At 39.1% G+C, this 260,666-nt stretch overlaps 12 protein-coding genes, 2 long non-coding RNA genes and 1 pseudogene across 21 annotated transcripts; 12 read left to right on the top strand and 3 right to left on the bottom strand.

Moving 5' to 3' along the window:
- The first annotated feature begins 20,530 nt into the window (after nt 1-20,530).
- Nucleotides 20,531-26,692, top strand: LOC145774599 (uncharacterized). 2 transcript variants are annotated; one of them, XR_014290021.1, is made up of 3 exons: nt 20,531-20,692; nt 22,948-23,042; nt 23,502-26,692. It is a non-coding gene; the product is annotated as an uncharacterized LOC145774599 (long non-coding RNA). The 2 variants fall into 2 exon arrangements; XR_014290022.1 differs by having other exon boundaries at nt 22,948-23,073.
- A 2,014-nt stretch (nt 26,693-28,706) lies between these two features.
- On the top strand, nt 28,707-37,250 carry LOC145774807 (zinc finger SWIM domain-containing protein 3-like). The gene is made up of 8 exons (XM_082586120.1): nt 28,707-29,041; nt 29,770-29,884; nt 30,450-30,678; nt 31,937-33,304; nt 33,571-33,741; nt 34,246-34,416; nt 34,571-34,723; nt 34,882-37,250. Exons 3-8 carry the CDS (start codon nt 30,465-30,467, stop codon nt 35,256-35,258), a joined length of 2,454 nt encoding a protein of 817 aa, XP_082442246.1. The 5' UTR covers nt 28,707-29,041; nt 29,770-29,884; nt 30,450-30,464; the 3' UTR covers nt 35,259-37,250.
- A 5,365-nt stretch (nt 37,251-42,615) lies between these two features.
- On the top strand, nt 42,616-43,942 carry LOC145774594 (M-phase phosphoprotein 6-like). Its single transcript, XM_082585866.1, has one exon. It carries the CDS (start codon nt 42,687-42,689, stop codon nt 43,197-43,199), a length of 513 nt encoding a protein of 170 aa, XP_082441992.1. The 5' UTR covers nt 42,616-42,686; the 3' UTR covers nt 43,200-43,942.
- An 8,817-nt stretch (nt 43,943-52,759) lies between these two features.
- LOC145774837 (uncharacterized) lies at nt 52,760-54,481 on the bottom strand. Its single transcript, XR_014290063.1, has 3 exons — nt 54,133-54,481; nt 53,373-53,487; nt 52,760-52,928 (listed from the first exon to the last, which is right to left on the bottom strand). It is a non-coding gene; the product is annotated as an uncharacterized LOC145774837 (long non-coding RNA).
- A 6,889-nt stretch (nt 54,482-61,370) lies between these two features.
- Nucleotides 61,371-68,781, top strand: LOC145773956 (uncharacterized). Its single transcript, XM_082585080.1, has 6 exons — nt 61,371-61,508; nt 62,052-62,200; nt 66,592-66,677; nt 66,782-66,933; nt 67,094-67,285; nt 68,771-68,781. Exons 1-6 carry the CDS (start codon nt 61,475-61,477, stop codon nt 68,779-68,781), a joined length of 624 nt encoding a protein of 207 aa, XP_082441206.1. The 5' UTR covers nt 61,371-61,474.
- A 30-nt stretch (nt 68,782-68,811) lies between these two features.
- LOC145773955 (uncharacterized) lies at nt 68,812-74,309 on the top strand (annotated as a pseudogene). Its single transcript, XR_014289983.1, has 4 exons — nt 68,812-69,007; nt 69,395-70,342; nt 71,481-71,623; nt 74,208-74,309. The product of XR_014289983.1 is annotated as an uncharacterized LOC145773955 (transcript).
- LOC145773954 (uncharacterized) lies at nt 73,800-89,545 on the top strand. Its single transcript, XM_082585079.1, has 10 exons — nt 73,800-73,874; nt 74,208-74,340; nt 76,349-76,465; nt 76,728-76,807; nt 77,241-77,352; nt 77,784-77,876; nt 84,325-84,404; nt 84,779-84,992; nt 86,273-86,522; nt 86,633-89,545. The coding sequence occupies exons 1-9, from the start codon at nt 73,800-73,802 to the stop codon at nt 86,359-86,361; spliced, it is 993 nt and encodes a 330-aa protein (XP_082441205.1). The 3' UTR covers nt 86,362-86,522; nt 86,633-89,545.
- Nucleotides 89,546-93,850: 4,305 nt separating this feature from the next.
- Nucleotides 93,851-109,026, top strand: LOC145774053 (AP-1 complex subunit sigma-2-like). The gene is made up of 2 exons (XM_082585191.1): nt 93,851-94,078; nt 108,588-109,026. The coding sequence occupies exons 1-2, from the start codon at nt 93,911-93,913 to the stop codon at nt 108,903-108,905; spliced, it is 486 nt and encodes a 161-aa protein (XP_082441317.1). The 5' UTR covers nt 93,851-93,910; the 3' UTR covers nt 108,906-109,026.
- A 205-nt stretch (nt 109,027-109,231) lies between these two features.
- LOC145774052 (ubiquinone biosynthesis protein COQ9-B, mitochondrial-like) lies at nt 109,232-112,543 on the bottom strand. The gene is made up of 3 exons (XM_082585190.1): nt 112,105-112,543; nt 111,603-111,990; nt 109,232-111,352 (listed from the first exon to the last, which is right to left on the bottom strand). The coding sequence occupies exons 1-3, from the start codon at nt 112,523-112,525 to the stop codon at nt 111,220-111,222; spliced, it is 942 nt and encodes a 313-aa protein (XP_082441316.1). The 5' UTR covers nt 112,526-112,543; the 3' UTR covers nt 109,232-111,219.
- A 41,420-nt stretch (nt 112,544-153,963) lies between these two features.
- On the top strand, nt 153,964-164,017 carry LOC145774308 (iron-sulfur cluster co-chaperone protein HscB-like). 3 transcript variants are annotated; one of them, XM_082585519.1, is made up of 6 exons: nt 153,964-154,051; nt 158,202-158,400; nt 159,564-159,717; nt 159,956-160,097; nt 160,653-160,726; nt 162,331-164,017. In XM_082585519.1, exons 1-6 carry the CDS (start codon nt 154,027-154,029, stop codon nt 162,523-162,525), a joined length of 789 nt encoding a protein of 262 aa, XP_082441645.1. In that variant the 5' UTR covers nt 153,964-154,026; the 3' UTR covers nt 162,526-164,017. The 3 variants fall into 3 exon arrangements, with proteins under 3 accessions (XP_082441645.1, XP_082441646.1, XP_082441647.1); XM_082585520.1 differs by having other exon boundaries at nt 160,653-160,781; nt 162,331-162,467; XM_082585521.1 differs by having other exon boundaries at nt 153,980-154,047.
- Nucleotides 164,018-169,118: 5,101 nt separating this feature from the next.
- LOC145773953 (uncharacterized) lies at nt 169,119-187,804 on the top strand. Its single transcript, XM_082585078.1, has 13 exons — nt 169,119-169,274; nt 171,505-171,636; nt 174,073-174,105; nt 174,505-174,580; nt 176,844-176,944; nt 177,065-177,127; nt 177,298-177,519; nt 183,195-183,497; nt 183,705-183,743; nt 185,162-185,369; nt 185,601-185,739; nt 186,303-186,372; nt 186,612-187,804. The coding sequence occupies exons 1-13, from the start codon at nt 169,166-169,168 to the stop codon at nt 186,758-186,760; spliced, it is 1,644 nt and encodes a 547-aa protein (XP_082441204.1). The 5' UTR covers nt 169,119-169,165; the 3' UTR covers nt 186,761-187,804.
- Nucleotides 187,805-191,217: 3,413 nt separating this feature from the next.
- On the top strand, nt 191,218-202,855 carry LOC145774554 (actin maturation protease-like). 2 transcript variants are annotated; one of them, XM_082585822.1, is made up of 6 exons: nt 191,218-191,355; nt 194,803-194,966; nt 195,591-195,671; nt 196,840-196,976; nt 199,593-199,790; nt 200,178-202,855. In XM_082585822.1, exons 1-6 carry the CDS (start codon nt 191,332-191,334, stop codon nt 200,519-200,521), a joined length of 948 nt encoding a protein of 315 aa, XP_082441948.1. In that variant the 5' UTR covers nt 191,218-191,331; the 3' UTR covers nt 200,522-202,855. The 2 variants fall into 2 exon arrangements, with proteins under 2 accessions (XP_082441948.1, XP_082441949.1); XM_082585823.1 differs by having other exon boundaries at nt 191,228-191,355; nt 194,760-194,966.
- A 76-nt stretch (nt 202,856-202,931) lies between these two features.
- On the top strand, nt 202,932-216,226 carry LOC145774553 (uncharacterized). 2 transcript variants are annotated; one of them, XM_082585821.1, is made up of 16 exons: nt 202,932-203,133; nt 205,001-205,114; nt 206,031-206,093; nt 206,904-207,073; nt 207,397-207,512; nt 208,025-208,219; nt 208,926-209,102; nt 209,919-210,053; nt 211,260-211,359; nt 212,103-212,254; nt 212,388-212,951; nt 213,563-213,719; nt 214,047-214,121; nt 214,257-214,441; nt 215,312-215,461; nt 216,101-216,226. In XM_082585821.1, the coding sequence occupies exons 1-16, from the start codon at nt 203,053-203,055 to the stop codon at nt 216,163-216,165; spliced, it is 2,499 nt and encodes an 832-aa protein (XP_082441947.1). In that variant the 5' UTR covers nt 202,932-203,052; the 3' UTR covers nt 216,166-216,226. The 2 variants fall into 2 exon arrangements, with proteins under 2 accessions (XP_082441947.1, XP_082441946.1); XM_082585820.1 differs by having other exon boundaries at nt 202,932-203,139.
- A 6,893-nt stretch (nt 216,227-223,119) lies between these two features.
- On the top strand, nt 223,120-224,740 carry LOC145774876 (uncharacterized). The gene is made up of 2 exons (XM_082586205.1): nt 223,120-223,185; nt 223,515-224,740. Exons 1-2 carry the CDS (start codon nt 223,161-223,163, stop codon nt 223,892-223,894), a joined length of 405 nt encoding a protein of 134 aa, XP_082442331.1. The 5' UTR covers nt 223,120-223,160; the 3' UTR covers nt 223,895-224,740.
- A 10,190-nt stretch (nt 224,741-234,930) lies between these two features.
- Nucleotides 234,931-259,184, bottom strand: LOC145774534 (protein NLRC5-like). 2 transcript variants are annotated; one of them, XM_082585796.1, is made up of 9 exons: nt 257,679-259,184; nt 257,338-257,442; nt 255,574-255,741; nt 255,236-255,298; nt 252,684-252,770; nt 252,246-252,311; nt 235,529-235,794; nt 235,120-235,302; nt 234,931-235,031 (listed from the first exon to the last, which is right to left on the bottom strand). In XM_082585796.1, exons 1-9 carry the CDS (start codon nt 258,874-258,876, stop codon nt 234,981-234,983), a joined length of 2,187 nt encoding a protein of 728 aa, XP_082441922.1. In that variant the 5' UTR covers nt 258,877-259,184; the 3' UTR covers nt 234,931-234,980. The 2 variants fall into 2 exon arrangements, with proteins under 2 accessions (XP_082441922.1, XP_082441923.1); XM_082585797.1 differs by lacking the exons at nt 255,236-255,298; nt 255,574-255,741.
- Nucleotides 259,185-260,666: the final 1,482 nt, after the last annotated feature.

Raw genomic sequence — 260,666 nt, 5'->3', positions numbered from 1 at the left:
CTCTTTTTCTTCTGTAATTACCAAATAAAGTTCAAAACAAGCATTAACTCTCTGGATGAGTGCTAGAAGGGTCACAATTGGACGGTAGCCTCTTAATCTTATAACACGTTCTGATTGGTTGGCGGTTGCATTGTAGCAACCGTTTGGTTTATTTTTTTTCGATTAGGTTTACAGTTTATTTTTAAAGTTTATACTTGTTTTTTTTTAACATACTTTACGTCAGGTATTCGGTTCGTTGCAGTGATTATTTCATTCGAACAAAACGTTTTGTTTCAGCAGTTCTGCCTTGCTGGATTTGTTGGTTTATATTGTAGTTTATTTCTGCTTCAATTTGGCTTATTCTGGTCTTTTTTTGTTTAGCTTCATGTGTCGTAATGCGATTTGTCATCAGTATTGTATGCTGGTTTATTTTTTAGTTTATTTTTGCTTCAATTTGGTTATGTTTATCTTTACCCTGCATTGCGGGAAAGTGGACTTGAGCGCTATGCATCGGTGTAGCCTACGCCTTCCGACGCACACCTGACCCACGCTGCAGCCGACGGCAATGTCTGTTTCCGGTTGTCTAGGGGAGGATGAGGTAAGTTGAGCCACTTTTTACTTAAACGCTTCTACTAAGAAAACCGCTAGATTTACAATAAAAGTGAAAGTGGCAGCATAATGGTTGATGCTTTGGCCTTAGCTTAACAAAAAATTTTTTTTTATAATTCATAAAAATATTGAAAAAAAACATGTTTTAAATATTACGTCATTTTGGCTCAACTTACCTACCCCACGTGGTAAGTTGAGCCGGGGTGTGAGGAAAGTTGAGCCACTCGTTTACGTTCAATAACAAAAGCTGTAGCGATGGTAGCCAACATATAAAATGCTATGCAATAGGCCTACATGTGTTCACGAAATTATTGCCCAGCTATTTGTCCCGAATTGTAACATAGACTGTGACGCAATGGTGACGTCATCATTGCGATGCACTGTCATGCTTGAGCGACAATCTCTCATTATTTTTTCTCTATTCACTAACTCGTGTTTTCGCTGCTTAACGAAAACGTGGCTCGGCCTTTTACGATGTGATCTTCTTCTTCGTTTGAACCTTCTTCGCCACTCCAGGGGTCGAGGGGCTCTGCCTTTTACCACCCTTGGGCAGTGGCGGCGATCTAGATGTTTGCAGGGCCGGATTTAGCTGATGGGCGGCCCGGGGCACTTTTAGATCGGGGGGGCCTCCTGCAAAAAAATTTTCAAGCCTACGGCGCGAAAAATCACCTCTGCGGCTACAGTAGCATCAATCCAGCACTGCACAGCATTTTGCAGAAGCTTCAAAGGCTAAAAGGAAGAAAAAATCACACAAAATCACATGTTTTCCACGTAGGGGGGCCCTTCAAAAATCGGGGGGCCCGGGGCACCTGCCCCCTCTGCCCCCCCCTAAATCCGGGCCTGGATGTTTGGGCAGGTGTCGAGCAGCCATTGAATTGATTCGTCATCCAATTCGCGCAGATCACGCACACCATTTGGCGCATGGTAGATGGCGCAGTTACAGCTGGTGTGGTCTACGGTTTGTTCCTCCATGCCACACTCGTGCAGTGACTATTCCACTTCACAATTGATCCAGTCTCTTGCTGACAATATGTAATCTTCACTCAACACATGTGGAACTTGAGTGGAAAGTTAGAAAGAAGACAGGTTGGGTAGCAGTTAATACATAGCTGCTACCAGGAAGAAAGAACAACATGTGAAAGGATAAATCTATTTTGTTGTGACTGTTCGACTGTGAAATTGCGCACTTCCCAGCCGACAAATCTGCCACTTTTTCGTTGATTAAACGTCAACAGACGTTGAATCAATGTAGTACTAGCAGATCGTGTTAACTGAGCTAAAGAACAGAAAATAAAACGATGAATCAATACAGCACAATCCTGATTAAATAAACCTCCAAAATGTGAATTTTTTAAATCAATTTCCGTTGTCTGTCTGATCTAAACTTATTCCATATGCCACTGATCAAGAGAGCATGGAAACCGGAATTTCTGCTGACGGCAGAAAGTTTCTCCAAGTGGTCGTGTGAGGAAGCTTTAACGATATCCTCTTTAAGAAAAGAACACTCATCGTCTGCTTTAAAGACAAAGGACAACTTTCATAGGCGTAGCCAGGGGGGCGAAAGGGGCCATGCCCCCCCCCCAATTTTCAAAGTTTGGATTCCGAAGTTGAGCCCTTTGTTGAAAATATAATAAAACTTGTAGAAATTTATAACGTTTTCCAAGAGATCTGGCTATTAACACCCCCAAGGACTTGTTTTAGACACACAGAAAGACAAAGAATCGCGCAAAATTTACGCAATTTACGTTTCTTTTACCAAATTTGTGGAAGCAATTTCAGAATGGCTTACTCTGTTGGGTTTTGTGTCGCTGAGTTTTTGGTGTTCTCTAATTTTAGCCGCAGATTTTGTCCGTTCGTGTGTAAGAGCTACCTTTAATAAGTTAATAGCTGTTTATCTGCTAATAAATTTTATACAAATATTACCCTAAAAGTGTTTCCAGAAAGCGCTATAATCCATTATTTAAGTGTAATTTGCAAAAATTTTCCGGGGGAGCATGCCTCTGGACCCCCTAGAATACGAGTGCCTTCGGCAGGCTATAACCCCCAGTTTCATTGCTTCCCTTGCTCAAGCCACCAGGATACGTCACTGCACATCAGGTGGCGATGGCTTAAATCAAACACTTTGTCGTTCTCTTTAATTCATCAAATATTTCCCCCCCCCAACAATTTTTTTTCTGGCCACGCCAATGACAACTTTTCCTCGGACTTTCCAGGCACTTTTCTGAAAAAGTTGGCCTCAATTTATCCATCTTCATTGAAGAATTCGATTTTACCAATGTAATGCACAGGTCGGGTTTTCCCTTGCATGTTGTTTGTAGGCTGCAGTTTACACTAAGCTACAAATAAATTTAAACTTCAATAGACCAATGGACAAATTATTTTTCCAGAGATTTAGACTATTAAAGAGTAAAATACACTTTGTTATCTATTTAATGACTACATGTATCATCACTTAACACTGGCAGCTGAAGTGAGGTAAGTTGAGCCACCGGCTCAACTTACCTGTACATCACTGGCTCAACTTACCTCAAGGCCGCCATTAAAAGTTAAACGGGAATTTCTCCAGTCATATATGAGCTAGCAACCTCACTTTCATAGTTTCTGAATAAGCTAACATTAGTGATTACTGTTAGACATATCAACACTGGTGAATGCCACAGACATTTTGTAAAACACAAAAAATCTTTTTTTTCAAAAAGTTCAAAAAACTTCCCAAAATCACTAAAAACAGTTTTTCTGTCTTTCTACAAGACAAAGACCTATAATCTTTACAGAATAGCTCCATATAAGATAAACGGTCAGGTAGGTGGCAGTAGAAAGTTGATGCGATTTTTATTTTTCGAGTTACGGGGGGTGGCTCAACTTACCCACTGGCCCAACTTACCTCACCTTCCCCTACTTATGACTTAAATTTGGTACTACCCATCACTCGAAATCGATCACTGGGTAGAGACAATTATCGTAAAGTTTCTTGCCCAGAGAAACAACAGCAAGTGCGGGTGGCTGGAGTCGAATATGCAGGCTCTCGACTGCGAGCCCAACGCGCTATAACCACTCGGCCACTACTGCCGACAGTTTGTTTTTATTTCTGACCATCACAACGAAAACAATATATAACAAATATAGCAAAGGTCCAGAAAAGGGTAGAAGCGACAAAACGCGGAGGTTATAGCGTGCATGACACCAAAGCAGGACAATCAGTTTAAAATATGGCATGGTCGCAACACCTTAATATGACGTTGATCTGAGGAGGTGGTTATTTGACCTGGCAGCACTGCGGCTTTAAAACAATAACTTTTGATCAGACACCAAATCTTTTTTTCATCATTTGAATACAAAAGAAAAACAAACAATGACGTCATAAAAATAAAGAAAATTTTATTATTATTTATTTTGAAACATAGACAAGCAAAACAAAGTAGGCCTACGGTAACGTTAGCGGGTTTAACATAATGCATTATAGTCTACGTAAAACAAAATATATAGCCTACCGGTAACATAATAACTCAAACGTTTTCGACACGTAGGCTACGTGTGTCCTCATCAAGAATTAAATCTGCAATATACATAAAATGAGAATTCGTAAGATATATTTGGCTTTGCACTAGCCTAGCCTATAGCCTAACTATAACGACACTATATGGACTGAAAAGCACAAACTGAACAAATAATACAAGAATGATTAGCCTACGACTACGAGTAAATTGTACGGTGGGAAACAGATCACATAAGTTATTTGCATCAGACAAAGCTGTCCACATCCAAAACAACGAAATAACACAAACAACAAACTGCAATTGCACAAAGAATATAAATAACATGATGTCGTCAGTTTTAGAACACACTACACAAGGCTACACAACAAGTAAGATCAAAGCTGAGGAGCAGCTTGCCCATACCAACCGGCCACTCGTCATCTTCCTCCAAGATACCCACTGCACCTCTGCAGATAGGCTAGCTATTCCCAACTACACGCTAGCCGGTCTATCCTAAGCAGGAAGCACGGCATTGCCACGGTTGTGCATGAGGGCCTGAAGTGGACCTTTGTCGACTAGGGCTACCATATGTCCTCTTTTAAGAGAATTTGTTCTCTTTTTTGACGAAAAATAAATTATCCTCCGAGGACACTCAAAAATGCTCAAATGTCCTCTTTTTTGACAGTTTCAGTTTTCTTGCTCATATTTTCAACAGAATTTCATTGTATGTGACGTTTTCGCAATTTCCAACCATTTCTGTACCAATGCAACATGCTGATTTAAAGATTTTCAAAAAAACATTGATGTAGCCTAGACTACTATTTGATCTGTAGTTCTAAACAATCTTAGACGTTCATTGAAACGTACCACATTACTTTGCGATCGTCGCAAGTAGCTGAATGGTGGTCAGCGATAAGTGTGAGCGGAGCTGCGAATCCACTTGTGAGGAAATTTCCTCATTTGAGGAGATCTGATAAACAAATTTATGAAAACGAAAAATTGGGACAAACTAAAAGAAATGAGAAAATCAAAAAATGAGTCGTCGTCGTCTGAGCTTCTGGGGCCGAGGGTCTATCCTTTTACCACCCCAGATTCACGATGTTCCCGGACTACACTGGAAGGCTGCTAGAGAGCAGCCAGTCTTTAGTTTCATCATCCATGACGCGCAGACCTTCCACTCCGTTAGGTGGCTTGAAGATGGTACAGTCATTGATGATGTGGTCTGCGGTCTGTTCCTCGGCACCACATTCACAGGAGGGATGGACGGGATGGAAATCTGGAATGGACGACAAATGGCTCCTCGTGCCCATCCTGTGAGTACCATCTGCTTTCAACCAGATGAGAAACGAAATTTGTCAACAAAGAGCCTCCACCCGGACGGCACAGCTGCAAGGGGCAATTGATAGCAAGTTCAGACGCCCCACCATTCTGCAGCTCAACATAGAAAAAATGAGTAAATCACAAAGAAATAAAATATTAAAAAACGCAAAACTTGCAAAAGAATTTGACATGTTTACATTTTGAGGTTTTTACACTTTTACAACAAATTATTGTTTTACCCAGATCTATTTTGTATTGATTCAGCGCTTGTAGACGTTGCTGATTACCAACTTAATAGTTTGGCTAATTTGTCAAGTAAAGCAAATCGAAGAAAGTATTCAGCGTGCACTATACATATTACATAACATATAGCCTATTGCAAAATAAATCGTGGCATGAATACTTAGGCAACATGTGACTAGGTACAAATGTAGAACGAATTTAATTTATGATGCAGTCACAATAGTACAAGGAAGTAAACAGCCTTTTAGTTGAGTCCGTAGCATCTCATTAACGGCCGTGTACAGCTGCAATCATATTTCGTCCAAGTAATTTTATGATTTCGAGCTGATCCTTTCTTCCTGAAAAAAGTTAAGGCATGGCTACCTGCAGATATTGCTTGATTTGTCACATTTTTATGACATTATCACATCACGTTTTTATTTTGTCGCACTAATCTAACAAATCGGCTTTCGAGAAACAAACAAACTTGTATGTTTTTTTGCTGTAACTTTTGCTGCATAGGCTACATCAATAATTATCCAAAAGGATGTAAAAAATTTTCATACGTAATATGCTACTTGTAGGCTATTTTACCCGCTGGGGAAACTTGTCCTTCTTTTAGGTGATAAAATTAGCCTATGGTAGGCCTATTCGCCGACCAATCTCCAACTGATGCCGAGCTTGAGTGGGTGTGCATTTGTACCTCAGACTACAACATCGTTAACATCCACAAGCCCCCACCCTCGCGAATGTTGCCACCATATCTTCCAACGTTCCCCTCCCCCAGTTTCTACGCTGGCGATTTCAACTGCTAGCACATCGACTTGGGCTACAGCAACACAAGCAGCGATGGAGAACTTCTGCCTGACTGGGCCTCTACAAATGATGTTTCCCTCCTATACAATCCAAAGGAACCAACCAGTTTCCACTACGGTAGCTGGGGAACAGGAACAATCCCTGACTTGGCCTTCGCAAGTGTCGACAGCTCTTTTCCAGACAGACGTGTGCTTGAGAACGGTTCCGACACGGCCATCCCTCGTGGCTTCTGTCCCGAGTTTACCGGTGAAGCAATGGAACTTCAAAAAAGCCGATTGGAATCAATACAGCCTCCTGACCAATGAGTCCACTGCAAAGTTACCATCCCCTGAAACATGCAACGCAGACGAGGCATAACAGTATAGGCCTACCATAATTTTATCACCTAAAAAGAGGACAAGTTTCGCCAGCGGGTAATATAAGTTACAAGTAGATTATTACGTATGAAAATTTTTTTACATCCTTTTGGATAATTATAGACGTAGCCTATGCAGCAAAAGTTACAGCAAAACAGACACAAAAAAAACAGACAAGTTTGTTTGTTTCTCGCAAACCGATTTGTTAGGTTTTATAGACTCTCACAAAAAAGATGAAAAACCAACTCATTACTTTTTTAGAGGAAAGACTGTTCATGAATTACGACAGAACCGTTTTTTCGTTGATTTCCACAAGCGTTTGTTTTATGGTGCCTGGTTTCTTTCTCCCTGTTATTGGAGCATATTTTTCGCTGATATGTTTGCAAGTCACCATTGTTGCCTGTATTGCGATGTGTAAAACATTTCCTTGTTTACTGAAACTGTTAATTGCAAGATATCTTTTGTGAAGCGAATTGACGACACCACTCTTGCTTGGCGATGATTATTCTGATGAAACCGCTCGCCACGCTATAGGTGCGCAAAGTAAGTGCCCTCGTTTATTAGGCATTGTTAAAAAAGTCAAAAGTGTTGTTAAAGGAGCTTGGCCTGGCACTCTGGCAGTAGCGTTGTTCGATTAATTTTGCTGCTGTGGGATTCTAACATAAATATAAACAACATGTAACGCTGGATACTGGGTACGAAATGCGTTCTTTTCTAGCATAAGAGTCAACCTATACCTAACGTTTTATTAGTGCGGCCCGCCACAGCTCTCCTTAGTGCCAAAATGGCCCGCATGCAAAAAAGGTTGGTGGCCCCTGGTCTAGAGAGTCGTTATAGTTAGGCTATAGGCTAGGCTAGTGCAAAGTCAAATTTATCTTACGATTTTTTATTTTATGTATATTGCAGATTTAATTCCCGATGAGGACACACGTAAGTGTCGAAAACGTTTGAGTTATTATGTTACTGAATATATTTTGTTTTACGTAGGCTATAATACATTATGTTAAACCCGCTAAAGTTACTTTGTTTGGCTTGTCTATATTTCAAAATAAATAATAATAAAATTTTCTTTATTTTTATGACGTCATTGTTTGTTTTTCTTTTGTATTCAAATGATGAAAAAAAGATTTGGTGTCTGATCAAAAGTTATTGTTTTAAAGCCGCAGTGCTGCCAGGTCAAATAATCACCTCCTCAGATCAACGTCATATTAAGGTGTTGCGACCATGCCATATTTTAAACTGATTGTCCTGCTTTGGTATCATGCTTGTAGGTGGGGGCTTGTAGAATGTAGATGTCGACGATGTTGTAGTCTGAGGTACAAATGCACACCCACTCAAGCTCGGCATTAGTTGGAGATTGGTCGGCGAATAGGCCTACCATAATTTTATCACCTAAAAGAAGGACAAGTTTCGCCAGCGGGTAAAATACAAGTAGCATATTACGTATGAAAATTTTTTTACATCCTTTTGAATAATTATTGATGTAGCCTATGCAGCAAAAGTTACAGCAAAAAAACATACAAGTTTGTTTGTTTCTCGAAAGTCGATTTGTTAGATTAGTGCGACAAAATAAAAACGTGATGTGATAATGTCATAAAAATGTGACAAATCAAGCAATATCTGCAGGTAGCCATGCCTTAACTTTTTTCAGGAAGAAAGGATCAGCTCGAAATCATAAAATTATTTGGACGAAATATGATTGTAGCTGTACACGGCCGTTAATGAGATGCTACTGACTCAACTAAAAGGCTGTTTACTTCCTTGTACTATTGTGACTGCATCATAAATTAAATTCGTTCTACATTTGTATCTATAGTCACATGTTGCCTAAGTATTCATGCCACGATTTATTTTGCAATAGGCTATATGTTATGTATAGTGCACACTGAATACTTTCTTCGATTTGCTTTACTTGACAAATTAGCCAAACTATTAAGTTGGTAATCAGCAACGTCTACAAGCGCTGAATCAATACAAAATAGGTCTGGGTAAAATAATAATTTATTGTAAAACTATGAGAACCTTAAAATGTAAACATGTCAAATTCTTTTGCAAGTTTTTGCGTTTTTTAATATTTTATTTCTTTGTGATTTAGCCTAGCCTACTCATTTTTTGATTTCTCATTTTTTTTTAGTATGTCCCAATTTTTCTTTTGCATAAATTTGTTGATCAGATCTACTCAAATGAGAAAATTTCCTCACAAGTGGATTCGCAACTCCGCTCACACTTATCGCTGACCACCATTCAGCTACTTACGACGATCGCAAAGTAATGTGGTACCGTAGTCTACGTTTCAATCAGGGACCAATGAACGTCTAAGATTGTTTAGAACTACAGATCAAATAGTAGTCTAGGCTACATCAATGTTTTTTTTGAAAATCTATAAATCAGCATGTTGTATTGGTACAGAAATGGTTGGAAATCTCGAAAAAGTCACATAACAATGAAATCCTGTTGAAAATGTGAGCAAGAAAACTGAAAATGTCAAAAAAGATGACATTTGAGAATTTTTGGGTGTCCTCGGAGGATAATTTATTTTTTGTCAAAAAAGAGGACAAATTCTCTTAAAAGAGGACATATGGTAGCCCTACATAACAGGACTTCTGCAATGCCATAATAACTGCGACAAAGGCTACAATATCACGTGGCCGTCGAATCAGCTATACACCATGTTGGGACTCTGAGTGTGACGTCCTCTATCGTTCCTACCTAAAAGATCTCACAGCAACCTATTACACTGTATGGCATTGCGGCCTTAATTGCAAGCTGCTTCGCCTGCTTCCTGACCGACATATGGTTCATATGATTATGGAATTTATGAGGAATCGAAGCTTTACCCTCACCACTGGAAGTTCACGGCGAAGCAGAATGAAACACCAGAAAAACGGCGTCCCACAGGGATCGGTCCTGGCTCCACTTCTTTTTAACATCTACACCCACGACCTGCCAACTACGGTCTCCGCAAAATACGCTTATGCGGACGATCTGGCAATTCTCCACTCCACAAAGTCGTGGGAAAATCTAGAAGACGCCTTCAGCCAGGACATGAAAACCTTTTTAGCTTATCTCCAGAACTGGCCACAGAGACTCAGCGAAACCAAAACTGTGGCAGCAGCTTTCCACCCGCACAATCGAGAAGCTGATCGTGAGCTACATGTTCAGAACAATGGAAAAGTGCTGCCCCGAACCAAAGTATCTTGGGGTGACACTAGACAGGTCGGTCACATACCGCCACCATTTGGTGTCACTGCGCAAGAAACTGGCATTCCGCGCTGCGCTGCTCAAGCTCCTTTCCCAGTGAAAGTTGCGATTCGACGCAACCTGACGATTGAGTGCTTAGAGAAGACAATTGCGAGTTTTCCAACATAGAACAATCCATTCAGCTTGGTGGGGGTATGCGAGCAGACAATTCAAACAAAATCATCTCAGTGAAAATCGGGTGTAATATCAGGCAACCCGCACCACTAGACGATCTTACAGATATGTTATGGATGGAAATCCACTTGTCAGGTTTACAGGCAATTATTATTAATGTTCAGTTGGAAATTTGAGAAAATATCATGCTTATTTTCTTTCTGCGTATTATGTATATTTTTGTTACAATTGCTTTGCATTTTAATTTTTAAATGACAAAATCATCATTACTGTAGTGTGGTGTAGATTCGCTTCACTGGCAACGCGTCAGAATCCTGGAATCCCCTTAAATAAAACTGCATTAAAAGAGCGAGTTTTGCCAATACCAAACATTCAAATATCTCAGCCAAGAATTAGCAACAAGAAAACATAGAGACTTAGCTTTATTTCCAAAAAATGTCGAAGAAAATATGATCTTATCCTTTTGCTATGCCACCGGACAGCATCATTTTACAGGAATATTCATACCCACATTTTTGTTGAAAATGCTCTCAGAATGCACCAAATTCAAAGCAATTTTTCAACATTTTCTGGGAGAGGCCCCCCAGACCCCCCGCCGCTGGGTGTCGTCTTAGGCGAACACGCCAGCGGGTTTCTCCCGCCGGCCGTCAAATCCCCCCTTTTAAAATTCGTGGCTACGCCACTTTCATCAGGTGCCCCTATTACCTGGATTATGTCGTTCAGTGTCAAGCTTATTACGTTGGAATGAATCAATAAACTAATTAAAAGCGAAGATCATCGTATCCTGGTCACTTCTCGCCATAACCATGCCCAGAAGTGTTGTCGTCTCATCGACGACTGTATATGAGCGATCATGCTAACAAGCAAGGTACCGCTACAGTGGTATAATTGACCAGGAGACCGTTGGTCATTTCGTGTCTCTATGCGGACTTTTTTTCAAGGATCTCTAAAAATCGTATTTGTTAACTTGAACAGGTAGCCCACGGCACTTCTTTTTATTACAAAGATATTCTCATACTTTGAAGCATGTAGTAATGTGGTGGTTGCGTGAAATAAAATCACAACAATCTACTTTGTGATTGCTGTTTTGACGTCCTGTTCCGTCAAAATGGTTGAACTCAGACCGCAAAAATGCAACGGAATTATTGTCCGATTTCAGCTTTTCACTTGTCAAAAACCAAGAAGTTTCGTCTTTTGAATAAATTTTTATGCTACATGAAAGTCAGGAAGCCTTTTTCAGGCTACCGGTAGCCTATATAAAACGTAGTTTTTCTTAAAAAGTGATTTTAAAACAAAAAACAAGTGACATAGGCCTAGTTATTGCAAAAAGAGAAAATTCGCACAAGTTGCGATAACATCATTGACAAATAAATCTTTAATAGTTTTTCTGTTAAATTCTGACAAGTAGACATATAATCAGGGTAGGCACTTTAACATAGGACAGTTTTCCGTGCGAATTAGCTACACCATTGCGCCGCGGCGCATTGGTTAAGAAATGTGGGACAATTTTCCTTATAACCTCAATTGATTACAGTCATTAAAATCCTTCTTGCACTCAGTTCAGTTGCAGAAGAAAAAAAGAACATTAGCAGAGGGTGGGAATCGAACCCACGCAATCGAAATGACTATTCCCTTGCCCATGGCCACCTAAAGATATGGCCTGATTTGTCACATTTTGCAGAAATTTCCAGGTTTTTCTAACTTTGGGCGAACGTTTAAATAAATTTTTCTAAAAATTACATTTTTACGCTTTCTTTATTCTTGTGTCCAGATGACACAATAGGTTTTAACATCCTCACATGTTGAAAAACAAAGAAAATTTGATTTCGAAGATTTTAGTCAGACTGTTAATTTTCAATAACAGTCTGATTTTGCGTTTTTCAACTTACTTTTTCGCATTTACTATTGCTTCCCCAAGGCAACAAAAAAGTTTTATGTCATTAGGACACCGCAAAAAGTAAAAACATCTCAAAAAATGTCAGTCAAGCACTAGCAGTAGCTGTAATCAAAATCTGCAAAATGTGACAAATCAGGCCTCATCTCCAGGTGGCCATGCCTTGCCCTAACCTTAACCCATTAAGCCATGCTGCTTGTGGCGAGACATTCACTTAATTTTCGTTGTATCAAAAATCTTTCGAGTTGATCAGTCAGAATATCACGTGCTGAGTCGCATGGCTGAAGTCAGTTGATTCGCATAGAAAACTGTTCTATGTCAAAGTGCCTACCTATTAACACAGTGTGTACACCAAAATGTCACTGGGGAGAGAAGCACAGTTTCTAGCTAATTTGGGGTCGCTGATCACGAATATGGCCATTAAAAGATGCTCCTGTGTACAGTTTTTTCGAAAAATTGAATTTTCGTTTGCACTGCACTGCAAATGCGGAAAAGTTTAGGGGGTAGCCTACCTAAAACTTTAAAGCATCATATTTCAGAAACTATAATATATATTGAGCTAAAATTTGTAATGCATGCCTATATCATGCTAAATAACATATTGACCTAGTTTGAGCAAAATCGAAGTGGGTCAAACAGAGAACTTTATGATTTTCAGGACGTTTGGCATGGAATGACCCAAATACCCCAAAAAATGCATTTTTTGAATTATCTCAAAAACTAATGCATTTAGACAAAAGGTTCCTTTTATGACATATAGAAACATAGATATTCTGCATCTTTTGACACCAAAATTGACTTTCTATTAGTAGTTAGAGAGTTAGAGGATTTTAACAAATTTGACCTTTCGTGGCCTTTATTGGGGGGTAGGTGGCTGGGTTTTGGGGCCTACCAAAAAAAAGTTGTGTAAATGTTATTTTTTAACGGTTTGCAGAACACCCCATGTTGAAATAGCAAAAAAATATTTTTTAAACCGCCCTATTGTATTGGACATGTACCGGTACCTAAATACATATGTGTATTGTGTATGTCTACTAGGCCTACATCATATTACAAATTTACCATGAAACCCTCTACATCTGACTCTCGAAAGTGATCCTGTGTTAACCATCCAGATAAATTTTGTTACATATGCGCCTATGCGGCTTATAGCCTACATTGTAGTGGGCAATAGACGACCAGTGACGCCACACATTTCCGAATAGTATGCGAAACATTTTGAGACCAAGACAGAAGCTAGGCTCCTCACATCGTTTGTGCAGATTGTTTATCAAAGCTAGCTGCGTGGAAAGCAGGACAGAAGAGAAGCTTGTTTGCCGTCCCCATGGTGTGGCGTGAACCCTTTAATCATGCATCTGACTGATACATTTTTGCCTCACGAAACTGCCCCAAGTATTGCATAACGTAAATCGGGCTGCCATTGAGTATCCGCATTCCTCATGTTCCCACTGCAATACGACTTGTGCAGCATTATGCTGATGACCCTGACTTATCCATTCCTGTATATCCAATGACTGAACAAAGTGATAGTGACTCAAGCACTGTATCAGATTCTCATGCTTCCTCATCTGACTGCTATGAACCCAGACCACGATGCAACCACCACAAAATATTATTACCAGAGTTCAACGATTTGGTCAGAGCACTGGAGTTGTCAATGAGACATACAGAGTTACTTGCTTCACGGTTGCAACAGTGGAAACTTACAGATAAAGCTGTCACTGTTCGGGGTGTTCGTGAACGAGGAAAGGAGTTCATTGACTTTTTTCTAACAAGGTGATTGATGATGGGTCCAGCTGACATTTTGCAATGATGTTGTGGAACTGATGGGTGATCTGGAAGGTCATCATGATCCAGAGGACTGGAGACTCTTCATCAACTCTTCTAAGGAAAGTCTCAAAGCAGTACCACTGCATAATGGGAATAGAAAGCCATCAGTCCCTGTTGCATATTCTACAACAATGAATGAGTCAAGAGAAAGTATGAAAGCTATCTTGGAAGCCATCAAATAGGAAACATTCCAATGGTACCAGTGTGGAGACTGCTGATGGGAATGCAATTGGGGTATCGTACACAAAGTACTGTTGTTTCTCATGTCTATGGGACAGTCGGTCCGGACAATATCACTACATTCAACAAGAATGGCCGGCTAGGACATCATACAGCCCTGGAGAGCACAATGTGGCCAACAATATAGAGAGGAGATACAAGGGCCAGGATAGCCGGATTCTGCTGGTCGAGGAAGAGAGACTTTACTGGTGAATATAAGCGCAAACCTTCAGAACAACACTTCGGAGTCTTGCCTCAACTGGATTTAGTCACAGGCACTATTAGCTCTGACTTTACCACGTTTATTCAACACAGTGCACCCTAACTCTGGTTATATATTATTTAGAATAATACAACTTATCAAATATTTTAAAATCTCTTTTTCTCAAAAATGGTAGCCTACACAGGAGCTCATTTTAATGGTGAAATTCGCGTCCAGCATTGTTGATTTGACCATAAAACATGTATCTATTGCCAGTGACAAATTTTTTAGTCAAAATGTGCACACTGTGTAATCAGTGACGTACTCGTATCCAAAAAATCTTGACGCGGTCAGCGTAAACGCAAACGTTCGAAAATCCATACGCCATATGCGTCTACGTAACTTGTAAAAAAAGTTGGCGGCGTCAGCGCATACACTAGTTTAGCATAAACTCATTTTGTTTGCAAGGTGCCAAAGATTCACACGGTAGGCTATAAACCATTCCAAACAAACACAATTTTTATTTTGAATTTCCATGAAGAAACTCAAACATCTGAAAGTGTTCATCTGACATTTTGCTGCGTTTTGGTTTCAATATTGGTCACAGCGGTAAACCATAATCTCTTCGTGGGAAAATTGTAACATAAGATTCCAGAATCCGTTCGTCTGTATGTAATGACCGAAAGAGAAACACTCTTCTGAAACGTCTATTCAAAATTGTATTTCTGTAAAATTAGCCCGCGGCTATCGAAAATGGGACGCAACACCGTACGCCACTAAAACCTGTCACTACAGAACAAACTACTTAGATAAAGACGGAATTTTTGTCCAGCTAGCAAGCACTAAGCAAACAGTTAAATGTGCGACTAACTCTCAAGCAACCATTTCACGAATGACCAGAATAGATATCAATATCTCAAACTCACGTACGCAGTACTGTGACGTAATAGTGAAAGACATTGTCACGCAATTCAAACAGGTGTTCAAAGGTGGTGATGCCATGTTTCATGTTTAAACAGGTTTGACACAAGTCTTACGAACGATGGTGCAATTTTGGCTCATTTTTAGGAAAAAGTCCATGACGTAATACGCTAAGATTCAGTAGACCTGAACGGTTTTTATATGACGTTTGATTAGGTGAACCATTGTCGGGAACAAATATGTCTTTGCCCATTGAAAACATTCTTTCAACTGCAGCGCTGGAAGGTATTGGCGTGTTGTAGCGAAAAAAAGACATTAAAAAGTATGCGTTGACGCTATGCGCTAAAAAAATGCGAAAACTTTACGGCGTAGCATCAAGCGACAACTATCCAAAAAAATGTGGATGTGAGCGTTAGCGTAAACAAAAAGTCTACGCCGCAAGTCTACGGCGTAGAATTTGCGGCGTATACGAACATCTCTGCATATAATTAATAGCAAGTTGACTGTATTGAGTCGCATCATTCAAAAACAAAACATAAAATAAAAAGATAACTACATCAATTAGAAGCTTTTCGGCAAAACTTTCTGCCCTCGTCAGGAAAATAACTTAATATTCACCTAAACAAAACATCTCATCATCTAAAATTTAAACAAAACAACAGGTGTTAACATTCTGTTATAAACTATGCGGATGTGTGATCACAAAACAAGATAGTAAGCAGTAACAACATTAATTAAGAAAATTAAGGAAAACATAAAACAAACGTAATTTAGTATAAATTCAAAATAATTTGAAATTGTCAATCTTATTGGACAATATTTTTACTTACGGTTAGGGTTATAATTGGGAGTCAAGGTTAAATAAACTTTAAACTTTTTTTCTCACTAAAGGTTACCTTTTAATACGCCTATCATATTTTCATCGCCTAAAAAGAGGACACGTTTCGCCAGCAAGTAGAATTTTACGCTTGAAAAATATTTTAGGCTCTACATCTTTTTAAATCATTACAGTAGGCCTACGCAGCAAAAGTTACCTAAAAAAAAAACAAGAAAACAGATTGACTGAACGTTCAACTTATTTTTTCTCATGTTTAGTGCTTCCTTAAGACAACAAATGATTTTATATTATTAAGAGTCAGCAAAAAAGTGAAAAGAAGACCTAATTTTTAAACAGTTTCAGTCACAGGAATGATCGCAAAATGCTGCAAAATGTGACAAATCCAGACACGATCTCCAGGTAGCCAAGTCTTAACTTTTTTCAACAAGGAAGGGTAAGCCTTGACGAAATTGTTAAATTATTTGCAAGAAATATGATTAAAACAGTAGGCTGCACATAACCGTTAAGATGCTAAAAACGGCGTGAATTAAAAGCTGTTCTTTCCTTGCAAAGCTGTACCCTATCCATGCCACGATTTTATTTGCTGTAGGTTAAGTGTTACACAAATCGCACGTTTAGACATTCGTTTCGATTTGTTCAAGTAACAAACGAACCAAACTGAGTTGGTGATCAACAACGTCTACAAGCGTTGTATCAATATAAAACGTGATGTAGGTAAAAGAATAATTTTTGTGAAAGTGTGAGCATGGCCTTTAAAATGTCGTTTAATACCTTACAGTGAACCAGGCATTGAACGTTCAACAACAGTTCCATAAAATGCGCCAATTTCTTGTAGAATTTATAAATCAACATGCTACACTGGGTAGACCTATAATACAAAATGTTTAGAAAACAAATAGCCTACAAAGCCGTCGCGGAAACGTCATCAAGCAATATAATCTCGTTGAAAATATAAGCATGAAAACCCAAACTGTCAAAAAAGAGGACAATTGAGCATTTTTTAGTGTCCTCGGAGGACAATTCATTTTTCTTGAAAAAAGAGGACAAATCCTCTTAAAAGAGGACGTATGGTAGCCCTACCTTTTAATGTAAGCAAAAATGCATAAAAATCACCAAAAACTTATTTCATTTTTGATGTTTGTAAATGTATTGAAAAATTAAACTGAAACTGAATAATCAAAATGTATCTGAGGAAAAACAGAGTAGTAGGCTATTTATGTTTTTTTACTTTTTATTTAATCGTAGGCCTATCCTTGCTTTTGATTACTTTTTTTTCTAAATTCGTGCGGTCACACTGAGCCGGTTTTCTGTAATTTTTGAATTATTGGTCTTTTATGACATCACATTTCATTTTGAGATGCCTTTGAAGACTCTCGAAGCAAAAGTCCAAGAAACTTGTTAACCTACTTGTTAAAACTAACTTGTTAAACTTGTTAGCCTACCTTTTGAATTTATTTTTTGTGTAGCCTAATTAAGTTTAAACCATTAACCATTACCTCCCCATTATCGCTGGCATCCAACCTGCTGAGCTTCGTCGCGAAGAAGCCACTCTGTCCCTCGGTCGACGGGCACTGGAGCCTAATCATCTTCTCCACCACAAGATCTCTGCCTTCCCAAACGGGCACCCCCGCCGACTGAAATCAAGACACCCATTCGTGCCAGCCGCTCGGCTTCTGATCAACGAAGCTGACGAACAAGACATCTCTGCGGCTACTTGAGCGGACCATAAATGGCATTCTGAATGGAGGTCAAGCACCACCAGACTCCATTCATTCATCCCCGACGCCGACACACGCCCCATCGGCCTGACACTACAGAGACAGGCATGGGTGCGCCTCAACCGTCTCCGTACGGGCGTCGGGCTTTTCCGCTCAACCATGCATCAATGGGGAATGGCTTCTTCCTCCTCCTGTGAATGTGGTGCCGAGGAACAGACCGCAGACCACATCATCAATGACTGTACCATCTTCAAGCCACCTAACGGAGTGGAAGGTCTGCGCGTCATGGATGATGAAACTAAAGACTGGCTGCTCTCTAGCAGCCTTCCAGTGTAGTCCGGGAACATCGTGAATCTGGGGTGGTAAAAGGATAGACCCTCGGCCCCAGAAGCTCAGACGACGACGACGACGAAGTTTAAATCGCCCTTGCACTTGCAAGTGTTAATTGTAATTGTAGGACTATTATCACAAAAAAAAACATTTTATTTTTTCTATCTCTCTTCTAGGTTTGGTGGGTGTACATGTACAATTTTATGATAGTGGTAGTTTAGCTAGTAGGCTACTATTTTTTCCATGTATATTTTAAACTTTTAGGTTTTGCCATCTTTCCCTTTTGGTGGTGTCAAATTCGTATGTTTACTTTGTCGTTCTGTAGGCTACATATTTGCGCCAGCAGCAAAAAATAAAATTGAAATGAAATGTCTGCCAATCCTGAAAACACCGACAATGGCTGTGTATACCAATCCAGTATCATGCCAAACATGTTTTCGTTTCAAACAAGTGGACCATTTTAACCCATAGCCTACGTCATTTTCTTAAGATTTCGTGTTTTTCCATCTAAGCTCAGTCCAGTTTGTTTTTATTTCTAACCATTACAACAACAAAAAAATAATATATGCCAAGTATAGCAGAGGTCTAAAAAAAGGTAGAAGCGACAAAATGCGGATGATATGACGTGCATGACACCAAAGCATGATATTGTAGATTGGAATTCGAGTTAAAATTATAATTCGAGTAACAATTGCGTGGAAATAGTTTAATGGAGTTGGATAGTCAAATTAGTTGGAATGTCCATCAGGTAGACGGACTTTCATTAGACAGCCTACATTTAAAATCTCAATAATACGTAAGTTAAATATTACCACACCCGGGATGCGAAATATTTTCCTACGAGCTTTCTGTTTCATTGATTCTAGTCACTCTAAAAGTAAGATTTTCCGAAAGTGTTTTGAGAGATTGTTTGATTCAGATTGCGAAATACCTATTTACCAAAGAAATTCTGCAATGATAATAAAATATAAGCTTTTCCTAACCCTACTTTTTTTGAAAAGCTCTTGTGCACCGCAAAAATTAATTAAAAAAAAAAAAAGTTTGACTTCGACGGGCGTCGAACCCTCGTTCTCACGAACACTAGGCAGAGGAAGAAACCACTGAACCAACCGTGCCAAAAAGAAATGTTGCATTCACACGGTTTTAATAGGCTACAAACTTTTACCAAATATGCAAATGAGTCAGAAATCTCGTGGGAAAAAAATTTCGCACCTGGGATAGCCAGGGAGTCGAACCGTTTGATTTTTCCGGTTCGGGTCCGGTTCTGGTTCAAAGATTGTTTCAAAATTTGGTTCAGTTCCGGTTCAGGTTCGAAGAAACTTAAAACCGGTTTTATAAGTTCCGGTTCGGGTCCGATAAAATTAGGCCTAGGCCTACTATTGCCCAACTAGGCCTACTAACTAGCCCAATTGGGCGTGAAAACCGCAAGGTTGGCAACACTGATCTCAACACTGCTTTGCTCAATTAACTCACCTTTGTTGTTTGTTGCACAAGTTATGCGGGGTTCACACTGACAAGCATAAGCGCAAATCATAAAGCGTGTCAAAAAAACGAGTGTTCACACTGAAAAAAAAGTGTTCACACTGAGAGCGTGAAGCGTGACCGAATCGCGCCACCGGCTTGGAGATCTCGATTTCAAGCGTGAAAACAGAAGTTGAATTATTTCAACTTTTCCCTTTCGCGCTTGACATGAGAGCTCGATCGGTTCGAGTCGAGGTTCGGAAGAGGTCGGCTGATTGTAGCCTACTCGCTTAGGCTGTAGTTTGTCAGCAGTTTTGGCTCTGTAGATATTTTGATTTTGTAACACATTATGAGCAGTCAGTTCAAATTCTAGCCAGCAGCAAGATGTAGCCTAATTGATTTAACATACTGGTAGTGAAAGATCAAAGCCTAGGAAAAAATACTAGGCCTATTGCTGTAACATTAACCAGGGTCAGATCATCAGATGTCACTAGAAAATTTAAGTGAGGCCTAAATAGTTGACAAATAATTCCAAATTTACAGAAAAACCAGATGTTTTTTGTTTTAAAACTAATCAAAGATAAGTTAACCTTTTATTTTCAAACAACCTTATTGCAAAAAGATCAACATATAATTGGCAAATAAATGAAAGCGTACGTAGTTCAGGTTTAGATGTATTATACTGAATTGAAATATGTAGGCTACAGTATCATAGGCTATGCTGTTTTATTAGCCCTGGATCTATAGAGGCTGAGTGGGTATATTTTACTTGGCCTGCTACAATACAGGGCAGTACCGGTATAACACAATGTTCCTGTATTTGGTATCTATAGGCTAGATCTGTGATTTAAAAGTAAAATTTAGCACGGTACTTTATAAAGCAAACAGACAAACAAACTGAAGTCATGACATAGAGTAGACTATATCAATCAAGTGGTATTATTTTTTTTTATATTGCAGTTAACATTGCTTCAATTAGAAAATAAAATATCCATTAAATAAAAAACTAAGTAAGTTATGACTTAAAATGTTCCTGCTCTGTACGATAAAAAGCATAATGGGTACAAAGACAGGAAGTTAAAGAAAAAGTTACGAAAAGAAATGAAAAAAGATTTAGGCCATCCGGGTAATTATTAATTTATATTCTGACTTAAAAATATTAAATAGGCTAATGATTGATAACAAAACAACTTAGTTGGAAAACGTTGCTGAAACGGTAAAAAAAACATTACTGCTGTTGCTGATGTCAGTGAGCTGAAAAGAAATCTAGTTCGAGTGTGACAACATTTGTTGTTCATATTTTTGTAAACTCTACTGTTTTGGTTTTTCACTGCGTGTTTTACTGCTTTTGTGTCACCATACTAATCTTAAGTGTATGACTGTACGTAATGCTTATTTGCAAGGTAGCAACTGAGCTATCTAAACAAACTTTATCTACGTATTTGATGAACAGGGATGTTGATGATGAATAAACACATGGATTAAATTAGCAATACGAAGTAAAGGCGTGGCTATATTTACAGCACTAGTGTTACCAGATAAGAAATTTTTCCATAATTTGAGTAAAGTTTAAAGTAGTTGAGACAAAACCTTGTGATTTAGGAGGTTTTGAAATCATAGGCAAAACTCTTAGTTTAACCCTATCCTTGGCAACACTTGTTACATAACAATGCTTTTTGATTGCATCCATGGTTAACATAACCACTTCTTAGGCGTATTGCACGCCATACAACATTTTACTGCAGAATTGAACATTTGTGCGCAATAATAGTATCAACCTGCAATAAAACTATTCTTTAATTTTAATAAGCTATGCACAATAATACTGAATATGAAAGAGGATAAATGTGTCGTTTCCCTCTTATGATATAGGCCTACCCCGTAGCCGGTCATTTGGTCGACAGGACATTTGGGTTAGGGTAAAGGTTTGTTAACTAACCCTAAAATGAGTCGTTCTGTCGACCTAACATCCTGTCGACCAAATGACCGGGTACCGGCCTACCCTGCACTGCTGCCAGATAAGACTGAGCATCATCAAATGCAAGTTTGTAACAACAGAGAATGGCATTGGCTTACCCTAGATTAAATTCTATCCCATGCATCTGAATAATGACATAATGTAAGGTTTAATTCGCCCCGATAGCTCAGTTGGTTAGCGTGTGACTTCGTGAACGAAGAAGCTTCAAGATCAAGCGGTGCTGGTTCGACTTTCGGGGCGTGCCCTTGAGCAACGCATTCTAAGGACTGCTCTCCATTCAGTGGCACTTAATGGATGTAATAATTCCCAGGTAACAAGACTTCAACAATCGGAAATTTCACTCTGCCAATCTGCGTAACCGGCCTTGCGTCAAGAGCCTCTACAAGTATGCGAAACAACCAGGAATAGCCTATCAAGGCTTTGTCAGTACGAGGATAAAGATTCAAAACCAAGTTTGCCTCCTTTTTCAAATAGTTTTTAAAAAACACAAAAAAGCCCAAAAACACCCGGGCATTAAAAAAAACTAGCAGTGTGGAATTTTTAAAAAAATCCCGGGTTTTTCTCAACCCTGCTTTTGCTACACTATGCCCCTCCCCCCCGGGACAAGAGAATAACCGACTTTTGTGATTTAATTTAGGGTGCTTTTAGTTTTAACAGAACATGTTTGCACGTAAGGCATTAAGTCACCACTTTAGACACCTAATTTCTTTCTAAGCCCTTTTGCTACATTACGGGCCCCCCAAGGACTAACGAATAACAACATATTATGCTTGAATTTAGTCGTTTAGGATGGTTTTAACCAAACATTTTTTCGCGTAAACTATAAAATCACAATTTTGGGCCCCCCAACAACCACAGGCCTGGGCCTTCAAGGGTACGCCGTACCCTCCGTACCCCCCTCTCGTAGGCCCTGCGAATAAGTACTGTTACTGTAAGCTGACAAATACTACTACTATGTTGTGAGTGAGGATTTTAGTTTCTAAAATGATGATATGGGAGAAAATAATTAATACCACACCTAAAATTACAGATATCGAAAAGTTGTTTGTGTAAGTCCTGTGCAGATAAGTCTTTTAAATGGATATTTTCCACAAAACTTGCATAAGAAAAATAACGTAATAGCTTTAAATGTTGGAAATGCTTTCAATTTCTTGCTTTTAGTGGTAGAATCTTTACAAAGTATAAAGAAGAGACAGAGAGTGTGGTTATAGTGAGTGACTTAATGGTATTGTCTCAACAATGTCACTGTGAATCTGAATAAATGTATTGCAATGACAATTACTCTTAAGCGTATTATACATGTTACCAAATATAAATTATTGTGGAGATTCATCTGCTAAAATTATGAAATTTCATTCTTAAAATTAGTAAAAGTTAATTGCAAATGCTTATTTTATGTGCAGCTGTAGAACTGAAAGACCCGGATGACAACAGTGAGAGAATTTGTAATGACTTTCTGTTTCAAAGCACGAATTCCTTTGAAGACTTCACTGACTGGGTAATTACTACCTAGAATCACAAAATGCAAGGTGATGATGTGACAGTCCTGTTGGGAGTATTTTAGAAAGACTAAAAAGTTTACACGAAAATAAAATACAATTATGAAAAAGAAAACTTTTGTCTTGTCTGATGATATGCGGATAGTGCAAGTAACATCAGGACATGAAAAAGCATTGCATTGTATGAACTATAGCAGACGTCGAGCTAATTGTGTCCCCTGTCCTTGATATTGAAAATATTAACTATGGTATGTAAGATGTATGCTTGCTTTTCATTATATATTGTAGGCCTACAAACTTTTACATCCACCTCTTACATCCAAGGTCGACCAAGCATGTTATTTAAATATTGTTACTTAGGTGTTGAAGGTTTTTTTTTTGACATAAATCAAGGAACTTTAGTACGTTTTGTAGTTCTTTTTTATACGGCCTGCATCATAACTTAAATATTTTTTCAGGAATGTTTGCTCTCCATGTTAAAAGAAAACTCGTCAGCAATACAGACAGCACTGTCTACTGCTACATACAGTACAGATGAAGAAGCATTGTTTAGTCAATTGATTAACCGCGCCAAACTTTGAAGCATAGACATTAGACAAACACACCTCTGATATGTGCATGCCGCACAGTGTTTAGTATGTATGTACCATTCAACAGAAAAGCACATAAACTTTTTCTTGATCACCTGCTTGCCATCAGTTTGTTGCAAATTGCAATGTGACTGGTTTGAAAAGTGATAAAGGATTGGAGGGGAGTTTGGCACTAAAATTGTATGTAGGCCTATTGTAGTGATTTGAAGTTTGCCTCAGACAATGTGGTTTGCACTGGCGTTATTCCATTCATTTGAGTTTATTTGAACACCGTAAATATGCAACCCAGACAGCCACTCTATCTGGTCAACACCGTACCCGATCTGGTAAAGATTTGGACCAGATAAAGTGGCTGTCTGGGAGGGCTGTGGAGTCTTGCGAAAAATATGCGACTCCTCGTTTTACAACTAGCCGACTCCGGCTTCAGGATTTCCGTTTTTTTTAATAATTTTTATCGTTTTCCATTTTTGTAAAATTCAATTTCATCGAAGTTATGATCGAAATTGATACAGCGACTTTTACAAAATTAACAAAAACAAGCACTTCTATTTTCAGGTGAAGTTTTAGACCCAAATACGGCGAACAAGAAATTATATTCTTTTGAAAAGAGTCTAAACAAAAATTTTGTTTTTCATTATTTTGTATCAATCCGGAGTAAGCCTTTTAAATGACTCCATTCCGGACACGCCAAAATTCCTCCGACTCCACAGCCCTGGTTACAGTATACAGTATATGTTGTTCTGTATCATCATCATCATAATCCATCGTTGGCATATATGTATATTGTTATTGTTGTATATGTATATTGTATATTATTGTGGGCAATTATTTGAATTTGTATATTGTTGGCAATTATTTGAATTTGTAACTTATATCTAGTTTACTTTAATATGTGTGGCTGATAAAAGTGCTTATTGTCTGCTAATATGTGGGCTGTGCAATGTGCATTCACAATGATCTGTGGACTTATATACGTATATGCACTGTACCGTCATTTTCACGCTTATGCCAGATTAGCTTATTACTGGCTATTAGTAATCATTCGTTGTGTTACTTGGTTCAATCAGTGTTTAGAGCGTTTACTACTGGTATGATTGATATCACTTATCATATGAATCTTTCTGGTCGTTAGAGTAGACTGAGTTTAAGTGATGATTGGTGTAGGTTCTTTTTCGAAGGATTCAATATTGCAGTGTATGTTCAGGTCTTGGTTTCATCATGTGCAGTGATGTGCGCGCATACAAAAAATATTGACGCCGTCAGCGCAAACGCAAACGTTTGAAAAACTATACGCCGCATGCGTCAACGCAACTTGTAAAAAAAGTTGGCGGCGTCAGCGTTAGCGCATACTCTAGCGCATACTCATTTTGTTTGCTAGGTGCCAAACATTCACACGGTATAAACCACTCGAAACAACACACTTTTCAAGCCACTTCGCGATTTCTCGTTACAAGAAATTATCTTTTTGGCCGGAAGGCACATCTGGCATTGAAAATATAAGTTTTTGCCTTTCGAAGAAGAGCTTAAAATACTTTTCCATGTAGGGCCATGGATTTGTATTATCATGCTCCATTTCACTTGGAGATTAGTATTACCGTAAGTTATTCCCTGAATACAATAGTGTAGTGTAAGAAACTGTAGCATATGCCTATCAAGAAAATTCTAGTATTATACTAACTGTCGCTCCTAGTAATATACTAACTGTCGCTCCCTAAAAATCCATTATAAAAAACAATCTTTTTAAAATAATTCCGTTTGAATAAGACTAATATTGCTTTTAATGCCATAATTCTCTCAGTAAGCTCTATGCTTTTTTCTGATAAGATTTTTAAAAAGTGGGTTAATGGAAGACAAAACTGCCAGACACAAGCAAGTTTAGATTCTGAACTGCACAACTCTTTGTTATTAGCATTCAGGGATAGTTAGCATTACTAGTGTTATTAGCAGTAGGCTATTCAAAAGCCTCTCACAATTGGCCCCTGGATGCATGTTTTGCTAAACTGCTCATCAAGTTACAAAACATATATAATTACATACTTACGCAACAGAATGTATAAATTGTCAAGTAAAAATTACCTTAGCTTGATAGCCTACTGTATGTAGGCCTACTGTATGTAGGCCTACGCAGTCTACGCTACATAGCCTAGCCTACAACAAGAATAATCGGCAAAGTAATGTACTACATATAACATACAGAGTACAACATCATGCAAGCAATCACGGTCGGAGACCAAATATTTGAGTTTGTTTAGATACATAGGCTGCACTGCTCATTGCCTGAGAAGTTTCTGATTTGCCCCAAAATGCAAGACTTAACTAATAGCCTATAAATTAAAGTGCTCACAATTGCTTACAAACACCTTCAACACTGCTTGACTAAAAAAACTTCACACTACGAAGCCAAGTCATTGTTTACATTTTACATGGAGCGGCATTACCAACCTACCTACTTGCTTGCTTACATTACATTCCTGTTTTGACCCGTAATTTACTAAGTAATTTCTCAGTAGGCCTAAGTTGTTTTAACTAATTCTTTCTTTTTTTCTGCAAGACTTCAATCTCCACGTGGGACTCTAGCGTCAAAGGCAGTAGTGCGATATACAAACAAACTCCAGCTGACTGAACAATAGATGACACTGTGACACAACACTAGAACAATGGGCAATTGCAAGACGTTAACATTTTGCAGTTTGACAAAAAAAATTGCAAACAACAACTAAGACATTAAAAAGTATGCGTTGACGCTATGCGCTAAAAAACCGCGAAAACTTTACGGCGCATCCTCAAGCGCAAACTATCCAAAAAAATGTGGCAGCAAGCGTTAGCGCAAACAAAAAGTCTACGCCGCATGTATGCGGCGTAGAATTTGCGGCGCATACGTACATCTCTGATCATGTGCCTAAGCCTTATGCTAGGCCTATTTGCCCAGTGTAGATACGAATGTAGCTACACTATCTGCGGCTTGACTCATACTACATATTTTTTCGTTTGTTACGTTGTAGTTATCGTCAATTTTCGTTTTCCTCAACTTCGAAGCCTTACAATATAAGTTACTGGTACCCCGTAGTTGCTTGCTTCGGTACATCCGTGCTTGGTTTGGTAGTTTTTAGAGCAAAGAAGAGCCCGACGCGTGTAGCTGTAGCCTATATTGCCAGTCTTATATGATGACTGTTGATGTTTGCAGAGCATCTGATGTCAGCCACAGCCAATACTTTTTGGACAGTTGTGATGCGGAGATATGTTAAGGCAAGACCGTCTTGGTTAAGGGCAAACCATAAAACTTGTAAGAGAAGCGGAGAAGTTAACACAAGATTCCAAATGAAATTTCACAAATGGGCCACTTAAATTCATGACCAATTGTATTTCCCAACATCGCTGAAATAAAAGTAACCTGCGCTTGCAGTTTGTTTTTATTCTGACCATCACAACGAAAAATAATATATGGCAAACATAGCAGAGGTCTAAAAAGGGGTAGAAGCGACAAAGCGGATCTGTCACGTTTTGTCAAGAAAACAGATCATCTAAGGTAGACCTACTAGCCTACTACTCATTCTAAACTAACGATGGAAGCATTCCTCAATTATGTCACAAGATTTTGTTCTCCCAGGTCATCCCTTCTTTGAAATCTGGTCTGTAGCCTACCAACCATATAAATGTTTTGTGAAAAAATTATTAAAAATACCGTAGGCTACCGTCTTCAGTTTGTTTTGTTGGTTAATCAGCCACGAAGTGGAGTAGGCTTAGACTAGGCCTACTCGTAAAGAACAATAAACAAACTTTTTTTAAAGTAGCCTAGGTCTATGCCAGAAGAAAAACTTCATTGTTATTTGCAAGTAATCTTCTTGCATAGGCTACTTTAAAAAAAATATACTAAGTTTTCTTGTTGACGAAGCATCAGAATGGATATAAATGCAATGTCGGGTTTTGTTATAACTTTGAAAGTTTGTCAACGGATATATGAACAAGCTTACTCAGTCAATGGCTTCCACACGCTTAACGTCTTGTTTCTATGGAAACCAGTGTGAACATGTCAGCGCAAATCATAAAGCCGAAACACGCCAGACATGAAAACACGCCCACCCGCTATATGCTAAATGCTAGGCAAGCTCAGTGTGAACCCCGCATTACAATCAAACTATATTGTCTATGATGTCACAGAACAGAAGTTGTTTACCTCAAAAAATTCCTCTCCAAAGCATCGATGTTAGTGGATCGTGTGTTACGGAATAGGCTATAATTCATCCGTACAATGTGGCCTCCAAAATAACAACATGCTACGTGCAACTTCACTTACCACAATGCGAACAATAACGTAATGCTGGAGTGAACCGCTTTTTTCAACCGGTTCGGGTTCGGTTAGGGTTTAAGCTAATTCAAATTTTCGGTTCAGTTCCGGTTAAGGTTCAGACAAAATCGCACCAAAACCGGTTTACAAAAATCCGGTTCGGGTTCGGTTCGACTCCCTGGGGATAGCTCGACAATTTTTAAGGGTTGCCAGATCCGCAAGCTTTGTCTGCAAAACCTGGGCTAGTTTTGCTTCCCAGTCGCGGAAAAATTTTAGCAGTTACCGAGTGTTGTATAGTTGAATTGTTTGATTTTCTGTTAATTCTAATTTGCTTCAATAGAAATATTATTTTTAGTTAAAAAAATGTGGCAACACTAACAATGCCTGACAAGTGACAAGGGAAGGCTGACAATGGGCAATTTAGAGTTTTAGAGGTATCCCCATTGAAATTGCCTCTAAAGTCGGAATTTCATGGATGGACTAGAACTAGTCTACTAGACTACTGTATATAATATTTACTGTTTCTGGTGAGTAAACCATTGCTTGATTGATCATGTTACGAACACCATAACTTCTTGAGCTATTCAGATAATAATATGGCTGCACTTTTGTAGCAAAGATTTATCGAAGTGGCTATTCTTACAACATATTGTAAAACTAGCCTCTGAAGCTATTCTTACAAGCACCACTCAAGCAAGACGTTGTTTACTCGAGCAAGACCTTAATGCGCTCAGGCGTTTCATCCGACGACGCTCATACGTAATTTCGCGCGCATGCGTATTGGCTTGTGCTGCACACTTGATCGTAGAGTGAACCGCGGTAGTTGCTGATTTTGCTGATCGAAACTACACGTCAATGAATCCATCGTCATCATGATTACGAAGGGAGCATTATATTACAGTTTTGAGACACTTTCTTCGGCTATTAAGCAATGGGAAAAAGAAAACTTTGTCAATGTTTATGTGAGAAATTCCATAACAATTGAACGCGCAAAACGACGTCTAGCACTTACATCCACAAAAACCTGGAATGAACAGTTGAAGTATCGTACAATACAGTATGCTTGTGTGCATGGAGGAAGAACACCCAAATCATGTAGTCAAGGAAAATAACCAAATCAAAGGTAAGTAATGATGGTTTTGTCCTTGGTGCCCATAGGTTGAGCTACTCATGTAGCCTATATGCATAAGTTTTGCTAATAGATTGAGTTTTGCATAAGTGCAAATTGCCTACATTCCTTATGAATGCTAAGAACTTAGCAAAATGCATATATTCTGCTGAACCATTCCCGCATGCTGTCTATTGTAATAAGTTTTGCTAATAGATTGAGTTTTGCATAAGTGCAAATTGCCTACATTCCTTATGAATGCTTAGAACTTAGCAAAATGCATATATTCTGCTGAACCATTCCCGCATGCTGTCTATTGTAATTTCCATTGAATTGTCATGCCCAGAATTATTCCTAAGTTGCATTGAATTACCCATTAGTTTTGTCAATTTACCCATATGTTACGTCGAATTGCTCATCAGCACAATTCGTCGAATTACCCGTAAGTCTCATGAAATTATCCATAAAGACATGCCTTATGGGTACTTCAACGCAGCTTTTTGGCAATTTGACGTCACTTATGGGTAAATCGACTAGATTTATGAGAATGCTCGGCTGAACTTGTGGTAATTCAACGTGACTTTATGGGTAATTCAGGTGGGCTTATAGGTAATTGGATGCAACTTATGGGCAATTTGACATGACTTGCAGGTAGGCTACTTTAACGTGAGTTATGGCTAATTTAGGTGTACTTATGGGTGATTCAACACGGCCTATGTCACCTCATCTTTGTTGTTTTTCAGTACTTTTATCAAAGGTTGTCCATTTGGAATCAAAGTAAATGCAACGTCAGATGGAAAAGCGCTATGCATCACTGAGATTAGTAATGTCAATGATCATAATCATGATTTCAATGAAGTAAGTGGAAATAACCCTTTGTAGTAGTCATAGCCTTTGAGCTATGGTCACACTAGCCCTGTATATGATAAGGAGGCTTTCATCAGAAATTATGTGAAGGATAAAAAAGAGCAATAACATTAGGGGGGGGGGTTAATCGGCTTTTTTTTCAAATTCAATTTTAACCCAGGTTTTAGGATACAACAGTACATTCTAAGACCACTAGTAAAAAAAATTGAAATTTCCGTCCAAAACCCCCTTTATCCAAAAAATTACTTTTCGTGTATAATTGCATTTTGATTATGACACTTGAAGTTCAAATATTGTTTGCTACTGTACTAAAACACGTTAAGAATGTTGCAAGACAGTTTTTCTGATCTTGACTTCATCGTAAGACACGGTAAAGTGGTCATTTCACTTTGCGCGCATGACTACGCACATGCTGAATATGACCAGTTTGTGCGAAACTGGTCATATTCAAGCCGCCGATTCACCAAACCTGGTGATCTTGCCCATCTCTGTGGGTTGGACACCTGTCAAAAGATATGTCATTTTCTTGACTATGTGCATATAAATTATTTTTCAGAATGCATTTAATTTGATGCCTAAACAACGAAGATTAAATGAAACAGAAAGCAGTGTGATCGGAGAAATGCTTGCCACCAAAGCAAATAAAAAGTTGGTACAAAAGCACATTGCAGCTTCTACAGGAAAAACAGTTATTCTTAAAGATCTGCATAATATTGCCGCAAAACAGAGACCTTTGTATGAAAACACCTATGATGAACTTATTAATGAAATGAACAAAGAAAAAGGTTAGTCGACAGACAAAACTTTTTTGTCTGTTATACAGTACAAGATATGTTCATGCTAAATAGTAGAGATGACTTTCTAATTTCTATGTGCAGTATGATAAGTAGAGATAGAATGAGCTCCGGTTCCGGTCAAATTCTGGCTCCGTACTGGAGGTGATGTGACTCCGGCCTAGAGCCGGATGTGTGTGTGCAAGCTGTGGTCAGGGTCATGACCTTGGAAAAATCTAATTTTTTGCATCATTGTAGTACTGCAGCAATGCAAGAATAGGCTACCAGGTTGCCTGTAACATTGGTCAACACCGTAGGCGTATTTGCAATCTACAGGTCGCTGCTGCAGATTGAGTGTCACATGATATTGTGAGCATTCTTCTTGAACCATTTCAGATATAATGTCAATTAAGCAATTCGCGATTGACCTCTTGCCGTAATGGTTTAGACTGCAGATGAATTATTTCGATGACGTGGGTTCAATCTCACCATTGCCAGTTCAATTTAAAGTGTTGACCGCCTGGTTTACCGGTCAATAGACTCTGTCTACTGCAGCAAACTGCGGATTACCAGTACGCACATCATAGTAGGCTACACAAGAAAAATATCTAATTTTCAGACGTTTTTCTATTCAGAAAACGTTTGTCTAGTATAACCAACACAGAATATTAGCAGTACCCTACAACGTGTGGAAAATTTGCAACATTGAGCTATAAAGGGTCAATTGAGAGTATTTTTTGCTTCATTTTCTTCATAAGAATTCATTCTACTTTCCCAAACTCATGCTCCAAAGATTTTTGTTGCAACATAAGGCGCTATGGGGATTGTAAGATTGAAAGCGGGATCAAGGAATTCAATCAAAGGTCTTCAATATCTTGAAACAATTCTACTTTGAGTGGATAGAAATAGAAAACATTGCTAAATTTGAAATCTACGTAAAAGTTTACTCCTAATGGATCCTTTTAACGGACCCTAAGCATTGCAATGTGGCATCTTTTAGAGAATGGGGTGAGAGTGGTATACAACCGCTCAGTTGGAACATTGATTATATGATGTAAATATTACCAAAGGCCTAAACATCCTTCCTCTGGCCAATAATTAAAATAACATAGAATAGAAAACAAATTTCACTAAAAGTTGATGTTTTTGCTTTTAAATCTGATGGAGTGCCTAATAGGCCTAATTGTTTTGCGCTATTTTAGTCTGGCCCAGGATTGTCAAGATTCTTGCTTTGTAGGGTATACTAATCCTCAGTTTATTTTCATTTTAGGTGCTGCAGTAGATGTGTTTGCAGATGATGACAAACAATTGCAGGCGATATACTTTCAAACGAAAGACATGCGGGAAACCTTTGCGGCATATCCCGAAATGCTGCTGATTGATGCAACCTACAAACTTAATGACTTGAGAATGCCATTATATGTGATGCTGAATGTTGATGGCTTAGGTCAGAGTGAAATTGTGTGTCTGTGGCTTGTAGCCACTGAAGACAAACTGACCATCAGCAAGCTGTTAACTCAGTTTAAACTCCACAATCCAGCTTGGGATAAAGTGGAGGTTGTAATGGCTGACAAAGACATGACAGAGCGGGATGCCATGATGAAAATGCTGCCTACTGCAGAAATTTTAATTTGCTATTTTCATACCCTTCGCACTTTTCGTAGAGAAGTTTCCATGGAAAAATTAGGCATTTCTTCAGCCCAAAGGCAGGTATCACTGGAAATTTTAGGAAAACTGGCAAATGCCAAAAATGAGTCAGCTTATAATTTACTGTATAACCAATTCGTTGACACAGTCCCAATTGCTGTCACAACATATTATAACGATAACTGGCATGCTATTCGACATCAATGGGTGGATGGACTGAGCAACTTGAAAGCTAATTTTTTGAACAGAACTAATAATCGACTGGAATCCATCAATGGAAAGTTGAAAAGTGTCATAACAAGATACTCAGGAATGACCATGTTTTTTAAAGATCTGATGGCATGTATCCAATCTCTTTCCACCGAACGTGACCACAAAGCGTCAAATGCTTTCCTTAAGGTTCCAATTGATGCGATTTCAAGTGTGGCGGAGAGACAATACCAACAGCTACTGACACCATTTGCATATATTCATGTGCAACAACAATTCAAGTTAGCGGAAAAGGTTGTCATGTCAGAGATTTTGAATGATTCTGCCATAGTAAAATCTCGTGTCCATGGGGAATTGGCAGTCACAACAACAGCATGTCCTTGTGGATTCACATCATCAATGCTGCTACCTTGTAGGCATGTCTTAGCAGTTAGAAGGCAGCTCCATATGTCAGAGTACAATCCCAATCTTTGTTCAGAACGGTGGACAATGCAATATTTTCTTAAATCCCATCGCCTGACAAGAAACTCACTGGACAACGGTCCTGCATCCACATTACCAGCTGTTGAGATTCTTAACAAGCCTCAAAGAAGATGTGTTTTATCAGAACAGCAAAAGTATCGCCGTGTTCAAGATATTTCCCAGAAGATTGCGTTAATGATATCTGAACAAGGAATGGATGAATTCCAATACAACCTGGATAATTTACGACAAATTGCAGAGTTCTTGCAGGAAGGAAAGAAATTCCAAGTTGTGAACTTTTTGGGTCAAACTCAGAAAGGTAGGCCTATATGCTAGCACTATTTACTAAATCAGAAAAACTAGCCTACTTTTTCAAATATCTGAAGAGATATGGGTTAGTTACTGCAACTTGCGTCGTGATTTTGCAGTCAATTTTTTTTTGAGCAATGATTTTTATGGCGTTGAGCTATCCAATATGTGGGCTAATATGTACTGCATGCGCAGTTGCGCACTAATTTACGATTATACAAGGTTGCAGATGCTCAGTAATTCTGCTTTTGTGAACAACTGCATGATCCTTTTCAGGCACTAATACTGGAAGTGCTGCTGCAACATCTTCCAGCAATGATCCTGGAATTGTATTTCCTACGGTCTCAAACAGTACTTTACAGCACACACCCTGTGACGTCTTGTCGACCGTTGATACCAGTGCGATTATGATGCAGACTCCGTCCAGTTCTGTTCAGTCTTTTAGAAGTATGCTGTTTCTGAAAGCTTCATTTCTGATTAGTTGTTTTTTTTTTCTTGCATTGCATGCTGCGCTTACACTACGTTTCATGTTTCTTAAGATTATAGCACGGTCTGCATTATTTGATAAGTAATGAGTTTATTGGCAGGTGATGCAGCATTGTGCAAATAATCATCGAGAAACACCTAGCAGATTTTGATAGATACTGGATTGGTTGGCATTCGGTAACCACGCCAGAAGCATGTTTTGGCTGCAACAAAATCTTGTTTTCAAAAGGTTAATGTAGATTTGTTGACACCTCAAGTGCTCGCTTCCAACTCAAAATACGGTATATCACAATATCTACTGCCAGTGCACGTATTTACGATTATACGACATTATGTTCCGCCCAGGACCGTAACCTCGTCAGTTTGGCCCCCATTGCAACAGTGCAACACATCCAATAATTGTCCAGTAAAGACTCGTGCGACGCTTCTATTGTTTCTTCATTGCTCAGAGGTGATCCTTTTCAGGCACTGATACTGGAAGTGCTGCTGCAACATCTTCCAGCAATGATCCTGGAATTGCACTTCCTACAGTCTCAAGTAGTAGTTCACAGCACACACCCGGTGACGTCTTGTCGACCGTTGATACCAGTGCGATTATGATGCAGACACCGTCCAGTTCTATTCAGTCTTTTACAAGTATGTGCTGTTTCTGAAACATTCATTTCTGATTAGTTGTTTTTTCTTGCATTGCATAATGCATTATGTTTATTAATTTTTTAATAAAAACGTTGAAATAGTGATGTTTTCTACGTTGTAGCCTATATTCGATTCTCGTTGTGTTTATTAACAGATGATGCAGGATCAATTAAATTTCCACCGAAGATGATGAAACGTGGCAGGCCAAAAGGAGCTGGATTGACAGTCATTGGGTTACCACGCAAGAGACAAAAAAAGAGCGGACCAATTCCATTCAGACTGAAGTCGTCTTTTCAGAAAGAAGCAGGTTTGTTGCATTTATGTTTGTGTGACTTCATTTTTGTTATAGCCTACGTTAGTTTAAAAAACTACACTTTGACTTCTGTGGGTCTGCCTAGCCGATAGGCTACGTCAAAGCGTACGTAGGCTACATCAAACAAAGTCACTCATGGTCATATTTTTCAGCAATACTCAGTTGGTTTGTCGATTCTGAGGTAGTAGAAGAGGTCTTGCGTCCATTCAGCGATCGACTGATCGAAGAAAATGAAATTGAAACGTTGCCCGAAAGAATTCCAATGAAGTGTTTAGATGAAAACATTGCCATTGCTTCTGTGCGAAGACATTTTTCTTTTGACGGTTGGACGTTGATGGAGAACCTACTGACCACTTTGCGAAATAAAGGCCGCTGGTTGTGCATCTCCTGTTATTTAGATCTTGATGCAGGCGACAGCATCATGTGCGACTCGTGTCTGGATTGGCACCATCTGAGATGTCTTGGTAGAACAATGCCGCCAAAAACGAAGTCTTGGTTCTGCAGGAAATGCAACCTTATGGAGAAGTGACATTGAATGTTCAGGTGATACTGCAATCTCGCTTTGTCAATTAAACCAAGGTTATGTAAACCGTGAACTACGAAAAGACTTATTGGCCTTGACGCGTTATGCTTGAAACTTGTAACATTTGATAAAAATCGTTTCTTCAATGGTCCTCACATAAAACGCTAACGATGTGTTCTTGAATGACTAATGAGTCCAATCCTGGCATTAAAAGTTCTGATGCATTTAGGACATTTAACATTCTTTGGGAGAGCTGGCTGAAAGTCATGGACTAGTACAGGTTTGTAATGTAGTTGCTGCAATATACTACGGTCCAACAAGACCTTCAACAGTTCATTAATATTCAACTATTTTACTGTTTCCAACTTAACACAATTAGTATACGTATGTTGAACTCTTTCATAGCAAATGGTGGTACAGAACTTGAAAATAGCAAGTAAAAGGTAGCTCGAAGCTGCAGTTTTTTTTTTGACTGACTCATCAGGAGCTGTCATCAGAATAAAACAAACCTAAATGTGGTGAAGTACTTATAGTAGAAGGAAAGAAGAAAAACTGGAGCTTCAAACTATCAGCTACCTTATACTCGCTAAATCCAGATTTGTTGCATGTGTGTAGTATTTACATTTCTTCACTGTAATCTTAGGCTATGGCATAAATGCTTTGATTTCTTATGGCAAAAAATGGGTGATGAAGATCCATAAGTTTATAACAGTAAAAAATCAATTGTTTATTGTTGAAAGTGGTTGGCTTCAGTTGAAGATGCCATGAGATCCATTGAAGAGTACGAAGCAAAAGCAGGAACGAAGCTTGTTGTTGTTCAGAAACGAGCATACGGTGCCATGTTAATGTTGATTTTTAACATCCTGTCATTGTAATTCACTAGTGTACTAAGTGTTGATATTCATACTACAATAATAAGCCTTTTCTTTGTTGACAAAGATTCTGAAAAGGTTTCTGCAAAGCACAGTGTTTTCACCAAAGTGGAGGTTAGGCATCATAAAAGAGGAAACGGTTTACTAACTGCAAAAAATGCTATAAACATATGTAAATGTGTTCTGTTTCATCAACTTTTCATCTCGTTTCTTAAAGACACTCAGTTTTCAGGTGTAAAAGCTTTGTTGATTCAAAGTAGCCTAGCCTACTTCACTGACCTCTTTTGTATTTTTTCCATCTAGTGTGCCAAATCCATACGCCTATGTGGTGTTATTGATTGGACCAAGTGACATGTCCAGCGGTAACTAAAGGCAGGGTTTGGGTCACAACCAATCTTTTTGAGACAATTTATTTTTTACCATATTCACGTAGTAGGCTTGGTGGTTTTCAATGTTACGTACAGTACCGTATATTATTTCTGTAGGCTACTATCATAAGATGAAAATTTAGTTGATTGTAACTCATCGTAGATGAAGATAATACGATTGTTGCATCGTTGCGGCCAAGGCATTTGCCTCTTGGATGCAACTTACAAGACGTCCAAGTATTCCCTTCCTCTATTTTTTCTTTGCGTCAGAACGAATGTTGGTTACCAGGTTGTTGCTACGTTTATTATCCAAAATGAACAAGCTTCGGACATAGCAGAAGCACTTTCTGTTGTAAAAGGGTGGTCAGAAAACTGGAACCCTTCGTTTTTCATGACCGATAAATGTGAGGCGGAAATCAAGGCCATCGAAAGCGTTTTTTCAAGTTAGTGAATTGCATTAACATTTTCGTTGCTTGTGTGCTGTCTCCATTGCTCATGCATTTGTGTCGTCACTGTTAAGTTGCTACTGTACTTTACCACTCAGTGCCCACGACTTCTTGTTCCGCAGATTGCTACGTGTTACTCTGTGCCTTTCATCGCGAACAAGCCTGGGAAAGGTGGATGAGGAAAAGTGACAATGGCGTTCGCGATGATAAAGCAATTGTGCTGACATACTAGACGCAATGAGGAAAGCAACTACATAGAACAGACTTGTTTGCAATCAAACCAGGCGACAATGAGCGAATGGCAAACGCGATACCCCCCTATTCAGGGATAATATGCGTGTCTGTGACCGCAGGGGACCTGGAGCCGAGTTGTTTTGCACGTTGATAGCACCATGCAGTTGCAAGCACAGTAATAGGCTACTGAGCTCACATTTTGAACAATTCAGTGATCTTCACACCAAGGCTTTTTTTCAGTTGCTAACACGGCCACAAATCGCAGCGCATATGCGTGCTTAGTGTTAAGTAACAGCCTAGTGGAAAGTGTTGTGGATTGAATTTGCTAGTTCAAATAAGTATATTAATTCCGGTACCCAAAGCCTCAAATGAATTCACGAATATCGCAATTGTTAACAATGGCATATAAATTAGGATGTTAGTGCACACAAAGTAGGGAAAGTATTGCTTGAAGAGTTGATTCCTGGGACAAAAATTGAACACTGTAGGCTATGTCGAGCAGAAACTGGTTTAGTGTTTTAAGGTGGTCAAAAATGTAAGCATGCGTCTATTTGCATCCAACAAATAACGAAACTCTAAACTTCTCAGTTTGGTCGGGAAACAAAAAGGGTTGCGAGGACAAATGGCAGGTCTCATCTAGGCAAGGAGAGGAGGGACACATGGGTGATGATCTGGCCTAACAGTTACTGTGCTGTGCTCAAAATATGTACAGTTTTTGTTTAACATGTGCGGTATTCACTTTTTGTAAATAGCCTAGCTTTTCGGAAATGCAACGAGTCATCTGGCGCTATTTGCTTGTGTTTGAAGCCCGGTTGCTCGCTTTGTGAAAAAGCTATCAACCTCAACTTTTGCTTGTCAATAGACAGAGATATGTTGTTTAGATTAGCGTTTATTAAATGCTGTTATCTTTAAAAATATTTGTGGGATAAATGGTTAAAGTCGGTCAAGTTCAACTCTTTACCTAAGAAATATTTTTAACTTTTAGAGTCTGGCTGACCTTAATTTGGATAGACGATAGCTTGTGCTTTCCAGCAATGGTTCAATTGTTAAAATCGAAGCAGAAACAAGCAACTTACAACTAATTTAATAAAGACATATAATGATCGCAGACCGGGGAGACTTGTATACTTGCTTCGATTCGGAAATGCAACGAGTCATCGGGCGCTATTTGCTTGTGTTTGAAGCCCGGTTGCTCGCTTTGTGAAAAAGCTATCAACCTCAACTTTTGCTTGTCAATAGACAGAGATATGTTCTTTAGATTAGCGTTTATTAAATGCTGGTATCTTTACAAGTATTTTTGGGATAAATGGTTAAAGTCGGTCAAGTTCAACTCTTTACCTAAGAAATATTTTTAACTTTTAGAGTCTGGCTGACCTTCATTTGGATAAACGATAGCTTGCGCTTTCCAGCAATGGTTCAATTGTAAAAATCGAAGCAGAAACGACAAAGATATATTATTGATTAAATGCTGGTATCTTTAGAAGTAGGCTATTCTTCGGATAAATAGTTAAACTTGGTCAAGTTTAATTCTTTTCTAAGGAGATATGTGGTGTTTTTCGGGCTTGTGTTACATAGCTATTAGGTAAAAGCGGACACTTGCACGCTTTTTTTTGTCATGGTTGACTAATTTCACCCCACTTTTCCACCATTTTATGGTGGATTCCTCCTGTGTGACGTCATCTCCTTTTTAACCAGGGTCGCTACTTGTATACCAGTTCCAGATCACGCATGAGCGCATATTGATGTCAAACGTAATGCTTGAGTGGTGCTTGTAAGAATAGCCTCTGAGGCTATTTTTACAATATGTTGTAAGAATAGCCACAGCCAAGATTTATTATGCTTTATATATAACTTTTTCAACAAGAATCGCTTTTGTGATCTAAATCAAACTGCAACATAATTGGAAAGGGCTGTGGATCTACGACTGGGAAAGCTTTTTGAAGAGCTTAATCCTGGCAGTTTCGCATACTTGTAAAGGCTTTGAATCACTGACCCAGGCCCGGTCACCGAGATTGACAGAGTGAAGTTTCCGATTGTTGAAGTCTTGTTACAGGGGAATTATTCCATCTATTAGGTGCCACTGAATGGAGATTGGAGAGCAGTCCTTAACGTGCATTGCTCAAGCGCACACCCTAAGAGTCGAACCAGCGCCGCTTGATCTTGAAGCTTCTTCATTCCAGAAGTCACGCGCTAACCAACTGAGCTATGAATTATGATGATCATCATCATAGCACATGACCAGGGAACTGTGTTTCAAAAGGTACGTAGTGCAATTTAGTATTACCACAGCGATCTTGAAGCATCAGGCTGAAGCAGGTCGTTGATATCTACATTGTAAAGTTCAAGCAACAATGATGCTGCTAAAAGCGAAACTCAATCTAATATATTAGTTCTATCAGTTTAAATTGACACTATGAGGAAGAGAGTACAGGCTAAACAATGTAAAATAGCGTCATTTTAATTATTATATGCTACAGTAAAACTCGGTTAATCCGGATTCGGTTAATCCGGATCTTTGCCTAATCCGGATAAAACTGGAAGTACAAATGAACAAGTCTTGATAGAACCGTCATCGGTTAATCCGGATCTTCGCCTAATCCGGATGGAATCGCCGGTCAAATCGAATCCGGATTAACCAAGTTCTACTGTATGTTCAAATAAAAACCCATTTTTGCAACAAATAAGCCACCTAACAAAGATATCAATAGTTTAGATCAGGGATCACCAAATGGCGGCCGCATGCGGCCCGCCACACTGTTATGTGCTGCCCGCGGAAGGTATCAGCGTGCCGTGCAAGTATAACCAGAAATACTTTTCTTGAAGAGTTAAAGAGCATGGAGGCAAAAAATACTTTGTGGAAAGCATATTTTCACTTTGCATACGATTCCATCGACCAACCAATCAGATTGTAGTTCTAATTGGGGTCTCTTAAAGTTATTCCAATGCGATATCCAGCCACACTGTCCCAGTGGTTGATTAAAACGACTGTTTTCGACATTGTCTGTGAGCATTAGGTTGCTTATTTATGTTTGTATATGTCATGTAAACACTAGTGTGCGTTTCACCGTTATTGTGTTTCATGAGCAGTGTTCCCTTTTATATTATACAAATTATTGTTGGCAAAATAGGTTATTGTGCGAACTCAATTTATAATAAATTGGCAAAATATTATAATATATACTTTTTCTGGTTGTAATACGAAATATTTAGTTAAGTACTGCAAAATGTTGTTAATCAACAATTCTTGCCATGCTGCTAAGCATCGCAAGTGACAGTTGTCTAATAATCAAAGAAAGATCAAATAATCAAAGGTTTTGGAGACGCTCACAAAAAGGATGAAAAATGAATTCATTGCTTTTTTAGAGGAAACACTGTTCATGAGTTACGATAGAAACGTTTTTTCGGTGATTTCCACAAGCGTTTGTTTTACGGTGCCTGGTTTCTTCTTGTTATTGGAGCCTATTTTTCATTGATATGCTTGCAGGTCACTAATGTTGCCTGTATTGCGATGTGTCAAACATTTCCTTGTTTACTGAAACTGTTAATTGCAAGATGTCTTTTGTGAAGCAAAGTGACGACACCAATCTTGCTTGGCGATGAATATTCTGATGAAACCGCTCACCTCGCTACAAGTGCGCAAAATAAGTGGCCTCGTTTATTAGGCACTGTTAAAAAAGTCAAAAGTGTTGTTAAAGGAGTTTGGCCTGGCAGTAGCGTTGTTCGACTAATTTTGTTGCTGTGGTATTCTAAGACAAATATTAACAACATGTAATACTGGGTACGAAATGCATTCTTTTCTAGCATAAGAGTCAACCTACCTAAAATTTTATTAGTGCGGCCGCCACAGCTCTCCTTAAGTAGTGCTAAAGTGGCCCGCATGCAAAAAAGGTTGGTGACCCCTGGTTTAGATTCAAATTAGTAAAAAAAAACATTAACAAAAAAAAGTTATGCTAGTTACCATTTTCACCAAAAACTTGTTTAAATAATAGCCTAAGCTGAGCTTATAACCAAAAAAGTTTCTTGTCAAACTAAGTCATTTTGTCAGTTGCAAATTGTAATTGACAATGAGTTAATTTTGTATCTACACCAGCTTCCAATTACAAATAAACCACTAAAATATTTACTAACAGTCAAAATTTATAGTCACTTTGTGATGTCACAATAAAAAAATATAAGGGTGCTCAATAGAATAATCATGTTTTACCTGTGCCCTTCTGCTCCTGCCATCAGTTTAAACTGACGGTAGTAAAATAGTTACAAAACCTTTGTAAGTCTTTTTTTTTTTCACCTAGAATAGTTTCAATAGGATATTTTTCAGTTGGGTGGAGGAATTTTTCAATTTTACTCTTGTTTGTAGCCATTTGATTGTGGTTAATTTTTAGAACAATGCAAAAAACACATTTTAAGCTGTTGTACTTATCACGATAGCCGTTAACTCAGCATTTTAAGGAATCAAACAATTAGCTGGGCTCTCCATTATCAGATTAACCCAAAAACTGAATTCCTATCAGCATCAGTACGCTTGCAACTCTTTTTTTACGCAATAAAGATTGCCATCAAGTATTACTGTCAGTAACATATTATGCTTAAATATTGATTACATACAATCAGGGTTGTTTGATTTACATCAAACAATAGAATTAAACAAATCAATCAAAAAAATCATTGAGATTTTTTAAGATTTTTTGTTTTTTTAAGATTTTTTAAGATTTTTTGTTTTGGATATGGACAGCTTTGTCTGATGCAAATAAATTATTATTATTATTATTATTAAGCATATGAAAGTGAAAGTTTATCTTTAAATGAGCTTGATGCAGCAATGGAATTTGCTGGAGATATGAAGCCTAATATTTTGTCAGAAAACTATCCTGGTAAAACTGGGCCTTTTATATTGCATTTATTTCTCCAAGATATGCTCGAAGTGATAACTCCTTTTGACATGATGAAAATCTAGTTTGACAGAATCAACAATGGCATGTCAAAGATGACTGAAGTTTCAGGAAAAAAGCTTCCAGTACAGATGTTGAACGTGATGGTTGAAGTTCAAAGCCGGCTGGGTATTGCAAAAGCTGGCTGGCTTGTATTTATTTAGAGATTTTTCAAATGCATAGTAAACTGCATTTGAACTTTTGTTGTTTTTGTAGGAACCATATCACACTCAGTGAACTATTAAACTTCATTTCAAAAGTTCTGGTGTATGTATTTAATCAAAAAAACAAGGTGATAATGCTAATTGCTGAAGGGTAAGGAGAGGTCTAAGATTAGCCGTATATAATTGAAAGCAAAACGTTACAATTAAAAAATATAGTCTAAGTAATTAATAGGTCAAAAGCAGATCATAGACATAGAAATTCTGCTTGTCTAAAAAAAATTATACTTTGCTCCAACCCTGTGTTCAAGACTCTGTACGATGATGATTGATGAATCTGCCATTTCCAGGTGTTGCAGCTATGTAGTAGTTCTGTTTTGGTTGGATATTATAATCTATTGAGTTAGCAACAACTGAATAAGATAATGATGCAAGAGAAACCAACAAAGCTTTCACTTAATGTTCGCAAGATGAAATTCATGCAGCGATGTTTGAGTGAAGATGCACGACGACTCTTGGATGATGGAGATCGAAGAATTATCACAAATGAACACTGGGAGCTCGATTTCCCATCTGTAGGAGAATTGAACCAAACATTTACATATTTAGAAAGTGTTCTGCATTGTCAGCCTTGCCACTATGGCCGAATGTCTTTCGGTGGGTTCAATAAAAACATTGAGAAACTAATGATTGAGATGAACACTTTCCAGCAAGATAATGATGTTTGTGATGATAGCGATGCTTCTATATCAGACGACGAAATGGCAAAAAGATTCACTTCATTGGTCAACACTGTCAGCAATAAATACAAGAAAAGGGTTAATACAAAGAAAGGAAGAAAGATAGACAAACAAGGAGCAGACGCTCCCATTCTCAGTAAAGTAAGACGGAAACACTCAGATGTTGACCATAAAGGATTTATGAAACCATCAAATTAAAAGTTTTAATGAAATTTATTTGCAAAAGTTAAGATATTGTGCTTCCATTGAGTGGTCGCCATTCAAGGGTTGGTTAAAAGAGCCACAACAGCACATTAAGTAAATTCATTTCAATTGAATTCTTGCTTAATTTAAGATCAAGGCATGATGAGATGTTTGTTCGATACGAATCACTGGTTTTTGTTCAGTATGGTATTGGTATATATATTCCAGTAGAGGTTCTATTAAGCTGTAACCGACGAGATGAAATCCAATGATTGCTGTTGAAATATCAATACATTGTGCAAGTGCAAGATATTAAAGCTAACATGACCGAGACCGAACATGCTAAGTGGGCATTCCCAGTTTCCACATCACTTGTTTGCTACTTGTGGAATACTCTTCAATATGCACGGTGCATTATATGTTCTGGGTCAATTTCAAAATTTTTTAAATTCTGTCTTGATTAGTTAAATAATTTGTGCGATCTTCTGCACACTATAGAGTAGACCATAACAAGTTGATGTTTATTTTTGCCTGTACTTTTATTCATCTTGTGGTAACACCAGACAATTAGCGTAGATAGTCGGTGTACAATGTCGTTCCGCACGGGGATTATTGGTGGCCACTAGTTTGCATATGTTTTGCTCTAATACTGTAGCTAAAAATTTAAATTCATCAAATTGTTTACAGAACAAAACCGTAAAATCATCAAGCTCTTGATCGAATTAATAAACTTCAACACATTGAAAAATGTTGTGACATGTTTTGATTGATTGCACGAATATTTATTCTCGGACTGAAAAAGCTTTGAGAGCTAAATCCTGACAGTTTTGGAAGCTTTGAACTGACGACGCAGCGTCGGTCACCGAGATTGACAGAGTGAAGTTTCCGATTGTCTGAATTATTCCATCCACTAGGTGCCGCCGAATGGAAAGTTGTCCTTTGAAATGCGTATTTTATTGCTAAAACACGTCGTTTCAATGATTCTTTAAATACTGACGCAGGAAAATGAATTTTTGTGGCGCATTGTTGAAAGGGCTCTTCGGGTTCCACTTATGTGGGCTTCATTGCAAGCAAGGCCTGTAAAGGTTTTTAGGTATTTTGTTCCTAGCTTGAAACACATTTCCTTGCTGTGGAGGAAAGGCCTCACCATCGTGATTTTCGCTTTAAATTAACGGTTTTAATCGAAGTATTTTTTTCGATCTTTTTCACGTGACGTCAAGGCTCTGTGAACCGAATCTTAGTTTTCCATTCTCTTGCAAACATTTCTGCAATCTCTCTTGCACTCTGATTCCTACTGATCTCTGTTTTCAAGTCTTTAGGGTGAAAGTGACCACTTTTTCAGTCTGACAAAGGTCAGCATTCTCTCAGCCGAAGTATTGAAATGTCATTTCAATAACACGTAAAGCTTTACAGAGTTTTTTGGTCGTTTCATTTTGAGAAAGCACTAAAGTTCGCCCAAGCCATCACCTCTTTCCTCGCGCTGCTCATAGAAACAGCAAAGCATCTTGGAGAAACTTTTCCGCTGTAGGCTATCTTGCAATGTCGGAGCCGTCTTTTCTCCCAAGGAGCCAAGATTCTGAGGTAAATTATTATCAACATTGCGCATCGAGGAGCAGTTTCACTGCTCTGCAGACTTTTGCAACGATTCTCAGGTGCTTATGTTGCCTAAACCAGAGCTTCTTAAACTGGGAGTCGCAGAGAATATATCAATTTTACTCCAAAGTAGCTTACTGCATCCCATGGTACTTTTCAAACATTTGATTCAAAACGCAGTTGTTAAAACTGATGTAGGCTAACTCTTCAAAACTTAACTGAGATTCTATGTAAATAGGCCTAGTCCTGGTAGTGGCCTAGTTTTAGTTGTGGGACTTCGCTAATTGACAGCGGACAAAACGTTTTCTTGTTCGTAACACAGCTGGATGGGTAACTTTTTTTCTGTTTCTGACGTCATATAACTCTGCGATGAAGGGTCCAGTTACTGAAAATAGAATTTAAGTTTGAGGACTGCATGCTAGCAGCAAACAATGAAAAACTAATTGAATTGAATCAATGGATAGGCCTAGCTGGTCAAAAATCGAACTATAATTGTAATTTGACGATTTTTTTTACGAAAGCGGGACTTTTTTGAATGGACTGTGTTTAGCCTACTGAGAGAGCTGCAATGGCAGGACATAGGCTACACTTTCACGGAAAAGTAGCCTACTAGCCTATATGCGAGTGATAGCCTACACATATTGCATTTACACACTATAGGCTATGATTCATTGAGAGACTCAAAGAGCTAAAAATAAAAAATTTTCATCTAAATGCTGTGAAATAATTAATTTTAGAGTCGCACACTCAACAGGCCACCCGTATTTTTGCAAGTTTATATGGTGAAATATAATTAGAGTTCAGAGTTTAAATCTCTTTTACTGCATTGTGAAGTAAGCTGGCTCACAAAACTAAAGCTTCAAAAAGGCTATTAACGTTGAAAAGTGAAGTCGTGGTTTTTTCAACAGAAAAAAACTCAGACTTGGTCCATCATCTTTGCAATCACATCTGACATTCATTTGAAATGTTCTCATTTCATCTGCCCCGATAGCTCAGTTGGTTTGCACGTCACTTCTGAAACGAAGAAGCTTCAAGATCAAGCGGCTCTCGGGGTGTGCGCTTCAGCAACGCACGTTAAGGATTGCTCTCCATTCAGCGGCACCTAATGGATGGAATAAATCCCCGGCAACAAGACTTCAACATCATCAATCGGAAACTTCACTCTGTCGATCTGTGTGACTGGGCCTGCGTCAGTGATTCAAAGCCTCTAAGTATGCGAAACTGCCAGGATTAAGCTCTGCAAGAAGCTTTCCCAGTCCGAGGATAAAGATCCAATCAATCATATTTACCATACCGTACTGAAAAGTTTTTAGCTAACAATGATATGATGGAATCAAACGTTATTCTTGTTATCAACCATTTGTCAAATATGTTGAAACAGTTTCTAAGGTATTTTTTCTAGATAGACAGCACCAAATTAGATTGGATCTAAAAAACTAAACCCATTTCCAATACTAAAACCAATTAGGCGTATTGAGCACCTCTCTCCCAAATGTCAGAAAGAACTTGCTGATATAGGCTATCTTCCTACTCTACAGTAAGTTGAAGGCCGGGTTGAAGTTTGAATTTTCTGGAAAAAGTTTCTGGCCAAAGCAATATTGAAACCTGCCTAAACGCAGCCCTACTTTTTCAACACTTGAAAATTTAAGTCGGAAAATTGGTCCAACGTGATTCTGCATTGCGGTGGCAGCAGGAGACAATGTTGTAGCTATGATGCTGCATGGCGAACTGCATACAAAACAGAGATTGAACAGTAGGCTATAGGCCGTCGTATATGTTGTGTTGAGGTCTTGTTGAGTCTCTCGCATCCCTGTAGGTATGGCGGTAAATTGGCTGATAAAGTGTTTGAAGCGATGACAGTACAAGAGCATACGAGATAAAAATCAGCAGGTTAACAAGCGACTTACCATCACTTTAGGAAAAACAGAATGTTGTTGGACAAGCAATATCGTTAAAAAACAAAGAGTAGCTGTAGCCTGCAAAGGGCATGCAGATTGAAGTGGCACGGATAGCACAACAAGTTGCAACGAAAGTGATGACATGTATAGTAGGGTGGGCCGTTTTTGACTTTTTTTCGAAATTCAAAAACGGCTAGTCATAAAAAGTGGCACATGCATGAAAAAATTACGTGTGCAAAATTTCATCAGTTTGGGGGTGCATCTTCTGCCCCCGCAGGGGGGTCAAACTTTCAATTTTTTGAAAAAAAAAAGGGGAAATTTCACTTTCCGTTTTAACATAATTTTTTTTATAATTTTTCTCCTGGCTAGTTATAAATTGTAAGTGGGATGTACCCAGAACGTTCCTATGTAAAGGCATGTTCGAAGCTTAAGGTTTACTGCCCCCGCATCGACGACAAAAAAGGTGAATTTTCACCAATTTGAGATGCTATTTTGTCATTGCTCAATAAACAAACTTGTCGCAAAAGGGCGAGATGGTGTTAACGCTGTACGCTCATTTATGTTCTGTCCATTAACTTTGCAGGATGATGCGAATGAGGTACGAACATCAGTACATATTTATGATAAAGAGTTACAAAAAAAATGAATAATTTTTTGAAGTCAAATTCTAAAGGTGGGCCTAAATTTCAGTAAAATTTGGACCAAATGAAAGAATCTGCAAAGTAAAAATATTTGAAATCTGTTGTTGTAGCCTAAGTGTTCCAATTTTCTGCAATGTACTTGCCCGCAGGAAAATCGTGTCCCTGTTACAGAACAACAGTTCCTTCTTGATCAAAGAACAACTTGCATAATGGTGATTGATAAACATGACAAATCGGCCACAAAATCTAATTTTAAACGTTTTCCGAGGAGAGTCGCAAGATCAGAACTATTCCGTTCTTTAGCTTTACGTGAAGACCCAGGAGCAAGCACAAGCAGCGCTTTGGTTAAAACACCTTTAACTTATTCAAGCTCAGAAACTTTGTCATCCAATGAAGAACGCTGCGAAGATTTTGATTATCAACCCAGTTTTGCCTCGGAAAACCCCAGAAAAAGCAAGGTTACTTCCAGTTTAGTCGTATTTGCTGAATCATGCGATCGTACTGGTATTTCAGATAGGTCTGCAGCACTTATTGCTTTATCATTTCTACAAGATGCGGGAGTTGTAACGGATAGCGAATCTCAATCAGTCATAGATAAAAGCAAAGTGAGAAGAGCGAAAAAAAAATGAGGTTTACGCTACAACTCAAATGGAAAGTAGGCCTATCATGTGCATAAATTTGCAAAGCATATATTTTGATGGCCGAAAAGATTAAACCATCAAACAGAATGAAATTGCTGGGCGACTTCGAAAACATTTCGCAGTTGAAGAACACGTTACTTTACTTGAGGAGCCAAGTTATCATTTCAATGGTCATTTTACTGCAGCCAACTGATCTAATGTGTCAATAGCTACCGGGATTCTTGAATATCTTGGATCCAATAAAATTAGCTACGATACGATAATGTAATGGCAATTGGATGCGATGGAACCGCAATAAACACAGGTCAAAAAGGCGTCGTGATAAAGCTCCTGGAAGATCATTTCCAAAAGCCACTTTAATGGTTAATATGCCTACTCCATAGTAACGAATTGCCTCTTAGGCATCTTATAAAAGATATTGCAATACTAGCAGACCTGATAGCTTCACTGGGCCCATTATAAAGCAGCTAGTCACTGTCACACAACTAGATGTTGTAAAATATAAAGCATTTCCGGCACCAGAGATTGAAATTGATGAAAATTACCTCAGCACTGACCAAAAATATCTTCTACACATGCACAGAGCAGTGAAAATTGGAGATATATCAATTCATTTCGCATATAGGAGTCCAGGTATGATGAACCACTCAAGATGGTTGAACACAGTCAATAGAGTTCTACGTTTATATGTTGCATCTAACGCGTCAGCTGTATTGGTGGAACGTGTGGACTATATTATGAATGTTTATATTCCAGTATGGTTTGCCATTATAAAGGAAAGCAATTTCACTAATGGCCAAAAACATTTCTTTAAAATTCTACACTCTGCTCAGAAGCTATCGAATAAACCCCCAATATCCTCAACAAAGTAATATAGAGGAATGCGTTTTATGCCCATCTAGAAAACATTTGTAAATGTTTGTAAATGACAAATTTGTGTAAACAAAATCATGATAACAATTCACGTGGAACTGTACAGTACATTCCATTTACGGAACCTGCAGATCGTATTGCTTTTATTCTGAAGTGAATTATAGATTGCGTTTTATAGCTGCAACTGATCAAACGTAGGCTACTATTGCTTTTAGTTGCAAGACTACGTCTTATAGTTTGTCAATTCGTATCATCCTGCAAAGTTAGTGGACAGAACATAAATGAGCGTACAACGTTAACACCATCTCGCAATGACAAAATAGCATTTCAAATTAGTGAAAATTCAGCATTTTGGTCGTCGATGCGGGGACAGTAAACCTTAAGCTTCGAACATGGCTTTACATAGAAAAGTTCTGGGTACATCCCACTTACAATTTATAACTAGCCAGTAGAAAAATTATAAAAAAAATTATGTTAAAACGGAAAGTGAAATTTCCCCTTTTTTTTCAAACAATTGAAAGTTTGACCCCCCTGCGGGGGCAGAAGATGCACCCCCAAACTGATGAAATTTTGCACAGGTAATTTTTTCATGCATGTGCCACTTTTTATGACTAGCCGTTTTTGAATTTCGAAAAAAAGTCAAAAACGGCCCACCCTAATGTATAGCCTACTGTAATGTCTGTAAATAGTTATTTTAGTTATAAGCCACCGTACCGTATGTAATAATCTGCGCCGAAAAATGAGACATTTTTGTGATGACCCGAAGTAGCCTACAGGATAAAGTGGGAGAGACTGGGATAAAGTGTGCAATGGGGAATGATGAGCAACCCCTGTTTTTGGATAAGCGAGTCGGTGAAATATTTTTTTGTGCTGAATATATCACCCATACAGACCGTAGTGCCACTTTAGTGAATATTGTTGTATATTCGTTTATTTATTATGTTTGTTAAGCATAATTAAAGGCCATATCACCAAAGTAGGCTGTGTTATCATGAGAAAAGGTCATAACGTTGTAAATATATGATTTATGGGACTCCAACTTGTTGAAGTGCTGTTGTCTGTGAATATGATATCACCAGGGATGTCACCCACTGAGCAGAGCTGTGGAGTCTGACGGAAAATATGCAACTCCGTGATTTATCATTGGCCGACTTCGAATTGTTGAGCGGAGTGTGATGTTAGAGATTGAAAAATTAATCTCATTTTACACCAAATCGACTCTGAAAAATTTCTTCTTTTTAGACTCCGAGTCCACAACAATCAAATTCTGAGTTGACGTGATGGGGTAAACTGGGGCGTGTTGTCACAATTTTTACGAATCAACCTTTGGTTTCGACAACCGCGTCTGCATCTCAGATAGCCTACATGTTTTATACGCTAGGTGGGCTATATGATGTAGCCTACAGAGCAAGCTTAAAGTGCCTCTGACAGGTAAATAAATTCGCTTAACTTACCTAAGATACCAAAAAGATGACACTAACAAACTTCCCTGACCAGCAAATTGTAAAAAATATCAACAGGCTACTAAGTTACACGCTTGCAAACTTTCGTTGACATCGGCGAATCTGGCACTCATTCAATTGCGAAAATAAAAACGGCAACACCGCTGTGACGTCACAGTAAGCGGGAAGGATACATTCTTTCTCTGTGATGACTTGGTAAAGTATGGTGCGGCTACTGCAAAACGTGAATGTGTGGGGCTCTGTTGGTCTAAAAAAGCATGTGCAAATTAAGAATTACCGAAATGAAAAAGTGAACTTATTATTACTATCAGGTTTCGATCAAATAGGTTGAGTTTACTTTTATCAAACAGCATCTCAATTCAATTGAAATTGCAGTTTCATAAAGCTACAATTTTCACACTTTTTTATTTGTCCTAATCTGGCTATGGCCATTTGCAGTGTAACAACAGTATTTAGAACTTTTATTTATTTTTGAATAGTGATGATGAATTAAATATGAATGATGATTCGTACGATTTCTTCATTTTTCACTTCAAGTATATTTTAGGTTTTGTAGGAACGTATCCAGTACAGTTTTATTAAACTGCAAAAGACAATAAATCTTCTAAAAAAGCAACCGCTTGTACCAACTCCGACCAAACTGTGATCCACCAATTACATCTAGGAAGCGTTTGTTTCATCCGTTGCTAACGACGTCCACTTAGGATGGCGTAATACCACCAAAGTCGTCCCAGAGCAGTGAAATATGGAGTTTCACCTGTGGTGGCGCTGCGGAGCAGTCGTTTGATTAAATTACGCCCTAACCAGTCGAGCTACGAGGTTAAGATTAAAAAGTTCGCTAAGTGTAATTCTGCGCTAGGAAATGCTATAAAAAGTTACTATACTTGGATCCAACCTGTCAGGGGCACTGCTAACGAATGGTTGCCAGACCATTTTTTAGTTCAGCTAGAAAACTTGATTTTGGCTAAAAAAAATCAACGATAGGTCTACTCAGGGGCGCCGGAAGCGGGGGGGGGGGGGAGCGATTTCCCCCTGCCCTTGAATTTTCTGTGGATGGGGGGCAGGGGGACAATGGTGCCCTTTTAAGGTCATGTAAGCTACTGCACATTTTGCAATACGATATAACGATTTCAGCTATTAGCTTTTAGCCTGATTATAATCTTTCATTTCTGCCTCAAAATAATATTCACGACACAAAATTCTGTATAACAGTAGGTAATTAGCCTACATCATCATAACATAGTATGATTCCCTCCCGTGCCATTGTTCTTTGCCCGCACAACAACGTGTCGTTGGTCCGACGTTAGACCATCGGAAACGTCCCGTGGGCCCTCCGTTGGTTTCCGACGTTGGCGCGTAACAAATTTGGCCAGCGGGCCACCTTGGGCGAATCGTCAGTCACAAAAATCGGTTGGTTAAACGTCGATCCCCCGGTGGCACACTGTTGGCCAACCCTTTCCCGACCATTTGCCACCTGCGACCAACCTGCGACCAAACTCTTTCGTTGGTTCGACGTGGGATCCACGACGCAATTTACAACTATCCTCACTGTGGCGAAAAAAGGCTTGGCTAATCGTAGACCCAACGTTGATGCACTGTTGGCCAACCCTTTCCCGACCATTTGCCACCTGCAACCAACCTGACGACCAAACGCTTTCGTCGGTTCGACGTGGAATCCACGACGCAATTTACAACTATCCTCACTGTGGCGAAAAAATGCTTGGCTAATCGTAGACCCAACATTGATGCACTGTTGGCCAACCCTTTCCCGACCATTTGCCACCTACGATCAAACGCTTTCGTCGGTTCGACGTGGAATCCACGACGCAATTTACAACTATCCTCAATGTGGCAAAAAAAATGCTTGGCTAATCGTAGACCCAACTTTGGTGCACTGTTGGCCAACCTGACGACCAAACGCTTTCGTTGGTTCGACGTGGGATCCACGACGCAATTTAGCCTACAACTATCCTCACTGTGGCAAAAAAGAGTTGTTTAATCGTAGAACCAACGTTAGTGCACTGTTGGCCAACCTACGACCAAACGCTTTCGTTGGGTCGACGTGGAAGACACAATTTACTATCATCCCTCTGGCGAAAACGATTTGGTTACTCGTGGGCCTAGCGTTGGCCATCATTTGCTAATCTACGACCAAACGCTCACGTTTTGCTCTGACAAGGGTTAGACATTACGACCTCACCAAACCGAAAACGTTTCTTAACTTTGACCACATGGTGGCGTGTTGTTAACTCACTTTTTTCGAGTTAATCTGTGCTGAAAATGATGACCACGAAGACGTGGGATCGAGGCCTCAATTCGCAGTAAACCTTATCACCTACCATATTAGCATTCCACTCGGTACAACATTGCTAGAAAAGGCACTCATACAAGCAAAAAGTAGGACAGATGGCAGTTAAGTTTGTTTTTATTTCTAACCATCACAGCAAAAACAAAGAACGTGCTAAATATAACAGCGGTCTAGAAAAGGGCATGAGGCAAATTAAATCAAATTTCCTGTCTTCCTCTTCTCAAACTTCTCAGTCCTCATCTCTTGCGTATTTCAGCCAGTCTGAAATAGCGGCATGGATATTTGAATTTGTTGCTGTGGACAAGTTATGGGTTCTTCGTACTCCATCTAAAAATAATAATGTCATTGGGATAAATTGCCAATAGCTGGTCCAAACCAATATGTCTAGTGGAAAAGGTTGGTTGCTGAAGCCACGTAACTAACTCTAACAAGCAACTTTTTCCCATAAAGCAATGAACTAATCACACTGAAAAAGTTCTGAAAGTATCTCCAATGGATAAACTCAGAATTACATTAATTACAACTGTCTGGAAAAGAAAATGAGAATTATCCTGCTACAAATAAACTTTGAAATCATTTCTTCAAAGATTTTGCGAATTACTTCTATTACAAATACAAAATTATGATTTTTCGTCACTGTAATAAACACCTTTTTCATGCAACCTTGCATTAAATTAACTACAGAAGCTTTGTCTGTAGTTATTATTCATTAAAAACTGAGAGTTTGTTGAAAAAGAAACATAAGGTAAAGGGGTAAATGCTTAAGCTGACCATGCTTGTGCTTGTAGTGAAAAAGGATTATCGAAATCTGATGTAGCCTCATCATCATCCGTCATCACCATCATCATCAGCCTATTCCTCACAAATAGAGCAAGTTTTCATCGACCTGAATATTCAAAACAATTTACTTTAAAATGTGAAAATGACCTTAATGACCTAACAAAAACTTGACCCAATAATTTAGTGTTTTTTTAAATTTTATGTTAAAACTAATTGCTTTTAATCAATTAGATCGTACCAAAATTGCAAAATTGCGATACAAGACAGTAGTCTGAGCCACAAAACTGGCGACATAAAAATAAACAAATTATTGAGGGTGAGCTTTTTTTATCAATGTAGGAGGAAACATTTTGCTTACCAGTGTCCATTTAAAACAAACTGACTTAAAATAAGTAATGGTATTGAATTGACTTTTCATTGATCTATTAAACAAGCATCTGGAACCTTTTCGTTACTTTCAGAATCCTTCCAAAAAACGCACCGCGCAAGCTTGCTACAAAAAGTTGACTTCATCGAAAAAACAGGAGATAAGCTATTTAGTATTATCGAAACTAACACAAAAATCAATGCACTGCACAGTACACACCCAGGTGTGTCCTAAAATCTAAATTTATAAATAATTATGTATCGGTATTGCATTATAATTAATTATAGTAGGCTACTACATTGAACTAATCGAACCATCTCATGCTTTATCAAAAATGCTAACAACAATAAAAACAGCGATATGCAGTACCTAGTATACACTCACCAATGCTTTTCCAGGCGACTAATGATAGTATTCGAGGCTGGAGCTTGTAGGCTTAAAATCTTTCGCAATTTCATTGGTTGGACCTTGCTGACATACCAAAGCACCGCAATATTATCTTTGTAATTCGTACAAGCCCTCAAGCCGTCACAACTCACTGTGAATAAATTTGAAAGCAGGGCAGCATGGGAAAAAAATGACAAAAGAAGAGGATGACCTGATTAACACCAATGCATGACCTAATTAACAAAGAGCTGTTTATTGCCAGCCAGCAAAGCATGCTTTTGTATCAACATCTGTGGACGTTGAATCAATGAAAATCAATTTCTGCTCTGTTGTCCGGGTGAATCTAGTAGTTAAACTTAATTCAATTCAATCAAACTTTGGATTTAATTAAACCACAATTCTATTTGGGTTAAATCACTGGCGAACAAAATCAAGCATTTTACATTGATTCAACATCTTCAAACATTGGATGAATGTGAAAAAATTGGACTTTGCTTTTCAATAGAAACTTTTAGGTCGAAACGAAATACTTCGAAAATTCGAAGCAAACGAGATGAGAACAACAAGTTTTGTGGCTAAAGGAAGTAATTTGTATTGAACACTCGAAAGTCTGAATGGTTGAGAAATAGTTTTGCCCACCACAAACATTCATATGATCATTTGTAGGCTACTTTATGGGGGATATTTGCGGTTACTGTAAAAACATGATGAAATCATTTTTTTGGTCCAAATTAAATTATTTTATTTTGATGTAGTTAATTCTAGTCAAACGTTAAATACGGCAGATGTAGGCTAACGAAAATCCTTATCCTCAAACAAGACAAAATTTTTGCATTTTGAGTTTTCTTGGTTGTATTTTCAACAAAATATTATTTTTATATGAATTTTTGGCGACGGCTTATATTTCATTTTCAAAAATTTCCGATATCCAACCGATTTACTGACTTATAAACTATTGAAAAGCTGTAAAAACGTTTATCAAAAGATGAATTTCTTTAATCAAATTTATGCAGCATTTGGTCATGCAACATTTTAATATAGGCTATTTGTATGAGTGATTGTAACACTTTGTTTCGTGAGACTTGTGTTTTCTCTAATTGAAAACTATTTGATTCAATTGCGTAGGCTAAGCATTTTGAATTCTATGGACTTTGAGTCTGATTGCAAATAAATAAATAAAATAAAATTAAGATTTTTGGCAAAAGGTTTGCTCACAACCGAATGCCCACGGCGACGAACGCGCTGTGGGGCCCACCATTGGCTCAACGCCGCGTCAACAAAATATTTTTATATAGCGTTTTTGTTAGAATAAACCTTTGTTCACTTTAATTTCGTCAAATTGTAGCATATACTGGCCAATGCTTCGAATTATTTTGTTGTGAATACGAAAAATGATATTTGTCGTAGAAAGGTTGATTCACAACCGAATGCCCACGGCGACGAACGTGCTGTGGGGCCCATCATTGGCCCAACGTCACTTCAACAAAATATTTTTTATATAACGTTTTTGTTAGAATAAACCTTTGTCCACTTTAATTTCGTCAAATTGTAGCATATACTGGCCAATACTTCGAATTATTTTGTTGTAAATACGAAAAATGATATTTGTTGTAGAAAGGTTGATTCACAACCGAATGCCCACGGCGACGAACGCGCCGTGGGGCCCACCATTGGCTCAACGTCGCGTCAACAAACTATTTTTTACATAGCGTTTTTGTTAGAATAAACCTTTGTTCACTTTAATTTCGTCAAATTGTAGCATATACTGGCCAATACTTCGAATTATTTTGTTGTGAATACGAAAAATGATATTTGTTGTAGAAAGGTTGATTCACAACCGAATGCCCACGGCGACGAACGCGCTGTGGGGCCCACCATTGGCTCAACGTCGCGTCAACAAACTATTTTTTACATAGCGTTTTTGTTAGAATAAACCTTTGTTCACTTTAATTTCGTCAAATTGTAGCATATACTGGCCAATACTTCGAATTATTTTGTTGTGAATACGAAAAATGATATTTGTTGTAGAAAGGTTGATTCACAACCGAATGCCCACGGCGACGAACGCGCTGTGGGGCCCACCATTGGCTCAACGTCGCGTCAACAAACTATTTTTTACATAGCGTTTTTGTTAGAATAAACCTTTGTTCACTTTAATTTTGTCAAATTGTAGCATATACTGGCCAATACTTCGAATTATTTTGTTGTGAATACGAAAAATGATATTTGTTGTAGAAAGGTTGATTCACAACCGAATGCCCACGGCGACGAACGCGCTGTGGGGCCCACCATTGGCTCAACGTCGCTTCAACAAAATATTTTTTACATAGCGTTTTTGTTAGAATAAACCTTTGTTCACTTTAATTTCGTCAAATTGTAGCATATACTGGCCAATGCTTCGAATTATTTTGTTGTGAATACGAAAAATGATATTTGTTGTAGAAAGGTTGGTTCACAACCGAATGCCCACGGCGACGAACGCGCTGTGGGGTCCACCATTGGCACAACGTCGCGTCAACAACTATATTAGTCATATTAAATTTTTGTTGAAATGAACTTTAAAAATTCTTCATTTCACAGAATTATAATACATACTTGCCATATCTCTTAATTCGTTTGCCAGAAACACCAAAATTGTGATTTATTCTCAAAAGGTTGGCTGACAACCGAATGCCCACGGTGACGTACGTGACGTTGGTTCTTCGTTGGTTCAACGTTGTGTTAACAACCTATTTATGATATTGACGTTTGTTGAAATAAAAATTTATAAAAGCTTCAATTCACAGAATTGTAATGGGTACTTTTCATTATGTAAGATTATTTCACCCGGAATATCAAAATAAACAATCGGTGGCTGGAGGTTGGTTTTCAACTGAATGCCCACGACGACAAATGCGACGTTGGCCCACCATTGTCTTAGCATTGTGTCCACAACCAAGTTTTACACAATATATATTTGGTAAAAAAAATGTTTTATGTGGTTTATATCACCAAATTATAACATGTTGTACCCTTTTTTACTGATTCTTTGTCCAGTTAAAGAAATAATGTTAGTTGGCAAATGGTTGTTTTGCGGCGAAAAGCCGACCGCGACGTTCGCGACCGTTGGCCAACGATCAGCCGACATTGTTTGCTGTGCGGGTGTATACCGGACCCTTGTATCATTACACGATGATGAGCTGATGAATGAGCATTATTGCTATATCTTATCTTAAAACTTAAAAAAAATAGCCTTTCATCAACAAAAGTGCCCTTTTTTCATAGTCCTACCCCCCCAGTCAAAAACCGTTCCGGCGCCCCTGGGCCTACTTCTCATAATTTCTGCTGTGGTGACAAATTTATTAACTATTATTGCTTGTATGAAAAAGATCCGAAAACTATGCCTTCCACTCAGGGGCAGATTAAGCTGACGGGTAGCCTGGGGCACTTTATTTTAGATCGGGGTTGGGGGTGCCGTGCAAAAACCACCTCTACGTCTACTGTAGCATTAATCCAGCACTGCACTGCACAGCATTTTGCACAAACTTCAAAGGCGGAAAGAAAAAAATAATAATAACACAATATCTCATTTTTTCCACGTTGGGGGCCTTTGAAAAGGGGGGGCCTAGGGCACCTGCACCCTCTGTCCCCCCTCAATCCGGGCTTGTATACGCTTGGGTTATTACATGAAAGTCGTGCTGTGACAACACGCCCCGGTTTTCCCTACTAGATAGCTCAAGGGTGCAACAACTTTGTCATATTTTAGAGAAAGGAAATGTTTTTTGTGGCGCACACTTAACTTATTGCTAGGCGGAAATTAATGGGGACGTCTTTTTTTTTTTTTTTCTACAAACAGAACCAGGTCTATAATCTACGCGACATATTTGATACAATTAAAGTGCAAAGTTGCTGAACCAAACCCCGAATCCATTCCACTCCGAAACTTTTGTGAAAATGAAACTTCAAATCAGGGCCGTGTAAGCATTTGTTTTGTTTGTTTATCTTTATCCTGCATTGCGGAAAGCGGACTTGAGCGCTATGCATCGGTGTACGCCTTCCGACATACACCTGACCCACGCTGCAGCCAACGGCAATGTCTGTTTCCGGTTGTCTACTCTACTTATTACTGAAATTTGGTACTACCTATTACTCGAAATCGATCACTAGGTAGAGGCAATTATCGTAAAGTTTCTTGCCGAGAGAAACAACAGCAAGTGCGGGTGGCTGGAGTCGAACATGCAGGCTCTCGACTGCGAGCCCAACGCGCTAACCACTCGGCCACCGCTGCCGACTTCGGCCACCGCTGCCGACTGGAACAAGCATCATCTTGCGCTCCTCTCCAAAAAAGATTCACTGATGGACCTCTATGTTTAGTGATCGCACTTTAAAATAGAACCAGAAAGAAATTAGTGCTTTTAAAATCTTTTAATGTGGGAAAAAGTGTACATTCATCATTGTAGCAAAGAGTAAGATTTTCTAAAAAAAACGTTAAAAGGCGGATCTAGAAAAAAGTTATGAAGGACCAGAATTTTAACAAAGCGACATTTATAACATAAGTGAACAATGCAAAACTTAATGTCCAAAGTTAAATTTAAAATTGAAGTTAGCGATTGTGATCGATATTGAAACGGTGACTTTTCCAACAACTGACTACAGCAAAAATTTCTATTTTCCGGTAAAGTTTAAGCTCAATACAGAAAACAAGAAAAAATATTTAGAAAAAAGTTTGCAAACAAAATTGTGGGTCTATTGTCAAGGGCGCGGAAAATAGGGGTGCTCAAGGGGCTGCAGCCACCCCTAGAGCAACTTCAGCCCCCCCTGGAATTTTTTATAATGGCTTCAGCCCCCCTTAGAAAATTCTGACAATTTAAGGTAGACCTACATAACATATTTTCAGACATGTTTTAGAACAATAATTGCTACGATGAATCGAATTCCTAATACATGTGGTCGCGCTCATCATTCCCAATAAAGAGTCGTCAATCACAGGGAGCTATGCCTCGCAGTAGCGGTACTAGCCACCCTCCCTACTAACACGGCGGTCCATCGTTTATTGGACATCATTCTGCGATATTTACATTTCATGCGTACTTCTGACCATTACAATAATACATGATATTGCTTTGTCATGTCTGACCGACAGAAGATAGTGCGATGAGAGGAGACGCACGTGCAAACATATTCGGCTTGACAGAAAACATGACAAGACAAGACATGACAAGACTGACCGACATGACAGAAGATAGTGCAATGAGAGGAGACCAACATGCAAAGACATTCAACTTGGTAAAACAAGCACGCACGATGCGACTTTATTTTGCGATTACCTGCAGCGGTGAAGTTTTTCAGCCAGCAGAAGCTGTCGCAAGACAGCTCCAAAACAAGAAGATCTTTGCTTCTTCAGCTTTGGAATCAATCACCATTCTCCGCGAACGGATAAAAAAATCTCAGAAAAGATTAATCCGTTTCCAAGCTTATGGAAGCAGCGAACGTCTTTGCGTCTGCCAATAACCTAAAGACGCCAAAGGATCCCCGAGTGAGTAAAACTCCAGAAGTATTTCGGAGAGGAAAGATCGGATACTGAGATCAGCTTACCCGATGCCATCAGAAAAGATCGCCTAAAAACGGAACTTACTTTGCTCAGCGATGTTATGAGTGGAAAAACCGCAAACTCCGTTCAAAAGGTTGCTGAGATACTATCGCAACTAAACCCTCAAACATTAGATCTTTTCAAAGAAACGCGAAAATTCGTGGAGCTCTGCCTTTGCTTCTCGGTTTCAGCTGCATCATCACAACGTTTTTTCTGCTCTAGGACGCCTGAAAACGTGGTTGAAAAGCTCAATGACAAAAAAAAGACTCAGTACTCATGTTGCGTTGATGCATGTCCACCAAAACATTTTGGACACTGTCGTTGTCAAAGAACTCATGACACAGTTCATATAGAAAACACCTGAGCGAAAATCAATCTTTGGGAGCGTGTGAGAGCTCATTTCCACAAACTTTTGTTTTCATATCACTTTCTAATTTGTTCGTTTTCATTTTAATTTCCTGAACAGCTTTTTTGTTGTTGCCGTTCTTCATTTGTTACAATTTACAATGTGTGTGCTGTTTTTTTTTTTACACAGGAAGTGCCGGATGCCCACTATCAGTTTTAAATGTTGTCACATAAGGGCGGTCTGGGGGGCGTAGCCCCCCAGAAGCTGATAACACTACAGCAGCTTCAGCCCCCCCTAGAGAAAAATAGTTTCCGCGCCACTGTCTATTGTCCATCGGTTTGGATCAAGCCGGAGTCAATTGTTTTTTTAACTTCTTCGACTACGGACACGCCAAATTCCCTTCGACTCCACGACATCGACATGTGCCGTTGCGATTGGATATCTGTCCAGATGAGTTCTATTCTAGCGCTCATTCTGAGAGTCGAACCAGCGCGGCTTGATGTTGAATCGGGCGTTTAACTATTGAACTAACGGGGCGGGTATCAAACTAGAGATGCTCGATCTTCCTGTTTCTTCATGTACAAAGTCTGGCGCTTGTCAATCGAATGGTCACCAACTTTCCATAAACGTTCAACAGACATGAGTTCATGAAGGGAATGCATTACTGACACATTCGTGAAATGTCATCTTCCCAGCAACTGTGACATCATCAAACAACAAACACAATCAGACATTTTGTCACGTGATCATTTATCAGAGATTGTCGTGATTCTATGTTTGTCTAACAATAAAATTGTTTATGTCACAATTGCCAAACTGTGACGATTACAACTGTCAGCGCTTTCACAAGTCCAGCAACTTTGATCAGCCTGACCCTTAGTGCTTCAAAACTTTTTTCTGGGCAAACATCGCTGGTTCAAATTGTGTAACTGAACTTAGTTGTTAGCCCTAGACCAACTTTCTGTTTTCAGAAGTTGTCGCTTAACAGTGATGACTGCACCAGATTTATTTATAGACATGTCGATAAATATTTCCGCAGCAGTCTGTTTGACTGTGGACAACAGTTTATCAGAATTTGTTAAAGTGTTTCTTGTTACGCTTATTTTCGTTCTAGCTAGATCACCAAGTGACGTACACTGCGTGATATTAGTGGACACTGCATGGCACGTTTGTTACGCACGTTGGACTGGTGAGAGAGCTACAATAAAAGTTCTTTCCGGAAGTTAGAGTCACTCAGAACTGTTGGCCTTACGGTTTGTTGTCGAACAAATTTCATGCCAGATTATCAGTTGAACCAAACAGGTCGCCAGGTCAGGGAAAGGGAGATTAGGTTTCATGTTTGTTTATTTTTTAGAAAGGGCGCTTCTGTTTAAATCACAATTTCAGTCGGTTATTTAAAGAAGAATTTATCTAACTTCTTCACCATGGTTTCTGCCTCTATGTTTAGCCTGCTGATAGGTGAGTAGGTTACTGTTTTTAGACAAAGGTGTTGCGACCGTGCCACATTTTTAGCCGTTTATCCTGCTTCGATATCAAGCAGGTTATAACGTTCGTGTTTGGTGGCTTCTATCTTTTTATGGACCTGTGTTGTTTGGTACACATTGTTTTTCGCTGTGATGGTCAGAAATAAAAACAAACTGACCTGAACAAACTAACCATAAAACCAGTGAAAAAACAGCCTCCAGAATTGTAATAAATGAAATTGTTCAGTGGTTTGGAATTAGATGCAGTTTTCTAGGCAGACTGCCATGCGACTTTTCAGGCTAAAATTCATTTTTAAAACATTAATCAATTTTCTTAAAACAATAAAAATTAAACCTATTACATATAAAACCGAAAGGTTACTTTGTCTTTAGCTGTTTACTTTAGTACAAAAGCAACCAGTCAAGTGCAACTGGCCGTCATTGATTGCTGTGTCTAGTCAGAGCTAAAATTACGAAGGCAGGAGAACAAACTCGTAGTTTGCCTGGGGCGCCAACCATTTGTAATTTCATATTCCAGCACTGTGGACTACAATGTTGCCATTCGCTGATGCCCAAACACCGACATTAACCCTCATTCCAGCCCAGCAGACCCCAAACTCCACCGTGGTGGCTACACTCTCTACCCAACTTGTTCCCAATTCCTTCGTCTTGTGGTCCTTCAATCAGGTATTTACAGGTTATGGCTAAACAATTTTGAAATCACGTAAATGGGACAACTGGGCATTCCCATTGTTATGAAAGTTTTTGCGTCTTTCTAGTCACTCGAAGTTGCAACAATTAGCTTTGTTTCCAAAATTTCGCCAGGCAACACTGTTGCCCTTACCAAGGGTCTGGAACAGCAAGTGCCTAGTCTCCCAGTCTAGCAACAAAACCATAAACTACACAAACATATCCTGAAGCAACAAACAAATTAGCAGAGTACAAAGTTTAAAACGCGTGAACCTGCTGTAGGCTACGTATTTGATTGACAGAACCTGTATCTCCACAAATGATATTTATGATGTCATAAGTCAACAAACTGAAAGAGTTGACAGCGTTACGGCAATAAAAGTAAGATAAGAAATTATTTTCTTTATTTGAGCTATTACAGTTTGTAGGGTTGAAATTTTAAACGCCTGTAAGCTAAGATCTAAAGTGATTTTCAAAATATTTGTTCCTTCAAAATGGAAGGAAAGTTAGATTACCATCCCAACTCAATCCATTGTACTTTTTTTGGGTTCCGCACTTTTTGAGAATGTTCTTTTTATGACGTTGTGTTTCAAGAATTACGTCGACGAGAATTAAGACGTCAATTTAACAAACTGTATTGTCCTTCCCAACAAGAGGGTTTGCTTCCATCTTGCAATTGTTTCATATGTTTCTTGCATTGGGATTGAAGATCAGGTCCAGCGTAAACAAGGTCACAATCATGTCAAAGAATTGGATAATCAAAGCAAGCAAAAATACCTTTTGGACAGTATTTTTCTGGAAAGTGTATTTCCCTATTGTTTCATAGCGACGTTATTTCAACGTCGTTTCCAAGGACTGTACCGCTGGAAGCTTCATTTTAATGTAGGCATGCCACTTTCTAATTGTTCTCTTGATTGTTTAACCTAAGTTTTCATTCTTTGAAGTAAGAGGCTAGATGTATTTTGGGTATGCTCACCCTGGGTAGGCCCATCAATAAGTATGCTCACCCCTGGGTAGGCCCATCAATAGGTATGCTCAACCCTGGGTAGGCCCATCAATAGGTATGCTCACCCCTGGGTAGGCCCATCAATAGGTATGCTCACCCCTGGGTAGTAGGGTGGAGTGAAACATAGGTTAAAAATGAAAGTTGATAGAATCAATCTGTAATAGTTACTAAAAGTTGTGATGTGGTAAATGTATTCACATGCTGAAATATTTTTGATTTTGATCAACGTTTACGTCTGCCGCAAGTCCATTGAAGTTTTCACTGGTATTTTGGAGCTATGACGTCATCACAATTAGCAGATCGTCACTTTTATCTAACTTCTACCTTCGGTACTTCTATCTAACAATATCAGAGTTGTAAATTACACATAAATCGTTGCAATGCAGTGGAAAATACGTCTTTTAGAACGCTTGTTGCATGTATATGATCAACTGATAAGAAAAAACACGGATTTTAAGCTATTTTCTTCAAATTTCTGTTCCTTTCACAAGTTCATCACCACAGTTTAAGCAAGTATGTGCAATGAAGGTAAAGCAAACTACAGTAGAAAAGTGTTTTTCTTAATATGACAATATTGAGATTTCGGTTGCCTGTTTACTTTTGATCCCATATAAATATTGTAAACGCTTTTTAAATCATCAGCTTATACAGTACATGGGCGTTGGCAGAAATATTGCAGGGGGAGGGGGCAAACATCTTTTAAGCCAAATTTCATCTTGTGAGCTACAACGAGTGCAACGTAGCTAAGTGTATTGATGAAATGTAACGTAAATTTGGACGGCACGAGCGAAAACGTTACAATTAAAGATATTTCCAAGGCATACTTAGCGATAGTTTCCGAAAGCGCGAAAAAATAGTCCTGGAAAAATGTTGGTTTACTTCGAAGAAAATTGGATGAAAAAGATATTATCGCCCAAAGGTAAGAAACATTTTTGAAAGTATCGTTTTCATAAGGAAAGAAACGTTTATAAAACCCAAATCCAGGGGGACAAGTGCCCCTCTCTGCCGACTCCCATGAGTTTAAATCTCATTAAGCACTCCATTTGCCAAAAACTCTCGTTTTGTATTGAATACAGGCATTTCTAATTTTGACTGCAGTCTACTTCGAATAAATCCCTCCCGTTGTTTTTGCCCACACACCGCAGATGCTGCTTCAGTAACGAGGCGCACGGCCCCTTCCATGGCTTGCGTGTGACACGGATAGCTAGGAAATTCAAGCTCTGGAGCTGCAGCATCTTGAATGAAGGACATTAACTGACTGTCCGGTATGTCTCGAGTTAGTGGTGGTTCATATCTCTCTGTATGCTGCCAATCAATCAGTTCAAAGTATTCGTTTGCTTCAAAGATCAAGAGTGGAACTTTAAAGAGACGAATGGAATCTCCATGACCTTGTTTTCTGGAAAGTATCCTTCTCAGTGCTAATTTTCTGTTGTACAGACGTTCATCTACCAACATCCACAGCAATAGGTTCTCTTGGTGAGCAAAAAAGGCATTTCGGTTGATACCAGGTCCAGGGACAACTATTGCTTTTAGTTCAGCGCTAAGACAGCGCGACTTTTTAACTACGTGAAACAAAGTGTTTAGCTCCTTTACAGTAAGTAGTACAGGAAGGTTGCGTTTTCACTGCAAACCACGTTGGAGCGTATAACTTGGCAATGTAGGCTACTCCACCAAAAGTTTTCTTGCTTCAGTTGTCCCATTAGGTCATGACGATGTCGCCGCCAATGTGCGGGTTCAACTATGGCAGGAGAGACTGGCAGCCGGACCGACATTGGCCAATATGGAGCTCACACCCATGGAGAGCCTTCCTCCCAGAAAACGTGAACCGTGGAAGTATTGGCGATGCCTCAACCGCTTAAGAACTGGTATTGGCAGGTGTAAAACCTTGATGAGACACTGGGAGTATTCCATGGGGAGCACAAGTTGCAAATGCGGACAGGAGCAAACGATGCAACATCTACTCGAATGCCCTGACCTAAAAGCAAGGTGCTCTGCACAGGATTTGGCCGAGTTCAACGATAGAGCAAGGGCCTGCGTGATGCTCTGGGCTACGGCCGTGTGATACACGATAAAGAAGACCAACGCTCTCAGATTTTACAGGGATTGTTTCGTGAAACATAAAGCTTCAAAATGCGATTGGTTGTTGTCAGCCATCTGGAGTGATTCATCTTTCTTGGATTACAATAGGCAAGCTTGGCATCACAACGCCCTGAGCTAATTGCTTTACAGATGCCATACAAGTACAGTAGGCTACTGCTGGTCTGTGCTTAAGCTCACGTCAATTGAAGGCAGTTGAATATCAACAGCCTCAAACTCTGTGACTGGTAAACTGTCACAGTCTTCAAGTTTTTTACCAATGGAGCCAGAAAAACTTAGTGGACCAGATGTAACTCCATCAAGATAATGCATCAAGTGTCTCAGTGGTAATTCATTAAAATGCAACAGACATACAAACCGCTGCAATGGCTTTTTCAGGCCCTTTTTAAGAATTGCATATTTCCGATTATGTTGCTTAAATGGACTAATTGAATCGTAAGAAATATCCTCTATGACGTCACATGCGATGGTTTTGTTGCGGAAAAAAATCTGAAGCAAATTGTGATATTTAATCAGCACATCCCTTGTAATCTTGAACTTGCTTGCGGCAGACGAAAACTTTATTTTAAAACGCTGAAATTTTCAAAGCTTAATAGTCAAGCCACACTACAACTTTTAATCGCTATTACAGAGCAAAAATCAAAATTTTCTTTTTTCACTCCACCCTACTGGGTAGGCCCATCAATAGGTATGCTCATTGCTCACCCCTGGGTAGGCCCATCAATAGGTATGCTCAACCCTGGGTAGGCCCCAGGGCCGGATTTAGCTGATGGGGGGCCCGGAGCACTTTTAGATTGGGGGGCTCCGTGCAAAAAAATTTTTTGCGCCTACGGCGCGAAAACCCATCTCTACGTCTACAGTAGCATCAGTCCAGTACTGCACAGCATTTTGCAGAAACTTTAAAGGCCAAAAGGAAAAAAATAACACAAAATCACATTTTTTTCACATAGGGGGGCCCTTCAAAAGTCGGGGGGCCCGGGGCAACTGCCCCCTCTGCCCCCCCTTAAATCCGGGCCTGGTAGGCCCATCAATGGATAGGTATGTCTGCGCGTGACAGTTTTTACATAGAACTTGAAGTTATGTTTTTAGCAACCTGTCGCTTTCAGAGTTCGATTACTATCATTATAGGAACTTCAGTTAGGTTGGCAGGCATGCATGATGATGGCTAAGTTGAATATATCAACAACCTGTTAAAATGTCATCAATAGCTGTTATGATGTCATCAATAGCTGTATGATGTCATCAATAGCTGTTATGATGTCATCACTAACCTAATGCTTTACAGGTGCTTCTCGGTTCAGCGCATGTTGACTTGATCAGTGTGAGTGTCCTCATGCTGCCTACAATATACCTGGACAGGATTTCCATCAGGTGAGCAACTGGCGATGATCATTCATTTTATTTGAATAATCATTTGAAAACCCCCCAGGGGGGAGTTGAATGAGCAGCTTGAATGAAACTTATTTATTTTTCAGCGCCTCTCCCGAGCAGTTTCTCCCTGGAACTAGTGGCAACCTTGTCACCTCCCTGACGATCACGGGCTTGCTTGAAAGTGAAGAGGGAAGGTTGATCTCCGCCAGCAACTTTATTACCTTCAATGTGACGAAGACTTTGGAATTCATTGATGGTGAGCTCATCTGGTTGAGACTATTCAAACTTGTGTTTCATAGCACGCAACGCCTTCTGCTATTGTCCATTAAAAGCGTGACGCCACTTGAAGCCTGAAATGACGTTACGAATTTTCGCGACAGGTTACGTCATAATGACGTTACAATTTGTTGCTTCAGATTGCGTCACAGGCCTCCCTAACTTCGTCATCGTACAAGCAGAGTCTTCCCACGTGGGGGCGCAAGGTGAATTCTTCTGCTCTAACGGAGGAGTTCTCTTCTACGCGAATGGAACGCGTCTCTCCTCCAACAAAACCACGTGCAAAATGACGTCACAGTGGAGCGGACAGAATGACTTGCAGTGCTGGACAGGTCAGTGATGCGATGCCGCTGTTGGTTTGTTGGCGTTTAATGTAGAAATTACAATGGCATGAATCTGTGGTGCGATACTGATGAGCCTCATTGGCGAAACACGGTGTCTATCGCTGTCAATTCGGGTTACAATCGGCTGCCGAGAAACATAGAGTTGATTGGATGGTCCGTGGCCTACGATATAACACGGCCGGATATCGTGCCGCGAAGAGAAAAAATTAGAGGGGTAACGCTTTGCGTCTGGCAACACTGTCAGTTCAATTTTCACCATTTAATTTCATTCTCTGAAGTTACTAAATTGTAGCCTAAACGTAAAGTGTTGCTGTTGCAGCACAGCTCCTATAAAACCAAAGCTTTTAGAATGGTATCTGTTGCAAGAGTAGGCACTAGGTAGCACCAGTAATCATACACCATTTTAACATCTTTGGTCTTGTTAAAAACTTTGCTGTAGCAAGCAGTATCAATTTTGCTGACGAAACAGCAAATGTAATTCGGAGTGGCTATTTTTACCCACATATTGCCATGGTCACAATCAGGTTTTGCCAGAGTTAGGATTAAAGTTAGGATGGGTTAAGCTAAGGATCTTTTCCCAGGACTAAAAAAATTTTCAAAATACAAGTTTTGTTTTCAACAGCTTTGAACTTTTCTCAAATTAGGGCAGAATTCCTTATCTGGCAATGCTATTGAGCCATATCTAATCTAGTTTGAATTGCTGATTGGAGCAGCTTGTTAATGCTTGAAGATAAACAATAACAATAATATAGCGATAAGTTTTTGCACAGAAAATATTACTTAGCAATAGTGACTAACAGGTTAAGGTTTTAGTGCAGTGATGACACCACAGGGTAGACGTATATTGTGCTGCAGTACTAAGTTATGCTCTATGTTATAATCTGCAATAATGGGTAGGCATTACATTATTAGTCATTAGATTATTCAGTTTTGTGGTGATCTAGGCCGTAGTCAGGATCGAGAGCAGCAATTAAATAGTTTGCATTTTTTCCAAAAATCCTTTTATTAACATTTAGTAATTTATTGTCGAATTTTTGAAAAATGTCCTTGTACAAAGCCCAGAAGCAACCAAACTAGAGGAAATTTTGGCTGATATTCCAAAAACCACTTGGTTATAACCAGTATATATATATTTGTCAAATGTCACAAGGTTGAACAGACATATGATAATCATGCACATTGAAATTTTTCTGTGGAAGTCAAGTGCCTCATTTTTGTCAATATAGCTACAGCCTTGGTTTAGATAGTTTATGTGCTTATACCTTAATTGTATATGCATATTAATTATAAAATATGTTTGTAGCTTAAGCAATATTTGGAATACCGTTAATCGGGGTGACTTTGACAGTCAGTGTGACTTTGACATTGGTTATCAAAGTCACACTGAACGTCAAAAATTGAACAATGGTGTCCAAAATTCTGTATAGTTGTGTTTTTATGATAGTAAATTTGTATTTTGTGTTGTCTTTGTAGATACTGATTAAGTTTGATAGTATAGGCCTACTGTAACAATTATGCCACGAGTGTACAAACGGAAAGCTGGGTCGAGGGGGTATCAAACTGCATATACTCAAGTAGACCTAGAAAATGCTGTACGGCAGGTGCAGAATGGACAATTGACCATTCATGCTGCATCGAAGCAGTTCAAAATATCATATGGAACGGTTTGGAACAAGACACGTCCAACAGTGAAACATGCAGGAAAACCAGGTGGACAATCAGTGTTATTGGCTGCTGAAGAGACAGCACTCGTAAAAGTCATCAACCACCTAACTGATTGGAAATTTCCATTATCGTCTTCTGACATTCGTTACCTACCTTGTACAAGATTATGTTAATCGACAAGGTAAAACCATAAAAATCTTCCGGGAAAACCTGCCTGGTTGGGACTGGCTAAAAAAATTTAAAGAACGTCAACAATCTCAACATCTTTCTCAACGACTTGCTGACAATGTGAAGCCAAGCCGTGCTGAAATTAGTTCAACTATCGTGAAAGAATATTTCAAAAACATTTATGAGGAACTGAATGGGGTAGAGCCCCAGAACGTGTACAATTATGATGAAACCAATGTAACAGACAATCCAGGGGCTAAACAGTGCATTGTGAGGACTTCGAAGAGTGGAAAGACATCACACTCCAAGCAAGCCGTGAGCATGATGTTTTCTGCGGAAATGCAGTGGGAGAGTATCTCCCTCCGATGGTCGTGTATAAATCAAGGAATCTCTATGCTGGTTGGACGGAAGGTGGCCCTCCTGGTGCATTATACAATCACTCAGTTAGTGGTTGGTTTGATTCCACTACGTTTGAGGAGTGGTTCAAGTTGTTTCTGGACCATGTAAAGGAGAAGCCTTGGAAGAAAGTGCTTATTGGGGATAATTTGGCATCACATTTCAGTACACAGGTGATAGCTGATTGTGAAGAAAATGATATCAAGTTTATCAGTTTAGTACCCAATGCAACCCATCTACTTCAACCAATTGATGTTGCCGTATTTGGGCCAGTAAAGAAGATGTGGAGAAGGATACTGGAGGACTGGAGAAAGGAGAGCAGAGTGAGGGGCAGCATACCAAAGACCTTGTTTCCATCGCTTTTGAAACGACTGTGTAACCAGATGGAGGAGAAAAAGGAAAACCTTGCAGCTGGATTCAAGGCTTGCGGTCTAGTACCTCAGGATGAGCAGCAGGTGCTTAAGCGTCTCCCTGAAGCAAACAGCAATCCAACTGAGACAGTCCAAGAGGCCCTGGGAGAAGTTGTGGCAAACATGTTGAAGGAGCACCTGTCTTCAGCAACAACACGTCAAAAACGTGGCTCCAAAGTAGCAGCAGGGAAGGCTTATACCGTACGTCTGAAGACATAGCTGCACAGAAAGAAATGTCGAAGATGCCATCTGGAACAGGATCTGGAAGTACCAGTAGTCAGAGAGGCAAGAAACGCAAGGTCATTGAAGTACCATCGAGTTCTGAAGAAGAAGATGAAAGCGAAAGTGACAATGACGGTAGCTGTGATACTTTGCCACATCGAATTTTTAAGTTTTGGCTGACCAGGTTAGCAATTGAACCAAGCATATCAGCGTATGAGTACAATTTTATGTTGAATGCTTTTTAACGCATCATTATGTCCATAAATTGTTCAGTAATGTAAAATATTTTGTCTGTTAACCATTGTAAAGCCATTGTAAAGTAAATTACTTTAACTTCAACTTCACCTTTTCCATTCTCAGTGCGTCTTCTCTATCATTGTTATTGCCAATTCCCTTGGTTTCTGTCTTGTCTGATGACTTTTCAATGTTTCTTGACGGTGGCCCAATAGATAGATAAATTTACGCTGTTGGAAAGCAGCCTACTGGTTTTAGGCATTCACTGCATTCAGTTTAACCTCTAGGTGTCTTGTTGCGTGTTTTAATTCTGATTCTTGCTGCTTACTTTATTCATTTTATCAGTACGTTTTTGTGTTGTGCCATCGTTGCTGAACAGGTTGTGTTAACCTGTTTTAGCCACCTTGATAAAGTCAGTCGTGCTGACTGACGAAACGTCGGAAATACAAAAGCTAGTTATCATCTTTAACATCAGGAGGTAACCTAGTAAATAGTCACCAGAAGAACGCAAATTACTTTTATTATAAAATGCCTGGTGAACAGTCTCTCTCTGTTTTTACTACCATTGTAAAGCTGTTAGTATATGCAACTTTGTGCAGAAAAGTTACCCCTCTAATTTTTTCTCTTCGCGGCACGATATCCGGCCGTGTTATATCGTAGGCCACGGATGGTCTAAATGGCTAGCGTGGAGGCGTAATGATCAGCAAATCGCAATTACTCGTTTTTCTAGTGAGTGCTCAGCCTTGTACTGACAGCCAGTAAGCACATCCCTTTCATACATTAACAGATTTTATTGCTCCTCACAAAATGTTGAGCCTTAATCTTCCTATCTTGGCATTGGAGGTTGTAGTTTGGAAGGCTTCGTCAACATTGATCAGAATAAATTAAATTTAACATTTCTGCATTTGCAAACGCTGGACTTTACCAGGAAACAACTCCGGGATTGGCAGAAGTTCTGGGCTGTCGTAGGAGGGGCTAACTGTACTGCTTCTTAGTCTGTAACAAATTGTATTTTTACAGCTTTTGCTATTAAAATTTCTAACTTACAGTATCTTTCTTACAAAAATACGCCTGCTTTTCACTTTCAGCACCAACCGATGTCAGTATAAGGCTTCTGTACGATCAGACTCAACGAGAAGTCTTCGTGGTTTGTGATATTGGCGACTGGGGATTTCCCTCAGGCAACACCACTTTTATTTACGTTGGTGACGAGGTCAATGAGGTGGGATTGGTGAGTGCTGCCAAATGAAATCATCAGTTTTCTGTGTTTGAAAGTTTGAAAAAATAAGATTTAAACTTTCAAAATTGAAAAGTATGTTTTTCTCTTTAAAATGTTTAGCGTCACAGACATTTTGTTACGTCATACTTTGCCAATAGTAACAATTGTCTTGTGACGTTCAACTTGTGCTTTTAAGTTTTAAGTCACTTTTGAAACGTATTTTCTCTTTCAAATCACTTCAGTTTTATTTTTGGTGCTGGCGCAAACATGCACAGAACGACAAAGTAAACGCACAAACTTGATAACAACCAAAGGAAAATATCGCAAAAGTTAAAGGTTTAAAATATACATCGACAGTGTTGTTATAAACCAGGGGTGACGAACCTTTTTGCGGTCGCGGGCCACTTTGTCAATTACACATGAGTTATCGGGCCACACAACTTTTTAATCGTAACCTACTATGAAATCTTTTAGAAGCGACTCAAGATATTATTTATGAAAAGTAACAAACGGCAAATGAAAGTAATAAAACCCACACAGTTGAAATTATTTTACGCAGAATCGAAACATACAGCAGTAAAAATAAAAACAAATCAACTTGAGCAAAAAGGATAGAGCAACAGTATTTGCACTGAAGACAGTTTAATTTTCTAAGTTTAATTTTCCAGTTTAAGCGTTTGCTTTCATATGAGTATGATTTCTGCTTTTTTTGGCTCTATCCTTTTTTCTCAAGTTGACTAAATGTTTCAACCATTATACTTCGAAACAACAAATCAGTTAATGAAATTTCTTTTTCAAACAACAAACAAAAGCCCATGCGAATCATACGGCATCCAGGCCGGATAGCGACTGTCAAAACAGCGACTGTCATAATGGCGACTTCATAATAGCGACGTAATGAAGTGAGCGACTGTCAAAACAGCGACTGTCATAATGGCGACTGCATTAAAACAGCGACCGTTATGATAGCGACTTAACACTTTAAACCGAACCAAACCGAACCCAGCTACTACAAGGCAGAGACCTGACTCAGCGAATGAAAAGATACGTGACAATGAACACACGAATCACTGTTGTACAGCAAAATCGAGGCCAGTATGATCTGCGGCAGTTCCTTCGAGCCCTTGCTCACAATTTAGAAATAAACGTGGCTTGATTTTTATTGCAAGACTTTTGGTTGTTTTAAAGTCCCTTTTGGTTTCAATCTTTTTCTAGACCCTGAATTTTATTGCAAGGCTTGACGACTTTCTGTTGTTTGGCTTGACTAGCCTATTTCTTTTTAAATCATGTGACTTCTATGGATAGTCCAAATAAAATGTTGTTTTAAAGTCCCTTTTGGTTTCAATCTTTCACTACGCAGTGTTTGCCTATTTGTGCGTGCATACGTGTGTAGAGAGGTGTGGGGGATGGAAGGTATGTGTGGAGGGGGTGAAAGAGTGCGTGTGCGCGTAAGCCTTGGATTTAATAAAAGAAGTGAGGTCGCTGTTGTGGCAGTCGCTGTTTTTGATGAATCGCTGTCGTGTAGTCGCTCTATTGACAGTCGCTGTTTTAAATGAATCGCTGTCGTGTAGTCGCTCTATTGACAGTCGCTGTTTTAAATGAATCGCTGTCGTGTAGTCGCTCTATTGACAGTCGCTGTTCTGACAGTCGCTATTTGGAACCCGAGCCGAATCATACAGCTGAATCTATCTAATGCAGCATTGAAGCATAAAATATTAAAAAATAACTTTGGAGCATTGAATTATTTTGCTTAGTGGGATTTTTGGAAAGTTATTTGCTTGACTAAGCGTTCAATATTAGGTCGAACAGACGATGTGGCAACTCTCAACTGCACACAAAGATTTTCATCTGTCAGCCTCGACCTGAAACGACCTGTAGCAAAGGAAAGGTGTACCGGTGAAGGCATAAAACAGCTTTGAAATATCTTTTGTCTTTAATGCATGAGCGATTGTCAAATTGTTTTGCGGGCCGCACAAAATTCTTTGACGGGCCGCAAGTTCGTCACCTCTGTAATATAAACACCAACTTAAAATTGCACAACTACCAAACCTATAGAAGAGAGATGGAAAAAAAAAACTTTTTTTTGAAAACAGTCCTATACATTTACTATTAACACTTGCAAGTGCAACAACCACAAGGACTCTTTGGATGTTTCTGCTGAAATCAACAAGCAAAAACTTTTTATTTCATGATAAAAACAGCAGGTTCACCTCACTATGAATTCTCCCACACCATCAATCTAGTCAACAGTAGGGGGAGTGGGGTATTACTTTCAACTTTAGCCCTGATTTGAGTATACAGCAGGAGATTATGAGACCTGTGATATAATTTCTTTTTGTTGTTATTCAACAAAGACAATTTTATACCATCTGCTCGGGCAACTTGCACCAGTAAAAATAAAAATGCTTAAAAGTAATTTTTAGAGTAGGTAGGGAGTTTTTTGAATGGAAGTTTCGAAAAATTATACCAGAGGTTTTGGAATTTCCTGCTGTGTGCAAAACAAGGTCTAAAGTTGAATTTGAAAATTTTTGCCAAATAAGCCTCCCCTCCCCATTAACAACCACCATTGTTGCTTAACATTTGAGTGCTCTCTCAGATCCCGCCGTTTGCGCTGAGGGCCATCGAGCCTCGTCATGATGGGAAGTATCTCTACTGCCAACCAGCGACGCCCTTCACAAGAATCTTCAACGACACTGGAAGGTCCCGGATGATTCCTCTCGTTTCAACAGGTGAGTACCTTGCAGATTTTTTTTGTTTTTTGATTATTAATGTTGATGCGAGGTTATATAACGTTGATACTGCGTTGATGCTGCGCTGTCAAGTTGTGACGTGGCATATCTGAGCGGCCTGGTGATATTCCTGTCTCGGTTGAGTTCCCACCGATCTTTCAACTCAAGGGTGCTCACTCTTGGTGTTATCAGAACCCTTCCAAATGAAAAGAACCCTTCCAAGTTGAAAAACACACCAGACTAGCAGTGACACCAGATTACCAGTGACACCAGATTACCAGTGACACCATATCAGCAGTGATACCAGATTACCAGTGACACCAGATTACCAGTGACACCAGATCAGCAGTGACACCAGACTAGCAGTGACACCAGATCAGCAGTGACACCAGATTAGCAGTGACACCAGACTAGCAGTGACACCAGACTAGCAGTGACACCAGACTAGCAGTGACACCAGATCAACAGTGACACCAAACTAGCAGTGACACCAGATCAGCAGTGACACCAGATCAGCCTACCATTGATGGGCCTACCTTTTTGTAAATTTTTATGCGAATATATATTTTAACATAGTTTTTCCAACCCCTTGATTATTGTTTTCAGTTATACGATGGATCAGTTCAGTTCAATTGTTTTCTATTTTTGACCATCACAGCGAAAACAATACACGTCATCATAGCAAAGGTCTAGAAAAAGATAGAAGCGAGCAAGCGACCAAACGTAAACATTATATCGTGCTTGAGACCGAAATACGTAATTAAGTTAAAAGAAAATTGGCACGTCGCATCATCTTCAGAAAAACTTACGATAAAAATAAATAAAAATAACAACGTGTATCCAGGTTATAGCTTTATCAGCCAGTGATATCTAGAGAAGGGGATACGAAGGCTTTTATTACGTCTGACAATAGAAGGGCTTCTATTTATCTTAAATAATCTCTGTTTATGGTAAAATAACAATTGGCACCAGCAGTAATTTAATAAACTTTGTTATGACAACCTGCATTACACTATTACCACCAGGTATGGATATTCAATGAATGCTCATAATTACTTGTTAATTCAACTACCCGTATACTTGCTTTACACCTAGCCAACTGCAAAGGTTTTTTTAAAAAAACAGCTAACTGGTAACCTTTCAACTGTCTTTTCAAACAAGTATTCTTTAAATATGTTCTACATAACACTTGCTGACTGTCTTGTGTAGCTGAGTGTACCAGCTGCACTACAAAACTTTCTGCAATTTTAAAAAGAACCGCATGTTTAACGCGGTACCAACTACCGCCCTTCTAGTGTCATGAGAATCAGCAATCGCTCTGAGCCTTCGTATCCCCTTCTTTAGATATCCCTGTTATCAGCCTATATAGCTTTGGGCTGAATTTTCAAGATTTGTATGGACAGTTGCTATGAAGATCGGGCATGGTGCGTTATCAAGAGTGCTGATGGTCGTGAGGGGAACACGTCTTAATGCGTGTAGCTAATAGCAAAGAAGAGCAAGGCAGGCAAAGAAAACCACACAAAGAAATCCCACCACGGGCAAAGCCATTTCAAGCTCAACGCACCAGGCATTGCACGACTCACAAAATAGTTACAACTTGATGGCACGAAACAATGACAAAAACAAATAAAACAAACAAGCAAAAACAACATCATCTTCTTGCGAAATTTCAATTTTACGTAGGGAAGTTATCGTGCTTTGACGTGAAGTTGCGTCGATTGAGCAATACGTTTAAGATGTAGTAGCCTAACAACATGTCACAGAAATGTTGGGTGATGTTTTACGCGTTAGACCAAAACAGAAAAGTAATCCAATTGGGCAGATTATGTTGAAAATGTAGTTGCTTGACTTTTAACAATCGATCTTCCGCTTTTCACTTTGTTGTTCTTGCTATTTACATCAATTGCTCCTCCTGTTTTGTTCTAAGTTGCAATCTAAAATTGCTTTGTGTGGAGCACCATTTTGTATTAAAGAATCAACAATAACTTATGTATTCCTTCCATTCCAGTGGCGCCATTCCAAGAAAGTCCGTCATCTTGCGTCTGGTACGTTAACCAAACTGGAATCTGTGACGTCATATTTCGCTCTAAGCCGGAAGCGGAATTCAACGACTTAATCAAAAACGGTATGTGACGTCATAAAACGAGGCGGCGTTCAAAACAATGTTGTACATCCATGGTCGCATTTGGTGGCGACGCGTTCGTTGTGGTCACGGTCAGTCGTCATCGGCGGTTTGACTACAGTTGGGAATGTTGTCGATTGAGTTGTGATTGTGACGTGGTCAATGTTGAACCCCTCAGCTGTTAAACTTCAAAAATTATTTTCAGACAAATTTGTTAACGAGATCCTTGACTTCTTTCTGACGTCATCCATGCCTTTCGTTGCAGGTACTAAGGCGTCCAACGATGAATCCAACGTCATACTGATCAATGGGACGACGCATCGATATCGTTTCCATAGTGACAAGGTGAGGGGCTTGATAATCTATGATGAAACTAGGCTTGACCTCTGGGACCAAGGATCTACCAATGGACCGCCTTAAGTTGTCTATGCACGGGGCGTTGAGGAGGCGAGTATATGACTAAAGGTCAGTTAGAAGCAGGTGACAGCTCGAAAAAAGTTTGAAGACCTTCAAAAGTGGAATGAATTGTCACTGCAACACACAAAGATAACATGAACACGAATACTGCTCTTACCATCCGCTTCTCGCGCGTAGGTGCAAGTAAGGTCGGGACGCCATACAGTGTTTTGGCCCAAAGCAATCCTTGATGTCTTGGGTCAACAATGTGGCTTGACGTCTTGCCACGCGGTGGATCTTCACTGTCGGGCGAGGTAGAAGCGAATTCATCTGGCGTGAAATCTCTAGAGACGCGTTGATAATAATACATCTCGATGTTTAGGTGACCGAGGACGATGCAGGGGAGTACCGACTCATTGTTAACTACGCCCCACTCCCAGGCCTCATGTATGCCCTTTTCTTCCGCGTCATAGTTCGTCAGCTGCCACCGCCAGGTAGGTTACATTCTGTGCCAGAAAAATTACAAAGAACCATAAAGAAGTCGCAACAACAAAAGTGGCCAAACACTTTTGACCGATCCAGCAACAATTAAAAAATAAGGCTGGTAAACTATTTGATGTGTTGAACAACAAAGCAACTAATGATAAGAGACAGTCAACCGCTTCAAGTGGACAGTTTGCTGGGTTGGTTCACAAAACAGAAAAGTTTTATTTGACTGATCCATGCTAGTTGCCATCAATCGATCTAATCAGGGACGTCCACACTACACTAGATACGATGGGAACATAAAATATCCCGCACAGATGATTGTTGCTTGAAATGACGAATCATCTACGTAAAATCAATCATGCGTGAATGCCTTCTGATAGGTTGAAAATAAGCTTTATGACGTAATCACAGTTTGACTGACTTCCTTGTCTTATAGTGTTCTGCACCTTGTTTCTTGGAGAAAACAAGTATTGTGACCTCACCATACCTTTCGAAGCAGGAACGAAGTTGATTTCAGTGACACGGAATGGTAAGCTGCCTACGTCATAGGGATGGGCTGTGTCATACTGTAATTACTGTTCGAGAAAAAAAGTAAAAATAACACAGTTGAAATTGCTTTCTTGCGCCACCAGCCGACGTAGCGATTGAGATTGTCATCAGTGAGTTCTGTTCAATCAGTGCTTGGACAACTATATTGTATTAAGTTGTTGAAATTACGTTAGATTACAATAAAATTACCAAGTCTGGGATCATTCCATGAAACCAAATTACACAGAATCATTTTGAAAGAACTTTTTAATTTGAAAGCTTTATTTTCTCTTCAGAGTTTTTGAGAATTGGTCATGCGTGATTATTTCAATATCGTTGGCCACTCAGGGTCAGTAGAAACAAACAATTGAGGGGCAACCTCCAAGAGTTTCAAACAAGCAAAAATTCTAAGAAATATAAGCAATCTGAAAGTTAAGGTTCAAAACAGTAGATAGTTTGGTCAAAAAAAAAAAAAAAGTTTGGTCTAAGGAGCTTGTCCGACAGAATCTTACTGTGATCACTTTTTGTGATTTGCGACCCGATGGTATTTTTTGTGTAATAAATTTATTTTTGACGAAATTTGGAATAGTCTTTGGCTTGCAACTTATCGCCTTTGAATGAAACTTCAAAACTTGGTGTGAGATGTTTCCACCCTTTCCTTCAGTATTCAAAACACATTTTTCTCATACCTACGGCCGTTGAGAGGACAATGTAGGCCCGGTACCAATTATATTTTCGGGCCCAAAATCAAGACATTTCTATAAAACTAGCGATGTTTTTTCAAGTTATCGGGCCCCTTGGAAATGCTAAGGGTCTAAAATCATCCTGGGTGGGATCCAAAGTGCCCCTTAGACCCCCTGGAAACGCTACTGTTTCTTTCCTTCCCTTTGACCCCTCTGGAACGCTACTGTTTGTATCCCTCCCTTAGACCCCCCTGGAAACGCTACTGTTTTTATCCTTTCCTTAGACCCCTCTGAAAACGCTACTGTTTGCATCCTCCCCTTAGACCCCCTGGAAACGCTACTGTTTGTATTCTTCCCTTAGACCCCCTTGGAAACGCTACTGTTTGTATCCCTCCCTTAGACCCCCCTGGAAACGCTACTGTTTGTATCCCTTCCTTTAGACCCCCCTGGAAACGCCACTGTTTGTATCCTTCCCTTAGACCCCCCTGGAAACGCTACTGTTTGTATCCCTCCCTTAGACCACCCTGGAAACGCTACTGTTTGTATCCCTCCCTTAGACCCCCCTGGAAACGCTACTGTTTGTATCCCTCCCTTTGACCCCTTTGGAAACGCTACTGTTTGTATCCTTGCCTTTGACCCCTTTGGAAACGCTACTGTTTGTATCCTTCCTTTAGACTCCTGGAAACGCTACTGTTTGTATCCCTCCCTTAGACCCCCCTGGAAACGCTAATGTTTGTATCCCTACCTTGGACCCCCCTGGAAACGCTACTGTTTGTATCCTTCCCTTTGACCCCTCTGAAAACGCTACTGTTTGTATCCCTCCCTTAGACCCCCCTGGAAACGCTACTGTTTGTATCCTTCCCTTAGACCCCCCTGGAAACGCTACTGTTTGTATCCCTCCCTTAGACCCCCCTGGAAACGCTACTGTTTGTATCCCTCCCTTAGACCCCCTGGAAACGCTACTGTTTGTATCCTTCTCTTAGACCCCCTGGAAACGCTACTGTTTGTATCCTTCCCTTAGACCCCCCTGGAAACGCTACTGTTTGTATCCTTCCTTTAGACTCCCCTGGAAACGCTACTGTTTGTATCCTTCTCTTAGACCCCCTGGAAACGCTACTGTTTGTATCCTTCCCTTAGACCCCCCTGGAAACGCTACTGTTTGTATCCTTCCCTTAGACCCCCCTGGAAACGCTACTGTTTGTATCCTTCTCTTAGACCCCCCTGGAAACGCTACTGTTTGTATCCTTCCCTTAGACCCCCCTGGAAACGCTACTGTTTGTATCCCTACCTTGGACCCCCTGGAGAAGCAACTGTTTGTATCCTTCTCTTAGACCCCCTGGAAACGCTACTGTTTGTATCCCTCCCTTAGACCCCCCTGGAAACGCTACTGTTTGTATCCTTCCCTTAGACCCCCCTGGAAACGCTACTGTTTGTATCCCTCCCTTAGACCCCCCTGGAAACGCTACTGTTTGTATCCCTCCCTTAGACCCCCTGGAAACGCTACTGTTTGTATCCTTCTCTTAGACCCCCTGGAAACGCTACTGTTTGTATCCTTCCCTTAGACCCCCCTGGAAACGCTACTGTTTGTATCCTTCCTTTAGACTCCCCTGGAAACGCTACTGTTTGTATCCTTCTCTTAGACCCCCTGGAAACGCTACTGTTTGTATCCTTCCCTTAGACCCCCCTGGAAACGCTACTGTTTGTATCCTTCCCTTAGACCCCCCTGGAAACGCTACTGTTTGTATCCTTCTCTTAGACCCCCCTGGAAACGCTACTGTTTGTATCCTTCCCTTAGACCCCCCTGGAAACGCTACTGTTTGTATCCCTACCTTGGACCCCTGGAGAAGCAACTGTTTGTATCCTTCTCTTAGACCCCCTGGAAACGCTACTGTTTGTATCCTTCTCTTAGACCCCCTGGAAACGCTACTGTTTGTATCCTTCCCTTAGACCCCCCTGGAAACGCTACTGTTTGTATCCTTCCCTTAGACCCCCCTGGAAACGCTACTGTTTGTATCCTTCTCTTAGACCCCCTGGAAACGCTACTGTTTGTATCCTTCCCTTAGACCCCCCTGGAAACGCTACTGTTTGTATCCTTCCTTTAGACTCCCCTGGAAACGCTACTGTTTGTATCCTTCTCTTAGACCCCCTGGAAACGCTACTGTTTGTATCCCTACCTTGGACCCCCTGGAGAAGCAACTGTTTGTATCCTTCCTTTAGACTCCCCTGGAAACGCTACTGTTTGTATCCTTCTCTTAGACCCCCTGGAAACGCTACTGTTTGTATCCTTCCCTTAGACCCCCCTGGAAACGCTACTGTTTGTATCCTTCCCTTAGACCCCCCTGGAAACGCTACTGTTTGTATCCTTCTCTTAGACCCCCCTGGAAACGCTACTGTTTGTATCCTTCCCTTTGACCCCTCTGGAAACGCTACTGTTTGTATCCTTCCCTTAGACCCCCCTGGAAACGCTACTGTTTGTATCCTTCTCTTAGACCCCCTGGAAACGCTACTGTTTGTATCCTTCCCTTAGACTCCTCTGGAAACGCTACTGTTTGTATCCCTCCCTAAGACCCCCTGGAAACGCTACTGTTTGTATCCCTACCTTAGACCCCCCTGGAAACGGTACTGTTTGTATCCCTCCCTTACACCTCCCTGGAAACGCTACTGTTTGTATCCTTCCCTTAGACCCCCCTGGAAACGCTACTATTTGTATCCCTCCCTTAGACCCCCTGGAAACGCTACTGTTTGTATCCTTCCCTTAGACCTCCCCTGGAAACGCTACTGTTTGCATCCCTCTCTTAGACCCCCCTGGAAACGCTACTGTTTGTATCCCTACCTTGTACCCCCCTGGAAACGCTACTGTTTGTATCTTTCCCTTAGACTCCCCTGGAAACGCTACTGTTTGTATCCTTCCCTTAGACCCCCTGGAAACGCTACTGTTTGTATCCTTGTCTTAGACCCCCCTGGAAACGCTACTGTTTATATCCTTCCCTTAGACTCCCCTGGAAACGCTACTGTTTGTATCTTTCCCTTAGACCCCTTGGAAACGCTACTGTTTGTATCCTTCTCTTAGACCCCCCTGGAAACGGTACTGTTTGTATCCCTCTCTTAGACCCCCCTGGAAACGCTACTGTTTGTATCCTTCCCTTTGACCCCCCTGGAAACGCTACTATTTGTATCCTTCCCTTAGACCTCCCATGGAAACGCTACTGTTTGCATCCCTCTCTTAGACCCCCCTGGAAACGCTACTGTTTGTATCGCTACCTTGTACCCCCCTGGAAACGCTACTGTTTGTATCTTTCCCTTAGCCCCCTGGAAACGCTACTGTTTGTATCTTTCCCTTAGACTCCCCTGGAAACGCTACTGTTTGTATCCTTCCCTTAGACCCCCTGGAAACGCTACTGTTTGTATCCTTCTCTTAGACCCCCCTGGAAACGCTACTGTTTGTATCCTTCCCTTAGACCCCCTGGAAACGCTACTGTTTGTATCCTTCTCTTAGACCCCCCTGGAAACGCTACTGTTTATATCCTTCCCTTAGACTCCCCTGGAAACGCTACTGTTTGTATCCTTCCCTTAGACTCCCTGGAAACGCTACTGTTTGTATTCTTCCCTTAGACCTCCCTGGAAACGCTACTGTTTATATTCTTCCCTTAGACTCCCCTGGAAACGCTACTGTTTGTATCCTTCCCTTTGACCCCTCTGGAAACGCTACTGTTTGTATCCTTCCCTTTGACCCCTCTGGAAACGCTACTGTTTGTATTCTTCCCTTAGACCTCCCTGGAAACGCTACTGTTTATATTCTTCCCTTAGACTCCCCTGGAAACGCTACTGTTTGTATCCTTCTCTTAGACCCCCCTGGAAACGCTACTGTTTGTATCCTTCTCTTAGACCTCCCTGGAAACGCTACTGTTTGTATCCTTCCCTTTGACCCCTCTGGAAACGCTACTGTTTGTATCCTTCTCTTAGACCCCCCTGGAAACGCTACTGTTTGTATCCTTCTCTTAGACCCCCCTGGAAACGCTACTGTTTGTATCCTTCTCTTAGACCTCCCTGGAAACGCTACTGTTTGTATCCTTCTCTTAGACCCCCCTGGAAACGCTACTGTTTGTATCCCTCCCTTTGACCCCTCTGGAAACGCTACTGTTTGTATCTTTCTCTTAGACCTCCCTGGAAACGCTACTGTTTGTATCCTTCTCTTAGACCTCCCTGGAAACGCTACTGTTTGTATCCTTCCCTTTGACCCCTCTGGAAACGCTACTGTTTGTATCCTTCTCTTAGACCCCCCTGGAAACGCTACTGTTTGTATCCCTCCCTTTGACCCCCTGGAAACGCTACTGTTTGTATCCTTCCCTTAGACCCCCCTGGAAACGCTACTGTTTGTATTCTTCCCTTAGACCTCCCTGGAAACGCTACTGTTTATATTCTTCCCTTAGACCTCCCTGGAAACGCTACTGTTTGTATCCCTCCCTTTGACCCCCTGGAAACGCTACTGTTTGTATCCTTCCCTTAGACCCCCCTGGAAACGCTACTGTTTGTATCCTTCCCTTAGACCCCCCTGGAAACGCTACTGTTTGTATTCTTCCCTTAGACCTCCCTGGAAACGCTACTGTTTATATTCTTCCCTTAGACTCCCCTGGAAACGCTACTGTTTGTATCCTTCCCTTAGACTCCCCTGGAAACGCTACTGTTTGTATCCTTCCCTTAGACTCCCCTGGAAACGCTACTGTTTGTATCCTTCCCTTTGACCTCTCTGGAAACGCTACTGTTTGTATTCTTCCCTTAGACTCGCCTGGAAACGCTACTGTTTGTATCCCTCCCTTTGACCCCCCTGGAAACGCTACTGTTTGTATCCCTCCCTTTGACCCCCCTGGAAACGCTACTGTTTGTATCCTTCCCTTTGACCCCTCTGGATACGCTACTGTTTGTATCCTTCCCTTAGACCTCCCCTGGAAACGCTACTGTTTGTATCCCTCCCTTTGACCCCCCTGGAAACGCTACTGTTTGTATCCCTCCCTTTGACCCCCCTGGAAACGCTACTGTTTGTATCCCTCCTTTTGACCCCCCTGGAAACGCTACTGTTTGTATCCTTCCCTTTGACCCCCCTGGAAACGCTATTGTTTGTATCCCTCCCTTTGACCCCCCTGTAAACGCTACTGTTTGTATCCCTCCCTTTGACCCCCCTGGAAACGCTATTGTTTGTATCCCTCCCTTTGACCCCCCTGTAAACGCTACTGTTTGTATCCCTCCCTTTGACCCCCCTGGAAACGCTACTGTTTGTATCCTTCCCTTAGACTCCCTGGAAACGCTACTGTTTGTATCTTTCTCTTAGACCTCCCTGGAAACGCTACTGTTTGTATCTTTCCCTTAGACCTCCCTGGAAACGCTACTGTTTGTATCTTTCCCTTAGACCCCCTGGAAATGCTACTGTTTGTATCCTTCTCTTAGACCCCCCTGGAAACGCTACTGTTGATATTCTTCCCTTAGACTCCCTTGGAAACGCTACTGTTTTTATCCTTTCCCTAGACCTCTCTGGAAACGCTACTGTTTGTATCCTTCCCTTAGACCCCTCTGGAAACGCTACTGTTTGTATCCTTCTCTTAGACCCCCCTGGAAACGCTACTGTTTATATTCTTCCCTTAGACCCCCCTGGAAACGCTACTGTTTGTATCCCTACTGACACTGAAATCTTTCAATGTAATTAACATGATTTCGATTGCTTCCTCTGGAACGCTGGCGGCCATTGCTAATGAAATCGTTACGTACACTCAGGAATCCCGCTCAATGGGAACACAGCAAGGCTTGTGGAACCTGGCGACAATTCCATGATTGTGAGGATTGGAAGCGACCAGGTACGTCACACCTACGTCATTCCGGCTTTGGTTGGCCTAAACTTGGAGTTTGTATTGTGATTGTGACAAACAAGTTAAAGCAACGATAGCGCTTATGACGTGTTAAACTTGACAATGACCCAGCAAAATGTAAACGATGAGTTTGAAAATATTTGATGAAAGTTTTGTATCGTTGTTTACGTAGTTGCAATTATTAAGGCACCGAGTCAAACTTCTGGTGATGTTCAAGTTGGCTGCATCTGTTCGATTTGCTTTCATGCTGCCCGAAGATGATGTTCTTGTAGAAAGTTGAACCGTCGCGTGTCGAGATGCCTGCGTCATCACTCATCACAGGCTTACCGCCAATAGGATCATTCACAAACTATGTTTCGCAGGTGATTGCATCCGACCAAGGCACTTACATCATCGTCTACAGCCAGCCTTCTCGCGTCAGTTATGGCGTAATAACGGCAACAACTTTCATCCTGGAGTACCCCTTCAACCCCGGTTTGGTGATCGGAGTCACGATAGTCGCCTTTCTGGGAGCAGTCATCTTCATTGCTTTCCTTGTCCATGTTTTGCAAACGCGAAAATTCAAAAGAAAAGAAGGTACATAAGGAAATAAGTTATTGAGTTAAATAAAATCAAGATGGCGGCACCTGCAGAAAAATTTAAAATGAAAAAGAAACAAAAAAGAATTACAGTATAAAAAAGCACAACACATATAAGCTACCACTCTATACAGGTCATAGCGATCTATATACAGGCCTTGACAACGCGCGAACTGGAGGCATGACTGAAGATCGATGTCAAAATCGATCTTCAGTCATGCCTCTAAATCTCAAATCTTTGCAAATCTCTTAATTAGATTAAAACAATGACAAATCTTTTCTTGTTACCAGTGTTGCCAGATATTTTTTGAATTTCCGACGCAAATGGCAAGATCTTGTCAATTACTTATATGATAATTCTCCAAGACTGTAGAGTCAGGTGAAAAATATACGATTCCAACTCCTCGGTCTATAAATGTTTGACTCCGATTCCGGACACGCCAAAATCCTTCCAACTCCAAGACTCCGACTCCACAGCCCTGGTAACAATAGCACAAAAGTAGCTCAAAAGCATACACAACATTCACACAGGCTATACTGTGTTTATTAACTACTGATCAAACAGTCAACTAATACTTGTGATTTCGGCTACCAACAGATCGACCTCCAGTCAAATTTGATGCTTGCACGTTGTCATGGCCTGTGGATATAAGTCGCCATGATAGGTTACGGGCTATTTAGCCTACATATCGGAAACGGATATTTTCAAGTTTTGTATAAACAAATACTTTCTATAAAAACCGTTTCCAAAAAGCAATTGTTTATGATGTAATTGTAAGCACTTGCTTTACACAGGATCGATAAACTACGGTGCAACTGGATTGACGAAATAACGATATTAGACCCCTATCAACCCCAATCCAGTTGTTGTTGCTTGAGTTATTTACCTATTTTTGTAAAAGAAGCTGAAAATTTAAATGAATTCAAAACATTTTGTTTTACTGCATTATGACTGAGAGTAGCCTACCGTACCATCGTCATGTACAGCGCCCAGGAGCATTGTTTGTACTGTAGATGTGGCCCCAAAGAAATGTTGTTATTGTTTTAATAATAGGAAAGTTATAAACAATAAATCTGCTCAATTCAGTTTGAATTTATTTCCAACCATCACAACGAAAAAAACAATATAGGCTACGCCAAACATAGCAGAGGTTTAGAAAAGTTTAGACGCCACACAATGCGGACGTTATTATAATGTATGATGTGCAACATTGTCTGTGTTTATTTATGCGGTTGAAGTCGAAGTTGGCCAACGACTAAAATATTTTATTTTTGCAGCAGAGATCCAGATGTTAGAGGCAACTCCAAAAAACGCTCGAACTCCTTCTCGAGCGACCTCACAACCGACTCAATATCGTACCAGCTAGCCCTGTCAACCATCCACTTTGCAATCAATTACACTTATTTGATGTCCTGCGCCACGTGGGTCCTGTATCGAGAGATGAAGTGGCTGAGACGAATTCCCAGTCGCGTTCCGAAGCAGAAAGTCGTTTCCCTGACACCTTATTCAATGGGTGCAGTTAGCAAGGTTTGGAATGATGACAAAGTAGCCTATAGGCCTATTGACAAACTCTTCTCATCAAATTACCTCGATTGAGATCATAAATGAAACTCTACAAAGTTTTTGTTTGACTTTAGTTTCATCTGCCGAGACTGGATCTATTGCAATGAAGGCTACCTGTCAACTCCGTATCTTCGCACTGTTTGTCAACTGTTATTCTCATTTTTAAATTGACAAATATAAATCTTGTTGTGTTTGTTTTCGAAAACTTGAGAAATTTCTGCATTTCACATTAGAACTTGGTGAAGTTATTTGAATGTTATCCCTGCATCAAACAATCAGCACAACAGTAAATATCCAAAGGACTTTTATTATATCAGGGTCAGGGTAAGAACATAGCTCCACATGTTCTGTTCGGTTGTTTCTATTTCTGAAAATCACAGCGAGAACACTACACGTCAACATAGCAATCCACCAGTCAGGTTCACACGCGATTAGGTTAAGTTTAGAGAAACCTCTGCTAATTTTTTAGAGCTTTATGTTGAAGTTTTCTAAACATGTTTATTTTCTTTTTTCGTGTGTATTAAATGTGTGTTATTTACATTTATTTGATATTTTATATGACAATATTATCATTACTGCAATGTGGCAATTGACTTGTATACCGTATGGTCGTCTCGTTGCCTTCCCGTCAGTACAGAATTTTGTACAACCTTTGCAGTGTAGCCTGTGTACTGTAGGTCTATAATGTGCATATTTTAAACATATGCAGTTCCTGTTTCTGGCAAATAATCTATTGTTTGATTGATTAATAGCAAGGGTCTAGACCAGGGATGGCCAAATAATTTTGGCCATGATCCACTACCGCCAAATCTGACAACTTAAAGATCCACAATGAGCTGAAGATGTGCACTTTTCCTTTTGTATCATACAAAAAACATGCAATTATTTGTGTACATCTAAAACAAGCGTGTGCTGTAATAAACAGGCCTGGTATTAGTGAGAAAAATGATGAGTGGGCTTTGATTTCACAATACTATCGAAACGTGGTTTCCTGCTACTTACAGCGATTCTTACAGGTTACCCTGATAAAAGCCTTGAAAATAGGTCTTTAGACTAAAAAAAAAAAAATTAAGCAAATTTTAAAATAAATAGGCTACTTTGAATTTTTTTTTCAGAGACAACTTGACAGATCTACAAAAAAAGTTGAAAAGATCCAGAACCGGATCGCGATCCGCCATTTGGCCATGCCTGGTCTAGACTCTAGAGCAGTGGTTCCCAACCAGGGTGCCGCGGCACCCTGGGGTGCCAATTGCAATGCTCAAGGGTGCCGCGAGATATTGCAATACTGCGGCCCATTCTTTATTTTAACTTTAACCCGTTAAGTGTGGAATTTATTTATTTATTTTAACTCTAATCCACGGTAAGCCTTTGTTTTCTCGCCCAGGAAAAACAGCGCGAAAGAGATTTTGACTCGTTGCTGTTTTTTCCATAAAAACGTTTGAAACGCATCATTATTGCCAGGTTTCATGATTTTATTTTGCTTTTCAAGGAGCACATAGTCAAATTGCAGTGATGGATTATCGGATTGTGTGACCCAGCACGATTATAAAATTGCACGATTGTTTGCGAACCATTATAAAATAGAAACTTTTCCATGAGGGATACCTGCGCATACAAACACGATACATAGCTAATCGAGAAAAGGCTAAGTTATATTAAATTGATTTGTTCTTTATAGCCTAGGGGAAGGTGGGGTAAAGTGGAATACCTAAGGGTTAATTCAGTACCGTTCACTGATTTTGCCAAAAAATTTAACTTTTTTTATTTGAGCGTTAACTCTAACATATTTCAACAATTTTTAAAGTGCACTATTGATGACAGCCAGCTTTTTTATATACATTTTTTTAATTTTAAAATTACCTCCAATAGTCCACTTTACCCCACATATGTGGGGTAAACTGGACCGTTGTAAGTTTTGAGCAAATTCCGTAATTTTTTTCCACACAATCAAATTATTTACAACTAGCATCATTAGCGAAAAAATTATGAAACTTCACAACTGCAGTTCATAAGTCCATTACGAACTAAACTTTGAAGAAAGAGTTCACAGATAAATTTGTCATCTTCTTCATTGCAACCAGCGCAGGCTTCATGCGCCCACCGCAAACATTTGGAACACTGGATCCACCCATCATTCTCTGAATTCAGCATCAGTGTTAGTTCCACTTTCATTGATAGTGTCTTGCTTCTGATGCGTTGGTGATCTGGAAGCTGGAAAGCTGATCTGGAAGCTGCTCTGCCATCACTGGTCCACTTTACCCCAGCTCTACATTACTACTAATTTAACTGTTGGCCAAATTTAGGCTAGTCAACAACAAGATTGAATCTACGTAATGCGTACGTGATATAGTGAGGCTCATTTTTATCATTCAAAAAAACTTCTACCTTATGTACATAAGATACAATTTAGGTTACCATACTACATATCTTTCAATAGATCAGATGGTGCAAAAACTAATTTCCGTGCTTTTTTTGGTCTTCTCAACCATGAAACCTTGAATAATGGCGTGTGTAGCTACTTATCGTCATGCTTCACTAAACTTAATGGTATCCGCACATTGGTGAAACTTTAATAGAAAAAAAAGGCAGGGTTCCACTTTGCCCCGTTGGTCCGCTTTACCCCACCTTCCCCCTACTTATGAATATATTTTGTGAATTGCTTTGCGATTACAATTGGGTCTCCAAATTAGTGGATTTTCCGTACAAACGAACATTAAAACTAAAAAACGAGAACGCCTGCTTGTAGTCGAGGAAGAAATGTGGGTGGCATTGTCGAATGTGCCCCCAGATATTAAGGAACTTTGTGCAAGAAGTCAAGCCCAAGTTTCACACTAACTTTTGAATAAATACATTTATTTACGCGCGTTATACTGTACAACTCATTCTGTGTTATTTCATACAGTTATTTGAAATACAGAAGTCTCATAAAATTGACCCAGTTTTGCCAGGGTGCCGCAAACTATTTATCTCTTTGATAGGGTGCCGCAAGGTCAAAAAGGTTGGGAACCACTGCTCTAGAGAAAGGCAGAAGCGACAAAACGCGAACGTTAAAACTTGTTTGATACCGATATAAGTAGGACCCATGATCATGATGGGAGCCATCTTCCACCCCCCTTTTTTTAATATAAAGTATTCTTTTTGCATTTTTTGAGGTCAATATATGTTTTATGCTTGGGTAACTTTCCCACAATCCTTTGGTCAAAATTGTACGGAAAAATGAAGGTGCAATGAGGATTTATAGGTTTTGTGTTAAAAAAGTAAATTTTTTTGACTGAATGTGTTTTAAAATAACTCATTTGTTATGCAAGAAATATTCATGAACTTTTTTGTAATGGTAGGTGATGTATTTAAGATGAGATTAAGCTGAAAGTCTTTCTGATAGCAATGTTAGTTTTTTTTTCTGCTGTTGTTTCATTTCTGAAACGTCAGATAGGGAGCCTTGAGTCACCTGTGTTGGGACCTGCAAGCCATGACAAGTGCCTATGATAGTAGATGTTAAAGTGTCATATGACAACATTTTTTGCTTTTCACACCTTTCCATTAGAATATATCACAATTCTGACTTTTGTTTCGTTTGCAACTATTGTAGTTATATTTTATTTATGCGTAACTTATAAAAATGTGGTTATCTTTTATTTAGGTTATTTAAGTATGAGTTTAAGTATGAGAATGGTTTGTTTATAAGCTGAATTAAGATGAAGGCTGTCTAAGTACCTGATGAAATTTCTATCTATCTAATTTATCTATCTGACTCCATTATCTAATTTGGCTATCTGACTCCATGAAATAGTTTCCACACAATTATTGTTATTCGAATTATAATTTTAAGTTATCAGAAGGTGTTCGTATAATATTGTAGGTCTATAACACAAATTGAATTTAAACATTACAGAATAGTGAAATTGCAAAACAGTAAAACATTATCGCGAATTATTACATTTTAAGTAAACAAACAATTTAATGTTTTCTGAGAGCTGAACTGGTCTAACTGGGCTCTGCTTGAGCTGGTCCAATTTAATAGAGCTAGAGCTCTCGTCAAAGGACGAACAAACCATTTTATAATCATCAGTTCCCTTTTTCTTATTGACTTCGGGAGCAGATTAAATAGAAAATTACAATTCTTTAGGAAATTACGCATGGTTTGAAATGGTTCATTTTAGTTAAAGAAAGGGAATTTATATGATGAAATAATGGATCACTACACTATTAATTATGCTATTTCACATGAAAATTCTGACAACGCATCCCAAGGAATCAGTTGAAAATTCTCCATCGCTTATTTCAAAATTTAAAGCTTGAAAGCTGGCTTGAAGATTGATTTGGCACATAAATAATACAACTATGTTTTAGAATTGTATTTTTGATATGGTGAAGTGATTTCTTTGCAAAAATACTACATTTTTTCGTAACGCAATTGTGACTTATCCCCACAGGTGGGGTGCGCTAAGACGCTTGGCGTGTGTTTATGTTTTTGAGCGTTAATTAAACATTTGCTGAAATAATAACTTGTGCTTTTGCTGTAGAGTAGGTAGCACTACAAGGCATTGCAAAACCAATTTTTAGAGAAAAATATTGAGAAACGTAGAAGATATGCATCTAAAAGTAAAAAGTGGCTCGCAGGTGCCGACCTTCCCCTAATTAAGTTGAAAGTAAGTTGGCACGGTCGCAACACTATTGGAAAAACTGAAGATAAAAGAGAAATAAAAAACAGATTGGTTTGGTTTTTGAATCTTTATCCTCGGACTGACAAAGCCTTGATAGGTTGTTCCTGGTAGTTTCGCATACTTGCAGAGGCTCTTGACGCAGGGCTGGTTACCGAGATTGACAGAGTGAAGTTTCCGATTGTTGAAGTGTTGTTGCGGAGAATTATTCTACCACTAGCCTAAGTGCCGCAGAATGGAGAGCAGTCCTGAAATGCGTTGCTCAAGCGCACACCCCGAGAGTCGAACCAGCGCCGCTTGATCTTGAAGAGTCGAGCGCTTAATCACTGGACTATCGGGGTAGACCAAAGTTACAATGTTACAAACAATAATAAAAACAACAACATATATTTATATAGGCCTACTGTAGCTTTAGATGAGATGATATTTTCAAGATTTGCATAAATAGGCACTTGCTATGGAAATTGACTTTGGTGCGTTATCAAGAGTGGTGATGATCGTGAGAAGGACACGATGCGTTTAGCTCATAGCAAATAAGAGCTAGGCATGCAAAGAAAACCATACAACGAAATCCTACGACGGGTGAAGTCATTTCGATCTCAAGGCCTCGCACGACTTACAAAAGCTACAATTTGACGATAGGAAACAATATCAAAAAAACAAATAAAAACAAACAAACAAAAAAAACAACATCACCTTCTTGCGAAATTTCAATTTTACCCAGGAAAGTTACATTTTACACATAGGCTATCAAGCGTTCTTTGTTACCGGTACGTGGATTGAGCGATAATTTTAAGACGTAGGCTAGTAACAGCAAGTTAGGGAAGGGAAGGTAATTTGATACACTTTTAACATTTTTGCCTGTTAACTGAAAATTACGTGACACAAACTATTGATTTTAAGCTGAAATGAAAGTCTGATCCCTTACACACTTTTTAAAAACATTTCATTTTTCTATTTTTGTTACTTTTTTTTAATTGAAATTTTAAAAACGTTACTCAAATGTATCAATTTACCTTCCACGAAAGATAAATTGATACACCCGGAAGGTAATTTGATACAGTAAAACTAATACAGAAATCCCCTTTGACAGCAAAGCAATAAATGAAAATTTAATATGTGTTTGGCATGCTTGGGTGCAAGGATGACTGTTGAGACCTATGCGTGCAGCGAAGCTCCTGCAGCGGGATGGACATGGGAAGGATGATTGGCTGGAGTTCTTATTCAAGGGAGTGCTTTGCGCTTTTCTCATTTTTTGACAGCAGATAGCGTGTAGGCCGACGAAAGCCTATATAATAGTTGTTTCCCAAAGTAGCAGGTCTTGTTAATAAAGAATAACTTATTTAAATCAACTAAATCAATGACAACATTTATTACATTCACAAAAAAGAATTTAATATACTGTATCAATTTACCTTCTCCACATGTATCAATTTACCTTTTTCAAAAAAAGTTATAAAATTCTGATTTTTGTATGCTTGGATGCACATTGCAGAAAAAACGTGACATGCCCTTGAAGCCTTATCAATCAACTGTCAAATGAGTTTGGTTTCATCTTTCAGGAACTTTTCGTTAATTTTCCAGACGAAAATAAACATGAGTTAAAATTTTTATGAAAATACTCAAAAAACACACTTTTACAATTTTATGCCATAAAAGCACGAGTTAGCTGCATGGCGAAATGTTTGTAGGCATTATTCTCACAGATCTTCCACCTAATGACAATATTTTTGACTAATATTTTTTGTACATTTCTGTAGAAGGGGTGTATCAAATTAACTTCCGTATCAAATTACCTTCCCTTCCCCTACAGTATAGGATAAATTAATTTGATTTATATTTTCGTGTTGGGACAAAAGCAAACCCTACATCAATCAGCTTACGTCAAAGATTAATCAATAACCTACCTAAAACAGAATTTAAAACTTAGACTCGCTCAGATCTTCAGAAGATTTGAGTTAATGTGTCTTGAAAGAATAACGGTGGACGCTTAAACCATCACTCTTGTAGGTAAGAATTGATTTATCATTGTCTGTTAATGAGGTTTCAATACGATTCTGTAATATACAAAATTTGAGAATTTACCAGTAGGCTAAAGTCCCAGCCCAGTACCAAAGATAACAAAGTTGTAAGTTAGGCCTATCTATCTAATTCTTGCTCGTAGCATAATCATTGGAATTTTCCATATAGTTTATTGCTCAGAAATTTATCAAAAGTTCAACCCCTCCTCCCTACTTTATATGGTATTTGGCTTTCTGCATGCATTAGCTTAACATTGCAAACTTTCTACCCGACTTTCGACAATGTTTTAGTCCGATTTCAGTAGGGACGATTTCAGTTTTGATTTTATTCCTGACCATCACAACGAAAAACAACATAGCAGCCCTGAAAACTCATTATATATTTCAAAAACGATTGTTTCTGTGTGATTTCAGTAGCGCTACTTAAAAATTTATCTAATTTACATTTGAATTTAATACAATTATGTGATGCTGCAATGTTTTCAACCCTAAAGCAGATAGGCCTTCCTGACCTTTCGTGTAAGCCTAAGCATAAAAAACTTTTCCGTTTTGTTTTGGGCTTCTTTGTCCGCTTTTTCAATTTCCTTGATTTCCTCTATCCAATGAATTAGTTTCGCGATAAAGTTTCAAGTTTTTGTTGTTTTTGTGAAACTTAGTAAAAACTTTCAAAATGATGAAATTTATGCTGCTATTTAGTCGCCAAGGAAAAGTCAGGCTGCAGAAATGGTTTTATGCAATAGGTGACAAAGAGAGAAAGAAGATAATTCGAGAACTTGTAGGACTTGTGCTAACTAGAAGACCAAAGATGTGCAACTTTTTAGATTGGAAAGATTTTAAGGTACAGTAGAATTTGCCTTCATGGAAGCGTTATTGGGATGAAAAATAAGTGCATATGTATTCGGAAATGTCAATATTTTCTGAATTCCAATTTCATTTGAATCTTAAAGTCTGGTACAGTAAGGTTTCGTTAGTTATTCTGTCCGACCATGAAAGCAATCTTGAACAATACATGTCAACATAGCAGAGGTCTAAAGAAAAGTAAAAAGTGCAAAATACAAACGTTTAGATGCACTTGAAACTAAAATAAGTTAAATCAGCAACATTTTGAGAAAAATGTAAAAAATACCATATCAATATAGTTATCGGTGTCGGCAATAGAATATTTTCAAAACTTCCATAATTAGAAAGTTTTTATGAAGATCAGCCATGGCATGCTGTCAAGAAGTGTTGATAGTTATGAAGCAAGGCATCTTGATGTGTTTAAGTTATCACTGAGAAGAGCAAGGTGCTATGGGCAAAAATGTGCAGGTTTATTTTTATTTTATTTATTTATTTGCATCAGGCACTAAAGAGACAGGCCCATATTCATAAACACAACACAAGTCACAAAACACACACGGTTACATATACAAGCAAAACCTATGCGTAAATAGTCACGTTATAGTGAGACGCATAGTCAGAAGAAGCATAACACTCTGAGGCAGTGGCGCCGCCAGACCTTCAACAATGGGGGGGCAAAATATTGACAGTGCAAGACAGTAGCGTAGTCAAAATTTTTGAAAGGGGGGTGTTGACAGCCGGCGGGCGAAGCCCGATGGTGTGTTCGCCGAAGGCGACACTTAGCGGCGGGGAGTCTGGGGGGCCTCTCCCAGAAAATTTTGAAAAATTACTTTCAGTTTGGTGCATTCTGAGGGCATTTTCAACAAAATTGTGGGTATGAATATTTCTGTAAAATGGTGTTGTCCGGTGGCATAGCAAAAGGATAAGATCATGTTTTCTTCGGCATTTTTCGGAAATAAAGCTAAGTCTCTATGTTTTCTTGTTGCTAATTCCAGACTGAGATATTTGAATGTTTGGTATTGGCAAAACTCGCTCTTTTAATGCAGTTTCGTTTAAAATTAGGCAAACTTTGTTTTAAAGACATAGGTTGATTGCTTTTTTTTGCGAGATTATTACAGTTTTATTATTTATCAATTTTCTACTTGGTTGATTCAAAAAGAGATCTTATTCCGGTAACTCACTAACTTTTATGCTCTGAAGTCAACCCAAAGTTTAGAAAATGTAACGTCATAGAGGTCATACATCTTGATGAGTATCAAACAAAAAGCTTTGAGACAATGAAGTTACTTTAGGCTATTTCTGATATGTTCAAGTTTTGTATAACGAATAGCTGTTTAGATGTTAATCTAGATCGAACAAGCGATCTCAGCAGTTGCAGATGGCTTGCATCCTTGCACAGTTTGACGAGAAATTACAATGCGGCTTACAATCACGATAATGAGAACCTTATATTTTACTGATCTCCGGAGCTGACGTAAACCTTAAACGTCATGTCGACATATTCTTGATGCCCCCCTTATCGAAAATTGTTTATTGTAATACCGCTTTGAAGGAGGATTACGACTATGAACAAAAGAATAAATTTTAAACTTCATTTTGAATTGAAAAGACATGACGTAATGTCTTCCAACCTTAGTTATATATTTTTTCATTACGTAACGTCTTGTAGGAACAAATTGAAAATCAGTATGATCACTCAAAATGAAGGCAATGGGACTACGAATCCTCACTAAACCAATCAATCAATGGTCTTGTTGCACCGAAGATGACAGCCTTATATTTTACTGATCTCCGGAGCTAACTTTAAGGCATAGATCTGTTGACTCAATGCAAACCCTTTGAAGGTTGGGGGGGAGCCTGTCAATTTAACTTTTTTGTATCAACAGTTGTATCTCTAAAACCACCGAGGCTGCGATTACGAGATTTCTTGACTTTTCCTAACTTTTATTCACCTCTATTGAGCTGAATTTTTGAGCGAATAAAGGTTATAGATTGAGAGATATAAAACATTTCTCAGCACATCCTCTGAAATATTTCATATTCTATTGTTCAAAATTTTCCCACCAGCTGGATGAAAGTAATTAATTTGGCGCATGTCTCGTTAATCCTAACTGTTTCACAGCGTGAAGGGAATTGGCTGTATGTAAAATAATGTAAAAAAATTTGATCACAGCATTACAATGCACGTTCTTCATTACTCTACCAAAAAATAATGTGTAAACTCACGCTACAAATTACACTCATAAGTGACCTCAACATTTCAACGTATATGAGCAGTTCTAAAATTCACATAGTTTTAATTTTCGGATATGCTCAACGTGCATAATTTTACAAAGTAAATCCCAAATTTTGAAACCGTGCCAAAATAACAAAGATATCACTCCTAAAGCAAAAGAAGAATCGGCAGCCCCCCCCCCCCCCCAAACTGAGCAAGACTCCAGGAGCCCAACCTTCTAAGGGTTAAAAGTCATGTCGACTTATTCTTGATGCCCCCCTTATCGAAAATTGTTCTTTGTTTTTGTAGTACCGCTTTGAAGGTGGATTACCACTATGAACAAAAGAATAAATTTTAAACTTCAATTTGTATTGAAAATACATGACGTAATGTCTTCCAACTTTATCACATTTTTTTTCATTACGTAATATTTACTACCACCAAACCACTTTTGACGATCGAATTTTTTAATTTATTACTCGGTAAAATGTTTAGATGATGTCACGTCATTACGCCGATTTGAAATATAATTTCATTCATGACGTCGTATGGATGAAAAACTTTTACAAGTTTTATACTCTTCTGAGATTAAAGAAGAAACATAAATGATAAATAACGGAGAAATTGAGTCTCCTTTACAACTTAAGAATCGAACAACTCAAAACTGCTGAAACGAAACGTTTTGTTTAAGTGAAAGAATCACTGCAAGCAACCAATGCCAAAATGCGCGCGGAAGAAGTCATGGGAGTGTGAAGTATCAAAAATTTAACAGGTTGTTATTTGTCTACATCAATGTGACGTTAGTTAAAACTTTAAAAAGTCTATATCTTTGCTTCTGTAAAAAATCTTTTTATCTACTGTACAATTTAGTCATCAAGGTTTTCCATACTTTTTTTAAATTTTTTTAAAGAGAGAGCTTTTACCCCCCCCCCCCCCCCCCCCCCCCCCCTTGCAGCTTCAGTTGACTTACTTGAAGTTGGGATCCAAATGTTAAAAAAAAAATATTAATATGTATTAATAAAAAAAAAATTAAAAAGATGTTGCCCAAAACATTGGGGGGGCAGCTGCCCCGCCTGCCCCCCCCCTGCCGGCGCCACTGCTCTGAGGTAAAAACTGCAACTAACCACTTGTTAGATGAGACCTGACAGCGGTTGACAAAATTAAATATACGATTTCGGAATAGGGCATGAAACGTAGGAATATGATGGTACGTCTGAATACTGCTAATGCTAACACGCCTCGGTAATTTGTGCAATGTTTGAAATGCATTATTGTAAGCCACACGCAATTTATTCATACTTGAGGATAAGTATCTGGCCCACAGTTGACTGGAGTACATAGGTAAACAATACGTGCGAAATAGTACATTCATTACAGCGGAAGAGTAGACCTCCCCTATCCCCGGACTTTTTTTTGTTTTCATCTATATTGTGACTTTTCTGCATGGGTTTTCAATGCTGATTTCAAAAATATGCATAAAAATTTTTTTCGATCAACGTCTGGGAAATTATTTGCTGTTGCTTAGCAACAACTTTTCATAAAAATTTCAAAAATCTCCTTTAAAACCCCTTTACTTTTAACCTGGTATCCTGATATCTAGATTATCTGAAAGCATTTCTTCTGCTGAAGAATTAAAAAAAAAAATTATTAAAATTGGACAATCGGTACCAGAGTTATGACCGTTTAAGTACCCAGATTATGCAGTCACGCATGACTGATTTTTGTTAATTTATTGCCAAATGATACTAGAAAAATGGTGAAAGTTGCTATCAAGGGGTTTTTGGGGGTGAGGAGTTCATAAAATATATTAAAAAGTGTTTCAGAGCAACAGAAAAAAAGTTATTAAAAAATTGATACGAACAGTCATGCATGAATGATTTTGTCGCAGTCGCTTCATTCCTACAATGAGATGTATTCCTTAGGCACCAGCACCACAAACGTTAAATGCCTGGAGTCATATACAGTATAACGTGGAACCGATCATCTCAATGTAGCTAATATCTGGGTACCCATTGCACTTGATGTTAGAATACACGCTTCATTGCTCGGAAAGAGCTCTGATCAAGTGCAAGATGGTCACAGTCCGCCACAATTTCAATAGCATCTCCAACCCAGCAAAATGAAGTCTATGTATCTAAATCATGTGGCAAAAAATGGATTAAGTCAGCTGAACTTAACGATAACCTTCTGTAATGCATTTCAGGTTTCACTATTGATCAGTTAGCATTTTCTACTTGTATCTTGTATGATTAATATAACGAATTGTATACACTTCTACTGTCTAATATTCCGTGTGTATTCATGTATCCATCATGGAGCTGAGGAAGAGTAAAATAAACAATGGTGGTTTGGGGTCCACGTCTTTTAGGCGCTGACAGTTAGGCGCTGGTCTAATAGGCGCGCACACTGTGGCGTCTGGATATTTAGGTGCGGAGCACTAGGGCGCCCGTTCATTTAGGTGCTATTCCTAGTAAAGTCTGTAAATTGTATCAGCTTGGCAGGTAGGTAGGGGCGTAGGGCAATGCTTTTCACACAAAATATATTGTTTTGTTAATGCGTGTGCGTTGTTGGTCATGGCTTCAGTGAGTGAAGTTGCTTAAACCGGCAATGCTTTTTCACACAAAATGTTATATTAAACAGAAAAATATATGGGTGAAGCTGCTTGAACCGAAAATGCTTTTCACACAAAATGTTATATTGAACAGAAAAATATGTTATGGCTTCCGTGAGTGAAGCTGCTTAAACCGGCAATGATTTTCACATAAAATGTTATATTGAACAGAAAAATATGTTGTATTTTTAATGCGCGTGTTCAGCATTTATTTGTTGTTAGTCCAGGTTTGCGCCGGCAAAAGCTTTATCAATAAATTGTTCAAGTTTCCGAACATGTATGAGTTCACTTTTAGTTAGGTCAAATAATAACTAAACATCAGTAAAAAATGTACCGTAGGCTGTACTCAAGCGGGCGGTAGGCTTGAGTGAAGAGTAACTTAGTTTTCCGTCAAAACCCGGACTAGGTTTAATAACGAGCGAAGTCTCACCATTATGCTTGCAACTTGTAGCCAAGGTGTAGCCTATATGCCCTGTAGAAATGTATTCATGTGAACAGTAGTACATGTGAACGTTCCCGTCACATGGCCAATCCATCCCGAACAGAAGTAATTTATATTTCATCCAAATTACCAGACATTTTTCACACAAATCTGTTGTATTTACGCGGTAAAAACATGTCATGTGATCGACGTAGACGCACAATCTTGACATAAAATGAAAGCATACACCTTCAGCTATCCGAAGATGCAAACCCTTGCAATAAAATTTAAAACATTGTATGTACAACTAGCAACTTTCTTAACGGTATTTTTCTAATTTCTAAAAAAATTAAAAATTGGCAGAAAAGTGTACTTCATTATAATCTTTACTACCCAAGCATGATAAAATAATTTGAAAATATATGTAGTATAATCGAATGCCAAAACAATTCTGCACATGAGAAAAAATTTACTTCGTTTCTGCGCGCAATGCTTTAGGAGGTACAGCAGAATGATTATGGAGAAATTTGGAAAATTTTAAGCAAAAAGTTTACGTAATTTAGCCTACAGTCTTTTTGATCGAGAAATTCCAAAGTAAGGGGTTGCCTAGCCAGTTTTGACTGCCAATTCCAATAAGTGAAAGAAAAAAAATCCACTATCTTTAAGAAGTCCTCATCCGATAACTGCACCGCCAAAATTTTTTTTTAATTAGTTAAAAAAAAGGACAGGCAAAGACTATGGATCTGCCATCATTTACATTATTTTTTTGCTTGAAATAGGCTACCTTTTAACCTTGGACGTAGGGATACTTCCTTGGTCATCATGGCAAAAATCCCAAGATGTGTGTATACGTCCGTGGTCGCGAAAGAGTTAACTAAAAAGTGAACTCAATAATGTTCGGAAGCTTGAATAATTTATTGATAAAGCTTTAACCAACGCAAACTTGGACTAACAACAAATAAAACAATAATAAATCAATAAAACAACAATATATTTTTCTGCTCAATATAACATTTTGTGTGAAAAGCATTGCCGGTTTTAGCAGCTTCACTCACTGAAGCCATGATATAATTTTCTGGCAAGCTACTAAGCTGATACAATCTACAGACTTTATTAGGAATAGCATCTAAATGACCGGGCGCCACAGTGCTCCGCACCTAAATATCCAGACGCCACAGTGTGCGCGCCTATTAGACCAGCGCCTAACTGTCAGCGCCTAAAAGACTTGCTCCCGTGGTTTGCTTGGTAATTTGCAGCCTTTAAAACATTTTAAGGAAGGACAATTTAGACCAACTACTGGAGATGTTCTTCAGAAATACATATATCATCTTCAATTAAATCCTTGTAACCACCAGAGTGGGAAGCTCGCAGCTTGAGATCCAGCAGTATGTCCAGCAAAAGTATGGCAGCCTGCTTGCATTCCACTGATGACAAAACAAAATATCCAAAACAAAATTATTCGTTTGGTTGATGAATACAAGAAATACAAACATATCAAAAAGGAATCTGCTGCCTTAATTAAATTTCGAGAAACACTGACAACACGATTTAGGATATCTGCTAAGAATGCCGAAAATCTTATTAACAAAAACAAAACATTGCTACCAGAAGATAAGGCAGAAGGTATACAGTTTCTGAAATTACTTGAAACAAACCAACCAGCATCTCTTGGACCCCTTGATAGAAAGAGGTTGAAACGCTTCAAGAATTATGCATTGAAGAATCGAATAAAGGTAATAAAGTATGATGTATGTTTATTCCCAGTATGCTTAACAGCCTAATGATTTTTAAAGTAACATACCTATTAATTTTTGATACGGATGCATAAACAAGACATTTTTTACAGATAAATGCAGATTCTCAGTGCAGATTCGACTTAATTTATTGGGAAGATGACGAGGAGAGGAAATTAAGTCCTGAGGTAGATGGCTGAGAATCTGCATTTATCTGTAAAAAACGTCTTGTTTATGCATCCGTATCAAAAATTAATAGGTATGTTACTTTAAAAATCATTGGGTTGTTAAGCATACTGGGAATAAACATACATCATACTTTATTACCTTTATTCGATTCTTCAATGCATAATTTGTGAAGCGTTTCAACCTCTTTCTATCAAGGGGTCCAAGAGATGCTGGTTGGTTTGTTTCAAGTAATTTCAGAAACTGTATACCTTCTGCCTTATCTTCTGGTAGCAATATTTTGTTTTTGTTAATAAGATTTTCGGCATTCTTAGCAGATATCATAAATCGTGTTGTCAGTGTTTCTCGAAATTTAATTAAGGCAGCAGATTCCTTTTTGTCATGTTTGTATTTCTTGTATTCATCAACCAAACAAATAATTTTGTTTTGGATATTTTGTTTTGTCATCAGTGGAATGCAAGCAGGCTGCCATACTTTTGCTGGACATACTGCTGGATCTCAAGCTGCGAGCTTCCCACTCTGGTGGTTACAAGGATTTAATTGAAGATGATATATGTATTTCTGAAGAACATCTCCAGTAGTTGGTCTAAATTGTCCTTCCTTAAAATGTTTTAAAGGCTGCAAATTACCAAGCAAACCACCATTGTTTATTTTACTCTTCCTCAGCTCCATGATGGATACATGAATACACACGGAATATCAGACAGTAGATTTCAGGGCAGTAGATCCCATGGCAGAACTCATGATGATGAGTTCTGCCATGGCATCGAAACGGTGACAGACTTCTGTTATCTGGGTGATCGGATAAATGGAAGTGGTGGATATGAAGCAGCGGTGACAACAAGGGCAAGATTGGGCTGGGCAAAGTTCAGGGAATGTGGGGAAATGTTGTATGGCAGAAAATTTTCACTAAGGATAAAAGGAAAAGTATATCGGAGCTGTGTGCGGCCTGCAATGCTATATGGTAGCGAGACATGGATATTGAGAGAGAGTGAACTGGCAATCCTGAGAAGAACGGAAAGGTCAATGGTGAGAGCAATGTGTGGGGTGAAAACGAGAAGGGAAAAATAGACTGAAGAATTGTTGGATATGCTAGAGATGGGAGAGACCATAGACCAACTGGCAAGGGCAAATGGAGTAAGATGGTATGGACATGTATTAAGGAGGGAGGAAGGAAGTTTTCTTAGAAAGGCACTAGATCTAAAGGTGGATGGGAAGAGGAAACGCGGTCGTCCAAGAAGAACGTGGAAACAACAAGTGAAGGATGAGTTTAAAAAAGTCGGACTGAAGGAGGAAGATGCAAGGGACAGGGTGAAATGGAGAAAAGGGATTAAGACAATTGCTGCGCGGAAACAATCGGCCACCCCCACTAGTGGGGAACAAACCGACGATGGATTATGATGATGAGAAGTGTATACAATACGTTATATAATCATACAAGATACAAGTAGAAAATGCTAACTGATCAATAGTGAAACCTGAAATGCATTACAGAAGGTTATCGTTAAGTTCAGCTGACTTAATCCATTTTTTGCCACATGATTTAGATACATAGACTACATTATGCTGGGTGAGAGATGCTATTGAAATTGTGGCGGACTGTGACCATCTTGCACTTGATCAGAGCTCTTTCCGAGCAATGTAGCGTGTATTCTAACATCAAGTGCAATGGGTACCCAGATATTAGCTACATTGAGATGATCGATTCCACGTTATACTGTATATGACTCCAGGCATTTAACGTTTGTGGTGCCTAAGGAATACATCTCATTGTAGGAATGAAGCGACTGCGACAAAATCATTCATGCATGACTGTTTGTATCAATTTTTTAATAACTTTTTTTCTGTTGCTCTGAGACACTTTTTAATATATTTTTTGAACTCCTCACCCCCAAAAACCCCTTGACAGCAACTTTCACCATTTTTCTAGTATCATTTGGCAATAAATTAACAAAAATCAGTCATGCGTGACTGCATAATCTGGGTACTTAAACGGTCATAACTCTGTGACCGATTGTCCAATTTTAATAATTTTTTTTTTTAAATTCTTCAGCAGAAGAAATGCTTTCAGATAATCTAGATATCAGGATACTAGGTTAAAAGTAAAGGGGTTTTAAAGGAGATTTTTGTAATTTTTATGAAAAGTTGTTGCTAAGCAACAGTGAATAACTTCCCAGACGTTGATCGAAAAAAATTTTATGCATATTTTTGAAATCAGCATTGAAAACCCATGCAGAAAAGTCACAATATAGATGAAAACAAAAAAAAAGTCCGGGGATTGGGGAGGTCTACGGAAGAGCAGTTAGAAAAGCGTGAACGTAGCATGTTCGCTGTACAATATATAGCTCTAACTTGGCGCTTAATGTCATCGTCATCAGACAAAAACTTGTTTACAACAATGCCTAGATAATTGACAGTGTCAACAAATTTGGTATAAGAGGTTCCCAATTTGACTTTGAGCTGCAGGTTTAGCTTTAGGTAAGTAGTATCAAACATCATGCCAACAGTTTTATCAGAATTAAATAAAATATCATGTGAATCTGCATCTAAAGTACAATCTGGTGTAGAAATAGTTTTGACTAGCAATAAGCATCTTGCAATGCATCAGCTTTATTGTTTCGTCTTAGATGCCTTCTATTTCTGCAAATTTTTTCCCTTAGCTACCAGCAAACCTCCAATTAGGGGTGTTCAATTTCGATTTTCGATTCGATTTCGATTATGGTGATATTCGAAATTCGTTATTCGTGTCGGACATATTCGAAATTATAACCGCCCTTTCGGCTGAACGCGGTTGAAAGTAACGCGAGTGGCGCGAAATCTGTCTTGTCTCATTTTGCAAGCGAAAAAAGACTTCGACGCATGCGCATCGTCGATCACGTGACTATCACACGCTCTCGCGGGTCCAACGGCCAGTCCTGCACCAGGGATGCCAGGTTGGCATTTTTATTGCCAAATTTCTCAAAAATAAAGATAGCTAGGTTGTGCAATAGCAGAAAGTGTAGGCTGAGCTTTGTCGCAGTTTTATCCATTTTTTACCGAATCCATAGGCGCCTAAGCCGTGGGGGCAGAGCCGTAGCCAGACCGCAGAGCAAGGGGTAGCCAGACCGCAGAGCAAGGGGGACAACTTTTTTAGAGGGGGGCCGAACAAATTTAAATATGCAAAATCATTATAATTGTAGCTTTTGCCCGAGAATATTGAGATTATGCCAAGGGAGGAGAAATTTTTTTCAGGTGGGCGAGGCCCCCCTGAAAAAAAGTTGCCCCCCTGCTCTGCGGTCTGGCTACCCCGGCTGGCTACGGGCCTGCGCATATTTCTGTGTGTGGGCAACTTTTTATGCTGTATTGATACATAAAACAATAGATGAACTAGCGATCGGCAGCAGGAAAACATTTTTTGAATGCAAACCGCAACAGCTTCGCTATAAATAATCACTAGAACGAGTTGCGATGCTACAATTCAACACCAGACAACAAAATCTGTCATTTTTACATTGGTTTAATGTCTGCAGACGTTGAATCAATGTAAAAATGACTAATTTTGCTTCCTGGGACATAGCAAAAATCTACCATTTTGCGTCGATTCAATGTCATCAGATGTCGAATGCACCCCAAAACAACATAATTTGCTTACGTAGACGGAGCGTGCGTTTAGCTTGATGCGCTTGCAAACATACTCGATGTCGCTTTCGAGTCGAAATCTCTGCATTTAGTGGCTTCAACACTTAAAACATGAAGCTCTTTATTCCTGAGGTGTATTTTAATTTTCTCAATTTTTTTTGTTCTTAACTGGTTTGTAATAATTTTTTTTACACCTGCAAGTTTTATTTAAGTTTGGTACATAAATTTAGAACATTCTTATTGCAAAGTTACACAACTACAAACTACTTTAACTCAATCTTGTGCAACTTTAAACTTCAGGTTAGTTTTAAACGGACAAGCTTTGGGCGACCACTACTCTTTAAAAATGCCAAAATAATATTTTGTTCTAAAAATATAAAACATATCTGGCAACACTTTTACACTCCGATTGTCGGGTTTTCAGCCGAGTTGGCGATCCCTATACTATGAATCCCTGACCCAACCACTTCAAGTTCATTTTCACAGCGAGCGATTCACTGCCGCGACATTTCACTGCAGAGTGCAGAGGTTTCGACTCGAAAGCGATATCGAGTATGTTTTCAAGCGCATAAAGCTAAACGCACGCTCCGTCTACGTAGCAAATTATGTTGTTTTTGGGTTCATTCAACATCTGATGACATTGAATCGACACAAAATGGTAGATTTTTGCTATGTCCTAGGCAGCAAAATCAGTTATTTTTACATTGATTCAACATCTGCAGACATTAAATCAATGTAAAAATGACAGATTTTGTTGTCTGGTGTTGGATTGTAGCATCGCAACTCGTTCTAGTGATTATTCATCGTGAAGCTGTTGCGGTTTGCATTCAAAAAATGTTTTCCTGCTGCCGATCGCTAGTTCATCTATTGTTTTATGTATCAATGCAGCATAAAAAGTTGCCCCCACGCAGGCCCGTAGCCAGCCGGGGGCCAGGAGGGTCTCGCCCCCCCTGAAAAAAATTTCGCTTCCCCTTGGCAAAATTTCAACATTCTCGAGCAACAGCTACAATTATAATGATTTTGCCCATTTAAATTTCTTCGCCCCCCCCCCTAAAAAAAGTTGCCCCCCTTGCTCTGCGGTCTGGCTACGGGCCCTGCCCCCACGGCTTAGGCGCGTATAAATTCGGTAAAAAATGGATAAAAATGCGACAAAGCTCAGCCTACACTTTCTGCTATTGCACAACCTAGCTATCTTCATTCTTGAGAAATTTGGCATTAAAAATGCCAACCTGGCATCCCTGGTGCAGGACCGGCCGTTGGACCCGCGAGAGCGTGTGATAGTCACGTGATCGACGATGCGCATGCGTCGAAGTCTTTTTTCGCTTGCAAAATGCGACAAGACAGATTTCTCGCCACTCGCGTTGCTTTCAACCGCGTTCAGCCGAAAGGGCGGCTATAATTTCGAATATGTCCGATACGAAAAACGAATATCACCTTAATCGAAATTGAACACCCCTATTCATTGGTCTGAAAAGCTGTCCATGAAATAGAATTCTTCTATAAAACCGCATCTCTGCATCTTTTCTGCCATAAGTGTCCAAGTTTCACATCCAAGCAAAACATTTTAACAAACAAATTTTTAATGTTTTGGAGAGTTTGATCTTTTAAGATATTTGCCATAGTTGAAACTAAATGAGCGAACCCTAATATATGCATGTAAAATACAAATTTTGCCAGGACCAACCAAAAAGTGCCAATATAGGCAAATTCTACTACATTTGCAACATCTGTTTGTTGCAGATATTGTTCAGACTCAAATGTGAATATGCTTATCGTAGATAATTTTATTAAAGTTGCAAACAAACATTTTACTTAACTTCAAAACTACCATTGAAATGAAACATTTCATGAAATGCAATGGGACTCGGGTTGTTTACTTATGGATGATTCTTTTAAGCATAAAGTTACAAAGGTATAGTAACGCCTTTTTTAACTAAACTTGTGCCATTTTTACCAGTTTAAGTGCAGAAGATTATTGGACACCGATTAAAGTTGTCATGGCAGCATATTTTTTTTGTTTATGGCTAGAGTGAAGAACTTAGCTCAAACCATAAGTTGCCAAACTCTTCATTTTTAAATCACCAGCTGTCCAGTTGCAATATTAAAAAAAAACAAGTTTAAAGACATGCTGACTTGAGACTGGGGTAAAATGAGAAGTTTGTATACAAGAACACCGGGAGACAATTTTGGGCGAAGTTCCCTCATTTTGTGTCTATCCACCTATGAATTAAGTCGGTGGCTCTTGTGAGGTTACTAAGGTTTCATCTGTCACAAAACATGCCCCCAGGCAGTGGCGTACGCAAGGGAAGAAGGCCATTGTTAATTCAAAACCTTTGTAGGAGTGAATCTTGCATGGAAGAAAACTCCACGTCGCAAAATGTTTTCTGACTACCCTGTTAGTGTTAAGTGGGCTGTTTTGCATTCAACTCAGCGTCGTTTTTTTATTAAGAGGAACAATGCATTATTTTTTCCCCTCGTGTTTAGCTTTTTTACTTTAACAGTGATGTAACTACATGTTTTAGAGACGGCCTTTTTCATTGCCAAATTATCCTCTAAAGAAGGCCCTGTAAAATCATTTGGTTAAACTCAATGACCACTTGCATTGTTATGTAGTCAAAGATGGAGTCCCAACAGATTGTGGACTGGAGTCAGTTTGTTTATCTTTATCCTGCATTGCGGGAAAGCGGACTTGAGCGCTATGCATCGGTGTACGCCTTCCGACGTAGGCCTACACCTGACCCACGCTGCAGCCGACGGCAATGTTTGTTTCCGGTTGTCTACTTTACTTATGACTTAAATTTGGTACTACCCATTACTCGAAATCGATCACTAGGTAGAGGCAATTATCGTTAAGTTTCTTGCCCAGAGAAACAACAGCAAGTGCGGGTGGCTGGAGTCGAACATGCAGGCTTTCGACTGCGAGCCCAACGCGCTAACCACTCGGCCACAGCTGCCGATCAGTCTAATGTTTTTAATTCGAATTCACAACTTACAGTTTGAAAAACACTTTAGGCACCTTTACTAAAAAGCAGTGGCCCACTTATGAATTTTGGAGTGAGGGAGCAAGATGGTGCTCACTCCGCCCTGTATGGTAGGCTTCTTTTTCGTTATATAGCCTATGTTTAGAGTGTGATAATTTTTGTTATTTTATTAGTATGGTACCGTAATAAATTGCATTCGATATTTAAATTTTCAATGAGCGTTTTTTTCAATTCGAAAAAATTTTCAAATGCCTCTTAAGAAAATCCTGCGTATGCCACTGCCCCAGGTAAAGGCACTTTACCACATGTGAGATATATAAAAGGACTCTTGACATGGTCATACTGAGGATGCTGTGATAACGAAATCGATTTATGATTAGTAAATGAGGCTGGCACACAGTTTGTTGCGTTGAGTAACAAGACTTAATCATGTATCAGGATTGGGACTTCACTCTTCACACACCCCGCTATTATGTTATTGCTGGCAGGTTTTGTGTAACAGAAGCAACCCCTGTCCAAACTTGAAACAAATATTTTTGCGTAAGGCGGCTCAATACCTTACATAGACCGGGTTGCAGTCAAAAAAGGTAAAAACTCAAAATTTGCATAAAAGTGCTACATTCTGTTGAAGACAGTTTAACAATCTGTGTTCAGTGATGCGGTGCTTTGTAGTAAATTCATGATTCCGTATGTTGCACTACTTTTGTTCAATATTCACATTTTCTCATCATTTTATATCCAGATCGTTTACAAACGCTACGCGTCGTTGTTCTTCTGCTGCGCGATCGAGGACACAGACAATGAGCTTCTCACTTTGGAGGTGATCCATCGCTACGTCGAGATCCTGGACAAATACTTCGGGAGCGTGTGTGAGCTTGACATCATCTTCAACTTCGAGAAGGCTTACTTCATCCTGGATGAGTTCCTCCTGGCCGGGGAGATCCAGGAGTCATCAAAGAGCAAAGTCCTACGAGCGGTGGAGCATGCTGATGCTCTACAAGAGGAGAACCAAGAGGCGGAAGCAACCCGGAGTATATTGGAAGAGTTTGGACTGACTTAAACCCCCCCCCACTCTTCCAATTCCATGGACGACACGCACTTCCAGACTTGCGGGCGGTTTCTCCGCTGCTTTCACTTTCAAATCGCTATATTGACGTCATCATTATTAAAGTACAATCGAGACAAAATGCGGGTTTATTTATTTTCTCACAGTAACACCGAGGTGACGTCACGACAGGTGACCCTCCCTCGAGCTTGCAGCCCGCGCAGGTTTGTCCGTTGTTGAGGTTTCACAGTTCAGAGGGAAAGCGGCCAAGACCAAAATTATCTTTATTATATTTAACCTTTTGATCAATTATTGTCATGAGAGGAAACAAAGTAACTTCAACGGATTTAAAATAATGTATTACATACACAAATATAACATAATTAAAATAAACTGTAACGTTTTCGACACGTACGTGTGTCCTCATCAAGAATTACATATCAGTAATATACATAAAATGAAAATTGTAAGGTAAATCTGACTACCGGTAAATAATTTTCAAGCATGTTTCAAGCATTTAATTTTTAACAACTTTCATTCTGTACAGAAGGTAAGACGAGCCGTGGGCAAATAATTGCCTGACAAGAGCTTATTACGTTTGATTCTTTAAGGTTTAATCTGGTACATATTCAGATCTACCCCGAGAGATGATTTTGAATTGGTCAATCGATACATTGTCAGTGCAGTTACACAAGAGGCGATGTGCTCTTTTGGTTGTTAGGTTTGCGTTTAAGTGCTCCTCGGCCCTTTTTAACAAATGTCTGGTTGCCATACCAATGTAGGCTATGTCTGGTTTGCGTCACGCAAACAACTAAATTTATGCACAGCATTCGAAGAAAGAGGGTAGGCGGCTTCAGTTGAAAATATTGGTGCATTTTAAATGTTTCATATGCAGGATGAATGTCACAAAAATTTCTTTTAAGTGCGAGTTCATTTTAATTATGTTATATAGTTTTTAAGTGTGATACATTATGTTAAAACCGTTAAAGTTACTTTGTTTTGTCTGTTTATGGCTCAACAAAGCAAACTCTCTACCAAAGCATCACAAGTTACGCAACAAACAAAGCAGGATCAAAATAAATTCGATGACGTCTCCGAACAGCGCAACTTCAACGTGGGACACAAGAAATAATGAAAATTAGAGTAAATATCATTCGCACCGCGCAATGAAGACTTGTTCTATCCAGGAAATACAATAATTTACAAGCATAACAAATTTGCATTTTCTGCCAGTACAAATAGGCGTCGCGAAACATCATTCACTTCGCGTTAAAACAATTCTCGCGATCACATAATTGTTGTGTTGTTGCAATATTGGCCACATCTGAGGAATTACGAAAGTGATGACCTATGCAAACTGACTACAACAGTAAGTTTTTTATAAATTGGTGAAATTATCTAATTTCGTTCACCCAATTGCTGCAGTCCCAGCAACAAGCTGCTTATGTCATTCATTCAATGTCAACCAGACGATAAGATTTTCAGGGTTGAGAGATGGTGACGTATCAAATGACTGAGGCCGGCGCCAAAATTGCGGTTAGTTGCAACGCATCTGTACACTGACGAAAGTGACACCCTTCTCACGGATCCCAACGATTCATTGCCATAAATATGACGAGTCTTTAACAAATATCAGTGGTTCCCAACTGGTGGGTCGCGAAGCATTTCTAAATGTTACTGAATGTTAAAATGTTCTAATAAATACCGACATTACTATGGATCTCACAAGCCGCAGTTTGGTCTTGAACAGTACTGCGTCTTCGCCATCACTACTCTTATCTTCACTTCATTTGTTGACTTTCCATTTTGATGAATTGTGCACCCTGTTTTCTATTAGATCGGGACATTATTGCATTATCATTACGTAACAATTATGCAACAATATAACAAATACGTAACAATTAGATGTGTTAATCGCATTAACTATTTCAGTGCGTACGCCAGTAGTAAAGATGCCATAATAAAGATGTCATATCTCATTGTGGGTTACACAATAAAACTTGCATTAAAAGTGGGTCGCGAACTGAAAAGGTTGGGAAGCACTGGTTTAGACAGGCCGAGTTGTGATTGAGAAGAATAATTGCAACCAGCGTGATGCAGCTGGGTCGGCGTTCTTCTAGAACCATCTAGCAACATCTTGTCCGCCAAGGCTCACGCTGTGTCCCCGTTGCGCAAATGGCAGTTTTCAGCGACAATAACTTCACGGTTGAATGAATCAAACAACACTAAGGAAAACACATTGCAAGCTGGGACGTTAAAACGAGAAGGGCTCAATGTGAGGGAATCAACGCGGCAGTTGTTGGCGTCCGCTTTTCGCAACAATCCATCTTCATCGATTCCTACTCGACAAGTCGGAAACGTTCCGCGCCAACGTCACGATCGTGTCCATGACGTCATAAAGCATATTCCCGGATTGTTGAAGGGAGCGAGATACCTTCCCAAACATCTCCACATCGCGCATCCTGTCGGACATGGTGAGATGAAACCAGTGTTGTGATTGATACGGGTAGGCATAATCGCCAACCGAATGTTTGATGCGTTTATGTCGGAAATATAAAACTTAAGATACGAAAACATAGTTATTGCTTCTGCAGCGCAATTTGAGAAGGAATCAAAACAGAGCCGCAGGGAAGACTACAAGTGGTCATCACTACGGAGGCTGCACATTACACTGAGATAAAACAAACGTCAAACAAACAAGAAAGCGCCCACCTTCTGTCTAGGAAGTTCCACGTATCTTCAAAGTCGGAGGATTGGTCTTGGAGCATGTAGAGCTCGGTGCTGCCGTACAACTTCACCAACAAGCCTCGCTTTGTGTACCAGTTGATGTCGGTAGCGGTGTCCCCGGCGTAGTGCCACACGTCATCCGCCATCTTGCACAGCTCATAGCTGCTCGAGCCGAGCATCCTGGGACTAAGGAGGAGACTAATCCCTTCTGGCATTCTTCTGATGTAAGGGATCATCAGCCTTAGACGAAACTCTACCGCGTTCCGAATGAAATCTCCTGTCCTCAGTTTCTCTTCGTTCTTCACGTGTTCTTGAAGGTAGTGCACGAGGCGTTCGTTTGATCTCCTAACCAGGTGCAACGCAAGATCGCCACCTAGTGACAACAATGTCATCTTACGGATTTTACTCGAAACCAGAAAAATCGGTGAAGTCGAATTTTCGACTCTGCTTAGTAGATAAACCAGGAACGAGAATCATGAAATCTTACCTCCGTTCTCGAACATTCCTTCGGCCACTGCTGCGTAGCCAGCATCCTCAGCTCCACAGGATAACGCCTCTCTGGACCATCCCAGATCATCAACATGATCGAGAGCTTGATCTAAGATTGCTAACTTGATACTTTTCATATCCTCATCACAATCTCTTTGGTCTTCATCCTCACATTTTTCAGAAGTATCACTTTGATTAGAACTGCTAGAAAATTGTTGCGATCTAGCGATGGAAACACTGGAGTTCAATTTTATCCGACGTTGCGTTACCAGGCAACGGGAGCAGGAGAGGTGAGAGGAGAAAGAGGTTGATATTATTGGAGGTTTATTGATTCTGACAATTCTTAAGCATGATCTTGTCAGGAATGTGTTGAGCTGTATCACACCATTCATTGTTTTGAGCTGTATCACACCATTCATTGTTGCAATTCTTAAACAAGCTCTGTGAAAGTAACAAAAGAAAGCAATAAAACAATATGCAGAAAGTCAATTAAAAAATAGCGCATTTTCATCACAAACTAAATTATTTGGCTGTGAAAACATTAAAATAAATGAAATCAACGGAAGAGAAGTGGAGCAAGATTATTATTAATCATAACATTGATTGTTGATCAATCTATATTCAAAGGCCTGGTCATCGTGCAAACCTCTTTCAATGACAGTAATTTAGGTTTGAACTCTAGGCTAAGTTTACTTTGAAATGATACTGTATTTATGAAAAACGAAAGTTTCGAAGTGCAATCAGTGAATCAAATTCTAACTCACTGCAAAGTTCCTGGTTTCACTCTGAAATATGAAAAATATTTTCCTGAAACTAGTGTTGCCAGATATTCAGCACAAGCGCTCCAGTTCAATATTTGCATGGTAACAGTTGCAGTCAAAAATCACATAAAATATATGTTCACAAAGACACTGGCGCCGACTTACGGGGTGGCCACGCCACCCCGTAACCGCTGTGGCGGGGTGGCAGCCACACCGTTTAGGTTACATTACTTACTGCAAATAAATGTAATTTGAACGGACGTTTCAATCTTTTTTTGATCATTGGTTTTCGCTTCAAGTCAACGTAAAGCAAGAGGTAAACCAATACAGTATTGCGAAGAAAATGATTGTTTTTGTCACAAGCATGATACTCGCGTAACATCAAGCAAGCTACATGAAGATTACGCAACACGTGGCTACGAGTTTTTTCCTTGTTGTTGCGATCGTTTTATTTGTTACTTGTCATAAGTCATTGTTACATTTGTCAGGTTTACAATGGGATTTATTAATCAATAAAATACGATCTTTCCATTGCCTCCCTCAAAAATTTTTTTTGAAATTTTTTACACTGCTTGTAATATTGCTATAAATTACGACAGAGCTATCAAATACTTGGAATTAAAATTATCTCGATGATTGATAGCTCCACCCCCTAAATGAATAAATAAATATCTATTTTCAAATTTCATTAAAAAAATGCAACTTTCGAAACTTTTTGAGTTTCATTTAAAAAGCGCACTTAGTAAAGTAGCAGTTTTAACGTTCTGAAAATTTCCACGTTTACATGATTCTATTCGAGGAAAGCTACACCCCCTGCCAATTCCCAATAATAAAAGCAACCTTTTTCAATTACTCAAGATTTTGCATTTTGAATTATTTTCCGATTTCAATTGGAGTGTATTGTCATCTACTTGATGCTTTAATTTCTACTTTGTTATCTACTTCATGCAGTAATATGGCGTGACAAACTGTGAGGCGGGAATTTATTGGTCTGACATAGGAGTTGCTTGTTACATCATAGAAAAAATTACGAAAAGTCCAGTAAAAGTTTTCGCCGACATTCCAGTTTTGTTCAGCTTAAAGATACCACCGAAAAAGCGTTCAAAATTGCAGCCCTCCATTGAGTCATTTTTTGTTGCGTCTAGTCAGGATTTCAGCCAGCATGAAAGTGACCAAACGCCTGAACGAAACGAAAGTGTGCCACCGCCAAAAGGCGTTAGCATAATCAAGGAGGTGGAAGAACCGAGCACGATAATCGCTGTTGAAGGGAGAAGCTATCAAAAATCGTAGGAAAGCGAATTCCCTTTGCTTAAGTATTTAGGTTGCCATATTGTGCTTTTCGCCACCCCGTGCAAAAATAAAAGTCGGCGCCTATGCACAAAGACTTTGCCGCATCTATCAAGTATTACTCAAACTTTCAAGTTCTACTAACAATTTTAAATGCTGTCATGTGTAGCAGATTGGCACAATAGGTGCTCAGAGACATCGTATTGCAACTGTATGCTTGGGATGGCTAAAACACAACAATCCAAAATTGACATTATGGCACAGACTACATTCTCTTTAAAAGTTATTTCAATGACCAGGAGTATGCATAATTGCATATGTGGATCAAAATCAATGACATATAGGCTATACCAGATAGCGTTATATTTTAATTTTCTAATAAAATACAGCAGCTACTTATTGCACAAAAGGGAAATGACATGAAGCCAATAACAATGTTAAACAGTCAATTTTGATAAAATCTTCATTTCGAAATACTAGTTTTGTTTGAGAAAAACTGAGAATATTCTTGAATGCAAAAATCTAATCCAAACATAGGCAAAACAACACTGAGCCATGTTGCGATGTAATTGACAGAATGACCTGATGCTTCCTTAATTGGCTTCATAAACTGACTGGTGTGGCATGGGTGAAGCATAAAAAATGGACACAACAGAATTGGGTGTTCAGATTGTGTGAGGAATGACCACTTTGAGTCTGCCGATACATTGTGCTTGTAACTTAAATGAACATTTTTCCAACAGTCTTCAAGCTTTACCATTCTACCATCGGATTCACAACAGGTAAAATAAAAAACTGGGGTCATATAGCTTTCACTATAAAGAACATGACATTCAAAAAAAATAACATCATTGACCAAAGTTTCTATCTCGCTCAAACCTGTATCATCAAATGAGTTTACCACTTTTATAAACTTTTTTGCAAGAAATGGAAACTTTGCTGATTCTGCGCTTTTGAGCTCCCATCCATCTCGAATTTTGGTTGATACTTCAGAAAACGACTCACAATCATGAACATACTCCATACCACTTATCGTTCCCATATCAACTGTGTGGTCAATAGCTACCCAGCTAACAAAGCATACGGCTTCTTGGACAAGAATATACTTTTTAAGCACATATTTAGGAATCTGTAAATTGTTTTCCTAGTAGCCTTCTAGGAGAATACAAAAAAACAAGCACTCATTTTATGAAATGCTTTCTAAAGAGTTAAAAACATTTGATTAGGCTGAAGATGCTATTAGCATAGCCTAAGGACAGTGGAATAGTGAAATCAACTCTTTAATAAACCATGTTAGAGAGATTAGATTGTCGTGCGAACGCCAGCATTTGATGAATGCAAATTGGCAAAAAACATTAACAGTGTGGCATATTAGTATGTATAATATATTCTAAAATTACAACAATCAAGAACAATTAATTAAACATTGTATTTTGTCTCTTGAACTGCTTTATGGCTATGCCATGACAATTATTGTTTCTAGTTTGATCAGGGACTAGTTGTCTGCATAGACTCCACTCAAATCCTTGACATAGATAGAATTTATCAACTAAAAATGACTAAGACTATCAAAAATAAGAGTCGGTATATTTATCTTCACACCAGATAACCTTCTCGAGTAGCTACAGACTAGCAGTACGGTTGAGCTGATTTGCAGGAAAACATTGGCCAAACGTTTTGATGATTTAACAGTGAACATTGTTGTTTGTTGCTTCTCTTTGGTTAAAAATCTTCTGTAGTACATAATTGTTCAAATAACAATACATTTTACGCTAGACATCACTATATACGTACAAGTAACAAAAAATATACAGATACAGACTTAAACGTTATTTAAATTTTAAGTTTAATACCGTACTAACTGTTTGAAATTTTGACTTTGAGTGTTGTTCACCTCACAGAATTGAATTTTATTTGGCAACACTGATAAATAATAAAAATCTTTCTTTTTCTTGTTTAGGTCAAATTTCTAAGCAAGGCTTAATCCTATCTGTAGCGACACGGAGGTTTTATGAGGACGCTCCACTCTAGTCGAGTTCTCATGTCAAGTTATAGCCTATCTATTTTGTGAGTCGTGCAAAGCCTGGTGCGTTGCGCTTGAAATGGCTTTGCCGTGGTAAGATTTCTTTGTGGGGTTTTCTTTGATTTTTCGTCTGTTGTTGAATATATTTGTACCGGTTTATATTTGTACCGTATACTATTTTCGCAGCAGACAAAATAAAAGGTTTCTCACTCTCTCTTTGCCTGCCTTGCTCTTCTTTGCTATGAGCTAAACGCATCAAGACGTTTTCCCCTCACGACCATCAGCACTCTTGATAGCGCACCATGGCCGATTTTCATGGCAACTGTCCATACAAAATTACAAATCTTAAATATATCAGCTAAAGCTATGTGTGCTAATAAAGCTATAGCCTAAATTTATGTTTTTTATTTTATTTTTGTAACATTTCATTTTTTTATTTTCCCATTACATCTTAAATTTTTCTGAAGGTGTTGCGACGGTGCCAAATTTTTTTCAACTCAATAACTTACTTTGGTCACAAGCAGTGGCGTACGCAGGGGGGGACATTGGGCCATGCCCCCCCCCCCTTAAAATGTTTTAGTAGTTAACGACGTAGATTAAGGCATTTAATATGTTTTGCATTACATTCAAACATCTCAGCCAGGAATTAACAACAAGAAAACATAGAGACTTGGCTTTGTTTCCGAAAAATGCCGAAGAAAACATGATCTTATCCTTTTGCTATGCCACCTGACAGCACCGTTTTACAAGAACATTCATACCCACATTTTTGTTGAAACTGCTCTCAGAATGCACCAAGTTCAAAGTAATTTTTCAAAATTTTTTGGGGGTGGTCACAGCGGTAAACCATAATCTCTTCGTGGGAAAATTGTAACATAAGATTCTCGAATCCGTTCGTCTGAATGTAATGACCGAAAGAAACACTCCTTTGAAACGTCTATTCAAAATTGTATTTCTGTAAAATTAGCCCGCGGCTATCGAAAATGGGACGCAACACGGTACGCCACTAAAACCTGTCACTACAGAACAAACTATTTAGATAAAAGACGGAAATTTTCGTCCAGCTGACAAGCACTAAGCAAACCAGTTAAACATGCGACCAACCTCTTCAAGCAACAATTTTAAAATGAATGACCAGAATAGATATCAATATCTCAAACTCACGTACGCAGTACTGTGACGTAATAGTGAAAGACATTGTCACGCAATTCAAACAGGTGTTCAAAGGTGATGATGCAATATTTCATGTTTAAACAGGTTTGACACAAGTCTTACGAACGATGGTGCAATTTTGGCTCATTTTTAGGAAAAATTCCATGACGTAAGATTCAGTAGACCTGAACGGTTTTTATATGACGTTTGATTTGTATAGAGATTGGCCGTAACATAGCGAACCCTAGTTATGACAGTCTAACATGGCATAACTAAAAAGGAATTTAAGGACAATCGTGAGCCAATGAATAAAACACACGATACACAAATTGTTTGAATCACTCACTTTAAGTTAATACGCAAATACAAAGGGCATGCAAAGAATGAACAACAATAAGAATAAACACGACGATACATGAAATTGGTACCATAGGTACACGCTAAAATAACGCTATATACATACAATAGTTGCGATAATAACCGACTGTTCTGGGCTCAGACAAGTGTCGGCCACCGCAGACAAAACCAGGCTCAAACCTTAACACTTAGGTGTTCTTTACGGGGGCGAGTTAAATATCCCTAAGAGTTTAAACATCCCTCAACACGTAGTCTACTTTCACTTTCCCCGTACTCTCATCATAGTTGCAGACGGCAACTTTAGCTCTACGAACCACAGGCTTCCCTTTCCTAATTTGTGGGACCACCTCATGCACCCTCCCAAGTTGATACTTCCCACGTTTACCAATGTCTTGAAGAGAACCCACCACTACAAGTTGACCAGGCTCCAAATTGTCGGCCATTTTTAACCATTTTTTCCGGCCCTGAAGCCCTGGCAAGTAAAAATCGATCCATTTACTCCAAAACTGCTGAGAAAGTGACAAATTGAACCGATAATCCCTTCTTAGTTGGTCACGATCATGTGGTTGCCCAACAGCACAGTATGGGTCTAAGTATGGGGTCAAAAGTGAGGCAGGGGTGATGACAGTAAAATCCCTAAGGTCGTCACTCAAAGGTACCAAAGGGCGTTCGTTCACGATCCGAACGGCACTGCTGGTGTACGTAAGCAGTTCAATGAAATTGGGCTTACGTATAGAAGAGTTCAAAATGTGAAAAAAGTACTTAGTCATATCGGCCACGAAACCAAATCTACTAAGCCGAAATCTAGCCAAGAGATCTGCCAGAGAGTTTAACAAATCAGGACGCGAAAACATTACATCATTAACACAAGTTCCTCGAAATTCAGACTTGCCATCGTAAACAATACGCTTTTTTTGTATGGTAAATACTATTCAAATCCCTTGACATTTCCTGCTTCACCAGCACGCTCAATATAGCCATTAGATTTAAGATCTTTCATGGTGTCAGTAAGGAAATCACGAAGTTCGGGTTGTTTTAAAGCTTTCTTCCTTAAAGCAGCAGCTCTATCTGACGCCAACACAAAATTGTTAGGTAGATCAATATCTTCCTTCAACGGTACAGGTATCTCAAATCGACCATCTTTCAACTCAATATTCTGTTCGACAAGTTCTCTAGCCAAAATATCATTGCGAGACAATTCACAGGTTTCATTTTGCAAGGTCAAATCCTGAATGACTTTATTCAGGTCTGCTATTTCCATATCACGAGACTCAATTTTACGCTGAAAGCCAGAGATGACATCCGACTCTGAAGACGTCTGCACTCTGCACACATTTGCAACGCTTTCATCTAAGGGTGACTTACCACCACAAGCCAACCAACCGAGAGGAGTCAGTAAAGCATGCGGTTCACTACGATTTTCACCAACACGTTCTTTTTTTGCCCACATCAAATAAGCGTTGTCGTTGCCAATTAGTACATCTACAGTACTAGAATCATTCAAATGAAACATATTCACGTCATGAAAATGACGGAAACCACTTAAATCCTGTTTATGCGGTAAAGTTTTAACATCGTCAGCCCAAGCTGGGTTAACCACCGAAGTTATATCACAAAACAGTTCATCTGTCTCTAACGACTGGATGTTAAGTTTAACAAGGTCAGCACAAGTAGGTTTCTGACCAGCCAGAGTATCCATTTTAAACGACGCTTTATCATACGGTTTAAGGCCAAGTTTGCACACCAAATCACTCAAAACAAACGTCAACTGCGAACCAGGATCATGCTGACAATACACCAACTTCGATTTGCCAGTCATTGGATTCAAAACACGAGCAGCAGTAACGCGATTAAAGGCTGCTTTAACATTTCCAATCTTAACATTACGCACAGGAACTCTGGCACCAGCATCACCTTTGCCGATCGAATCCAGAGAATCACGTGACGTCACATAAAAATCATGCAGAAGAAAATAGTGTTTCCTATCGTTGTTAGGGCCACACTTACGACAGTTATTTGCATGAACGCAATCCCTAACCATATTTAGGCGCAAACAATTCAAGCATTTGCCAGCTTTCACAATAACATCTCTCCGATCTTTAGATGTCAAGCGCAAAAATTCTTTACAATTAGACAAAAAATGATATTCAACTTGACCACGTGACGAACAACAAATGCATGCCGGCATGTCTCTACGTCTTGCCACACCACCGCGCGGTGCGCCAACAGCAGGCGAGTACTGCGAACTCCCTGACATCACATTATCATGGGGTTTTACCGACGTCTGCCTAACCGGACATGAAGGCAATTTTCCTTTGCCAAACTTTTTAAAATGCTGCGACTCACCAGAATCGCCCATTAGCATAATGCTAAAATCAGTCGACTTACGCGTTTCCTCTCGTACAACAAAATCGAACAAACTCTGAAAAGTAGGCTCATTAGTGCCACCATACTGATCACCTAAAAAGTCAAGATAACGCTGCTTAGCGTCAAACGGGAGTCGCTTAGCTAAATCCAAAACAAAACGTCCTTCCAATTTGTCACGCTGACCATAAGCTTGCGCGTAAAGCAGACACTGCGACAATTCATCTTTAAACTCTTTCAAATCACTGGAAAAGATCGAAGTCAATTTGCTACCATAGCGATACTTTCTAAATTCCGGTTCGGCGAAAAGACCTCCACGAACCCCAAAACGCTGGGACAAGCGAGCTAACGACATTTCTATCCTGTCTTCTTCTGACAAGCCAGGAGTGTCGGAAACCAAATTAGCAATCGTTTGCGCAGCTGTTCTAACACAAGCTGCTTGTAACAAAGTCAAACGAGTTCCTTTAAAGGGCGAAGCTGCCATTAAGGCCGTAACACGATTTTTAAAGAAGACAAATGGCATATTATTACCATCGTAACCAATCAAGGCCGCCTTATCGAAAAACGTCCTACTATTTTGGTATTCAAAAAAGCTATCCTGTTGTTGAGAACTCGATTTAGCGGGAGAAGACAAGCTATATCCCTTAAGGGGCTGAGGGGGCTCAGTCACATGCACAGCCCGATCACGATCCTCACAAACGTTAAAATCAGGAGACGCGATACGCCTCTCACAACCACCCAAATTACGTGTAGCTGGGCGATCAAAAACTTGCGGCGCAGAAAACTGTGAAGGGAGCAAAGCATTACTGCTATCAGCGGCCCCGTGACCTGTACGCTCTGGGGGAAGAGTTCGGCTAAAATTCGCAGGCTTTGGCTTTAGATCCTTCGGAAGATCCTGAGCTGCGGCCCCGAGACCTCCTGAAACAGTTTGAAAACATGTGGATTGTACTGGTACACTTACAGATTGAACAGGCGTCTGGAAAAGGTTATGTAAATTAAACTGCGATTGATGTTCATTTCTGGAATGGCTAGAAGAGCCCTTCTTAGAACTACGCCGGGAGCCCAACTCTGATCAATATTCAGCTAAAACTACCTCTTTACGTTGTTCAGCCCTCAACTGAGCGTCTTTGAGTGCGAACTCAGCAGCTCTCGCTTCGGCTTTCGCGGCGCCTCAGCAGCTCTCGCTTCGGCCTCAGCTCTCGCGGCGGCCTCTGCTCGTACAGCCTCAGCAGCTCTCGCGGCAGCCTCTGCTCGTGCCGTGCACGGACATTTTGCCGAAAGACATTTTGCCGAAAGATATTTTGCCGAAACCCATTTTGCAGAAAGGACATTATGCCGAAGGACATTTTGCCGAATGGACAAATTGCCGAAAGGACTAATTGCCGAATGGACTAATTGACGAAAGGACTAATTGCCGAATGGACAAATTGCCGAAACAATTTGGAAAAAAATTACTTTGAAGTGACACAAGTCTCGTTACGTTGCAAGCAGTGCCTTTGAACTGGTAGCCTAATTATTTCGAAGTGACACCAAGTCGCAAGTCTCGTTACCATGCAAGCAGTGCCTTTGAACTGGTAGCCTAATTATTTCGAAGTGACACCAAGTCGCAAGTCTCGTTACCATGCAAGCAGTGCCTTTGAACTGGTAGCTTAATTATTTCGAAGTGACACCAAGTCGCAAGTCTCGTTACCATGCAAGCAGTGCCTTTGCACTGGTATTTATTACTTTGAAGTGACACCAAGTCTCGTTACTATTCAAGCAGTGGCTTTGAAATAGTAATTACTTTGCTACTGTTGTTTGCTCAAAAATTATTTTATATATAGTCTCCACAGTTTTTGGAAATCAGTAGCCTATTAGTTTGAAGTGACATCAAGTCACATCTATGAGTATTGAGTATATATGCAGTATCCACAGTTTTTGGACATCAGTATTAGACGTTAGATTATACCACTGCTTATTTCACCTGTTTTTTGAAATTCAATTGAAGCTTTTTATCAGTTTGTTTTGTGCTCAGTTTATGCCAATTATGGAATTTATTCAGAATATTAAAGGCAACCGCAGAATTCTTCATGAAGGTTTCGTATACGTTCTTGATAAACGCATAGATGACAAGTCGTACTGGAGATGTGAAAAACGCAAAGAGTGTTCAAGTAGGATGAAAACAGTTTGCGACGTTCTTCAAGGTCATTGTTCACCTCATTCTCACGCTCCTGATCTATCACGTACGGTTGTTGTGAAGACTATTTCAGCAATTCAACACCGCGCCGTTAATTCCGAAGAATCTACCAGCAACGTTATCCAGAACTGCACACAAGATTTTCCCCTGGCAGCATCTGGTAGTCTACCCAACGTCGATACATTAGCGAAAATGGTCAGAAGAAAACGCAAAGCCCCCGATGGTGACGACATTCCCGACGAGCTGCGCCGCACAACACGTGGAGAGGAGTTTCTGGCCCTTTTTGACGAGGAATTAGATTTGTACATTTTCGCAACCGAACGAAACCTGGAACGTTTAGCTGCCGAACACCACTGGTTTTGTGACGGAACATTTGACAGTGCTCCTAATGGCTATCAGCTTTACACCATCCACATGATCGCAGCCGGCACAAGAACAATACCGGTTGTGTACTGTCTCGCAAAGAACAAGAACAGAACTACGTACGACCGTATTTTTACCTACTTGAAGGATTGTCGAAATGACCTGGCTCCTGTTTCGGTGATGGTGGATTTTGAAATGGCCGCAATCCAATCGCTAAGGGCCGCTTTTCCGGCTGCTGAAGTTAAGGGTTGTCTGTTTCACTTCGGCCAATGCCTGTGGAGGAAGGTACAGGAACTTGGTCTTCAGCAGTGGTACAGAGAATCCCCAGACAACGCGCTTCTCATCAAAACGTTCCAATCGCTAGCATTCATTCCAACTGACCGTGTAACGGAGGCGTTCGACGAGCTACTGGCATCGCTTGACGACGACATTGATGACGTACTTCATGACTTTGTTGTATATTTTGAAACTACTTGGATTGGTATCTTGCAGCGTGGTCGTCGACGTCGTCCTGCCTTCGTTCCATTGGAATATACACAATCGAGTTGTTGATGATCTTCCTCGTACTAACAATTCCATCGAAGGATGGCACCATGCTTTCGACCAACGAGTCTCCATCACACACCCCACGATACGTCGACTGACAGTAAAGTTGATAAAGGAACAATTGCACAACGAACTAATCCTGGAGCAGTCATCAGCTGGCGTTCAATTGGCACCACCAAATAAAAAATATAAGGTTGTGAACGATAGACTAAAACACATTATGGAGAATATCGATACACATAACACTTCTGTCGGATACTTACGCGCTGTCGCACATAATTTGTGAGTGAAATCTGTTTGTGAATGACATTTATGTGTTATTAGGTTATGATAATACATATAATACATTTGTATGATTTCGGCAATTTGTCCAGTCGGCATTTAGTCCTTTCGGCAATTAGTCCTTTCGGCAAAACGAGTTTCGGAAAAATGTCCATTCGGCAAAATGTCTTTCGGCAAAATGGGTTTCGGCAAAATGGGTTTCGGCAAAATGTCTTTCGGCAAAATGTCCGGGTACCGCTCGTGCGGCCTCAGCTCTGACGGCAGCCTCAGCTCGTATGGCCTCAGCTTTCGCGATGGCCTCAGCAGCTCTTGCTTCGGCTTCAGCTTGGATCTGGAGCTCCTCTCGTCTTAGCTGTAGGTTAATTTGTGCCACTATCCGAGACGAACTCCTAGACATCCTAATGCTTATATTTGAGGCGCTATCCTCAGGATGTATGTCAGCATCCAACATATATGAGAACTCACTTTTTGTTCAAAGTTATTTTTCAACGAGTTAAATTCGGGATCTACCCTATCACGAAGTTCTGCCAAGATTGCAGAGTTAAAAATTTTAGTCAAAAGAGCATGGAAATGCCGTAAATCCTCTTCCAAAGTAGAGAACTTAGATCTAAAAATTAACAGTTCCTGCTTATCACTCAAAGAACCTAGAGCTACAGAAAGTTCCCCAATTTGAGTTAAAATATCCCTTCTAAGATGCCGGGCCTCTCGAACTGACTTAGCCTCATCGTTACTGGGTCCCTCCCCAGAATGGCCTGCCCGACCGCAAAGAACATCATCAGGCTTAAACTCAGTCGAATCGACGGCGGCCGAGTCCCTGTCGCCACCGAGTGTAGACATATTAAATGTTGAGGCCAAATTTAACAATTAAAAAATTAAGTTACACAAACACACAAAATTATTACAGTAGTTATAAAAAACTTAACTGCAAAGACCATAAAAATACAAAAAAGAATTTAAATGCACAATACCGTAGTTGTACGGGTATATGAAGTCCTAAAGTTCCACAAAACTTGCTTGGATTCTTCGACTTAAATCTTCAAGCACAGATCGATTGTCTTTAATCTTTTATCTTGCCAATGAATGTCAATGTAGTTTTTTCTTCAGAACCGACAAAGAAACGCCTTTAATTTTTAGCTTGAAGTTCTTCAGTACCAACTGAGAAGAAATGTCTTTAATTTTCTATTGTTTCTGCACCAAACACTAGACAGAGTAACGTCTTTTATTCTGTATGTGCTTCTAGTGCTTCTTGGCCTACCAGCTAACAAGTCAGGTCTTTATTTTTTTTGGTCACTGCGGTAAACCATAATCTCTTCGTGGGAAAATTGTAACATAAGATTCCCGAATCCGTTCGTCTGAATGTAATGACCGAAAGAAACACTCCTTTGAAACGTCTATTCAAAATTGTATTTCTGTAAAATTAGCCCGCGGCTATCAAAAATGGGACGCAACACGGTACGCCACTAAAACCTGTCACTACAGAACAAACTACTTAGATAAAAGACGGAAATTTTCGTCCAGCTGACAAGCACTAAGCAAACCAGTTAAACATGCGACCAACCTCTTCAAGCAACAATTTTAAAATGAATGACCAGAATAGATATCAATATCTCAAACTCACGTACGCAGTACTGTGACGTAATAGTGAAAGACATTGTCACGCAATTCAAACAGGTGTTCAAAGGTGATGATGCAATATTTCATGTTTAAACAGGTTTGACACAAGTCTTACGAACGATGGTGCAATTTTGGCTCATTTTTAGGAAAAATTCCATGACGTAAGATTCAGTAGACCTGAACGGTTTTATATGACGTTTGATTTGTATAGAGATTGGCCGTAACAGGGGGAGGCCCCCCAGACCCCCCGCCGCTGGGAGTCGTCTTAAGCGAAAACGCCGTCGGGCTTCGCCGCCGGTCGTCAAAGCCCCTCCTTTCAAAATTCCTGGCTACGCTTCTCTCAATGGCCCCCCCCCCCTTGAGAAAATCCTGCGTACGCCACTGGTCACAAGCACGTTTTAACGTTTGCGTTTTGTCGCTTCTACCTTTTTCTCGACCTTTGCTATATTGACGTGTATTGTTTTTGATATGATGGTCAGAAATAAAAACAACTGAACTGATGATAGCCTATGTGAAATTTCTTGACTTTTAGTTTCTGTTCTTTGCGAATTTTCTAAACCTAAACTGGTATTTTTTCTACCTTTCTACCCTTCACAATAAGCATTTTGTTCCAGGTGGCTAGACATTTTCGTGCAATGCTAGATATTTAACGTAATATAGTTAGCCGATTACTATCTGAATCCTTAAAGGCATACTAAATGAAAATTTCAAACGGGAATTAAGCATTAAAATGAGTAAACTGAACATTCAAGAATACATTTCAAAAAAATTACCGAAAAAAAATTGTTCTAATGGCGCTGGTAAGGCCCAAAGTCCAATGTTTCATTTATTTTCATTTTTTTCAAAATGACCAAAAAGTGCAAACACTGCTCGAGAATACGTCACTAAAGACAGCAATAACAAAAGCCACGTTACCACATCTGATGTTTTGAGCAAACTGTCTGATGTTTTGATGTTGAAATGTGTTGTTTTGATGTACATACATACATAGCCTACAGTCAAATCGCCCGCAGTAACAATTATTGCGAGATTAGCTGATTGCTATAGTCTTTAGTGACGTAACTGTACAGTCGCACGCTTTGCTGCTCAGGCCAATTTCGTTTTGAAAGCTCTGACAAAAGCACGCGCGCAATGGTGGTCAGACCGCAATGGGGCAAAATTTTATTGAAAATCGTTTTATGGTAGCATGTTAAACACAAAGAACGTGGAAAATCGCAAAGTCAGGTTTTTCTTTTAGTATCCCTCAGCCTGTTTCACTTTTAACGGATCATCAGAAGGGTCTTATTCAAACAGAATTTATTTGAATAAGATCCTTCTGATGATCCGTTAAAGGTGAAACAGGCTGTTAAGGATTCAGATAGTAATAACTATAAGTTATTTGATTTAATTCGCTCTGCTTTGCTTTTTTGCTTAGCATTTTTTGTGGTATTAATAGTTTCTATTGTTTTTATAATTTAACATAGGCCTAAGTGCAATTTAAATGTTAGTGCAATTACTTTGAAATGTAAAAACGCCCAAAAATGCCTTATATTTATGAGCAAAAGTAATTTTTTGTTTAGTTTAACATTACTTTATGATAATTCAAAAATTTCAATTTTGAAGCTATTTTTGGGAAAGTAGCATAAAAACTGACTTTCTGACGACTTTTCATCTCAAACACTTTATTTCAATAAATTTGTTGGGTAAAAATTGGGTGTAAAATATTTTAGCTCTGTGATTTTCATAGCTTCCGTTATTAGCGATTAATTAGCACGGGGCTAAGAAAGCCCTTGACGTGCTTTCCGCGTACGAAAACAGCTCGTACCGGTACGGTACCGACACCGTAGCCTACTAAGATCGCCTAAGAATAAGGATTAATCGCCTATTCTAGTGCTAATCAAACTGTGGTACCCGTGCCGGTACCGGTATGCAAGCAGTTGACTGCCAGTACATAAAAGCATGATTATGATTATTATTAATTTATTAGTAGCTTACGCGATTAGTTTGAAAATAGTTAATTGGGAATATTTTGTGTTTATCAGAACGTGCTTCTTACCATGCTCAGGTTGTTTTTTTCTCGGCATAATTTATTTCTCAAGGTGATTTTTTTCGGTGTAAGCTTAATTTAATAGTTCAGTTGAACTATAGGCTAGTTCAGTTCAGTAATTTTTATTTCTGACCATCATCACAGCGAAAACAATACACGTCAACATAGCAAAAGTGAAGAAAGAGGTAGAAGCGACAAAACGTTTTTATGCTTGAGACAGAAATAAGTAATTAAGTGAATAGAAAATTGGCAGGGTTGCATCACCTTCAGAAAAATTTGGGATAAAAATAAATAAAATTACAAATAAAAATAACAGCATTGATCCAGGTTATAGCTTTATCGGCCTATATAGCCTAGATTTTGGCTGATATTTTCAAGATTTTTAACTTATAAATAGACACTTGCTATGAAGATCGGTCATATTGGTTACCAAGAGTGCTGTTAAAGTGCTAATTTGTCAAATGTTCGCGTTTGTCTTTCTGCAATTCTTGTCCGAATATCAACTTTGTCTCATCCAAACAGACCCAAATATCGCACTGAGAATAAATGAAAATGAATAAATTGTTGATGCGTTGTTTATTTTTTGCATCATAAACAGTCACCTTCACACGGTCCCCCTGTGACATCATAAACAGTCACCTTCACACGGTCTCCCCTGTAAGTGACAACATAAAAATGCGAGACGAAGACTGTCGAAACCCAACTTCGACCCGGATTAAAAAAAATTCGTTTGGTCTTCTGCAAGATATTTTTTAATGCAATAAAGTGTTTCGTGGCTCAAAAAAGTTTGAAAAATACTGACCTATATAAATTAGAGGCAATCACTTTCAAACTCAATTGATTCGGACAAAAGTGATACCGTATCGAAAGTATCAAAGTGCTGGAGTAAAAAATATCGTTCAAGTTTTTTACTGCACGACACAGATGATGCTAGTGTGTCGAAACTGCAATGTGTTTGTGGAGTTGTGCTTAGCAATGACTCAATAAAACCTTCAGATATAGGCCTAAACCGAATGAATTTTTGAAAGGGACGAAACGTAGTGGAATTGGGCATAAATGTCCAGAAATTTGGGCAAATCAATCTTACTTCGATGTTTCGACGTCTTACCAGTTTACAAACTTTACATAGTTGTAATAATTTATGAGATAGCCTACATTGATAGTTTCCAATGAATGTAAAATGTATTATCATCGATTTTGAAAACTATTGCATGTGGTATTGCAATTTGGGTAGAATGATAAGTTTCGAATCAACATTTGCAAAAAGTAAATGTAAAAGAGCGCAATTGGCTAGCAGAGGTAAGCTTATTCATTAGCATGTAGGCTACATTTTTTCATGGGTAAGATTCAAAAGCCTGCTGGTTGCCGCGGTAACCTTAAGGATTCTTTTTCTTTTTTCTCAATATCCTACTAATGCGGTTATCAATAAAACCATTTGGGCAAAATGTCTGGTTATTTGGACCAATCAATTTTTACCATGAGTTTTCAATATTTTACCAGTTTAGGAAGTTTGTATAGTGTTGTATTTTGAAGTATCGTACATTAACATTTTTCTTAGAATGTAAAATGTAGCATCATTAATCTTGGAGGCTTTTGTGTTTTTGGTATTGCAATTTGGGCTGAATGTTAAGCTTCGATTCGGTATCTGCAGAAATTAAATGTAAAACAGGGCAATTGGTAAGCAGATGTAAACTTATTAACTTACAGATAGCCTATTCATTAGGATACTAGCCCACTTTTATTCATCAGTACAATTTTGAAAGCCTGCTGGGTAGCCTACTGATAACCTTTATAAGGCTTCTGTTTTAGCATCGGAAACATGTTTGAGTTTTTTGATTTGTTGTCCATCATATCCTTCTAATGCAGTTATTTGTAAAAGTATTTGGGCAAAAATATCCAGTTATTAACGTAACGATGGTACTGGAAGAACATTAACTATTAAATAGCCTACTAAAAGTAGTTTTGTTCAAAGATGCAAGTTTAATACAAATGATTCAATGTGATGGTTCATGGTAACTGGCCCTCATACAGGTCTATGGATGTAGATTAAAGTTAAGTCAGTTTGTTTACCTAAGTTGAACGTTTTGTTGCCTGTGTTTTCGTACACCTCCAAGCTGATGACTGTGGAGTTATTAGACCAGGGGTCGGGAGCCCATGCCTCGTGAGCCCATGTCTCTTGGTGACGGCATCTGGCTCAGAAAAAGTTTGATCTCAACTTTTCATTACAATTTAAAGCTAAAAATGCGCTCAGAACGCACCAAATTGAATGCATTTTTTCAAAATTTTCTGGGGCAAGTCTCCCAGACGCCCGCTGTTGTTCTCATTTTCAGTAAACAGTAAACACATTGCCCCACTTTTACAATTCATCACCTGCCACTACATTTTAGTTGTATTTAGTGTTGAAGTATTAGCTTGTTCTTACGGAAAGATATTTCCAAAAATGTAGCTTCATGGCTCTTTTAAGTCTTACTCACCTAAAAAGGTTCCCGACGCTTGTATTAGACTGCCGTATAGGCTATATGCTACTCCACCTAAGAGATTGGTTTGGTTTTGAATCTTTATTCTCGGACTGAAAAAGCCTTGATAGGTAGTTTATTGTAGTTATTCCTGGTAGTTTCGCATGCTTGTAGAGGCTCTTGAGACACAGGGCCGGTTACCGAGATTGACAGAGTGAAGTTTCCGATTGTTGAAGTGTTGTTGCCAGGGAATTATTCCATTCACTAAGTGCCACTGAATGGAGAGCAGTCCTGAAATGCGTTGCTCAAGCGCACACCCCGAAAGCCGAACTAGCGCTGCTTGACCTTGAGCCGGGTGCGTAACCACTGAGCTAACAAGGCGGACCAATTGTTAATAAAATTGCGTTTTTGAAATTATATTTGCAAAGACAAACTTTGAGAAAGTTTTGTTTGCCCCCCCAAAATGTTTTACTCTCTTATGGCTATAAGTGGAAGATTTGCGCGTCATGGATGATGAAACCAAAGACTGGCTGCTCTCTAATCACCTTCCAGTGTAGTCCGGGAACATCGTGGATCTTGGGTGCTCAAAGCATAGACCTCGGTGCCAGAGGCTCACACGACGACGAATAGTTATCCAATATCTTTGGGCAAAATTATTTACAAGGTTACATCGACAGATCGAGAATAAAGACAAAAAATGATTTTATTTTCATTCTTAGTGACATCAAACATACAGATTGGTGTGACTTCCAGGCTCTTGGAAGCAACCAACCCATGTTGAGGCGCAATCTAACGAAGATGGCGACTGATGTTGACAGGCTGGTTCAACCCGATTGTGATACGCTTAATAGTGACGACACAATAGTTTAATTATGAGAAACAAACCTGTTGTTCACAGGCCCGGATTTAAGGGGAGGCAGAGGGTGCAGGACAGGTGCTCCGGGCCCCCCGACGTTTTGCGGGCACCCTACGTGGATAAAATGTGATTTTTGTGTTATATTTTCTTCTAGCCTTTAAAGTTTCTGCAAAATGCTGTGCAGTGTTGGATTAATGCTCCTGTAAACGTAGAGGTGGTGTTTCGCGCCGTAGGCGCGAAAAAAATTTTTGCACGAGGCCCCCCGATCTAAAAGTACCCCGGGCCCCCCGTCAGCTAAATTCGGCCCTGGTTGTTCATACAAACGGACTTGCTTTGCCGGCCTTTTCAAAAAAGGAACTTTGAAGTTTGAAATCGGAAGGTTTACTGCTCTCTACCATCACTTTGTAAGTAACTTTCACAAAACATTTGATCACCAGGTGGCAACATGGATTATATATTTTCTTTCACAAGTCACGACACAACAAAATAACGACACAACAGTAACAATGACTTAGATAACAATGAACACAGAAATAGCTTTGTTGGCCATTATTCGCAAATTATTGGATTGTCGAGCAAAACAAAAAGTGAAAGCGTCACGTGATTCAACGTTTGACTTTGCGTAAACAAGCAGCAACTTCTGAAAATATTCCGAAAAAACATTATTTTTGGGTTTTGAAACATTTCCTGGTCGCAAAGTAAGGTCCTCGCTTTCATACTCTGGGATTCCATACTCAACATTGCAACACAAGACCCAGAATATTTAAACAATCTTGTTTATGGCATGACAACTGACAGATGACCAGTGGCGTAGCTAGGGGGGGGGGGCGGACTGCCTCGGGCGGCAAGTCTGGGGGCGGCACTTTCAGACTACGATTTTTTATTTTGATTATAGGCTAATCTGATAAAAAACGCATTTTATTTTTACATGCTTTTTTTGAAGGGGCGGCAAAATCTGAATCTGCCCCACATTCCCTAGCTACGCCACTGCAGATGACCCATGGAAAAGCTTTTACTTTGCAACCAAAATAAGAAACTTTCCACCGATGACAGCGAAGCTCATCACAAGGTAGTGGGTTCAGTCCCTGTGCAAGGTACAGGGCAAAAAACTCAACTCACTGCCAAATCATGGCATCCGAGATACTGCGGACCGTCCGGTTGCCTCGTAATGGTTAGACGTCGAACAAATGTTTCCATTGTCATTTAGTGACGTTTACGGAACTGCATCTTAATGTTTTGTGAGTTGTGGTTGCTTGTACCCTGAGTGACGGCAGAATGATGGTTAAAAGCTCTATTTCATCATAAGAGCCATTAAACATCAATCATAGCCGTCCAACGGTAGATTTGACGCTTTATGACGACACAACGTTTTTTATGTTGTCATAAACAAACGATTTGCTGACGACAATGTGCTGTTTCTCTTAATTATGCGACTGAGAAGATGACGTAGGAAGCCGTGTAGCAGCCAACTTAGACCCTGTTTGATTACAGGGCGCTAACTTGCGATCACTGCCATGCAGCAACCTACTTACTGCACCTGCCATTCCAAGCGCTTGCAAAGTAATGAACTTGCTTTCCGGCCAGTGCTGATGTTGCCCGTCGCGATGTGGCAGGCAATATAGACCCTGTTACATCACAGGGCGCTAACTTGCAATCACTGCCAGACCGTGGACCGGCGGTGATGTCACTGTGACGTAACCATTATGTGTTTCTGCATGGTTGAAACAATAAACTCAACAATTTATGAACTAATCTGCCATTGTTTCCGTACAACTGCCCCCTAAACAGTGTTGCCCACGCTAGCTGAGGGTTGAAGTTAGAGCGCCTTCATATATGGCAGGCAGGGTAAACCCTTTATCAATAAAAGGGCCTAACTTGCACGTACTGCCAAATGTACAGACACGTTATGTGCAACCCTAACCGACACTAACTAGCTCATTTTCTTTGGCAACCCTAAACGTTTTGTTACCTTGCTGCTCTCATTGTGACGTCACTGTGACAACTCGACGGTTGGTTGCGAGTCAACAGCGAAGGTCCAGAGTTCGTGATGCGGTGAAGGAATTTCTTTTCGCATCGAATGGACGTTCGCAGACGTTAGAATGATGCAATGCTTGCACAAAGTGCAACAAAAACCTCTGAAGGATAAAAGTTGAAGGTGAAACTCATTGATTGTTACGTTGCAAACTTCTTTCCTGGTTTCATTGAAAAATATAAACAAGATGATTATGAATCGCGATGTTCAAGGCGGTGAATATCTTCTCAGCTGAACCAGTCAAGCGTGACCGAACGTCACGTGAATAATGTTGCAATGTTGTAATTGCTCTTTGTTCTGTGACGTCAGACCGATTATCACGTGCTGCCAAGAAACCTAAGAGCTGCAAAAATATTTAAGATTCCAACGTTGAAAGACGTCAAAGTTACAACATTCGTCCTTTCTCTGAAATCGAAAACAGAAGTTGAACATTAACTGAAAGCAATGGGACTTTAAAAGTTAAATCGACAAAGTTGGTGTTTGACGACGAGCGCGCGGTGCGGCGCGGTTGAATATTGACTTTTATAGATGAGAACAAAAGACGAAATAATCCCCTTTATGACGACATAGTTGCCTGTTAATGATCTAATAAACTATGTAGAAGACAAACAATTAACATCAATCACTAAATAACAATCAGGGTATCTGCGCTGGCACCAATGTCCTGGTACAGCCTCGTTAGTTAAAGATTGCCAATGTTTCACTGATAAGCGGATTGCCAATCTATTGCATCTCAAGTTCTCCCAGCTGATCTTAAGTCGGTCAAACTTACTTGTGGTGAGAATTGTTGCGTTTCGAATCCAGAAAGTTTGAAAGATCAGACGCGATCTTTAACTGGTGACGCAGGCGATGACGTGAATTTGAGGTAAAACTGTTGTCCATGATAACACTTTAACTTTACCCACTGCAGTGCACACACATGAAAATTGTTTGAATGCAGAACTGAATTTCTATGTGGTCTTCATTGCAGGGCAAAGATCGATGTAAATGACAACTAAGCAATTCTCGAGCTGCTCGCTCCTTTGTTTCAATCCGTCATAGTCGCGCTGCCGAGGGATTGTTGTCCACTCCATTGTGTTGCTGGGCCACAGCGTGGAAGGGGAGTGAGGCAGCAGCTGTTGATGCGAACAGCCTGCTACAATAACTCACTGCCAGTCCATACTGAGGTGCTGGTTATGCATAACCTACTTGCTTCCTTTGTGATGTAACAATACGACCTTTGATCTCTCACCTAGGCGTGTGAACCCAGTAATCATAACTTCCGTAGTTGCAGTTCACCAAAAGATGGCTTCCACGACTCCAAGGCTATCAATGTCCTCGAGTGACATCTCTGTGATGTCACTCGTCAGTGTCGCGTCGAAACCCAACAATGCTGAGGCAGCGATGCGACGATCACATTTATCTTCTAATAACAAATTTACACCTTTCATCACCACGCCTTGTTCCTTAGCAACCACTTAGAAGCCTCCCCCATAGTGTCATCGCGCCAGGTCAGCTACGTCGATGCTAGGCGACATGAGTAAACACAGGCAGACCATGATCGGGCGGGCCTTGGCTGGTCAACAATGCATCCGGGCATGTCTGGTCTGCGATTGTTCAACTTCAGTGTCGCTTTGTTCGCTCGACTACTACGCCGTAACCCTATCCCGATGACAAAGCAGGCCAAGACAGAGATCCAACCTGCCCAGCTCGGTCCTGCTACGCACCGTCGTCATGGAAACGATGCCATCAGGTAAAAACAACCAAGTTGATTTCATGTCGTCAAATACCCGTTATGACGTCATATAAAAAACTGATTACAGACGTCACGGTTCAATTTCAAAAGCTGCTGGATGGAATGAAGTCGCAGTCAAACCAATAAATATAGAATGCGGCTGACGATTTGCCACTTCAATCGCGACACCAGCTCTGTCAGCTTCTATTTGTTGTCGAGCTGATACTCGACCAAGCCCGGGCCTGCAGCCTGAACAAGATGTCGCATCGAATTTCGCGACTTTCGAATCATCAGAATGGATTGTGTTTCACCATTGAGATTTCTTTAGACAAGACTGTGGGAAACGATCCCAGCAATACATTGTTTCTTATTGTTCAAACTCGGAAGTAGGCTAGCTTCTGCTCAGGCGACTGTGAATCTTTAACGTTGAATAGATGCAAACCGAACCCCATGTCGTCGATAGCTCAAGCGATTTCTGTGGTAGTGTAGAGGGCAGTTGTTCATTATGACGTCACAACAACTAGCTAACTACACTGCCTCCGAATCGCACGCAGTGAACAACCAATCAGACGCTGAGTGAGTTGACTGACAGCTGAGACTCCGCTCTCCACAAATGACACTGACTACAACTTACTGTTGGAATATGTTGTGGATTCCTTCGCGAAACTGCGCGGTGGGAAGGAACGGTGTAGCGTCGCGCCACATCACAATAGCTCATACGTGTAGTGTTGTCGATCACGCTGTGCTGTGAATTAGCGGAAACGCGGAATCGCGTAATAAAGCGATGGAGATAATATTCGTGTATTCTTCGTTGTCGTTTCATGAAGCTCAAGCACCGACTGTCGACCAGAATTTTATCGCCTTCCGCAATACTTGAAGGAATTATGCAACAAAGCAAAACACTTTTAAGGTAAACACTTGTGAGTCGAGTTCACATCGAAATAGCTTTTTCTTCAAACAAAATCAAGGAGAATAATTTTGTTTTGAGCATTTTTACCACGCCCTCGTTGTAAACTAAGATGGTTTACGAGCGCGGCTTCAGCACGCATTCATTGTAAGTACGAACTTGCGAGCTGAGAGGTGCTCGGGCGTTCTACAAACTGGCCTCCAGTCACGATAATGACGTCACACCCACTAATTATTGCCAAACCATGGTGTATTGACCAATTGAACTTTGTTCGCCGAATCTGCTTCTTGACGAAACTCTACGTCGATTAACAATAAAGCAACGAGGAGACCTTGACGAACAGCTAAGTGCGAAAGATCAGACCAACATCATTAATGACCTCATAGACACCGGTGAAACTATCGACCACGCCTGCCTTCATCTCGCCAATGACAAAGTCGCTACGATCGCTGGCGCTTTTTATACTTTGCTAGAAAAAAGCAATAGCCGTTGTGACGTCACAGGCAAAGGGCTGAGCTGATAACAGAGTGCCACCGTTGATGGGGAAGGTTTCAAAAAATTAGGTAACTCGTTGATCAATTTGCTCATAGGACCGCGTACATTTCTCACGTCTCCATTTCGAGAAAACGAAATCGCTTGAATTTTGAAATTACTTTTTAAGAAATTTAATTTAAAACAACACTTTCCTTCATTTAAAGGAAGGTTTGCTTCTATTGGTCGTAGAGGGGTGCTTCCACCACGAGGTGGAGGGCGTAGTTTGTACACAACCAGTTGATGACGCTTAGTCGCACACGCCCTTCAACTTAATTCCAAATGGAGCATCAGACCCAGCACCAAGCGAGGAGAAATCCTCTTAGCGAGGCACGAGACAAAAAGGGCGTTTAATTAAAACAAAACGGATTTAAAACTTCATTTCATTATTACGTATTAACACAGTGACGTAGCACAATAGCAGAGGCACAACTCGGTTTTGTTTCAACGTCGTTTCAACAATGGAAGCGGTGAATCTGAATGGAAACACTGCGTTTTTAGAGAGCGATACTGCCGTTGCAGCAACGCAATCCGTCGAGTAAAGGAGTATATCGCATCTTTTTATTCTTATCCAGACTTACACCTGGTAGTTAAAGATTTAGATTAAGCAGACACGAATGCAAGGAAGGCGGAAGCCAATCTTTCTATCTGCCTTCAAGCATACCTTAAGTGTCCTGCCAAAGTCGCAGTCGCATGCTTTTGAGCGGTGTCGAACCGGCGCCTTTTCAACGTCGAGCCAATGCTCTCTCCACTCGGCTATGCAGCTTGAACCAAAGCAAGAGATTGGGAAGAGCTGTCGGATCTTGTTTACAAACTCCGCAATAAGACAAGCTGATCTAAGCGTGATGTGGTAACTTCTTCAAAACAAAACGACAAAATCGGGCGAGATCAGATTTCGCAACCACAGCAACAAAGTAGTTCGTCGAATTATTGGTGTAAGTTACATCAAAATATGTCTATGTGACGTAATCTGGGAAATATTAGATCAACTGAATCTTACGCACGTTAGTGCAACGTCTCAGGACGTCACGACAACGTAGACAACAAATCGCTACGAGACAAAAAGTTATCGCAAGTTCAGACACGCCTGCCCAGTCAGCTGACACTCGCCCTGCCAATCAATCCACCTCTGTGACGTCACAGAGCATAGCAGAATCTCGGTAGCTGTGGAAGCCGAATGAATGGAAGAGAATTTTGAATGTGATGTGACGATGTCAACCGCTGAAAAGTCGCATTTTGATAAAGCTTAAGTTTGATAAGCAAACACAAATTGTGCTTGTGACGGAATAAGGAAGAATTATTAATAAAGTGATGATTCAGAGAAAAGCAGAGCACCCGCACGAAACCAGGTGAACTGGTACGAAAGTCAACAAATGCGTCGCTGTTCGCTCAAGGGGCGGACTTTGTCACGTCTATTGAAACGTCACAACAGAATGGAACAGGCACTGTTCCATATGACTGGACGTGCTTCATATACATCTTCCAACAGCTGATCATGCGAATATTCAGCGTCAATTATTCTATCGCTTCAGTAGCGTCCTTTCAAAGTCAGCCATCTATGAATTAACATCAACTAACACATCAAGAAATTATATCAAGTTCCATAACAAAGACGAAGTTTTTTATGCATAAAAGATAAGAAAAGAATCCAATTAACTTTTGCTAACTAGTTTATTCAGGCGACGTAATTGTTTCGTAATGAATCGCGATTAACTTTTAGCTGTTTCAAGAAAAAGTCGTTGTCGCTCATCTACCAACTAATGTTGTTCAAGCAAGCATCTTGATAAAACATAAATGAATCATCGTTTACATCTTTGAGATTATTTAGGCGCTATCTTGGCTTTAGGGTTAACTCTCCACAACTAGAGCTACATTTATCACACCAACAAAGCTTAAAGTTTTATGACATCATAACCAGATAGAACAAGCTTCTGAGACTCAACTAGTTACTTACCCCTAGGGCGTTGTCTGCAAACTGTGGGGACTTGTCCGACAATCCGAGCTTTTGTAGGCTCGCTAGTGGCTAATCCAAACGTTCATGATCTAACCAACCCTTTATGGGCCGGCATTGTTGGTCCCCGCTGCAACCGCCGTTCTTTTATGACGTACAATGCGGCAGGCAAAGACTTGTTCTTCCGTTAAAAACGGTTAAAATTCGAGAGAGGAAAAGAAAAAAGAGGCTGGTTCCCACGCGCAGTCCCAGTTCATCACCTGCTGAAGAATCACGTTGATTTAACGTTATTTTGCGTGGCGCTGACAAAACATGGAAAGAATTTGTGAATCGACTTTCCAACCTGGACCAGACTCAATGACAAATTTGTTTTAAAAACATTTCAAACATTTAACGCGTTTATTACCGTTAAATTTGCTCTTGTATTCTTATAATGACATCACAATGCTCATACACTACCTTTCTTGACCCATGGACGAAAACATTCTTTTGGTTCCCTTGCAGTTACACTAAACTAACGTCTATCCAACGTAGGCTGTGATTACGTTGACCTCAGCCGTGGTTGCTGGTATGATGCTTTGCGAGGACACCTGGTGACTTTACACAAGGGTGAGTGAGCTTACAGTACATCCGAATCGATCGGTATCTTCAGCACTGTAGTTTGTGGTTCGATTCCAGGTTGGGTCATATCACGAAAATGAAACGTGTTACCCAGACAGCAAAACACGTTGTTTTTACATTGACTCAACGTCTAGAGAGGTTGTTTGTGTGGGTACCAATCGCGTCGTTTCTTGCGCAAATCAGTGAAGTCGTAGCTTCTTGAAAGATCCTCAGAAGTTGAAATGTGTTTTTGATCAAAGAGTGGTTTGTAGTTCAGCTTTGCTTCAAACGCAGATCAGTGCATTGGTGTCGTTCGGTACTCTCATTGGCAAGGAGCATTGCACGGAATTCAATGTTTAAGACTTGTTTTGGAGTATGACAAATGCAAAGAAGGAGATGGTGGGGCTTGCTTGTTAGAATGCTGTTCTGTTGGTGTCAGTGTTGCGATGACAACCACAACAAAAAGGTTATCCTCCGTTTTCTTTGGCGTTATTCAGTCGCGACTTTGGTAAAGTGAATTATTTCAAGAATGTCAAAATCAGAATAGGAAACTCTTCCAGCTGAGAGTAGACTTGTCATACAAAGACCAGCACAGACGAGTACCGGTTCATGTCTTTGTATCGAGCCGATCAAAGCGAAACCCGACCCGACTTTCCCACCGGTCGGAAGCGCTCTTATTGTGACGTCCTGTGAGATTAACAAGAGATCATTGTTTTAGGGTTACCAACGTCACCGAGAGCCAGCGGAAGGCACCTGATCTTCCCATCGGGCGAGCAGCTCTCAACTCCTTTGTGACTGAACGTTGGAAGCGCTTGGATTCAACTTCGATGAACAAGCGCTTTCCGACTCGTCATCATGGCAACCCATCCCCTCGTTGCTGGCCAGGGGCTCAGTAAGCAAATGGGCAATCAAAGTATGGGCGACCAACCTTGGATTTGTGGAAATCATGGTCTCGGTTGGTCATGGTCTGGTGCCGATTGGAAAGATGGAATCCAACGGAAAGTATATTGGGAATAAAAGAAGGGAGGAAAACGTTAATATCACGTAAACAACAGGCAACACTTTTCATCAGGTTGTTGTGATATGCTTCCTACACGGATGTGACATCGCAAAGCGGACGTGACGTCGCCTCAAAACAGCGAGGCGAATTGTCCACTGTCAGGTTACCATGGAAACGCACAGCTTAATTGTTGACTAAGCAAATTAAGATGACTACGTCACTGAGTATTCGCTGCATGTATCCACGAAAAGGTACTGGGTCAGTTTCCTTGTAATTAGTGTCAGGACTGTGGCTGGAGGTCGCCTTTGCACTTGCCACAAACCTCAAGTGATCGGTGACAGGTGAATAGAGTTCATTGATCTTTGCCAATCTTCAGCCGAGCTCTCAAACATGAAGCAGCTTTTACGTCCACTGATGTTTACAGCGGATCATTCATGATTGTCGAACAACTCGGCATGCGAACAACTCGGCAATCGAACAACTCGGCAGGTGCTTTACCTCAGCAATTACATTTCAGCAACTGCCAAGTCAGCAAATGAGATTTACGTGCTCACATCGGACTTGCTTGGTCATTGCTTGTTAAACTCATTTTGTTCACTTTTGACATGTCAAGCTTCAACTTGCTCAGTTGTTACTTGCTCAGTTTCATCATTCACCAACTTCAGCACTTGCTCGAATGTTGCTAGTACAGTTTTCACTTGTTCAGTTCTCAACTGCTGACTTGTAGGAGACTCATCATCCATTGCCACATGACGAATATGTGACATCATAATTTCTTAGACACAGCAATAAACGGCTATAAAGCGGTTTACGATGTTGCTGATCAAAATTATTACGTAACAATCAGTGAGCCTCTGGCGTGTCGACGCGTGCCTGGACCGATGGGAATTCTGCTGATTTATAAAGCAAAGCTGGTCTGGACAGAGCTTGTCCGCTACTACGCCCTCACTGTCGTCAGTTACGTCGCAAAGACATAGCTCGACGTTGACTGGACAACACACAATGGAGCGTCGCGATCGGACAAGAACGAACCAGTTTGTTTGTATTCAACGGCCCGATCACTCTTTGTTTGTATTTGAGCCTTCGACAAACTTCGGGTCAAAACTTCATTCTTTCTGCGACGATTTCCATCACGTTGTTGCTTCACAATGGACGCTTTTGTGTCGGTGACTTTAGCTGATGTTAAAGCTCGTTCCATGAAGGACGCCATCAGTAAATGTTGCACCAAACTTCATATATTGAAGTGTCCATGAAAATCGGGATGCTTTCATCAGCAGCAAGCAACCACAAAGTTTGACTTGAACGTTTTCAAGCTGTACGCACTGCACAACGCGAGAAGCTTCAGGTTGTAAGAGAAGCTTCATCTTGTTCAAAACTATTGAACTGCGACTTCGTTAAGCTGACATTTGATTTAGTTTTGAATCTTTATCCTCGGACCGACAAAGCCTCTAATAGATTATTCCTGGTAGTTTCGCATTCTTGTAGACAGGGGCGGATCCAGAGGGGGCGATTGGGGCGATCGCCTCCCCCCCTAAAACCTAAGAAAGTAGCTTTATTCTTCATTTATATGTATACGATTTGGAAAACAACATATCGAAAGCAAAGCTGAATAAGTCTTTTGCCATGTTCAAAGATTAGGGTAGGCTATAATAATTCATGCATCCATGTGCCTCTGCTTCAACCATGCACTTAATTTGTCTGTGTCCAAGACGTCATCAGTTTCCAGTGTCCGTAATACAATTGGAACAATTAAAGAAGTCCTGTCCTTCTTTAACGCTTCTGCAAAGCGAAATCATGTTCTTTTAAACGTGATTAAAGCTCAATTGCGGAGCATGTGCGAAACCAGGTGGGTTGAAAGAACAGAATCATTGGCGCAATTTCTTGACCAGTTGCGGAAGATAATTGAAGCCCTTGAATCACAAGAAAACAATATTTCTTGTCAAGCATAATCTGCTATTATTAACGTTGATTTAACGTCAGTAACGCAAATACAAAAAGGGCAAACAAGCCTGGAAAAGTGTGTTTAGCAAGTTATAGACATGAGTTTTTGTTCGCCTCCAGCTCGCACGATGGCAAGGCCTGTATTAAGTAAGCCATGCCTTGAATACATTTCGAACTGGAATGAAACAAAAAGTGCTTTTCAAGCTAAAAGTATGATTTCATCCATAAGAAATGTGGAGTTCATCATCACAATCTTTTGTCAACAATCTGTGCTTATGTTGTGTCTACCACTTAGCAGGTTGTTTCAGAAGAAGAGTCTGCATTTATCTGCAGCTACAACACTTGTCAGAGATAAGCATTCTCAAAGCCCGGCGTGAAAATTGTGATGATGAATTATGTAGTTTATTCCAAAAAGCATCCCAAGTTTTGTCAAATTTGGACATTACCCTTTCCTTACCTTACCTCGAATTAATCAACGACAAGTTCACAGGACAAACGTTCCATCTTCATTACCAGAGCAATACTACTAAAGGTCGATCTATATTCCAATGTTGGATTCCTTCATATAGCCTACTTGACTCGGAAACAAGATTTTCAGCTGAGACTTTAGCATCTTGTCACCTAACATCATTGCTACCACGAAATTGCTCAAGTATCGACCCGATAGCATTGACAAAAGTAATTTGCAACGCCTACAACGGCTTGTTACGTCATATATAGGCTACATATAGTATGGAATCAGTGGAATCTGCTCTATGTTCAGAGATCCAACTATGGAAGGAGAAGTGGGCAAATATAACTGTTCCGGCGACTGCTGCAGTCTTACCGATGACAGCGCAAGAAGCTTTACAACAGTGTGATGAAGATGTGTACACAATCGTACACTCTCTTCTAAAAATACTATTAACCTTGCCAGTTAGCGTAGCATCAGCCGAAAGAAGCTTTTCATCTCTTCGGTCGTTCAAAATCTGGCTGAGGAACAATATCGGCAAGGGAAGATTGAATAGATTGGCCTTACTATACCTGCATCGGGACATTTTAATTGACACAGACTCCGTGATAAATCGATTTGCCAACAGTAGAAACCGCAAACTTGACTATGTCCTTTGGTCGTCATTTCACTATGTTTAACTGCCATTCTATAGTTTAATGTACAAATTGTAGTGTTTCGCTGGTCCAAAATAAAAATTTGCAATCGATACCTAGCCTATAGTGGCGATTCTACGGGAGGTGGAGCATGACCCAGTGTTTTGACCTGGCCCCCACTTTTGTTGCTCATTATCATGTTGAATGTATGCATAACCTTTCCTCGTTGCTCTTTATAACAATTCAAACTTGTCAGAGGAATAAAATCTCGAAGTTATACAGTAAGTCTACAACAACCTCAATATTATGCTGTGACATTGCAAAGACAGAATTACCTGTTATTATCTTTCCGTGGTCAATTTTTAAATTTCCGTGAAACAATCAAGAGTGAAACCTTCAGTCTCAACTATAAATGCGGCTAGGTTGTTCAGGCTTCAACTTGACATGGCAAGGGCACATCAGCTCTTCATCCCTCCCTTTGTTAAACAACAGCATTGTTGAGGGTTTTTTAAGTTATAGAATTTCTCATAATTTGTGTTCGAAATGCTCTCAGAACGCATCAAATTCAACCTAAATTTTTTAGGGGAGACCCCCGTAGTTGTTTGTGCCGCGCTGATCACTTGCTTGAATGTCCATGACATCGCCCCCCTAACGTTAACACCTGGATCCGCCCCTGCTTGTAGAAGCTTTTGACACAGAGCCCGTTACCTAGATTGACAGAGTAAAGTTTCCAATTGTTGAAGTGTTGTTGCAGGGAAATTATCCCATGCATTGGGAGGCGCTGAATGGAGAGCAGTCCTTAGAATGTGTTGTTTAAGTGCACACTCTGAGAATCGAACCAGCGCCACTTGATCTTGAAGCTTCATTGTTCACGTAGTCACGCGCTAACCAACTGAGCTATCGGGGCGGACAAGAAGGTATCAGCATCATCATTTGCAGAAGCATCTCTTAAATTGGAATCAACTAAATGTGTCGATTACGTGGCTCATTGGTGACAGAGCTTGCACAAACTCGATAGAATGTCGGGTCGAATTGTGTCTTGGCTTGGCACACAACTGTGTCAGGGAAAGACACATGATGACACGCTTGAACGCGTAAGAAAGACTGACCATGACCTTGCCACCTAGTCCAGTTAATCTAACTATATTTAACCATTGAGTGTATTCCTGACAAACCAACTCAATCAGACAATCAGTACAACATCCCTGACCATTTGACCACCCCTGACCACTTCCCTTGACCAGTTGACCACCCATCTACCACATGGAAAAGTTAACAGCGTAATAAGTTTATCTAATCACCCAGTTTTTCTATAAAGTTTTCAAGTTTATTTTATTTAAATTTCTGCAGCCGTTTGGCAACACTAACAAAGTTAAGTAAAGGTGCCGTATGGCAACTCTGGTGATATAAACTAGGTGCGATATGGCAACATTAGTATCAATTATGAAACGTACATTCAGAACGACCACAAGTTTTGCTTAAATAGATGTTTTGTTGCATTGTTTCAACATTTTTAAACGCAAATCTGACGCAGAAATACGCAACAACTCTCAGCATCTGCAGCTGTTGCGTCACTATATTCAGCTGGTCTATTGCTTTTGCAGCTCCGTCACTAGCAGTTGAGCAAACGCTGGAACAAACACTGACAATTCTTTTTTTGATTCTAGCGATGAGACTGCTGTCAACTACAATTCCTAATTGTAAGCAATATTTTTGAACTGAAAAAGTTAAAAAGTTTCCAACACAAGCTTGAAAGCATCAAACAGTTAAACATTGAACCAAGGCTGCTGTCATCGTCCAATTGTCAGCAACTTCTTGCCCGACACGGCGCAAACTTCACCAATTATTGTCCAGAATTATTTTCACGGCCCGTTTACAATACAGTTTTCTTCTCCTTTCTCAGCTGCTGCTATTGAAGACAAATGGCTGCTGAGCTGCACTATGAAAGCTTCTGCTACCATGCCTATTCCAGGCTTAGGCGTTCATGCATAGTTCCCTCCAGTGGCGTAGCCAAGGGGGGGGTTTTGGGGGTTACAACCCCCCCCTTTGGCACGCGTGTGACGTCACGATATTGAGAATGATGCTTTCAGTCTAAAAAAAAATTGCCTAATTTTAAACAAAATTGCATTAAAAGAGCGAGTTTTGCCAATACCAAACATTCAAACATCTCTGCCAGGAATTAGCAACAAGAAAACACAGAGACTTAGCTTTTTTTTCCGAAAAATGCCGAAGAAAACATGATCTTATCTTTTTGCTATGCTACCGGACAGCACCATTTTACAGAAATATTTGTACCCACATTTTTGTTGAAAATGCTTTCAGAATGCACCAAATTCAAAGTAATTTTTCAAAATTTTCTGGGGGAGGCCCCCCAGACCCTCCGCCGTTGGGTGGTCAAAACCCCCCCCTTTCAAAATTCCTGGCTACGCTATTGGTTCCCTCTATTTATCCCGGTACTGTATTTGACTGCAATAAAAAAAAATTCTGGTTGTAACATGAAGATGATCCTCGAGGTTATTGAGGAAAGTGGGATGCTGTTTTCCACGAGCTCGTTTTCCTTTGACGTTTAAAAGTTTCATTCAACGGAGAATTGCAATTATATTTCTGAAAATGATTATCCTCGGACTGGGAAGCTTCTTGCAGAGCTTAATTCTGGCAGTTTCGTTTATTTGTAGAGGCTTTGAACCACTGACGCAAGTTCGATCACCAAGATTAGATTAGTACCAAGAATCACAAGAAGAAGAAGAAACTGAGCGAAGTTTCCACTACTTGTAATTGAAGTGTCGTTGTCTGTGAATTGTTCCATCTCTGGACGGTGCTGCGCTGTCTTTTAAAACATTTTGAATTAAATTTGATGATCCAAGGTGTGTGTGCTGTGCAGGTTCATAAAGTTAGTGAAAAATAATAGGAAAAGTTTGTAGAGGAAGATGGATAATGGGTAGAAATGGAAAGTTGCACTTTACTCTGGAAAGCAAAAAAGAAGCAAGGAAAGAACATATAAAAAACGTTATGAATGGAATCATATTAAAGGCTTAGGCTTATTCAGCAAATGTGCCAGTGGAAAAGCGATGGAATCAATGGAGAAAATAAAACAGCATCAAATGAGGAAGACTATTTTCAACCAGGGAAAAATGGTGAAAGATGGAATGGTATGGGCAGGTAATGAAGAGGAAGTTTTTTCTTTGAAAATGATTGGATGATGGATTTGAAGCTGGATAAGAGGAGGAAACGAGAACGTTTAAATAAACATGGAAAAAAGAGATGAAGGATGAGGCAGACAACGTGGGATTGGGAGGAGAAGATACAAACAAAAGATCAAAAATGTACGCCAATGTTTTTTTGAGAATCTATAAATCAGTAAGTTACATTAATACAAATATTTTGGAAATCAACTACAAGCCTTTGCCAAAAAGTCATATAACAATGAAATCCTGTTGAAAATATAAGCAAGAAAACTGAAAATGTAAAAAAGGACATTTGAATATTTTTAAGTGTCCTCGGAACACAATCTATTTTTCTTCAAAAAAGAGGACAAATCCTCTTTAAAAGAAGATATATGGTAGCTCTACCTTCATTGCAGGCAAACGAGTGGAGACTCCATATTCATTTTTTCTGTGGATGATAGTTAGAGAAACGTCGTTCTCACGGCATCATCCTTAAGTTGCCTTTTTGAGCAAGCCATCTGGGACAATGTTGAGCGGAGTGTGGTTTTTGAGACTCCACTTAGACTACTCCATGAAAGTACTTATCTCAAATCCAACTCAGAAAAATTTCATCATTTCAGACTCCGAATCCACTCCAAAATCTATTTCTGAGTGAACGTGATGCTAGCCAATGTGTAATGTATAGCACGAAATAACATTGGGGTGCAAAAATTATTCCTACATATATATTCAATCGCCATCTCCGCTTGAAGCAGATGCGCGTCAACATGGGTTATCTGTTTCCACGAGTCGTCAAATTGAGTTCGGTTCATGCCTGTTAACTTTAGTAGTAGGCTACGGTACGGCAATGCTTTCAGTGGCCCACTTCTATAAGCATAATTGCTGGCCAAACATTGCGGAGACAGTTTTTATTTATTTTTTCTTCTACAAACAGAATTGTGGCCCACAGTACCGGACTTATTTGAATTAACTAAAATACAAAGTCGCTGAATCAAACTACGAACCGACTTCATTTTCTCAAAATCGAGAAAACTCCAGCTCCACTCTACTCCACACTCAATTCTACAAGGCGGTTCGGTTCCCTCACATGTCTTGTAGAGCAGCGCCATCGTGCGTACAAAAATAAAATTGATTTCACCGCCACGAGGTCAGTTCATTTCAGTTGTTTTTATTTCTGACCATCATATCAAAACAATACACGTCAACATAGCAAAGGTCAAGAAAAGGGTAGAAGCGACAAAACGCGAACGTTAAAACGTACTTGAAACCGAAGTAAGTTATTGATTTGAAAGAAATTTGGCACGGTCGCAACACCTTCAGAAAAATTTAAGATATAAAGGGAAAATAAAAAAAGAAAATGTTACAAAAAAACAATTAAACAACATATATTTAGGCTATAGCTTTATTAGCCCACATAGCTTTAGCTGATATATTTAAGATTTGTATGGACAGTTGCTATGAAGATCGGCCATGGTGCGTTATCAAGAGTGCTGATGGTCGTAAGGGGAACACGTCTTGATGCGTTTAGCTCATAGCAAAGAAGAGCAAGGCAGGCAAAGAAAACCCCACAAAGAAATCCTACCACGGGCAAAGCCATTTCAAGCGCAACGCACCATAGGCCTTGCACGACTCACAAAATAGATAGGCTATAACTTGACGACAGGAAAACAATGACAATGAAAGGAAAACAATGGTCGATTCATAACAGCTTCTTGTATCAAGAAATGAAAACCGGGCATGCAGTGTAAAGAATCAACATTTTTTAGCTTGGCCAAGCAATTAAGGAAACTTGACACAGAAAGCAGTGCCGTGTAGGCTAGTCATATAGTTCAACTTTAATAAAAGATGACAAAAATGTCATTTGATAAAATATCTTTCTCAATATGAAATTCAGTTTGGTTACCGGTATAGTTGATGATGATCAAGCAAAACACGCTTTCAGTAATAGTGAGAAAAAATAAAAAATAAATGCGACACAAACGTAAAAGGCATTCTCAAAACAGAAGGAAGAATTTTTTATCTCTATCTTCTTGAAGAATAGCCTAGCTTTTCAGCAAAACATTATTGTCTGTAAAAGTGGAATCAAGATAAAAAAGGGCTTGGTGGCTGGGTGTTCGTCCATCTATAGCTCTTCATTCAAGGTAGCAGCTACTCCTCAAACCATAGGCTATGATGTCTTCCTTCTTTTATTTTTGGATTATTCACAACTCTAAGATATAAAATATAAATTTTGATTTTTTTCTGCTTTTAAACTTTTTCTACATTTGATTCTACAAGGCACAAGTTGCAGTTGTTTCTGATGAAACATCACAGTCCAACGCCCGCTCTTGCATAGGCTGAGTTTGTAAGTTATAAAATAAACTGGGTCAGAACTAGAGATATTTTCCCCACGCCAGAAAAGCGTAGGCTAAGTTAAGATTGCCGTGGAATAGACTTGGTTTGGTTGGTTGGTTTTGAATCTTTATCCTCGGACTGACAAAGCCTTTGATAGGTTATTTCTGGTAGTTTCGCATACTTGTAGAGGCTCTTGACGTAGGGCCGGTTACAGAGATTGGCAGTTCAAACCGAGAGATCCTCGTTACGTGCTATCTTTCACTCCACGGTGGAGTCAGGACCCTTGCAGCGTTCCATCGGAATTGTAATTAGCCTAAGTAATACGCCATGGCAGCCGAATCTTCCTGGTACGCTACCACGTCTACCTTGACATGGTAGCCTACAATTTGGAGGCGCCATATGGACCAAATAAAACCTCGTTACGCATCTTCGTAGGACCAGGAGAAGCTTCGACACCAACCGTCGACTCCTCCACAGTTTCCTTAGCTCGGACCGACGCCGACTAGACACCTGTGCCAGAATACGGGCCACACAATCTACGAAGGCCGAGGCGCTGGCGCAGACCTTCGGTTTGTTCTGACTTTGATATGTTATTGTTTAATAGGCTACGGTGTCTTCATTTTATTGTGTACAAAAATTATCCGGGAGGTGTTCTGGTCTTTTGTTAGTTAAGCGTAGGCTACCGGAACATTTTTGTCTACAGGGTAGGCTACAAACGCAGTAGAAATTGCATGGCGTTTAACTTCAGTTTTGGTGAATCTACTACAGTAGCACAAATGCACAATCGACTACAATATTTCACTTCGACTTATTCTGCCTGTTTTTGTCTTGTTCTGTCTTTTGCTGCAGTTAAATAGTGAAGTTTCTACTTGTTGAAATGTTATTGTCTTTGAATTATTCCATCAACAAAGTGCCAGTGAATGGAGATCTTTCCTTAAAATGTATTTCTCAAACGCACACCCTGAGAACCGGCGCTGCTTGATCTGCGATTTTTTTGTGTACAAACTCGATCAACCGAGCTGTCAGACCAGGGACAAACTATGGCAATATTTGCCTAATATAATTGATAAAGCTTTAGTAGAGAGTTTGCTTCGTTGAACCATACAGAAATAAAACAGAGTACCGTAACTTAGCGGGTTTAACATACTTTTTCACACACAAAAAAATAGAACATAATTTAAATAAACTCAAACGCTCAAACGTTAAATTATATAGTTAACTATTAAATTATATATTTATTTTGTGTGTGAAAAAGTATGTTAAACCCGCTAAGGTTACTCTGTTTTATTTCTCTAATATAATTGAATCTGGTATTTCACTGTAGCCTTCATCATACGCCTACCGCTTCACAGTTAGATTTCTTCTAGTTTTCGCTGCATGCCGCTGGGAAGCAACGTCGCTTCTACCCTTTTCTCGACCTTTGCTATGCTGACGTGTATTGTTTTGATATGATGGTTAGAAATAAAAACAACTGAACTGAACTAAAACTGTCTTAAATTTTACAAATTTGCAAACTTCAACTTGGCAACTCTCGTGCAGTGTTGCCGATTGGTACTCTGGAGTACCAAAAAGTAAAAAAATTGGTACTATTTTGGTTGCATTGGTACCCTAAAAAATGATTTGGTACTCTGCATAACATTTGTTACTATTTGGTACTATTTTTAATTTTTGGTTTTTATCATTCGTATTGTACTTTTTTTTCTATCGGAAAAGTTTGACAACCTGACAATGACAGTGTCATTTCATCAAATTTGTTTTGCTGTATGGTGTACGGCAAAAGTTAAAGCAACCAAATGCTATCATAAAAATCGTAGGCATTTGAAACATGGGAAGTTGAATTCACTTGGTCGTGCAGCCCAACTGAATCTAGCCTGGTAAATGACAAAGACAAAAAAGATTTCAACTTTTGTAAAGTTTGTAACCTTCCTGTCAATCCACATTGATTTGACTTGGCTCGATACGATAAGAGCGAATTGCACAGAAAAAGTTAAATTTTGTCTGAAAGAAAAAAAATCGATGGAAAGAATTATGGTCATAATTTTGTTCTGCGCTAATGAAGTGGATAAAAATTTGTTATTTTTAAAGGTGAAAAAAATTTGGTAGCCTACTCTGTTTATCAATGGACCTTTTGCACATTCAAAATCACCAGAGCGTGACGTTTGAGTTACGCGGAGTCTGAGGGTTAAGAATCGCTTGTTTTCTACGGTTTATGAAGACGTTTCTTGTTATTGCACGCAAGCGTGAGGTCGCTGGCAGGTGAAAGTAAATTTTTTGTGTTTATGAATTGTTGTAGGTTATCGGTACACTTCAGTTCTTGTTCATTTTAATCATAATGTTGGCTAACAGACTAGGAAAGGCAATTTAGGACGGCCATTGTGGAGCGTGTGCATTTTGACTGGGAATTATGGATCACGTTAGTGGTAGCCTACCTTGTCTTGCAACATTTTCTTTTCATTCTGCATAACATATGCAACAAACCAACCACACTTCATTGGTGATGCCAAGCATAGTCACTGGTATTTTCCTGTCGAAGATGTGAAATTGACGAATTTTTTTTATGGCCCACTCTCTACAATACATGAATGCGATGGCGTGCAATACTTCGTGTAGCTTATTCAACACATCGTCTTCACTCATTTGAGGCCTACCTAGGAAAGGAGAGATATTCAAATGTAGACCAATACCATGTAGGCTAAATCTTTTTCTATAAGAAACCCTTTTTTGGCCATAACAGCATCATTGAAGTGCAGTGCATTAGCAGCTATTTTCTGCTTCAAAAGGTGAAACATCCACTCCTCTGACATATTTCTTTGTCACTCATATTACCAGTGTAGCCTACAACTGAGATACAAACATAATAGCCCCATTTCTTAGATCGACTCCCACTAATCTAATGCCTTTGCAGTGTTCGTACTTTTATAGTTCGAGTACGTTTGCGACTGACGGTGAAGTGAGGATGGTGTTTCGAGACGTACTTCAGTGCAGTCGATGGCGATCATGGTGCTTGAGTAGGCTAGTCCTTTTTGAAGTCTAGCTTCATGGCTGCTATGATAACATCACGATGACGAAATATGTTCAAACTAATCAACCTTGAATACATGAGATGAGATGCATTCATGAATAAAAAATACGGTGTACAGTACGAATGCAGAAGTAATACCAAACCTTCATCAACACCAAGAAAAATTCATCTTCCACCGCTAGTCTATGTAGCCTAGATGCAGTGCTCCTGTATCATTTTGAGGTATTTCGAAAGTAGCATCGTCATTAAGTTCTGCATCAAAATTTTAATTTGCATGCTTAGCTTTTGAAGCTGTGTAGCCTAATACAGGAAATTCTTCCTATCTTTGCCGGGCAAGATCGCTTCCAATACAGTAAAGAACGGGTCGAAGGTTAACACTTCTGTAGCCTAAGTTTACAACTTAAAAGAGTTTTATTTTCTTGAAAATTGAATTTACTGGGTTTACTTTTTTGCACTCTTGTTATTTCCACTGCTTAGTGTGATATGCCAGTCTTGTACTGCTTGGGCAGGTGGCACTAATTGGAGCGACGGGATCAGTTTAATGTATAGTTGTAGGTTTGACAATAAACTGAACACATGGCGAAAATAACCAATTGTGACTTTACAATTAGAAAGTCCTTGACATTATTAACTACAGGTAGAGGTCTACTGAAGTTGGTTAGTATTTTCCGATTTTGCCCAATAAAGTCATCAGCTGGAAAACCTGTTATTCATTTTTACTTTTGGTTGTGGCAATCCATTTGAACGATATATTTTTCTGTTTTCCTTCTGTACTACTCTGATGCATGTTATCGGCGCAACAAATTGCCGTTATCGGTGCAACAAATGTTATCGGCGCAACAAATGTGAAACAGCATTCAACCAAGAAAAAGCTGTTTATGTCTTTGCCATTTCCTTCACTGTTTTTTAACCTCCAGGGCTAGGTTAGGGTTCGGTTGGGGTTAGAGAATGGTAAAGCAAAGATACTAGTAGTCAAGACTAGGAACTGGTGTACAAGTCTCCTTCCTTCCTGGTTTAAAATGCCATGATGTCATAGATTGGAATTGACTAAAAATATAGGGTGAAGTAGTTGCTTTGTGTCTTGACTGCTTTACTATTTGGCAGTGGCTATTTGACCGGCGCCGGTCTTTGAATCTGAAACACTATTTGACCGGTCATGACGTCACTATACAGTCACTTTTTTCTTTTTCTCTTTCAAAGCAAAAGACGGGAAGCGCATATAACTTCTAAATCCAATCATCTCACTCAACTCGTAACGTGGCGCATGCGATACGTCGCCGCCTCCGACTCCAGAGGGACTGAGTTCGATACTACCCGGAAGCGTTCTTTTTTTTTATTTGTTTTTTTTAACTAAATTTTGACACGAAGTGCATTTTTTAGTCAGTTTTTAATTATTTTTTATGTCTTTTCAAATGTGAGTAATAAAGTTAGAGTTTTTTTAATTTGCTGGAATTTGAGAATTTCTCTGGGTAATTTTCCGATTGTGGCCGTGCTAACTACTGATACGGTATATACTTAGCCTACATAATTTTTCAATTCAGGCACGATTTAAACTTTTCAAGGTTTTGCCACGTCTTCCTGTTCATTAACGTGCTGGGAGGTCTGTATGTATCGATTTTTGTAGTTAGTATCTTTTTCGTCCCGGACGCGTTAATGACGAAAAATAAAATGATTGATTGATGTGACCGTGTTTGCCGAACGAAGCAATACATTTTTGCTCTCAACAAAATGCACTTTGGGTTAAAATTTAGTTAAAAAAAAGAACGCTTCTGGGTAATATCGAACTCAGTCCCTCTAGAATAGGAAGCGGCGACGTATCGCATGCGCCACATAACGAGTTGAATAAAATGGTTGGATTCAGAACTTATATGCGCGCTTCTCATCTTTTGCTTTGAAAGAGATAAAGAAAAAAAGTGACTGGGCAATGACGTAATGACGGTCAAATAGTGTTTCAGATTCAAAGACCGGCGCCGGTCAAATAGCCACTGCCTTACTATTTTGTGTCCCTAACCTAACCAAGAAGGTTAAGGTTATAAAATAGTGAAGGAAATGGCAAAGACATAAACAGCCTTTTCTTGGTTAAATGCTGTTTATTACCGGTACTGTTCACACGCTTCACCATATATTATAGGCAGTGGCTATTTGACCGGCTCCGGTCTTTGAATCTGAAACAATATTTGACGGTCATGACGTCACTATATAGGCACTTTTTTCTTTTTTGCTTTCAAAGCAAAAGACAAGAAGCGCCTATATAAGTTCTAAATTCGACAGTTTTTATTCAGTACGCGCCACGCGTACTATGTTTCTCCGGTTGCTATTCCAAAGGCAATGAGTTCGATACTACCCGGAAGCATTTTTTTTTAAATTTAATTTTGATCCAAAGTGCATTTTTATGGTCAATTGTTAATTTAAGTAGCCTACAGCCCAATTTTTTATGTCTTATCAAATGTGAGTAATAAAGTTAGAGTTTTTTAATTTGCTGGAATTTGAGAATTTCTCCGGGTAATTTTCCGTTCGTCATAAGAGGATGTGACTGTGTTTGCCGAACGACCCATTACATTTTTGCTCTCAAGTTAGTTATATACAATACTTCTGTAAAAAAATGGTTTTACCATTAGGCTACCAGCCTACCATTTAAAAGAAGCATTGTAGGCTATATAACTAACTTGTTGAGAGCAAAAATGTATACTGGCATACTGATAAGCATTCATGTTGTTAATACAGATGTTTTTGTTTAATATTAATAAAGACCTGAAAACGGAAAAAGTGTGCATGAAAAATCAAGTCTTAAAAACAAACGTGAATAAAAAACACTTATGGTATAACAAATTCAAGAATGTGATGAAATTTTGGGAAATATTCTAAAGTTTAAAAACATGAGGAGTACAAAACACATGATTATTTCCATCGGTACACATTCCATAATCTACACAGCATCAATTCGTTACATGCTGATGTAAAATGCTATGATCTACCAAAATATAAAGTAATACTAGTAGATCTTAATACCATTAGTTTATTAAAATAATAGCAATTTGTAAAAAAAAACTAAATATTAGTTGAAGGGGCAAAAAAAGATCAACATGGCCAATGGCCATGCATTAAGTGCAGATGTCAAGTTGATGTTTTGATGAAATGTGTCACTTGATATTTCTGAGTTTTATGCTGGCATTTTGAAATTTTTTTGGGGGGTGCGCACCCCCCCCTTGGATCCATCCTTGATTTCATACACACCTTGTGTATGGTCGGTCATAGCTTGGTATTGCACATCCACACTTTCATGTTTAACGTTGCTCATTATTGTTTATTATTAGATACTAAGTTTATTATTATATCCATTAATTTTAACCTTTATACTTTAATGGTTCTTTAATAATGAAGAAGTTACTGCCTTTGGTGTGTAAGTTTTGGTTGTTCATTGATGAAATGTATTTTTACTAACATTTTCCATACATGGCAAGTAGTGTCCTGTACAAGTTCTATGGCAATCATCTGACGAGACAAACAAAACAAAGCAACTTTAGTTCGTTTAACATGTTTTATTACAACTTAGAAATATACCATAACATAAGGGTCATTCTATTATAATACAGTCAAAATTTTGAAATCTTGTAACCCATCCTCTCAGAATTTCTTCATTTTTTAATATGTTAGAGCTACTGGGAAAAGATGAAGATTGGCATTTACGCTGTCAAAATCCATCAAGCGGTTTTCAAGATATCGACAGTTACATTTTTGCCACTAAGGGCGCTGTTTTCGCATCACAAAAACAAAAATGGCTTATAATTCTTATTTTATAAGATACAGAAATAATGAAAATATGTATTCTTATTGTTTTTGGGGCAAGGAATTCAAATATGTTATTACATTTGTGAAAAAAGCAAAGGGAAACACTTTATTTTATTGAACAAAAGTTTTGGGGTGCTTCATTTCAATGCCCCATATCTCAAATCTGCAAAAAGATTTTTTCCCCCAACCAATGCTAAACTGTCAAGAAAAGCTACCGGCTTCATGTGCAAAAGTATGATAAATACGTTTTGTTTCAAACTTCTGCAATTGACAAAATGTTTCATTGCTATATTCACAATGTTTTCAATCAATAGACTAGTGTAATACATGATCACATTTTATTCTATTTGAATCAAGGCACTAATGATGCTCTACAGTATCTACTTCATCTCATATTCAACAGAGCATGGCCTTCTTTTTTGATGACCTGAATCATAATACAAGTTTTGTGTTTGCAATGCAAGAAGAATTGGCTCACTATTTGAAACAAAACTATCCATTCATTCAACCCATCTAGTATGTACTTTTCAGATGGGTGTCCTGGGAAATACAAAAAACTTCAAAATTTTTTCAAGTCTGACCTATCATCAACAGGTCTTGGGATTTTCTGCAAATTGGAATTTCGTTACAAGTCATGACAAGACTTCTTTTGATGGACTTGGTGGGGCAATTAAGCGAAAACTTTTCCACAAAAGTTTAGCTCAGCCATGCCAAAATCAAATTCTGACAGCGAAAGATGCTTACAGTTATTGCAAATCAGCTATGCCTTCAATCAGTTTTTATTTTTTATCCAAAGAAAAGCTCATTGATATTCGACTGGCTTCAAATAAAAGATACATTCAAGGCCACACAATACCAGGCACCAGAAGCTATTACTTGTTTTCCTTATAATGTATTGCAAGCATCAGGTTTAAATTCGCAGCAGAGGATCATTTGTTTGCAGGTTGTTTCAAATTTTTTGATAGCCATCAGCAAACTGAAAACTTCAATGTTGAGGAGTATGTTGCAGTGAAATACGACCAGGCATGGTGGATTGGTATTATCTTGAATGATACAGCAGCTGATGAAGAACTTTTAGTCAAGTTCATGCATCCCAGTGGGCCATGTCAAACGTTTCAATGGCCAAAACATGATGATATTTTATATGTTCCTAAGACAAAAGTTATATCAAAAGTTGCTGCACCGAGCATCAGCAGAACTGGACGTGTTTATCAAATTACTGATGCAGAGTTTGCGTTTTTATCTTAGTGGAAGCTGTAATTTTCTATTCATCATCATTGAGTGCCCTCTCTTTATTTGAGGGTTGGCTGCCACTGTACTAATTAGCAAGAAATCTTTGTCAAACTATCGAATCAGGGTTGATCTCTAACCAGTTTTGATCACTTTGAAGCGGTTTAAACCTGGTTTTAACCGGTGAAAACTAGGTTTAAACGGTCAAAACCCAGAAGAATATTTTTATGTAGTGAATGGTCGGCTACCTGGACTATGGGCTATTTAGGAAATATAAAAGCAGTTGTGACCATATTGATATGCAGGCCTCGAAATAGCTGGCGGCCATGGCCGCCTGAACTTTCATTAATGGCCGCCAATACCGACCTGTCAGGCAGTCACAGATGGCTGCCTGTAAAGTTCATACGAAAGATTATATTTATCTTGGATTTTTCTCTTGTTTCAGCACCGCCAAAAACAAGACATCAAACAGCGTTAAGACTACTACCTTAATTACATGTCATGCTACGTCTTATGTGCTACGCAACGGGAGGGAAAATGTTGCGCAAATTTTATGGTAAATGTTTTTCATAAAAAAAAAATATGTTGGAATAAATTCTTGTACTTCAGTTGGCTGTGCAAATGGTTCATCGTTCTATCAAGCATTTTTTGGTTTATCAGAAACTTATTGTTAGAATTTGAATTTTCTCGATAATTAAAATAACCACGCAATTGAAATATCAATAATTAAAATACCAACTGATTGAAATATCAAAAATAAACAGAGAAATTGAATATTTTTTGTTCCAAATCCAGCATTTAGATTATTGTTGATCAAAACAAAATATAGTTGAACATCATTACTAAACAATAACATGGAGGGTAATATTTTTAATTCAATTGAAAAGCACTTGATTCATACACTAAAGGGGTTTTGACCAGTAATAGGTGGTCAAAACTGCCCGGTTTAAACCAGGTTTTAACCGGGCCGTTTAAACCGCCCCAGTTTAAACCGATCAACCCTGCAAAATCTTGCATTCATTATTTTGGTTTCTCCTTGACTTATCACTGGCACTTTTTAATCCTGATATATTGCAGTTTTGTGTATGCTCTACATTCAATCTATATATCAAATCATAAATAGCATTACTAACTAGTGTGTACTGTGTAGAAGTGTATTTTGAAGTACCCATAAAATGTTTTTTTCATGACAATTGCAAAATTTTGCAACAAATTACATTTATCTTACTTTTACACATTAAACAGATAGCCTGGATATCTTGTTACTCCAGAATATTTACTATGATTGACATCATAATGCATATTGCATATGCTGTGTGCTCATGTATTTTTTATTAAAAGTGCATGGAGAATCAGCAGAGCCCGATTTATGGCATATGCATTTTGCTCTGCTACTGTAGAGCATCATTAGTGCCTTAATTCAAATAGAATAAAATGTGATCATGTATTATACTTCAAGTCTATTGATTGAAAACATTGTGAATATAGCAATGAAACATTTTTGTCAATTGCAGAAGTTTGAAACAAAACGTATTTATCATACTTTTGCACATGAAGCCGGTAGCTTTTCTTGACAGTTTAGCATTGGTTGGGGGAAAAAATCTTTTTGCAGATTTGAGATATGGGGCATTGAAATGAAGCACCCCAAAACTTTTGTTCAATAAAATAAAGTGTTTCCCTTTGCTTTTTTCACAAATGTAATAACATATTTGAATTCCTTGCCCCAAAAACAATAAGAATACATATTTTCATTATTTCTGTATCTTATAAAATAAGAATTATAAGCCATTTTTGTTTTTGTGATGCGAAAACAGCGCCCCTAGTGGCAAAAATGTAACTGTCGATATCTTGAAAACCGCTTGATGGATTTTGACAGCGTAAATGCCAATCTTCATCTTTTCCCAGTAGCTCTAACATATTAAAAAATGAAGAAATTCTGAGAGGATCGGTTACACAGTGTGACTGTATTATAATAGAATGACCCATAATTAAAAAAATCAACCCAAACGTTTTCGACACGTACGTGTGTCCTCATCAGGAATTACTTAAATCTGCAATATGCCTGAAATGAAAATTGTAAGATAAATTTGACTATGTTTTATACCTGTAACGACATAGCCTAGTCATTAGTCAAATTTATCAATTTTCATTTTATATATATTTCGGATGTAATTGCTGATGAGGACACAAGTACGTGTCAAAAACGTTTGAGTTGTTTTTTTAATTATGTTATATTTCTTTGTAATAAAACATGTTAAACCTGCTAAAGTTACTTAGTTTTGCTTGTCTATGGTTCAACAAAGCAAACTCTTTATCATCTGATGGGATTTTCATGAAGATGCTTTTAGAATTCTGATTATTTGTTTTGATAAAACGTTTTATTACAAAAAAATGTTACTTTGGAGGATGTAGTTTTTGAACAGATTATTCATCCTTCTTTGCATATATGCATCTTTTCAAGGGAAAAATATTGCTTCGAAATGGATTGTAGGTGCCTGTTGTGAATTAAGGCTTCGTTTTTACTTTTGCAGACTGTACAAAGACACTACGTCCGCTTTCCATTCGACACCCTTCTTCATCGCATCATTGCTCCAGATGCCTCCATCCCCATGCATTCCTTGTGTTAAAAAAGACGAATGTGACTTTGAGAAAAAATTACTCCGTTTGCCATGTGACTATGGTAGAATCTGTTAAACTACGTAATGATGATGGAGTTTGTTGGAAGTGCAGGTGATTACTTCTTTGTGTATAATACCATCTCCTTCCATTTATTTCGGGATTTAACTGTATTAAAAATTGTTGTAGTTAGAACATGAAGATAATCGTTGACGTTATTGATAAAAGTTAGACGCTGTTGTCTACTACCTTGTTTGCCTTTGATATTTCTTTGAAAAGCAGTGTGTTCTAACTTTTCCATCTTCACAATATGGCAAGAAAAGCTTGTTTGTCACTTGATGATGTTCATCAACATTCTGGTTTGAGTTTTTTGTGTTCAGGCGATTACAGCAGGTATTATTGCGCTGGGTGTCTAACAAATGCATGATTATTTTTCTAAAAATTTTCTATCATCCTCTAAAAGCATGAGGCCTCATTGGAAACAATAATTCCTCCGACAAATACGACACATTGTTGGAAAACTTTGTGGAAGTAGCTTTTGACATGTCTGGGCTGGTTCATTTGTAGTCGATAAGTCATAACTTGTGTCATAAGAAGCTTCAATTGGCAAGGAGCTTGTCATCCATGGTCTCATTGTAATGAACAACACAAACTTATATCTCGGATTCCTATCTCTGTGTCCTTGGTATGTTTGAACCGGTCAATAAAATGCCCAATGCAATTCTTATATGGCATCCAATGACCACGATGAAGTGCACTAGACTCATGATCATAACTTCATCAGGTGGACTTTCCATCAAGAAGCTGATGATAAAAGTTGTGTAGTGACAAATAGTGTATGGGCAAGAAAATTGTGCTTCTTCAAATGTCCACCTGAGGGCAGGCAGTCTCACGATGCATCACTTTTATAATGGATGGCAGATAACGACTTTATGTAAATGTGTTTTTGACTTCCCGACCAGTGCACATGGTTGCAACGTGTAATAAATGCACATCATAGAAATAGATTCCGCACTGAGTATTGCAGGGCTGCCGTGTGCAATTCAACTAGAAAGTTCAACATGCCATAGGAAACAACGGAAATGGTTTCAGTGGAGTATGTTGTAGTTTAGTTTCTTTGGGAAACTTCCTTTGTACTTGTCACCAGTGTTGCCCCACATCAAAGTTTCAAGCTACCTGCTTGATCAGTTTGTAGACCCAGCTGGCAAAAGCTGCTTTTTACATTATTGTAACATAGCTAGACGTTTGAAACTAAAATGTAATGTTTCTCCTCACAGAGCAAAGCTGGAGATCACATCCAAGTTCTTCTGCGTAAGCTGTGGCACAGTCCTCCCTGTAAAGTCAAGTGAAGATTACTTCACTCTGTTCGATATGAAGCCGGATTTCCAATTGCCGCTCACCGAGCTACAGGCAAAGTTCAAAGGTTTACAGGTTTTTAATTTTCTTCCATTAAAAAGTATTTGTGTTCAACCAAATCAAGCTGAAGAATCAATGAGATTAATGTTTTACTCGACGTTTGAAAGATATAAAACTCAATTGCAGTGAATAAAATCTGGAATGACTATCACAGGAAACACAAAAGTACAAATGATTCGTATGCATCAAAGTGAAACCATGACAATTATCGACGAGTTTGTCGACTAATAATCGCTTTAGATGTCGCCACCAGGTGTCGCTTCATCCCGACAAGTTCACGTTGAAGAGCCCGACAGAGGCGCAGATATCGGAGAGTGTGTCATCCCTGCTCAACAAAGCCTACTTCACTTTACTGAAGCCGCTGGCTAGAGGCCTCTACATGTTGGAACTGCAAGGTAGGAACGCTCTGCTGTGGTGGACACGTATGAAAGTGACGTCACGTGTCATTGCGTGCTAAAAGAAGGAAACCAAACAGCTCATGTCGCTTACGATGAAATTTAAAAAAACATTGAAAGGAAATGATGAGTTCAGCCAGTAACGCAATTGGGTGTTTGCACCTTTTCCTAGTACCATGAGCAAATGAAGCTGCGGGGCACTTTTAAATGTTCATAATTGTACCGCGCCTGGATTTGTGGGGTCGTCTTCGTGGTACCCGGTCATTTGGTCGACAGGACGTTTGGTCGACAGACATTTGGTCGACAGGACGTTTGGTCGACAGGACGTTAGGTCGACAGAACGATTTATTTTAGGGTTAGGGTTAGTTAACTAACCATAACCCTAATCTAACCCTGACTCTAACCCTAACCCTAAAATAAATCGTTCTGTCGACCTAACGTCCTGTCGACCAAACGTCCTGTCGACCAAATGTCTGTCAACCAAACGACCGTGCACCGTCTTCGTGGTGTTGTGACGTCAATGAACTGTGACGACAATGAACTGGCTCGTTGCAGGGATTACCCTGGGGGAGGATGTCAGCGCGGACGATCCCGAGTTTCTTCTGGAAATTATGGAACTAAACGAAGAGGTGAGAAGTTATCTTGGAGCTCTGATTGACTCATTACAGTGATTGATTGAACAAGGTGAAGAATGACATGTTAATCTCATCAAATCAATATTTCAATCGCATCACCTGCGAGGTATTTCTATTACCACTAATTACAAGCAATCGAAACTAAAACTATGTGGGGCAGGTTGATAACAAACTAAAGTGTTGCCACTCTGATAAATCCTTGTATTTAGTAAATTCTTTCTTTTTCTAACACGCTTCAATGTTTGTGTTTTGGCGCTTCTACCCTTTTCCAGACTCATGCTATGTTATGGCAAGTTATGTTTTTTTGCTTTCATGGTCAGGAATAAACTTGAAATGAAACTAAAGAGATTCGCTGAATGTTGATATAGCAAAATCATTCGTCATGTTTTTCTTCAATTTTTCGGCCACAATGGAAAAGTTTCACACCTTTAAATTAACACGGGCTCTGGCACCACTGACACGTTTTGTTCCAGTCATGTTGTTACTGCCAGTCTGGTACTTTTAGACCCGCTTCGGCGACTCGACCCGATTCGGGAGATCTTTCCAAGGATCAGGACGTTTCTTCGAAGTGTCTTGATTTTTGATCCAAGAATCGCATCGGTGCCCAAATTATCCCTTTAACGGCCCTGTTAACTTTTCCCACAAGAACTGTCCAATTCCTTAGCGATGCCCATCATGAAAACAAAATCAGCACCGGCTCACACGTGTCAAGGTGTCACTGACACTGCCGTGTAGAAGAAATGACCCCGAAGCGTTTGTTTGAAAAAATGAAAACGTTTCCTTAGTTTGGTTGGTTTTGAATCTTTATCCTCGGACTGACAAAGCCTTGGTTGCTTATTCCTGGTAGTTTCGCATACTTGTAGAGGCTTTTGACGCAGGGCCGGTTACCGAGATTGACAGAGTGAAGTTTCTGATTGTTGAAGTCTTCTTGCCGGGGAATTATTCCATTCACTGGATGCCGCTGAATGGAGAACAGTGCTTATAATGCGTTGCTCAAGCGGCGCTAGTTCGACTCTCGGGTGTGCGCTTGAACAACGCATTGTAAGCTTCTTCGTTCAAGAAGTCACGCGCTAACCAACCGAGCTATCGGGGCGCACGACCTTGATTGCCTTCTTAGAACACCACAAACATTTGGCGATGTGAGAAAATGCCAGAACAACATTTGGGCGGAAGATCGTGATACAATTTATAAAAATGATCATTGAACTGATTCTTTTGTCTTTGTGCTCTGTAAAGCGGTGGACAAACCTATGTTTTCTTGCAGTCCCACATTGTTGAAGCTGGTGCTATTGCCGGCTCAATGTATGCAGGTTGAAACTTATTAACGTGATTACCCCGACAGCAAATCAATCGTTTTTGACATTGACTTATTACAAGGTCTGCAAACGTTGAATCAATGTGAAAATTAGTTGATTTGCTGTCTGGGTAATCACGTATTAGCCGGAAAAGTTATACAATTTGCACTTTTAAGGCAAAACTGAAGAATTATGCTGCCCTCGTCATATAAACCGGCTTCTGCATTCCGGGGTTAAAATGAATTTTCAAATAAGATGTAATCACGAAGTTCTTAAATTGTTGACATTTTAAAACATCCACAGATTGCCGAAACAACATCCGTAGAGGATCTACGCGACAGACATAAAAGTCTAAAAGCGGAAGTGGAAGCCCTGTCCGATGCTATCGCCGAATCGTTCAAGGGTGATAGACTGGCCGAAGCAAAGTCGCAATTGATCCGCTTCAAATATTTCGACAATCTTCTCGAGAAGATGAAAGAGCAACTGCCGCCTGTTTAGTTTCGTTTCTGGGACTTCCCCTACCTTCCAATTCCTATTAATTTGAGGAACTTGCGGGTTTCGTTTACAGTTTATTGGACCTCATAGCCCTTCATTCACAATAACCTACAAAACCCTCCCCTCACTCATTTTTAGTCTGCGAAAGCAGTCTAGTTCCTTCAATTACCAACCACAAGCGCTCATAGAACTTCAGCCCCTTAGTTTTCTGACTTTCCTGTCCTGGTTAGGCCGGCTTTAAAATTTATTGTTTGCTTTCTAAAGTTTTCTTCACTGATTTGTAAAAAAATTTTTTTCTATTTTTCTAAAACTTTTTTTAAAATTTTTTCTAAGACAAAAAAACTATTGGCTACAAACGTTCGTCAAATATAAATCATTAAAATATTTTCGTGGTCGTAAAAAAAAATTGAAACATAACTTCATTTCTACACCAAATTTTGCAACTCGAACTTTTACAGGAATTCCAGTTGAATGTGATGAATTTGGTCAAATTCATAGTAGAATTCATACTTCCGTGACAACCTCCTCCCGGATTTATGGACGAAAAAAGCTCCGCATCAAGTGACGTTGGTTCGGAAGTATGAAGTGTTCGCTTCAGAAACGCATTTTGAAGACATGCTCTTCATTCAACGGCACCAAGTGGATGGATTCAGTGGCTCCGAGAAGGGGGGGGGGGAAGTCGGGCCAGTTTCCCCCCTAGCAAAACATTGTAAAGGAAAAACGAGTAGTTTTTTGTTTTTGCACTTTTGAGGGGGGCCCATTTTTAGTACTAAAGTAAAAATGTACCAACTAAAAAATCAACAAATTCCTAAATGAAGTGCGTAGTTCCAAGTATTTCTCAATCGTTGTAAATGTCACTCTCGATGCTTTTCATCAAGAACAAATCATTTTCGTGTTAGCCTATAAGGTAGGCGATGTTGAACAGCTTCAAGACTTAAAATCTTAAGCTGAAAGGATTTCTGTATCACTGAACGGTTTCGATTGTATTGATAGTTTCAACTTGAAAACTGGCGCTATTTTAGCTAAGCGGGAACTATTTTTGCTTGACAACTGAACCTTAACTTCAAAATCTGCGTTGGCCAGGCATAGGATGTTGTATCCAACATAAGTTATCTGGGAAAGTTAAAGGTATCAGTCCAAGCACGATTAAAGAAAGTAAATCCTGTACATTTTTTGTTTATGGATCATCATCAGTCATTATCTCTGCCTTTATGCATCAGATTGCGCATCAACATGAGTTATTTGCTTCCAAGAGTGGCGATTTGAGCCAGCTCGCCCAGTGTCGCCAAGTTGAGTCCGGTCCATGATTGAATGTTATCTTGCCATCATTTTGGTTGTCTGCCACGTTTTCTTTTTCCTTCTGTGCAAACTTTGCTGATTCCGAATTGTGATCTTTTAGTGTAGCCGAACAGTTTTAAAACTTTTGATTTTATTAACTTATTGCTGCAATTGGATGTAATTTTGTCATAGTTAAAAGATCTTCTGTTTTCGTGTGGTCAAGTAGCCTTTTGTTAGTCATGCTTTTCATGATGTGATTTGGAAGGTAGTGAGTTTTTTCTTTATTTGAGTTTTCTGTTTATGGATGTTGTTGCTTAAATCTAGTTGGAATTCATAATGTTGCCTACAGACAGCGTTGTTTAAATGTCTTATCCTTTTTGGAGTAATTGATTATCTGTAAGCTTGTGGCATCTTTAAAGTTATAGCCCAGTCAGAGGAAAAATTCTGAAAAATCTAAAGAAAGCTGTCCTATCATCTTGCAAAGAAAATTGACTTCGAGAATGTAATCAAGGCGGGGTGCAATCAAACCCAATGCTTTACATTACCCTTTTGCAATTGGAGCTCTAAAGACATTTCTTAAATGCATCAAGTTAGAACCAACAAGAGCTTGATCGGAAGCTGAGTCAATGCTAAAGTAGCCTACAACTAGCAGTTTTAAATTTGTGACTGCTTTGCATTATGTGGATTATACGGTCCTAAACAAGATTCACTGATGAAATTAAAGAAAGATGTAATCTAAGTAAGAGAAAGCTGAGAAGAGTAGGCTACTACTCGCTAGCTAAAGTTGCAGTGGCAATTATAAATTTAAAAGATAATGACTTTGTTTTCCTGAGGACAGAACGCTTTTATAACTCCAGTTAACTAGCTGAATCGTTCGAAGGAAATGTATTCTACCGTAGGCTACATTGCAAAGGATTCGATAGTTGTTGGAATTGACAAATGTATCAACAAACTCAAAGATATCGTCGATGAGTTTGAAGTTCCATGAAAATTTCATCGTATGTCTGTTGTGCAGTTGCGGGCATGTGGGACAAATTTAAACCATTTGTAGGCTACAACAATGACATTTTTCAAGACATTTTGGATGAGTTGGTAGCCTACTTTTGACAGAAAGCCACACAGCAAACTTCAGCTGCAAACCAGAACGAACCACCCCATAATCTCTCTACACAAGGAATCGTTGATTGCAACTTTCGAAAGGTTTTTCCAAATAGTTTTGTTATGATTTTTTTTGTGTTTCGGTAGCTACCTCCAACGGTTGTGGTTTGAGAACGTGGTTTTAGCAATTACTGAAATTTGTAAAGAATTGTTTCTGCTCCAGTAGGCCTATGACTCCAAACCGATTGAAAAGCCTAACTAGACATGTTGTGCATCAATTCAGACGTCGCAAAATTTTATCATTTGATGCTGTGATCCGTAACTTTGCATTGCAAAAAGTCCAGAAAGCGTTGAATTAAATTAGGGATGTCCAAAGTCCGCCCTGCGGTCCAACTCCGGCCCACGAGACGTTTTTGTATGGCCCGCGCTTGTTGTTGTACAATGTGTTATTTTTGGCCTGCAGACACACAAAAATCATATAAATTCAACTGCAGTTTTCAGAAAAATTATTGTGGCTGTTGGCCCGCGAACACTTATTATCAAAACTGGCTCGCGTGGGAAAAAGTTTGGACACTCCTGAATTAAATGCTTGGTTGAATTATTTTTGTTGCCTGTAGGCCTATTGTGTGTTTACAAAGCTTTCTAGACAAAATAGTTTGCCTCAATGGCATTTTTGCTGCGAGTGTAATCCAGTGATTATATAGGCTATTGATGATTTTTACATTGAACGAAGTTTTTTTCATGCTGAGGAAAGTAGGCTAATTTCAGCTTAACACGAACATGCAATGCAATATTTGTTAAAAAATATTATGGGGCCCATTTTTCGTGTTGTTTCCCGACCAGTGCTGACTTCTCTCAGAGGCCCTGGATGGATTACAGTAATTCACAGACAATCGAAAACTTCACTCTGTCAATCTTGGTGACCGGTGCGTGTTGAAATGGATCTAAGTCTCTATAATCTTGGCATAACTTGTATTGTATTTTGTTGTGATGGTCAGAAATAAACTGAACCGAATAAATTTTCAGAGGTTTTCCATCCAAGGATAAATATTCATAGCCTACCAACCAACTACAGCAGTGGTTCTCAACCTTAATTAATTGCGTAAGCTACTTGGCTACCCAGCATAGCCGGTCTTTGGGGTGTGCAAACCGTGCGATCGCACAAGGCCCGCAAATTAGGGGGCCCGCAATTTATTAACTAATTCATCAACTTATTTTAAAGTATCAGGTTTGGTGGCCGTGCTTGACTATATTTATTGATGCATATACCGCAATATTAGATCCTTTCACGCACGTCTTAAACCATTAAGGTTTTGCCACCTTTTCCTTTTGTTAGTTTTGTTACTGTATTTCTTTTTCTCAATATCATTTCTTTTGCATTCTGACAAAGAAAAATAAATTGAATTGAATTTACTCAGAAAATGCAGTAATTTTTGTCATTTCCAATGGAAAAATTCAACAAAAGAATTAGCAACAAGAAAACAGAGATTCAATGGGTGCAACCTATTTCGTCCCCTGGACATTTCGTACACTGAAAAGATCGAGAGAAAAAAAACAACAGAGCCGAAGTCGCTGGGTTTTTGTGGCCGTGCTAACTACTGATATATAGCCTACTACATAATTTTTCATTCAGGCACGTTTTAAACCTTTCAAGGTTTTGCCACCTTTTCCCGTTCGTTAATGTGCTGGTAGGTTTATATCGATTTTTGTAGTTAGTATCTTTTTCGTCCCGGACGCGTTAATGACGAAAAATAAAATGATTGATCGGAGTTGCCGCAAACATTTCAAAATTTCTCTCGATCTTTTCATGGGACGAAATAGGTTGAAATGCGATTTTGTTGACAGCGGACAGCACCATTTTACAGTAATATTCATACCCAAATTTGTGTTGAACATGCTCTCAGAATGCCCCAAATTCAAAGTAATTGTTGGAAATTTTCTGGGGTAGGCCCTCCCAGACCCCTGCCGCTGGGTGTCGCCTTCGGCGAACACGCCATCAGGCATTGCCTGCCGACCGTCAAACCACCCCCTCCCTAAATACCTAGCTACGCTATTGAATTGGATCATTGTCATTGGGGCCCGCAAAGCATATTCTGCACAGGGCCCGAAATACCCTAAGACCGGCACTGTAGCCTACCCACTTTTAGAAAATTGAACTTTTTCAAGTGCACTTATTATTACAAAACACCAGAAACGAATTTACAAAAAGCATAGTTTAATGCGAGGGCTGCAAGTGTTTGTTTTTCTACAACCTGCTCAATGTGGGGTGTAACCTCACCTCGCAATGCATCGGAAATTATGCCCCGGTTCAACAAGATGATTCCTGCTCTTGGTTTTAATTTCCATTATGGCTAAGAACCTTTGCTCACACCCCAACGCGGAGGAAAAAACCGTTATCTGGGAAACGGCATTACGGGTAGCCTAAGTGAAAACAATGTTCAGCCAAAAATTGATTAAGTTAGTGAGCATTCTTTGTGCTTCATTTTCGCTGCCTTGTCAGCTTGGATGTCAATGAACTCTTCTTGTTCACTAAAAGTGTTGGTGGAGAACGAACGTGCAGCGTTTTATATCTGGAAAATAATGCAGCAGTTCCGTTCTGAGCAATTTCAAGTGATCTGCAAGTTTTTCTCCGGCAATACTGTGATTGCCCAATATATTGCCCCTTTGGTAGCCCACCTAGAAAAGGCCCCAGTTGTCATTGCTGGTTGGGAGTAGTGTAATTTGTTGCAATTCTTGATTTAATTTTGAACATATTGAGTAGGCCTACCGATAGGCTATAGCAAAAAGCTAGTCGCGTAGGCCTACCACTCGGAAAGCTTCCGCGTACCACAGGTTGAGAACCATTGAACTAAGTTAGGCTACAACCTGTCTGTTTGTTCACTTTCACTACCGTACTAATTGTAGTTTCTCGAACCGCTAAAATTAACTTTTGACCAAAGCTTTCATATTAAGATTTTTTTCATCACATAGGCTACTGCATACTTTGCTACCAGTAAACAGCTTTTATTGTGCATTTTGTCTGAAAGGTCATTATATGAGTACTGAGTAGCCTAAACTACGTCTGTATTTCTTTTGTCATAATATTAACGACTGTTTCGGACTTTATTGGTAGGCCTACTAGCCTACGATTACATAGCCTGTCATCTTTTTGACTGTATTCAAGTCGGCCTATAAACTGACTAACTTTGTTAGAGTATGAAGTTATGAGCTATGAATATTCATACTTTCAGTGTTTTTGCTTCGTTTTCTTAAGCTAGCAGCAGTTGTTGTTTTTGCATAGCCTATGTGTTTTTTGTTTCTTTTCATTTTTTCATGGTAGGCTACATTTGTAGGGCATGATATTTTTTTTTATAACTTATTTGAATAAAGCCACAAGATTTCTATTGACTACCGTATCCCAGCAGTAAACAACTTTTTGTTTTATTTTTACTGAACATCAGCTTATCTTGTTTGAACGTAATTTCTCGATGCTTGACATTTGTCATATTAAAAATACGGAAAGCAACTGACTCGATGATTCTATTCAATTCAATTTATTTTTTCTTTGTCGGAAAACAACAGCAATGGTAAAGTTATCAATAGTTTACGGGAACAAAACCAACAAAAGGAAACAGCGGCAAAACCACAGAAGTTTAAAACGGGCATGCGATGTAAATTTAAAGGATACGTCGGTGAAAGTAAATTTAAGCACGGCCACCAAACCTAAACAAACCATGACTGGTGTAGTCCTTCACTGCTTCCTATCTGTTGTGGAATACGCATTGTTATGGTGCTATTTTATTCACATTGTTTATAAATGTACCGACGTACCGTATAGTATTTTCTCTTCAGACCAAATAAAAGGTTCACCTCTCAGATTATTTTTTAAGTTTTTTTTTTAGAAGATTTAATTGACCATTTTCCCCATGATTATCTGGCAACTCTGGTAATGACTTGCGACATCATTGCTAGTTTTTGGCTGGAAATACTGTGATGATTTCATTCTTTTCCTTTCAATCTCAGCTGTAAGGTGACAGCATGTTGCTCAATATTCACATGTGACTTGACTTGTTGGTTTTTGTAAGCCATCGGATATAATTTAATTTAAAAGAAGGCAGCAGGGTATAGCTTTCATTAAGAAATTTTCTTCCAGTACAAATACGCATGAAATTTCCATGTCAATTTTTGATCTACAGTACCGGTAACCTACTTATTCAAATCTTTTTTTCCACTTGAGATTAAGCTTTCATTCTATTTTAATTAACTTTAAACTGTGTAATAACTGGCCATGGATTATGAAACAAGTCCTACCATGAAGTTGGAGAATGAAGCTGTCACCAGTGAAGACACTCAAAGTGAAAAGACTGGAAGCGAAGGAAGTGATGGATTTGTCAAAGGTTTGAGTGATAACATGTTGCTTGTGATAATTTCTTTCCGTTTTTACAGTTATTGCTCGTAAGTACTGGTATCATATAATGGTCAGTATAAATCAATTTTACGCTGCAGGCTTTTAAGAAATGGCCTATAATATTTTTGTCATACGTTATGTTTTAAATGATTTTAATTTATATTATTCTGAATGTATACTTTGCATTCTTTGAAAACGTCTGGTTTTTGTGTCAGAATCTGTGTCCATTTGTTATCTTGAACATAGATAAAATATAGGATGTGGCTATATCTATGACGGCGTACTACATGTTGCCGTTCCATGCAAAACTTTTTACATTTACATCGCTCAGTTGCTACACATGCGACATGCGTACAATTTCATTTGTATAATTCGAAAAAAAATGTTGTTCGGTTGGAATGTAACACGTTTCTAAGTTTTCGTAAGTAATTTTTATAAAAATTTAAGGCAGTGGCTATTTGACCGACGCCGGTCTTTGAATCTGAAACACTATTTGAACGGTCATGACGTCATTATACAGTCACTTTTTTTTCTTTTTCACTTTCAAAGCAAAAGACGAGAAGTGTGCATATAAGTTCTAAATCCGACCATTTTATTCAACTCGATACGTGGCGCATGCGATACTTTGCCGGCTCCTATTCTAGAGGGACTGAGTTCGATACTACCCGGAAGCGTTCCTTTTATTTATTTATTTTTTAACTAAATTTTGACCCGAAGTGCATTTTTGTAGTCAATTTTTAATTTGAGTTGCCTACAACCCAATTTTTTATGTCTTTTCAAATGTGAGTAATAAAGTTAGAGTTTTTTTAATTTGCTGGAATTTGAGAATTTCTCTGGGTAATTTTCCGTTTGTGGCCGTGCTAACTATAGCCTACTACATAAATTTTCATTCAGGCACGTTTTAAACCTTTCAAGGTTTTGCCACCTTTTCCCGTTCATTAACGTGCTGGTAGATCTATATCGATTTTTGTAGTTAGTATCTTTTTCGTCCCGGACGCGTTAATGACGAAAAATAAAATGATTGATTGATGTGACCGTGTTTGCCGAACGAAGCATTGCATTTTTGCTTTCAACAAGTTAGTTATATACAATGCTTCTTTTAACAAAATGGTAATGGTATGTAAATGTAATGCAACTCAAATTAAAAATTGACTACAAAAATGCACTTCGGGTCAAAATTTAGTTAAAAAAAAAGAACGCTTCCGGGTAGTATCGAACTCAGTCCCTCTAGAATAGGAGCCGGCAAAGTATCGCACACGCCACGTATCGAGTTGAATAAAATGGTCGGATTTAGAACTTATATACGCGCTTCTCGTCTTTTGCTCTGAAAGAGAAAAAGAAAAAAAGTGACTGTATAATGACGTAATGACGGTCAAATAGTGTTTCAGATTCAAAGACCGGCGCCGGTCAAATAGCCACTGCCAATTTAAACTATAATGAAATAGCCTTTTAAGAGCAGACAGTCAAGTGTCTGCCAAATAGGTGCACATTTGGGTGGAGTGAATTTTTTTTGCGTATCAAAAAAACAGATGTCTTAAAAGTGGCGTTTAGGTCTAAAAAGAACTTTCGATATGATTTTGGTCATCTGTCACCTGCATCCAGTTGACTAAATGTCCTGAAAGATGATGTAACCTGCTAAATTGGCAAAAATCCCATAACTTCCAAACCGGTTAAACTAGAAAACTGGTTTTTGGCCTAAAATGCTTAGAAGACTTATGTTATATAGCTTACCAGCTACCATATTGATCCTGAGCTTTTGACTCGAATATGAAGAAATAATTATATTGTTACCTACTTGTTCAGGTGTTTGCTTGCTTTTTGCCAATTCATGATCGATGAACTACAATGGTGACTATGCTAAAAATTAAATGAGGCTGTTCAGTGTTCTGCAGGCATTTAGTTCAATAACGTTACATTCATTGTGTAAAAATTGTGTTCTTCTTTTGCAAAGTAAGCTGAACTATCACAAGCATTGAGATTATGTGAAAGACTACGTGCACATTCAATAAGAGTGCCACAGCTTTAATTTTTTGCATGTATTGCCATAGATATAGCCAGTTAGCCACTTCTCAAAACATAACAAATTGTATTTAAGTGTCATTTGGTTTTGTGACAGATGTCACTAAATTCCATTTTCTTGAAATTTTGCCACCCATACACAAAAACCTTAACTAGTGTAAGTTTATTTTCAACTTTATAAATTTTTTATGCAACATCAGTGGATGAAGCTTTTGAAGAAGAAAATCAGAAAACTCCAACAACTGAAGAATTGTCTCCTGTTGACGACGTGAAACCGGTTGTTGAGACAATTCCTTCATCGACTCCTCAACCTGAGAAAACAAGCAACCTCGGTTAGTAGCTCAATGTTGGGTTTGATTGCAATAATTGCTCTAAAATACTGGCATTAATTTTCAGTAAATTAGTGTTTTTTTGCTTTAACTTTTCAATTTTGATTTTTTGTTGTTTTTTTCAGTTATTTATCCAGTGGGCAAAAACCAATAACACTTATACAGGGTTCAACTTTAACTTTTTTTCGGACTGGCCAACCGGACCAGTGGCTCACCATTTGCACTGGTCCGCAGTCCACACGAGATCGCACTGGTTCGTCCCGTTTACCGATAAAAACAAGATTGTCGTGGGAAGCACGAGGCCAACCCAGGGAAAACCGCCTTAAAATGACAATAATGAATGGTGGCAATAACATGGAAATATACAATGGCAATAACAGTAACAATAGTTTATCTAGGCAAGACATTCAATCTACGTTGAGTTTTCAATCTACTTGGGGCTCTTCATCGGACTGGCCAACCGGACCAGTGGCTCACCATTTGCACTGGTCCGCAGTCCACACGAGATCGCACTGGTTCGTCCCGTTTACCGATAAAAACAAGATTGTCGTGGGAAGCACGAGGCCAACCCAGGGAAAACCGCCTTAAAATGACAATAATGAATGGTGGCAATAACATGGAAATATACAATGGCAATAACAGTAACAATAGTTTATCTAGGCAAGACATTCAATCTACGTTGAGTTTTCAATCTACTTGGGGCTCTTCTTCAATTTCTGAATCCGATGATGGGTCATAATCGGAATCCGATGTGTGTTTGTCTGGCCTTGTAAACTTATAGCCAGTGTCGGGCCTTTTTGACCTCACAGATGAATTGTTTGCCATGGCAAGTTTGGGGTCAAAATCTTTTATTTCTTCTGACCGTAGCTGGATGGTCAGAATATCTGTTACATGGTCAGCCCGGAGCCTTGACCTCAGCTTTGTTTTTCTTACGATTTAACACCGTCACGTGATGTTGCGATTGCTTTTTTCTTACGATTTAACACATGATGTTGCGATTGCCTTTTTCTTACGGTTTAACACGCACGGATCACGTGTTTTGTTGTTTGAAGAGAAGCGCAAATGAGGTTACCACTCACTCTAAACGATCAAACGACATAATATGATGATATTTTCGCACTGGACAGTCGGATCAGTGTGAAACGATTCGTACTGGTCCGCGGGGAACTCGCACTAGACATTGGCCAGAGGACCAGTGCTAAGATCGAACCCTGCTTATAACTTCTAAATTTTTGAAAATGATTGCAGCTATGGTTTTCACACTTGGCACACATCATAACTTAGCACACATCACACTTGGCACAATGGCACATCACATAACTTGTTTTTTATGTCGCTTAAAAGCTGAAATTTTCAGAGAAGTGTTAAATTTCTTACTCAACATGGTGTGTACACTGTACAGTTCCTCATTTAAAAACTCGTGATTGCATAATATGAAATATTCGCAGGACCGCAAAAATAAGCATAATGCAAAATAAGCATAATGACTAGGGCAAGTTTTTGTTGCACTAAAAACATGAGAAAGTTGCACTTAATTTTAACAAAAGTTGCAGTAAAAAAATGCATTTATTTATTTACCTTTTTACCATTCATTTACTTCGAAAGACTAGACACAACCTGTTTCCGTTTATGCGGGCTTGGCCAAAAGCCAAGTCATACTTCCACTTCTAATTTAGTTCGGGCGCTGTCGTGCTTGGCTGAGGTTGTTGAACTTCTAGCTTGCAAGCAAACTGTTGCGTCATAGCTAACATTGAGATGCAGCTAATCCATCACATAGCTTTTGTTGTGCAAATCAAAGAGAATAGAACCATACTGTACTAGAAACAGTTTTATAGCATGTTTTTTAAATCACTCCTTTACATTTTGCTCAATACTTGATAAAAGTTGCAGTGAAAAGTTGCATGAAAAATAGAAAAAAGTTGCAATATAAAATTCCTACAAACAGCTTAAAACATCATATTATACTACATAAATTCTGAGTATTTAGGAAGCTGCCGGAAGCTGTAAAAAAAAGTTGCAAAAACTTGCCCTAATGACTAATGAGTACTACCGGTACTTCTACACTAATCACGTGCAACTTAGTTCAAGTCTTACGTCACAATGTCTGCTCCGAGTAATATTGATAAGGCAAGGTTCTATTACAGCAAGATGCAGCAAAATTTGTTTTGCTGCATCTTTCTGCAAGGTTTGGTATCACAGTAAGAAAGAAAAGGCCCAGGGAAAACTCACTTTCGCTCACATGACACACAAAGAACACACAACAGTGTTATCGTTTTTGCCCCACCCAATTTGTATATTTGTAAATGTTAGAAATGAATTTCTAGGTTTTCACTTTACAATGATAATAGCCTACTAGTGTTTGTTCTGATCACACTGATGCTTAATTGCTTTATTTTTTTAATTTTAAGTTTTCTTTTGTTTTTCATGTTCGCGTGACAGAAACGGCTCTGAATGATTGCCTCGAACCTAAAGGTAGGTGGTGCTTTTAATAATCCAAACATCACCGTAATGATCCAGCCCATCTGGGGTCGTCTTGACATTAACTGCTTATATAATATGGCAACCTACGAAGCAAAGTTGAAAATCGCATCCTGCACAGATAGTGCGTGCAGTGTGTTGACACAATTCTGTTAAACTATGATCTTGACTCAAAGAATAATTTTGTTTAAGCTTTTGCTTTAATCTTTCAAAGCAGCATTAAGATTTTGATAATGGAAATGTTTGAATACTAAATGATCAGTTTCCTTGCAAGGAAAGATTGTCTTGTTTACGTTGATTCAATGTCGACAGACGTTGCATCAATATGAAAAATAACTAGTACTGTAATTTATTGACTGGATTAATTATCTGACGTAAAGATTTTATTTACAGAATATTTAAAATTGACAATTTTGATGTGCACAATCTGCCACATGATGTCGTTTTATCCTTCAGTGTTCTGCTTTTAGCGAATGAACCTTTTGTTGAAATATAAAGTTCGGTGAATGTTTCCTTGCTTTCCATTTTTAATATATATTGCCGAATACAAAGAGGGCATTACGATAAATAATTTCAATTGATTTACTCATTTTGGAAAATGTTTTAGTTTAACAAGAGAATTAAGCTTAAAATAAATGCGATAGTCCGACATGTTATCTTGCACAGCTTTTAGTGAATTGTAACGAAGAAACAGGAGGTGCTTTGTGGGGCTGCAAGAATGCAAGTATTATATATATAGCTAAGTAACACTCGATGAAATGTTCATGCACACTTTTCACAAAAGAACATGAAATGAATGGAACATTTCTCAGCTTTCAATAAGCTTTCTCTCTCTCAGGAAATGTACAAGTTGTATATACATATATTATATATGACTGTTCAACCAACATGTTTTATTTGTCTAGATTAGTTGTAAGTTATTTTTATCAGGACTGCAAAAATGTCAATTAATTGACAGGATGCTGCCATGTTTGCTTTGTATTTGTGAAATATTATGAAGCAGGTCATGTTTCATCTGGAGATTGTTAGGATTCGGAATGAAGGAATCTTCTGCCAATTTGTATGGTCCACTTTCAAAGGAAACTTTGTAAGAGCTAGAAAGTGACGTTAACAAACAACCGTAGTTACAGTGTAGCAAGTTACGCTTCAGCAGAACCAGGAGTTGACTTCATGGTGGAGAAATGAATGTTGCAATTAGCCAGGTTAATTGCAGATTAGTGAAAGATCTAGTTTGTCAAGTTTTCCACCTTGTTTTGGCATTTTTGCCCCTACTTGACTTTTGTTAACAGTTTAGTCTTCTGTGTTCTGGAATTAATTGTATGACTATCATTTCATACCAATATTAACTCGGATGGAACTAAGAAAATTCGTTGTGTTTAAATAGAAAAGCAAACTTTCGGTCAGGCAGCATTTTGTGTTAATTTAAGGCAAATATTACTTTTTTCATGTGTTGCTAAACAGTTGTCTTATATTTGGGAAATAACGCTCTGATTGTTCCAGTGATGGACAGATGGAAATCCTGCTCTGAGTATCGCTACATGCGTGCAACTCTTGGAATACTTAGTGGATGGAATAATTTACAGACAGCAACACTTTACTTAATCAAACTCAATTACCAAACTACTAGTTGTTTAAAGCTTCTACAAGCACTATCTTATATTTACAAAAGTTTTGATTCCAATGTGACTCATTCTGACTAACTCAATCAATTTTTACTTAAAGCATTCTTTGAAGTACGAATAAACTTTGTCTTTGGTTGACCAGTGTCTGGTTGCATTGTTTGGTTGATCCGGTTGTTTTGATGGTTTGTGATGGTTGTATGGTTGATATTGTGTTACTTCTATAAATTTCCACAATTATTTTGTTGCAGTGCGGACTGCCCATATGTTTATTGTTTTATAAGTTTACTTTTGTGCACCCTTTCAGAGGCTTGCACAATCTGCTTGATGCATGTTTGAATGTTACGTTATTATTTTGCTTGTTTCTTTTTCTGTTTATGTTCAATGTTACTTTTTATTTTTAATCTGTTGGCTTGCTGCCAGAGATTTGCTTTTTGTTAGTTTGGCTCTGGCACATTTCCTCCATTATTTAGTTTCCATACATGATTTATTTAATTTGCTGTATATTTGTTTCGTATTTCCAGGTTAGATTAATCATAGCGCTTGCAACCATAAGAGGGCCAGCCGCCTTAAATTGCAGTTTTAAGTTGAAGTTTTGATGTCTTTCAATGGAACTTGTTTCGCTATATTCTTGCTATGACGTCACACTCAATGCCTGATGTCATGACGTAACCACCTCCGTTTTAAAATTTCACTGAAATATTAATGAGTTTTCAAGGCAAGGTACACATTTGTCTGCCGATGAGAAGCAATTCCAAACCATCTAAGTTGCTGTGGACAAGCAAGCAACACAGAAGCGCAAGCAAAAGTAGTTTGTTGCATTTGAGGACAGAATTGTTTTTCCTCTGGTAGCCACCAACGTATTCTTCTACAACCTTGACAATGGCAGTTTGCTCGAGACAGCATATAGGTTTATGCATCGTCTGTTACTCTCACACGTGAAGCTCGTTGTCTTTCAGTCAGTTTTTAAAAGTGTTTCCGCATTAGTTGGAGGTATGTGTTGTAATGTAACTAATACTTTGTGCCAGGTAGTTACAGCACAGGGCAGTTTAATTAAATTAGTGGCAGAACTGATTCTGTAGCTGTCTAAACGTATATATCTCAACAACGTTGCTGTTCTATTGTGGTCGATGTGGTTCACTGTCTAGTTGAAGTGATAACTTGCAGACTATTTTTGCTTCTTCCCATAGAATTGAACATGTCTTCTGGGTTCGGTGAGTCTTTGTTGTAACGTCATAATGTGGCGAGTGAGCTGCTTTTGGAAAGGTTGCTGTTTGTGTCTTATTGCTGTTTTAAGTTAACTCATGTTTACTTATTATATGACTTGCTGCTAGGTGAAGACTTTGCTTCCGAAAAGTGCCTCCGCGACTATTACGACCAACTCCCAACGGAGACCGGTATGTTTCACCTGCTCTTCATCTTCAGTCTTTGTTTATCTTAACATCTTTTGTGATTAATTTGTGTTTCATTCTTTTTCCCGGACACTAAAAATTGCAAGAAAATGTTATCAACTTGCTCTTTCGATCCCATTTACATTCCACGATTTCTGAACTTTTAATTCTTGCAGCTCCTTTCTCTGTCAACGAGTTTTCACCCGACGAAGGGGGAAGCCCCTCAGGGGACCAGTTTGTGGGTGACTTGATTGAACCCCTAAACGATCATTGTGAATCCATATCCGGCGATCCTGCCGAGGCATCTGACTCCACAACAGATTTCGCCCCTTTTGACCCCTCCTTTCCGAACGAAGCTTCGGACAATGGAAAAGAGGGTCTCCCAGAACCCCCCTCAGGTGCGCATTATCGCCTGTTGCATGCGCCGTGCTGTGTTTGCGTCATGTATTAACTGTTGCGTAACGCGAAACTAACGCAAGTCGACGTTGTTCCAGTTTTGTTGCACTTCATGCTCGCCACTGCTCGGGCAGGGTTGCCATTCCACCCTTATCACTCATATGTTATTGTGAAAGGTCGAGATACTTTGACGTCACGGCTGCGCAGGTCGCACGAACACAGGGCGTGACGTTTGCCTGACGTCAGCTTGCGATGGCTTGAGACGAGGACTCGTGGGGATTGATTCGGTCACAATCTCTGCCAAGCAGACGATTTTATTTCTTGTTTGCCATCGCCAGAACGAAGCCTTCTGAAGTCACGGTCTGTTGGTCACAAGGTTGGTTCCGCATGGGCAACCACACCCGTCGTGTAGTATTAAACCTTGAAGATGTTTATCCAAGCGCGGCGTCGTTATAATCAACGCCAAGTTCAATGTTGCTGTGACATCGCTTCATGTATTGCAAGCAAGCTACGTGTAGCTAGGCTTAGATGCAGTGTACCGCCAGCAACTCGTCTTTAAATGTCAACTCCTCTGGAAGTTACTGAATTAATTTGATGACGTCATGTTATCCCATGGGCCTGCATGGTGCGCCTCTAGTGGAGGTTGCGATGGCAGCCATCAGAAGTTTCAACGGCGAAGTGGGAATGGATGTTTCCAATGTGTTGATGCATTCCATCAGATTCACACCTGGAAGCAGTGATGTGAGAATGCTAGATGAGATTATGAGCGTTGGAACAGTAGAAGTAGAATCTGATGCTTTTTTTTGAATCCCCATCAAATAAGTTCCGTTTCACGATTCCCGTTCCTTAATAAATGTCACTCCGCATAAATTTCAAGTTGCTCTTGGATTTGCGACGATGCTTCAAACTTTGTTTCCAAACAATTCGTCCTCTTTCCGCTTTTAAGCTGTTTGCAATTCACTCACAGTAGTTGTAAAAGGCCGGTATGCGTTTCCAGAAGGTCGCAACTAAACACGGTCAGAGAAATCAACGTCAGAGCTGAAATGTTTAATTTCGCACCAAAGGACCGAAATTATTACAAGACATAAAAGTGAAGAGTTGATCGGTGGTACAGAACTTTCAGATAGCGAGTGACGACAGCTCCTGAAAAGAATCAGAGGAATAGCTTCGAGCTGTGAGCAATGTGAAGAAATAAAAGCGAACACAAAGGTTGTTGAGACAATCTACATTCCGAGGACAATGTTGATGATGGCGTATGAGCGATCTTTCCAGGCTAGATTGGAGGGCAGGAAATCTTCAGCCACTCAACAGTCTCGTCGTCCAGGACCCTCAGGCCATGCGTACCGTGTGGAGGCCGATGGATTAGGCAGTGGTGGATGACATGGTCTGCGGTCTGTTCAGTGGCACCACACTCGCATTCTGATGAAGGAGCCATGCCCCACTTGTGCATGTCCGAACGGAAGCGGCCGACGCCAGTTCGCAGGCGGTTAAGCCTGACCCACGCAAGCCTTGCGAGGAACATCCCTGGTGGACGGGGATCGGCGTCGGGTATGAAGTCACGGAGCGTAGAGGTGTGATTTTGCCACTCCGTGTTCCACATATGGTTCGTCCAGTGTGCCGCACTTAAACCAAGTTCTTCTGCGTTCTTAAGGAGTTGTTGTGCGGCAGGCACAAAGGGGCGTCTTGATTTCAGCCGCTGCTTTATAGGTGGTGGTCTCTTAAATGCTGCATGGAGGAGATGGTCGGGGTCCAAAGCGCGGCGAGCGAGAGAAATCGTGGCTCCTTTTCGGCGTAGCTCAGCGGGTTGGATGCCTGCTAGGATGGGTAGGCAGTCCGTTGGAGTGGGACGCAGGCATCCAGTCACAGTACGCAGTGCGTCGTTGATGGCGGTATCAATCTGGTGGGTGTGAGAACTACGACACCAGACCGGCACGCAGTACTCAGCGGTGGAATGAACAAGGGCTAGGGTAGCTATACGAAGAGTTTTAGCACCAGCTCCCCAGCCGGAACCTGCCAATCGCCTCAAAAGTGCGACGCGTGTAGATAGTTTTTTGCGCAGTGACTTCAAGTGCCGGCCGTACGTGAGTGACCTGTCCAGGGTTATGCCGAGGTATGTAGGTTCGGCACAGTAGGGCAGGCGTTCCCCATCAATGTTGATGTTTATCTCACGCTGTGCCTCCCGATTGTTAAGGTGGAAGGCCGCCGACACTGTCTTTGACTTGCTGAGCTGTAGCTTCCATTTCTGGAGGTATGCTGATAGTGTTTGCATGTCTTGGCTGAGGACAATGTTGATTGCGATATTTTAAAGCTGATAAAGCTGATTAGAGAAATCTTCACTGTGTCGAATTGCTTTTTTGGGCCAGATCGGAGTGTGTCCAGCTTTTTGCTTGTTTTTAGTCAGTATTTGACTTTATGATATGTACAATCGACCGAGTTTCTTGCGCATTATGTCGTCAACAGCTGTCGACTTCACAAACAGGACATAATCCGCTTATTCACAATAAGCAATCAATCTCTATGAATCACTTTCCAATCGTGATGTTCCAAACATCTGCTTTAAAAAATTTGCTCATCAACTACGGTTTATTAATGTGAAGAAGGGAGCGTTCTTCCTGGCTATCAGCTCATATAGCGAGCAGTTGCGATTCGCTAACCATAACGGTGTAGCTTCCACGCCAGCCATTCAGACTATCCGATCAACTATTTATGCTACAGTCGGCTGCCGAGAAACATACGGTTTATTATGTCACTATGTTTTTGGACGTTGGAGCAGCGCTTTGTTTTTCACAGCGCGTGTGCAATGTGCATGTTTGTGTTCTTCACTTACGATTGCAAACCTCGTTGCGCAGATGGCTTGCGTTTGCTTATAAACAAAATGTATGCTTGGCTTGCTTCTGGATGATATCGCCTGATTGTTTCACTTTCATTCCCTGCAATTGGTCGGATTCAACTATTCTATGCTGATTGTTGCATTGCAGATGATGGTAAGCTTGCGTCAATTCAACGCAGTTCGTCGAAGGCTTGAAAGCGCCGTCTGTGACATCACATTGCAGTCGCCTGGCACCGCGCGCCATGCAATCGATTGATGACGTTGCAACCGGCGCTGTCAGGGTCACGTGTTTGTGTGGGGTTCCTCGTGCTTAGATTGACCAGATGATGTCGCTGTGCACACTGATGTTCATTGTTCTGCCCACATTTAGTTCAATGCCAGAAAATTTAGCACATTATTTTATTCATTTCGAAGCTGCATCGTAGAGACAACTAAAAATCATGTGGTTACCTAAGTCAAGGCGCTCTCTGCTCTCCTCCCTTTTCATTTTCACTTTTTACTTCAAGCCAACATGTTGATGACGTTCCGTAAAACCTTTCACTTCCACTTTTCCGTCTATCCGCTGCTTCCAGGTCCGTGATACTGCAGCGCAAACTACCAGCAATGTTGAGGATCATACACTGATGGTACAAATCAAAACAGAGATGGAAATGAGAGAAACGATTTTGTGCAGCGTGTCATCCATTCTGCATAAAAGCAACCTCGTCACTTGGGAAGTGGAACGACGAAAGATGACGAAGTTGCTGACGTCACCGTCGCTACCTGCAGAGTCACTCACCGAACCACAATGTCGAGCCTGTTGCGTGAGGTAGCGGGGATCAAAATGTAACATTTGTTTGCTGCTGCGGCTTCAATCAGTTGCCTCGCCCTCGAACACGTCTTCCGCCACCCGCCGGCGTACATACTGCCTGTCGGTTGCGCAATCGTGCGCTTAATTGGTTTATGACGTAACAACCGCAGACGAGCTTCATCTATAAGCGGAATGTCGATGCTTGATTGTCAAGTAGATAAGTGGAGCTTCAAATGGTTTGCTGGTTGCTTTGCTCTCAGTTTGTCACAGATGAAAATGGAATTGTGATGTGACAGTTTGGTAACAATGCTGGTTTCGTGTATGGGAAATCACCGGGATTCTTCAGTCTTTGATCTGAAGTCAGCTGCTCAAAAGTTTTGATGAGAAAAGTTTTAGGCTTGCTGCGGTGTAAGAAAGCTGTTCATGTCTTTATTTCAATGTTTTGTGTTAGTGTGAGATGAAATTCGTTTGTCGTATGAGGTTAAGAGATTTCCTATACTTGCCATGCTTTTGTTGTTGAATGTCTAAATTGCATTATTCTTCCTGTTTTACTTCTCATTTCCTAGAACCAGGTTAAGTTAGGTTTGATCAGCTGGATGAAACGTTTTTCGGCATTCAAGTGTAGCAAGAATTGACAGCGATAGACACGTGTTTTGCTTTTGAGCCTAATCAGTATCGCATCACTAATTTATCCTATAGGGCTCTTTTGTAAGTAATTTGAATTTTTACCTTTGCGGAGAGAAACCGACTGAACTAGAGTAGAAGGCGCCACCTCGACACCTTCCTTTCAGCAAATCAGGTCAGCAAACTCTCAGCTTTTGTCTGTGGGAACTTGCTGCTGGTCGTTGCGCGAGGTCTGTAGTTGGTTTGGGTGGTGAGTGTTCAGACCAACCTACTTGTGCTGCCACTATGAAATAAAAACTAGGTTGCTATAAAAACTGTAATTAAGATTTAGGTTCAACAAAAGAGATGTTCCTCTGGCAGATAAGCGCTGCCCTGGACAGCAAAATCCATCATTTTTACATTGATTCAACGTCTGCAGAACCGCCAGGCGTGTCGCCGATGGGTATGTCAGAACACCTGCAAACGTTGAATCAATGTAGAAATGACGGATTTCGTTGTTTGGAACAATGATGCAACTGCTTTGCTGGGATCATCGCCATCTGGTGCATGTACGCGGCGTGGAACCGGTTCATTCATCTGCACCTTTGCGCCATCTGCGTCATCAATCGTTGAAACAACGTGTAGAGATGACACGCTGCCGTTTCTATTAATGACGTGCATTGAACAAACAACAAGCCAGTTTATTGTGTCACAATCAGTAGACGTCTTATCAACGTTATTATCAATCTATCAACGTTCTGACCGATCTATTGCGGTTGCTTGGTGTGCATACCCGGTCACCGGCTTGTTATCATAACCAGTTGAGCACCATCTCTCAAGTGCCTGTTGTGAGTGGCCTGCCACTAACGCAGCCGCTTGTAGTGCAATCACAGGTTTAGTTTATGTAGGGCGTCACAAATTTTTTCGTTTTATCATTAAAATACTGCATTGAATTATTCCCAGAATTATATCTAGAGGCTGACCTTTGCTCACTAAACCGTGACCGTTACGTATTCCTGTTGCAGGCTTTGTTGTTGGTAGCTGTAACCACTGTTCTGTTTTTTGTAATTCTCTTTTACTAAAATGTCTGGAAAAGCTAAGAAGGAGGTCGCTGATGACGTAACCCAGGAAACAGAAGGTTTGATTGTTACGTCACCATATTATTTTGTTTGCAATGATAGTTAGTTGAGGTTATGGAGGCTACAGTGGTGGAGGGGTTTCACTTGCATTTTGTTGTGGGCTTGTGGGAAACAAAGGCCGACGTTACGATAATTCTACATCAGAAGACGTTGAATTAACGTGAACGTGGCTTTAGCTTGCATGTGCTTTCACTCATCACTTTGTGCATCGGATCTTGGAATTATTACAACTTCATCACATCCACCACTGCTGGAATGATTTGTATCGTACTCTCTCGCTTCACTTGTCCTCAGCTATAATGCTAACTTCTGCAGAGGTTCCAATGGAAGCGTCATTTCAAGAAGAAAAGCCTGATAAAGACTTGTCAGAGCTTAGAAGTCAACATCCATTGGAAGTTCCGCACTTAGAGGAAGTTGAGCGGGGATCCCTGGAGAGCAAACAACTCGATGATTCTCCTAAGGAGGAAGAGTCGTATCCTGACGATTTATCAAATAAGGAAGAGATGTTGAAGGAAGCTCCTAATGAGTCGCCATCCATGGATGTCCCTGGAGAAAATGATCCCAGCGAAGAATCGTCATCGGAACAAGACCATGCTATCTCACAGTCACTTGGTGGAGGTAGTGGGTTTTTGCTTGTTTATACTAATTAACAAATTTGTATCACACTGTGTTGGTATCACTTCTTTCATTAGGTTGGGGTCGTGCTTTTTATAAAATAATCCATGTAGCATTGTAGCAATGTGTTAAAGGTTTCTTGTGTAGTGCGGAATCAGTATCAAAGTTGCATAGGCAGCTTCCTGAGATTAACAATGTTTTCTTCATCAGGTGAGGAAGAGGCAAGGTGGAACGAAAAGAGTGACCCAGGTACAGGATTGACACTTCTCAGGTTTAGTGTTTCGCTTAGCTCACTTGCAGTTTCTAAGCTGATTGTTAACAAATTAATAACAGCTTGTATGTAGAGTGGTTGGCTCTGTGAGTGGCCGCATGCATGGAAGGCATATCATCCCATCAGTTTGCCTACATTTCACCGCCAGCCTCATACAGTCAGTCACTTTGATGTTGGGGTCATTCCACGTTCACTGATTTGATATAGACACTCACTTAGATCATGTCATAAGATAAGATCTTGGCAGGTATAATCTTGCATGGATTTGTAGTAGAGTTGCAGTGCTTGATTGATGAGTACTAAGGCACATCACCACACAAGAATATTGCAGAAGCGTTAGCAAAGTTAAGTGTTAGATTTGGCTTTGAAACAGGGTTCATTTTGTTTATTATTGACAACTCACTACGTCATTAATAAACAATCGTTATTTAAATCATGCTCAACGCTATGTCTAAGATCTTGTCGGTAGCCACAAGACCAACCTTGGAAAGTGGAAGGTAGTTTGATGCATCGCTGCTGCATCAATTCGATCACAACAAAGATGAGCTCTCAGTCGAAAAAAAAATTTAAAGTAAATATATGTCACTTGAAGGGAAGTTGGGGTTGAAATACTTCCCATACTGTTCACGTGGCTCGTCCGTGACGTTTCCACAATGCGCGTCATGACGAGGAGTTTCCTCACCACATCAATCATTGGAGGCGTCCTTGAGGAGAGGAAGCTCAGTTCGAATGGTTTCGAATTTATTTGAAATCTCGTCGTCATTTGAAGTCAACACACAGTTGAAAGGCTAGCTGCGTTGCCAGGCGTATCATTCTGTGGTTAAAAGCATTTTGTCAGTTTGTGGTATCATTAAAGCCTCTTAAACTTCCCTTTCGCAAACCGGATTGGCGTAACACATATAATACAAAAAGGTAAAAGCTTGTCGACACATCACCGCATGGGAATTAAGAATGAACTTAAATGACGCATAGGTCAATTGAGGACAATCATCCAGGTTTGTAATTATACCTTCCTAGTGGTTTGCCTGCAGTGTTTCTGAGTTATATTCCAACTTCCAAAGTTGCATGTAGTGATTGTTGCACTGGTTGGTGGTGACTTGTGATGTCACAAAGTGCTCTGGTTGTGCAATTGTCTTGTAGTTGTTCACAGCGATACACAAACACTTTGAGTTTGAACTCAATCCACACTTGTGTTTGTTACAATGATTTCAGATAAGTTTGAAAAGAAATCACTAATCATGCCTTTATTTTAAGCTTTCGCTTTGTGGAAGGAAAGAAGTAAGTACAAGGAACCCTGTTGCTATGGTGATTGTCGTGTGACGTCATGGAGCCAGTTGCTTCGTCACGAGTTGTCATTGTGACGTCACACGTTAGTTACATTTTTGTCCTTCATCAGTTGTGGATCTTCTTTTCTGGCGAGATGTGAAGATGAGCTCGTTCGTCTTCACCATGAGTCTCCTTGTCCTCCTCTCCCTGCGCTTCTTCAGCGTCCTCACGGTTGGTGCATACCTGGCTCTGTCCCTCCTCACTGTCACCATCTCCATCCGGCTCTACAAGTTCGTCCTCCAAACATTGAACGGATCCCAACAACCGAATCCCTTCCAGTGAGTATCTTCTGATTTACTCCATAAAGACCCTAATGAACTCTTCTAACTGTTCGTACTCGCAGCAGGAACCTCTCGCATTAAGTGAAGGATCCACTAATCTCCAGCATCTTCAACAATTTAATCTCGGAGTGGATCATTGGTGTGGATTGTGTGAAACTTCCTTTTATTGTTGCTCTGCTATTCACTGCAAGTGTGATCACAACTTTAACAAACTCCCTCCACCTCCAGACAGTTTCTGGATGCTGACGTCACACTCTCTCAGGAGCAGGTGGACAAGTACGTGGTGTCGCTCTTAGGTTATCTCAATAAGACTGTGGCCACGACTCGTGATCTTCTGCTCGTCAAAAGCGTCGTCTCCTCCCTCAAGGTAAGTGCGCGATGCTGTTTACAAGAGTAGACAGTTAATCAGTAATCACTCCGGTGGCTTCCAACCCATGTCGCTTGTTTTTGTTTCAAACAAGAAAAATGTTTAGTTTAAAGTATGTTTTAATCGTGTATCAAGCAAAACCCTACAAGTGAAGCTTATCGATTGTTCTTATTTTACAAGTACTTTCATTTTGTTCATGTTACCTTCGAGCGACGTATAGCTCCATCAACACGTATTGCTGCCACCATGAAGTTTACTGGGTGTCTTCAAACAAAGATTGTGCTTCCGTCGCAACATTTTTTTGAACTTCGTGTTTTTAGAAGTTAGGGTCACTTTTCATTGGGAACCTTTGTTCCATCGCTGCATGTAATTTGTACTCGTTTCATTGTGACGTCATTTGGAAAAATGCAAATGCGTTTATTGAAAGTGATTTTAAGAAAGTGTCGCGTACAACTCGCTAGTTGCAATGGCGCCATCTTACTGACATCACTTACTGACCTTCCACCACAGCAGGTGGTGATCACAGGTATAGGCAACGGATAACTTGTTTGTTTTCTTCGCAGTTTGGGTTGTTGATGTGGCTGCTGACCTACATAGGATGCTGCATGAACGGCCTCACCATCCTTACTGCAGGTGAGCACATTCCTCAGAGACTTGTTGTGGAGTTACCACCTTCTTCTTGTAAGAGGTGTTCCCCATTCTAGGGGTGTGTCATTGTGGAGAGTTTAACAGTCGCTGAACAATAATGGAAGAGAATTAAGTTTTTAGCTGGTGGTATGTTTCGCTGTAATGACTTGAACTTCAATGAAGTTGTCGTTGAACCATGGCGGATTTAGATTGCTTCACTGATCACCTTCATTGTTCGTTCACAGTTGTCCTTCTTGCCTTCGCCCTCCCGCCGGTATACGAGAAGTATCAGGAACCCATCGATGCCTACCACGGCATGGCCTGCTCTAAGATCAGCCAGGTGGTCGCCACCATCAAGTCTAAGGTTCCGGGTTCGAAACCGAAGACGCAATAGACTCCAGCCTCTCTGTGTCTTGACTTTGTTTGCAAGTGAAGTTGTTGATTTACCGCAAAACGACGTTAGAGCGACGTAGATTCGTAACTTTCGTTCACAACACAAAACCAACGTAGCAACTAACCGCCAACGATTGTGACGCAAACAACCCGTCTGATGACGTCATAACCCATCTTGAAAGACTCAATGCGAAGATTGTTTCTGGCTTTCCGTCGCTTCAACGTCAGCGAGTGACTGATAACAAACGCCGGCTTGTTACGCGGTGCTACGTCATAGTGTTGCTTTTGTTATTGTTGGGACTTTTCTTGCTAATGTGAAGTGTAAGTGTCACCAATCTTTACATCACCATGACGTCGTTGTGGCTGGACAGCTTGTGTTTTAGGTCACCAATTCTTTCCGGTTATCAATGACGTCAGATGTGTGATATGGTATATTTGTAAATGCCGATTGTTAGAAGGTTATTGTCTTGCCAAACTTTCCCAATTCAAGTAATGACGCAACAATGATGTGCAAAATCTTATTGTTACGTCAATACTTGAATGTATCAAGTTTTTGTGATCAGTCAAAAGTGACGTCAGAACGACATGTCTTTCCTTCGAGAATTGCCAATGTAGTTGTAGATGTGTTCGGTGGACGCGTCGCTCCATCAGCCTTGTGATGTCACAATGCAGCTGGACTCGTTCGCTCTTCGCCCGATGTTTCGTTGGCTGCCATTCTTTGACAGCTGTTTGCCACTGGGAAGTTGATTTCTTTCGAACACAGCGAGACTGATCAAGTAGAAACTGTCGTGTTGGAAGTCTGGAAACAGCGTTCTGTTATTGGAAACACTTGGCGCAATTCAAAAATGACAGTTTTGCCATTTAGCTGAAGAAAAACGTACCTCACCTTTTTAACTAAAAAATGGAAATAAATTTGATTTCAAAGTAAAAAACTTCATGAATTCATTTAATTTGTTGCTTTAAAGTTTGTACAAATTTTTACTTTTTTGCTTCCTTGGCTGGCTGGTGCATGCAGGTTGCTGGAAATAAAAAATAATTTGTTGTCGATGTTGTGTGTTTCTCCGACATTGTTAGTACAAGATTGAGTAACATTCGCATAGAATGGCAACCAGCGAGGAGGTAGCAACGAACAATCACGAACTATAATTTGCCGAAAACTTAAACCAGCAACAGACTAATTAGAACATTTTGTGTTACCAAAGCATGAAAATTTCAATTCAATTTATTTTTCTTTGTCAGAATGCAAAAGAAATGATATTGTGAAAAAGAAATACAGAAACAAAACCAACAAAAGGAAAAGGTGGCAAAACCTTCATAATGGTTTAAGACGTGCATGAAAAGATCTAATATCGCGGTATATGTATGTAGGCTATAATTAATCACGGCCACCAAACCTGATACTGTACTTTAAAACAAGTAGATGAATTTGTTAAGAATCAGTCGCCTCCTCGTTCCTGAAACAACTGGAGCGCCAATTCTTAAAGCAATGAGAACACGACTGAACCCAACAACATCACAAAAACAAACTAATATACACAGTTACACGCACACACTGTAATTGCGTAACGGACTATCAAAACAGGGACTATTTACAGATTTTATACAGAAATAAAGTGTTCACAGTAACGATTTGTTGGCTCTTCTTTCCACAAAGACAAGAGTTAAACTGACTGGTAAACCGGCGGTCGATTACCCAAGTGGCAAGAATACGGTGCGATACTGATGAGCTCAGCCTCATGGGCGAAACACGTGTCTATTCGATGCTGCAATCGGCTGCCCAGAAACTGTTCGCAGCAACGATATTAAGTAGCCTAAGTTATAGATTGCAGAACAAATACACAATATGGCAGCTCATTATCAAGATAAAATAGTTAAAAAAGCTTTGTTTTTATAAATTAATTCCCTGCACAATGCACATGTAAGAGCATAAGAAGCATGATGACATAGGAGCGTGTTTTTGGTATTTCCAATAAGAGTTGAATCATCTTTTATAGCGTCAGTGAGGGATGGAGTGTTTTTGGTATCGCTAATGAGAGGTGGAGATTCTTTGGTAGTGCCGATGAAGGATGTAGTGTCTGAGTTGTTTCAAGCATCTTTTCCAAACCAACCTAAACAAAATTTTTACAAAAAGTCAAAACAAATTGATTGAAAAATTTTGAATAGCCTACAATTTTGATAAAGGGGTGACTTTCTTCAACCACAGACAGATAAAACCAAGCAACCACACTGCATTTAACAAGTTAAGGCAATTTATTTTGTTTCCATACATACATTAAAGTGAACATAAACTACTTTTTCAGCCATACATTACACAGTTTTTTTTTAAGGTTTGGTTTGGGTGACCGCTAAGTAGTTTTAAGAGACCCCAAGTGCTTCATTTAAATACCAAAAAATAGCCATATTTGCTTAAGACATAACGAGAAACAACCATTACTTTTCTACTGTAGTGGCAAGTCCAAATTTTGGGAAACCGCTGGAGAAATTTGGGGGACCGTTTCGGTCCCCCAAAACACCTTAAAAAAAACACTGCATTACGCATGTTAGCCCCTTTTCCATTCATTGTGTAGATCAGTTATTTATTTTCAATGTAGATGTAAAATCAGTTGGCTAACTTGAGTATGGCCGAAAGCGTTCGTATTTTATGTTCAATACTTCACTTTAATGTATTATGTTAAATGCCGTGTGGTTGTATGACACCCACATGTCGCCTAGAGTGCTCATATAATTATTGTAAAGTTCCGATTAGCGTAGGCTAATAATTTACTTAAGTTGACTTATTCGGGGTTAAGTTCTTTATTCAAATTGTTCGTGAGTCCTGATTATTGCCCTGATTTAACTTTTCTGGACAAGACTACAACACATGTTATATTATACATTGATTATATTAATCTGATGAAACAATCTGACACATTAGGACCAACCATATAAACATGTGCCGATGCTTGCCGCGCATCTGAGCTGGTCTAGATGAAAACCCAATCTAAACCCAACTAACTTCTGGCAAGCAAACACCTGCTTATAACTTATGTCTGGTCCAGCCAATGAAATGCTTGAATAGGTACACATAGACACTCATTGATCAATCAAATAAATGCAACAACGAAAATTTATATAATTTATCAGTCTGCACTTAAGAAATTTAATCTGACGCAGATGTGACATCTTGCGAGTGATTTATGAGTGGGTTCGATATCTTTACAAAAGTTCCGACATGTAAAGAATGACCTAACAATTCACACACAATATTCTTAATTGCGAAACTCCGATAGTAATCTAGAGGAGTTAAGCTTTCCAGCGATACCGTACCTAATTTGTTAAGGTCGCAATTTAGTCCAGGTCAATACGTTTTACGCTTAGACTATAGGTGATCTGGGGATAAAACAATAATTATTTGTGCAGTCTTCTGGCCACGCTTCGCACGCATTTCCAATTCAACAGTAGGCTCGTATTTTCAGGAAATTACTACTTGGTTAAGAAACACTAAAATACTTTGATATAATGAATCACGTAGGCTAGTCTTTGCCAAACAACAATCCATCAAATTGTGATGTGGCTGATAATATGAGGTTGTTACAGCTGCTTGGTTTTATCCTAAAATTTTGAAGTTGGTTACGCATTGTAGGCTACAATGGAAATCCCTTGCGCAGTAGAACTAAACCAAGTCAGCTGTGCTGGCAGAAAAGGTCCGTATTCAAAAAAAGATTTTAATTAGCAACACTACAAATTAACAAAGCGTAACGGTAAATAAATACACGTGATTTAACAAGGAATTAAGTTTCTCGTTTTCGAAACCCACACCTTTTTTCCTTACAGCTCATACTAATTAAGGTTTCTTTGTGTAACTAACAGAGGTGTGCATGATCTGAATCTCAATTGTATTTTTCATTGCTGGCTCGAAAATGAAAACAACGATTAAAGCAAACACAGATTTGGCACCAAAAGATGGCAACAGCGGTCGTTATAACTGCAAAGAGAAATACATACAACAACAAACAAACTTAGAGGCAGACTTACACCAGTGATCACTTTAAGCAAGCTGACTAAAATAAATTCAAGCAAAATTTGACTGAATGAATCTTGTACGATACTTGAAGATTACTGGCATAGACCACAATACCAATTCGACGTTCGTTAAAAACGGCCACTCCATGAAAAGAACCCTTTAGCTATGATAGATGTTACATTGCAAGAATACTTGCTAAATACTGAATAATGCAAATGCATTAACAAATAATTCACAGCAACTTCAGCCGCTTGATCTAATGTTGCTAGCTCAGTTGTCGTTCACTCAGTTTACAACTGCTGACTTGCAGGAGACTCGAATTTTAATGAGTTTCTGGCAACTTCTCCAAACGTGGAGAAAATTTTGAACCACTGCGTTTGTGGCAACACTGAAATTTTGGTCAGGTCAAAGTTGAAATTAAAATCATAGGTAGTTTTTCCAAATTCTGATTAGTTTTGCACTTTTGCTTGTTGCATGTTTGCTGAAGCATGTCTTCAAATGTTTAATGTTAGAGAGATAAATAAGCATGGGTTACAAGGTAGGCTACTAGCCCTGCATTATGTTGACAAATGATGATCGACAATATTTCATTGGTAAGCTCAACGCCTACATTTATTACGTAGTTATTGTTTTGCTATGCTCTGAATGATTATTTTACAGCAACCATAGTAGCCGTGTCATGTAGTTTGCAATTATGCATTTGACTGAAGAAAGATAACACCTTACAAAATCAAGTTCTTTTAATTCAAACTCAAATTTAATAAACTTTATACTTCTTACTTTTTTGATTATTTTATTACACTACGCCTACACCTTTTTGGTTATCATCACTAAAGTCAAAAGAAGACTTTAATAAAAAGTTTAGTGACAAAGTTGTATTTTGGTGACTTATCTGTGTCTTGATTATTTGAGATCAGATAGTTCAGAAAAAAGTGCAAATTTTGTTCTAGCATTTAAATTTAGACAAACTCTTTGCGCTAAAAAACAATTGCTTTTTATTTTATTTTTTCTTCCAAAGAGCATAAAAAAACAACTTACATCTTTATCATAGTATCTTACACAATTTCTTTTGTCAAATTTGTTAAGAAGAAAACGTTCACTTTTAAAATTGCAAAAAGGTAGATGTAGGAAGTGTTATGGTTGCTCATGACGGGTGCAACCTAATTTGTACCATCAGTTCGTACGGTACCTTGAAAAGATCGAGAAAAAAAATAAAAAAAAGCCGAAGTCACTGATCGCAGTTTCCGCACGGTGTATCGGTAGTTAGGGTATCGGAGTATTGGTTAGATATCTGTATCCACAAACAAACTGAAAAGATCGAGAAAAAAATAGAACATGGCTGATCGGCGATTGCAGTTTGCGTTTTTCCGCAGTTTCCGCAAACATTTTAAAATTTCTGGTAATGATCCTAAGAGTTGGCCGAAGTCGTTGATCGCAGTTTCCGCCAACATTTTAAAAGGGTTAGGGTTGATCGTAGTTTCCGCAAACATTTTAAAAGGGTTAGGGTGTTTTCGCAAACAAACAAACTGAAAATATGATCGAGATAAAAAATAGAACAAAGCCAAGGTCGCTGATTGCAGTTTCCGTTTTTCCGCAGTTTCCGCAAACATTTTAAAATTTCCGATAATGATCCTAAGAGTTTGCCGAAGTTGCTGATCACAGTTTCCACAAACATTTTAAAAGGGTTAGGGTTGATCGGAGTTTCCGCAAACATTTTAAAAGTTTTAGGGTTGATCAGAGTTCCCGCAAACATTTCAAAATTTCTGGTAATGATCCTAAGAGTTTTTGTTTGTTTGCGGAAACTGCAATCAGCGACTTCGGTATTTTTAAATTTTTTCTCTCGATCTTTTCAAGGTACGAACTGACGGTACGAATAGTTCATGGTACGAATTAGGTTGCATCCGCTCATGACATGGTCGAGTATGGAGTCAAATGGGTTCAAAAGCAAAAACAGACTTTTCAAAAAGCTTTACAAGTTGTAGGCTATTGAATTGCAGATACTGCGATACGAACCACACCAAAGAATTCAGCAAAAAGCTTTGTCAATGTGATCGCTTACAAACAACATGACGGATAAATATGAACATTGTCTTTTCCTTGACATCTTTAAATTTTACAGGTGGAAAGTTGTTGTTGCACCTGGACCTGTTTAATATTCTTGTTTCCTGCGTAATGTTGTCTTCGTTAGGCCAATATTCTTTTGCATGAATTTGTTACAAATTCATGTTGTAGAATGTGTTGTGTGATTATGTTTAATATAATATAACAACAACAAAACATGACTCCTGTCCTCAATGTTAAAAAGTATAGTACAAAATGAACTCTTGACCTTTAAAATTGAGGGATGTATGTTTATAGATGGGATAGATATTACAGGCCTCGAAATTCACGGCAGACACCGCGGACATGTCCGCCGTCACAGCATGTCATGTCCGCGGGAAGTACCATCTAGATCGGTCATATTTGTCCGCCGAGAAATAACACAAGAACTAGCGATACAAATCGTCATTGCATAGCACGAACAAATTAAGTAGTTAAAGTAGTTTATACTTTTATGTGCCGCTTGTATCTAATTTCTTGTATTTTAGATCCATCTCAGATGATTGTTATGTCCTAGCTCAGTTGCAAATTCTTGTCTTTTTTTCTAGTTTTTATTTTTAACAAATTCCAGTCATTCCTTAGCACAAATTCTTTCAAAAAAAGCACACCTTCCAATAGGCTGTAAAATTACGTTTCGCTCGAGTCCGAAATTAAATATTAAATCCAGTCTCATTGTCTCACAACAATCACTCAAGTTTCAAATCATCACCTCAACCAACACTTCAAGACAACTTTCTACCTTCACTTTACTACGCTGAAGAGATCGGAAGATCGAAACACTGGCCTTTGTCCGTAGTTACTTTTCATAATGTCTTTTTAGACATTCTTTTTGGGTCAATAATGTCTTTTTAGACATTACTTTTAAAGAAATAAAAAAGAGTCAAAAGGCATGTAAATTTCACTCTGTGTGGAGCTACATGTACTTGAGAGGTTAACTCTTATTTTTTTATTCACTTAAAGAAAAGAGTCTGTAAAACTTTGCACAGCAGAAAATACTAGCGTTAGTGTAGAAGCTTTCTGACTCGTGCCCAGAGCATTGTGACGCAAGAAGCCACACGACCTCGTTCGGTAGAAGTTAATCAGTTATGCGACGTATCGAAGGGATCAATAATAATCAATATGTTTCTCCATTTTTTTGTTGATATTGGCTAAGTTTCAGAATTGTATAGCAGGGTTGAACAGAGGTAGCATTTTAATATCCTTTGATGAATTGCTAAATTTAAAGTTTGATTAATTAAAACATTTTTCCAAATGTAGTTCTTGCAATTTCTATCCGTCTTAGAATTTCATGGTCACACCTCCCATCTTCAGATATTAAATGTCCAAGATAGGAAAAAGATTTTACTCTCTGTATATTTTCATCATTTGAAGTACTGGAGTGTCTGGTAATTTTGAGATTATTATTAACTTGGTCTATTTAGCGTTAATTTTCATCTTAAATTTTTTGTCTATTGAATTGACATTGTTCAATATTTCTTGAAGACATTCTTGCAAGTTTCAGGCCACCATAGAACAAGTGTAACTATTTACATATTACATGATGCCCACATTGCCCAGTTGCCACATGCATGCCAAGCCATATTCATTCTGGACGCTGAGCGTTATGGATAACAATCACATATTTTTTGACCTATTGAAACACAATAAGAAATACATACCACCTAGTCTCATGCAATTCTACTGTATGTCTGCTTACATTCAAATCCTAGGCTATTTTTATTTTCTTCGTTCCTTAATATCTGGCATAGATGATCCCATGGGTTAACTAATGTGACATTAGGAGGTTGTCTTGTGTTTATTTATAAAATGTTAAATATGCTTGTTATGTGTGACATTGTCTGTAGTTTCTGCTTGAATTGTTTATTTTTTGAAACTATCAAATCATCTTATTGTCTAGGTTGGTTCAATTCTGCAGTTAGTGATTAATTGTTGCCATGCAGCATGAACTGCACACTGGTGCCGACAACCACCGTTCCTCTGGAGCAAGTATATATCCGGCCTTTATGTTCAAAGCTCCAGGAATCGTTGCAAACTCTGAAGAGAAATCTACAGATCAGGAATCAGCTCTTTGTGGAAAGTTAGTGAACACATTGCCTTGTAGAAGGTAGGAGTTGCTTGGTAAGCACTGAGAAAGTTTGTGTTGGTGCTAGGCTAGTGCAAAAAACAAGTTATATGCTTTAGGAAGCAAGTTCTGCACCCCCTCAAATGGCTGCACCCTGGGCACTTGCTTAAGTTTCTTTTGTGGACCCTACCCAGGGTGCAATTAGCAGGTTTTATTAAAAAACAAGAGCCATGAAGTAACAACAGCTTTTTAACTTTGCAATATATCAAGAATCCTCTGTGGAAATTCTAAACCTGTTCTGACACCTTTGGAAACATAGATTGACTTAACAACATTTGGATTTTTTATTCATTGGTTGTGAACGTGTTCACATTATTCCGGCTCTACCTGCAGTTAAATAACAAAGCAATTGCGAAACTTTATAGCTTCACTAGTTAACAGTTTATAAATCAATGTTGTCATAACTTTTTCCAGAATATAAATGAAAACATTATTGTAAGCAAAATGACCCTGCATATTTTCCAGACTTTCTAAGCAAATTGTTTAATTTTGATGTGTCTACCTAAGTTGAATTCTCTGCAAGCCTTTTCTTATTTTGTGGTTAGCTATAAATGTTGTGTCTACGAACGGATTTATTTCAAGTATCCACCTATATTCTTCATTTAGATGTAAACCTGGAAGAAGTTCATGCTGGTTGATGTTCAACAACCGGATTCCTTCCATTCTTCAGGGTTTCCGAAGGCCAATGTGAGAATAAGATTCTACTAAGATGAGAGATGATATACCTTTAACACTGGCTTACGTAATATATACATGGACTGTATATGTTGGAAAATATTTCAGTTCTTTCAGTTACTTTGACCAAAATACTTTTTAAAGATAGTTTTGCGAGTGCGTCTAAGGATTGTTCCACTTTCAAATCAACTGATACGTTGTTTTGTAGAAGCGAATCACTGGCATGGCTGAGTATTGCTCAGGCAAACTTCACTGTCGTGCAGGGTTGTCGGTATTTTACCCGACCCAAAAAAACCCGGGTGGGTTTTTTTGAAAAAACCCACTTAAAAAAACCCAAAAAAACCCATAAAAAAACCCAGAGCATCATATTTGTCCAGTTTTTATTAGAAAATTAAAAAAATGAACAAAAACACTACAAGGCACTTAAAACAAACTTTAAATTAGGACTTAAGGATGTGATTGTGAAGTAAATTTCCAAGAATAAACTGAAAACGCAGTGGATATTGTACACTGTACAGTACACAAAAATCAAGTAATGCCACTTTGTCACTTGTGTATACGTATATGGTACTACATTAAAACTCATTTATGCAAGAAGGCCTTATAGTTAAACTGGTGAAAGTACTACTCTACTGTAGTCTGCATATATGACGTGAAATGCAATTTAGGAGGCTATTTACCAATTACAGATTCTGGATTCTAACGCATGGCTGTTTCAGAACATTTGCCTAAATAGCCATTGGCCACGCAATCGCTCAATTGCTCATCTATTACTATATATAATATATATATAAATGATAAAAAATATTTAAACATGATGGCATAAATGCTCCTTGCCTTCAAATCTAAAGCAAATGATGCAATAATGTGATTTCTACCACGGTAGCATCAACTTGGTATAGAAATCAGTGGATGATGCAACATCCAACTTGATCTTGAAATTAATGGATGATGCAACATTCAAGCAACAACAGCCCTAGCGCATTATTTTATTGAGTTATGCAAGTATGTACTGTGAGTGAAAGGCACTTCATTCGTAAAAAGTAGTTTTGAGGTGAAATAAGCATAAATCTACCTTTTTTTGCATCTTTTTTAAAAAAACCCAAAAAAACCCGGGTTTTTCTCAACCCTGCTGTCATGGAAATATAACTTGCTCATTGAACTGGTTGCTTCTGTACAGGTGCGGATTGGTTGCTCTGCAGATGGCTGCTTGCATGTTGAGAAAGCTAAAGCCGCACACCCCGCAGTTCACAAGCGACGAAATATTAGAAGTTGCCATTGCAAGGGGAATCACCAAACAAGGGGAAATGTTTTCAGGTGCAAATTGTTGTTTCAATCCATTCTTGGCTCCGTTGAAAACTCTCGGTGTTTGCCAATTTATGTTCCTGTTCTCATGTGTTGTTTATTCTTACTCAGTACTCATAATCAACATACTCATAAAAAATCAAGCAGAAAATATTTGAGTTACTCTATGAACTAGGGTGGAGTAAAAAAAAGTTTTTCTCTCATATTAATGAAGAGGGCTGATAAAAAGGTGTCATAAGGTCTAATATTGACTTTAAAAATATTTTTTTGATGTGGCATCTAAAATTGAGCGTGCCACCCAGCCCCATGGCTCATGCAAAGGTCAAAATCCATGAAAACAGCGTAACTTTTTTCATAATGCTCCTAGAAAGCAGGGAGTAGGCTTAAAAGTTGCAGAACAGCTATGTTCCTATATGCTCTAAAATAACATTTTGTTCTAAATGCATCTATTGGGCAGATATTCCAAAAAACGGATTTTTTCCATTTTTGGGGGGCAAATTTAGATGAAATTGCATTTATTTGATGCTTAAGTACATTGTTTACTACACTTTGTTCAATTATTTTGGGTGTTATTATGGAGTCAGTCTACATATTTGGACAGATGGGCTCCTTCGCTATTTTAATTGAATGGTTACGGTTGGTTACCTATAGTTTGTTGGTGGGTAGACCTACTATACCATATCGTCCTTAGCATTAACATATTGTAGTGGACATAATGAAGCAAGCGAATACTATCTCTTAATTTGATATTGTTATATATTCATCAATATTATAGAGAGTTACTTACTCATTGTACAGGATATTTAGAAGAGCAGATATCTAGGTATTTAAATTAAAATAGAAAATGCACATCAAACCATAGCTAAGCCACAAGCTTCAGAGATGTCAGCCACGTTTAAATTGACCATTTTAAAATATTCTTTTGCTTTAAAGTTTAGCTTTGGCACCAAGAATCGTCACACATCAGCATTATTGTTGCTTGATTCATCTTCACCATCTGATTGATCAACAAATCCACCTTCAAAATCACCCATATCCATATTTTGAGTGGCCACTACATCATGTTTTTATGGCTTTGGATGGAACGACAAAAAGCCATGATACCTTTTCTGGAAAAATTGGAAAGGAGTTAAATGGAAGTGTATCTGATTGGCCAGTTATTACGTTTAACTAAGCCCATTTTAAACCAAAATTTTCCGTTTCTCACAAATGAAATTGTGGATAATCTCAGCACTGATCACCATTATGCCTACAAAATATGTTGGGCGGTTATTCTCGGGCATGTGGACTATCATTTGGAACTTCTGGAAATTGGGGCTGGTGATTTTGAAGTTTGGGTGATTTTGAAGGTGGATTTGTTGATCAATCAGATGGTGAAGACGAATCAAGCAACGATAATGCTGATGTGCGACGATTCTTGGTGCCAAAGCTAAACTTTAAAGCGAAGGAATATTTTAAAATGGTCAATTTAAACGTGGCTGACATCTCTGAACCTCCCGCAATCCCACACTTGAATAATGTTCAGCTTGAAGACGTAAGATCCACCCCATTGTGTCTTCAACATCCATGTCATAGTCAAGCTGTTGAAAGGCACATTAAACTTGTTACCGAGGCATCGTCTTCAGTTGCTGGCTATGAAAGACGTGACGGATTGATCAGGCAAAAAATTAACTCTCGGTGTTTAATGAAATGCTTTGACACCAAGAAACATTTTGCTTCTTAATGGACTAATATTATGATGATTTAAATACCTACTATTCTTGTAACACTTTTTATGGTTTTACTGTACAATTGTTTTATATCCATGTATTTCTTCGAAGCTGGCTACTGTTGCTTTTAATTAAACTTCCTGCAGATTGAACAATTGTGGACTGGGATGGTGGCAGGTCAGTCGAATTGTGGCTTAGCTATGGTTTGAGGTGCATTTTCTATTTTAATTTAAATACCTAGATACGTACTCTTCTAAATATCCTGTTCAATGAGTAAGTAACTCTAAAATATTGATGAATATATAACAATATCAAATTAAAAGAAAGTATTTGCTTGCTTCATTAAGTCCGCTACAATATGCTAATGCTAAGGACGGTATGGTATAGTAGGCCTACCCACCAACGTCCAACAAACTATAGGTAACCAACCATAACCATTCAATTAAAATAGCTAAGGTTGCCATTTGTCCAAATATGTAGACTGACTCCATAATAACACCCAAAATAATTGAACAAAGTGTAGTAAAAAATGTATTTAAGCATCAAATAAATGCAATTTCATCTAAATTTGCCCCCGAAAATGGTAAAAATCCGTTTTTTGGAATATCTGCCCAATAGATGCATTTAGAACAAAATGTTCTTTTAGAGCATATAGGAACATAGCTGTTCTGCAACTTTTAAGCCTACTCCCAGCTTTCTAGGAGCATTATAAAAAAAGTTACGCCGTTTTCATGGATTTTGACCTTTGCGTGAGCCATGGGGCTGGGTGGCACGCTCAATTTTGGGTGCCACATCAAAAAAATATTTTTAACGTCAATATTAGACCTTATAGCACCTTTTTATCAGCCCTCTTCATTAATATGAAAGAAAAACTTTTTTTCACTCCACCCTACTATGAACTTCAAACTTTTATGTTTAGTCTTCACGATGGCCGACCTGGCCAAGGACCTATACAAATGTGACGCAACAATCATTGATCTCGGGACGACAAACCACAGATTTCTTGTGTTGAAGCATCTGTTACAAGGCCATCCCATACTCATGCCGTATGATAATGACAGAAACTATGAGCCTTGCCAGAGGAAGGGCCACTTCGCACACTGGGCATTAGTAACAGGTGAGCCACACCTCCTCCTACGACGAAGCATGCCACGATTTGGTTGACGATTTTACCACACTTGAAGATGCGTTTCATTTATCGTTATTTTTCTACAACTTTTATCACCTGTAGCTATTTTCCAGCTGGCAAAATCTGTCATTTGGGTTCTGTAGACGTTGAATCAATGTAAAAACAACGGGTTTTGCTAACTTTGTTAGCTGGTGGGTGTATCGAAGATAAATCTTTTGTGAAATTGCTTCCGATCCATCATTGCAAAGATAAATAGTCTATGACAAACAATCAGTGGCCATGGCTGAAAGCAATCGGGAAGGGAATAAGTTTTGTTCGTAAGAACTGCAACCTTTGTCTACTTCAACAAATTCAACTGTTTAATGTTTTGTTCAGGCGCGGTCATTCCGGATGTTGCTAACTTGGTCGGTCGGCAGAAGTTGGAGACTCTTCCAGATGTTTCCAGAGTTTACAAGGTGGAGGACACAGACACACTGCTGAATCTCCTCCAGGACAACGAAGAAGTGAACAGCCAGGAGTTTTATTGTGATATCCATGTCTTCGCTAAGCAGGGGAAGTCCCCGCGGTACATGTTGTGGCCTCTGGAGGATTTACTGAAGAGCAACTCCAACCTCGTTGAGAGGAACGCATCCAAGGACTGGGATCAGCTCCACTGCCCATATTCCCTTCAAGAAACGTTAAGAAACAAATTTATTGTGATGAATTTTGAAAAAGGATGAAACCACCACATGCGCTTCCAGAAATATTGCCCGGGTAGAATGCACATGTCATTATTTTAGGATTTGCAGCATAATGAAATCTATTTATCTTCATATCCCACACATTTAATCGTGCATGTTTGTAGCCTGTGTGTGGTAGCCTCACCCCCTCCCACTCGGAGCCAGCCCCGATGCAGACGCATTGCCATGATGACGTAACAGTACTCGAGATTATGCGGCCGACAGCCTTTGATGTAGCCGCAAAGTTATCAAAGTCTTTCAGCTTCACACGGCGAACGTAGGGCAACACTGTACTGCAACAAATCAAAACCCGCATTTGCCCTTCAGAGATTATTATCTATCGATGTGTAGCATCACAGATCGCCATGGCAACGAGTAAACATTAGAACATGGCCATCAAAGAAAAAACAAAAGCATGAGCTGTGAGGGAAAACGGGGTGTGGTTTTTTACTTTGCTGTTTATTCTACTCTTTCCGAAATAATCTCTTATTTTATATTCTCGTTTTCGTAAACCACTCATTTTTTTCCCAACAGCTTACATGCTTCCTTTACTTTGTTAAATCGATGGTCATGTTCGAATGTTTACCATGGCAACGAGTGGGGTTCTCCCCTGTTGGGGTTGTGACAGTTACTCACTGTCACGTCATAAGGACCGCAGCTGGTAAGATGATTGTCCTCCGTGAAGGTCTCAGAGCTGAACTCTCGCATGTCACGTCACGATCATCATTCGCTGGTTTGGGATAAATTTTGTTTGAAACTGATCCTGAGCGAGAAAATATGAATAAATCACACTGCTGTCATCAAATTGTTTTGTAATAAATCACACTGCTGTCATCAAATTGTTTTGTAATAAATCTTTTAGTTTGAAAATTTTTCTTCAGCATTTCAAACTTTCTCGGTACCCATAGGTCGTGAGAAAATTTTTGTTGTTGTTGAGTCAAATGCTTATGTGTTCATGTACATAGCTCTATGCAACTGATGAGCTGGATATTCTCGTCAAGTGCGCTCACTTTACTGCATTGCAAATCTTTCGTCGCATCAGTCCATTTGAGGCCTTGATGAGAAAGGCTCTTTTTCATTTATTGAACATTTCAAAATCTCAGCTAATAGTTTAATTTCGTCGTTCATGAAGTCGGCCTCTTTCATGTTGTCATCGTTTCAACACTACAAACAAACAATGTATCTCGTGTAACTTTATTCTGAACGTGCATGTCTAATGCGTTAACTTGTTTCTGTTTGCATATGTCTTATAGTCAGGGTTGCCATCGACATAGACCCTAAAATAAGGACAACCTAAAAATTTTGTTTGCACTAATACGAGATATGATGTCAAAGGCGACTAGTTTTTGCCAGAAACGATCTGTTCTAGCAACTCCATGTTCGTAGAAAATACTTTCTGCATCTCATGACAGCTCAAGTCTAGGCTTACCTTTACTTGCAGCGAAGATTTAACTGTCATTTCACTAAGTCTGTTTCTTTTCTTGGTTCATTGAGCTGAAACAAGAGAGAACACCTTCTCCACAAACGCATTACTGACCGGAAGAGAGACGATGACGCTAACCAGCTTGTAGAGCAACAGAAAATATTCGTCTCGTAGTAAAGATCTTCATCTACTTGTCCTCAGGTTCATCCTTGCGGAGCACAACATCTGGAATCTTCTTGAGCAGAGCAATGACAGCCGAGACCTCATCGAAGAACCCATGCTTCATTGCCATTGGTGGTGGTGGATCAATTTGTTTCGCTAACCCCTTAACTTTCTCATACTCAATTGTTTGAACTCTTAGCAGTTTGATTGTTTGATCTCTTGGAGTGTTGGATGCTTATCAAAATGATACCACTCATTGATGTATTCCCAAAAAAAGGTAGAAGATTTGTAATTGTTAAAAATAAGACAAAATAAGGACTCAAGTCAAAAACAAGGACATTTCTTAGAAATAAGGACAATTAATTTTTTTAAGATATTGCCCTTTAAAATAAGGACAAATCTTTAAAATAAGGACGGTATGGCAACCCTTCTTATAGTGCATGTTGCAAGCAAGTGAATTTGTTGAATTGTTCTCTTCGCTTCAAGGTCGCAAAGTCTGAAAATAATAATTCAATTTAAAACGTTATCGCATTTTGCCGCCCTCCAGCAACGTGCCGCCCCTGGATTTATACACAAGATCCAATGGGTTGCTACGCCACTGCTCTAAGTGTTGGTGTCACTCTTGTCGGTATCAACGTGGCTTAATGTTTTCATAAAAAAATCCAAAAACGACTCATTTTTTTTACTTTAATGCACTTGCAGAATGCGTTGACATTATTATTGAATAATAAAGCCGCAGTGCAACGGTGCATTGTGGGAATGAAGACTTTGTCGCGGATCGCCGATTGAAAATCATTGATTAGGAAATCTAAGGCTTTGGCTTCTGTCGCGTCACACATTTAACTGTTGCAACATATAATCTTTTGTGATGTCACAAAAAATTACAATAAATTAACGAAATTGAATTTTTTTTATCTGAACAATTCATTCGCTGACTCATGACAACATGGCTCCGAAAAAAATTCGAAAATTAACTCGAAGAAAGAAAAAAAAGGAAATCAAAAAAGTATTACCAAAAATCGCACCGGTAAAGGTTGGTATTTTTACATTACTGCTACAGTAACTTTCTAAGAAGCAAAAACTTGTTATTTCTCCAAATCTCTAAAAAACGTGCGTGTACACAAAAACTGAGTGAATTCAATAAACTATTTTGCTTTTAATTTGGCACAGCAAAAGCCCAAACTATGCAATTTGTCCTATTAATTTGAAAACGGTGGTCTTCGTAACATGTAACATAACAATTCAAATAACGTAACATTCAAATAACGTGGCGGCAACATATTAAAGCTGCACTTACGACAAAGGTTGAAGGAATTTCATCACTAAGCATCTCAGTAGGGGGAAGGCGGGGCAAGTTGAGCAAGTCCCCGTTTGAAAGGAAATAAAGAGCGTAATGAATCTTTAACGCCATTATTATATTGTACCCGTAATGCCTTTGAAGCACGTGAATCGCAGTTATCAGTTTTTGGACCAGTTAGGCTTGATCAACGATATAAGGTGTTTAGGTCTTAGGATCTAAATTCGGATGCAAACGAAATTTTGATTTTTTGGATGCACAGTAGAACTAGTCAAACTTTAGCAGTAGGGGTCAGTAGACATATGATGTAGTTGTATTTTTGCAGGTCAAATTTTTTCGTACATTTGTTAGTTTTCTTGAAGTTTTTTTGTTCTTTAAAAATGTTGTAGCCTATTAGCCATTTTTACATAGTTTCAAAGTCTTCCACGTGAATGAATGCAAAAATAGCTGATTTGTTAAATTGTCTGTACTTTTGCCGGCCGTAATTTTATGTTATACTTTATGTTGCTCAACTTGCCCCTAGTGTTGCTCAAGTTACTCCATGGTGCTACACAGCTTGCCCCGTTGTGCTGCAGATCTTGCCCGAGAAAAATAATCCGAGGCAAGTTGTGCAATCGTTACTTAAACTCGAATGCAGGGCAAAATTATAAATAAAACCAGCCAGTTTTTGTCTAAAAACTTGGCTTATTAGCATGTTTTTGAAATGCAATACTTGAGTCTTCGAAAAAGTTAGTGCAATAAAAAAAAATTTGATTTAAAAAAAAAAACCTGCTCAACTTGCCCCGCCTTCCCCTATCTAGAATTGTAGATAAAGTCACACAGAAGCCCCTCTTATGTTCCATGTGAACGGTGTCTTTTTCAGGTGCCTGTGATTCCCGAAATATTTTGTTCTTAGAAATTACCCACGATAAAGCGGAGGCCCCTTACGATTATAAACAAGTTAGCGCAGCCTAGTGGATATAATATGAATTTAGTGACAAGGGAAACTTTCCAAGCGGAATTTGTTTGAAAAATGCAAATAAAAACCATCTTTTGAAGTTTAAACTAGGAAGATTGTGTTGAGGCCTTGAACCACTGGCGTAGACCTGGCCGCCAAGATTGACCGAACGAAGTTTGTTGACTGTAAACTACTCCATCCACTGGGCGCCGCCGAATGAAAGCAGCCGTCCTCAAAGAACGTTTCCCATTGCACTTGCAGAGAGTTGAATTACAGAGGCTTGGTTTTTCTCTGCAAAGTAAAATGTCACATGTCGAACTATTTCAACTGAAGCTGGGGTCAGTGATTTAAATGTAGTTTGTGCAAAGCTACTTAGATTAAAATTGTAACGAAATAGCCACACTTTCGTCGCTCAAGAGTCTTGCGACCAAAGTGTCGCTATTTCGTCAAGAGAATCAATTTCTTGCGCTGCATTTTATCACAAAATATAGAAGACAAAATACCTAGCTAGTACTGCCCACTTGTTTCTGCAAATTGCTAATGTCAGATGCTCGCATGTCCATGAGCAGTTTGGCTTTCGGAAAGTTCTGCTCCATTTTGGCCAATTAAAAGAAAGGTGAAAACAAATCGAAAAGCAAATTTCATCAAGGTATTGTTTAGAAAGTGAACACAGTTTGGAGAAATCCGGAGTTTTATTCCCAGTTGTGCAGCAAGCTGAACATTGTTGCAGCACAAAGACAAATCCAAGAAAGTGCAGGCCCTAGGTTGATAGAGGTAAGCTGTTATTGGCCATTTTGAGAGGGTTTGGTCGCTTTAAATTAGACATTGCTACTCGCATTTAAAGTCAATTGGAAAGATTTTTCAGTTAGAGGCTGATGACTAGGGTGGCTCGTTTTTGAACTATTTTTTTAATTCTCTCGGAGTAGTGGGGAAATGGTGCCAATGAGTGAGAAAACAATCATGAGAAAATTTGAGATTCGTAACAAATTGTCTTCAGCCTCCTCATGGGGCTCAAAAATCGAAAAATGGGGTCAAAAACGCAATTTATCCAGAAATAATTTTAGTTTGGGTAGATACAATATTGTTTAGATATATCTAATTAACCTGAGGAAAAAAATTGGAGTCATTTAAACTATTCCTCCAGCTTCTGAAAATTTTGCATTTTTGTGGGTGGTTACATGATACATAATTGCGTTAGACATTTTGCCAGCTATAAAATGTCATTGTATTTCTCTTTATAGACCTGCCCTGAGCTGTTGCGTCATTTTTTAATGAAATCGGGTTAATTTGGTAGGAAAAAGTGACGTCTTTTATTTGAATTTACGTCACTGACGAAGTTTGTGGCTATGCAACCACAAACAAAACTGCAAGTTAATTTGCACGAATTTATTCCGTTTGGGATTTATTTGATGTTTACCCTTTTAAAAATATTTTTAGTGGAATGTTTCTGATTGCTCGAAGCTGCAGGTTTTTGTCTAACTCTCTTCAGGAGCTAATGTCAGAATGAAATAAACCTGAACGCACACATACACAAGTTTTGGAAGAGAGTCAGACAAAAACCTGCAGCTTCGAGCTATGTGCATTGTGCAATCTTCTATTCGCAATTTTCAAGTTTTGTACCGCACCAATCACCCCTTCAAAAGTTTTTATTGAGTTTTGACTTGTCGATAAAGTTTCTTCATTTACACAGTACGTCACTCAATCGGCTAACACGAGCGACTTAGAATGCGAGATTTCAGACTTCAAGATCAAGGTAACAAATGGATCGCTTGTGTTGTCACTAATTGGACGAATTTTCTTTTCTTCCAGACAAGAATATTCCACATTCGTCGCAGGGTGTTCTTTAAATCGCCGCACTCGTTTTTTTCACCAGATGCCAAGAATACTTTTACAAGTGGAAATTGATGAACGTTTTTTTTTCAGCCCAATGTTGCCAGTTGGCTGTTGGAATAGCGGTTTTTCACCAGCTTTCGGAACACAGTTCCCTTAGTCATGTGTAAATGATGAGGCTGAAATGAAACGTTCAATCTACATTTGTGACATGATCAACAATCTTTCTGATAAAAGCGAAACTCAATTTAATGCATTAAAAACACATTGTTCACAACTGGGGTTACAAAAGTGAAGGATTTTAAGATTTAACTAGAGATTCTCTCCTGCTTTGCAGTTTCATTCTTGTGCATTTCGTTTTTCAATTCATTGTATAGATCAGTTATTTTCAATGTAGATGTTATTGTAAAATCAGTTATTTTCATTACTTGAGAAGGGCTAACTTGAGTATGGCCGAAAACGCTCGTAGTTTATAGTTTTTTGTTCACTCTAATTGCATTATGTTAAATGCCGTGTGGTTGCTTGGTTTTATCTGTCAATGGTTAAAGAAAGTCACCTTTTTACCAAAATTGTATCTAGAGATTGATATCTGCAACCTCTTCAAGTAAAGAGCTCTTAGTTTTAAAAAAGTTTTTGAAACAGAAAGATTAATTTCCAGGATTCAAATATTATTGTTCTTCTTCGTCGATACAAACTAACACCACTGGGCTGCTTATACATGGTTGTCTTGCAGAGAGAAAACGTTAACCAACGTCATAAAGCTCTCGCGATCATCCACAATCAATTCGCCAATTTGGAAGTCCGATTCCAGAAAGATGTTCTGGAGTTGGAAAACCTATACACGAGGAAGTTCTATGGCCCCCTCTTTTCACTCAGGAAAACCTTGCTGGACTTGAATCCAAGGTGAGTTTGAATCTATGGGTTATTTCCAAGGTGTCTTCATCACTGAACCTGGCGTTAGATAACCCGGCGACATTGTGGCATCATCATGACATCATAATGGCTTCATTGGTGGCAGGATTGAAGTTAAAATTACTGATGAAGAAGCTTGGCAGGAGTCGTATAACTTATCAGAGTCTTCGCTAACCCAACCAAGCACCATGGCAACACCGCGCTCTGCACAATGCTTGTTTGTTACAGCATACAGCCACTGCAGCCTACGCTTCTCGCTCAGTGGAAGATAATTCTTTTTTCAGACTTCAATTAAATATTTTTGTTTCCTTCAGAAACCAAGACACGGTGTACGACAAAGCATTGCTGGATTCTTGTCAAATCTCCTTCACCCCACCTAGCGACGAATTTGCGGATCTTCGTGGGTACGTTGACGGCCTGCTTGCTTCAAGTGAGTGCTGACGTCACAGACGATGCGCGAGTCATGGACGAAAGTGAAAAGTTTCCATTTTTGATACTTTACAAAATCTTCCATTCCATGTCATAATTGAAATTTATCGTCCCATATTCCACACATTTTCGTGCTTTCAGCCATGGCTGCCGATTATGAAATCGACAATAATATTGTTAACAATCTTCAAGCTACATCGACAGAATCGTTAATTAGAAAACAATCAATTTCAATACCAGATGTTGAACAAAGTATTTCAAACGCTTCGCAACAAAAGTGATCAACTTTCTGTCAACTCCAACACACAGACGCTAAAAGTAACAAGCCTGGAATTATTGCGAAAGTGTAGAAATTCTAGACTCCGCTTGTTATCCCACCAAGATTGTGGATCATTTAATTTTATTAAAGTTGCCATTTTAAAATATTTGTAGCTTATCTGAATTAAACTTTTAACCTGTGTCGCAAACAATGCGGCTTGCTATGAATGCTGTGACGTAACAATTGTGCGGCAGATGACAAACATTTCACCGAACCCTGCAAAGAGTTCTGGACGAACGTGCTTTTACGCGCGGATCCCATTGTGAGGCAGATGATACATCCGGGAGACATCGATATTCTTAAAAGTTTGAAGAGCGTGAAAACAGAACCGGCTATGCCCCAGTCCATTCCTATGTTGTCCGAGTCTTATGAAACTAACCCATGTGCAGGTGAGACCGAGGTAGGATGAGGCATGGCTACCTAAAGCTATGGCCTAATTTGTCACATTTTGCAGAAATTTCTAGATTCTGCTAACTTTTGGCGAACGTTTAAATAAATTTTTCTAAAGTTTATATTTTTACACTTTCTTTACTGTTTTCCCCAGATGACACAATAGGTTTTAACATCCTCAGATGTTGAAAAACAAAGAAAATTTAATTTCGAAGATTTTAGTCAGACTGTTAATTTTCAATAACAGTCTGATTCAGCGTTTTTCAACTTACTTTTTCTCATTTGCTATTGCTTCCCCAAGGCAACGAAAAGCTTTTATATCATTAGGAGACAGCAAAAAGGAAAAAAATCTAAGAAAATGTCGGTCAAACGTTAGCAGTAGCGGCAATCAAAGTTTGCAAAATGTAACAAATCAGGCCACATCTTCAGGTGGCCATGGATGAGGCTACTGTTGATAAATAAGCAAAAGTAGGGTGACAGTTGCCTATCTATCACCTACAAAATGATTATTTATGAACCACCCGCAGTGACCATTTGTGAACTATTCAAAGAGACCATTTTTCAACCACTCAAAAAGACCATCCATGAACCACTCAAAGAGATCATCCATAAACCTGACAAAGACACCATTTTTGAACCATTGAACTTGACCATTTCGTACTTTTGATTCGTTTCTTGTTTTGTGATGTCAATTTTTGTCTCCAGCTGACGCTTCTCTCGGGTTCACGATCCGTTTCGAGTTCTTACCGAACAATTACTTCAGCAATGACGTTCTCTACAAGTCTTTCACCATCGACCTCAACCCTGTCGACTGCGAGTACGTCATAATGTCGCATCGTGACGTGATGATGAGAGATGACGATTGTGACGCAGATGCAGAAGGTATTTCACTTCTTACTTTCGAAAGATCTTTGCTAAAACTTTTATTGATCATCGTCATCGTTATCATTATCATCATCATCATCAATGAGTTCAGGGCCGTGTGAGCACCACCTCGCTCCCCCCGCAATCCACTAGTGGGCCCCTATGTTTAGTCATCGCTCTTAAAAATAGCCACTCCAACTTTTAAAGGGCCCCCCTACGTGGAAAAAATGTGATTTTGCGTTATTTTTTTCTTTCAGCTTTTGAAGTTTCTGCAAAATACTGTGCAGCGCTGTATTAATGCTACTGTAGACGTAGAGGAAGTTTTTCCCGCATTAGGCGCGAAAATTGTTTTGCACGGGAGCCCCCTGATCTAAAAATGCCCCGGGCCCCCCATCAGCTAAATCCGGCCCTGGTCAGGAGGAGCAATCCAATGCAACTCGAATCATTGTTCCAGGGTTTGTTCGTTTATAAACAAACTTGACAAAAGTATTTACCCCGTTGGAGCATGCGACGAGTAGTTGCAAAGAAGTTTTTTTAATTTTTTATTTTCAAATGCAAAAGATACAAAAGGAGGATTAGGTGATGATCTGTTTGACTTTGCACTGTTGTGAATTGAACCTGTTATTTTTTCATGTGCTTTTATCTCTCCATTGCATCCCTGTTATGATTGTTTTATATCGTGCGAGGTAGTTTAGAAATGGGCAACCCGATTAGCTGTGCGCGCGGTCGACACCTATTTGATTCAACCACTTGTGGGCGTGTGTTTCAACATACCAGAGCTGCTTGCAGTTACCAACAATATGTCACATGGTAACTTTTGTCTTTGTTTACCAGACAGCGACGAAGGGTCGTCAAGCAACAGTCCCTCTTGTGATCACATTCCGATGCACTTTCAGGACAGGCTGCTGGACTATCGAGGCCCTAAAGTCGTTTCCGCCATAGGATCGGTCATCCACTGGATGGCGACAGGCAGGTTTTTCAGGGTAGTCATTTTAACAAGAAAAAATTTTGCCACTGTTTTGCCTTCTATTAGGAGATAAATAAATTGTTTGTGTCAGAACAGATGCTTCAAGAAATGGTAGTCACTTTAACAAGAAAAAATTCTGCCACTGCATCTGAAACCTGGAACCAATCACAAGCTACGTTTCCGTGACGTGAAAAAGGGCGAAAAGCAGATGGTACAAAGCAAATCAAGAGATGGATTCTCTGTCAGTTGGTTGGCTTAGGCAGGGGTTACTGCTAGGAATACTCTTTTTTCTTCTATAACCACCAAATAAAGCTCAAAACAAGGATTAATTGGCTGAGTGCTAGAAGGATCACAATTTGTCGGTATCCTCTTATATCGTGTTCTGATTGGTTGACGTCACAGACAACGGTGCTTCTGATTGGTTCGAGGTTTCAAATGCAGTGGCAGAATTTTTTTCTTGTTGAAGTGGCTTCCGTTTTTCAGAGCTTTGTATCGCCATTGATGAACACGCTCAACAGGTTGCCATGACAGCCTACTGACCTTCAGTAGCTGATAAAACTTCCACCTCGTCCAATTGTAGATACGGATGCTAGGTTGACGGAGGGTTTCGTGGACTGCAACGTTGTTTCTTTTGTCACTGATTGAAGGAGCATTTGTTCAACCTTATCTTGGATTAGGTTTACGTAAAAGAAATTTATAATCAAATGTGGGAAAAACTAACTGGAAAAAGAAAAAGGAATTTATAATTGTTTTCTAAGTTGATGTGCACCTCTTTTTAATCTTGAAACGTTTTGAGGAAAGTTGAGCCTTGTAGCAAGCATGTTGTTGCGCGGAAGCTATTGTATCCAGCCAATAGGATATCACTCAGTAGAAGGCCTCGACAAGCTGTCTGCACACCTCAGGAACTGAACCCTTGTCGTCATTCCTTCAAGCATTAAACAGCAAACACTGCAATCAATTTTCTATTCAAACAGGGCTGTACTGATGAAGCCAAACGTGTGTAGCGAAAGCTCTGCTTTAATAAATTGAATTTGCTGATGTATTGTGACACTGTCCACTTTTTAAAGATATTTCATCACATACCCATCCTTTTGGATCATCGGTACATGGGAAATTAATGAAAAGTTTGCCGCCGAAGTTTTGTTTTGGAGCTTCCAGGCTTTCTCAAGACTCGAACTTCACCAAACACAAAACTTTTTATTTTCCAGATTCCGAAAGTCGACTCGAACGAGAGAAGAAGAAATCGTTTTTCGATTTTTTCAACTCTGTAGATGAATCTTGTGCAGATTATCGGAAGCAACTGGCCCGGTAGTTGAGATTATTGTTTTCTGCATTATGACGCAATAGTCAAAGTGCTTGCTACTCATTCTTTGAGTGTGGGATCAAAACCCATTGGTCTCGTCCTGTTGCTCAACACAACAAACAGTGTACCAGCCTCATTTTTAACCTTTGAAGAATTTTTTATTTTTATTTTGCTCTTGACAATATCAACCTGAAGATGCTTTAAAAGCGAAATCGATATTTGATTACAAAAATGAGGCTGGTACACTGTTTGTTGTGTTGAGCAACAGGACGAGACTAATGATAAGTGACAGTCAACCGCTTCAAGTGGACAGTTTGCTGGGTGGTTCACTAAAAACAGAAAAGTTTTATTAATCAATGAACATTTATCAATGAAGATTATGACTGAAATTACCGTATTAATTATCACCATTGTCATGTACAGCGCCCAGGAGCATAGTTTGACTGTGGATGTGGCGCTATATAAATATTGTTATTATTATTATTATTAGTCAAAACCCATTGAGGTTGTCATTAATGAGTATGACGTTATTGTTTCTTCCATTCATCGATTGTGATTTCATAATTTCCTCAATTACTTCACAGTGGAAGAAAATATCAATAAAACTATGTCAGTCAGCTAACAACACTTGACATTGATAACTTGTTCGATAATGTACATTTTACATCCACTAGGACTAGATAGATCTAAAATGTCTTTAATTAGGTTGGACCTTTGGTTAAAACTTACCTCTATTAATATTGTTCAGAGATTATGGAATCGGCTGTTACTTCAAGAACGTGCTGGTGCCGAGAGCCTACCTCTACTACAGGAGGAAGGATTTGAAGGAAGGTGACAAAAAGGTTGAGGAGGAAGTTCCTGATCCACAACCTGCTGAGGAAGCCGTTCAATCTCAGCCTGGTAAGATCAACTCGTTTTACTGGGCCTTGGTTCGATTCCAAGCCAACGCGGTGATGATATCTTGGTATCATTTCACCACTTTCTTGCTTTTTTACAAAGGAGCTTTGTAACTTGGTGTGAATTTTGTTCTTAGATGTAATGAGGGAATCTCCCGTGACTATCCAGCCGGTCACTGATGACGTCGTTCATACGTCAGAAAAAGTAGAAAGAGATGTCAAGACAACTAGTCTTAGTCGTGAGGTGAACACCAACTATGACGATGTCGATGACGAAATACCTGACGCGATGTCCGAAAAAGCGCTGAGCACGATGTGTAGCGACCCGGTGATGAAGAGCGAGATCCGCCGGAACAACTTGCTGGCGAGATCAAAAATCGCAACCTCGCGACTGACCAAGCTGATGGGCAATAGTGACATCATCAATCGCATTGCTTCATTGGATAATCTCGTGACGTTTGACGGCGGTACTAATGACGTGGACGACGAAGTGACCATCAAGCATCCTTCTCGTGACGTCCCGAATGACGTCGACGTTGATGACGTTCTTCCGACAAAAGAAAACGCGGCGAATTATGACGCAATCCCTCTGCAAAGCGCGGGCCAGGCAACTGCAGACTCCTCCATGATGAGATCTGTGTCCGCATCGAGAGAGCGGATGGCAAATGTGGTCCAGCAAGTTAATCAGCTCCTCATGGAAGGTTGGTTGAGAACTTGCAAGAATTAATAAATTACTAATAATTTCAGTTAATTGTTTTTAATTATTCAAGAGTTTCAACGTTTTGTGCGTTTTTTTAATTGTTTTTTTTTTGTGATATATAGCTTCTATACATTAAATATAGTTACTACTTTCCAAAACCTCTACAGCCTGTTTCACCTTAAAAGGAGGATCATCAGAAGGTCCTTATTCAAATAAAAACTATTTGAATTTAGAGAGTATATTAACTATATTTGATTTAATTAGTTCTGCTTGGCTTTTTGCTTGGCATTGAGCACTTTTTGTAGCATTAATAGTATTTATTGTTTATTGTTTAGCTTATGTATATGTATTGTTACCTTGTGAACATAACAACAAAAGTGACGGCATAATATCAAAAAGGAGCAAAACTAGAGTTCTCTCAAACGTGGATTTAAATATATCCCCGTAGCAAGCGTTGTTTTAAGTGCACCAACTCTAACATTGCGCTTGAATGAAGAAACATAACGAACGAAACAGTTTGACGCCTCCAGAGTCGCAGCTGACACACCGGAGCAGTTACTGTTCAGATCGGCTCCTCGAGAGTATTTCAACTTTTAATTTCAACATTTCTAGGCAACCCCGGTGTTGTAGGAGCTTCCCTTCCATTCGATGGGCCCCTTTATCCAAGCGGGCCACAATTTGGGTCGACGCTGGCTCCCAACAAAGTGGGTGACTTCATCCCTTTCCCCATCACCCTGCTAGAAGATGGCGCAAGTGACAACTTTGCTTGGTATGTATGAAGTTTGTTTGTGGGGAGCAGCACGTAGAGTCCAGGGTTGCCACTAAACGTTTAAACCTTTCCATTTAAGCCAAGTATTATTTGAGGCCGAGCGCTTCTGTAGATATTTCAATGAAGTTTCGACCTGGAACAGAATAAGAATGTGCAGCCAATGAACCATAGATCTTCAACTTTTGACCAAGTTTTATATTTTTAAAAACAGAGAGAGACTGTTCACCAGGCATTTGGTAATAAAATTAATTTGCGTTTTTCTGGTGACTATTTACTAGGTTACCTCGTGATGTTTGTATTTCTGATTGCTTGTGATTCCACATGTAGGTCTCCAGTTGAAGACGGTCTCCCCCCAGACACCGGCCAGTTTGAGCTGAGGAGCGGAATGATCGTGTCAAGGAGGTACGTCACAAATAAGATCATTGCTCCGAATGCTCGCTTACTGACGTCACAAACGTGGTCCGATACAACGTCATAATGATCGAAACAAATGTTGCGTCTCGCAGCTTAATGACGACGTAATAATTTGATCTACAGATTCATAGACGGTGCACCTGCAGCGGAAGTTGGTCCTAGCAGGTCTCATGATTTCACTGACCCCCCTTTCACCTTGTTTGAGCCGTCAAATCAGGTTCTCGTCAACGATGAAGACGAAAGCGGGAATGACATGATCTCCTTTGGAATGAATTCGTCGACAATGAAATCGGATTTCAGGGATAGTGGTGAGTGGAATGAGGATTCGAAACGAGGATTTCATAGTAAAAACAAATGAATAAGTTGCTTGCAATAGCGTTGCCAGGAGGTCCACGGGTAATTTTTGTCCCGGTCCGGGATCACTTTCGGGGCATGTAACCTTTTCAAGAGGCCGGGGATTTTGAAGGAATTTCCACTTATACTTTGGAAATGTCTTGATTTGGAGCCCAAAGATGTTGTCGGTACCGAGCCCGGATTATCGTCTCAACGACCATGGTTGCTTCTGTGAGGAGCTGTGGAAATTGACTGACGTGATCTAAAAGGCGTTTTGGTCGTACATTGCTGCAAACCCAAACACGAGCCTGGTTTGTATCTGCTCTGACAGAGTTTTATTTGTCTGCGAAGGACATGAATTTCTTGGTTAGAAAACGTAAGTTTTGTGCTTAATAAATTTTAATTTCTTGAAGCAAGCTTCCGATGCTCTCCTGCCCATTGCTCCAGCAGTCAGCACGAGACCTCATTTCTACTGTCACTTCTGTCCATACAGCACATAAACAGCTATTTGATGAACATTTTACATTTAATGAACATTTACAAAACGCCGTCGTACGGAACCCTAGCTCCCCATGGACAAGATGTAACCGAGCAATGTTTCGTGCAAATAAGATTTCAACTTGGGCCCGATGCAACTACCCATCAATAACCGCACGTCACTCCCTGCAGTTGCAGAGTGACGATATGATTGTAGCTACAAACGATTATGATTGACTGTCATAATCGTTTATAATGATGTAATGATGACATTATGACGTAATGATGACATTATGATGTAATGATGACATAATGATGTTTTACTCTTGATGAACTTTATCAAGAAAATGATTTTTGTTTCTTGACAGACTTTGTGCTGACGTTTACTCCCGGAACAAGTAAAGATGATGAGTTGGATGACTTTGAGCCTCATCCTTCCATTCACAACACAGGGACTACTTTGACGGACAATGATCTTTTCAAGAAGACACAGCCACAACCTACAACTTTTTTACTTGGTAGAAGATCTGGGTTAATTTTTTGAATATGAAACACTATAACCGCTTGAATCCAGGAAAACTTGTGCATGTTCAATTTCAAACCCAGAAAGTTCTTCTGAAGCTTATTTCTAGGAGTTTTGCATTTGCACACTCGTAGAGGTTTTCAACCACTGTCACAAGTTCGGTCACAGAACTGCGAACAGGTGTTTCTTGGCAGAAGTGCAAACAGAAACCTGTAAAACATCTCTTCGTCAATAAAGGCAATGAGCAGAAGTGACTTCACTTTGGCTTTTAATGTTGTTTCACCAGCGCTTCAATAGACAGAAAAGTGGCAAAACTTAAAAGGTTTCATTCTTTAAATCGTGCAGTTTTGTATGAGTAGCTACTGAGATGGAAGGAAAGGCCATGTCTGTCGCTAGCACTCAGACAACATTGAAGAGCAAACGAAAGTGTTGAAACCTCAACATCAGTCTTGATGACTTGAAAGTGTTAATGTATTACATAAAATTAAACCAACAAATTCCAAATAAATAAAACAGTTAAACAAACAAATAAATTGGTTTTGAAGCATTCTTGATTAATAGTCCATGATTAAGATGTTGTGATGTCATAGTCGCAAATGACATGCTTAATTTTTTATTTTATAATTGTTTCCAGGGAAACGAAAGTTGAAGGAAAACGATCTCGACGATAGGACGCCACCCAGTGAAGAACAATCATGAGCAAAAATACAACTGGATTTCAATTTAAAGTTTATTAATAAAAGGAGAGTTTTTGAATGGTTGAGAGATTTTGAATTATTGTCGAGAAGTTACAAAGTTAAAGAAAATGTTTCCACTAAATGAATCATGTTCGACCCTTTCATCAAACTCAACAAAATATAAATCTCGCGTCGAAACTAAAATAAATGAGAACATGTTATCTTGCCGCTAGGTCGTCGTCGTGTGAGCGTCTGGGGCCGAGGGTCTATCCTTTTACCACCCCAGATTCACGATGTTTCCGGACTACACTGGAAGCAGAGTCACTATATACATAGTCTGGAAAGTCAATGGCAAATCTGCCTGAGGTTGTTGTTTACAGCGCCACCTAGGAGAGCTATGGTTAAATCACAGAATCTGCTTGGAAGGTATGCAAATACAGGCATATTGTCTACTATCAACGGTGAAACTGTGCATGATATTGTGGTTGCAGACTTGTTTTAACTATTGCAGAATGTTTAGGATGTTAGTTACAGTTATTATCTAGAAAAATTCGTTTGGTCTACTTTTCTGAGGCTTAGGTTAGCATGACTACAAGTAGTTAAAAGATGATGTGACTTTTCAAATTACTAAGGAATTGATTAGTTTATAGTTTGAAGTAGTGGTCTTTAAAGTTAATAAGTTTCAATGTACAAAGTATATACATCAGCTTACTAATTGAAGGGATTAATTACTAAATATTTGTGGAAGCTTTAAGCTAAAGTAGGCTTGAAATTAGTACCGTAATTGGCAGATGCTACTTAGCCAGCATCATTTCCAAAAATATTGATTGATCGATTAATTCAGTTGACAGTTATTTTAAAAAGGTCTATAAAGTTGTTTTATTTAGTGATACAACAAAACGGTGATAGGTTTCAATCTGTGATACTCAAAATAGCCACTCCCAAAAATAATTTATAAACAAAGAGCATTAGCAAGACAAATTTGAGTACCGGTAAGTATGTAGGTTCAGTAATTTAATGCAACAATGTCACAAATATTAAAAGTCCTGAGATTTAACTTAAAACTAGTTAGGCTGAAGGAAGATACAGCAGAATCAGATACTTACCGTAACTTGTTCCATATTTGGGGAACCTGGTTTGCGACATATATAGCATCTTAAATTAATTGGTTATGTACAGACTGGAAATTTGATTGAATGGACCAGTTAAGGCAGTTATGCTGACAAAGGTTATGTTTTGTTTATTTCCTTTGTGTTGTAATTTCCTATTTTTTATTAGCATGCCGTTTTTTTGTAGGTCATCAGTCTACTTTGAGACTACTAGCAAACACTGGTTTAATGCAGTAACCGGTTAACCACTACTTTGCTTTGTATCATCTTCTTTTCGCCCTTTTTCACATCACAGAAAACATAGCTTATGACTGCTTGAGGTTTCAGTGGCATGGCTGAAGTTTTTCTTGTTGAAGTGGCTACCATTACTAATTGCTTGTGATCTGCTTGACATATGTTACAAAATACCTATAGGCTATCATAACGTGTCAAAATCAACAACTTGGCATGAGGTTGCATCCCAATTTCTTAACTAATTCACATATTTAAAATGAACTGCCAAGTTGTTGATTTTGACAATTTGAATATTTCGGATATGTTACATTTTAGCATGTTACTTGTGGGCCTGTCATTCCTGATTTTGAAAACAATTTATGCTTATGAAAACAATTATATGCTTAATACAAATAGAGAATGTTCATAAATACAGTATATAATATATATATTATATATTTCTTACAATGCAGCAATAAGTGTACAAAAAGGTTTACAATTATACAATTCTTAAAAGTCATTAAAATGTTGTCACAATGCTTGGAAGCTCTTCAAGACATGAGTGAAGAACATCTTATATTTTTCGATGAGGTATGTTGAGCTTGACTTGTTTACATGCAAAATACTATTCAATCAAATATAGTTATTACTATCTAAACCTAAAGCTTACTGGTTAACAATTCTCCGCAACAGCATTGTCTGTTAACCGGGCTATTATATTGTGATTATTCTTGTATTTTTTTTTTGTCTTTTTGCATGTATGGTAATTAATATGGACTTATTGGTGTGGTGCAAATAATTTGTAATAATAACATTATCAATATGAAATTTGGAAATCTAACCAATGAAATACTTAACTGCTTCAGGGCCTTCAGGTCGAAAAAGTTAGCTTTCAAAAGCATAATATGCAATATACACGATTATACTGGTGCTACTTTAGAAGTGCATTAATTCAATAATTCCGAGCTATATTTACATTTTGAGGTACCAGTAATGAACGTTCTTCTTTGGTGCCATTTTTTTGCATACTATATATAGCAATTGAACGTGACTTACTTTACATTACTGGTATGCTAAAGAACAATGGCATCACATGGTCACCTTAGTTCGGAGAGATTAATGGCACTTGATGAAGATGGTGCATTACTGAATTTATTTGTATTTTACAGTTGAATGAAGATTTGGATGGTGGAAATTCGCCTATGAAAGGGGAATTTTCTTCGAAAAGTGGCGTATTACACTGACATATTGCTCAATGAAATCAACAACCTTAATCTGCCTAATGCATATCATGAGTATTGTAAAGAAAGCTTATTGCCGGACTTGGACTGTGGAAGGTATACAGCAATCCATTAACTGGAACCTCTACGATGGCGCTTTTGAAGAACTTTTCTAGACCCTTGCTATGTTGACATGTATTGTTTTCACTGTGATGGTCAGAAATAAAAAAAAAACTAAACTTATAAAAAAAAGTGCTGTATGCGTATGAGGAGTCATATTTTTACTTACCACTACAAGACTTCTTACATGGTAGAAACAAAACAGCTAAACAATCGCATAAGCCGAACAGTGCACTTCGTAGGCCTAGCACTCCGAAAAGTATAAACAATTCTAAAAGCAAACATTGAAGGGGGATTCCTGTTGTATTTTGTTATCCGTTTTTGATTTGTACAATAAACATCGTAGCATGCTTTTCAAGCTGATTTCACAGCACATTCCTTTAATAAAGAATAAAATAGGCTTTCTATTAATACCGTAACTTAAATACTGTAAAAAGTACACAGAAGGGTGCCAATGCGGCAATGATGTAGTTGCAGTGAAAGTACAGTAAACCACTTTTATAATCCCCATTCATTCGAATGAACTAAAAAGTATAAGAAACCATGCGGATTAAAATTCTCGTTTATATACCCATACTGTATGTTATAACTTATGTGAGGTTTACTGTACCGGAATATACAGCATGCATTGTAGATACGGAGTTCCTTCAATGTAGGTACAGATTCTCAAAGTGCCAATTTCAATCACTGTTTTATGCAGTCTCGAGTAAAGCGCAGTATGCCGGGGTGGTTAGTCTAATGTTCACTCTAGACATTAGATCCCTTCACTGCAGAGTGCTTTACAATATCTAAAGTTTTGGCGGTACTGCTAAACATTCGAACTGCAGGCGCGGTATCACATGCAACTCTTTGATGCTGTCGACCGAAGTAGTGTTCAAGAGGATCCTGCTTTATTCTTGCAAGTATGGTACCGTACATAATCTGCGCCAGTAGCAGACGTTTCTCGAATTATTGCTGGTAAGGACGATACAAGAAGAGCATCTGAAGCTTTACTTAGTAGCATATTCTCTCTATTGACATCCCCAACTAAATCTGAAAATCAATGACCTATCATAAATAACATTTAGCAATGTATGTTACAATTAGCACACGTGTTCATCACTAATCAACTATACACACTACACAGGGATGCTAGATTAGTGAATCTTCTCAATATACGAGTAAAGTAGCAGTGAGCACCATATGCTTATTGCTTAAATTTAAAAAAAAACATAATATATATATATGTGATTCACTAGGCATAAGCTCTTAATTTTTACTAATGTCAACCATCATGACATACAGCATAAAATTATACTATTTTATTGTGCTGATCTTACCTGATGAAACTGTTTTTCCCACTGTGCTGTTGAAACTGAAAACCTTTTCTTTTCATCACTTGGAACTTTGTACAAGTAACAAAATCCCATAGTTGTAGTGTTGTTACATTGTGGTAAACAGCAGTTTATTCCACTCCATTTACGCGTAACTTGGGACATTATCAAACTAAATAATCATAACTAAGATAATTCACAACCCTACATAGAGTACAGCATTTGATTATAACTGTAATGCTAATAACAACAAAAGATAATTGCTAACAAAGGTAGTGGTTAACCGGTTAATGCATTAGTGTCTGCTAGTAGTCTCAAAGTAGACTAATTGATCTTCAAAGAACGGCATGCTTAAGATAATAGGAAATTACAACACAAAGGAAATAAACAAAACATAACCTTTGTCAGCATAACTGCCTTAACTGGTCCATTCAATCAAATTTCCAGTTTGTACGTAATCAATTAAGATGCTATATACGTCGCAAACCAGGTTCTTCAAATATGGAACACGTTACGGTATCGGATTCTGCTGTATCTTCCCTCAGCCTAACTAGTTTTAAGTTAAATCTCAGGACTTGTAACCTTTGTGACATTGTTGCTTTAAATTACTGAACCTGCATAGTTACCGATACAGTAGCCTACTCAAAATTGTCTTGCTAATGCTCTTTGTTTACAAATTATTTTTGGGAGTGGCTATTTTGAGTGTCACAGATTGAAACCTATCAACTTTTTGTTGTATCTTTATAGACCTTTTTTAAATAACTGTCAACTGAATTAGTTGATCAATCAATGTTTTTGGAAATGATGCTGGCTAAGTAGCATCTGCCAATTACGGTACTAATTTCAAGCCTACTTCAGCTTAAAGGTTCCACAAATATTTACTAATTAAACCCTTCCATTAGTAAGCTGCTGTATATACTTTGTACATTGAAACTTATGAACTTTAAAGACCACTACTTCAAACTATAAACTAATCAATTCCTTAGTAATTTGAAAAGTCACATCATCTTTTAACTACTTGTAGTCATGCTTAACTAAACCTCAGAAAAGTAAACCAAACGAATTTTTCTAAATAATAACTGTAACTAACATCCTAAACGTTCTACAATAGTTTAAAACAAGTCTGCAACCACAATATCATCCACAGTTTCACTGTTGATAGTAGACAATATGCCTGTATTTGCATACCTTCCAAGCAGATTCTGTGATTTAACCATAGCTCTCCTAGGTGGCGCTGTAAACAACAACCTCAAAACATGACTTTCCAGACTATGTATATAGTGGCTCTGCTGGAAGGCTACTAGAGAGCAGCCAGATTTTGCCGCTAGGTAGAGCAGTTGGACAGGTTGACAACCAATCAACCGTGACCGCTCAGCGATTGAAGCAAATAAGCCCGAGGCAAACATAAGACGTTCAACTAGTTCTTGCCCATCAAGTTAGAGGTTAGGATCGTGAGGTTGACTGACGAGATATGCGAGAGTCTCATGAACATGATCAAAAAGTAAATGTTTGTTGGGATTGCAGATGCGTTGTGTGAACCTCGAGGCAGTGGCAGATCCAAGGAAAGAAAATTATTGTCCGCTCATATCGACATTGACTGGTCGTAATCTATCTTCGGAATGAAAAAAATACTTCAGAAGCTCTTTGCAGCTTCACATACTTGTGCCAGCTAAGTGGCCCAGTGGGTTTCGTCTTTGGCTCTGGTGCTAGTGGATTTGAGATTGATTCCAGGTCGGATCGAATCGAAGACTTAAAAAAAACAAAAAACAGTTTTGATTGTGTTCTTTCTGGCATAACGCAGTTTGAGTAAGTCGAGTAATAATGTGATGACATCGTAAACCTGATATAAAATTAAAAATGAACTCTATCGCTAAACGACCTTCAATCCAAAGATTCGAAATGATGATCTTCGCATAAATGATAACAATGAAATCGCAAATGACGAAGAAGTCCAGTCCAAGCCAGGGCCGTTGACTGGATTTCTCGGGCCCGGTACCAATTTATTTTCGGGCCCCCTTCATCGACAAAGTTATGAATATAAAGGTTGTGTACAAACTTTTATTGATGTCATTTAACAAATCTTGAGCAATCTTAAAATTTCTTGAACCGCAAAACTTACTATCTCTATCTAGCGGTTGCTTTTTTGAACTTTTATTTGTCACATGGTGTTAGGGTAGGGCTATTACTTCCCGATTGATTCCATTGATGTTTCACTGGTCATTCTAGGCTCACCAGAAGAGAATTGATAGCACTGCAGACACTCAGAAAATTTTCAATTTGATTTGGAAAGTTGTCTGGGCCTAGGTCAAACATATGCTAATTGCTGCAATCTGAAAAGCGGTTTTGGTCTAATTTTTAGTGCAGAAATACAGTAAGGATAGTAATCTTCTTACCTGTGTTATTTCAGTTTTTGAGTTTGAACCAATATTAGCCTGTTTATTTTGAAATTCGTGTTTCGGGTAATATTCATGGTTAGGGAAATCAATATAGGCCTACTAGACTAATTTCTTACTTTACTGTTTGGTGGCTGAAGTGGCTATTTTACCACCAGAAAGCTGAAGTGGGCCCGGTACCCAGAAGTGGGGCCGCTACTTTTACCATCTGACGGCTGAAATGGCTGTTTTAACCTCTGATGGTAATTCATTTAGATCTGATTATATTAAGATCTTGATAATGTTTGAATTCGCGGGACCTAGTGATTCAGCAGCACCTAGTGAATGGAATAATTTACAGACAACAACATTTCAACAAACAGAAACTTCACTTTGCCAATCTCGGTAACCGGTCCTGTGTCAAGAGCCTATACTAGTATGCGAAACTACCAGGAATAATCTATCAAGATTTTGTCAGTCCGAGGATAAAGATTCAAAAACCAACCAACCAGTGCCTTTACAAGTAAGCCTACCGTGTGCAAAACTACCAGGATTAAGCTCTCAAAGAAGCTTCTGAGAACAAATTAAGATTCAATCCATAATCTCTTGTTTAGAATCTAAAAGAAAAATGCTTAAAAATTGTGTTGTTGTTTTCTTGGCAAGTCTTGTAATGCTGGCCATGGGCCAAACAGAAGGTGAGTTATTGCACATCAAAAAACAAGATTGCAATTTAATTAGATATTTCTAACAAACGTTTAGGTCTTTATCTAGCTACTGTACTTATTCCCTAACTAACTTCAATTAATCTATCGCCTTCTGCAAAATGCTCCACAAGCAACAGCGCTGTAAGCTGCCACACAAATAGACCGCTTGCGACTTGTTTGTGATTGTTACGTATATAATTGAAAATTACAAGAAAAGATTACATTGCTGACGAACAATCAAGCGAGTTATTCATCGATATATTGTTGAGATGTTTGAACATAATATTTTTCGATCCATGAACGACTAAATCTTTCTTCAGGGATCTCACCTCAGAACCAACCGGACTGGACGCTTCTTCTCGCGGTCTTTGTTGTTTCGTCATCAATTGCCGCCATTGTCGGGGTCGTCGCTCTGCTCAAGAAACCCATCGTTCCAGAACTCCCCGAGTTCACCGAGCCGACCTTCGACCACGAAGAAGCATTCACCTCAAACAATGGTCAGCTACTCGAACCGTCCATGACGTCATATCAGCAGCATCCAATGGAAAATAACCTGGAAAGTTATCCGATGGAAAGGATGCGTAGTCGAATGTCGGAACCTGTTGGATCCCATGAGAGCGCTTACCCCCCTGTGCAAGCCCCATGTTACCCCCAGATACCTGTACACCCCCCAGTAACTGTTATGACGCACAGAATGTGAATCTTCCTCAACCACATAATACGACCCCAAAGCACCCACAGGGTATGAACCCCCTTAACCAACTACATGGCGACCATGGATTGCTATAAACTCAGTTTGGAATGTTTCACCTTCAGAGGGAACAAAACTAAGAAGCAAAATGGTTGGAACGCAGTGGCGTACCTATGCAAAATGGCGCCCATGGCTAAGTTAAAATGTGCGCCCTTTTTAACAATTTAAGTTAAATATTGCATACAAGTCTTTTATGAACAAATCACGAAGAAAGTAGATTTGTTATTGCCGCTTTATTATGTTCAATGGCAGTCACGCGAGATTGTTTCGTCGTGCAAGTTTTGTTCTGTCTGCGGAGCCAATCAATTTTATAGAATGCTGCGCTTTGTGCCTTCTTTCAAAGTTATTTCTCACATAAAAACTAGCTAACGCGGCTCCCCCTTTCTTTTTCATCTGACGCCGTGTATACTGTAGGCTCTGTAGCCTACTACCAAGTGAAATTATTGGACATAAGTTTGTTGACCTTCTAGTTACTACTGTTTGCTAATATCGTTGGTTTGTCGTATGTATCGTTCATGTCAATTGTTTGCTAGTGTCTCATACTAGTATTGTTTTACATGCAGGTTAGGCCCTACTGCTACAAACCAACTAAAGTGCGTCAATCTACTTGTCCCTAAACGAAGGGTCGAAGTATGTAGTGGTTTAATCCTCGATTGACCGTGGCCGCAATAAAATGTATTCCGCCTAATATAAACAACAAAATAAGCAAAACTTCTCAGCAAATGAAATCATTGTATAAAATATTCATAAAGACCATAACATCTACAAATAGACACATTATCATACGGTAGTATATTGGCCAACCAAATTGACAATCTTACAAAACAAAAATCATACAACATATTGAAACAGTAAACGACGATTTCTTTGTAAATCCAGCCATTGTTTAAAAAACACAACATGCATGCTAATTAAAAGAACATTTCCGTGCCTTTCTCGAAGCAAATTCGTCTATGATTTTATCAAAGTCAGTTTTCTCTGATTCTTCTTTTTCTATAGTACTCATCAAAGCTAGATCACTCAAATTGTCCTGACTCATTGAGGCTAGGAGGTATGACAGGATCAGTTTTAGTTTACTGAAAGATCGCTCGCAGCTTGCAATAGATACTGCCATCGTCAGCATTATTCGCAAAGCAATTAGAAGATTTGGAAAAACGCGGCATTCATCCCCATATTCAGCTATGAATGTCAGGAGGTCTTCTGGACGTGATAATTGCTGGCACGACTTGCAATTTGCAATCTAGATTCTAGAATCTCCTAGTATAATATTGCTTGTCATCTACATCTGAACTGTACACAGCTCCTACTCAGCTCCCTAGTATTGGGCGCAAATTAGATTTTGAAGAAAGTGTAATACATAAATTTTAATTTTTACCAACCAATGTTTGCGCCCCTATCAATGTGGCGCCCATAGCTTGAGCCATGCCTGCCATACCCTAAGTACGCCACTGTTGGAACGCCTGGTTAATCCAATCAAAAAATAAAGAGCCCAAAATGTAGATATTATAGTCGTGTTCAGCAAACGTTTCGAAAACTAAACTGTCTTCATCTTTCAGTGCTGTTACCTAGATGTGACATTTGTAACAATTGTAAATGTACCGTACAATTGACAGTTTAGTTTTCGAAACGTTTGCTGAACATGAGTTTAGTATTTGAAATGGCTTATTGGCAAAAATAGATGACAATTGACATGAAAGATTTGAATCAAAAAGTAACACAAAACTTCTGTTCGGCCAAGAATCAAAAGATGAGTTTTACATGAAAGTAAATATTATTTTAAGCCAGAAGTTTCTGTTCCAAGCTGCATATTTAAGTTCGAATAGATGCAATTTGTAAAACAAAAACGACTTTTTATTGCGTTTTGTCTTTTTCTTGTGAAGTACGAAAACTCAACAGCAATGATGGCTATCCCTCGTCTTCGAGGATGATGGCCTTCGCAATAAAATAAAAGCTAGCGGTGAGTTCTTAAATGGCTAATTAGTCCAATCTTGGCTTTAAAAGTTCGGTTACATTTGGTACATTTAAGATCCTTTGGGAGAGTTGGTTGTGGGTGTGATTGTCGTTCTTTTCTTTGCATTCTTTTTTCTTTTAACCTTTTAGATCTGCTCTTCTCAAACGTGGCGACACCTATCTGAGTGGCAGATCTCCAGAGCAGCCTATCCTCTGCGGTTTCCTCCCAGTTTGTATAATTGATGTTACACATTTCAAGATTACTCTTCAGTGAGTCTTTATACCGCTTCTTTTGTCCACCTACCGAACGCTTACCCTTAGCCAGTGGTGGATTTCCAGAAGATTAGCTTCCGGAGCGCTAGTTTTTTACTTTCCAAATGCACTAGGTGCCGTAGAAGAAATTCAGAAATATGTTTTTATAAGACTTTGAAACAACACACTTGATGTACCTAAAACGTTGCTAAAGTAAGTATCATGGTCTATAGATGGTATAGCGTTGTTCAATGCAAATATTCATATTTTAGTGAAACAATAATATAAAAAAAAATACACGTTAAAGCCTAGAAAAAATAAAAGAAAAAAATTTGTTTTTACTTTTTTCTTTTAGATTTTAGATTTTTTTCTTTTAGATTTTTCAAGTTATAGCCTACAATTTTTAAGACACTTATCGCAGGGGTCCGCAAATACTTTTTGGTGCGACCCAAAAAGTAATCGTTCGAAGTCTTTGCGAATCAAACGTTTCGGAAGCAAATAATTTTGCGCAAAACATCGGGACCGGACAACTTTGGCTGCGGGAGACAATTTTCTACCAATTCTATACCTTCAGTAATTCCGGAATGGACCAAATTGGGCTTAATAAGCGGGTGGACTTATTAACCGTGCGCTTCGTCGTCGTGCAAGCCTCTGGAGCCGAGGGTCTACCCAATCCTTTTACCAGCCCAGACTCAAGATGTTCCCGGACTACACTGGAAGGCAATTAGAGAGCAGCCAGTATTTAGTTTCATCATCCATGACACGCATCTACATGACATGCCACTAATAAGATTATTAATTTTGTTATCTGCATCCCAATAAGTAAGCCTACATGCTCTGTTTTACAATTCAAGGCTTTGGCTATTTCGGATAATTCTTGCGAGCATTCGTACATCAAAGCCAAGCCCAACAAGATATCCGTGGATGTTATCTTCGACAAGAGTCCTTGAGATTTCGTACGTTCCCGAGAATCTCTTGTGTCGCTAATAGCCCCCTTTTTAAAAAATTTGACAAGTGCTGGGAAATCATTCCAGACGGCACTAACTGTGCGGAAACTCGAGGCTACCCAACGTGTGTCCAGTAGGCCTACCCTTCCGATTTTCAACAACTGCACCAACAGCCGCTGCACATTCACCCAATTCCCTGCTATTGTTAGGAGAAGCGTGGTAACGACTATAGCGTTTGTCCATAAAAGATCGAAATCGATTCGAATTACTGACTGATTTTATAGCATGACGAACCGATAGTTCCAATCTATGGTTGCACAATACCACACCACAATGTCTGGAAATTCATCACGAAGCAATTTTGCTACACAATTTTTGCGACCTATCATCACAGCCGCGCCATCACATACAACACCAATCAAACAAGAAGATAAACATATTGTAGACATGCCATATGATTTTAGGCAGCTCTTCAGGGAATCATAGATGCCATTCGCAGTAAGACTATAGCGAGCTCAACAAGATCTACAAATACATTCACAGGTGCGCTTCCGTCAAGACCGGTACGAAGATATATTATCAGAGTGAATACCCGATTTAACGTGTTCGACTCATCAAAAATTATGGATATACTTTTACTGAACAGGGCAATGCATAATAAGAGTATAAAGTATTTGAGCTTCCGGAACGCCGTTCCGGAGAAGTCAATTTTTTGATCGAGCTTCCGGAGCGGCGCTCCGGACCGCTCCGGCTGAAATCCAGCCCTGCCCTTAGCCAATTCCGAGTAGAACATTTGTTTAGGGCAGTGGTTCCCAACCTTTTTTGTTGCGTTCCTCCCTTTGCCTATTTTGGAACTATTCATTCCTCCCCATATTACTAAAAACAAAAAAGGGAGTCCTAAATTTTAGAAACCCTAGAATTTTAATTAAAATGGTTTCTCTACAATTCCCCCAGATTGTAATAGACACCATTATGTTAGGGTTCTAAGACTTTTTCCTCATTCCGATCGGAAGTAAAAACGGGAACAGGGACCGCACAGCCGGCGGTCTATAAAAATTACCGGATAAGCCAGTTTTTGGTTTGGCTTTCTCAAAACCATCGTGTCGATCATCCTCATTCTGCGCGAGCGGAACCCAAGGTATGTGAAGGTTTTTTAGTGGGGTGTTGGCCAGTGGCGTGTTGGCCAGTGGCGTAGCTAGAAATGTTTTTTTGTGGGGGACCAAATATTTGATGGATTGAAGAGAACGACAAAGTGTTTGATTAAAGACATCGCTACCTCATGTGCAGTGGCGTATCCTGGTGGGTTGAGCAAGGGAAGCAATAAAAGTGGTGGGGGGTTAGAGCGTGCCAAAGGCACGCGTATTCTAGGGGGGTCCGGGGGAATGCTCCCCCGGAAAATTTTTGCAAAATTACACTTAAATAATGGATTATAGCGCTTTCTGGAAACACTTTTAGGGTAATATTTGTATGAAATTTATTAGCAGATAAACAGCTATTAACTTATTAAAGGTAGCTCTTGCACACGAACGGGCAATAACTGAAATTCCTCCCCTAAACTCATGAAATTCCTCCCTAGGGAGGAATTCCTCCCCGGTTGGGAACCACTGGTTTAGGGAGACGCTGATCTGGCATTCGCACTACATACCCGCACCATCTAAGTTGATTTCGAATAATGCGGGACTCAATGCTTGTTGTTTCAGCCTCTTCTAGCACGCTCAAATGCAATGTTTCAGCCTCTTCTAGCACGCTCAAATGCAATATCAATAGCAACGCTCAGCAGCAATATGGATTTTGCGACTTAATAAACGCGCAAGTTTGATTAATTGTTTATAAAATGTGATAGCTTGGAATTGGTTTGGTTTTGCATCTTTATCTTCGGACTGACAGAGCATTGATAAGTTATTCCTGGTAGTTTCGCATACTTGTAGAGGCTTTTGACGCTGGGCCGGTCACCGAGATTGACAGAGTGAAGTTTCCGATTGTTGCCAAGGAATTATCCTATCTAATAGGTGCCATTGAATGGAGAGCAGTCCTTAGAATGTGTTGCTCAAGCACACACCCCGAGAGTCGAACCAGCGCCGTGTGATTTTAAGTGTGGCGCTTTACCACGACGTAGCCTACAACCATACACCTGCATAGGCAACCAACATAACAGCGCACAATCCACTTACCAATGGTGATTATCTTCTAGGCTGTTTTAGGAAGACATTTTTGCAACCTGTCCATTGAAGAGAGTGACGAGCCACCGCTGTTGACAATGATTTTCCTCAAAACCTGACGAGCGATTCCACGAGACTTGAAATTGATAAATGTTTTGAAGAAAAACGTTTTCGATCCCACTAAAATATCAAACCATCACGCGCTTCGCGCGCACCTTGCGAACAATGAGTTAGATATCGACTCTTTTAGCTTTCACAGCAGCAACAGATTCACAATCGTAGCCTACCACCAAGGAAAGAATATTAGTCTCTACTCTAAAGGAGTCAGAGTTCAAGTCTTGGCAAAGATAAGTTACTTGAAAAATTCAATTTGCTGGCAATGTGGTTTAGTTCAAAGGAAACTGATAGGCTAGAACAGGGCTTCCCAAACTTGTTTGGGGGTACTACTTCTAAATATTCATTGTCAGTGTTACAGGATGTGAACACAATTGGTAAGCTACCGTTTTTAAAGTCTTCGGTTTAAGACCAAAAATCGATCTAATATCTACCAGCAATAGTCAGCGGCGATGACCACTCGGCCTCTAAGTTGGTTGTCACAACCCTTTGCTAACAACACATTGAAACTTCATCATCGGCAGCATTGAAGTTTAGGTTGATACAACGTCGTTTGTCGTTGATACTTCGTCGTCATCACACTAGCCAGCCATGAAATAAACAATCAACGGATGACATTTATTTATTGTAAAATGTCATCAAATAATTAACGCCCCGTTAGATCAGTGGTTGCCCGCCCGACTGAAGATCAAGCAGCACTGGTTCGACTCTCGAGGTGTGCGCTTGAGCAACGCATTTCAGGACTGCTCTCCATTCAGCGGCACTTAGTAAATGAAGTTCAGGCAACAACATTTCAACAATCAGAAACTTCACTCTGTCAATCTCGGTAACTGGATTTGCGCTAAAAGTTTCTACAAGTTTGCTAAATTAGCAGGAATAACCTATCAAGGCTTTGTCAGTCCAAGGAGAAAAAGATTTAAAACCAAATCAATAACATCTTTTCAATAACAGGATCCTTGATCTTGAAGTAATTGCGGTCGTCATAAAAGTTAACCCAGGACGTACCCATCTTTAACCAGTGGCTCAGTCTTAGAGTCCTTCATCTCGGGTAATAATCGAGCTCTGGTAAGTGTCGTTTCGCCTTACAAACTGGAAGATGCCCAAATGCATTCAGCTGTTGTGCCTCTTCATTACTATAGTTGCTCGTTTGTTTGGTTGTGGTGGCGAGTCAAGTCTTACGATGCGTGTTTTTTTTTTGACAGAAATTGTGATTCAATCTTAATTCATGAAGTCAACTTGCAGGGGGAGTACTATCTCTAAATATCCATTGTCAGTGTTGCAGGATGTGTTCGTGTAAAAATAGTATTTATCCAGAAGAAGTTAGTTCTAAATGAAACCAAAGAAATCAACAATGCCACAACTCCTAACTGGCATAATTTTCGAAGGAAAACTAGTCCAATTTTGCAGCAATAATTGCAGAACTGGCAACTCTTAAAACTTGTTACGCATTTTAAAGGTTTAACGCATTCACTTGAATTCTTCATTGAAATCATTTCATAAAAATTACTAAGTTAAAGAAAAAAACTTACTTTTGTTGATGTTTATCGAGTCCCTCAAGTTGAAGAACATAAACAAACCTTGGTTTGATAATATTATAAACAATTTTGTTGATGTTACGTCACCTGATGTAAACAAGCAGTTTTTTGTATTTTTAACTCAACCAAACAAAATCACTGGAGGACATAATTTTATTATAAACATCAACAAATAAAACATTGATTACACTGGCCGAAACAATTTTTGGTGCCGGCAGTTTTTGAACTGATTTAGACTAAGTTTGGGGCGCTGATTCCGAAAATGCAACCAATTTTTCTCCATCAGGTCAACTTTTTAAGTTACAGTGATTTTGACTTTTTTGCAATTGCCCCACAAAGTAGCACAAATACAATACGTTTTAGAGCTGTCATTATGGGATTACAACCTTTATTATTACTCTTGCATTACATTCTAAAACAAACAATGAAAGCAGACAATGCCAAGACAATTGTTTTCTGTGTTAAATGCTAGTAGGTGCAAATCAAGACGGCATAATGGTGCTTTTTTTGGGGGGGGGATCTAGCGCGCTTATGGCTGCAACATCTAGAAGACGTTGTCTCAATAACACAAATATTTTCTGCTACATCTGTGGTGATTACACACTAGAGCCCAACAGAAAACCAATCGATGATTTTGTAAAGCGTGCTTATCTTGCTTACTTTAAAGTGAAGCTGGGGGATCAAAATAAGTCTTGGGCTCTCCACATTGTTTGCAAAACTTGCAAAGAACATTTACGTCAATGGACGAACAAAAGAAGAAAAGAATTAAGGTTTGCTATTCCAATGGTGTGGCGTGAACCAAAAGATTATAATAGGCACTTGCATTACATTCTGAGACTCACAGAGACACGCAACCACGCTGAGATATCCACCAAAGCAGCGGCTAAAATCAAGAAAGCCATTTGTACGCGCTGCACAAGACCTTCTGGCAGCCTCTGGTGGAAGCCCTAGCAAACAGTGGTGCCACGCGGCGTGGTGTGAACAATGGTCAGGCAGCACCACTTCGCCAAGTATTCAGATCCCCGCCCGAGAACCAGCTGGGACATGGCCTCTCTAGACTTGCCTCATCAAGGCGTAACCGTTTGCTCACTGGTGTTGGACGCTATGGTGCAGACATGTTGCGTTGGGGCTTGGTAAAGAGTGCTGCTTGTGAGTGTGGTGAAATGCAGACGGCGGCCCACATTATCAAGGATTGCCGGCTATATAGATCACCCCATGGTATGGAAGGCCTAATTTCCATCGATGACGACACCAGGCAGTGGCTAACCAACGGATGCCCTGACATATAACGACAATACGAGAGAAGAAGAGCCACTATTATTTTTGTGCAGTAAACATAAAAGGCATAGGCTAAACAGGAAAAATAGGACTTCCTTGCAATATCCAAACCTAGCTTCAGCAATCAGGCCAGTGCTACACAGAGAAAAACTTCCTGTTCCTGATTTTGAAGGGTTGCCACAATTGGATTTACTTCCTGACAGCGAAGACGAGCAAGCAATTGTGGCAACCCTTCAAATACGTAAAGTTTCCTTGTTTTCACTGTTTTTGGGACAGCAGGGCAAGAGATCAGCATTGGAAAAGGAAACATTGGCCTATGAAAAGTGAAATGATTCCTGGCGAGAAAAATGTTCAAGCTCATTCTCTGGTGGAAGGATCAAAAATTGTGTTACCTCCTCTTCACATTAATATAATAATAATGATGGTGTTGCAAGCACAGTAATGCTTTTTCACCTTCATGACAACTTACGTAGCAAAGTTGGGTATAATGAAGTACTTTGTAAAAGCACTCGATAAAGATGGAAATTGTTTCAGATATATTTGCACAAAATTTCCAGGATTAACAATTGAAAAGTTAAAAGCCGGCATATTTGATGGGCCTCAAATCAGAAAATTAATCAATGACCCAAACTTCCCATCTTCTATGAATGAGAAAAGAACTGAGTGCCTGGGATGCTTTTGTGAAAGTTGTTAAGAAATTTTTGGCAAATAGAAAGGCATCCACTTACAAAGAGCTCGTGTCTAACTTACTTAGAAGACTCCAGGATATTGATGTTAACATGAACATCAAAGTTCATTTTCTGCACAATCATCTAGACTGCTTTCCTGATAATCTTGGCGATTTGAGTGACGAGCAAGGGGAGCGATTTCATCAAGACATTTGTGAGATGGAAGTCACATATCAAGGAAGACGGGATGCTACCATGCTAGCTGACTATTGCTGGTCTATTAAAACGCGATGATTCCTTTCTACAGTAGTTCACTCTCGTAGATCTCTTAGCTAAGCGCAAGTTTGTGGCAGACACTTAAGCACCCTACGTTTTTAAGTTCTTTGTTGGCTTGCTGAAATTGATTTGTGTCTTTTGACAATATATTTGACTCGTGAATAAATTTCACATGAGCACTTGTGCATAAGTGCACTCATGCAGTGGAATCACCGTAACTAGACCTGATAGACAAAACCTGACTGCATTTTCGAAATCAGCGACACCAAATTAGCTAAAAACAGTTGAAATATCTTCGGCACCAAAAAAAAAATTTGTTGGTCGGCTAGTGTTATATAGCCTACTTGTAAGGTTTTGCTAATTATTGACTATCTTTTTTACTATAGACTTTTGGTTATTGAGAGACTCTGAGTCTCTGGCTAAAAAGAATAATTTAGGCTTCTGTCTAGGGGTATGATTTCCTACAAAAATTAAACAAGTAAAATGCAATATTAAATGTATTTTATTATGAATCAATTGTTACAAGTTCGGGAAATTAAAAAATAGGTCTAACCGATTTAGTTTATTGCAACCGGTGTCAGATGAGCGACATTCTCCAGTCGTGAATTTAACCTTCTGCCCTGTCGTTGTATAAAATCTCTGTATTATATATGTTCATTTCACCCAATCGTCTTGACCATGTCTTGCCATTGGACCCTGAAACCTGAGACAAGAAAGTGAGGTTGGAGTCCCGCGCAGCCCTCCCTCACTTAAAACAAAATCACGCGCAAGTCATGATCCTGGATTTGGCCATCTTCGGAAACGAAGGGCGAACATCATCATCATATATGTTCAGCATTTTTCAATTTCCCACTTATTTCATAATGTGGTGCCTTTTTATCAGTAATAGCCTATCGTGAGAATTATGAAACGAACCCGGTTACACAATTATATCGCTTCAGAAATACAAATGCGGTAAGCCAACTCCGTGAGAGCGGCATTTGTTAACAGGAAGCGTGACCTAAGTTCCTTGGGAACATTTAATTTTTGAATTTGCAGCATTGAAATGCATTTTGCAATTCTGACAAGTTTCAGTTAAATTTTAAAATATAAATTTGTCGCTTAAAAACATGGTAGGCCTACATGTAACATACTTTGCATTTACCTTAATAAATTATCTTGCAAATAAATAAAAACATCAACGATCCTTGTGCTTGAGGAAAAGACCACCGAAGCCAACCTGGATCTTCTACAGTTTTTGCCTCAAAATTGCCTTTTACAAAATTTGAACTGGCAACCCTTGTCGATACTTTTAGGGATTAGCAAACATTTCGAATAGGTATCGGACCATGTTATCATCTAAGCGGCAAAGCTAGTCCGAATGGAACTGGCAACATCGCGCTACTTTTGTTATCGGATCATAATGTTACCCTCACCCAAACTAGTTCAAACAAAATTGGCAACCCTGACAATGGGTATTTAGAGGTAACGGTTGCAGGTCTGATTTAACTTTAAAAAAAGTAATTTAATCTGGCAACACTGTATACAAATGAACTGAGTTTACCTACAATGTGGTTCATATCGATGGTTACTTTACATTGTTACACTTTTCTATTGTTACTCAAATTGAATTTACAAAAAATATTTATCTAATCTAGCAACACTTTTAACAAATAACTAATCTAAATTTTTATTGAAATTATTTCATAAACATAAGTAAGTTTAAGAAACAAACTTACTTTTGTTGATTGTTGAAAATTTTTGTTGATATTACGTCACCTGATGTAAACAAGCAGTTTGTTGTCTTTTTAACTCAACCAAACAAAATCACTGGATGACATAATTTTATTATAAACATCAACAAATAAATAAAAACATCATCGATCCTTGTGCGTGAGGCGACGACTGCCAACCTCGATCTTCAACTTCTGTAAAAGACAAAGCGAATAATTGACGTTGATTTAATGTTGACACAATTAATTGTTATAACGTTGATACAACGTAAACAACTCTCACTTTATTATCCAACCGATCCAATGCTTCTTGTAGCTTGGATCTTTCCTCCATGTTCGGATCTCTCTCCTTGCCATCTCCATCATCGAGGGAATACTGCATCTCAACATCCTCCTCAACTTTGTGCAACACCTCGATGACGTCATCAAGACATAGGAGGTTGCCATGGAGATACATCCGAACAATCTAAACACAAATTAATTATGATGCAACAATTAAACATAAACAATTTATTTATGTTGTGACTTTTTGTTTATTTATTTTATGTTTACAAGAATTGTTAGAAAATGATTAAAATTGGAAACTGGAACTTACTTTGTGAAACTGAGACGTTAAAACAACGTAATGCGACGTTGAATCAACGTCTGACCATGAATCAATGTGTTGGTTATAAAAGTTAAACATGACTCACGGATCCAGGCATCGATTTGATTGCCTCCTTCAATGGAAGGAATTGATTGGAATTCATTTCGCAATAGGACAGATCAAGGACTTCAAGTCGCGTCGGCATCGAATTGAGGAATGACGTCACTGCATGGATGTCATTCTGAGTGTCGGAGGATTCCATCCGTATCCTCCCTCCACCAGAATGACTTCCTGCTGTGACTGTCACTTCCAAGTCGTTGCCTTCCCGCACAATCTTGCTGATGGCGATGATTGAGCGACCATCATAGTCATCTAACAATGCAGGAATAATATCAATCAATATTAGCTCGGCTAACCAGGTTGTCATCTAAAACCACAGTTTGGTTCTAACCATAAAATAAACAAACATTGAACACAAGTTGTTTACTAAAGAACAAAACATTAATTTATTTATATCGAAAACAAAAATATAAACAAATTATTTTGAACAAAACCTTCAGGTTTGAGGCAAAGTTCTAATTTGAAAACAACCTGACTAGACTTTTGTGAGCTGGTCACAAAATCACAAGTTTTGTCTTCAACGGCTTCGAAGTTTTATCAAATTAGTACAAAATACTTAGGCTAGCTTTGCAGGTGGAAACTAAACTTTTGTAAAAACATTAAACTAACCAGAGCTTGCAAATTAAAATAAACTTTGATTTCTTTGTCGATAAATCTTCAAAGTAACTTCACAAGTTGATCTTGAAAACTTTCCCATCAGCTATTTCTTGCTGCGGCTCAATCTAAGCTGATGCTTTCTTCAAACTCAAAAGACACGGACAGAAACAAACTTTAAAACATTTGTCTGATGAAACCAAGCAGAATGATGACAGAATTGAAAGCTGAAACAAACTATTTCTTGCTACAACTGAATCAAAACTGATCCTTTCTCTTCAACGACTAAAAACAAAATGGCGGTCGCCATCAGATTTGGGCGGGAGTTTTGTGCAAAGTTGCCAAACAAATAAAGCGTCAAACAATAATATAAAGTTGTAAAACTAAACCAGTTGGAAAAAATCACACAATAAATTTACGTTTTACTAAAAATAAATTGAAAATTATAAACAACTTGTAAGTTGCAAAAAATACGCGTATACTTAAAAAAGCAAGTTTGAGCTTGCTCATAAACTGCAAGGTTGGCAACTCTGTCAACAACTATCACAAACGGTAGCCACTTTAACAAGTCGAAATTCTGCCACTGAAATTGACTACAATGCAACCGCCAACCAATCAGAACGTGTTATAAGAGGCTACCGTCCAATTGTGACTCTTCTAGCACTCATCCAGAGAGTTAATGCTTGTTTTGAACTTTATTTGGTAATTACAGAAGAAAAAGAGCAATAACAGTGGTGAGAATCGAACACGCGTCAATGAAATGACTACTTTCTAGCCCTAACCCCTAAACCAACCAGCTGACAAAAAATCCATCACTTAATTTGCTTTCAATGATCTTCTTTTCGCCATTTTTTACGTCACTTAAACCGTAGCTTATGATTGGTTGACGGTTGCATTCTAGTCAATTTCAGTGGCAGAATTTCGACTTGTTAAAGTGGTTACCATCACAAACTGTCGTCTTCAGCTTTACGGGGGATTTCTGCGTAGGGTTGCCCAAAAAAAAGTATTTACTCCCAAATTCAAGTAATAATTTGTGCTAGAAAACTCATTGTTTAAATAATTCATTGAAATTACTTTGAATTAAACCATTTTTTTGAAAATTGGTGTAATAAATGTTGAATTTCATGTTTCCAAGAAAAAACATTAATGTTTTCTTAGTTCTGGTAGGCTATCCGCCTATAGCCCTTATAGTCTGAGCGTAAAATGCGAAAATATAGGGCCGACTGGAATAAATTGAGACTTAACAAATTTGGTATCGTTGGAAAGCTTAATTCCTCTAGATTAGGATTATCACTCTCCTCCAACCAGGGACCCTTGGCAAAAATAGTTATGGCCGTTTTTTAAGCAGCACCTTGCGCCGCTAGTGGCGCAGCCAATCTAGCCATGCTTTCAGCAGAAACATGGTTGAAATTGTACCGTACGTACTTTGTAGCACTAGCAGAATGATTAGGCTAACGGCCAGCAAGCCGTGTAAAATTTTGGCAGTCGAAGTTGCTCCGGTGACCACTGACCAGCTTATTAGCCTTGAGGTTTGTAAGTAACTAGGCAGTAGCCTACTGAGTAAGTTTGGGATAGCAAAGATTCTTGATCTACCACTCTGCACTGGCTGCAGTAGGCCTACTAGCCTAAATATCACAGAACTGAGTACCAGGCAAGCACATAACCTAGTTTAATTTGTTTTGGGAACTGTTTGCAAGAACATCATTTTCGGTAAGTTCATCATCATCATAATCCATCGTCGGTTTGTTCCCCACTAGTGGGGGTGGCCGATTGTTTCCGCGCAGCAATTGTTCTAATCCCTTCTCTCCATTTCACCCTGTCCCTTGCATCTTCCTCCTTCAGTCCGACTTTTTTAAATTCATCCTTCACTTGTTGTTTCCACGTTCTTCTTGGACGACCGCGTTTCCTCTTCCCATCCACCTTTAGATCTAGTGCCTTTGTAAGAAAACTTCCTTCCTCCCTCCTTATCACATGTCCATACCATCTTACTCCATTTGCCCTTGCCAGTTGGTCTATGGTCTCTCTCATCTCTAGCATATCCAACAATTCTTCAGTCCTTTTTTCCCTTCTCGTTTTCACCCCACACATTGCTCTCACCATTGACCTTTCCGTTCTTCTCAGTATTGCCAGTTCACTCTCTCTCAATACCCATGTCTCGCTACCATATAGCATTGCAGGCCGCACACAGCTCCGATATATTTTTCCTTTCATCCTTAGTGAAAATTTTCTGCCATACAACATTTCCCCACATTCCCTGAACTTTGCCCATCCCAATCTTGCCCTTGTTGTCACCGCTGCTTCACATCCACCACTTCCATTTATCCGATCACCCAGATAACAGAAGTCTGTCACACTGTTTCGATGCCATGGCAGAACTCATCATCATGGCCTTCCACTTCATTCCTTCCTTTTCTGCATTTCCCACAAACAAAACACTTCGCCAATCTTGTTGCGGCTCTCTTGACATTAGCACATCTTGCATGTACCCACTTTCCACATTCCTTGCATTGCATTGAATTTCTCATCACTCTCTTGCCACATATTCCACAGGGATCTACTTTGTCCTCAACAACTGTTCCTTCTGCTCCACTCACCATCACTTTTGTTTTTTCAAGATTCACCTTCATACCCTTGGTTTCAAATGCTTCTTTCCATTTAAATAATAAGTTATGTCAGGTTATTCATTTAATTTGGTTTGCAACAGAAGTCAAAACGTTAGGTACGGTACCGGGCAGCAGGAGATACACAGGTGCACTAGGCCTATAACAGTGTATGCTAGGCTATGATGAAAGTTAAAGGAAACAGGTCTAAATGTTCTTTACATGCAGCATGTCTAATCGTCTAGCTCAGGGGTGTGCAACGTGCGGCCCGCGAAGAAGAATTATGTGGCCGCGAAGATGTGCCAATTTTGAATTGTGTGCGTCCCGCGAAACATGTTTATACGGTAATTTAGTTTAGTCTGGTACGTTTGAACAATTCATTGTGGAGTGGATTATTGTAGATTTCGCACCTTCTGTTAACCATTTTAGAAGTCTCCCACCGGCCACCGCTAATCCATCGTACTTAATTATTTGGAACGTAAAAATGTGTGGTCACATAAAAGGCATTATGAACAAACTACGACTTTGGAAAGCTCACGTACAGACAGGAAATCTTTTCCACTTTCCAACTTTAAGAAATTATGGAATGCATCCTGAGAAGAAAACTGAATTTGCTGACCAACTTGAAAAATTGTTGTATGAATTTTTGGCTCGTTTCAAGGACTTCAAATATCATGAACATTTGTTTGGTATATTCGCCTCGGCATTCAACACAGACATCAACAAAGCACCAGAAGATATAACTTGAACTGATTGATCTTCAAGAGAAAACGGATTTGAAAGCAAAGTATTTAGAAATGAATCTTGGCGATTTTTACCCAAAACATTTCAACTAAGATGACTTAATTTCCACATTTGAAAAATCCATGGCTTCAAAAATGGCACTTTTTGGCTCAACGTATTTGTGCAAACATTTTTTTTTTAAACGGGCGTCATGAAATCTCCCTATTGATCGGTTCTGACAGACGAACACTTGGAAAATGAACTTCGAATTGCGATCACTTCTATTAAAGTAAATTTGGAAAAAGCCGTCGGGAAAAGAAGCCAGCTGCAAACTTCTCACTGAGCTCGTTTAAAGACGATGTGACAATAAATTTGAATAGCTGTTTTCTTCAGAAATTTATGCGTCCTAACTTATTATTTCTGGAAGGAGATAACCCCTAGTATAAGAATGACATGAATAACAAAAAAACTACTCTTTTGTGCCTGCAACTACTAGAAATCATATGTTAAATAAACGTACGGCCGCGGTTTCACCCAAGTATGCATATCTGGGCCTCCTGTAATAAAGGTTGCACACCCCTGGTCTAGCTTATATTAAATTTTTGAGTTTTCTCTTGTTCTTTTAGCTGAGTTCTCTTTCATTTAACATCTTGGATTTCAAATGGCATTGCATGCAGCTGTGAAGTATTTGTACCAATGAATGCAATATGGTACCGTAGTAGTAGTAGGCCACTGTTATAGGCTACCAGTGCACTGGTGCACAAACTGACAAATGAAGGGTGTTCATTGAGACCTGGTAGCTTCTAGTGATACCCATGCAATAATGCGTATTCTGGTAATTGCACACTCTATCAGTTAAAAAAGGAGGCCAGCCTACCAGTAGGCCTATGAACTACGGTTCTTGTTACTTCTGAGACCACCTGTAAAGGCTATATCATATTCATATACAGATTAAGTTTGAAAGAGCAAATGTGCTGTGTGGCCATTTTTTTCCCAGGTCTGAGGTTAGTGTTTTCTCTTCACAGCTTTACAAAGGTTTTTATGAAAATAATAATTTCTAAGTTGTTTCAAATTACTTGCTGTTTGCTCATGCTTGCAGTGGATGTGATACAACTTCTGTAATATTTCAACAAGGTACCAATGGTAATTAATCAGCTGTGGTAACAGTACATTTTAATCTTGCTTTCAGTATTTTCTGGATTTTCCCCACTCTTCATTCCTGAACTGCTTACCATGCTTGTCTGAAAGTACTGTACATTTTTACCATTTTCTGATCAGCTTTTAAAAGATATGCAAGAATTCAGGTGGAAGTCATTACCAAATCCACTAAATATTATTCTAATATTGTATTTACTTCTATTTGTAATGCCAATGTACGAAGTGTATGCACACATTATTTGGTGACAATGATTAATTATTTCATCTGTCTTGTTGCTTAGGAAAGCTAAAGATGTTCAAATATATACCTAAGAAAGGAAGAATTTCAACAATCTGCTGATGTATTTGGTAGATTAGATTCTACACGTGAGCAAATAGCTGATGCTGGAAGAGATTTGTTATTGAAAAGGTTGGTCACTGGGACTGTATTGGTGCACAGTTAATTAAATAAGAAGAAATGAAAATGTTGCTGAGTACCAGTCTGAATGAGATTCACCAATAATAATGCAACATTTTGTTGATCTATCAAGCTTTAGTGAAAAACCTGCAGATTTACTTGGCCAACTACGGTACGTCAAGTACATGCAGATGGTTGCAACAGCTTCCACTGTTCATCCTGAAAGATTGCCACCCACCGAAGCTGCGATTCTTTTTCATTCCTTCAGAGTACATTTCGCAGGTGAAATAATAGTGCGTAGCCTAATGGTATTGTAACACAATATCGGTAATCATTTAGTATAAAAGCGTCTTTGCTCTATAGATTATAGCACTTGAAGATATTTTTCAAGAATTGTTTATTGTCGGTAACTTCAAAATATTACAGGAAATTGCGCTACAGTATTAAACTGCTGTACCTGCAGTACGCAGGGATACTGTGTGCAAAGATGACTACTGCGTACAAACAAGAATGAGATGGAGGGACGACATTGACAGACAATGCAATACAACCAATTGGTACCAACTAGCACATAATCATGTAAATTGCAGGGGTCCCACTCAAGACTTTCCTATTTTTTTTATGATTTTATGCCAAAAAAGTCAAAAATTTTATGAATTTTTATGAATTTTTTTGGTTATTTTATGATTTTTTTATGATTTTTCATCAAAATTTTATGCTTTTTTTATGATTTTACATCAAAGCTCGATGTTTTGTTATATTTAATTTTTTAAAGTATTTCTATTTACACTTTAAGGATAACAAGCGATTACAGAAAAACAATCAAAGTCAGCAGAATTTAGGATACTTCACACTCACAGCAAGGCAGTTGAAACATTTCACGAACAAAATAGAATTTAAAAAAATAAGACTGAAAATGGCGTTCGTTCAATTTCAAAGTCAACTTACTTGTTGAGACAAAGTTAATTGGTAAAGAATTCACATTTACGATCTTTTCTTTTTAATTTCAGTTTGGAGCCTAGCATTCTCACATTTTCTTTTACGATTACGGCCGATGTCAATTCTTGCATCAGCTGCTTGAAGAACTTTCCGATCCAATGCTATGTTTGACAATGCCTCCTGAAGCTTTGCATGCCCATCTCCAATAATTTCATCAGCAGTTTTAATGCTTGCTTCAGTTTTTTTAATTTCATCTTCATTTTTTTCTACTCCCTTGTTTTTCTGCCATATTGTTGGCTTCAACAGTAGCCTGAGCACTTTCTTTCTCTTTTCTCAAATTTTCTTCCAGAGCTCTTTCCTGCTCAAGGTCAGCCATATATTTTGCACGAGCACCCTTCACTTCTGAAACCAGTGTTCTGTTAATGGGAAAGTTTACCTCATCATCATACCGATTTAGTTCATCTTCCACCATTCTCAGTGCAACAATTGTGATTTCTTTAAGAAAACTTCTATGTGAATCAATCAAATGTTATTAATGGAGAAACCTCTTTCAGGACTGGCATTACCGTGACTTAATGTTAGAACACATTTTGCAAGACTAAGTAGTTGCGGATATTTTTTTATCCCAGCATCATCTAACAGGCCTCCAATTTTTGCCCAATAATAGTCAATTCCCTTGTAGGAAGACACTTTTGGTAAGGGTGTTACGGTTAAACCATATTTGATTAGTGCCAGAATCCAGTAAGAAGATTGGAAATGGGTGTATTTGTTACTTTCAAGATCAGTCTTTTTGTAAAACTCATCTAGAATATCCTTAGATTGACACCGTAACCACTGCAGTCTTGCCTTATCATAAAGCTCTTCTCTTAAAACAGATACATCATTGCAAAAGCATTTGCAAGGCACTTTTGGCAATTGGAGACTGATTGACGATAGACGTTGTAGCTCCAACATCATTTCTTTTTACTGGGTGCAAAAATTGTGCCTGCTTAATAACAGATGAGTGTAATGGCAAATGATGTAAACTAAAAGGTAACTTGTAGCAACCACAAAAAAGTTTAGACAGTCAGATTTAAATTTTTTCTTGTCAGCTTCAGTAAGGAATATCAATATCACTGTCACTGTCACTGTCATATCAGCAATATCAAGCAATATCAGCAATATCACTGTCACTGACTAAAATTTTTGTGTTCCAACATCAATCAAGTTTAACGGCTTCTGAAGTTCTTTGTTTGTGACATCAAACACAAGATTTTCTGACTCTGTGGATGATATGTTCTTTTTTTTGATAAATTTGCTAAACAAAGCTGTGATCAGATAGCACATTGCTGAGTAAAGAATGTGAATCAGTGGCTCTTCACATTGCAATAGGACTAAAAACCATTCAAAGTCACCAGAAGCAAATCATACAAATGAAATATAAGCTTCAATCAAAGAATCCTTTAATGCTTCTGAAATCCTTTTGTATCTCTGGGTGGATGCAATGTTTGACTTGAAGTTGTTTTGCTTAGGCAAAAACTGCAGAAAGTAATGTCCGCCGTGAATTTCGAGGCCGAGTCCCACTCAAGATTTAAGGACATGTCCGCCGTGAATTTCGAGGCCTGAGTAAGACATTGCTTGCAAATGGCCTCAATAGTTTCCTTGCCTAGCTCTACGCTTTTTCCCAAAACATTGCTGTCAAATTATCCTTTCTCCATTCTCCCACAATAACTGCAATGTCTTGAAATCTTCTCAGCGTCTATTTGTCTATGTCTAATGACGTTTAAAACATGCAATGAAGGTATCTCTAGCTACGCTCCTTTTCTAATTCCAGCTCCACAGACAACGCTGGACTTGATTACGCAACCACAGGTTTATCCTAAATCAGCGCATTCAACAGACGGCGTCACAATCGTTACACAAATAATTAAGCTGTTATCATGGTTGGAACTGTTACACATTGCACTATATCAATTTTTTTTTAATTTTTACATGCTCAGTTCTCCATCAACACTAAATTTTATGATTTTTTATGATTGTGTCTAAATTTTATGCTATTTTATGATTTTTTCCAAATCAAGCAAAATTTTATGATTTTTTATGATTTTATGCCGAGTGGGACCCCTGAAATTGGCATGAAAAGGGGAAGGCTTACGCTCTGCAGTGGGCTCTCACAGGCTGAAAATGATGATGACTAAACTGCTGTAAGGGAAAAAATGCAAGTTGTAGCAAAACAACTTGCATTATAACATGACTAGCATAAACAAGTGGTGTACTACAAATCAAAAATTTTATGGCAGCCAGACTTGATTTATCTAAGTTGATATAAAACTGTTGTTTCAGTATGTCAGTGGAAGCATCTTGACACCGAAATCTTGGATCTCGCACAGTGGGGATGGAAAGCTGACACAGCAGGTGCAGTTATGCCAATAAAGACCAATGTAGATCCGGCACCAGAATGGCTATTGAACGTTGTACGATGCAAATGCAAAGAAGGAACAAAAAATCAATGTGGTACAATGTCTTGTATGTTGCAGAAAACATGGCTTAAAGTGCGTAACAGCATGTGGAGAGTGTCGTGGGGAAACTTGTTGCAATCTCAGTTATGTACAAAAAGACTGCCCTGAGGATTGTGACAGTTTGATCATGTTTCAATAAATGATTTCATAAAAAAAATGGAACGTTTTGCCCTTTTGATTTTATGAGCGACCGAGCATAGAAGTTCACACCAGTAAGTGATGTAGGAACGTTACTGCAAAGGCTGGACTGAAAATGAGCCTAGAAACGTATGAAGTTTTTTTCTTAAAGTGCCCCTGACAGGTTGGATCCAAGTATAGTAACTCTTTAAAGCATTTCCTAGCGAACACGACAAAACTGAGCGAAAACAACAAAGCACGGAAGCGAAAACAACTAGCGAAAACAACAAAGCACGGAATTACACTTAGCGAACTTTTTAATCTTAACCTTGTAGCTCGACTGGTTAGGGCGTAATTTAATCAAACAACTGCTCCGCAGCGCCACCACAGGCGAAACTCCATATTTCACTGCTCTGGGACGACTTTGGTGGTATTACGTCATCCTAAGTGGATGTAGTTAGCAACGGATGAAACAAACGCTTCTTAGATGTAATCACAGTTTGGTCGGAGTTGGTACAAGCGGTTGCTTTTTTCGAAGATTTATTGTTTTTTGCAGTTTAATAAAACTGTACTGGATACGTTCCTACAAAACCTAAAATATACTTGAAGTGAAAAATGAAGAAATCGTACGAATCATCATTCATATTTAATTCATCATCACTATTCAAAAATAAATAAAAGTTCTCTCTCTCTCTCTCTCATAATGTGCCTTCAGTTGGCCATTGAAATCCTGTGTAACGGCCATCTGGATCTGGAAAATTGTTTCGGATTCGCCAAACAATACATGACGGCATCACAATCCGATTGTTGCTTCCGAAAGCATCACCTTGTAGTCAGTGCTCTCATTTTACGGAAATTTGTCCCTAAATCGGGACTTTTGACCACTTTTAGGGACAAGTTTAGGGAATTTGATGATTTAGGGATTTTTTGGGGATTTTAGCAGTTTTGTCGTGTTCGCTTACAAGATGAATGGAAGTTTATTTGTAAAGTTTTCTTCCATATTTGAGTTCATATTAAGCAAAGAGGAAACACGTAATTGCTATAATTATATCCATAATCCAATAGTTGACAAGCTCATTACAGGGTATTCCCCGGAAAACAGCAGCGAGCTGTTTTTTGTCCGTTACTCCGTTGACTTGAGCTTTGATGAGCAAGAAGATCGAGGCGATTCCGCAGCAGTCTAGCAAGCAGTACCGGTAGCAGCAATTTATGTGCGTTTGGCGAAGGTGTTAACACAGTGATTAGTGACGTTGGGCAAGGAAGCTGCGCTGTGAAGACTGAAGCAAAAAGTATGCTTCGTGTCTCAGTTACAGAGTAGGCCTATGCTGCAGTATTGCCACCTGAGCTATGCTTGTGGTGAGGAGATAAAGCTAGGGTTAATAGGTGAGGCTTAGGGCTAAGTTGAGAGGTAGATTAAGGTTTGTGTTGAAGCTAGTATCAAAATGACTTACAGTATTAAATGGCAACATTGCTTTCCATACAGCCCGCAGGAATAGCCTCTGAATTCGTTGTTTTTAATAAGGTATAGGTTTAGTTATGGCAGAAGTTGAGCGAAAAAGGAAAAGGATAAAATATGATCAAAAGTTTCGTGCTGAGTGGTTGCAGCAAAAAGAGTTTAAAGACTGGTTGGTGGGCCCAACAAAAACTCACAAGGAAGCAAGATGCTGCTTGTGCAACAAAGATGTACCATGTCATCGATCTGCACTAATGAAACATTCGAACACTCAATTGCATATAAAAAGTATGTCAAGTAAACAAGGTGTCCCATCAATAAGTTCTGCTTTTGAAAAAATTGCAAATCAAAGCATATACAAGGAAACTACAGAAGTACAGATTGCTGCTTTCATAGCTCAGCATAACTTACCTTTTACATTGGCTAATCCTTTGTTGTCATTAATTCAATCTAGAGCGCCAACTAGCGTGATAGAACAAAACGCTTTGTCAAATGTACACCTGGACACTACAAAGTGCACTAATATTGTGAGGCAAGGGACAGGCTGTTACTTTGCAAAGGAGCTGGAAATGAAACTCAAGAAAACAAAATTCAGTATAATACCAGACGAAACCACTGACATAGGAACTGAAAAACAACTTGGCATTGTTGTAACGTATTGTGATGATGAAACTCTCAGCATTGTAACCCAGTTTCTTGATCTAATACCTGTTACTGACAGCACAGGTAAGGGAATATATGATGCTATTGGACAATGTCTTAGTGATAAAGGCATATCTATGAGTAATGTGATTGGCTACTCATCAGATACAACTAATGTCATGTTTGGAAGTAACTGTAGCGTAGTTGCCTTTCTAAAAAGAGATTATCCTGATATTATATCAGTGAGGTGTAGCTGTCACATGATTCATCTTTGTGCTTCCTATGCCTGTGTAAAATTGTCAATTTCTTTGGAAGACATGTTGAGGAACATTTATGCTCATTTCAGTCGTTCAAGCCAACGAACAAAGAATTTACAAGAATTTCAAGCATTTTGTAGCATTCCTGTTCACAAACTTCTCGGTCTTACCCAGACACGGTGGCTGTCAATGGAAAGTGTTGTCAACAGAGTTTTGGAACAATGGCCTGCTCTTTATTTATATTTTACAGATTATGTTACAAGCAACCGTGATCCATCAAATACAGTAAAAACTATACTTCAGGCATTAGATAACAAATTCCACAAAGCTGTATTGGAATTTTTAAGCTTTCAGTTGAAGAGAATTAATGCCTTTAACACACTCTTCCAAACACAATCCCCAATGCTTCACTATGTGAGATCCGAAGTATCTAAACTACTGAAGGAAACACTTTGTGATTTCTTGTGTGTGGAAATTGTGAGGCAAACTGATCCATTTGAGGTTGACATTTATAATCCCAATAACAGAGTCCCACTTGATCATGTCTATGTGGGTGTTGCCTCGACAGCTACTCTTTCTCAATGCTTTGAAAAAGATCCAGCTGGAGTTCGACAGGTGAGATCATCTTGCCTCAGTTTTATGCTGGAGCTAGTATGCCAAATTAGGAAAAGGTTTAACGATTCCAGGAATGACACTTTTAAATCTTTAGAGTTTTTAATTCCGTCCAATGCCGTGAAATGCTTTCCACCAACATTGACAAAAGTATATACATCTTTCAAGTTTTTGGAAAATGTAGCACCACTAGATGTGGTAGACATAGAGTGGAGGAAACAAGCGATTGAAGAGCCTACTGATACCAAGGATGGTCGCAATGATATGGAATTTTGGAAGGAACGGTTATCTCAGAAAACAATTAGAGGTGAATTGAAGTACAAGCACTTGCGTCAAGTAGTCACTTGCCTAATGTCCCTGCCATGTTCAAATGCCCCAGTTGAACGACTTTTCAGTAGCTTGAAGGACATTAAAACTGACTACAGGAACAGTTTAAAGTCAGAAAGTTTAGTTGGTTTGCTACACACCCAAGGTATGAAGTCAGCTGACAAACTGGGATTAAGTGATCGAGCTAAATTGTTGCAGTTGGCAAGGGCTGTGAAGAGTTCAGCTACAGATGCTGAAGCACATAATCGAATTAGCTCTCATGAATAAGTCGATAGTCGTGCACAGTTTATGTCATTTTTAGCATGTGATAAGCATTGAGAAATCTTCACTGTATCCCTGTAATGTTAAACATCACTGTAATTTAACATACCGTACTGCTTTTTGCTGTGAGACTTTGCCCACTAATACAACAAAGTTATGTAGAATGGTTTTTGCTAGTGTTGTTGTTTAAACCGCTTAACTCTTGTTTTTTTGTTTCAGAACGTGAAACTGAATGTAATACTGATTTAGGGAATTTTGATGTAATCTAGGGATTTTTAGACGTAGCTTTGGGGACTTTCAGGTTTTCATTTATGAGAGCACTGCTTGTAGTATACACTCCAACACATGCCTGTAGGCATTTTTACTTGATTGGTATTGACAAAATCATCTTCAGTGAAGTGAACATATACGACTAGTTTTGTATGGCCCATCCCACTTTCGAACACTTGAAGAAAACTTTGACCATTTTCTTAGTACCTTGTTTTGTGGGAAAATGGGAAAAGAAAGCACACGGTCTTTGTCACTGACAATGTCACATAAACAGCAATTTGTAGGCATTGCCTCAACCATAAATTAAAGGTACTGTTTGTGAGATAGGCCTACTGTTGTTACACTGTAAATGGCTATAGCCAGATCAGGACAAATAAAAAAGTATGAAAATTGTAGCCCTATGAAACTGCAATTTCAATTGAATTGAGATGCTGTTTGATAAAAGTAGACTCAACTATTTGATCGAAACCTGATAGTAATAATAAGTTCACTTTTTCATTTCGGTAATTCTTAATTCTTTAGACCAACAGAGCCCCACACATTCACGTTTTGCAGTAGCCGTACCATACTTTACCAAGTCATCACAGAGAAAGAATGTATCCTTCCCGCTTACTGTGACGTCACAGCGGTGTTGCCGTTTTTATTTTCGCAATTGAATGAGTGCTAGATTCGGCGATGTCAACGAAAGTTTGCAAGCGTGTAACTTAGTAGCCTGTTGATATTTTTTACGATTTGCTGGTCAGGGAAGTTTGTTAGTGTCATCTTTTTGCTATCTTAGGTAAATTTAGAGAATTTATTTACCTGTCAGAGGCACTTTAAATTTGCTTATGATAATAAAATATAAAACAATATCAAATGAAAAATTGTACGGTACCACATAGTTCATGGCGATCTTTATTCTCCTATGGCAGGAAGGCGCTTGCTGCGTTAAGACATAGGGTGGTTGCCCAGACCCACGCACAATTTGCCAATTTTTCTTGTTTGATGGATATTTGTGTTTTGCCGAAATTTGGGCTACCCAAAAGATTCCACTGGATAATTGAGCTGTAGGCTACTCCTCAGACATGGCATATCCATTAGCAGTGTGAGTCGAATTTTCACCGTCGACAAGAACAATAGTTCTACGCCTTGGGCACTCAACTGACAACCATTTCCTCGAAGGCATAATTATTGAAGTAAAGTTTAGTCATTAAACTTAGTTTCGTCATTAAGCCGGACCTGGGGTCAAAATGCCCCCTTGAATCATTATATGAAGCTCCGTTCTGTCTAAAAACGATCTTTTAGATCCCACTACTGCATCCCAGCTAGCGATGCCTGTCATTTTTGCATTAACTCAACGTTTGCTGACGTTGGATCGGTGTGGAGGGGACGAGTTTAGCTGACTGGGATGTAAAATTATCGCTTTATCAACGCAACTTTATAACAAAGCACGCTTGATTTCTTCAAGACATAACTCCTCTGGGTATAATTGGATTTCCGCAGGATGATGATGTTGTTTTTGCTAGTTTGTTTTATTTGTTTTTGTCATTGTTTTTATGTCGTCAAGTTACAGCCTATCTATTTTGTGAGTCGTGCAAGGCATGGTGCGTTGCCCTTGAAATGGCTTTGCCCGTGGTAGGAATTCTTTGTGGGGTTTTCTTTGCCTGCCTCGCTCTTCTTTGCTATGAGCTAAACGCATCAAGACGTGTTCCCCTCACGACCATCAGCACTCTGGATAACGCACCATGACCGATCTTCATAGCAACTGTCCATACAAATCTTAAATATATCAGCTAAAGCTATGTGGGCTAATCAAGCTATAGCCTAAATAATAAATATATGTTGTTTATTTGTTTGTTTTTTTTGTAACATTTTATTTTTTTTATTTTCCCTTTATATCTTAAATTTTTCTGAAGGTGTTGCGACCGTGCCAATTTTTTTTCAACTCAATAACTTACTTCGGTCACAAGCACGTTTTAACGTTCGCGTTTTGTCGCTTCTACCTTTTTCTCGACCTTTGCTATGTTGACGTGTATTGTTTTTGATATGATAGTCAGAAATAAAAACAACTGAATTGAAATGTATTGGATCTGCAATTATCAATGGGCTGGGGGTAATAGGGAAACAATGTTAATTTGATGACGTCAGAGTGACGTCATTTAAAAAAAAATATTTTTTCAAATGTGAGTTGTCTCTTTCTTATACACGGAGGGAAAAGAGTTGAAAATTAGACCAGAAACTTGCGCAAAAAGAAAATTGCACTTTCGACACTAGCAGCGCAAGGTGCTGCTTAAAAAACGGCCATAACTATTTTTGCCAAGGGTCTCTGGTTGGAGGAGAGCAAAAATCTTAATCTAGAGGAGTTAAGCTTTCAAACGATACCTAATTTGTTAAGGTCGCAATTTATTCCAGGTCAATACGTTTTACGCTTAGACTATTAGAAGGGCTGTAGGCATTGCTCACTACAGCAGAGTAGGCTACTGTCCATAATCATGAAAAAAACTGAAGGGTTGTTGTCGGTGGGTTGCCACCAGAGATGAGCAGGAGCTGGAATTCCGGAGTAAAAAAATGCGGAGTCCGGCTGTTTTCAACTGGAGCCGGAGCGCGAATTTTCGTCTGAAAACCGGAGCGGATGCGAAGGCAAAATTTAGTATTTAGTAAAAATTTTTTTCTTGGGAGAAACAGACAGTGACTTTGTAATGTTTGTAATTTTCCGCAAACAACAGGATGCAAAGCCTGAAAATCCAGACTCCGATCATCTCTGGTTGCCACTCCATAATCGACGGAATGGCTTTAGCGGAGGTGTAGACTAAAATCTTGAAAAATAGTTAGGCTATCTTGTCAAGACTGTTTCAACTTAACAAGGTCTTGCTTAAAATTGAATGAGGCTGTTCACCAGGCATTAAATTAAATAATAGGAGATGTTCTACTGGTGCAAATTAAGCTAAACTATCACAAGATGTATACAGTGACAATTTGCGTTTATTCCGACGTTTCGTCAATCAGACACGACTGATTTCTTCAGGGGCTAGACCAGGTAGTGACTACCTGTCTAGCATGGCAAAACACAGGACCATGGTGTTGAAACCAACTAAACACGCAAAATGAAAATTCAACTCTAGACAAAATTATCGCGCGCAAAGTTTGAATTAGTTAGAAAAAAGGAAAGACTTAAATGTTAACAATCAACAACCCAGACAAAAAATCTGTCATTTGTTGATTGTTAACATTTAAGGGTTGTTGATTGTTAACATTTAAGTCCCTTCTTCTAAGTTACCGGTATTTCAAACTTTGCGCGCGATAATTTTTTGTCTAGAAGTTGAATTTTCATTTTTGCATGTTTAGTTAATTTCAGCAACATGGTCCTGTGTTTTGCCATGCTAGACAGGTAGTCACTACCTGGTCTAGCCCCTGAAGAAGTCAGTCGTGTCTGATTGACGAAACGTCGCAATAAAAGCAAATTGTCACTGTATACATCTTGTGATAGTTTAGCTCAATTTGCACCAGTAGAACATCTCATATTATTTAAGGTCTTGCTTGGTACATAAAGTGACTTATGTTGCCTGAACTGTGACCATGCTTTTCCACTTTTATTGCATAGCTTACTTATTGTGCTTTTACGCTTACTGTGTTTATACTTGTATCTAATATTTGTTGTTTTAACTTTTGTTTCCAAACCTGGCTGATTCTATTCACTTGATAATTTTACAGTTTTTGATTGTTTTTAACTTGAAGTTTGAACACTTTTTAAAAATAAAACCACTCAAAAGGCAATGCAGCATTGAGTTTCAGTGCCTTGAATATAGGCTACCCTGAAATTGGTGAAACCTTTTTAGCATAAAAAACTGTGTTCACCAGGTAAAAATATTTACTTACATGAAAATTCCCGAGTTTTCTTATATAGCTCTGAAATAAATACTTTCTTCTTGTGCAACTTTTCACCTGAAAAAAAATCACATTCTCATAAAAAGAACGGCTTGCCATCATTACTTTTGCAGACGTACAGCAAATCACTGCATTATTTACTGAAATGTTTAGCTTGTAATTTGTTGTAAATTTTGACGAGCGGTACAGATCTGGGTTTTGCCAAAATGTTTGCGAGATAACGTGTAAAAAAAAAGTGTGGAAATGCGGTTCCCACTTTATTCCACTCTGGCTTGTCGTTTTATCTTAATTAAACAAATAATCTTGGTGGGCAAATGAACTTTTCAACGTTCGAAGTGCAGAAATAAAGTAGCTTGTGTTTTAAGTTACTTTATACAGTGTTGTTACAGACAGTCCTAATTCACAAATATTAAGTAGCCTATACTTTACCTGATGAAGATAGTCGGGTTTGCTGGGAAGGTTTGTGGCGTAGTAAAGTAACGGATTCTTCTGAAGGTATCTGGATGATTGAAGAGCCTATAAAAATGCAAACAGGTTTGCAATCGCTAATGTATGCATTTTAAAGTTACTTAAAGATTACTTTACAAAGTTGTTAAAATTCTAGCTCAACGCACAAATGTAAAGTAGTCCTGCCTATATATTCTACTTGAAATAGAACGACGGTTTTAAATCTTGAAAGGAAACGATGGTTAACTTGGTTGTGCTTGCGTCATGTGATCTTTGTACACTTTACATCAGTAGTAAGTCTGCTAACAAATCATTGCTAACGCTTGAGTCGAAACTCAGTTTATACAGTGCAAGGCCAAAGTAAAAAATTATCTTATTATTATTGTTTGCCTTAAATTTACATGCAGTTGCTTAGCCTCGCAAATTTTGTGTTGGCCTAGCTCATAATTTAAACAACATGTTATGAAATATACAAACAAACATTACAGAACATTTAGCAAATGTCACGGAGCGGCAGATAGTTGTTTGCGGAAGTAGTAGGCAAGGCCTATGAGAGAGGGGTACGGAGGGTACGGCGTACCCTTGAGGGCCCTGGCCTGGGATTGTTGGGGGGCCTGAAATTGTGGTTTTATAGTTTACGCGCAAAAATGTTTGGATAAAACCATCCTAAACGACTAAACTCAAGCATGAAAGTTGTTATTCTTTAGTTCTGGGGGGGCCCGTAATGTAGCGTAAGAAAGGTAATTGAGAAATTAGGGGCCCAAAGTGGTGGAATATTGCTTTACGTGCAAAACATGTTCTGTTAAAATCACACTAAATTAAGTTATAAGAGTTGGTTATTCTCCTGTCTGGGGGGGGGGAGGGGCTAGTATAAGCAAGTTTGAGAAAACCCCGGTCAAAAAGCCCTTGCTTTTTTAGGTTATTTTTGGGTCTTTTAGAAACTATTTGGAAAAGGCAGTTTCACGCTTATTTCACTTCAAAATGAATTTCAAAGTTGGAGCAGGAGCCGGAGTCAAATATAGTGACTTCGTTCACCTCTGCTAGGCATGTGGTAAATGCAAAAGTTAAAAGAAAGGTTATTGGTCAGATCATTAATTTTATTATAGTTTAACAAGAAAATTATGTTTGAGCCTTGGCAGAGAGCTTGACTTGTAGTAACGTTAACAGATTTAACATTTTTTATACATTAACATAAAACACAAAAAAACAAGAAAAAACTACTAAATCTAACGTTTTCGACACCACATAGTGTCCTCATCAGGAATAATTATAGGCTACATCTCAGAGAAATAAATACAGTACCGGTAAATTAATTAGAAAATTTTACATTAAAGCTGTACAAGCGACACCTCTCAACAGCACCATCAACAACTTACTGACAGGGCCTATCAGAGGGGGGTACGGAGGGTAGGGCGTACCCTTGAGGGCCCAATCTTGTGATTGTTGGGGGGCCCGGAATTGTGATTTCATAGTTTACGAGCAAAAATGTTTGGTTAAAACCATCCTAAGCAACTAAATTCAAGCATAAAAGTTGTTATTCTTTAGTCGTAATGTAGCAAGAGAGCCCGGAAAGGTAACTAAGTGCATTGGGCGCAAATTAGGGCCCCAAAGTGGTGATTTAATGCTTTAGGTTAAAAATGTTCTGTTAAAAGCACCTTAAATTAAATCATAAAAGTTGATTATTCTCCTGTCCGGGGGGGGAGGGGCATAGTGTAGCAAAAACAGGGTTGAGATTGCCTAACCCGCCAGATTTTTTTTTAAAGCCCGGGTACTTTAGGGTATTTTGTGTTTTTTTTTAATTATTTGAAAAAGGTAGTTTCACGCTTATTTCACTTCAAAATGAATTTCGGAGTTGTAGCAGGAGCCAGAGTCAATACTTTCAAAGGAGGAGCGGAGCCGAAGTAAAAAAAAGTGACTTCATTTCCCTCTGCTAAGCATGTAGTGAATGCAAAAATTAATGAAGACAGGTCAGGTTTGGTCAGATGATTAATTTGATATATGTTTTAACCAGATGTTATGTTTGAGCCTTGGTAGCGAGCTTGACTTGTACCAGATACATATAATACTCAGTAACGTTAACGGATTTAACATTTTTTATTAAACACAAAAAAACAATAAAACACTACTAAATCCAACGTTTTCGACACCACATAGTGTCCTCATTTGGAATAATTATAGGCTACATCTAAGATAAATAACTAAGTTTGAAAATTTTACATTAAAGCTGTACAAGTTTTATTGCAGCCTGATACTATTATTTCGCACAGATGTCTAATTCTGCAGTAAAGTGTTGTATGGTGTGCAATACGCCTAAGCAAACATCACACGCTTTGCCCAATACGAAGGGGGCACGGAGTGAGAGGGGCCCGGAATGACTCTTCGTACCCTTAGGGAAAACTTCTCTCAGAGGCCCTGGTAGTAGGCTACATGGCCCGATCGAGAAACTCGCATTGAGCAAACTGATCCAAGTGTAAAGATGCAAACAGTTGAAAAGGATTAACAAAGCTTTAATTGTCTGTGTAGTTCAACCTTACTTGGTCCAGGATGGGAAAATGGTTGTAATTGTGGTGAAGATTTAGCAGTTCTTCCAGATGATTCTGCAAAACCACAAATAGCGATAAATGTTAATTACCGTGGTAATTATAGTGACGTTTATTGCGATAAAATGAGGCCTGGACGTAAAGTTTGTTATTTTAATTAAATTTGAGACAAACTTAAAAGTTGAATATTTAAAATTATTTTTGGCCCGTAATCATCAATAACAGCACAAAAATTTGTAAGGATTGAAAAAGCATTTATCTTCTATTGTTACGTGATAAATGTTTTGAATGCTGTTTATTTTAAACATAAAATCATATAATTCATTTCTTACTTGGAAATATTTTTTTTGTGAAATATTTCAATCTGCTCATTAACTTTTGAGGTTTTGACTTTTGAAAAACAAATGAAGCATCCTCGGAAGATGATTGCGGTTGATTTGAAGAAGTGGATTGCCTGCTCAGTTGCTGAGATTTTTGATGAAAGGAATCTTGGGGCACATCTGAAAAACGAGCTAGAACTGTTGAGTCCCTCAGTGTGTCGTAGCACAGTATTGTGCCGCCATGAGACAACTATAATGTCAACATACATAAAAATTAAAAACACTCTAGCTCAGGGGTTCTTAACCAGGCGTGCACGCACCACTAAGGGGTGCGAAACCTGTGTCTAGGCGGTGCGGGGATGCTGAATTATCAAGGTTTGTTATGACCTAAGAAGCAAAGTTGTTTTAACAGATTTCAACAAAAATTTCGAACTGTAGGCGACTATTGCTTTTCAGCCAATCCTAGGAGGGGTGCGAGAACTGGTTAGTAATTTCAAGGTGGTGCCGACAAGGCAAAAGTTTAAGACCCACTGCTCTAGCCCAGGGGTCACCAAACTAAGGCCCGCGGGCCGGAACCGGCCAGCGAACTAATTTCATCCGGCCCGCCACGTGCTGCGGAAATAACAGCTGCACTACAACTGGGAAAAAAGTTACCAAACTTTTTGTAAAGGACTGACGTTGCTGTTGAGCAACACGCAACCTGCTAATGATTCTGCTTTTATCATTAGGCCACCACAAATGAGGATAGCCTAGGCCAAATTTGGAAAGATGTAATGTTTTTTCAAGAGCATGATGCCCTGTAGTGTATCACAGCAGGGGATAACTTTTCCAGCAACCTTTCGATTTTCATCACAACTTTGCTATTCCACCGCTGACTTTGTTCTTTATTGTCCTCAATTCACGTCAATGGAGATTCTAAATAGTTGTAGGCTATATCTTTTCGCAATTTGCATCCAGCCCACAGCTGTTAATCTCGCAGCAATCCGGCTCTCAGAGAAAAAAGTTTGGTGACCCCTGCTCTAGCCATTCAAACGCTGTTTGATGTGCTTTTAAAAGTCAGCACGAACTAAGTCAGAACTTCTATGGCGTAGTTTATATTTTTTTCTTTTCAAATAAAAATATACAGAGCTGCTTTAAAATGCATTGCTTAGGCGCACAATCCAAAAAATCTAACACATTAAAAATAAAAAACATATTTCCAGAACCTATTCCTTACTATTGAATGCACACACAGTAGAATATGCTCACACACTTGACCCTTTCAGTATTAAAGTAAATAGAAATAAAGATGAAGTAGCTGTTCCCATTTGTGAGTTGCTGAACAGACGTGCTTGACCTGGCTCAGAGCTAATACAATTTATGATTTTGCATGACACGTACAATCGACACACGTTGCGCTGTAGCTACTCTGTAGTTGCGAAGACTTTTAATGTTCAGTAGCTATAGGCTACGTGTCATTAAGTTGTCTCTGTTTTGGTGCCGTTTGTTTTAATTATTGACCATTCCGCAAAAATAATACCTACCAACAGGGCACCAGAAATATAATAACAACGTAACCCTAATGTTAGTGCTCACATACAAACCATCCTCCACTATCAAATACGCTGCATTGAAGCAGCTGCGTGGTTGACTCGTTGAGAAATAAAGATTGTGGGCACATGCCGACGATTACTTAGCCCAGTGGTTCCCAAAAGTAATTTTACTTGAAGGAAACAAGCAACCACATATTGTTCCTTGTTACAATATAATCGCAAAATATCTAGCTGATATTCCTACTTGAAGCAATTTGTGAAGACGAAGTTGTTGGTTGAGATGACGTTTGTGTCAGTGATGACGTAGATTCCATTGCAGGAAGTTTGTTAACTGCAGAGCTCGATAGATCTATAGATTTGAAAAAAAGTTTAGTTGATGGTGAAATAATTATTATATAAAATGACATCAAGACTCAAGTTTTATAGGTCAATTAAAATTTGCTTAAGGAGGATAAATTATTGCAATGATTTTTTCCCATTAAGTTGATAAATCATGTCTCGACTTATTATAATGAAAAGAAGTGCGATAATATAATTTGTTGTAAGTTTTATGATGAATAGTCTGTAGATAAAACACAAACTTACCTTTGTTCATGATCGGATCCAAAAGGAGTCCGGCCGTAAATTGGACAACCACAGCCCAGTGATCCTCCAGTAAGTTATTTTGAACGAATAATTTGAAATCAGGTGATGACATTTCACGACAGATGTACAAAGCACTAAAGTATTCTTGGAAGGTCTGGTGACTAAAATATAACCGTTGCTGCCCTTCCAGGAGTGCATATTCTCTGTTTGCTCCCATAAGAGCGACGACAAGATCTTGAACTACCTGACTGGTGAGACTTTCTTTTACAAGATCATCTGTTGTGATCAATACGGTTCCTTTTTTTGTTGCTTCATATGCGATTTTTGAAAGTCTGATTACAATATCATCAGATGTGGAAACGGCGTGTGTAGAGGTTTTAAGATTTAACAATACAGTATGAAATATCCTGGTCATCGTGGATATATCATCAATTTGTGACGATCCAAGAGATGCTCTCACGTAGAGTTGCAGCATCAGAGGGTTGTGGCAGATTGATGTTAAATGTGGAGTTTTTACTGTAAGATTGTTCCAAAGAATCTTAGATTGTTGTTGGGCGTTGACTAAGGCGTCGAATAATATTTTCATGTTGTCAGACGTCAGATCACGAATGAAGTAAGTGCGTTTGGGTCGGCATCTTTTTGGAATATCAAGCATGGCGTGTGGTCGAGAAGTGAATATCAAGTGACAACTTTCAAGAAATTTTCCCAAACAAAGATTCGAAACAAGTTCCCAGTATTGAAGTGGAGTATTGTAGTTGGATTTTTTCACATTTTCGTTCAAGTTCCAACTCACTTGATCAAATCCATCAAAAATAATGAAGCAGTTTTCTGGATTGGCTGTGATCCATTCAAAAACAGAATTCTGTTCTAGGTCGCTTAAGTTGTAGTTGCAATCTCCCAGTAGAAATTCTTTCAATGATAATTGTTCGTTGCAGTCATTCATCTCCATAAAAAGCTTCCTTACGACAAGATAATCTTCACTTTGAGAAAGTCGTCGTGCCAGACGTTTCGATAAGGTTGTTTTTCCTGACCCAGGATATCCGATGACCGACACAAAACTGTTCTTTTGAACATCAGAAACTAATTGATCGATTGTTACTACTTGGTCAGAGGCGGCCAACTTAATTCCTTGACTTTTAGGATTGTATTTTTCATCGTCAGGAATGAATCTTCCTTGGTAAAAATCAACTTGAACCATTTCAGGATAAATTTCTGGAAAACCCTCTGAAGAAACTTTAAAATTGGAGAGATCAACGTCATATTTGGGATGATATTGTTTGCAAGTTGCTTTTTGGAGTTTTTTTAATTCTTGTTTTGAATCTAAAAAGCAGAAATGGAAATTGTTTGCCAAAATTATTTGTGCAATGACATGGCGACTGGTTTTGCTGGCAACCTTACTTGATTAGACGTAGACTGATTTTTACATGATTATGTGCTAGTTGGTACCAATTGGTTGTATTGCATTGTTTGTCAATGTCGTCCCTCCATCTTACTTTTGGTTTTCCTTTCTTTCTTTTGGTTTCTCGTGGTGTCCATGTTGTTAATTTTTTAGGTTTATTAGGGCGTGTTTATTTAAATTATTTTGGAAATTTGCTGGGGAACGTATATAAAAACATGTGTATAGATATCTATAATTAAAATCCAAAATTATTATTCGATTAAACAAGATTTAGCTTGGTAAAGTTACGTTTATTTAAAATACAACAAATAAAAAAAAATACTTCCGATTATGGTCATGTTTTAGTTATAAGTTCTTCAATTCCATATAAACATGATTTTAAAATGTTTCTAATTTGTTAGTCTTCATGTAAAGATACTTTTTCAGCTTTCGAGATTTTGTTTTATATCAGATGCCTATTTTTGTACTGTAAATCCATATCGTTGTTTTGTATTGCTGTTACCACGCTATTATCACCTTGTTACCACGCTATATTTTACTTTATTTTCAAAATTAAAATATTTACATTAACTTGTTGAAAATAAATTTAATAAAGATGGCTTCTAAGAAGTGGACAAGACAAGGGACTTTGAGCAATCTTATCGGAACAGGTTAAGAGATGTTGCCTTCTGAGCTTCCCACTCTGAGATGTCTTCTGAGATACGGGCTACTGTTGAGAGAACGAAGCTGTGAGGATGTGAGAAACTACCCTCTATCAAATCTGGCAATGGACATAATACCCTGAACTATTGAAAATATGGGGCCGAGCAAATTGTTGTTTTGTATACCTAATTATTGCGTGCCGACCCGCAATCTTAAAAAAGATTCGTTTGAGCTGGGAACAGGCAAAAGATATAGGCCTAATGGCCTATCTCTTGGAAGAGGAAAAATCAAATCCAAAAATCAATTTCAATGTAAAATCTTACCATAAGCTGGTAAACCTTAATGAGCCAGATATGATTGAACCACCACTAACACATTCTCTCTCCCTTGAAGAAATACAAAAGGCAATTCATACCCCTTTAAGGTTTTCATGTCCATGTCATAACCAAGCAGTTGAGAGACATATCAAAGTGGTTACAGAGGCAAGCACACTGGTAGCTGGTTATCAAAACAGAGATGGAATAATCCGACAGAAGTTACGATCTCGCAAACTCATGACACGATTTGACACTAAAAGGCAATTTGTTGGATGATAAACTGATTTATGACAACGAACAATTTGATTGTATCTTGAGCAATAGACATTGTTCTGAGCTAACATTTTACATGGTAAAGTTTCCACTTTGTTATGACTGCCATTCATTTTACAATGCGCAAATTGTGCATTATGCACCCAGAATTCTAAAGTCTCTTGCAATCACTACCAATAGCAATTAGACAAGATATTTTACAATATTTATAGTCAGGTATAACCCATAAAAGCCTGAAATGATAAAATTCCCAGGATTGTTATTTATAGCAAGGTGTTAGTTAACTAAATCAGTTTATTGCCCATTATTTAATACTGTGTTGTTTCTTATGAGCAGCAACTATTCAACAGTGTATAT

The sequence above is a fragment of the Aplidium turbinatum genome, chromosome 7 (assembly GCF_918807975.1).
Source record: "Aplidium turbinatum chromosome 7, kaAplTurb1.1, whole genome shotgun sequence".
In the NCBI taxonomy this organism is placed as follows: domain Eukaryota; kingdom Metazoa; phylum Chordata; class Ascidiacea; order Aplousobranchia; family Polyclinidae; genus Aplidium; species Aplidium turbinatum.
The sequence above is the reverse complement of the archived record's forward strand: the minus strand, read 5'-3'. Positions and strand labels throughout refer to the sequence as shown.

Bases quoted from the DNA above. Each gene is read 5' to 3' on its own strand.
- LOC145774052 (XM_082585190.1), bottom strand. From the start codon at position 112,525: ATGAATGGTGTGATACAGCTCAAAACAATGAATGGTGTGATACAGCTC. The intron at 111,991-112,104 runs GTAAGATTTCAT...TGTTGTCACTAG, and splicing joins AGGAATGTTCGAGAACGGAG to GTGGCGATCTTGCGTTGCAC. The intron at 111,353-111,602 runs GTGGGCGCTTTC...CATGTCCGACAG, and splicing joins TGGAACTTCCTAGACAGAAG to GATGCGCGATGTGGAGATGT.
- LOC145774553 (XM_082585820.1), top strand. From the start codon at position 203,053: ATGGCTCCGAAAAAAATTCGAAAATTAACTCGAAGAAAGAAAAAAAAG. The intron at 203,140-205,000 runs GTTGGTATTTTT...GGTATTGTTTAG, and splicing joins CAAAAATCGCACCGGTAAAG to AAAGTGAACACAGTTTGGAG. The intron at 212,952-213,562 runs GTTGGTTGAGAA...CAACATTTCTAG, and splicing joins TAATCAGCTCCTCATGGAAG to GCAACCCCGGTGTTGTAGGA.
- LOC145774053 (XM_082585191.1), top strand. From the start codon at position 93,911: ATGATGAAATTTATGCTGCTATTTAGTCGCCAAGGAAAAGTCAGGCTG. The intron at 94,079-108,587 runs GTACAGTAGAAT...TTTTATATCCAG, and splicing joins TAGATTGGAAAGATTTTAAG to ATCGTTTACAAACGCTACGC.
- LOC145773956 (XM_082585080.1), top strand. From the start codon at position 61,475: ATGGTTTCTGCCTCTATGTTTAGCCTGCTGATAG. The intron at 66,678-66,781 runs GTGAGCAACTGG...TTTATTTTTCAG, and splicing joins CTGGACAGGATTTCCATCAG to CGCCTCTCCCGAGCAGTTTC. The intron at 66,934-67,093 runs GTGAGCTCATCT...TTGTTGCTTCAG, and splicing joins GACTTTGGAATTCATTGATG to ATTGCGTCACAGGCCTCCCT.
- LOC145774594 (XM_082585866.1), top strand. From the start codon at position 42,687: ATGATGCAAGAGAAACCAACAAAGCTTTCACTTAATGTTCGCAAGATG.
- LOC145773954 (XM_082585079.1), top strand. From the start codon at position 73,800: ATGATAAAAACAGCAGGTTCACCTCACTATGAATTCTCCCACACCATC. The intron at 76,808-77,240 runs GTGAGGGGCTTG...CTCGATGTTTAG, and splicing joins ATCGTTTCCATAGTGACAAG to GTGACCGAGGACGATGCAGG. The intron at 77,877-84,324 runs GTAAGCTGCCTA...ACGTACACTCAG, and splicing joins GATTTCAGTGACACGGAATG to GAATCCCGCTCAATGGGAAC.
- LOC145774807 (XM_082586120.1), top strand. From the start codon at position 30,465: ATGCCTAAACAACGAAGATTAAATGAAACAGAAAGCAGTGTGATCGGA. The intron at 33,742-34,245 runs GTATGCTGTTTC...GATCCTTTTCAG, and splicing joins TTCTGTTCAGTCTTTTAGAA to GCACTGATACTGGAAGTGCT. The intron at 34,724-34,881 runs GTTTGTTGCATT...CATATTTTTCAG, and splicing joins GTCTTTTCAGAAAGAAGCAG to CAATACTCAGTTGGTTTGTC.
- LOC145774308 (XM_082585519.1), top strand. From the start codon at position 154,027: ATGAAGAAGTTACTGCCTTTGGTGT. The intron at 154,052-158,201 runs GTAAGTTTTGGT...TTACTTTTGCAG, and splicing joins GAAGTTACTGCCTTTGGTGT to ACTGTACAAAGACACTACGT. The intron at 159,718-159,955 runs GTTTTTAATTTT...TGTCGCCACCAG, and splicing joins CAAAGTTCAAAGGTTTACAG to GTGTCGCTTCATCCCGACAA.
- LOC145774554 (XM_082585822.1), top strand. From the start codon at position 191,332: ATGATGATCGACAATATTTCATTG. The intron at 194,967-195,590 runs GTAGGAGTTGCT...TTCTTCATTTAG, and splicing joins AACACATTGCCTTGTAGAAG to ATGTAAACCTGGAAGAAGTT. The intron at 199,791-200,177 runs GTGAGCCACACC...TGTTTTGTTCAG, and splicing joins ACACTGGGCATTAGTAACAG to GCGCGGTCATTCCGGATGTT.
- LOC145773953 (XM_082585078.1), top strand. From the start codon at position 169,166: ATGGATTATGAAACAAGTCCTACCATGAAGTTGGAGAATGAAGCTGTC. The intron at 171,637-174,072 runs GTTAGTAGCTCA...TTCGCGTGACAG, and splicing joins TGAGAAAACAAGCAACCTCG to AAACGGCTCTGAATGATTGC. The intron at 174,106-174,504 runs GTAGGTGGTGCT...TTTTATTTACAG, and splicing joins TGATTGCCTCGAACCTAAAG to AATATTTAAAATTGACAATT.
- LOC145774876 (XM_082586205.1), top strand. From the start codon at position 223,161: ATGCTGGCCATGGGCCAAACAGAAG. The intron at 223,186-223,514 runs GTGAGTTATTGC...ATCTTTCTTCAG, and splicing joins GGCCATGGGCCAAACAGAAG to GGATCTCACCTCAGAACCAA.
- LOC145774534 (XM_082585796.1), bottom strand. From the start codon at position 258,876: ATGGTTCAAGTTGATTTTTACCAAGGAAGATTCATTCCTGACGATGAA. The intron at 255,299-255,573 runs GTAAGAAATGAA...GTGGTTTTGCAG, and splicing joins CACAAAAAAAATATTTCCAA to AATCATCTGGAAGAACTGCT. The intron at 235,303-235,528 runs GTGAGTCATGTT...ATTTGTGTTTAG, and splicing joins TCAAATCGATGCCTGGATCC to ATTGTTCGGATGTATCTCCA.